Below are 270,217 nucleotides of genomic sequence, written 5' to 3'. Positions count from 1 at the left end.
GAACCACATCACTAAACAACAACTACTGAACATCAGATTCCTGACTTACGACAGGTGCCAACAAATACAGCGGGTTTATATAGGTACCAACCTTCATCCTTATCTGAAACAATAGTGTAACATCACAACATAGAAAGACACACTATAAAATATCAACTGAAATGGCTCAACTCAATCAAAAGACATATTAACACAAGTGAACATACACTGAACGATTAAATTTGATCTATGATACAATGTGAATACAAAATCAATAAATTAAGGGATGAAAAAGTTAAGGTAGCAGTAATATACCGCTGTGAGATATTAAACAATTTCAAAAAACAACAAACACCTTGAACAAAAAGCCGCCAATGCAACAATTTACACAGGTAAATGAAAAATAATTCGTTGTAAGGTATATCGTTAAAACGGAGAACAGAAATGTTTTTTTTCAAAATAAATAATTTTGTTGTTCATAATACAAAGAAGTAAAAAAAAAAATACAGTCATACCAAACACTTACTAAAGTTGGTATATTAACGAGATATAACCCTGAATCAGTAAACATTAAATGACAGAAAAGCAATACAAATAGTACAAACAGGTCAAATTAGCAAAAACGTACGATTTCTGACTGCTAGTTAAAGCCAAATACAATTAATAATTAAAAAAACATGCATCAGAGACTAAAATCATGCATCAGAAACTAAAATCAACTAAAACACATCCAATGGAATTAGTATTTTATTGTCATGAACAGTCAAAAAAGACCTGAATTGTGTGCAATACCAAAAATAAATCTATCAACAGGCAGTAGAATAGTTAGGGGTTAACCTCTTTATCGAAAAAAAATTAACATGGATGTAATAGAAATTTAAAAAAAATGGTATGTTTTAATTAGCTAATGACAAAATCGATGTTTGTTCCAATGTAAACTATATTCAAAGATCTAATTACAACTTTGGTAAGATAATCTTTATTAATAAGTTTGTTTTAATGTTAGATGAGTTTACACGGAACACATAATGATTTCCGCGCTTTTAGTGCAATAGTACCGTAAAATTTAGGATGTGAAATACCGCTTTTAACAAGTTTTCTACAGGTACAGCCAAATTTTCTTATCAAATCTTTGTTTAGTAAAAGATTTTAGTAATTTCCTAGTAGCACAATACAAACTCCAATTCCCCAGTTTAAAAATGCTGTAACTTTCTTTATAATGCTTGAAAAGTTATAAAAGTGGTATTTATGGATAGCTAACAGATTACTCTTTCAAATTAATGCAATTGAATGTTCGTATTATACGACAAATATGTAGTCTACAAAATTTTACAAGAAACAACTTTCAATTGAAATTAGCTTCTTCGTGGATATCCCGAGAGGGTTGATTTTAGTATATGTTATTCCTATAGCCATTATCTACAAAACCGTGTCTAAGATTTTGGATAGAATGTATAGATAAAATTTTACACCTAATCAAATAATATCTACTTTTATGTGGTGAGGATGTTTACACTAATTAGAGATTTATGAGAGAATGGAATACGATAGCAATAGTTTGAGACACCCTTTTGTAGCTTCTGCTGTGTTGATTAAGGTTTCGTTAAAATTTCCTGTATAGTTATAGAGATGAAAGAGCTAAATTCATTCAAGTGAACTGACCAATATGTTGCCATTAACTGCATAATAATTGATTACATAATGATTGCATAACAAAAATATTGCATTTATTTTTAAAAAAGATTAATCTTTTTTCTATGATCTATATATACCTCTTTAATTAATTTATATGCAGTCTTAAGAAAGTAACAACATTTTAAAGGTTGGAGATTGGAAGTAAAAAAATCTTTGTATTGTGCTACCTTTTAAAATAATTTACCTACATAGTTTATCGACAAAGGAAAGGCAACTCTTATTTGTCAAAAATTACAAAGTTACTTTTGAAACTCTTTGCTCAACTGTATGATGCATTTGGATCAAACATTGTAGAATTAAAATTGAAAAAATATTTTGAAAGTTTAACAAAACTTAAAGTAATCAAAATCTGATATTTGTGTATTTTTCTACGGGCAATTCTGTACATGTTCATTACCCCTTTTTAAAGTGATAGGTATCATAACATGACTAAATATGTATGAAAACAAATCTTATAAATATATAACGTCACACAACCAATCAAATCAGTACATATATATGTAAGTTATAATGTACAACTTAGTGGCCCATTAATCTCTCCTGACCGTCGTTCGAGTCAAGCAGAGACAGCTTAGCTGTGCGGTATAGCTAACATATACCGACTGGTTTTTGAAAGTACTACCATACATGTATCTCGGGCTCACTGTTGTGCTACACACCAGGAGAGACATGATGTCTATGAGTTAAATATCGTAAGAGACATATGACGGAGTTTAAAACAGTTATACGGAAGTATATGTATTGGTAACAGAATTAGCCATTCAAATAAAACTCTAAAATGGCGTAATTGAAATACAAGAGGTTCATTTGAGTCTGTGTTGCTCACCTAGTGCCAGTACAATTATAATAAAAAAAAAATTCTTATTATGGTTCACAGTTAGCAAAACTAATAATCCGTCCCGTAGCCTTACTATGGGGTTATACATTTTTATACAAGCTAACACAGTTTTTTTACAGACAATGTTACATAGAGAATAGATAAAAATATAAGCAAAACACTAATGCAAGTGTAAACAAAAGGGTCATTTAAAAAATGTAGAATTTTGAATGAATTTACTAGTTTAATTAAACAATCTCAAGTTATTTAAAAGTCTGCTATTTAGAACCGGTGCTTGTATAAACTGGTCATTGCACTTTAGAAATTTACTCTGTTGACTTAGGAACTATAGTATAATTGCAGATAACAAATAAACATTGCAAAAATCTACAAAACAAGAGTAGACAGATCTTGTTATTCTAATGATATTTAAAATTTACTCTTTAAACCCAGTTTCTGTAGTCTTTATAGCGGACAACAGTTACAATCTTGTGCTGATAATTCTACACTTTAGCGACGACCATATCATTTGATTTTTAAATGGTTTATTTATTTCACTCGGCTTATGAAAAACGATTTTTTTAATTTGGGTTTTAGTTTTTGATTTGGATTTATTTTGTTGTCGTTTCACTGATGTATAATAAGTTATACCTTAATTTTGTGGTTTGGTATGCATGCATCAGCATTTTTGCAGTATGTAAGCAGAATTGTATCTTCTTTTTTTATAATAAGTAAATACAGAGCCTTTTACCAGTCGGTGTTCTCCAGAGGTTCATGGAGTGATCGAAGTGATTTTATCGACTGGGTTATTTTTTTTTAATCCGACCATGCCTGTAAAAGTTTAAGCACCAAAAAGGTGAATAGAGATAAATCTAGCTGTATTTTGCAAAAGGAAATTTGGTTAATCAATGCTCATCATGCATCGTACTTTATTTTGGCCTTGAACGTTTTATTCCAGCGCCACTGAAGAGTCTTTTGTAGAAGAAACGCGTCTAGTGACTGTGTACAAAAGTATGTGCCTGCCGGAATCTATTAGTATTTTTAAAAGTCTTTAAGATCAGTTTAGTAATTTAAAAAATAAATTTAAAACGTCCTTCCTATACTTTATAATCCGTAATACGTATAATCAATCAAAGGATATCATAGCACTAGAAATATATATTTGTGTTTGTTTTAACATATTGAGCGCCAGACAATGAATCTTTGAGGTGGCATGGTAGTATTTCCTTGTCCATAAGGGATAATGATAGCATTTGTAGAATTTTCACCACTTTCTAGCACTGCCCAAAATTCTACATACACAGTTTATTGAAGTACTTGTATTATAATTTTCAGAAATTAATTTAAATATGTATCATGACCGTTTATTTTTTTTACTATCTTTAAAAAAAAATTAAATTCTCAAAAATTCATTTTCACTTTTATGTTAAATTATTTCATATTTTTCTACACCTGATTCAACCCTCAGTTTGGGAAAGTATGTTCAGTTGATACTGTATTTTTTTTGTCTTGTCACACTGTTCAGATACATTGACTCTTAAAGTATGGCACAAAAGAGCAACCTAAATCCGGGAATGCAAATACTACCGTGCTACATTGAAGTTGTCTATTTAAAATTGAACAGAAAGAAAGTAAAAGGAGATATGTATCTGTTATTGAGACAGCAACCCGAACAAATTTAGAAGGATGGAGGTAGAGGCAGGGTTTGCAATCTTTGGTTTGCTGTAATTGATTCACGTCGGACCCAATGACTTTTAGTTTCATTTAAGCAAAAGAAAAAAGCACTACCTTTTTAATTTGCTTCGTATCGTACACTTTCAACATACATGTGTGTGTATTTTATTTTTGATATTAATGCTATGGGTGCAGTTTTGTCAGAAAATATATTTATGTAGATTTTTAATGTCTTTTTAAAAACTATAAAACCATTTCCTCTATTATATATAGTTTATCATTCTTCTATATAAAGCAGCGTTAGTTCCTTGGTATAAATAAAGCTTTATATGATATATTTCAAAGAAAAGAAAACTAAATGCTCTAAATGCACAGGTGAAAACTTTTTGTGTGCTTAGTATTTAATTTTCATGATATGTTTTGTATATTAGTATATACTACACGTGACAACTTGTGTGATTTAGATACAAACTATAGCCGAAGGTATAGGTGTTTTATCTTAAAATATTTAGAAAATACACAGAAATTTCATATCAGCATTGTAAAGGGAAAATATAGTTTTAAAAATATTAGATACAAGAAAACGTGGTCTTGTGTCAGTTTTTAATGGCAGCACAATACATTGCTGGTGCTGCAACGAATCACAAATATAAGAAAAATTAGATTGGTAAGAAAAGAATTTGCAAAGAAACTTAAAATTCAAAATCGTACTTGCTTCAGTCTTGAAGCGAAAAAGAACCATATATCGAGTGCAACTGACCTTTGTATAGCGTAAACTCTGACCAATGTCCATGTTGAAACTGACCCTTTCACCTCTCGTGAATAACAGCATAATACATAGTTGAATACGACTGCAGTATGCCGAGATTCACGAAATATTTTGGGCATTATAATTCATTCTGTAAAATATCTGTAAAACAAAAATAAATAATTATTAACTTACCTGTTCGACACCCCTTTACGACCTGAGACATAAAATTTCTCTTGTGTAAATGACCTATAGATACGCTATCTCGGCTTGGTTACAACGTGAAGGGGTGTAGTAATAATCCGCGATAACGGGAGGACGAGAAGGGTCGATAACACAAACTGGACTTCAAACATCGTGCAGGGGAAGAAAAATTGCTAGAGGACAGACATGTTACTAGTTGTAGATATGTGTCATTAGATGTACAAACCAAGGCGTGTTATACCTGTATTCGTCTTCGGGCGACATCTACACTGTACGCTCTTTGGCCTGTTAAATAACCTTACTATCTCAGAATATAAACAGAAAACATTCCATTGATATAAAAATAATTGATAAATTACTAGTAATGTGATGTATCCTACCTGGTCTTATTATTGGAAGATGCTTGTTGTTATGTCGTCGTTTTCCTCCCTCTATACGTCCCCTCCCGTAGGTAGTTGTAGTGGACACTATTAAAAGTGACCGTTTGACCGTTCAGAGGCCAGTTTGACCAAGCTATATCAAGAGATAAAGGTTAACATATCTTGGTTACGCAGTTACCGATAGAAGTTATATATGATTGTAACTTTTATCTCGACCTATAGATATCAGACTTTAAAGAATCTTTCAATGAAATCACGTGGTTAATAAATTTTTATATTTTGGTCATTATTCATTATCTACAAATTATCAGGAAACAATGGTCAGTTCATATCTTCTAATCACTGGATTACTTACTACTGAAAGATAAAAATGCCCCGGCTAGTTAAGTATTTCTCTGTAAGGTGATTCTTTTATAGCTTTATCAGTATTTAATAAACTTCTAGATACTTCTTAAGCATACAAACATTGCATAACTGGGCTTAAATTTGTTTGAACCAGCCAAGGCGTCGCTGTCTCTATTCCCGCCGAAACTTTTGCATTTTAATCATGTGATCATTAATAGTACCTAAAACATACATGCAATATAGCTATACATATGCATATACCGTGAGATTTAAATTTAATATTTTGTACCCAGGTGCAAAAATTTTAAATATGGAAATTTATTATATTTTTCAATTTTTTTTAAATTATGAATACCAAATGTTAATACAAGGATGACCAATAGATTTGTTGTTAGTCTTATATCTTTTATATCTCACCAACAAAAAATATATGTTTACCAATAATCCACTTCAACATGGGATGTACCGCTACAGATCTTCACCTTGACAGTCATTCCATAAATGACGATATCAAATATAATATCTGAGTCTACTTTAAAACTATTAATCTAATGCACATCATGATCATGATTGTCCTTCCACAATTTGTCACCGAACCAAAAGTGAACTGGGGGTCGAGCCTGACATCCGTTCCTTGCTTATATACAAAGTCACCGCTCTCAGTAACAAATGATAACTATATAAAAGACTGTTATAAGGGAAAGCTACAACACAATCGGGTTTAAGATGAAAACACCTTCTATTGAAAGAGAGCTTTTTTGGGAAAATAGTCACAATAAAGAGGAACACATTTGGCCATGATCCGACGGCATATTTAATATTTTTTAGCGCATTGAACGCCTATTTGCCTATTCTTCGACGCGTCTATCTTATCAATATTGCTTGAAAATCATGTTTTATACAACCTTTATCTTTAAAAAAAAGAATCACTTTTTGAGGTTTCAACAGTACACCTACAACCTTAGAGCGCATTTTTTCAGTCTTCTAAAACCATTTAACTTTCATTAATTACTAGTATTTACTACTATTTTCAACATTCAAAGTCTGATTTCGGTTTTGTTAGCGTTTCTTAAATATAAATGGTGTCACATACCCCTATATTCCAATGTAATTATAAAAAGAGACGAAAGATTATAAAGGGAGAAGCATAACGAATAAATCAAAGACCGTCAAATCATTTGAAAATACGAAAAACGACGAATTGATGAACCAGTCTACAATATACCTACATAACGCTAAAAAAATACCCTTTTACCCCACCAAAAACTGTGAGGATCTTAAAAAGTAAACTTATTTACCTTTTAATCTATAACAGAATGTATTCACAACTTACCTTAGATATATGTTTGCAAAATGATTTACTGGAACAACTATTGCACACTGTTTATATATGCGTAAATAGTTCCTAGACACGAGGTTGGGGAAGACTTCCCTGTCTTACACCTATTAATGTAATGAACAACTGTGGGGTATGTTTACATGTTTGTCGACACCCAGATAACGGAACAATAACTCCTTGTCAAACATGTATGACAAGTGTTAATTAATATGTGTAATAAAATGAGATATTCTTATGTTTCATCAAAATTTTCTTGGATTTCTTTCAGTGTGATTTATCTTATTGGATTACTTTTTTTCTTAAAATGTTATTTGATACTTTTTCTCTCGTCATTAACAAGGATTCATGTTTGCCAATATTTCTTACCCTCATAATATAGTTTAAACCATACATGTATGATTTTTTTTATTATTATTTTATTCGTCTCATTTATATTCTATCAATCAAGTAGTTCTTTCTCTCAGTTTTATTATTTTGCGAATATTTTTACTGTTTGCTTATTGTTATAATCTCATGTTGCCTATTGTGTGTCCAATAATTTGAAATGATGTATATTCTATTTTAAACACTTTGTTTTTTTGGGTTTTTTTTTTATGTTTTAATGATTTTTTTTTTTTTTTCAATTTTATTTTCTTGTATTAAATATTAAAGATAGTAAGTATGAGATTAAATATTATATTTACGAGCATATTAGAACTTGCAAATTCTAATCCTTGAATTTAAGATTAGCAAATCTGGTAATTTGTAAATGATTAAGATAAGAGTCGATAGCGAACTTATGACATGTATACTACCGCCTATAAATGTCACATAGATCCATAAAGATAAATATACCGATCATAAAGATATACATATTTTTACCTTTGGGGTTTTACGTTCTACAAATGCAACGAATACATTTTTCTCTCAGTTTGTTTACACTGACCAATGACCGGTTGTCGACGCCATAAATTGCAGTGAGAAAAAAAGTTCAAATATCGTGCTATATTTTGTCAAGGAATTATATCCTTGATTTTTCTTCATCAATACCTTTGAGATTATTTTTTTCTTAACCTCTGATCTTTGCTTAATCTGGCCTTGTCACTGTTGAAAATACCACTGACTCCCTAACTTGGCAAATATCATGTAGAAACCTCATTTTTTACGAAGGCATAGTGGTATACATCAAGAAAATTAATAAAACAATATTTATTATGCGTCCATCACTGGTTTACTTTGTTTGAGATTTTGATTTTGCCAATTGTTAAGGAATTTTCCGTTTTTAGGGGTTTTTTTTGGAGCTCGGTATTTTTTATTTAACTTTTAACATACAATTATCGCAATATTGTTCAAATATGTCTTTTTGTCTAGCATTCATTTATCTTCAAAACAAAGCGACATTCCTCTCGTGACTTTTAAGAAACAAACAGATAAAGCTTAAAATGAGAAAAAGTTTTCACACGTTGAACTTTTCACTAATTACTATCATTCCAAGTTAAACAAAAAAACAAAAAAACTGCGAGTACTCTCAGATCTGTTCATTGTGTCTTTTTGTGTCGGGATGTATAAGCACCCGGCCACGTCCACTTTTATTTTTTGTCCATCTGATGAGTTAAGCATTTTTCAACTGATTTTTATAGTTCGTTCTTAATATGTTGTACTGTTATACCATTGTCCCAGGTTAGGGGGGTTGGGATCCCGCTATCATGTTTAACCCCGCCACATTATTTATGTATGTGCCTGTCCCAAGTCAGGAGCCTGTAATTCAGCGTTTTATAGCTGACTATGGACTTTGCTCGTTGTTGAAAGCCGTACGGTGACCTTTAGTTGTTATTCTGTGTCATTTTGGTCTTCTGTGGAGAGTTGTCTCATTGGCAAACATACCACATCTTCTTTTTTTATACATTCAGAATGATAAACAAAACAACGTCAGCTTATCAGAAGACGCTTTACATCCAAAATTAAATTATTTTCGGACAACGTTGACTATATATAAATAATATTTATTTCAGATACATTTTGCCAGATAGCTCACAATGTGGTTACGTACGTATTAATACATTGTTTTGATTTTAGCGTTTCTGATGAAGATAAAGTTAAAAAGAAAAAGAATTGCATCCCCTGTGGCGAACGTTGCTAAAAAAATGATTTATAAAACTGTCATAAATCCACTTAGATAAGTAAAAAATATATATTCTTTTAGGTTACTTTTTTTCCTATAGCATATAACATTTCTGTATAAATCCCTGGCTTTCAAATTTCAGTTTTGATCGATCCTGATGCAATTTCAGAAGAGACCACCTGACGCACTAAATTGATAAGGGAGCAACCATTTAACTTCAGGGGGTATGTTTTTATTTCTTAGTCAGAAACATATTTAACTGTGAAGACAATCAGGTCCTTAATGCTGTTGGTAAATTTATTAAAGTGAATATGAGTTAGTAATTGTATTGTAACTGTATGTAAAAAATTGTTTGTATCTATGTATCTATGCAAATCAATATTCTTTTGCCTTATTCATGTATGCTCTGTATGCCCCTTGTGGGCCCTTAATTGGAAATAAAATATGTTCTGTTCTGTTCTGTTCTATTTAGTTTTTCAACGCGATCAATCAGATTATTTGTTTCAAAATGTAACACTATAAGGTATGGGGTGAATTTGCATTCAGAATATGGTTTTTTTTTGGTCATCTGCTTGACCAGAATTTTTTTTTCCATCAAATTGGGGATCAGAATTTTTTAAGAAAAAAACATACCCCCTCCCTGGAAGTTAAAAGGTCGTTTCCTAAGATGTTATTTTCACTATTTCACTTTTTCTAACATAACTCAGATATAAATATTCAATGGGTTAGTTTTAAAACGCTCTTAAGAAACGAGTATAGGGAGTCCCGAATAATAATTTGATTGCATTCTACCTTAGTTTCACAGTCAATAATATATTTTGCCCGTGTCCGTTGTGACGTTTTAGATTTTAACGAACGTAATCTATGTATAACTGGTAAACTATTAAGTCAAGGATTTCGTTACCACACATTACCTAAAACTTTAAATAAAATCTTTAATAAATATAAAGATTTGATTTTGAAGTTCGGTTGTACCTATAGAAAATTCATTTCAAACGATGTAGCACATCCTCATTTTTACGGAGGCGTTGGAAATTTAGAAACGATCCTGTCAAACTTATCGATCCTTTTTAAAATAAACTTATTCTAAAAGGTTACCAATTAACTTGAAATCTGTAATTAGATCTTTGGGTATTGTTTTTATTGGTATTAATATAAATTGTGTTATCAGTAAATTAAAAGCAAACTAGATGCAATAGTTATATACATATGCACATTCGAAGCTTTACAATCTGTCGATACCTGTATCTTGGCATTGCACAAGGTCATCTTTTTTCTCCGACTGTTTATTGCGTCTTTACACTTAATCCATTGGATGTTGGATGCGTACTAATAGATAATTTATTCTTAGATGCATGATTTCTTTTTATTAGTTGTTATTTGCTTTGAGCTAGCTGTCTTTAACTGAGTACTCTCAGATCGGTATTTGGTGTCTTTTTATTGTTGTCGGGATGTGTAAGTACCCTGCCACGTCCACTCACGGTGTTTTTGTTAGATGTTTTTGTATTCATTTGAGTAGTTGGCCCCTTTTCAACTGATTTTCATAGTTTGTTCTTGTACACCACTGTCACAGGTTAGGGTAGGGATGGGTGCTCGCTAACATTTATCATTTAGTCTCTTCTGAAGAGTTGTCTTATTGGCAATCATACCACATCATCATATATAGGTTTCACATTTTTACAAAATGTCCTTATAGATACTAGTTTAAACATATGTTATTGTTCAAAATGACAAAAGGATCAGACACAAGTTTTACAACTTAGTAACGTCTTCTCTAAGGTACGTATAGATACTAGCTTTTCATCAGAAACGAGCTGCTGTCTAAGTTTGGTACACAGCCAGAATAGTTTAAGAAAGTTATTAAAAAATTGAAAACTTTAACCACAAATTGAATGTTATCTGGGAACAATACATATTTTATGTTTATATGTTCCTAGTGTAATGTGAACAGGCAGAAAGTCCATTAATGAATAAAATATACGGATATATGGGATTTTTTCTTTTTACAAAATTTACTTCTGGTTACTTATGATCATAAAGGATGTCTTATGATCACAATGAAGCTTCTGTCCAAGTTTCGTAGAAATTCAGGATAGTTTAAGAAAGTTATTAAAATTTCAAAAACTTTAACCACAGAGTGAATATTTGTGAACGCAGCCGCCGATGGAATATAGGATCGCTATATTTCGTATTTGCGACAAAAGTCGCAGGTTCGACAAAAAAAAAGCAAAATCCCTTATTAAAGGACAAGAACTCCGTTTATAAGACGATAATTTCGGTTTACTGACTTATTTGAGGATCCTTTTTGCCTTAACATTTTATTCAGTTTCACATGTATCTGGTAAGGTTTTTTTTAAAGCCGAAATGGCTAAAATCGTCAGTTAAGGTATCCTGAGGATTGAAATTGCCGAGCTTGGTTTCAGTTGTTCCAGCAGTTTCAGAGATAATTTTTGCAAACATTTCTGGACGACGAATGCTCAGTGATGGGAAATAGCTGCTATCTCATTTTATTTAGGCCAGTTGAGAAAAACAAAGACTTGTTTGGATCTCAAAAATATTTATAGTAAAATATTTTAAAAGCAGGAGGGATAAACAAAAAAAAACTATACATTTCTGCTGTTCATTAATGGTCGTGGTTCATATGACAGCAAAAATTGTCAAATACAGCTTAAAGATACAGGATATGTCAATAGTTTAAATATTCGTAAAAATATCCTTGCATGTAAAACTGATTTGCCCCTGACATGTCTCAACAGTAAATCTTTGAAGTTTTACTTTGCTAAACAACGCACATACCCATACCAACATAACTGTGTTAAAACGACTAAAACCGTTCGAAAAGTAAAACCATGCTTAAAACTCTGTTGGTATTGTTCAAAATAAGTAATTGTTTCAATAACAAATAACCTTCCACACGAGTATACAAATTAAATAAACAAAGCTGATTACTGTTATGTTTTATAGAATTTATGATACAACATGATATGCAACAGATACATACATGTGTAAATTTTCCAATTCTTTAACAGATATAAGATAATATTAAGGTTTAGAAAAACAAACACAAAAAAGACGAGAATTCATAAGAAAAAAGCCGGGTTTTAGAAAAAAGAGATAAAAAAATGAAAAAAAAGACAGAGTTTCAGAAAACAAAATACCTTGGATAATGGGCATATCAAGCACATTCTCCAACATTGTAGACGAGGATAGACTTGATAACAAAAATCTCTATTTTGTTGATCTTGTATTATTGTTCTTTTAGTCTGTTTAGTTTCTTTGACTAATTAACAGACCTTGCCTTGCTGATAATTTTTGTGATTTAAAGAGTAAATTTATCTATTATAATTTAAATCATACGAGGCATAGCACACAAAAAAATCATAGTTTTCTTGAGAACAGGCAAAAATGAAAAAAAAAAATTGAGGGCCATAACTCCTATAAGAATTTGTCTTACAGTTTTGGCATATAACAATTGGTAGTATCATTATTCTGAACATATTTGTTCCTTTCAGATTTTTTCTATTTATAACGATTAAAAAAAACTGGCATTTTACCTCTATGTTCTATTTTTAGCCATGTCAGCCATGTTGGTTGGTAGGCGGGGTCATGTGACTTATTCATTTAACTAGATACCTTATTGATGATTGTGGCTAAGTTTGGTTAGATTTGTTTCAGTAATTTCAAAGGAGAAGTTTTTTTTTTTTGTAAAAGATTACAAAAATTTACAATTTTTTTTTAAATGACTCTGAAGGGCAATTACTTCTTAAAGGGTCAATTGACCATTTTGGTCATGTTGACTTATTTGTAGATCTTACTTTGCTGAACAATTTTGCTGTTTATAATTTATCTCTATCTATTATATTGTTCAAGATAATAACCAAAAACTGCAAACTTTCCTTAAAATTACCATTCGGGGGCAACAACCCATCACCAGGTTGTCCGATTCGTCATGGCAGATATATCTTGACCTGTGAACATTTTTACTCATGTCAAATTTGTTTTAGATGCTTTAGTTTCAGAGCTATAAGCCAAAAAATGCCTTTTCTATTTTTAGCCATGTCTCCCATTCCATAGTGTAAATCAGGCGCAAATATCGTCAAAAAGCTGATTTGATTGAAGTAAGAGTTAACAAAGCTATAAAAAAGACACGGTAAAATTATAATATACGTTTTGGCTGGCATACTGTAAAACACGGTATGGTACGATGGTATGGTATGTGTTATGGTATGGTGGTATGGTACAAATACCCACGTACCATGGTATGCATGAATGGTACCACGGTATGGTATGGTACAATTTCTATACCATGGTATAATTTGATGGTATGAAGCATGGTATGTATGGTTTTTTTTTAAACTTCGAAAACTTATTAAGGTAATCGGAAACATGATTTTTTTTTAATTAGCTGACATCTGTATCTGGGTTTTTTTTTTAAATATTACTAAAAAAAGAAGCGATGTAGACAAAACAGAGACCTTTACTTACATATAGTTGTGAACAGAAATCAAGAGAAAAATGTGAATAAAAGTGATTGCATCTCCTGCATCAATTATAAAACACTACACTTCCAAATTAAACTATCATTCATATAATACTATGTTAGTCGATAGATACCACATGATTTTATATGTGAAAATTGTTGCATGAAGGAATAGTTAATACACTATATCTGTAGCAATCAAGGAATGTGTCTTCTTTTACTATGTGTAATTTTGTTTTAAAACTTTATTTCAATTTGTTAAAGTCAATACAAAACTGGAATATTTGGATATTATGTGTAATAATAACTAGGTATCCAATCATAGCCTAAAGTTCCAGATAAAAAAAAACCAAAGAATATTGACCCCAAAAAAATTGAAACGCAAAATATATATGGATTTCCACTACATATCTGTCACTGAATTTTTTACAACTATTAAAGGTTCACTTTTTCTTCTTTTTTTAGTAATCTGTTTGATAAGTTAGAATATCTGTCATCTTATCACCATGGCCAGTTCTTCCTAAAAATTTTCATGATTGAGATATGCAAATGTGTTTTCTTGGGCAAAAATGTAGGACTGTAGAAATCTTTCTTCATCTCTTTGCCTATAAAACTATAACATCAAATATATACTATATAGCGGAGATATGCTGTTTTATAAAAAAAAAAAAAAAAAAACATTTTTGTCTCACCATGTTACATAAGTCATTGTTAGCCTAATATTGTAATGGCTAGAACATTCTCTGTTATTACATGTCAGGGCTTATATTGCATTCAAATTGTCTGTATGTCAGTCTACTTGTCCCTGTTTTCCCCAAACATTTCTCATATGCTTCTTAAATGAATAACTTATATTTGGTGAGCAACTTATCAATCTATTAAAATGTTCTGCTAATAGGCAAACTGAAAAATCCCAAAAGGAAAGAATCCTATAATTTGGCCATTGTGACACATTTTTAGACCGTCTTGTGATCAATATTAAACGTTTCTCTTTATCTATTATAACTTCAAAGATAATATTTGTTTTGGGCCCTTATTGGTCCTTAATTACTAAACAGCTACGACAATAACCCCCAAAATGAAACCCAACCTTCCTCATGTGAATTCGAACCTTGTGCTAATAGTTAATAGAGATCCATTTACTTATACTGAAGTTATTGTCTGTGAATCAGTCAAATAATTGTTTCTGTTATGCCCCTTTTGGCCCCTTAAACCTAAACAGCTATGATAAAAAAAAACTAAAATAAATCCCATCCTTTATATTGTGGAATGCTAAAGTTTCATAGATATATATATATACTTTGAACTATAGTGGTTTACTTTTACAAATTGTGACTTGGATGAAGAGTTGTCTCATTGGCACTCATACGACATCTTCTTATACTCAAGTTATTGTCTTAAAACCAAACAAATAATTGTTTGTTGCCCCTTTCTGGGCCCTTTTTACAAAACGACTATGACAATAAACCCCAAAATAAATCCCAATACTCCTATTGTGATATTGAACCTTGTGCTAAAATTTCATAAAGATTTATACCCTTATATACCACGACTCCTTATATCTCTGTGTGTAATAAAAAAAAATTGATTTCTTTATTTCTGCATATAGGAAGAATCTATATACAAGGCTAGAGTCGCTGATGAGGGTACGGCTCGATCAAATTAAAAAATATATAAAAGAGGGACGAAAGATACCAAAGGGACAGTCAAACTCATAAATCTAAAACAAACTGACAACGCCATGGCTAAAAATGAAAAAGACAAACAGAAAAACAATAGTACACATGACACAACATAGAAAACTAAAGAATAAACAACACGAACCCCACCAAAAACTAGGGGTGATCTCAGGTGCTCCGGAAGGGTAAGCAGATCCTGCTCCACATGTGGCACCCGTCGTGTTGCTTATGTGATTACAAATCCGGTAAATAGTCTAATTCGGTAGGTCACATTCATGAAAAGGAAGGGGATTGTAGTTACGACGTAAGGAACATATCCGATATCATTTGTGAAACGGTTATTCCATAACGGTCCACCAACTCGTGATGGCGTCCGTAAAATTTACGAAGGGATGATTTCAACTTCACCATTTGGAACTCTTGGTTTAATAGCTTCCTTGTGAGCAGTTACCCTCTATCAAGAAAATCATGATAGGAAATGCAAGCACGGGAATATCGTATCAATTGGGAGATATATACCCCGTATGCAGGTGCTGCTGGAATGTTGCTACTTAGAAATGGAAAGTTCACAATTGGAAAGCTGAATTCATCTCTTTTGTCGTAAAGTTTTGTTTTCAACCGACCCTCATTGTCAACTTCTAGATGTAAGTCAAGATATGAAGCCGACTTAACTGTATCTGTAGTATCCTTTATCTCCAATTCGATGGGATAGATGCGTTCCACATAGTCACCAAATTATGAATTGTTTAGTGAAAGAACGTCATCTATATAGCGGAAAGTAGAGTTAAAGGATATTGCTAACTTCTTATCTTTCTTCCTAAGAAGTTCCTGCATGAAGTCAGCCTCATAATAATAAAGAAACAAGTCGGCAAGTAGAGGGGCACAGTTTGTTCCCATTTGGATGCCGACAGTCTGTTGAAAAACATAAATTGTCTGAATAGGTACCAGAAACACTTTGGCTGGTCGAATACATTTGAACGGATTGGGAGTGATCTCATTTAAATAATACTGCAAAGAGTATCGTAAAACAATATTTAAACAGATGCCTATCATTTCACGAGGTAAAAATATAAAAGAGCAACTAGCATAAACAAGACATTTAAATAGAGGGACTTTTGAGAAGGGACCCTTGCTAAGTTGCAAGAGAACTTAGTTAAAAAAATCCATAAACACTATTGATTAAATATATATATTATATATTTCTAGTAAAAAGGCAATTAGTCATTACAACTCTTGTTATCCGAGATGTTTAAATTGAGTTTTCTCTTGATTTCACAACTATATATAAGTAAAAGTCTTTTTTTAGTTATATTTTTTTTCAAAAATAAACCAGATGCATAATGTCAGATAATTAAAAAAAATCATGTTTCAAATTACCTTAATTAACCATACCATGCTTCATACCATCAAATTATACCATGGTATAGAAATTTGTACCATACCACCATACCATAACACATACCATACCATCGTACCATACCATGTTTTACAGTATGCCGTTTTGGCTGGTACATGCGACATAACAGAGAAATCTGGTTTATTTATAATAAGATTAAAAAACAATAGCTACAAGTTCGTGAAAAATATTCTTGTAGAGTTTAACAGAGCAATAGACATAGTTGGAAAGTTTGGCACCAGAGCAAAACTTAAAATAGTCCAATACTAACAGTCCTACAGTAACATAAAGATCTGTCCAGCTTTAAAACAGAGGATATGTCTATAACAAAACAGATTACATATTTAAACAAGAAAATTTGGTGTTTAAATCAAAATTTAGGTACAAAGTCTGTGCAAATAAGCTCATATAACTTTTAGAGTAGAAGAGAAAACAATAGTTAGAGAGTACAAATGGCATGGACACACACTGGAGCCTGTAAAATCTGCCAAGTATCTAGGTTGTACAATTAGCTCAGACTTAATATGGAACAACGAACACATTAATAACATCTGTAACAAAGCAAACAAGACCATTGGATTTCTTAAACGAAATTCCAATATCAGTAACACCACTATAAAAGAAACTGCATACAAATCCTTAGTCAGACCAACCTTGGAGTATGCATGTACAGTATGGGACCCTTTCCAGCAGACCAACCTTGGAGTATGCATGTACAGTATGGGACCCTTTCCAGCAGACCAACCTTGGAGTATGCATGTACAGTATGGGACCCTTTCCAGCAGACCAACCTTGGAGTATGCATGTACAATATGGGACCCTTTCCAGCAGACCAACCTTGGAGTATGCATGTACAGTATGGGACCCTTTCCAGCAGAACAACCTTGGAGTATGCATGTACAGTATGGGACCCTTTCCAGCAGAACAACAAATACTGGCTGGAAATGGCACTAAGAAGAGTAGCAATGTATGTCATTAACAGATATCTTAACACCTCATCTATTAGTGACATGATTACCATACTTGAAGACCGGAGAAAAACAGCAAGACTTACAGGGAAAACGGTAGTATTACATTTTCCTAGCATTAGGTTGGCCTTTTGTGTACCCAAGACAGGTGAAGGAAGTCAACTTAGGAGCGCCGTGATTGGATGTAAGGGTACAATATATTTTTTTATTTATCTATGAATAACTGCAGTGTTTATATTTACAATATAAATTTTAAAACCTATTGAAATATTTTCTAGAGAATTATTCGAAAAGGCTTTCAAAATTTTATGAATTTGCTGCAAAATGACGGTGGGCATGGATAACATAAACAAGCTCCGTTGGAAATTGGTCATGATACTATTTGGCTTCAATTTTTAAAATAGAGTAATAAAGTACTAACACCACACATAACTGTTTTATCCAGGTTTTTATTATAAAAAGTGGTAAAATGAGAAAATGTTAGCATTGTCGCCTATGGCAGAATAAATAGTACCGTTTTCCCTACAAACTTGCAAATGGGATGGTAAATGTAAATACAGAAGTCACGCTCATTCCACCAGACAGAATATCCCGGAACTTAAACATCAACGGTTTCCAATTACCAACATGTAGAACCGAAGTGAGGAAAGAATCGGTTTTTTTTATCTTACCTCCTATACATTTCTAGGAATATGATTGGTTAAAAGCGTCCGCGTGGAGACCGTGTTTATTCCAAATTAAGTTAGTAGATAGGCGGGGATTATTTCAATACACGGTTAGTAGTAAAGTTACGACTTTGGCACTATTTGTTAATTCGAATGTATTGAAAGTTCTGTTTAAATTTTTTATATCAAGGTTGTTGATATTAAATTGTTATTCTTGACATTAGTTTTTTGTGCAAACCAATGGAAGTAGGTTTTTAAAATTGAAAAGTTAATCACTTTAATAAAAAAAATTAGGAGATGCGATATGATTGCAAATTAGACAACTCTAGTCTAAATTCAACAAATGAAGATAGTCGGTAAGATAAATTCGTTACATAGTGTGCTAGTGACACAGAAGGCAATAAAAGTAAGCAGATAATTGGTAAAACTGGCAGGCGCTGTGGCTGCAATCTAGAATATCCTTTTAAAGAAATATCATGCATTAAAAAAGTAATATGGCGGTCCTGCGACATATGTAAAAACAGGTGGCATAGTGCACGTGGAAGATACACTAACAAAGAAGCACAGAGAATTATGGATGACAAGACAAAGTTCCCATGTGCACTCTGTGTAATATCCAAGACACCATTGATTGGTAAAGCAACAGAAACACTGAATAAAAAGTCAGAAGAAAACAAGAGAGAAGGTGAAGTTTACGAAAGAATTTATAATTGTTAAAATTGACAAACTGGTAAAAATAACCAAAACCCTATCGATCAAGACAAGCGCACAAGATATAAAGAGTTCAAAACATGTACCAGAGAAAATATTCTTAAACAAAAACATTGATACATAGTCCATACTTACTATTAATACCATAATATTGGAAGACAGAACGACTTTACGGGATAGTAGAAAAATTAGGAAAGAATTAAATAAAATACCCATACTCCTAAATAAATTTAAGTCTGCATACAGTTTACCGCATGGAGGAATAAGGGTACATTTAAAAGATAGGAAATGTAGATCAAACAAACTAGATAATTGGTCAAAAGACAACCTAGTTGGGAAATCAATCATTCAGATACCACGTTTTACACAATAAGAGAGTTTAACAGCATATCAGCATAACATCCCTACAAATGTAAAAGAGAGCCTTAATTACAGATAACTGAATAAAGATTACAAGGTGAATAAGGTCCACAGGCTAAAAAATTAGAGGCACAGGGAAATCCCTACCAGTGTTGAATTAACATTCCAAGATCTAAACTCCCCCAAAAAAACACTACAATCGCAAGGGTTAATGTGTCAGATACAAAATTTTTGAGCCAGATAGGACAGCCATGGGACTAGGTGCTTTAACTACACTAGGCCACATAACAAGAATCTGCTCCTACAAAAAAAAAAGTAAAATCACAAAAATACTGAACTTAGAGGAAGATCAATTGGGAAAGTCCATAATCACATGGCAAAATCAAATAACAAAACGCATCAAAAACGAATGGACAAAAACTGTCATATTCCTGACTTGGTACAGGCATTTTCAAATGTAAAAAATGGTGGATTAAACCTGGTTCTATAGCGCTAACCCTCTCACTTTAATGACAGTCTCATCAATTTCCGATATTTTTACATTGATGCGTTAAATAAACAGACACAATAAATATAATAGTCAAAACACACTTGCAGTAACTGTGGAAATGGGGAGTGTAACAATAGCCTGTGCTCAGCTTCTCATAAGTGTGTTAATTGCAATGGAGACCATCCATCGACTTCGGCAAGGTGTCACAAAAAACTACAAGTGCTAAGGAGGATAAATATAAAAAGACATCTAACAAATAAAAAAAGTATGTCAAGGTAAACTGGGAAGAGCGGAAGCGTATACCGAAGAAATGTTTGGAGAATGGCTTAAGAAGATACCAGATAACAGCGAACCAATTGACAATATGTACAAAACATTCACAAATAGCATCAGTAAAACGCAAGAAGAGCTTAGTCCACACAAAGAAATCAAGTCAAGGAAATACCATAAACCATGCTGATGGGGTAGTGATATAACATCTGCTACAACATCTCAATCACTGCCAAAAGCAATATAGAATGGAAAATATTCCAGAGAACAAATAGTTCTGAAGCTTATAATTGCTGAAGATAACTTTAACAAAGCAAACGAAAAAGCACAAGAGAAATAGAGTAATAACCTGGCTAAATTATGAATTAAACAACTCTATAATCTCAAAGACTTTTGGAACACATATAAAAATAAAAGGCACTGGCTACGGTTACATGGAAATGTTACAATAATAAAAATTATTATTGTTACATTGGCATATTGCCGGGATGCATGGTTGGATAAGGAACCGATTAATTACGAATGTAACAATAATAATTGGATCTACGGTTACATTGCGTTATTGTTATTTTTGTTACATCACAGACAGCACTGTACGCTAGATTTATTAAACTGAAATCTTCAATAGTTTTCTTTGTTACTTAATTCTTTCATATGTACTAAATAATACTTGTAATAATGACAAATAATGAATATTATTATTCAACAAATGATGTTTGAATTGTTTTGACATTCTTAAAGATACGTCTTCATATTAGTACTGTCAAAGGCGAAAAATAGTTCAATGGTTCGTTGTTAAGAAGAGGGACGAAAGATACCAGAGGGACATTCAAACTCATAAATCGACTATAAACTGACAACGTCATGGCTAAAAATGAAAAAAACAAACAGACAAACAATAGTACACATGACACAACATGGAAAACTGGAGAATACCCAACACGAACCCCACCAAAAACTAAGAACTTGGCCTGAGAAAAGTGTTCACTTCTAAGTATTTAACTGCACACCTACTCTTATTACTGTCATTATACTTCGAACAATGGATGAAGTGTTCCCTATAACCAATTTTGTTTTGGGTGAAAAACTTTGGATGCGTTTGAATCGAAACTGAAACAATATCAAGACACACATTTCATACAGCTATACAAACGCAGTTCTAAAAAAATTGATACATCAAAAGCAAAGACAAAGTTTGCTTACTGTGAACTAAAATACTGTGAACTTCTGTATACATGAAATACAAAGACGGTGTATTCCTTGAAGTCACGAATTTCAACGATGAACATAACCATGACATTACCAAGGTGACCATTACCCCTTTGTAAACGTATTCTCTTAACTAATATAATTGATATAGAAAACATAAAAAAAAATGTACTCTACTTAAAATTACGATCTGTTGCAGGCGTCTTACAGACACTTATATCACCAGCGTGAGTTGGACTTACACTACGACACCTACTAATACAGATTTTGACGCCCTTCTCTCTAGAATGAAAGACGTTAAAGGTCACTATTCTTTTTTCAGTTTTTTTCTGATTGAAAATGAATATGGCATGGTAAGGGGCATTTATTTTCAAGATGAGCTCATGAGGCAAATGTATGAAAAGTTCCCCCAAGTTCTTCTCATTGATGCCACTTATAAACTAAATGAACTCCGTCCGCCTCTTTTTTTCTGTCTGTTGATGGAAACGGCGAGAGCGAGGTTATAGCATTCTGAATAGTTTCTGACGAATATCGTGAAACTATTAAAGAAAGGACACAACTCTTCAAAAAATACAACGAAAACTTGTCCAAAATTTGATGTGTAATGAGTGACAAAGACATGATTGAGAGAGATGTCATCAGGGAAGAAATACCAAATGTACCCCTACTGATATGTCTTTTTCATGTACTAAGGACTTTCAAGAGAGAAATGACTACTGAGAAGCTGGGAATTTTAAAAGACGAACGTATTTTAGCTCTTGTTTTGCTTCAAAAGATGGCATATGCTAGGACCGAAGACAGCTACTCAGAATTTTATCAAGAACTTAAAGACCCTTATCTTGAGTCATTGTTATGTACTTTGAAAAAAACTGGCACCCATTTAGGACAGAATGGATAGAAGGACTTAAAGATAACACTCCGAACTTAATGAACAATACAAACAATCGTGTTGAATCTACTAATCAAAAATTAAAAGGAGTGATATCAAAATTTTCATATATCGTTGCATTTATCGATGACTTGATGACAACCGTGAACTTTTTCCAAACTAAAAGGGATCACAGACCTATCAAGATTTTCCAGAAGGTAAAAGTAAACCGTTTTGAGATTAATTCCAGTTTATCTGAATATTTAAAACATGTCACATCGTTCGCATTTGGATACATAGCAAAGCAGATGAAGGCAAGTCATAAAACTACTTATGATGGAGCTTTTACTTCAAACACAGTGTCTGTATCGTTACCCAGTTCTGATGGTGATTGAACAGTAACTGAAGAGCATGACTCTACCGTGTCGGCATATCCTTTTTTCCCGTAGATAGTCTGTATTAAATTAATACTCGCCAGACCTCAGCGCATACCGCTGGACAAAAGCTTACTATAGAAAAATAAAAGTCATGTAGTATTTGATGAATCTCAGCAGCCCGAGAATAATATCCAACTGACCACAACTTCTCGGCGCCGTCGAGTACATGTGTTGTCAGGGCAAGATGATACAGACGTGTTCATGGTACAACACAGCAGTTAGCTAGAACAGTGTTGGATATGCCAATGAGACAGTTTAACGAGCAAATACAGAAACGTGAGCAAATAGTTGACTTGCTGTCAGAAAGACGGAAAAGAGTATAACGTCCAAAATGTACACCAAGACGATATTCTTCAGTTATTATAAACCTATGGAGCTGTTTATGTATTATACTTTATAATACTTTATTGTTAAATACTGCAAGTATAAACAAGTTTTGGACCTAAAATAATACACACACTATACAATTCACTATGTAAACGATTTTTTTACATTTTAATGGAATATTGAATTTCTTGTTACATGTCATATTTTTATATTTGTATTTTTAATCCCGTGTTTATATAGTCGCGTTTATTATTATACGTGTACTTCATTTCTTTTCAAATACAATTACTGCAGCCCTTAATCCGATATTTGAAATCTGTCAAGACAATGAAGATGGCGATGACGATCGTGGAAGACTACATATGGATGATGTAGCATCCAGAACTTCACAAGCAGTACATGATAATGCAATACCCCACATAACAGCATTAAAACTATCTACACACATTCAAGACCAGTTCAGCAGAGCTAGCACCTCATCAACAGCTACGAAGGGAAACACATCACAAGATGACGAATCACATCTTGACTCCACTGACGATAATGGCATCACTTCGTCTGGTATGTATAGTATATCGATAAATCAACCTTTGTCACGACATAAGCTATGTTTAATTCTTAAATTTTATATTAAATTTGCGCTATATTTGTTTCCGATGACTTCCCGTTAATGACAGAGCTTTCCTATAAGCTCCCCCTTTACATGACACGCAGACCGAAAGATGCAAAAACGACCGTCGTTGGAATGCCAAATAGAACGAAGAAAGTCATGCCGTTTCTTAAAAGGCGACAAAAGGAAAAAGAAGAAAGTAAATAACCTTTTAAAAAATTAATTTTTAATGGGTTCGTATTGATTAGTCTTTAATCTTCTATGTTGTGTCTTGTGTACTGTTATTTGTCTGTTTGTCTTTTTATTTTTACATTCCATGCATGTAACCATATCCAATGATTTCCAAAGCAACAGAAGATAGTTCAGTATAACCACTGATAGCTGAAAACAAAGAACCAATCTTTGATCATTAGGGCAAAGTAAAAATCCTGCAGAAGATTTTTTTTGAGGCAGTCATCTAAGTGCCGACTCCTTTGATAAAAACTTCTTTGAGGAAATTAATAAAGAGTATACAACCATAAATAACCATCACAAAGAAGAAAAAAGATCACAGCAGGAAAGAGTCTGAGATGGGCTAGATAGAGAAATCAGCAAAGAAGAAGTAGAGGCTGCTGTATATCGCCGACGGACTGGAACAGCTCCACTGCCAACAATTGGCTGAATTCTTTAAAAATGCAGATGGAAATTTCATAGAAGCTATATATATATAGTTGTTATGATGAACATCATCTGGGGGAAAAAGTGAAATTCCAACGGAATGGAAAATGCAGATGTAAAGTTCCTGCGAAAACCTTGGAAAACAAGCTACTACTACACCTCCTCCTAAAGACGTATTTGTCTTACATGCGTCATTTATATGCAGATTAATGGAAAGAGTAATATAAGAACGAATAGTTGCATATATTGAGGGACACAGACTGATTGTCTTAAACCAAGAAGTGTTCAGAAAAAAGCAATCCACTACAAATTTCCTTCTTAGACAGGTTCAAACAATAGTTGATGCTCTGAACAGATTGATGGATAAACAACATAAATTAAGTACAAAAGGAAAAATTTAGATATGAATAAATAGTTTCCCATCTAATAGAACAACAAGATACATGTTGTATAATTTTTTTGGGAATCAATTCGAAACAAAAATTGGCTTACTACAAAGGTCAGTTTTGTCACCTACCCTCTTCAACATTTGATAGCAGACATTATGGGAAACACCACAGGACAAAACTGCAAATTTTCTGACAGTGGTACATCATTGTGGCACAAAGGACTAGACATCACGCAACTAAAAGAAAAAGAAAAAACACCATGAGACGTTAACAGTCTTAACATGGACTGAAAAAGGAGGATCAATATCGACATGTCAAAATGTGAAGTTTTTCGTTTCTCTAAAGAAGATATAGATTTACCACAATAAAAACTCTGACTGTCAATTAATTCAACTTTCAATATAGTCATACAATCAAACTACTTGGTGTAATTTTGGATGAAAAAAATCAAATTGTACATGCACACGGATACAGTACAGAAGGGAACAAACAATGCGTTAAATGTTGTACGAGAAATAAAGGGCCTAGGAAAAATCTCATGAAAAAATACATCAAATCTATAACAGCCATGTGGAGCAGGAGCAGTAATTTATACTGAGGACCACATAAGAACAAGCTTAAAAAGACCAGTAGCTAGCAGAGGATCCATACTCTTAGCGGAACAAGAAGCGATCCGTATCGTCTTGGAACAATACATTTACACATTTAGAGAATCAGATAGCCAGACAACTTTTGACATCTTCCTCTCAATTGGACGTCAACTAACTACATCGACACTATCAGACATTAAGGAAAGCATTGGGACCGGACCCTCTTGAGAGGCGGCATAAAAACTACCCTTTCTTAAATCCCAGGCCATTATAATGTAGCCGGGAACGAGATAGCGGACCAATAAGCAAAAGATGCAGCACAGGAGGCATCAAGTCTAAATGACTAGTACAACGTCATAACATGTCGGATGTACAAAGTAGTGTAAAGATGTCAACAAAACTTAAAAGACAAAATAGATGGACTAGTAGCGAAACTAGGAGACAACTTCATGCATTTATTCCTTAGTATTGTAGGTGAGACCCATCTACTTAATTATCAGAACACAGTTATAGGGAGAATCGTGTCGTCATTTAGAACAGGCTATAATAGATTAAATAAATACCGCGATCAGATATGCCAATTTCTCATGCCATACTGAACGAGAAGAAATGAAAAGACAGCTGGAGATCCATAACATTCCAATAGAACTACAGACACTACTTGCACCACAAAAGAAAGAGACATACGAAATAACAGCGAGTTCAGGGCAATTCCAAGAAACACTAAGCCCCGAAAAATTCTGATCCTGCGCCTAAACAATTTAATTAACGTATACAATGTGACATTACTCGGAGAACCTACAGTATCAAGTAGAAACAAGAAAGCACAAAGAGATAAGTTATGTCAAACTAAATATTGACCTTAAGATCAGGATCACATATATAGAGGTCTACTCGACAAAGACAAATGTCACTATATGCGCTACTATTATGTCATATTGATAAAGAAAATAATTAGATAAACTTTAATACAGACTTGTCAAAAATAGACAAGCAAATATCTCGAATGACAAATATGTCTTGATCGAGTGACCTTTCAAAATTTCAGAATGAAGAGCTTCCGCCTTCAAAACAAACACGTGATACAGTAAGTAATCAAACACGACGAACACGTGCTATTTAAGACGAACCAAAATTATAACTATTATATATACCTGATAGATGTATTACCCCTTAATCCTGATAAAAAATCTTGCTTTTCAAAATATTTTTTTAAAGTTACAAACAAAAACAGTCCATTACATACCCCATTACATGAATTACATTTATATAATTTGCTTGATTTTGAAAATCACAATTATTCGTTTAGATATAGAAATGCTTCTGAATAATCACAAGGTAAGAACTGAAAGCTAACGCATCAATACCTTTCGCATCACAATAGCAAATATTTAGGATGAACTACACCAGAGTTTAAGAGAAGAAAAGAAATATTCCAAGCTATTTTCTAAACTTATTGTTACCTGGAATGGAAGTTCATGTCAATATGTATTGCTTCAATGTACACAGTGTAGATACTATTCTGTACGCTATCCGGAAGTCGCGATTTTCGAAGCGAGAACTTTTTGAATCACATTTTAAATTTGTTGGATATACTATATTAAACGGTAAGATGTTCATCTGTACATTGCTTAATGATTAATTCAGCTGACATCGATATTCACAAATGGTTTATAATTAAATTTAGCACATTCATTATTCGTATCTTTGCCTTAATCAAGAGATTTTCAAGTGCATCACTACGGTAAATCAGTCGGTGAACCTGAAAACAATCTTTTTGCACCCTTACTGTACAAATTACCGTAAAAACCAGACTTAATTTACTAAATAAAGTATATTTTAAGTGGTGGTAAAAGTTTTAGCCAGATCTTTGAAGCCAGAAATAAGAAAATTACACTTGTTTGAATTTCTCACTGTACGATCAGTCTCGCTTGTATATTTTGAAACTGTATGATCAGTCTTTATTTCACTGTATTCTAGTAGTGATTTCAAAGTTATTTACGATACATTAGAAGATTGCATTTTTCTTAATAACACAGATATATTTTAATAAATTCACATCCTGAAAACTTATCAAACATGTTTTAGCTTGATAGGGTGTACTCGACTTACTACATTAAGTATAAGGATGTTTGAATGTTGCTGAAATAAGAGGAAGGTTTGTTTGTTTATTTAAGTTTCAGAAATGTCCTCCGTTACACTTAAAATTGTACAAACACACAGATGTAATTGTTTTATAAAAATGCATGTATTTACAAACATTCGAGGCCGTACTGTAGCCTATAATTGATCACAGTTCCTTCACTTTGTTTTGGATGTAGATCTGTCTCTTTCACACTCAATTGTACACCACTTGGTAAAGCGGTGGTTTATAGTGATAATGAAGTCCGTCTTTCAGTTCGTCCGTTGGACCGGTACAACATGTTTCGCCGGTTTTGTAAGGGCATCTCCTCATAAACCACTTAATATACATTGGGGTTTCCAGACATTTTTAAATGGAGAGGGGGTCCAATCCAGGAGAAAAGAGGATTCCAAATATATGTCCCCATACAAATGCATTGAAAATTTAAAAAAAAAAGTTTCAAACAGCCGGATCCCATTTTTCTTGAATCCGTCACTGGTATAACTATAACATTATTTTTTCTCGGATTCCGTATCATAAATGATAATATAAAAAAAAAGAAGATTCGGTATAAGATTGCCAATGAGACAACCGTCTACAAGAGATCAAAATGACACAGACATTAACAAATATAGATCACCGTATGGCCTTCAACAATGAGCAAAGCTAATACCACAAAGTCAGCTATAAAAGGCCCCGAAATGACAATGTAAAACAATTTAAACGAGAAAATTAACGGCCTTATTTATATATTAAAAATGGAATGTATTTCGAATTTTATTAAAAAATCTTTTATGGGGTTTCTTTATATAAGATACGGACTTGAACATTGCATTATATGGGGGCACCCATCAGGTATTTCCAACCGTGACACTTTTCTAAAACTGCTCTATTTTTTATTAATTAATGTATTATGGACCTTCTATTTAGAATTTTTGGTAAAAATATTTTTGATGTTTCTATATTTAAAATACGGACTTTGTCATAACCTTATATTGGGCATACCTATTTTATATCGACAACTTCCTTCAGACACTTGTCATAACTTAATGAATCTTTTTTTCAGATTCCTTATCATTTAATTCAACTAGGCACCTCTTATTTTGAATTTTCGAAAATTCATCGGTTTTCTATTCCCATGATAAGGACTTTTCCACTACCTTTAAAATTGAGTGGTACCCGTTTACTATACGCAACTTTCAAAACCTTACCATATATTAATAAAACTCCTCATATTCGTTATTAAATGATGCCCCTGTGCACCTATAATTTAGTTTTCTGGTGGTTTATTTTTTTCCAAAACATAGACTATAGAAGTGGTGGGGTATAGTATGAAATTCAAAACAGTGTAGCTGTGGCCATTGATTGACCCATCAAAATCATCCATTGACTGGGACAATTTACGTGAACGTTTGTCTGTAACAACCACTGTTCATGACGTACCTACGATAGACATTTAAACTGTGGGGTCAACAAAGGTTTCTTAACGCCTTTAATTATAAAATAATTCGAAAAATTAATCAGGAATAACCTTTGTGTTTTGATTTATATAATTGATATAAATCAAAATATCTTGTTATTTCTGAATAATTTTTTGAATTACTTTATTTAGGTGTTGAGAACCTTTGGTGACCCCATAGTTTAAGTGTCTTTAAAAAGTACATAGTGAGCATTGGTCGTTACATACAAACGTTCACCTAAATTGTCCCAGTCAATGAATGATTTTAATGTGTCAATCAATGGCCACAGCTACACTGTTTTGAATTTCATACTAAAATTTCGTTAATTCTTTCCTCAATACCTAAAGTTTTTAAACAAAGCTTTCTCTATCTATTTTTTTGTCATTTTAAAAGAGACAGGCTTGATGTATGTTATCACCAATTTGTCAACGGCAGACGGTGTAAATAGTTTTTACAAATGTAATAGTTAAACAGATAACTGCAACGACACACTAATACAAAGTCCACAAGCGAATCATGTATTGCCTTTTAGGCATTTGATTTTAAGTAACACTGACGGAACAAAAATATAATTATTTTGCCGTCTTCAAAAATCATCAGAAATATATTTATATTGTCCGATGAAAGAAATTACACGTTATAGTTCCATGGACACAATCATAATATCACATAGACACGTATATACCATCAAATTGCCGTTGTTTTTCAGTCAAGGTCGTTAAAAACTTCCATTTGTTGTTGTTTTTTTTCTTCAAAATCACGACTGGTCATACAGACAAAAAATCTGAAATCGCTTCTAGAATACAGTCAGTTTTGGACTGATCGTACGGTAATTTATTTTGGGATCCTCAAGGAAAGCATATTTTTTATTAGAAATGCGAACATTCTACTTTAATACGGTAGGAATATTGAAACAGTATATATTTAACTGTAAACTGATGCAAATATTTACAATAAAAGATTATTTGCTTTGTACTACGAGAGCAAAATTGTCAATCGATTTCACTTTTTGCTATGAAGTTGGTGTGATGCACACGTATATTTTATATTCTACTGCATGTTTTTGTTACAGTTACTCATATCTATGATGCTATACATACATTTAAGATGTGCAAAGCACTTTATAGATATAGGAGTAAACAAATGATGAGAAAAAGAACCAAAACAAAACCGTTCTGTTAAGCAGTTTGAAATCCTCGCTTCGAAAATCGCGACTTCCGGATAGCGTACAGAATAGTATCTACACTGTGATGTATAGTCCTTGTTAACTTTGTGTGCTAGAACTGCATAAAATGTGTTTTAATGATGATTGTATACAGTATAACACAATTACCTTTTTTGTGTCATTTTGGATCTCCCGAGATCACTCAAGGTTTTTTGGGTGGGGTTCTTGCAATCTAGATTGGGGTTCTTGTTGCTCAGACTTTAGTTTTCTATATTGTGATTTCTATAATATTTGTGCCATGGAATTGTCAGTTTGTTTTCGACTTATGAGTAAGTTGAATAACACGTTAATAACTTTCGCTGTAATACACCGCTGCCATTCGGTATATAGAGAAAACTTGCCGATTAAGAATCAATGACGGTGGTCAAGTATTGCGATCCGATTGTGAAAGAATAAATGATGGTGGTCAAGCATTGTTGAAGGCCGTACATTGCCCTATAATGGTTTACTTTTATACAATTCAGTTTGAAAGATTATGATTTCTAATATAAATTTTATTTTTGAAAAACCAAGTGTTGCGTTTTCATTGCCACTCAGTATATATAAAAGAACCATACAAATAGTTAGCAAATACATATTAAAAAAGATGTGATATGATTGCCAATGAGACAATTCTCCACAACAGACCAAAATGACATAGAAATTAACAATTACAGGTCGCCGCACAACCTTCAACAATGAGCAAAGCTAATGCAGCATAGTCAGCTATAAAAGGTCTCGAAATGACAATGTGAAACAATTCAAAGTAGAAAAATAACAGGCTTATTTATGTACAAAAAATAAAGAAAAAACGAATATGTAACACATAAACAAACGACAACCACTGAATTACAGGCTCCTTATATCATGTTCTCAGATATCATATCTCTGATGGCATCTCCCAATTTAAAAAAATCACGAAAAATTGAACCTATTATGTGTTGCTCTCCTAACTATAAAATGTATCCAAAATCAAAGATGTGGAACATATTCTATCATAATCATTTGGTAACTAATGCAATTAGTGTCTCTTCCATGCCTGTCTTGAACATAAAAACTAAACTAAATATAAAATAAACAATACTCCTAATGCTCCGGTTGGTTGTCATCGTGCAACACAGTTAACAACACATATAGGAAAATCATAGAACTACATTTATCATAAAACACTGTCAAACATCCAAACATACTATCCACACTCATCTGTGTCCACACTTGTTTACTTTTATAAAAAAAACATTTTTTTTATGGAGAGTTGTCTCATTGGCACTCACACCACATCTTCCTATATATATTGCATCTGATTCCAATTAAACTTCGAATTTTGTCAAAAATCTGTTCTATTATCAAAAGGTATTTCGAAAGTGATTATCTCTTTTCTGCAAGTTTATCGATTATGCTGGTATTTTTATATTTCGACCTTCTCTGCTGTAGCTGCATACATCTACGAATTATTGACTTGTACCAGTGAGTTATAATGCTAGTCGAGAAATACATTGAGGTTGGTACACTCGAAATTGCGCATAGCAACTTTTTTTCTCATCAATGCTATATTTAGAGGGAAATGATAACAATATATGTTAAGTCTGCTTTAATTCAATTGATATTCATTATTATTTTTCACCAGAACTTTTTCGTAGGATTATGATTTCTAATCAAAATTGTCCGTGTGGAGGACGCGCAAACTTTGAAGAAATCCAGTTTTGATTGTTTGTAGGGAAGGGGATTTTTGCCACTTAAATTCCAACTGATATTTTAAATATCATTTCCGTGGAACATTTAAAATATATAAGTTAACTTACATGCGGCAGACACATAGGAACATAATCGTCTTTGTTTTATTACAAATCATTTATAATTTTCAACTACATTGATGTGATATACGAAAATACGAAAAAAGTTAATAACGTACATAAAAATGTCTTTAAAAACACTAATACATCATAATATATGATTTTTTTTTTCTTTTAATCAGTTTCACTGAAAAATGACATGATAAATGTTTTCATAAACTAAATAACAGAGTTCTGTTTAAAACAGTGTGCAAGTAGGACTAACGTAAGGCAACAATTGTAAATAAATTATATAACGTTGAAATTATGAGTCAAGTTGATCGATATGATGCATATTGCGAGAAAAAAAAAACACTCATCCAAGATACCGGGCTTATTATTGTGTACGCCTGTCGCGCTTTTTTTCCGCAACTGCGAAGGGCCTGAAACTGTAACAGTAAACAAAAAGTAAAACGTAAAACACGAATAAGGATGTAACAGGTCAAGTATCACCCACATGGTTTTTAGATAACATCTCGTCCTTAATAAGTATACAATAAGTGCCACTGGACGTTAAAAAGTCGTCCTTACATAAGGATTACAACAAATATGTAGATTAAATAAATATTCACAAATTACAAAAGTATGCTTGGCATAATAATAGATACAATCAAACATAATGTGATTAACTTCCTAATGCACCTAAAATGTTTTAAACATAAATAGGTAGATGATACCAGTAATGGTAAAAATTTTGAAACACCGGAAAAAATGGGCAAGATTGTTTGAGGCGTTTTATTTCTGAACAGTCTTGTTTCATCAGTAGCACATGTGGATACAAATAAACGAAATGATTTACGTTGACAACAATTACACTTCTTGATGAGTTTCGGTACACTATTAAGTACGCTTCTTTGGCGTTACGCAACCTAAGATCACCTAAGTTTACAAGTGCATATTTTACAACCAGTTCTGGTAGAAAAATAAAATACAAAATCACGGAAATCGAGTTGTTTGTTGAATATTCATCAAATGAACGAATCGGTGCATTTCTATTTTCTGCTGTAATTTCTACATATTAACACTACTAAATAAAGTTACAAAAATTGTTTGATATTTGAAACCAGCTTGTCAATCGGTTATTAAAATATATCATGAAGGATAATAGATCGTACAAGTGTCAAATCATTAATGCAATATTTGTATCAATCACAAAGTCAATGACAGAGTTGTTGTGTTGAGCATTGAATATATATTACAATTATGTACGAAACTTAGTACTCCATCATTGGTTTAAGTCTGATTAATTTATTGCTGATAACGAACTGAAGTTCCACCAATCACGACAAGCTACGTTGCCAAAACTCTCAATGTAATAATTTGTATAAATATTCCAATTAAGCATATACATGACGTCACAGACAAGCATATAATTGGGTCTATAAATCGGCTTCTCCAGTAGGATTTCGTGCATAACATCAGCAGCATGCTGCGCACTGAAAAAGAAATAGCAAAAACATAAATTGGTTATTTCGGGGCCTTTTATAGCTGACTATGCGGTATGGGCTTTGCTCATTGTTGAAGGCCGTACACGGTGACCTGCAGTTAATTTCTGTGTCATTTTGGTCTCTTGTGGACAGTTGTCTCATTGGCAATCATACTACGTCTTCTTTTTTATAGTTTATTCAAATTATATTCATAGTCTTTCAATGGAATTTTTTTTTTTCATTTTTTTATTGATAAAAAGGACATTATTTATAATTCTTTATACACACAGATAAGTTGTTTTGTATTAAAGGATACTGCAGCGATGGGTAGAACGACGTGCTTAAAAACTTAGTTGTTAGAAATTGGCAAAATCTTGAAAAGGACTACGAGAAACAGCCTAAAAATTGATGTACGGATTAAACAAAGATTAACCCTGTATAGCTTGCTGTTCGGTGTGCGCCAAAGCTCCGTGTTGAAGGCCGTACCTTGACCTATTATGGTTTACTTTTATAAATTTTTACTTGGATGGAGCGTTGTCTCATTGGCACTCATATCACATCTTCCTATATCTATAACATCTGTTAAAGAATCATTGAATCACGGGAGTTACTGAAATCACCTCGATAGATGTTGAAACTAGAGGCTCTCAAGAGCCTGCGTCGCTCGCCTGTATTTACTGATGCTTTGAAAATCATGTAAAATAACGTTAAAACATGATGAAAAGTATTTAGTATTATCTATTATTTGATACTATAATGATATCTAAGATAATAACAAAAAACTCAGGGGCAGCAACCCAACACCAGTTGTCTGATTCATCTGATAATTGCAGGGCAGATAAATCTAAATCTGATGAAAATTTTTGCCACCTGTCAGATTTGCAATGAAATGCTTTAGTTTCAGAGATATAAACCAAAAACTGCATTTTACCCCCCTTTGTTCTATTTTTAGTCATGTTGGCCATGTTGGTTAAAAGGCAGGGTCATCGGACACATTTGTTAAACTAGATACCCTAATGATGATTATGGCAAAGTTTGGTTGAATATGTCTTAGTAGTTTCAGAGAAGAAGATTTTTGTATAAGATTACAACAATTTTCGAAAAATTGTTAAAAATTGACTTTCAGGTCAGGTGAGCTAAAAAACAAGAAACGAGAAGTACTTATGAACAAAATCAACAAACGATAAACTGTTTATTAATATCACATATTTTAGTACTGAGGGTAGTAAGATTTTTTTTGTCTTTAGAGTAACCTTCTATTGAGAAAAAAAACCACCATAACTCTCCATTAATATACTTTTAGCCATAACTTAAGTTTCACTTTTTCATCCATTCATTCATTTCAGTTTAATCAATGATGTAATCAGTTTTATACCTCTGTATTAAATATGGACTAAGTAATTGGTTATTCAAGGGAATATAGCTTACAAATAATTTAGACAGAGATTCAATCTAATTAAAATTAAATCCTTTAATTGCTCCTGTTCTGATATGGCCTTGATGCGCGACATATCAGAACAGGAGCAATTAAAGGATTTAATTTTAATTAGATTGACAGAGATTGAAAATATCATTAAAGAGAGATAAAGAGAGGTTCCTTTTGTAAGGAGTCTTAGCTATTCAACCAATGGACCCAGTTGTAAGGAGTCTTAGCTATTCAACCAATAGTTCATTTTGTAAGGAGTCTTAGCTATTCAACCAATGGTTCATTTTGTAAGGAGTCTTAGCTATTCAACCAATGGTTCCTTTTGTAAGGAGTCTTAGCTATTCAACCAATAGTTCATTTTGTAAGGAGTCTTAGCTATTCAACCAATAGTTCATTTTGTAAGGAGTCTTAGCTATTCAACCAATGGTTCATTTTGTAAGGAGTCTCAGCTATTCAACCAATGGTTCCTTTTGTAAGGAGTCTTAGCTATTCAACCAATAGTTCATTTTGTAAGGAGTCTTAGCTTTTCAACCAATGGTTCCGTTTGTAAGGAGTTTTAGCTATTCAACTAATGGTTCATTTTGTAAGGAGTCTTAGCTATTCGACCAATGGTTCCTTTTGTAAGGAGTCTTAGCTATTCAACCAATGGTTACTTTTGTAAGAGGTAAGTGGTGACAATCTACATCAATATATATTTATCTTAACACGGCTTTCATCTAGGTTGGCAACAAAAATAATTGAGATAGTTCATTTAGAAAGAATGTCTTTTTCTAGAATTTCGAGGTTCAAATCTGTGTAACACATATGGTGCTATAGCACATTTATAATTGAATGATAGTAAAATCATTTTAGCAATGGCATCATGGACACAATAAGTTTTCACAATATTTTAGAGCATTTAATATTAAATAATAACCTTTTTTTTCCTTAAAAAATAGAAAAATGTGCCACTATTGAAAATAATACAAGAAATTTGATAGAATCTAATTAGACTTGTGTTATATGATACATTGTAACATCTGGAGGAAAATCTATAAGAATTTTGGAACTGTAATCCAAAAGTTTCATATAGTAGACATACAGGTAATTTTATAATCTGTATTATATCAACCATTATGTTCAGTACATATTTACTTCTTGGGTTCTTGTTTACCTTTCTGATATTCGGAATTAGTGGACAACAGAAAAAGAATGCTGCAATGTCAAAAGAAAAACTTGGTCGGACAAAACGAGAGAAAAGCGGTTTCAATTTCTATAAAACTATTGAACTTATCATGAACTCTCAGAAAGATGTGTATCATCACTTAGAAGCCCAAATTGAACGACAAAATGAAAGGATAGAAAGACTGACAATTGGAAAAGAAAACTCGGACCAGAAATATAATAACCTGGTCAAAGATATCGTTTCATTCAAACGCAATGAGAAGTCTAAAAACATAGGATTTTCAGCTGCAGTTAGGACCCATGTTATACTAAAACCTGGTGAAATAGTTCAATTCAATGCAATCAAATCAAATGAAGGAAAGGCATACAATCCTGCTACAGGGATATTCTTGGTACCAATTAGTGGGACTTATATGTTCACATGTACTATTCTAACTAAAGCTGGCTCTGCTTTGGAAATTTGCTTAAAAGTTAACCACCAGGATTATAACATGTGTGTGTACTCTATAGCTGTGAATGGTCATAACAGTGCAACAAACTCTGTTGTCCTAAGACTAAAGAAAGGAGATAATGTCATGATGACCAAATTCAGAAATAATGGAAGAAAGCCATTCTATGTACATGGTAACGGCAGTTGGAGCACTTTCTCTGGATTTTTAATTCATACATAAGTAAAAGGAACCAATAAAGATTAAAGAAAGCACTAGTGTGGTTTTCATTTTTGTAAAATATTCCACACAAAATATTTTCTGAAAAATGCCTGAAAGATTTGAATTTTTTCTCACAACAGATTTCTTAATGCCTGATAAACTTGGACATCTTAGTATTAAAGTTAAAGTGTTTATTTTTAACACAAGTAAAATGTTACCCTCTTCAATCAAACAAGACTTTATTATGGGTATATCCTACTTTCCTGTCTATCCACAATAATATTTACGAAGAGAAAGTCAAGTCTCTTGACTGATCAATAAAAACAGGACTTATGATGGTTATTTATTAATCTTTCTTGTCTACCATTAATTGATATTTTACTCGACCAAGTCAGGTCATATGTTTTACTTGCTACAATGATATTTTGACTTTGTAATGGGTATTTTACTACTTGCAAATTAAATTCGGGATTTGTTTTATGATTGCAAAAGAGACAACTATCCAACACAGTGTAAATGACGAAATAAAAGCAACATGAGTCACTGTACTGCCTTCAACAAAGATTAAAAAATATCAAACATTTGCAGTCGTAAAATAGTCAGATGCAAATGGCTTCACTCAAAATTGGTACAAAGTTAAAACAAGAGTATACAGGCTGAAATGTCTGGCCTTCTTTACTAACCATTGATATTCTGTTGATAGTCCTAAATATAAAGCTATACTGCAAACTATCACATCAATTGAACATGATCCAAAAAAATGAAGTAAAGCTCAGATCAACCAATCTGGAAACACATGTTCAACTTACATTAATTTTAAACACCAAATATGCTTTAAATATAGTTGACCTTTTGCACATTGACGAAACATACACCAGGCCAACTTAACATTGATCAATGAACCATGAAAATGAGGCCAAGGTCAAATGAACGCTGCCAGACAGACACGTACACTTAACAATCATTACTTGTTTTAAATATAGTTGATCTTTTGAATATAGCATCTAGGAAACTAACTAAACCAGGAAAACCATGACAAATGAACCACGAAAATGAGGTCGTGGTCAGATGATAATTGCCAGACAGAAATAATTATATACACCAAATATAATTGACCTATATGTATTGCCAATAGTATTTGAAAAACAGAATATTTACTATAAAGGGCAATAATTCCTTAAGGGGTCAATTGTCCATTTTAATCGTGCTGACTTATTTGTAGGTCTTATGTTGTTGTACATTATTGCTGTTTACAGTTTATCTCTATCTATAATAATATTCAAGATAATCTAACAATAACCAAAAGCTGTAAAATTTTCTTAAAATTACCAAATCAGGGGTAGCAACCCAACAACAGGTTGCCTGATTAGTTTGAAAATTTCAGGGCAGATAGTTATTGGCCTAATGAACAACTGAATCCTGTCAGATTAGCCCAAAATGCTTTGGTTTAAGAGATATGAGCCAAAAACTTCATTTTACCCTATGTACTATTTTTAGCCATGTCGGCCATCTTGGTTCACAGGCAATGTCATCGGACACATTTTTCAAGCTATATACCCTTATGATGATTATGGCAAAGTTTGGTTAAATTTGTCTAAGTAGTTGCAGAGGAGAAGATTTTTGTAAAAGAATACAAAAATTTATGAAAAATTGTTAAAAATTGACTAAAGAGGGCAATAACTCCTTGAGGGGTCAACTGACCATTTTGGTCATGTTTGTAGATCTTACTTTGCTGAACATTATTGCTTCACAGCTTATCTCTATCTATAATAAAATTCAAGACAATAACCAGAAACGGCAAAATTTCCATAAAAATTACCATTTCAGGGACAGCAACCCAACAGCGGGTTTTCGGATTCATCTGAACATTTCAAGGCAGATAGATTTTGACCTGATAAACAATTTCACCTCATGTCATATTTGCTCTAAATGTTTTGGTTTCAGAGATATAAGTCAAAATCTACATGTTCTATGTTTAGACATAGCGGCCATCTTGGTTGGTTGGCCGGGTCATCGAACACATTTTTTAAACTAGATACCCCAATGATGATTGTGGCCAAGTTTGGTTAAATTTGGCCAAGCACTTTCAGAGAAGAAGATTTCTGTCAAAAAAAAAAAAAGACAGACGACGGATGACGGACGCCAAGTCAGCTAAAAAGCAGTTGTATACACATGTATTTCAAATATAAAACGCAGTTTAATCTAAAAATTGTAATTTTGGTTTTGAAATGATTAAAAAACAATGTGGTAATCAAAGTGTTGAAGACCAGTTGACCTCTTTGTTAGTTTCGATGTCGTTTGGTTATTTGTGTTGTTGGGTTGCTATCTCATCAACATGCAACCATGCAACATCTGATTTTAATCATCCATGAATCAATTGGTCCGAGACCACATTTGTCGTCCCTTGATTAACGAATATAGTCCCTAGTGTTGACAGTGGGTTACTTGCCATTAATTTTTTATACCCCTTCCAAATTTTTTCTCCCTGTTTAATGCCTCAAATTGCAAGTAGGGGGGTGAAATTACTCTGTAAAAAAAATTGGGTCCAGAATTTTAAAGGAAAGTAGTGATTTGGTCCAGCAGAAAAAGGTTAAAAATTCGCACTTCGGAAGCTGTCAAAAGATTTCAAGACGCCCTCAATACAAAATTGTCCATATTTTGAGTAAGAGCCGATGAAGTTTTCTATAATTTTGATATAATTTGTCCCAAAAGTAGTACAACACACTGTAAAAATTTCTTTGAGAAAGCGCAGGTGGGATTTTTTTAATTTTCATTAATGTTCTAAAAGAAATGCACTACGAAATAATTGTGGTCTCGGACCAATTAGTCACACTTCTAGAGTTACTTTTCTTTTGTTCTCGACTAACCAGTTTTCCCATCGCACATGTTATCAAGGAATACTAGTATTAAGTTATTTTAACATTGGAACTATATAGTACTTCTGTTTGTTTCATTGCTATTCAGGTAATATATAAATATCTATATAAGTGCTCTTATGGTAAAACATATAGTCGTAATCTACTTAAGAAACTTTTCAAGGGGCACCCTTTCTAATTCTTGAACAACAAAAAGTGGAGAAAAATCAATAAGCCGGATGCTTAATAATTATATGTTCCTAATTCCTAGGAAAAAATGAATAAAACCATTTAACGTATTACTGACAGATTTGCAAAGAGGAGGGTCCTAACATCTGTATTCATAATCTGTAAGAACTTTACTATAAATAGTTGATTATCTGAAATAGCACCTGCTACGAGTACCATTATTAAGGTATCCACTACATATCATGAATTGTAAAATTTGTGCCCTTTTGGTGATTATTTATTAGACCTGCATCAAATAGAACGATAAAAGACAAACAAAATCACAAACAAACATCTAAAGAATGATAGAGTACTTTGAGTGATACACGAAGTTTGGCTAAGCCATAAGAATGAAAAGATTGCCACAACAAAACCAATGGCAAGTTGCATTAACTTTGCATATATATATCTACGTCAATTGGTCTCTGCATGATAGTTGTATCACTGACAATCATACTACATCTTATGAATCAATAGTACTTTACCTTGTTTATCAGACAACATTGTAATAATTTTCTGTCTTTGGCCATTGTTCACAAAATGAAGTTCTAGCGCATTGTCTATAGATACGTCAACAAAATAGTTTTGTAATCCCATGTATTTCTCTGCTGAAGTCTGAAACAAAATTAACATTTAGCATTGTCGGTACTAACATCCAAAAACAATTTTATAATATGTACTTCTCTAACGATGTGTGAAAATAGCATTAATAAGTTCTTAATTGTTTAAAGAGGTATGTCCCTAAAAACTACAAACATATACCAATCGGTCCACAACATTTGATCGACCATTCATATTATAATTAATGAAGTTCAAGTTGCAAAAGTCCAAATGTGCCAAAATAGAACCTTATTTTTCGTACAAATACATTTTAGTTATTCGTGCTTCAAAGTCCCATCAATCTGATATAAGTACGGTCTCTCTTTTTTTCGATTCACTTCCCATTACAGTATTTCATAGGAAGAAGAACTTAAGACAACATTGTGTCAATGGTAATCTTATTGCAAACTAAAGCTATTGATGGGGGATTATACACTGATAAGGTTTAGATGCAACACATGGTAAACTACTTTGCTCAAAGGTTTTGACAATGATGTAAGTTTCAGGAACGGTTAAACTGTCGTCTCTTCAAAATGAGTTTATTTGTTGTCAATTGCAAGTGTTGTGATCGTGTTAACATTGATATCGAGGAGATCGCTTTGTAGAACACTAACCATCGGTATCTGACAAAACAACAATTATCACTTGTCAAATGTTTGCCGTCAGTCTAGTCCCAGTATCAATGACGTTATGGCGGCTATGTTTCTTGAGACAGACCGAATTTGTCTAGCAAAGACAAATCTGTTAGTATGAACTGATCTGAACTGTTTAGTTAAATCAAAATAACTGGTATTGAAGAAAGATGTAGGTTGGAAGAATATTGTGTCGAGTCCATGAAAATACAAAAAAGAAGTCTTTATTTAGTGTTCCACCTGGGACTATTATACTAACGTTAGTATAATAGACTTTTGGTCCCATTTTCAACCAAGAGTAAAATCAGATACCTACCTCAGTTACAAACCAAGCTCTTCGGAACTTCTTTCTATTTTTCGTCACTGCATAGAGAGCAATTATATGATATATGAGAATGATACAGAGGACGATAGCGTTAGCTATGTTAATGGCTTTATTCTCACAGTAACATGCTATCTACAAATAGAATAAGTAACATAAACTAATTTGTGGACACGTAAGAATCTAGTCCGTCGATTTCATTAGGTTCTTTTATTTTCTGAGCAGCAATCTATTTTTGGACATTGTATAGATTTTTTCGGCAATGTTCATGATGTTGCTGTATAAAATCGTATTAGGATTACGACGGCCAATATTAGAATGTAAGAAGGCATTAGTTTTCTCGTTTGAATTGTTTTACCTTGTCATTTCGGGGCCTTTTATAGCGGTATGGGCTTTGCTCATTGTTGTAGGCCGTCTGGTGACCTATAGTTATTAATTTCTGTGTCATTTGGTCTCTTGTGGAGAGTTGTCTCATTGACAATCATACCACATCTTTTTTTTATAATTTTGTTATCTGTAATAGAGTTCTTTTAGCTAACATTCTATTACAACAATCCTTGTTTGGTGTTGCAGTGTTGTTGTATTTATAACTGTACTTTTTTGTCGCGTTCTGTTTTCGTTTTATTGTTTTGTTTACTTCTTATTTTGATTACGTTGACCTTGAAAAATTTGGTGTTCATGGCAAATCGTTATTTTGTTTCTTACACTTATTCAGAATTTTCTTGACAGTTGTTTATTTTGGAGCTTGTCATATGAAATAGAAACTTAACTTTATCTGCTAAATATCCTATTTTTACTTTTTGAACACATCGTGTGTGTTTTTCGATTGCTATTTTATCGATGTATTCCCCATATCAGTTATTGTTATAATATAACTACAGCCGAATGCATTGCGTGTGTTGGTAAAGGTAATATATTTGGTTAGCTGGCTTGCTAGCTGAACCGTGAAGTCATTATAGGGTTAGGTAAACTATCCTCATTAAAGAGAAGACTAGTCCGACAGATAACCAATCCATCTGTCTGTAGGACTAGGCGACTTCGAAAGGAGGGAAGTATACAATACCTTATCTAGTAATGACTTCACAGTTCAGATAGGAAGCAAGCAAACCAACGATATTGTGTGATCCTACATACTCAATGCAATCGGCTGTAACACCAAAAAAGTCAGATAGTTGACATTAATACTACTTATAAAAAATGATCAAATCTAAGAAGTTCTGACAAACTTTTAAATAATTTATAAATTAAATGCTACGTCAGTAAAAGTAATCCGGCACCAATGCATTTACCAAATCTTGCACACATGAAAAAGTAAACCAGCAGGCGTCATCCACAAGGTAAAAAAAAGGTAATATAAAAGTTTACACTCGGGTTAAAATAAATTGAATAATGCAGAAATGATTTATGTGTAATTTGAGGTTTTTTATTTTAAAATACCAATATTGAAATGATAAACGCATTCAATGTACTTAAACCCATATAACAAAAATATGTTTACTGAATTAAATATAGAATTGCTTCTTTAGTGGTATTTAATACGACTAAAATCTGCTATTGTAACTTATGCAGACCACTACTTTAAAATCAATGTTTCTGGTATTATAGACGTGATAAAAAATGTCACTGAGTACCATGTTATATCGATAATAACACTATACTCACCGGTATAGCAGAAATAATGACCAATTTTTACAAAGCGCCATGCTATGTCTGTAATAATTCAATACTTACGTGCAGCAACAAATGTATACTACCACATAGTACCATAATACATAGTTTAAAAACACTATACTCACGGGTATGGCACTAACAATGAGGACTACCACAAAGTTCTTTCTTATATCGGTAATAAATCAATTCACTGGTATGACAGCAACAGTGAAACAGTGAAAGCTACCACACAGTACCATCTTAAAAATCTTATATGATACTATACTCACGGGTATTGCAGGAACAATGGAGGCTATCACACAGTACCATCTTAAAAATCTTATATGATACTATACTCACGGGTATTGCAGGAACAATGGAGGCTATCACACAGTACCATCTTAAAAATCTTATATGATACTATACTCACGGGTATTGCAGGAACAATGGAGGCTATCACACAGTACCATCTTAAAAATCTTATATGATACTATACTCACGGGTATTGCAGGAACAATGGAGGCTATCACACAGTACCATCTTAAAATCTTAAAAAATCTTATATGATACTATACTCACGGGTATTGCAGGAACAATGGAGGCTACCACACAGTACCATCTTAAAAATCTTATATGATACTATACTCACGGGTATTGCAGGAACAATGGAGGCTACCACAAAGTACCATCTTAAAAATCTTATATAATACTATACTCACGGGTATTGCAGGAACAATAGAGGCTGCCACAAAGTACCATCTTAAAAATCTTATATGATACTATACTCACGGGTATTGCAGGAACAATGGAGGCTACCACACAGTACCATCTTAAAAATCTTATATGATACTATACTTACGGGTATTGCAGGAACAATGGAGGCTACCACACAGTACCATCTTAAAAATCTTATATGATACTATACTCACGGGTATTGCAGGAATAATGGAGGCTATCACACAGTACCATCTTAAAAATCTTATATGATACTATACTCACGGGTATTGCAGGAACAATGGAGGCTATCACACAGTACCATCTTAAAAATCTTATATGATACTATACTCACGGGTATTGCAGGAACAATGGAGGCTACCACACAGTACCATCTTAAAAATCTTATATGATACTATACTCACGGGTATTGCAGGAACAATGGAGGCTACCACAAAGTACCATCTTAAAAATCTTATATGATACTATACTCACGGGTATTGAAGGAACAATGGAGGCTACCACACAGCACCATCTTAAAAATCGTATATGATGGAGGCTACCACAAAGTACCATCTTATATCGTTTATAAAATCTAAATTCGCGGATACTGCAGTAACATTGAAGAATATATACAAACTACCACAAAGTACCGTTGTATAGAAGATATAGTTCAATAATCACGGGCATAACAGCATCGATAGAAGCTACCACAAAATACCTTCTTAAATCGTTTTTAATTCAGTACTCACGGGTATTGCAGCAACAATGAAGACTACCACAAAGTACCACGTTAACAAAGCAACAACATCACCAATATAGTTATATGCGCCACCAGTGGGGAATATTCTGTATAATGTTAAGTCTTTATCTTTATTTGTAGACTTCAGGAAATCAGCATGAGTTATCAAAACATTGTGAGTTATGTAAGGTCTACAAATCAAATGTTTAGAGTTACAACAAATTAAAGGATAATTGTGTATTCTTGATGTGCAACATAGCAGATTCATTGTCAAGACAATACCAGGTCTTCAAATATGATCTAAGTATTCATATACTTTGATCTAAATCAATGCTGTAATTGTATTAAAAATGTGCCGAAGAGACATTTTTTATAAGTTTTTTTTTTCTATATATTGATATATGTTTCCCTTCTTGATTGATGTTATAATTAGATGTGGTTTTTCAATATGTAAATATGTTTGTGTAGTGTTTCTAAAGTTTATCGAAAGATTAAGATGATAAAATCTTTATATATGAAGGAGAAAAAATAATTAACCAACTTACTTTGTTTTTAAGGTTGTTTATACATAGCTTCACTTCCAAATGAATTTTGGTTTTGGTTGAGAATGTCTTTATATATTTTTTTTGATGAATGTCAAAATTGTAGTTTTTAACTGTCCTTGACTTTTTTTAACAAAAAAGGTTGTTGTTTTAGATTAATGAACATACTGTGGGGGGAAAAACATTTCAGGTTTCCGCAGAGTATGTTTTAATAAACACGGTGACCAGACCGTAGGCAAAATTTAAATTGATTTGTGGTTCCAGAGTTGACGTCGTGGAAATTATAAAAAGAAGACAACTTATAGGAAATGTTTCTGCTCACTAACAGAATACAGGAAACGTTTAAAATGTTATTTTAGAACAATGGCAGAAACCAACCGTATTTGTATAGTGAGATCTCTATACAAATCCTTGCAGAAACCAAAAGACTGGAATAATAGGATGGTTCCGAATTTGACAAATTTCAGATCATTATTAAGTTCCCATGTATTATTTACATCAGGCACTTGAGACCTTATTTGGTGAATCGCTTATCGATCCTTCAGGTGTTTGTTATATTTAGATAGGAAAATAAAGGTCAGACAGGTTCTTTTTATGTTGTAGTGTAAACGCATTGGATTCAATAAGATCGATCTCGATCAATCTTGCTTGTGCAATGTAGACGCGAACTGGTCTTTTTAAAATCGATTCAAATAAAGATCCATTCAATTTCGTTGCCAGTGTAAACGGGGTCTTCTAAATGTAATCAAGGAATCGTTACAGATTTTTTTTATTTTACTATTACCTACACTCCAGTTTTTAATTCTATGAAGTTTCTTATACCATTATTGAAATTTTCTATTCTTATATCATCCTTACTCACCCCTCTCTGATGTTGTCCAAGTGTCCCCTTTTCTTTATTTCCAGTCGGTGTCTAGGCCTTTCTTCGTGTTCAATTTCAAACTCAATCATTATGATACGCCTTCATTATTTCTCCTACAATCACAAACTACACTTTTATAAAGATTGAATGTTGGTTTTTTTGTTGTTGTATATTTGGCAATATAACTAATTTTGTACTAGCAGAATTAAAATATCCGTTTCGGGTTCATATTGCGCACAATGTTTTCAATCATGGATGATAGTTCATAATAAAGATTGAATACCGGTATACATAAATGTAAAGTTATATATAAATACACAACTTTTATAATATTAAAGCAAAAATACAAACTTTGATGTGTTCTTGGAAAAAGTAATGACATGGGAATTAAACTTGATTGATCTTGATTTATTTTTCCACACTGTTAATTTTTATGTAATGAGTTTTAAAGAATACTTAAATGCCATCCCAAAAAGCATCGTAAAAACATAAAGACAGAAAAATATGGGTAGTTATCAACTAGATAGCAACTAAACGACATTTAAAAAACCCAACACAGACAACTAGAGTTTATTCAGTGGCGGATCATCCAGAATTTTTTTTAAGAGGGGGCCCACTCAAGTCATTCTTCAGTGATTCCCTGTATAATCAACCAAATTTTTCCCACAAAAGGGGGCCTGGGCCCCATAAATCCGCAACTGGTAAGTATACGGTGTCCAATAATAGTCAGATACCAATACGGATCAATACGATATTACCAAACTCTACATATCGACCAGAGTCTAAAACTTTGTGAATGAATTGAAAAGAGACCATCATTTACAAATTCTCAAAATGACAACAAATGTTTTTGACAAAGAACAACTTCTGAAGAAATTCCAGACTACAGGAACATGTGGTGGGATTAAACAATTTTGGAGACTTTTTAATTTCGATCGACGGATATACAAAAAGGCAAATTAAAGAGCATATAGTTATAGTTTAATATTAAAGAAAAGAAATTTACCCTACAGAAACAGTATAATAGATAATAAAAACACAAGTATAAACAATACAAATATCTTACTGATTACGGTAATCATAGATTGCCATGTTCGTCCAGTGGCAAATGTTTCATGTATATTCAGGACGAGAGCAAATTAACAATGAAGGCAAAAAATAGGTCCTGCTTATCTAAAATTAAAATCTATAAAGTTTTTCATATATATTGTGATTTTACCTGTAGGCCTAACTTTCGTTACAAATTTTTGTTAATTGGACCGTTGAAGATCCTTTAAAAGAATAAACATATTCCTATGGTACAAGGTGTTTTTTCTTTCAAACGATATGTAGTTAAGCTGCGTGTTTGGCAGGGAGATTAAATTATAAAAAGCTGTGGCTTTGTCACCGATTTGCCAGTCAACCCTCAAGTTTCGAACATATCTTTTAAGTTGCGAACGCAATCGTGAGGGTCCTGCAATTCTGTACTCTTTCATTTTTAAGCCATTTTCTCTATTCTTTATATTATTTCTCTATTATTCTTTATGATTTACATTTTAACTGTACCGTGTAATTCGACGTGCTGAAATAACCCTTTTTAAAGGGAAACTTCGCAAAAAAAATGATTCAATCAAATCATTTTTCTTGTTTAAAGCAAATTTGATGCTGAAACATGAAATGTTTACATAATAAACGTGACATTGGATTTATAACTGATCATAACTAGTTCACATGACATAAATGTACAAGTTTGTAACCAGTTTTATTTTATATTGAAACTGAAATTGTTTTCTAAAACGTGACATACATAAATTATTCAAAAGTGAATAGACAGAAATGAGAGAATAAAGGATTTAATATCTTTGCACTCCTTCTCCAGTTACAAAAGATAAAATAACACAGTACTTACTTATATAAAAGGAAGACTTTATTTAAGGGACGAGAATATCATTTTGTTTCCCCAGAAGACACTAGTATGCAAATGTTTTGCTACTTTTCTCAGTTTAGTATAGAGTAAAAATTAATACCAGTCATTCTAATTATACATCCTCTTTATGGCACCTGTCGAGCTTTAAACTGGACGACAAAAGAGATACAATGTTATGATAATAAGAAATCAATAGGAAAAACTTTAACGACTTACCTGATATTGATTTTATATTCCATAGTCCCTACGTGGCTTTAGTAAGATGGACTGACCTAGGCATGTCTGTATCTACTGGGTTATAATCTAAGTACATGTACTTACAGTATTAACAAATTATAAGTGTAATACATTTCCGGGTGAATACGTATCGGCTTTGACATGTCGACTCGTACAACCGTCTTAAATAGGTTTAAATATAAATGGAAGAAAAGATTTAAATGTAATAAAATCGATGTATCAAGAGTGTGTTTGAATAAAAAAAACTTTTTATGGCAATACAAAAATATTCAATAATCACACTCCAATAAATTAAAATTGCGTAACGCACACTTATGATCACTTATAAGACTAAGCAAATTCCGTGGAAGCAGACCTTAAAAATCGCATTAGAATCAGGCAGACAATGAAATCAACTGTTAACAAGACACTGAACAGAAAACTTAAGGTAACGCAACATGTACCTATCCGAATTACCGCGGATGAACGGAGGTGTATTGGAAAGGTAACCGCTAACACTATTCGGTGATGTGACCGATGAAGGATACAACAATTGTAGCATATCCGTGTTCCTTTGACCGTGAAAGATATCCCAGAACGATAAACCAATTGACGATGGCTTCTTTAAAACTTTAGAAGAGATAGCTTTGACTGAAACATTCAGTAGCCTTGGTTCCAAAGATCTACGCAAACAGTAACAAATTACCGAGAGAAAACAACACGGTGAAAGTGCATTAAAATGCAGATTATCTCATTGAATTACAAAAAGTGTCATCAAAGGTTACTAGCCTAACCTAGTTCGAACGTCTGTTCCTTCAATTTAAAAGTTAAAACCCCACTCCAAACAGAGAGGCAAAAGATACGAAGACTTAGAGACATTCAATTTCACATGTTGATAGTAAACTGACAACACCATGACAAAAAAAAAAAGAAAAGGGCAGGCAGACACACAGCAGTATTCAAAGCACAACATAGAAAACTAAAGAATGAGCAACATGAACAGTACGAGTATTTTTTGGTAAGCCATGCATAACTAAATTCAGAGCGTATTTGTGAAAGTTGGTCAACAACAATAAAATAGTCTCGTGCAGCTGTAAATAATTAAATAATTTTTATTTCAAGAGGAAACCCCCATTTGTCCGAAAGCTAATTTTTCTACGCTTTGTATAACTGACAAGTGACAACATATACTTCAGAAAACCAAGTCTCTGAGATTACTAAAATGAAAATTGTATACAAATTATAAGATTTTGACGAAAAACTAGCTAGTGCTCAACTTACAGAAATTAGATAACCCCAAAAAGTAGGTGTTAATTTAATGCTTTAAAATAATATCTAGGGAAGAATTCTAACAAGTTTAAGCTTAGTAATAGTAAATGCACAAAATCATGTCCAAGATATTAGGTACTAAAGTTAACTTCGAAAAATGATGTAATACAAATGCTGAACATCTAGAAGCGGCAAGTGCAACCTTTCAGAAATAGGTATGATGCATTTGTCGAGTAATCAAAATGTAAAATGACAAAAAAAAACAAGACTTTGAAACAAATGGCACAAATGTAAAATGCAATATATAGGTAGAAAGCTGTACTATGCCTGATTGGAAAAACATTGGGACCACCATGACTGCGAACAAAATTGAGGTATGGAGCTGGCATGTCAGTAACTGCTAGTTGTCTTTTGTTAATTAATGTATCATTGTCATTTTGCTTAGTTTCTCAGTTTTGTAAAAGAGGGACGAAAGATACCAGAGGGACAGTCAAACTCATAAATCGGAAATAAACTGACAACGCCATGGCTTAAAATGAAAAAGACAAACAGACAAACAATAGTACACATCACACAACATAGAAAACTAAAGAATAAGCAACACGAACCTCACCAAAAACTACGGTGATCTCAGGTGCTCCGGAAGGGTAAGCAGAATCTGCTCCACATGTGGCACCCGTCGTGTTGCTTATGTAAATAGTCTAATTCGGTTGGTCACATTCATAAAAGGGCAGGGAGTTGTAGTTAAGACGTAAGGAACATATCCGATATCATCTTTGAAACGGTTATTCCATAACGGTCAACCAACTCGTGATTCCGTCCGTAAGATTTACGAAGGTATGATTTCAACTTCACCTTTTGGAACTCTTGGTTTTATAGCTCTATCAAGAAAATCTTAATAGTAAATGCAAGCACGGGAATATGGTATCAATCTGGAGATATATACCCCGTATACAGGTGCTGCTGGAATGTTGCTACTTAGAAATAGAAAGTTCTCAATTGGAAAGCTATAATCATCTCTTTTGGCGTAAAGTTTTGTTTTCACCCGACCCTCATTGTCAATTTCTAGATGTAAGTCGAGATATGAGACCGACTTAACTGTATCTGTTGTATTTGTAACGTATTTTGACATCAGACTCGGACGTCTTTTAAACTTGAGTTTTACTGTGCGTATTGCTTTGTGTTTCTTTATTCTACATTGGCTAGAGGTAAAGGGGAGGGTTAAGATATCACAAAACATGTTTAACCCCGCAGCAGTTTTGCGCCTGTTCCAAGTCAGGAGCCTCTGGCCTTTGTTAGATTTGTATGTTTTTCTTAATTTTAGTTCATTTGTATCTTCTGGAGTTTAGCGTGGCTTCCGTTTTCACTGAACCAGTGCACAATTTTATATGGGGGTCAGCTGAGGACCACCTCCTGGTGCGGGATTCTCTCGTTTCGTTGAAGACCCATAGGAAGCCTTCGGATGTTATCTGCTCTGTGTTCGAGTTGTTGTCTCTTTGACATATTACCCATTTCCATTCAATTTTATGTTTAAGTTAAAACTGTACCATTGAAAAAACCATTTCCATTCAATTTTATGAGTGCACAGACTGAAATGTATTGCCTCCTTTCTCACCATTTATTTTACTACAAGTATCACATGAACTTAACATGATCAAAGCAAATGAGGTCAAGGTCAGGTAAACCAAATGAGAAATACATTTACATCTGACTTATAATCATCAAAACACCAAATTTAGTATAAGAAATAGACTTAACCAAGAAATCTAACCATTGACGAATGGACCATGATAATGAGGCCAAGGTCAGATGAACCATACCAGAAAGACGTTTACACCTTACAATCAATATATGCATTACATGTAGTTTACCTATTGATTATAGTATCTAAGAAACAAACTTAACCATGCAAACCTAACATTGACCAAAGAATCATGAAAATGAAGTCAAGGTTTGAAGATACATACAAAACAAACAAATATACTCTTGAACTGAATTTTAATTGCGTATTGTTATGTGTTTACTTTTCTACATTGGCTAGAGGTATAGGGGATGGTTGAGATCTCATAAACATGTTTAACCCCGCCGCATTTTTGCACCTGTCCCAAGTCAGAAGCCTCTAGCCTTTGTTAGTCTTGTATGTTTTTTTTTTTTTTAGTTTCTTGCATACAATTTGGAGTTTAGTATGGCGTTCATTATCACTGAACTAGTACATATATTTGTTTAGGGGCCAGCTGAAGGACGCCTCTGGGTGCAGGAATTTCTCGTTGCATTGAAGACCTGTTGGTGACCTTCTGTTGTTGTCTGTTCTATGGTCGGGTTGTTGTCTCTTTGACACATTCCCCATTTCCATTCTCAATTTTATATACACGGTAACACCTACAATTCTTCTATACAACAAATATAGCTGACCTATTGCTTATACTTTAAGAAAAACAGACCAAAACACCAAAACTTAACTTTGAACACTGAATAATGAAAATAAGGTCAAGGTCAGATGACACCTGCCAGTTGGATATGTACACCTTACAATCATTCAATACACCAAATACAATAGCCTATTGCTATAGTATCTGATATATGGACTTAACCAACAAAACTTGACCTTGTTCACCGATTCATGAAATGAGGTCGAGGTCAAAGGAAATAGTTATTAGACAGCAGGAAAATGGAAATACAAAAAAATAGTTCTACATATTCTGTGTAGGATAGCAACTATACTGTAAACTTATTTGACTGCGACTAGGAATACACTCTAAAGTAATTGACGAAGTTAATGTTGGACAGTTGGAGACATTTGTATATGTTACTCCAGATCAAATAATAAGCACAGGAGGCAATATACATGTTGGTCAACTAACAGAAAGCACCATAAATGATAATTTTGATAGGAACTTTAAACAGACCACAGGGGCTGAATATACAACCAACTATGCAATAAGCAATTTATAAATGTTTCTATGACAGATGTCAAAACATTAAGTCGAGGACTTTTGAAATTTACCAATCAGAAACAATTTGAAGATAGCTCCTTGCGGCAATGTTTTTGACAAATTTTAATGAAATAGTGCAAGTTCATCAAGGTCTTGTGGTTTAGGAGATGGTTAAAATTTACAGTATAAGAGTTCAATAAGGAAACACATTGTTGTGTATAGTTCACCTAGACCTACGGTTTGAATTATCTAAATTTGAAAATATAAAATGATATTAAAAGACAAGAAAAATAAACTCTATGAAACATCACAAAAATAACTAAAGTTAGAGCAAAATTCGATAAACTCATGTCCTGTGGTATATAATTCATCTCTGGCCATCTAAAAACTTTTAAAATTGTCAACTATCTAATTTTAATGACCTGACAAATTTTTGTTTATGACTAACAAATGTATTGAATGGCATTACATAAACATTTATCTGTTCTCCTCTTCAAGTCCTTCTCTTTTTAAAAACAGCTTAATCATTTCCTCAACTAGAACATCAAATGCCAACAAAGAAGTATAAGACTTTGTTGAAAGTCCATTTTTGAGAAAAGAGATTACTTTGAGAACTTAAAATTTGTATATTGAACCAGCTTGAAACACAATACCTTTCTTTCAATATATCATTTAGTTTTTTAAGTTCAAGGATGCTGCATAAAATTAATCTATAATATAATCCAATATTTAAGTATTTTCAATTTGTCAAAAAAGAAATAACACTGTTATTGAATATAAAAATATATTATAGATATAAATAGACTACATTCTTATCACAGGTGCTTGGACAGGTTGTGGTGGTCTGTAGGCTCTGGTAATACTTAGACACTGCCGTAAAACCTGAAAAAGAAGACACTTATAATAAGAAAAATTTGTAAGGGTTCCATGGAACCCAGTGTCTCGCCTACTTTTGCTGTTAATCGCAGACTCAACAAAAATGAGGAAAAACATCAATAAAAATTTCCCTCTCGATACTGTCTTTTGATTGAAAGAAGCTTCCAAGTTTGGTAAAAAAATCCAGGATAGTTTATGAATCTAATAAATGTTTTATAAACTTTAACTGCAGACTGTATGTAATGTTAACTGGAAGAAAAACTAAGTCCATTTATAAGTCAAATACGGAAAAAGTGAATTTTTTTTTTTTACAAAATTTACTTCTGAATAATATCTTATGATCAGAAACAAGCTTTTGTCTAAGTTTGGTAGAAATCCAGGATAGTTTAAGAACATTATAAAAATTTTAAAAACTTAAACCACAGAGTGAATGTTTTGTTTCTGGCAAAAAAACTAAGTCCATTTATAAATAAAATACGTAAAAGTGAAAATTTATTTTCAAAAAATTTTCTTCTTGATACTATCTTATGATCATAAACAAGCTTCTGTCCAAGTTTGGTACAAATCAAGGATAGTTTATGAAAGTTATTAAAATTTTAAAAACTTTAAACACAGAGTGAATGTAATGTTTCCTCGCAGAAAAACTAAGTCCATTTATAAGTAAAATAAGGAAAAAATGGAATTTTATTTTTACAAAATTTACTTCTGGATACTTACTTATGATCATAAACAAGCTTCTGTCCAAGTTTGGTAGAAATTCAGTTGAGTTTAAGAAAGTTATTAAAATTTCAAAAACTTTAACCACAGAGTGAATATTTGTGGACGACGCTGACGACGACGGAATGTAGGATCGCTTAGTCTCGCTTTTTCGACTAAAGTCGAAGGCTCGACAAAAGGTGCTAGATACATATAATGGCAGTTAGTTATAATTATCATTTAGAAAAACTTTTTTTTTTAAATTGAAATTGTATTTCCTTTTCTTAAGCTAAATTTCACATTAAGCATTTATGAAACTTAGCAATTAAAATCTGTATTAATATGTAGGAAATTTGCATACAAAAGATTAAACAGGGCTCTATAAAGAAACAACTTAGACCTGTCGTGTATCTTGTGGCAGTACTATTCCATCATTCCACATCCTAGATGCTCCATAAAATGCTGTAGATTCTTTATTGCACTTCTCTAATATTTTGGCTTGGTCTTCAGAACTTAATGGATCTTTACTCTACAAAAAATGAACTGAGGCATAATGAACAGTTTAAAATACACCAATTATTTCCTTGCTTAAAGTAGGAAGAAATTTTATTGAATGTATGGAAAGTGTTAAACTATTAAGCAATATATACAAATTCAAATTGAAAAAACAAACCAAACTTTCCCTTCAACTTTTCTGGCTTCAATGTATATTGTAATAACAAAACTTGGTGTTCATTTACTTTGGTGATTTTTGAATAAATAGACCAGGTAGTGAGATTAATTATTAAGGTTTCAGTAAATGCTGCATGCAAATCATTGTATTAAAATTTAAAATGTGAATTCATGTTTACTGTTACCTATTCCACTGCCATTGGCACAATGATAAAACATCCTTCTTGACCTAAATAATGTTGAGACATCTAGTCTTTGGTGTTACTTCTAAACATAGAGTGCTTGGTAAAGAAGAAAATATTAATTTTACAGTTTGATGTTGAACCCATGGCCTCAAGCACAGCAGATAAGCATGTTATCAATAGAAAGTTTAGGTGTTAGTACTGTTGTGACAGCAGCTTTGTGTAAATTCTTGATATAGATGCAATAGTAAGTAAAATTGAACTTTTCTCAAAAATTCAGATTTCTAAGAAAAAAAAACCTACTGCACAAATTTCCTGAGCAACAACCTGAGGTTCTGTTAGACCTATCACAGCATTTGGCCAACAAAATAGAAAATGAGGACTCACAGCTTTACCTCCCTGAAATATAAATAACATACTTTCAAAACTTGTAATGAAATAACTACTTGTTATAGCTTGTGTGGCACCAATTCCCTTTTTCTTTTAATCGTCATCATGTTCTTTCTTGCATCTACTGCAAAACCATTGTTATTTCCTATGTCCCATGCAGAAATAGATATTTTATCTATTCAAGGGCAATAATCCCAGTGTATGAATTAAGGTTCTTTTTCATTTTTTTCATAAATATTCTACAAGAAATGTAGTCTTGGAAGTGCTTAAAATGCAACTTTTCTGTATAATTTATATTTCAATTATTTCCTTTTTGAAACTGTTGATTAGAAAAAAATTTCACAGTTGTCAGAGAAGGTGCTGATATAAAAACTTTTGATACAAATTTCATAAAATCTGTCAAGAACTGTAGTCAAAACTAGCCATTGTTGGTGCTTTCCTTTACAGGCCGTTCTAAGTATTTGACTCTCTTACTCTTTTGGATTGGTCTCATTGAGACCACCAGGGACCAAAAGCTACTGAGTTGGAGAACTGACTGTAGATGAAGTATACATTTTCATAGATTATTCCTTCAATCCTACCATAATATAACTAACTGGTCCCACAGCATTTCCAACAATAAATGTAATCTTTGGTACTGGACTGGTACTAACAACTGACATCAGCTTTGCCTGTGCTCTTAATTTGTCACCATTCTTTAAACCTATGATACACAAGTCTAAGAATATATTTAAGAGTTGGTGGAAGGTCTGCTGCTTTTGATTTTTTTAATTTCTACCTAGTTTTTTAATGTAACAGTAAAATTTTCTTATTTTCACTATAGAAAGTATTCAGTCTTTAAAATCATTACAAACTCAAGTTATTAAGATAAGTGAACAATATATTAATATTCATTATATCTTTGCACTTTAAGAACCCTTGCAACAACTCTTTGAGGGCCTGTAGGTGGCCTGTTGCGAGGCAAAATTTCTGTCCCTATCCAATGTACCCTCATTATCCTGTGGCAGTCCAAATTTCCCTGACCATCATCCCAAATGGCCTCTATTATGACAAGACCTACCTATTGTATTTATTGTGAACTTGTTCTCATTCTGAATATGCATGAAATATTTGCCACTGGACGTTAAGCAACCAACAATCAATCAATTTATTATATCTTTCTAAATTTTGTCAAAAATTTGTAATATGTTGCCAACAAAGCATAATACTCTTCAATAATTATCTCTATGAAAAGTTTTTGTGTATTAAAGAATTGTGGTTTACAGCAGATTTCTGATGTCGTCTATGATGAATAAAGCTACCAGATATCTGTTATCATCATAGAAGACCTTGGTTGACTTTTAAATATCTAATTAGTTTCATTGCATAGGTAATTTCCTATCCTAACTACAGTCTTTTGCATAATATCTTCACCACAATCTACCAGTAAATAACAGGCATTAGTAAAAATAAACTTGGGAAAGAGAAATATGGCTAATAGGTTTACCATTAGTAACAGTACTATCTTCTCCATTAGTATTCTGTAGAAATATCAGTGGAATAGATCTTTCACCACACATCTGTACAAAGTGTGCTCCTTTATCTGCTGCAGGCTCTGTCAGTTCTCCATTGCTGGCTACAATCCCAACAAGTTGTCTGCTCAAACAAATTATACTAGTCAGTTTAATATATATTTAAATACCTGATACATTTCATTTTAGAAGTCAGCAGGAAATTATGTTAGCTTTTAATCATGTTTCTGGGAGGTTGTTTTTTTTTACGAAAAGCATGTATGTTTTCTTAAATGACCTTTCCTGCTGACATCAAATGCACTTTTCAATAAAATGCACTTTTAATAAAACTTAAGTCTTGATCAAAACCATAATAAGACAATAAATTCAAGAACAATGACATCTTGATACATACATGTATAATGAAACAATAAATTATCACAAGTTATTTATTTATTCTAATTTCTAGAAGTCAATCAGAAGTTAGTTTGTTGTATAAACATCTTAAAATGCAGGACCTTTGGCATGAATTGTAATTAGAGTAGAAGCATTTTTGATGGACACATTAGGGAATCCAATTTCTACTGAAGGAGTTGGATCAAAGTCCTCTGTTTAATACCAATTATGATGTGTCTGAACCCAACTACATTTTAAAAAATTCCTAACAGTAAACTATGAAAGTGAAACATTGTTGTGTTATTCATCGTTTCAATTTAATGCCACACAAATATTAGAAAACTTTTAATGCTAGAAAACACATAGTAATGTAAAGCCTTACCCATGAACATGTGCAAATCCAGTTACCAAAGTATCACCAAACTTTGTTTTAAATTCATGGAATCTACTGCCATCTATTATTCTTGAAATGACCTACAAAATTTTTTTTGGTACTTTTATATCCTTTATTTTTACAAGATTATCTATAAGTCATATAAGACATGATATATTTAGCTATAGTTACTAGATAACTCTTTAGTCAGAATACTTTTAAATTTGAGTACTTAAACTTAGACTTTCAAATTTTGTATTCAATGACAGAAGACATACCAGTATTTTATTCCATTTCAAGTATCAACTAAAAAAAAACAATATTTTCATTGGTTTGTAATTACCCTATTTTAAAAATAAATTAATAAATTTAGACAATCTTACTTTTGAAGTACATGAATATAGAAAAAAATGTTTTATTTTCCATCAAATAGGCTCACAAAGAGTATCAGATATCAAATTTTATCAAAATGTAAAAGTAGTCGTATCATATTTTGGGGGGTCATCCATTCCTTCTAAATAATTCTACAAAGATACCAAATATCTGATGATATGAACATCAAATTCTTAATAAATCTGTATAAAATTGGAATGACTATTACATTTCTTTATATGAATCTATTACTCTACCTTATAGATATCCATGTGATTGTCTGCGTTTACAAGTCCTGGTAATTCTCCAGGGTCATACATAGGTTCTTGTGATGTAGTTGTTGTATTGTCATTCATTGTAATATTCAACGTAGCTATAATATCTCGGCCTAATTCTAAAGCTTCAGCCTCATCTTCAGCAAAATAATCTGTACAACCACTAACACTGTGAAATACAGAACATAATTCAATTTCTACTGTAGGAATTATAATTCAAGCCTTTAAAAATCTTTACTGAAAATTACGTGTCTCCATGAAAACTGCATTCTGAAGAATAATGAAAATAATTGGGAAATGTGTCCATGGGACACAGATGATGCTTCTGCTCACATATCATATAAAGTTACAAAGGAACATATCTAAAGAACAGCCAAAGTGACCCTCCCCAAATTAGTACTTGATCTGAGTTTTTTGTTAATAACTATTGTGTATAAGTTTATCAACATTTTGTTGAGGTAAACTTAAACAACAGAACGGGAACTAAAAAATCAGCAATTTTTCCATTTGTAAAGGGGCATAACTCTAGATTAGTAAAAGTGATGCTACTAGAATTTAAACTTGATCTGTATATTGTGTATAAGTTTCATAACATTTGGTTAAGGCAAACTAAAGTTAGAGAACAGAAAGACAAAATTTAGCAATTTCCCATTTTTAAAGGGGCATGACTCTAGAATGGTTATAGTGATGCCACTAAAATTCAAACTTGAACTGTGTTTTTATGTTACATGTAATAAGCATTGTGTATAAGTTTTATAATACTGTGAAAGTACTTATATTCGTGGGGATCCCATTTTCATGGTTTTCTGGATGACTTTATCCACGAATTTAAGTGTCCAACGAAATAAAATAAGTGTTAATAAATGAAGACATGAAATGATCTCTATGAAGGCTTGACTGATAAAATACAGAGAATAAATTGAAATCAGCAAATCTACCAAATGGACTATAAACTACAACTGGAGGCATTAAATCTTTAAAAACCAAAATTGTACAACTTTTCATCTTTTAATTCTCATACAAAATATTTTTGATCGGTGAAAGTTAGAATTCAGGTATATGCTATTATAAAGTGTTGATTTTATATAATCATGTTTCTTGTACAGAAACTAATAACTTCATGGGTGGCTTGTTTTTGATAAGAAATAAAAAAAAATATAATTCAAGTTTATAGCATTTTTAACTGTTTTCTTCAATATTGACATGTTCATGACCTAATTAACACCTTTGATGGTCTTTAATCTGTTGATCTCTTGATCTCGGGTTAATTAGTGTCATCACTACGATAAACACAGGTGCAATCATGTGAATAAAATTGAGAATGGAAATGGGGAATGTGTCAAAGAGACAACAACCCGACCAAATAAAAAACAACAGCAGAGGGTCACCAACAGGTCTTCAATGTAGCGAGAAATTCCCGCATCCGGAGGCGTCCTTCAGCTGGCCCTTAAACAAATATATACTAGTCCAGTGATAAAGAACGCCATACTAATTTTCCAAATTGTACACAAGAAACTAAAATTAAAATAATACAAGACTAACAAAGGCCAGAGGCTCCTGACTTGGGACAGGCGCAAAAATGCGGCGGGGTTAAACATGTTTGTGAGATCTCAACCCTCCCCCTATACCTCTAACCAATGTAGAAAAGTAAACGCATAACAATACGCACGTTTACTTTGCTATTTTCATCAATCGAGACAATTTTTAATCCTTTTTTTAATGGCTTCAATTCTTCACTTTAATTTTTTATCAGAAAACTAAAATCCACAAATTTAAGAACCCACGAACATGTAACTTTTGCTCAAACCACGAAAATTGATATCCACAAATTGAAGTACTTTCACAGTATTTGGTTGAGGTAAACTAAAGTTAGAAAATTGAAACCAACTTTGGTAGGTATTGATGGACAGAAGGATGTATGTACGGACAAGGGTAAATCTAAATTCGCCCTCCTCTACAGTGGGGGCATGAAAAGAAAGTTGAAAATGTTTAATGCTTTCTGTTATTCAAAATTACATTCTTAATTATTTCCCTTTAACCTAATTTCACCATCCAATGAATATCATCATAAATATTATACACCTATTGACTGGGTGTGAGGGTAATAGCAAATTTGTTGTCCCTGAGGTACCAACTATTGCTCGAGGCAAAGCCGAGAGAAATAGTTGGTATGCGAAGGGACAACAAACTTGCTATTACCCGCAAACCCAGTCATTAGGTGTTTTATTATACTGAACAACACAGCCATTAAGTATTTTATATATATACCAAATAACTAATTTTCTAAAAGTGTATATATATCATCTGAAAGAAAACAAAAATGTCACATAACTTTATATGCACATGCTGAACTATACTTTATTTTATAATTCGTTTTGTATTAATAAATATTTCATTAATTTCAATCAAGACTAGAAATACTTGTGTTAAACTTTCTGTGCTTATAAAAAATTCTAGCTAAAATACACCAAACGCAAATTCACTTTTAATATACGGAGAGCGAACCCATATTAAGAATAAGGTACTATATTTTAGATCTTCAAAAAAATCTCCGTGAAGATTTTTTTTTTCTTTTTTATAATTGCTTCTTAAAAGTGAAATTACAATCAACACAAACAGATTCCACCGTTTAAAATATTAGCGGGAGTTTGACGTTGCAAAGCATACGTAACCAAGCAGAGTAGTCAATGACATCATTATCGTCCAATGAAAAAGAAGCATGAAAAAGTACGGGAAAGATGATTATGAAACTATTCACCGGGGCAATAGTCTTTAAAACTATTGACTGGCAAATGGTTCTGTGAAATGAAATAGCACAACTATTTCATTACTTTTTATATAGAAAAACACACTGAAGTATAATAAAAAAGAATATTTGCCACTGGTTGTTATCCTCTCAATTACTATAAGTGATTTTCAACTTTTTAAATTAGTGTCTTCATATTCTAAACTTGATAAATAGCGTCAATGAACTGCTTTATTTATTATTATGAAATATTGAAAACATACCTACAATGAAGAGTTGCTCCCCCTAGATCCTCAGCAGAGACTATTTCACCTGTTGCTGCCTGCACTAATGGTGGTCCACCAAGGAAAATATAACCTTTCTTGTGTATCATCACAGCTTCATCTGCCATGGTTGGGACATATGCTCCTCCTGCTGTACAATTTCCACATACAATAGCTATCTATAAATAACACCAATATATTATCATATATCAAAACTGAATGAAATTATGAAAAGTTGTCTTGCTTCTTTCGTTGCAAAAGTTAATAGCACCAACAATCATACTTAATGTTTTTAATGGTAATTTCCTATGACTGGTTGTTGGTCAAGACAAGGAACACATGAATTTATTTTTTTCCAAATGTATTATATAATAGGACCGAGTTTTAATGTCCCCTACCTTGCACATGTTTTATCTATCCAAAGGCAATAACTTATAAACTTTTGTGTTCTTTTTAACTTCTTCTAAATATCTTATAAAGAGAAATGAAGGTTTTAGAGCAAATAAAACCCAATTTCCAATATAACTAATATTTAAAGGGGCAAAACTCTTTCAATAAAATATTTGATCAGTACTGATTTGTGAAATTTTCTGAGACATTGCAGATAGACTTACTACACAAGTTCAAAAATAATTTGGGAAGAATTGTACACATGTTTAATTTTTCAAAGGGTCACAACTCTTAACTGATGATAGATGGACAGATAGATAGATAGATAGTTTATTAACGTCTCACAATTTATATACACAATAAAATATTTACATATATCATAAAAAACATAAATATATATTAATGCCATTCTTAAAAGAATTATGATACTGACTAGCAATAAGCAAAAAAACAATTAGAGTTTTGTCTGCCATCAATCACACCAGCATGAACGGATCAAAAGTTGTATATATAACTACTTTGTTTTTTTTACATCTTTTTGATGATGTGAATACAATACAATTACCTGTGGAATTCCCTGAGAAGACATCACAGCTTCATTATAAAATGTCCTTCCACCATCATTGAATATCTGAGACTAATATAAAATGAACACAATTAAAACAGTAACTCTTCCTTCATTATATGACTTTTAAATCCTGATATTCTCAAAAACCTTTAAATATATGTACAATGAATATATATATAGCAAGGTCATTTATCATTTAACTTGCTATCATTCTGAACTCCAATAGATGCACACAAAAAAATCAACAAATACTGATGTATCAACTTCATGTTATATCACCTGCATAGGGGTTTGTTTTCTGTAAATCCTTTCTGACATTAATTATAAACTAAAATCATACTGTGAGATTGTTATGATAAATATTTAATAAAAGCACCAGCAAATGATATGTTGATGGTCACATAAGCTGCTATTCCACCAGAATCATTCTCATTTAATTACAAAAATGATTTTTAGTACTATATTTCTGTGTAATCTGGTAATTGACTTAAAACATTCATTTACAATTATTAATCCACTTGTACAGTTGTATTTATATACATGTGTAAACACACAATCATAGAAAATGAAATGCACTGATTAATTTTGGGACCTGCAATGGACTATCATATAGGTGATTTCTGGATATTTTTATAAGTTATACTGTTTAGTTTGCTGATAATTGATATGCTATTTGAACCTCTCAAAATCAAATGGGTATACTCAGAATAGGGATAGCCATTCCAGCCAACACATAACGACCAATCTTCTCTCAGACAGAGAAAAATAATAGCCTAGTTCTGGCTCCGTTCATAAATCATATTTAGGATACAATTTTTTTTTTCAATTTAGTTTTAAAAGTACATGATCTTAATTTAACTTGCAGTGAGGTGACAGTTTTTGTGAGTAGTGATTTTGAGATAAGGCTCAGCAATAAAAGTGATGTTCCTTTGATTTTTGTGCATACTGATTTTGTGTCATGGATGGACACCCTATATCATTTCTTTTCTTTTATATACTGACCTGTAAAGGAAGAAATGCTCCTCCTGATTCTATCACATAAACAGTAGGAAGATGGTTCTGTTCTGCAATTTCTTGTGCCCTTAGTTGTTTCTGTAGGGTTATTGGATATACTGTTCCCCCTTTAACTGTAGCATCATTGGCTACCACTAAACACCATTTGCCATGAACTTTACCAATTCCTTAAAATATAATCAACATTTATATACCTTGAACTTTATCTTATACTAAAAAGATCATAATGATTTCCTCATTATCAAATTACAGCTGAATGATCATTGTCCTCCTACGTGCTATAAGAGAGGAGAAAGATACATTTGTACCAAAAGGCATTCAAACTCATGATCATAAGTTGAATATAACTGACAACACAATGGCAAGAAAAGAACAGCTTTAAGGACCGAAGACAAATAACAGTATACAAAAACTAAAAACTTGGTGCTACAATGTATACAAGATGTAAGTTTGTACAAATTATAATTTGTACAGGATTTTTGTACAAGTTATAAGTTTTTTTACACATACCTTCTTGCACTAGGTGATACAGGTTTGTCTTCTAAAATGTGTCAGTTTAATGTTTGAAATTCAAATTTATATACTTAGACCTATCATTTAGTACCATTCCCCTTGTCTTCAAACGTGAAACGAGGATACCGGAATGGTTTAAATGCTAATTTTATTTTTCTCCTTATACCATATTTATATCCATAAAAAGTCTTTTCGTGGTCTTATAATGTTTTTTGTATCAATGCTCAGTATTAGACTGTATCGTGTAGTTGTGAAAATTTCACAGAAATATGCGAAACAAAAGACTGTGTTCTTGCATCATCCATTTGTGTTACCCAGTTCATAAAACACTTATAACTTGTACAAAAAATCTGTACAAATTATAATTTGTACAACATTACAACTTGTACACAACATATACGTACCCTGGGTATATTTTATTTTAGGAAAAGTACCCATGTTGCAATGTAAACAGTTATATGGGGACGAAGTCCCCTATTACAGTAGAAAATTAAAGTAGAAAAATACAGTAGAAAAATACCTGTGCAAATGACAAGCAATCATTTATCAGTCAGGTATCCTTTAGGTCTTTAAAACAGCAAAAAGGAGAGCCCTTTGGCTTTGTATTATGATACAAAAGGGGTTAGGCAATCGATTACAATTTTGCTAACAAAATGGCAGCAGCAGCAACCGAGACAAAAACAAATTTTGACTAATTGGTAAACCTTTTGTTCATAAAGCAGTAATCTATTAAACTATGATGGATAATAATTTAATGATGGTGGGAATCATTTGACAATAGTGGTGTGTTGTCATAAAACAGGTCATAGAGAACCCTGGTGTTAGCCACAAATTTTTTTTAAACACCTGTAATAATGCCTGCTCTAGGTATATCTCCATATTCCATTTGTAATCCTGCAAACATTGATAATTCCAAAAAGTCAGCATCATCATCTAGGAGATGTTTTAGTCTTTCTGTAACCAACATTTTCTTTTGTTTAATGGTATGGCGCTCTATGGCCTTTTCACCACCGCCTGCTGAGGCAACTTTGGTAAATTGTTTGTGCAACATTGACAACTTTTCAAAATTTGCATTGTTTATGTTGATTGCACTGGTTTTAGAAATAGTTCCATCTAAAACTCTAAATACATTTCTCTTTTTATTATTTGATCCTGCTGTGCTTGATAAAAGTCTGGTGTTTGATATTGTTTGTATTTTACAATACGTGTGTAATGCATTATTAGGAAATGTTTGTTGAATTTGTTTCGATATGACTCTGCGAACACTCATTTTCATAATTTAACGTCAACATTGGACTTTGCCGCAAAGGAAAAATACATGTTCAATGTTTATTCATATTTAAAGAAAGCAAGGAAAACCCGTTTCTTTAAACGTCCAACTGATTGAGATAAGGAAAAATATATTCGGATCATTCCAGCGTTTATTAACAGCATTTAACACAACAGTGAAGATTAAGCACTTTAAAAACCAAGACTAGTGTGTTTTCTTTCTTTTGTACACATTACAAACTCCTGTTTTGTGTCCTTTGCTTTACTGTCAATCCATTTCTTAATTTGTTTATTGAACGGTAAGCCAATCTTAATACATTGGTTCATTTGGACGACCCATTTATTTTCATCAAATCAATACAAAATTCGTTTGTTTATGTTATTGGCATATTACTAAGTTTTATTACTTTTAGCAGAGACATACATACTAAATTTAATACTTTTAGTTATTAACATAATTTGTAATATCATATGAGACATTTACTACCTGATGAGCCCAGAAGGACACACACCTTATCTATTAATATGAGGCAGGCATAACCTGTGAATAGGGACGAAGTCTGTATGTATAATTTTTTTAATTCAATCACGTTGATAAAAGAAACCGAAATACCGTACGTAACGTTCCCGATTTTGATTCTGTTGTTAGGGAATTAGCTGTGACGTTCATTAAGTTATGACGTCATATTCGATGTAAACAAAAGAAACGCTTTCATCAGGTAACGTTTTTTCATATCAAACAATTATTAAAATTGAATTTGTATTGAGATCCAATTGCAATCTTATATTTTACTAGACTGATAAATATAAATATTTTCAAAGTCTCATGCAAACAAGACAGATATCTGCGCAAAAGCGGAGAAAACCGGAACAGGAAGTAGATCTGAAAAAAAAAGTTAACGATTTTGAGTTCATTAGTAGAATGAAAAATCTGGGAAATTTTCCCGATTTTTTTTTTTTTTTTTTTTTTTTTATTGATTTTTCTACCGTAATTGGGGACTTCGTCCTCATATCACTATTTCAGTATTTGTCCGCCATAATTTTATTGGACACCGCAATAGTTCCCGTAAAATGTTGACGACATAATACAAAATATCTGTCGCCACAATGCAAAAGTGATTGTTGTATGACGTCAAAAGTTCATCGGACAGATTTTCAAAACAGCAATAAGGTCAGGTGTATTAGCGCATCTTCATGTAAATCTTTTCTAGTGCAAGCAAGAAAAAGAGTAATTTTTATGAGATAAAATAAAAAATATACATATATTTGCAAGTATATAGGTATGCTATCAATTAGAAAGAAAGGGGCTGGCCGCTGGCATGAAATATCCACATGCTTTTGGTTTATTTGGCGTGAACCAATTTAGCTTCCACGCCCATCCTTATCACACTTTTTTCGGTTATCTGAATACAAATTTTGTGAGTAATTCACTAATTGTATGCTCCGTTTTGAGTAATCAGTTTTGCAAGTTTTGGAACCATGTATACTTGGAAACTACCATCAAAATGAATAATATGACATTAAATCTGATTAAAATTGTATATGATTACAAATGTAATTACAGCTTATTATATGTTGATTAAAATACACTATATACTTTTGGGATAATTATTAGTTTGTCTGAATTAAAGTATTTATATACACATTTGTACAATTTAACTTTCAAAATATATTTTTTTTGGTCTTATACAGAGTTCTTTGTATAATGATATACATCTACATGTAATAGAGAAATTATTCTATCAAGAATATTATTATGCTGTTGTTATACAAAGCAAAAGCAGCATGGCAAATTCAGAGCGAAGGATGATAATCTTACAAGTTTTATGACTTCTATTTCAGCTAAAAAAGATGGAGGCTGGTGGTGGATCAGATGTCCGAGATATATTAGAACTGGATCAAGGGGCTAAATTTATGACAAAAGATGCTCTTCTTAATGATAATAAGGTAGGTTTACAATTAAATGTTTAAATTCATCAGCTAGCAAACTAATGAACAAATTTGATTAGGTATTAAATCCATGACAAAAGGATCAACATTGAAATGCATATAACTATTATAAAACAATTTGAGACATAACAAACAACAAGATAAATACTATTCTGTTATGAAAGATAAAAGATGTTTGTGTGGTTATACATGTTTTGATATAGAAATTTTCAAATTATGAAATTGAGAATGGAAACGGGGAAAGTGTCAAAGTGACAACCTGACCAAAAAGCAGAAAAAAGCATAGGCCACCAATGGGTCTTCAACACAGCAAGAAAATCCAGCACTTCAAGGTGGACTCTGACTGGTCCCTTAACAAAAATGTGTACTACATTTAGTTCAGTGAAAAGAGTCATCACATTTAACTTCTAAACATATAAATGAACTAAAATCAAAAAACATTTAAGACTAACAAAGGCTCTGTACTTGGGACAGGCGGAAAAAATGTTTTTGACGATTTAAGAGACAATTATGAATAACAATAATTTTTATTGTTTAAGCATTCAAAGTTTGTATATATTTTTAGGTATACAGTATTATTTGCCTTAAAAGTCAAATGTTTTTATTTAGATGTTGGTTTTCAACAAGATATATGACATGTTTGATTATTCTGATTATATATTTGTCTTGTTTTATTTTTAACAGAAAAAACCAATTAGAAAGTCAGATATATCATTTAAGAGACCTGAGGGTATGCATAGAGAACTCTGGGGATTGTTATGGACAGACAACAAGTAAGTTATAAACAGAATCAAGTGTTATATTAGATAGGAAGGAGTTTTAGTTTCAATACCTGAATCACTAATCACACAATGCTTCTGCATGTCAAACTGTTATATTTTAAGTTTTAAAAATAGTAGAATGCATTGTGTAGACATTTACCAGCTATAGTTTACATGTAAATTTCTTCCTGAAACAGCCGTTGAAGTTAAACATCATTCAGAAAAGATTTTCGGTGTATCTTCATAGTAAGCGTTGGATCACACAGTTTTCTACAGGCACATGCAGTTAAATAATTGATGTCTTAATGAGATAAAGAACAATTATACATGATTTACAAAATAAATGACAATTTGAAAACTTCTTTCTTTAAAAAAAATGTTGTCTAGAAAGTCTTATGATCTACAATCAATCCAATTATCAAGCTGGAACACTTTTCTCAAAAGGGACCTTGGTGGCTGAGTGGTCTAAGTAGTAACTACTGTAATTGATAGCCAGTCGACACTCAGGTTGTGAGATCGAACCCTGCAGGTGCGGATGCACTAACCTCCAATCTTAATTGACTAGGATCTTCAGTTTTCCTATCGAAGGTTGTGGTCTTCTCTGGGCACTCAGACTTCCTCCACCAATAAAAACTGGTCGCCACAAAATAGCCTAAATGTGGTGCTTAAAAGTAGCATTAAAACATCAAAAATCAAATCAAATAACTTTTGCTGAACAATTAGCCACATTTTATCTTTGTACTTTATTTTGGAAAAAAGAGATAAATTATGTTAGTCCCTATGTAATGATGTAGAGATATTTACAGAGATGCCCCTCCACTGATACCAACAGACACTAACCAGGGATATAAACAAATGAAAGCTAAAATTGGCATCAGTAAAGTTAGACCATGGAAATGGATGCCATTTAGTAATCCAGCTAGAAAAGTAAGTTAACAGTCAAACTTTGACAAAAGTTCCAAGTTTGATTAAACTAAAATTAAGTTTGAAAACATATACTTTTAAAAAAAAATTATTTTACAAATACTTGCATGTTAAAATTTAATGGTCATTTGTTGCTGGAATGCATTGATATTTTTTGTCTAATAGATAGATTTTCTACGTTTTCAACTGTTTTCATTTAGAGCTTATTTTATCACTTATTTTATTAATTAATAAACTGTTAGTTGATGAGACTTTGTACAATGTATCTATACTATTGAACGAGAAGACCTCATTTTGTGTGTCGCTTCTCTTCTTCCCACATTAAATTAATCATCATGCCTCTGTGTCCTATTGGTACTATGCATAGTCGCATTTGTCATTCAGTCTTATGACTATTCAGTTTGGGTTATTTTGGAAGAAAAATGAAAATAAAGGTGTCCGAATATGGTTTCCGTTATCAAACCGACTTTCATGTCATACATAACTTCCGGATTTAACATTGAGAACCAATCGTAGGGTAGATAACAAAAATGAAAAATAAATAAGCCAATCAGAGGGTTGTCCATATCGTGGTTTTTATATCGTAAGAACCACTACTATTATACCTTGGTTTTAACTTACACATAATTTTTCAAAAGTACTCGGACGGGGAAAGGACAATTATTTTCGCGTTTATTTGCATTTGTACTATGATTAATATACTACTATATATAATATATAGAGACTCTCTATATAATATAGCAGTGAGTTTCCATCATCAAACTGACTTTTAAGTCAGACATGCCTACCGGTGTTAACATTGAGAACCAATCGTATGATAGATAAATAAATAAGCCAATCAGAGCGTTGTCCATATTGTTGTTTTTATATCGTAAGAACCACTACCATTATACCTCGGTTTTAACTTACACATTATTTTCATAAGTACTCTGATTTATCTGCATGTATACTATGATAAATATACTACTATAATATGTAGAGACTCTATATAATATAGCAGTGTTCGCCATGGAGAAGAAACTTTGAATTGATAGTTAACAGAAAATTAAAAACACTTTAATAATTATAATATAGATATGTATGTTCAAAGTATACAGACATGCAAAAAAATGGAATATAACGGAAAACAAAATAATAACGGACTTTGAAAAAAAGAGAGGACTTAAAAATATTGTCCTGTCTCCATGTACCTATATGACTTTTGATATCATTTCTTAAATTCTCGAGACATAAAATCTTTTACAAAAATTCATCTGAAAATAGTTAACATACTTTCAACCAAGCTTAAAATGCCCGCGGTGATTTCGCTTTTATGTCAAACAGAAATTACGGTTTTAAACTTGCACATAAATTTCATAACGGAGTACACAATAATTATTGCGTTGATAGAGACTCTCCAAATAAAATAGCAGCGATCGTCTAGGAGAAGAAATTGATAGTTAATAGCAAATACACTTTACTTATAGTATACGTATGTTCATAGTATACAGAAAGGCGAAAATAATTGAAGGTAACAAAAAAAAAACGGACTTTGGAAACAAGGGAGAGGGCTTAAACTATTTTCAAGTACCTATGAATTTTGATATCTTTTGCTGAAATTCTCCAGACACAAAATCTCAACAGCTCTAAATGCCTGCGACTTCGCGGTTGTGTTCTAGTGTTATTTATACTAGTATCTAATTTTTGAGAAATGGATTTTTAACTACATTGTAGTATAAAGATTATTAGACAAGAAAAACAAATAAAGGTTAAAAGAAAAACCTTTTCCGTTGTTAATTGTGATTTAGATTTATTTAGTTATAATGTGTTTATGATAACAGGATGGTGCAGTATTTCATCACTGGAGAAGAGTAGCAGATGAAGGAAAAGATTACCCCTTTGCAAGGTTTAATAAGGTATTAAAATGTTCATTAATGGCTTTACACATTTTCTTCTGTATTAGTTTTTCTGCACACCAACAATTACATTGTTATTGCATTATCAAACCATATGACTTAAATTTGACATTTTTTTGTAAAATATTGATTTTTTGTAATAAGCTTGTAACTTCTATATATAGTTTCAAATGACATAATTTGAATTTGAGTTATTTCCCTTTAATGCCATTTTAGGGATAAATGATTGATTTTGTTATTTGACTAACCAAATTGAAACACCAATATGTAGGAAGGCTTTAAGAAGTCATAATTATTTCGACTCACAAGAGATTAATAATGATTTTGTTCTTGTATGTAAGCTAAGGTTGCAATTCCCACCATCAATGTAGCTAGAGTGACAGGGGAGAACCACTTACTCTTTGGCAGGAAATCAAAATCCTTTTGAATTAAAGCGCTACAAGTTTATTTCCTACACTCTACATATGATATAAGTGACTGTAAAGAGAAAGATTTGATTTCATATAACAAGAGGTTCATCATACTGTAATGAGTGTTTGATTGGTCAGTGCTGTTCTATCATATAAATACTGAACATTTCAAGATTATTTGTATAATTTCCTCCTGATTTACTTTCATTTTAACAAATACATTTCTTAATTTCCAATGTTTTAAAGTATTTGATGATGATAAGTATAGAAATGAGAAGATGTGGTATGATTGCAAATGAGGAAAATTTCCAACATGAGACCAAATGAAATAGAAATTAACAACTAGTCTACAGTCAGCTATAAAAGGCCCAAAATGACAATTTTAAACTATTCAAACGAGAAAACTAACAGCCTTATTTATGTACAAAAAAAGGGGACGAAAACAAGAAGGTAACACATAAACAAACGACAACCACTGATAGAAACTTGTTTTATTTGATTCACTTGTGTTTTAATGTTTCTTTTTATTAATAGGCTGTAGATACACCAACATACTCAGACCTTGAATATCAACAACATCTTCATGACGACAATTGGACGAGACAGGAAACAGATCATTTGTTTGACCTTTGTAAAAAATTTGACCTTCGGTTTGTCATCATGCATGACAGATGGGATAGAGAGAAATATTCCAACAGAAGTGTAGAAGATATGAAAGAAAGATACTATGGAATATGTGGTATTCTGACAAAGGTGGGAATCCATTGAAATTGTTTCTTAAATTCATGATTCTTTATATCTGAAGTTATTGCATTGTAAATTAAGGAATATCTCTCCCTTATGCAAAACTCTAATTCTTTGTCAACAAGTGAAATATAAACCTTATATTTGTAAATACCGCATTTGTGCACATAATTTGAATATAGAGACAGGAAGATATTATATTATTGACAGGAAAGATAGATTATGTATTTATTGTAATACAAGTTCCATTGAAGACGAATTTCATTTTTTATTGGAATGTAATAAATATGCTGACATTAGGGAAAAATGTATCAAACAACATTATTGGAGACACCCATCTACTTATAAATTGATACAATTGTTATCTGTACAGAATATTAAAGAACTGAACAATCTTGGTAAATACTTATAATTAGCAGAGAAAATAGGCTGCTAACTTTTAATAATTTTATGAATTTCATACTCTGCGTTATACTTGAAATTGTATTGTATACGAGTAATTTAATGTATTTCAATGTAGTTAACATTTAATTATTATATGCCTGTTTATTTAATATGGTGCATGTATAATTAATTTGTCAAAAATTGAATGTATATCCTATAAGCTGTACTTGCTTTTGGAATAAAGTATTATTATTGTCAGAATTTGGCTATACTTAAGGTACATTTGGTTTGATCAGCTCTTCAACATTTGTATATATCTTAATTTTTCAAATATTTTGGCCCCGGGCGTCACTGAAGAGACATTTATTGTCAAAATATTCAAAATGTGCATTTGGTGCAGTATAAAAATCAGCACTATTTATGTAAATTGTAGAAGGCTTTTTTTTTATTACTTTATGATGATTGTATGACTTTTTGAATTAGTAAATAGAACATGGAATTTTTAGAACAGGAGTCAAATATTTCCATTATTATATTAGAACATGATAGAATAAACAAATATGATTTATTTCAGGTACGAGCACCACAAGGAACAGAACCAAAGATATGGGCCTTTGATGCAGAACATGAAAGAAAAAGAAAACTACAAATGACAAAATTGTTTGAAAGGACTCAAGAAAAGGTTTGCCTATTACATAATTGTTCATTTGATTAAAACATTACTGTTAGGATTCCTATAAAAGTGTTATGGTACAACATCTTACAGACTTCAGGCTGTTGTCTACTCTAAGGTCGGGGTTGTTGTTGCTTTGACACATTTCCTTTCTCAATTTTATTTAGTCATACTATGATTTATTATTTATGCTGGAAGACATGGTTTGAAGTAAAGTTTTGTACCAGGCAATCATTTCTTTCTTAATTTGAAGTTTATTGAGATCTAATAATGTGAAATAGTTATTTTAAGTGGTTAATGGTTTAATTTGCATAATGCACTCTCCTCCCTCATATACTATACCTATATTTAAAAAGTGGTATTGAAGCACATCATACATGGTTCTTTTATTGCAGATTGAAGAAGAAGACCTTTTAATAGCTGAATTGAAAAAGATTGAATTAAGGAAGAAAGAGAGAGAGAAGAAAACACAGGATCTACAGAAACTTATCACAGCTGCTGATAGTAATATAGACAGTAAAAAGGCAGACAAAAGACAAACAAAGAAAAAGATACATCTCCAACAGAAATTCAAAGAAGTGGTTGGTTTACATATAAATTAAAGAATATAAAGTGAGCAAGGAAAACTACTTTAACTTTTAACAACTGATGTCTACATTGTATCCATGTGTTGTCAGTAAAAAGAAAACGTGTGAAGACAGATTATTTTTTGGGGGGACAAAAACACTTGAGTATTTATCTGTCGGTGGTTTGAATGCCTTACAGCAGTTTATTCTGTGAAAGACAGTTTAAATATGAAATTCCAAGAAAAGTCTGAAGCACTTAAAGTTTAATCTCCTTTAAAAACACTATTCAATCCCATATATCCAAAATTAAGAACTGTTGTATCTACCTAAAACCAACTTGACCTTTATATTTTTTTTCTACAGGTAAATCCGGACCAGTCAGGTATAAAGTTTGCAGATTTTAAAGCTTCAGGAGTATCACTTAGGAGTCAAAGAGTAAGTTTATAACAGACTGTATCTTTATATTCTAAATACTAAATTAATGAAATACACAAGGGTTTACTGCTATTTCTGATTGCTGTAGTTCTGTCTCAGACCGATGATACTATAGAATGAAGTATTGATAAACAAGACTCTCATTGACTGCTGTAGTTCTGTCTCAGACCTTTGATACTATAGAATGAAGTATTGATAAACAAGACTCTCATTGACAGTTATAGTAATCAAATAAATGTTCAAGACCAATTGGCAATGGATAAAATTGTTGACAATAATTGATATTTTTATATTATAATTTATTTAAATGATAAACCTTTTTATTCCTCTGCGACAAAAAGTTGAGGACATATTAATTTACCCCTGTCCATCTGTCTTTTCGTACAGATTAGGATACATTGTTTTCCAGCTATCTCCTCCTACAGTTTTGGAGGTACAACTGTAATATTTTGTAGGATGTTTAAACACTTAATAATGGAGGTGTGTATGGCCACTGAATTTTGATTTTTTTTCTCAAATATTCTAAAAATGACAGGTTTTTGGACATAGTCATTTATTTGGTCAGGCATGGGCACCATTTGTGTCTTACAGTCTGCGTAACAATTTCAAGTTGTATGCCAACAGCACTGTTTGTCAAATCCAAAATATGCTAAATTATACTTGTGCATATAGCAGTGCAGAAAGAGGAGGGGGAGGGCATTGTCCATATCTAGTTTTAAATTAAAAGCATTGTACATTTGTAAATGATATAACATTAAGACACTTGTTAATGATATTAAATTAAGAACAAGTTCCTTCATAAACAATAGCAAATCTTTGATTTATTTGTAGATGAAGTTGCCAGCATCTATTGGTCAGAAGAAAATGAAAGCTATAGAACAGGTGCTAGAGGAGTTAGGAATAGGTAATGTTATTGCTGCTTTCAATACTGATTATTCAGCAATCTACATTTTAATCTCACCAAACTTGTTGGCTAAAAATGCTGAATTATTTAGTTTGTATGTTTGTTTTTATGCCCCACCTACGATAGTAGAGGGGCATTATATTTTCTAGTCTGTGTGTCCGTTTGTCTGTCCGTTCGTCTGTCCCGCTTCAGGTTTAAGTTTTTGGTCAAGGTAGTTTTTGATGATGTTGAAGTCCAATCAACTTGAAACTTAGTATACATGTTAACTATGATATGACATTTCTAATTTTAATGCCAAATTAAAGTTTTGATTCTAATTTTGCGGTCCACTGAACATAGAAAATGATAGTGCAAAGTTCAGGGTAAAGTTTTTGGTCCAGGTAGTTTTTGATGAAGTTGAAGTCACATCAACTTGAAATTTAGTACAAATGTCCCCTTTGATATGATCTTTCTAATTTTTATTCAAAATAAAAGTTTTGACCCCAATTTCTTGGTCCACTGAACATGGAAAATGATAAGGCTAGTGGGGCATCCGTGTACTATGGACACATTCTTGTTTATATTAAAATGTTCAGAAATTTTATACTGGTGTAAAAATACCAGATAAAGTTAGATGTGAGAAATCCTGTATTGTTGAAAATAAAATAGCAAAATATCAATTTGATTAAACTTATTTGGAAAAGTAAAATAAATCTATGAAATAAAAGGGATGAGGAAATCATAAAAAAAAAATTTCACCGGGTTTTTTGCTTATGTATTTAATCAAGTAAAATTTCATAATATCAATATCACGACTGTTCAATCACAACAAACTCTTCTCGCATACCATTAGAGCCATGTCTCTTTTCTGTGTTCCATTTGATGTTGACCTTGACCAACAGCCTAGACTACTTGTATTTCACATTTACAGTTTATGTGTGTTGGACTTTTAATGAGACGAATGAGACATTCTAAATCTGGTTTTATAATTTACATAAAATATGCATTTCCTTACAAAGTATGGTAAATATCATCCTAAGATCATTTCTTTTATTGTAGAATTTAATCCTATGCCAACAGAAGAAGTTGTATCAATATTTAATGAGTTACGGCAGGATATAGTTTTACTGTATGAACTGAAATCAGCCTTAGCAAACTGTGATTATGAAACAGAAACATTAAGGCATAGATTAGAAACTGTAGCCCCTGGAAAGGTGTGTACAATAATTATGTCTGTTTACTATTTATTTAAGGAATGACTGTAATATTTTTTGTCTATGAAGAAATAACATAAAAAATGTGGTTCACATTGAATGACCTGGTTATTTTAAAGATTGCACCACATTTTTTATGTAATTTCAAATAGGCAGAAAATTTATTACAGTCATTCCTAATAATTTAATTCTATATTCCATTTTAAACTGGAGTAAACCATGAAAAAACGTTGATGACGTCACAGTTACATGACCAAATTATGTCTATTAGCTGATAAACAAAACAACGTCAGCTAATCAAGAGATGTGTTACATCCAAAATGAAATTATATGAAAATACACACACAAAAAAACACCTGTATACAATTAAAGAGAAATACAACTCTAACATTTTTCAATAGAACCATTTATACTTTAAGAACCATGCACTTTTGTAATATCATTGACATGTTTATTTTCTGTACATTAACAGTCTACAAATGTTGACTTATTGGAAACACTTAAGATTTATCTTCTCCAAGGCATGGGTTGCCTTGATGTTGAGCAGTCATATTTAGTACTATCTTTCAGAATATAAATTTTTTGTTATGCTCTTTGTTTTTGTATTCAACCTTTTTGAGTCTTTCGCCACTGACAAATCTAATGCAGGAAAAAACACCTATACCGTTCTGAATTATAAGCCATGTATCTTTGATATTTATTAATCACATGCAAAACTTGCAAAATATGAGGTTTCATTATATATTTGTATTTGATTTTCAGTCCTCTACAATAGAAGGTTTATCATCTTTATCGTCTTTACCAGAAACACCAGTAACTCCAACTGAAACCACACCAATGTTAGTCACACCTAATATGACACCAGAATCTCCAAACAGTCAGCAAAAGTTAGCAGAGGCTATTGATGTTATTGGTAGTGCTCCCGGTACACCTAATGTAAGTTTCACTAAGCACCTTAATTGTCATGCTTATGTTTCAAAAACAAACATGGGATGAATATTTAATTGACAGCGATATGATAACAACAAAAAAGCAAATTCAGTAATCTCTTAATCATCTTAGATGATAAGTAGGTGTAACACATCAAAAGCAAGCTCTTAATTATCACAGGTCTAGTTTGACTGTGAATATTTTCAACAATGGGATATAATAAGTATAACAATATCATATTGGGAACTCAACAAAAAAGTGAAAATGATAACTAGTGACTAGGGTTCCGAATTTTGGACAGTTGGTTAAAACGGCAAAGTTCAACTAGTTTAAAGTAAACCCTTCCCAAATCCCTTTGTTAGTAGAAAATAGGACATAAATCCAGCAAAACACACCCCAAATTGATAAACTGAAAGGAAAATGTCAGTTTTCTATCAAATAAGCTGTACAATTTCATCAAGTCTATTACAAGTCTACTGAATAGATTTTGAATAAGACAAATAATAATTTACATAAAAGATTGAAGGATTCATTATCTTCCAATTACATTCTTACACTATAGTATATTTTTAAAGCTTTTATTCAAGAAAATGTTTTTATATTTTCATCAATTGGTCTCATTAAAGCATTTTATCGGTGAAACATTCCTGACCTGAACTGTAAATTCAAGTAGTTATTGGCCACACTGAGACCGAATGCTATCAAGACAAGTGCTCTAGAAAAAAGAATTTAAATCTCCTAACAGTCTGTAGTATGTTATACGCTATTATGAATTGACAGTGACATTTTATCCCCTAATGTCACTATAAATTGTTTCTGATTTATTTTTACAGAGAAAAAGAAAAGCAGCTTTGGAACAAAGAGACATTTTAAAGAAAATAACCAAAAAATTGTAGCAGTAACATGAATCTATGCTACTTTTATATAAAAATATTAAAACATCCATTATGCAGCAGGATGTTATAGGATTATGTTAGTGGTTAGATATGAGGATCAAACAAAGTGACATGTGGTCAGAAAGTGATGGAATTTGAAAGGAGAATATTATTCAGGGTTCTGTGATTGAATATGTAATCCATTCATCATGATAGCTTTGTTATACTTGTAATAAAACAGGGCAATGTAAATTTTCATTCATTTATTCTTTAAGGCATGCTCCTCCAACCGCCAAGTTCAATCTTATGCAATAGACCAAGTGCATTCTGCCTTTAATGACTGGAGTATAACCCAATGTCTATCAAAACTGAGGCTAATGCAGACCTTAATCAATATACCAACAAAGAATTTAAAACCCAACAATCTGTGAAATTCAAATTGGCCATATTAAACTAATATAAAATGTCTTTTTTATTTGCTTTATTATAAATATTATCAATGTTAATTAAGATGGACGGCAGTCTATTGTATAATAAATATTTGTACAAATATAAAGCTTTAAGTATGGCATTTAATTTGGTAAAAGCAAAGTAAGCAGAAATTAAAATGAAAAATATAACAAACTAAAGTAACAAATATAAATAAATCTATTTACTAGATTTTAATAATGGATGGATTCATAAATTTGGTTTAAAAAAATACACACTTAAATGGACAATATCACTGCAAAATGTATTAAACTTTGTTAACACAGCATGACACTAATTAGATGAAAAATATTGGATAATAGAAACCTTACTACAATTACTAATGATACATGAAATAGTTTACTAATCATCTAAGACCCAATAGAATGAAATGAACAAATCTTTTTGTATATGCTATTTGAATAATATATTGGGGGGAAATAGCCAAAAATCGCAAGGTACAATACTACATTTCTTTGTTTCAGACTGTCTAAAAAGTCTAAAAAAAAGATAATAACTTGGACCATGATATTGCAAAAAAAAAGTATAAATTTCTTCAATCATATTAAAAACAGCATTGAAATCCCCTGACATTAATTTTAATGGAAATACCAAAAAAATATTGTTTTTTTCCCTCCTAAACTGCTAAACAAGATATGATTGACTGGGAGTAAGTGACAACCCAGTAGTTATCTCTTTATAAACAAAACAAAAAGTGAATGAAGACATAACAAAATATATGTTTGAATACAAAAATACATACACATGGAATGTAAAACAGTAAAATACATAAACATGGAATGTAAAACAGAAAAATACATAAACATGGAATGTAAAACAGAAAAATACATACACAAGAATGTTAACATAAGGATATACATATAAAAAATAAAATCTAATGACATTTTGATTCCTCTAAAAGACTCTCACAGTTTTGGGTTTGGATGAAACATTAGAAATTAGTTTTTCTGGTGAACACAACAATATATTGCATACTAAAATTAATCTAAACATAAATCCTTGATTTATACACAAGTAATCTTATCCACTGGAAAGGTTGTACAATCTTAAATAAATAAATAATGTCAATATAAACTAAAATAAACAGGGTTCAAAGGTAAACTAAAATAAACAGGGTTCAAAGGTAAACTAAAAAAGAACAAGACAACAATCATTTTACATATCAATCTACATTTTTTTTGCCAGCATTATAAGGTTTCACTGGTTATGTACCATGCAAACTTTTGTTTAATGAATTTCACAATACATCAGCTAAGTAATGGTGACCATACCGATATTTTTATTCATTGTGAGCATAAATTGTCATTCTGCTTTGTGAAAAATCTACAGAGGATTTGTTGAAGATTTCTAGTTATATATGTAGAGCTGTCATAGAAGTCTCTTGATCTATGGTGATTTGTCTGTCATGGAAGCCCATTGGTATATGTTGATTTATGGTAAATCTCACTTGTTGACTTTATCATCTTCATATAATTTGTACACCAACTGAAAAAAAAATTAATGTTACATGTTTAAATTCTTGTTTACAATCTGGAAAGCAAGGCTTAGAAATATGATCATAGGAATTCTACAGCTCACATTATCCTGACCAAAATTCATCGGCTATGATCACGATTTTTATAATTCTGACTTACAGGCAGAGGAATACAACTCAAAAGTTCTTAACAAGTTCCAATTTATGCATGTTTGTATTGCCCAGTAATCATGAGAAACAACGATTTTGGTTGGCTTATTAATGTGATAATGAGAAATACTGCCTTTAATTCTTTGATCACAATTGTCTACCTTTGGAAAAGTTTAAAATATGGAACAATCATTTTTATTGTGTTGGCAGGTATGCACTAGTACTGCAAGAATGGATACAATATCTATATATTTTATTAAATTAGCTTGTACCTGTGCTTTTCTGCCTGTAAATATTATTTTATAGATTTGTGCCTTTTACTGTATGTTCCTCTTTACACTTTTTTATTCCACTGATTGACATATAAAGTGTACTTAAAATAGTTTAACCACCCATGTTTTAAATATGAATGTCCCAAGTCAGAAACTTTGTCAGTGGTTGGCTTTCAGGCTGATCTTTAGTAGCCTGTTAAATTAATTCACAACTTTTCTGGACATGTCACGATTTAGAGTTGGACATGGTGAAGTATAGACCCTTTTGAATAATTCAAAACTGAATAATGATTTTCTTTTCTATTTTTTTGGACCTCATTTATTCTTCCAATTTTACTGTTAGAGAATCTAACTTCTTGAATCATTGACAGGTAATAAGATTATTTTATTGTTCTCATTCCTAAAATTTTATATTTGATACTCGATGGGTTATTCAATATAATAGTAAGCTTATGAACAACTCCTCCTGGAGTAACTGTTTCTTCTAAAATTTGCTACACTTACATTTTTAAACTTAATAGCTAGACTGTCATTAAACTGATCTGGTGCTTTGCCTGGTGGAACAAGTGCTTCTAACACCTTGCCTGGTCTTTCTCTGGTATAGTCAGCCTCAAGTTGGGCAGGAATATAATCTGTATTTACTTCAACCTACAGTCAATGTTAAAACATTTTAGAAACAGTCTATAGTGATTTCTTTTATAGGCACATTTTGATTTAACTATTGGAAGACTCATACAAAATTGTTAGATTGGTACCTTCTCAGATAAAATACTTCAATTCCAATGTTTTAAGTATAATAGAATTTAGCAAAATTTTGAACACTGTCGCTCTTTCTATATTGGCATACACAGACTTGGCACTGGTTTGGGCACGATTTTGGAATGAGCATATATCAATGGGTGCACTTTTGAAGAGATCATTTATCATTTGATAGTTATGTATATGTCTATGTGTCATACATGTTCATCTCCTGTGTTCTGAAATAAGATGTCATGGTAGTAGGGAAATATATATAAATGGGTTGGGATTTTACAAATGAAATATATGAACGTGTAGGGATTTTCGCATAAATCAATATATTTGAAAAGGGGGTGTTTTTCCAACCCCGGACAGATGTCTGAACCAAAATTTATAGGTTGAGACCCCCCTGAATCCTTATCAAGTACACACTGTTGTAAATATCCTATTCTGTCAATGAAGTGTAGTAATAATCTGACATTACATACCAGTTTACTGACAGCCACATTACCAGCCAATTCATCATCTCTTCTGCCATCTGATGCCCTCACAAATACAGAGGCTCCCTCTAGTAGATAAATCTGAAAATTACAAAGGTATTGGTTAAAATAACAGAGTGTAGTATGTAAATAAACCATTTTATCAAGCATGATAATTGAAGATGTTTTTTTAGTCATCTACCAACGAAGTCGAAGGGGGCAAATCAGTTTTCCAGACTATTTCTTTATGCTTGAAGATATTGAATTGATATTTGGTGTATTGTTTTATCATGACAAGTTGAAGTTCAAGGTTCAATATTCACGATTTTCAGCCTGTTCAAAGGGAAATAACTCATTTTTTTTAAAGATTTGTAAAAGACATTGTATTATAAAGATAAATGACATTTCGAATTTTTTTCCTTTTCTTTAGTAAACTGTTTGAAGAATTGAGTGGTAGGTTTGTTTGTTATTTTATGCAGTTTACATCATGACGAGTTAGAATTTTGTTCCTTTACAAAAAATTTTAAACTGGTAGGGGACTATGTATTGCCATGCAATATTCACTGAATGCTTGTTTTTGTATACTTTCCTGTTTTAAAAAATGTATAGATATCTCCATATGTAATTTACATAACTTCAATTACCCAGGCATATTTGGTATATTATTGGTGTTATTGTTACAAGTATATTATTCTTAGGATCCGCAGGAGAACGTAAGATATTATTCCTGATATTTCCATTCCCCAGCTATATGTTTTTATCACTTACAGTATTATTCCTGATATTTCTCTCCATCCAGTCCCTACATGGCTCTCTAGCTAATTGTTTTAACATTTGAGGAGTAGGAGCTCCTTGGAACAGAGGTAGTTGAAAGGTCGTGGTGTAGGCATATTTATCTACAAATAACTGGACTGCTGTCCATGCCTGCAATGTAATATCATTTTCAACATGATTATTACTTATTTTTAATTTCATGAGTGTATAAAATCAATTTACAACAATATTCCTCTAAATACCTGTTTAAAGAGAAGCTAACATAATATAAATTGCACTTCATAAAGGTCTTTGCTCTTTTAAAAATTAAGTTTTTGTTTATTAATTTTCAATGTTGTTACAATCTCGATTCTCTATTTGACATTTTTTCTTCCATATCTCATTCATTTTAGTTCTAACATGAATTGACAAAAACAGCTTTTCAATAAAATGATATCATAATAATAAATTATGTATACCTGTTCCAGCAAACCATATTTGTAGTTTTCTCTTGCTATGGTAACTTGAACTTCTTGTAGATGTATAATGGCACAAAGGAATCTATGGAAAGATCTTCTTGGAAAATGCTGCAAAAAAAAATGTAGTTGTCAGTCCAATTTAAGTTAAATTACATAATAGCAGCTAAAATATTTCGTCAGAACTTATTCTTTTCATCTTCGTACATTCAAAATTTTATTCAGACAATTGGTTTTATTTGCTTTGTATGATGATTTAGATCTATTCTTAATAAAGCTTATTTACCTTGAAGCCATCTTTCCATGTAGGTGATGTGTTTGTACTCTTCAAGTCCAATAACTCTGTAAATGTTAGTTTATCATAAGCTGCATGAGGTGCTCCCTATAAAGAGATGAAATAATTAAAAAAACAGATGAACAGCAGGTACTTTAAAGTCATTATTTTTAATTACACATAAAGCATTTATAACTTGATTAACTGTTTCACTGACGGTAAAGTTTGATACCGACAATCTAGCTTTAAAAAAACAAAGACAGCACTAATAAAATTCGTAACAAACAATCAATGTGTGATTTTTTTCTAGCAATAAAGTTACTTTGTAAACAGCTATCCTACCTTACCAAAGCTTCCAGTGAATATAAACTTTGTACTCACCATATAGAATGCTCCTGGTGGATTAAGACAGATGTGTGCATGTGTAAAATTTGTCCATGGTAGATTTAAAGCACTGTCTACTGCAATCTAAATTAGAGAAGAAAAAACAACGCATTATGCAGTGTAATTATTTTCTATGAAGAAAGGAATGTATAGAGTTTACCCCAATGTGTCAACCCAACAGTGGAAAATATTGTGAGGAAATGGGTTTTAATTTGTTTAAACATCATCATGCGAGGCTGTGATTTCTGTTTGATGGATAAGATTGTGCAGAACTGTTTTACAGAAGAGAAGGATTTTAACTTCTTATAGTCTCTGTTTGTATCTACTGAAATTCAACATAATATATAAAAATGTATTGGTATTATTGTTTAACTGTGTTTTCTTCCATTGGAACTGGATTTATACAACACTCATCCAGTTAGTTACAAATTATTCTTACCACAAATAAGTGGTAGTTAATTAACAACAGAACCATTGTAGTCCTTTTCAATCATGTTTTCTGAAATAACTTATGGAAAAAACACATTGTCCTTCTATTTTCCAATAAAATTACAATATTTCTCTATTGAAATTTGTTACATTTGTGAATTTCCACATGAGCTTAAACAAGGGAATAGAAGTTAACAGCAAGAGAATCTTTATCTAACCTCACAAATGTTTACATTTGTTCAGTTTTGACTGGGTCCCATTCAGTGTTTGTTTCTCTTGGATTCATATAAAAATAATCAGATATTAGTATAAGTTGAATACCATATAATAACGACTTACTTTAACACCACTCTTCGGATTATACTGACAGATGTAAGTCAGATCCTGGTCTATAGCTTTATTGTCCTGGCCTTTCGTAAGTTTGTTCTGAAATGACAAAATCAAAGTTTCATTATGGTGAGTTATTGTTTTATCCTTTGATATAAGGAAGAATATTTTGAAGGGGTTGTGTATTTATCTAATCAAATTTGAAGAAGGCAGTCATCAGACCAAAGAAGATCCATCAGTAACTTTTGACCTGGCTATGTTACATGTTTTAACCAATCAAATTTGAAAAAGGCAATCATCAGACCAAAGAATATTCATCAGTTTTCAATGACCTGTAACATTCATTTTAAACTGCAGGTTTAGAAATCAATTTTCAAAAGAAAATATTCACAGTTCATAATCAAATTTATAAATATTGGTATTTCAAAAAAATTGTTCTGACCAATCAGTCAGATTTTTTAAAAGGTGTCAGGTTGGAAATAAAAGATATCATTCCTGCAGAATTGTTATTTAGCTTTCACTAACTTACACACAACTTTTTTTCGTGAGTTCATCAGAATAATGAGTTTTTAAGGAAGGAAATTTTCAAAGCTTAGCTGATCTTCTAACTGACTCTACCTCCCTTAAGTTCTTGTTTTAACTTTTACTTACTTCGACACAACCTTTTCTCATGAGTTCATCAGAATGATGGGCTTTTGAGGAAGGAAATGTTGGAACCTTACCCTGATGTACTCCTCAATATTTTTGTCACTCCTGTAGAAACTTTCTTTAGCTTTCGCCAGTTTAGCTACAGCATCTCTCATGGGTATTGATGGTCTTTTCATCATAGAGTGGAACAAGCGACTCTCTCCTTTTGTTGGTAAACATTTGGATGAATAGTAAATACGATCAGTGTACCTAGGTCTGGGAATGTGAAGTCCAAGTCTTAACCAATCTGTCTCTGGTACTTTACTTTGCTGAAAAATAGCAATAAGTTATTACGATATGAAACAGTCATTGTAGGTTTTTCTTTAATATCATTATAAATTAGAAATTGAGACTTTTTTTTATAAAAAATAATGGTTATAATTTGGAAAGTCCATAAATATTATATCTGATTTGTGTTCAATATGTCTAATGTCATTAATACAATGGAAGTTCATGACTACATATCATAAATAAAAGTTAATGTAAATAGTACAGTTATAAACATGTTTTTATGATTAATTGAATACATATTAACTAACCTCTAAAGCTTTTCCTGTAGAACCTTTGGGTACTCTTGTTAGCCTGACAAGAGCTGAGGCACATGGTACAATTCTAATATTAGCATCCTTGAGACTAGATTCTGAGAGTGGATCAACACCATTTGGTCCCTGACTGTATAGCCTTAACTGATGTGCTCCTTCATTCAGTGATATCTGAAAGTAGAATAAAAAGATATTACAGTTTTCCTTAATTTGTCAAATTAGAATTTTTCTAGTGATTGAATATGTTGCAATCTTTTCTGAAATCATATGCCTAAGTATATGACAGTAGTTCTATTACAGTTATGGTAATAACATTTTTTGTAGAAAGTCAAAGGTTATAAATTAAACTTTAGATAAAAAAACCATTTTACTTCAGACATCCTGTATTGACTGTCAGTCAACAATGCATGGTGACACTTGCCCACAGAATTAAGTTATCTCAATGTGTTGCCCAAACTGGATGCTGTCAGGTAACAAGAACTTCAATACACAAGATAAGAGATATTTATTTTACCTGAAGTCCTGGCTGGTCAACTGTAGGTTGTCTTTCTGTACCAGATTCTACAAATATATTCAATGTGGCATATCCTACTACTGATAAAGACTTGTAAAAGTTGTCTAATGTATAAATCTGAAATGCAGAAAAAAAAGTGTAATTCCTAAAATTATGAGTATGACATTTGATTAAATGCTCTTTTCAATTTGACTCATACAAACTTCATGCATCAACTGAAAACTAAATATTTTCGCTTGGGTTAAAAAAAATCAAATGTCCAAGACAATTTTATTTTATCTCTCTTTTCTGGTAATTTGTCCTGTATTTCAACTAAACCACTTTGATATCAAGTATATGTTATCAGATTATTACATGGCATTTTTCATATCGCATGTATTATCAGCCCTAGGTTCAATATCAGCCCAAGAGCCGCATGGCTCGAGGGCTGATATTGACCGAGGGCTGATAATACATGATCTTTTTATACGACCGCAAAATTTGAAAAATTTTTCGTCGTATATTGTTATCATATGCTTCAACAATGGAAAAAAATAACAGATCATATATTGATCCTTTTACGTGGTTCCCAACTAGAAGTTCAAAGATTGAAAAGTTCACGGACGTAGGACCCAAATTTAGTACATTCGATATCAAATCTTTCTACCATATGCCTCAACAGAGGAGAAAACATTTTTAATATGGACGACTCGACAAACCCCTAAAAAAAACCAACAATATACATAGTGAGAACTGTTTGGAAAAGTCAACCTTTTCAAAGTAACTTTCTAAATTATGTTTGAAACTTATAAAGAATGCATTTATTTAATAATTTGTTAGTTTGTTTTTTTATTTTTATTTTTTTTTGTTATTATTTTACACAATATACTTTTCAGTATCTAAATAATTGTTTTGTACACTATTTCGTAATGTTTTTCACTGAAAACGTAGCATTGAGGTGTATTTTCCGGAATTTGCCGAGTATCACCGGAATGCCATGTGATAACGTTACGGAAAGGCATGTGATAACACTCGAAGCATGTGATAAACTTTTCATATCAGCCTGCTAAGCACTAATTCGAAAAATATGGAATTTACGTTAATTTAATGCTAGTATTATCATACAGTAAAAATCATATGTTATTTAGTCTAAGTATATGATACATAAATTTATTTGCTTTTCAAAACCTTAAAATTTGCCCCCCCCCCTCCCCCCCTCCCTATGAAATGTAATCAACTATTGATTTACCTTCAATAAGAGTGTAGCTGATGGTGGAATGTTTGATTCTCTGAACTCTATTTTGTTTTCGTAAACAGGATTGTATATATCACTGTCTAGTTTTACTGTAGTGTTTATATCTTTTCCAAATACACCATATTTCCTGTCCAAAACTCTACCAGCAACCTGAAAATAATGTACTATTGTTTAATTAAAACACAAAAAATGAATTAAGTACGAAATGTGACAACTTCAGTAAATTATATAACACCACTGCACCATACAAAGTGAAAAAACAAAACAAATAAACATAATGGTTTATTGAAAGTAATAACTTAGCTGGTATGTCAGTAATTGCTAGTAGTCTTTTGTTAGTATTATTGTAATTTTGCTTAGTTTCTTTTATTACCTTTTTTGACATCTGCTTCAAGACTTCTATTGAACTGAGTTTTACTGTGCGTATTGCTATGTGTGTGTTTTTTCTACATTGACTAGAGGGGAGGGTTGAGATCTCACAAAACATGTTTTACAATGCACCATTTTTGTGCCTGTACCATGTTAGGAACCTCTGGCCTTTGTTTGTCTTGTATGATTTTTAATTTTAGTTCATTTACATATTTCGGAGTTTAGTAAGACATCCTTTATCACTTAACTAATACAGATTTTTGTTTAGGGGCCAGCTAAAACACGCCTCCAGGTGCAGGATTTTCTCGCTGTTTTAAAGACCCATAGGTGGCCTTTGGCTGTTTTCTTCTCTTTGGTTGGGTTGTTGTCTGTCTGACACATTCCCCATTTCCATTCTTATTTTTTACTTTAGGTTTACAAAGATGCAATAATTTGTTTTGTACTAATGGGATACATAATTAATCATATTGTTTAACACAATGAACTAGTATCTATTTATTTTTACTTACTTTTGAGAAAGTGACAGAATCGGGCAGAAATCTACATCCATCTATGTATAAATCAAATCCATCTCCAATTAAAAATGGTTCTTTAGGTGGCGTCTTTCTGTCTAATGGTAACCAGGCAAACTATAAAATAAAAAGATATAAAACAGAGTTCTTATGTCCCCTGCATATTTTATCTGTCCAAGGTCAAAAACTAAATACAAAATTTTTGTTTGTTTGTTCTTTAAAACATTATCTTTGAGAGTTGAAGAATTGAGAGCTATTTCTGATATATTCAATATTTCCAAGGGGCATAACTCATTAATTCACCAAGACATTGCTGTTGTAAATCTTTGATATGAATTTAATAAAAATCTGGCAAATATTGTATATGTCAGAGCGGTTACAATGCATATTTGCATATAGTTTATATTTCTAAGGGGTACAACTATTGAAAAAATATTTGATCTGCTCTGATTTTCCAATAATGGATACATTGCTGATATAAACCTACAATATAAACTTCATAAAAATATGGCAATAATATTACATGAGTGCCCTTATAATTCAATTTTCCTTATAATGTTTCCAAGGGCCATCACTCTTAAAACTAGAGGCTCTAAAGAGCCTGTGTCGCTCACCTTGGTCTATGTGAATATTAAACAATGGACACAGATGGATTCATGACAAAATTGTGTTTTGGTGATGGTGATGTGTTTGTACATCTTACTTTACTGAACATTCTTGCTGCTTAAAATTATCTCTATCTATAATGAACTTGGCCCATTAGTTTCAGTGGAAAAAGTTTATGAAAATTGTTAAAAATTGACTATAAAGAACAATAACTCCTAAGGGGTCAATTGACCATTTCGGTCATGTTGACTTATTTGTAAATCTTACTTTGCTGAACATTATTGTTGTTTACAGTTTATCTCTATCAATAATAATATTCAAGATAATGACCAAAAACAGCAAAATTTCCTTAAAACTAACAATTCAGGGTCAGCAACCCAACAACGGGTTGTCCGATTCATCTAAAAATTTCAGAGCAGATAAATGTTGACCTGATAAACAATTTTACCCCCATGTCAGATTTGCTCTAAATGCTTTGGTTTTTGAGTTATAAGCCAAAAACTACATTTTACCCCATGTTCTATTTTTAGCCATGGTGGCCATCTTGGTTGGATGGCCGCGTCATCGGACACATTTTTCAAACTACTAACCCAAAAGATGATTGTGGCCAAGTTTGGATTAATTTGGCCCAGTAGTTTCAGAGGAGAAGATTTTTGTAAAAGATTACTAAGATTTACGAAAAATGGTTAAAAATTGACTATAAAGGGCAATAACTCCTAAAGGGGTCAACTGACCATTTCAGTCATGTTGACTTATTTGTAAATCTTACTTTGCTGAACATTATTGCTGTTTAAAGTTTATCTCTATCTATAATAATATTCAAGATAATAACCAAAAAGAGCAAAATTTCCTTAAAATTACTAATTCAGGGCCAGCAACCCAACAACGGGTTGTCCGATTCATCTGAAAATTTCAGGGCAGATAGATCTTGAACTGATAAACAATTTTACCCCATGTCAGATTTGCTCTAAATGCTTTGGGTTTTGAGTTTAAGCCAAAATCTGCATTTTACCCCATGTTCTATTTTAAGTCATGGCGGCCATCTTGGTTTGATGGCCCGGTCACCGGACACATTTTTAAAACTACTAACCCAAAAGATGATTGTGGCCAAGTTTGGATTAATTTGGCCCAGTAGTTTCAGAGGAGAAGATTTTTGTAAAAGATTACTAAGATTTACGAAAAATGGTTAAAAATTGACTATAAAGGGCAATAACTCCTAAAGGGGTCAACTGACCATTTCAGTCATGTTGACTTATTTGTAAATCTTACTTTGCTGAACATTATTGCTGTTTAAAGTTTATCTCTATCTATAATAATATTCAAGATAATAACCAAAAAGAGCAAAATTTCCTTAAAATTACTAATTCAGGGCCAGCAACCCAACAACGGGTTGTCCGATTCATCTGAAAATTTCAGGGCAGATAGATCTTGAACTGATAAACAATTTTACCCCATGTCAGATTTGCTCTAAATGCTTTGGGTTTTGAGTTTAAGCCAAAATCTGCATTTTACCCCATGTTCTATTTTTAGCCATGGCGGCCATCTTGGTTTGATGGCCCGGTCACCGGACACATTTTTAAAACTACTAACCCAAAAGATGATTGTGGCCAAGTTTGGATTAATTTGGCCCAGTAGTTTCAGAGGAGAAGATTTTTGTAAAAGATTACTAAGATTTACGAAAAATGGTTAAAAATTGACTATAAAGGGCAATAACTCCTAAAGGGGTCAACTGACCATTTCAGTCATGTTGACTTATTTGTAAATCTTACTTTGCTGAACATTATTGCTGTTTAAAGTTTATCTCTATCTATAATAATATTCAAGATAATAACCAAAAAGAGCAAAATTTCCTTAAAATTACTAATTCAGGGCCAGCAACCCAACAACGGGTTGTCCGATTCATCTGAAAATTTCAGGGCAGATAGATCTTGAACTGATAAACAATTTTACCGTAACCCCATGTCAGATTTGCTCTAAATGCTTTGGGTTTTGAGTTTAAGCCAAAATCTGCATTTTACCCCATGTTCTATTTTTAGCCATGGCGGCCATCTTGGTTTGATGGCCGGGTCACCGGACACATTTTTTAAACTAGATACCCCAATGATGATTGTGGCCAAGTTTGGTTTAATTTGGCCTAGTAGTTTCAGAGGAGAAGATTTTTGTAAAAGTTAACGACGACGACGGACGACGACGGACGCCGGACGCCAAGTGATGAGAAAAGCTCACTTGGCCTTTTAGGCCAGGTGAGCTAACTAGAGGCTCTAAAGAGCCTGTGTCGCTCACCTTGGTCTATGTGCATATTAAACAAAGGACACAAATGGATTCATGACAAAATTATATTTTGGTGATGGTGATGTGTTTGAAGTTCTTACTTTACTGAACGATTTTGCTTCTTACAATTATATCTATAATGAACTTTGCCCATTAGTAACAGAGAACTATATTTGGTAAAAATTTACATATATTTACCAAATTAATGAAAATTGTTAAAAATTGACTATAAAGGGCAATAACTCCTTAAGGGGTCAATTGACCATTTAGGTCATGTTGACTTATTTGTAGATCTTACTTTGCTGAACATTATTGCTGTTTACAGTTTATCGCTATCTATAATAGTATTCAAGATAACCAAAAACGGCAAAATTTCTTTAAAAATTACCAATTGGAGGGCAGCAACCCAACAACCAGTTGTCCAATTCATCTGAAAAATTCAGGGCAGATAGATATTGACTTGATTAACAATCTTACTTCTTGTCAGATTTGCTCTAGATGCTTTGAATTCATAGTTATAAGCCAAAAACTGCATTTTACCCCTATGTTCTATTTTTAGCCGTGGCGGCCATCTTGGTTGAATGGCCAGGTCATCGGACACATTTTTCAAACTAGATACCCCAAAGATGATTGTGGCCTAGTAGTTTCAGTGGAGATTTTGTAAAAGATTACTTAGATTTATGAAAAATGGTTAAAGATTGACTATAAAGGGCAATAACTCCTAAAGGGGTCAACTGACCATTTTGGTCATGTTGACTTATTTGTAGATCTTACTTTGCTGAACATTATTGCTGTTTACAATTTATCTCTATCTATAATAATATTCAAGATAATAACCAAAAACAGCAAAATTTCCTCAAAATTACCAATTCAGGGGCAGCAACCCAACAACCGATTGACCGATTCATCTGAAAATTTCAGGGCAGATAGATCTTGACCTGATAAACATTTTTATCCCATGTCAGATTTCCTCAAAATGCTTTGGTTTTTGAGTTATAAGCCAAAAACTGCATTTTACTCCTATGTTCTATTTTTAGCGGTGGCGGCCATCTTGGTTGGTTGACCAGGTCACGCCACACATTTTTTAAACTAGATACCCCAAAGATGATTGTGGCCAAGTTTGGATTAATTTGGCCCAGTAGTTTCAGAGGAGAAGATTTTTGTAAAAGATTAATTTAATTTATGAAAAATGGTTAAAATTGACTATAAAGGGCAATAACTCCTAAACGGGTCAACTTATTTGTAGATCTTACTTTGCTGAACATTATTGCTGTTTACAGTTTATCTCTATCTATAATAATGTTCAAGATAATAACCAAAAACAGCAAAATTTCCTCAAAATTACCAATTCAGGGGCAGCAACCCAACAACCGATTGACTGATTGATCTGAAAATTTCAGGGCAGATAGATCTTGACCTGATAAACATTTTTATCCCGTCAGATTTCCTCAAAATGCTTTGATTTTTGAGTTATAAGCCAAAAACTGCATTTTACCCCTTTGTTCTATTTTTAGCCGTGGCGGCCATTTTGGTTGGTTGACCAGGTCACGCCACACATTTTTTAAACTAGATACCCCAAAGATGATTGTGGCCAAGTTTGGATTAATTTGGCCCAGTAGTTTCAGAGGAGAAGATTTTTGTAAAAGATTACTTTAATTAACGAAAAATGGTTAAAAATTGACTATAAAGGGCAATAACTCCTAAACGGGTCAAATGACCATTTTGGTCATGTTGACTTATTTGTAGATCTTACTTTGCTGAACATTATTGCTGTTTACAGTTTATCTCCATCTATAATAATATTCAAGATAATAACCAAAAACAGCAAAATTTCCTCAAAATTACCAATTCAGGGGCAGCAACCCAACAACCGATTGACCGATTCATCTGAAAATTTCAGGGCAGATAGATCTTGACCTGATAAACATTATTACCCCATGTCAGATTTGCTCTAAATGCTTTGGTTTTTGAGTTATAAGCCAAAAACTGCATTTTACCCCTATGTTCTATTTTTAGCCGTGGCAGCCATCTTGGTTGGTTGACCGGGTCACGCCACACATTTTTTAAACTAGATACCCCAATGATGATTGTGGCCAAGTTTGGTTTGATTTGGCCCAGTAGTTTCAGAGGAGAAGATTTTTGTAAAAGTTAACGACGACGGACGACGACGACGACGACGGACGACGGACGACGGACGCCAAGTGATGAGAAAAGCTCACTTGGCCCTTCGGGCCAGGTGAGCTAAAAAAAGTTAATTTGCACTGATTTTTCAAACTCATATGAGACATTGCTGCTATAAATCTATGATATAAGATTTATAAAAATCTGGCAAGAATTGTGCAAGTGAGAGCACTAACAAGACTGTATGGTTGGACACATGGTATTTCTATGTCCCCTACAATGCATTGCAAGGGGGACAAAAAATCAAAATATTTAAAGCGTTTACTGGTAAACTAAAAAAATCATAACTAATTCTTAACAATCATACATGATTTAAGTTTTTCTTAGACATAAATATACAATTGTCCCAAAATCAAAGGATCTCAATCATACGAGAAACAGAAGAAATCACATAAATTGAATTGGGAAACTAAAATTGGATTAAGCATGAATAATGGTGGTAATGCACTTCCATACAGGGAGGGTGGATTTTTTGTTTTACTTTATCAAAAGTGCAATGTACCACAGTGGTATGCAGTGTTCTACCCAGATATTTTCTTTAGCATCCTGGTAAACAGGGAAAATTGAAATACCATCTTGTTTCTAAAAATTATAGCATCACATCTATAACATAATTGATAAGAACACCACTGCAGATAGCATCACATTACCATGATGCTAAAAGGCCCTGGGGGGAACACTGGTTATGTCTGAGGAAAATATTTACATATGAAAAAAATCATATCATAGATATATATATTTATATATATAACAACACCTACCTATTTTATGTATTCAGTTACCCCCTCACATTAATACCATTATATAGCCCTAACAAGATATGAGTTCAAAGGATTTATACCTCTGACAAGTCAAAATAATTTTATTATTATTATTATTATTATGGATCATTAGGAGAAATTTTATTATAAATATTAAAACTTGAGTCTTCTTACTGCAAGTTTAATCTATTTTTTATATTTGCATTCTTTTAGTATTGCAACAATAACAATCATTATTTGTGACCAGGATCACTAGTTTTTACTATACTTAACATATTGCATGTAAAACTTAAATCAATAATTTGTTATAAGTAAAAACCAAACCATAACTAAAATCTGTCCCAATTCAAGGGAGATAATCAATAAAACCTATATAACAGGCAATTTCACCTTTTTGTAAATAAATTATAAGTTTTAACTGTTTTAGCTATTGAAAATTTAACCAACTGTTTTTAATGATGAAGTTTTGAACTTTGATCTGCCAGAAAGGTTGTAACTACAAATTAACTTGTATCAGGGTTAGAAACATTGTTTTTATACTTTGTTTTAAATTTATAATATAGTCCTAATACAGTCCTATTAATTTACATTGTCGGCCCAATAACTATAAAAACTAGTCAAAATAACTTAAATTTTAAACAATAAATGCTTCTCTAATTGACATAATGGTTGCTCAAATAAAATTGAGAAAGGAAATGGGGAATGTGTCAAAGCGATCATCGATGCAGAATACTTAATAAAATTTTCAGGTTGATGCTAACAGTCCTAACAGTATGGTAAATAAAATATGGTGTCTGGCATTTGATGATGAAATTAGTTCCTTCTCAGGCTTCTGTCTACAATGGTGTAAAAGTGATGGTATAGGGAAATTACAATATGTAATGTGACTATTATAAATGAAAACTGTATAAATATGAAAACATCCAAAAGGTTGAACACCTCAAGAAATAACTTTAGTAAAGAAATATATAGTGACATTGGTCACCCCTGGATATTTTCCACCCATCAGAAGAACTAATGATAAAGCAGGGCTTCCATTTAGCTGTGCAGAATATATAAATACATTGCCATGTCTGGTCTAAATGGAGACCTTACAAATGATGCCTCTTGTAGGGTGGGTGACCTACTCTTTGCACATTCAAGAAACTCAGCCACAAGCCGCCATTCCACATACCCTCGTTTCTTATCAACAGTTGAATTTCAAACCTTCATCCTAGTTAGCCTACCTTGAGGAAGGTCTCTATTGGTTAAGTTGTTAATATAGATTCTTGCTTGGTGAAAGGATGAAATATTTGCCACTGGATTATTTGTAAAATGACCTGATAAATTATTTTTGAAAAATGAATTTCTTAAAAAACTACAAAGCGACATGATTGGCCCCGTCTCAAAAGTTGAAAAATCTGCAATTTCAATAACACATGTGGACACAAACATGATGGTAGTCTGACAAAAAATGTGGAGGCATATAGGAAGAGTCTGTATAACTGTGATTTTCAACAATTTTCAAAGTTGTAAACCCTTAATTTCGGCAAAATTAACGTAGCTGAACAAAACTTAAACTTGATCTGTAACTTATCATGAGTAACACACATACCAAATATCAGCCCAATATCTGAAAGCTTTTAGAAAAAAAGTCTGTATAACTGTGATTTTCAACAATTTATTAAAGTCCATAGCCCGTAATTTCGGCAAAAATTAGCCGATCGGAACAAAACTTAAACTTAATCTGTAACTCATCTTGGTTAACTAACATACTAAAAATCAGCCCAATATCTGAAGGCGTTTAGAAAAATACTCTGTATAATGGTTTGTTGCAGAATGACGGAATGACGGAATGACTGAATTTCGGAATTATGGAATTACGGACAGGCAAAAACTATATGGCACCAACAACTTTGTTGCAGGGCCATACAAATTTATTTGATTGAACCTTGACCCTTAATGTGCACTGACATGGCTTCATTATGAGGCTGTATAAATAGATATAAAGAGTAACCTCCTTACATCAGGTAAAACACTTTCTTACCTCAGGTAAAACTTCTTCTCCATCTTCTGCTGACTCCTCACTTGGGGTCAATGAACCTGGGCGGGGCTGACCTTGGAAAATGTGGAGTCTGAGAGATGCTTTGCCATACCGAGTCCAATCACTTTTGTAAGGTCTATTGTCAAACGGTATCTGAGTACTGTCAGGTACTGGTGGGTAGAATAATTTAAGGGTGTGAGTTCCTGTGTTTATGTTCATTGTATTGGGATTAAAATTCCTTCTGGTCCTCAAAGACAAATCTAAAATATATAAAGTATATAATATTAATTATATAAACTATGAGTTCCAGTTTTCAAGAGACAAATCTAACTTATCTAGCACCTGTCATCACTTTGAACTAAAATGAGACAAATAAACACTACATTTACTGAATAAACCTATATATATTTGTGTAAGGCCTTTCAAATTTTCCAGACTTTTCCCCTGTGTAACTACATGTAGATAAAGAAATAGCAATCAACTTCCCCAAAAAGATATTTTGATGTTAGATGTTGATGTGAGTCTCATATTTTGTTTCAAAAGGGTGTTGCTAAAATTGAATTTGATCTTATTGGAGGATTTTTTTAACCTCAGGCTTCAAGTTATCATAATAATGACATTTTTGGTGACATACCTGTAAGTTACAAACTATTAAGCACTATTAACATTTGAGAGGACAACAAAAGTTCAATCAAAGGAAAATCATACACAACTTTTGCAATGGTTTCCATGAACACTTAAAACGTCATCTTAAAATCTATAGAGGGTATTTGGATGATAATTAGATCCACTGTTTGTGCAAGCCTTAATGAGAAAAGTGGATGACCATAATGACTATCGAAAACTTATACATGTAGCATCTTGTTGGTCATCAAATGGAAAAAAAATCTTCAATATTACATGATTGGTTGAACACTTGATGAAATAGAGTTCTAATAATTATATGTTTACCTTCTGTAGACATAACTAAAGGAACAGCAGTCCAAGCAACAAGTGTTTCCTCATCATAAAGTGTGGCATCATGTTGTTGATCATGTAAAATAATATCATCTGTAACAATATCTTGTCGTTTACGTAAATAAAAACGTGCAATTAAAATCATATCCCCCTGCATATCTACATTATTAAAGGTAGCTTCCTGTTGTCCAAAGACATGGAAGCCATATTTAAAGTTAGATTTAACAGCTGTAGTACTACATGTAACAGGACTAGTGGATGATTGTACAACCTGGAAAATAAATAATACAAATATTTAAAATACTGTAGAAACATTAATTTTCATGGGATTAAGATTTCATGTTTTTTTGCATTTTTTTGGTTTCCAGTATTTGGAAATAATATTACATTTTGATTAAATTTTCAGGGGTTTTTTTTATTTTGTGGATATATTCTTTCCATGAAATAAACTAAATTTAATCCTCCATGAAAATTTCTGCTTTTACAACAAACACCACAAGTCATAAAAAACTTTAAAATATTTTGATATACTGTCAATTATTTCCTTAGTTTGCCTTAGTGTGTCTTTTTATGTTGTTTTGTTACACTATTGTTTCAGGTAAGGGTGAAGGTAAGGTACCTATTAATTCTAAACCTGTGGAATTTGTTTGCACTTGTCCTCTGTCAGGAACCTGATGTTCAATGGTTATCGTTTGTTGATGTGGTTCATAAGTGTTTCTCTTATATAGATTAGACTGTTGTTTTTCCTGTTTGAAGGGTTTAACATTAGTCATTTTTGGGCCCCTTTATAGCTTGCTGTTAGGTGTGAGCCAAGGCTCCGTGTTAAAGACTGTACTTTGACCTAAAATGGTTTACTTTTACAAATTGTGACTTGGATGGAGGGTTGTCTCAACTAAATTACTCATTAAGTGTTAAGGTAAGTGCATCAATTTTATATCAAAACCAAATTTGAATATGACCTCAGATGCAAAAAAGGAAAATATACAGAATATATAAGAAACTGTTGAACAATTTTTCCTGTAAAACTTCTTTTGAATTTTATTGTAATTTTATGTGATACCTTTCCAGTGGAAGCGTAATATGCTGTAACTCTAACTTTCCCCTCCCCGTACTCTGCCTTCTTCACTCTGTCAACCTGGAATCCTATTGTTGTATCCCTGGGGAGCAAAGGTGCCCCCGTTGGGGTTATAGAAGGTAAGCGCAGTTCTCGGCTATAAAATTACAATGATACAACAATAATATCCACATAAAAGTAGCCTTTAACAACAATGTATCAATGAAAAAGTTGTAAATAGTATTGTAAATTCAATTAAAGATGCATTGCTTTAACTATGTAAATAAAGGTAACGTGTAATAATCAAAGTCCTTGTGAGCAATAAAGAGTAAAGATTGCTTTGGATTTGCAATTTTGTGATTTTTCAAATAAAAAATTGAATTGTAGTTTGCTAGGCAAATTTGGTTTGAGTTATCTTTCTTTGTTCATGATTGTACATTTATAGTTGAACCTTTTCTTATAACCAATGTTTTTTGACAAGTATAGTTATTCAAATACATATCATATTGTGAAGTCCTTCAATTGCATAAATAAATTTAAACAGAAAACTTAGATTTAAGCTGTTTTGTAAAATAAGTGCAGATTTCAGTAACTAAGTCAGATTTCCTTTTATCCATATGTCAAATGAACAACTGAATGCTGGAAAGATAGTAAGAAAGTATTATGAGCGTCAATGACTCAAATGACGCCAAGTTTAAATGTTATATATACCAGTAAACCATTTCCATTAGCTTAAAAATAGCAATTAAAGTGAGTATAATGACTACTAAAATGTGCTTTGAAATAAGCACCAAAACTTTATTTCTACCAGTGTATATACATTATACTATTTCAAATCACAAACAAAATCTTCAGGCATTCTTAAAACAAATTGTTACATTTTGTAGCACCTAAAACCCTCCTCCTTTTCAGTTCTTCATTTCTTTTCCCTATAATTTTGAAACTTTTATACTGAAAATGTTAGTTTATATCCAACACCAGAGAGAAATTGATTTTCAAGTATTCCCAAAGCAAAACATGCAGATAGGAGCAGGGTCCTGATACTACAAAGAGAAAGTAGAAAATGAAAGTTGAAATCTATGTATAGCTGACCCTGACATTACCTGGACATTCTAGATCCAATACTAGGAGGGGGAGGAGGGTTTTGTACCGGTGTTGGTGATTTATACAACGATGGAATCTGAAATAAAACAAAGTTTTTACCTTGGTAGAAACAAAAAATGTAACAGCAGAAGGCTACAAATTCATAGATAAGTGAAGAAAGATCAATTTTCTGCAACTTTATTTCAGTTTAATATAAAGCAACATACAAATGACATATTCTAAACCACGCTAGTCTAATTTTCTGTTAGCTGACAACTGGAAGAATATTTTTTTCCAAAATAATTTGCTTTAGAAAAGAAAGAAATGTGCAATACTAAATACTATCTGTGACTAATAAAAAAAAAACATTCTAACAGAACAAAAACATCAATAACAATTAATTTGTTCTTATGAAATCATTTGAATCTTTTAAACACAATAGAATTAATTTCATTTGAATCTTTTAAACACAATAAAATTAAAACAAATTAAGTCCCTCTTTAAATAGCATATAATAAAAATACATTTATAAAATGCCTTGACTGAAATATTTTGTAAGCAAATATGACATGCAATATTTCATAAAATAAAATATGTTAAGCATGTCAGGTCATAAATATATTAATTGAAAGTAACTATTTGACTACTCAGAAGTTTGATAGTTGTACTTACAGTAGGTTGGTTATATTGTTGATGATTAGAGGCAGATATATTCAATAATGACTGAACTTCAGAATCTCTCATGTTGACGATACGATAATATAACTCAGCATCATCAAACTAAAATAGACAATACCTTTGCTAGTCAAACTGATAGTATATAAAATTTAATTCATCATCACAACCTTAGAAGAGACAATACATTCTACATTAATAACACAAGTCAGTTAAGAAAAAAGAGTGAATATGATAATACAAGTCAGTACAATGTGTGTAATTCACATTTTTTGCATATTACAGAACTTTTGTTTTTTTCTTTTGCCTTTAATGCTTATTTCAATCGTTGGTGAAAATTAAATTAAGAATTCTCCATCCATTCCAGCATACAATGGATAGCTCTGGGGTAAAACTCTGGTGAAGTTTTGGGAAGCTTCTTCTTCCTAATTTCATATTTTTTCTTCTGTATTCAATATGAAGTCTGTAACTGATTAAGTTTTATCTGAAAAGTTTCTGTCACTACTGCTAAGGGGAGATAACTGACAAACCTTTTCTAATTTCTGTAGTTCTGAAGCATGAAGGAATGGTTTGATTGGTACATTTCTAAATGGAATCCTGAATTTTCCTGCTATTAATTTTGCATCATTATCAAACAATGGCACTTTTACCCAGGCACGTGTTATCAAACTGTGTTTGTCATACTCTGAAGCAGGGCCTCCTGACAGCTGTAACTCTACTACAACACCTAAATCTGAGTCAGCTGGACACCTGAAAAATACAACATCTATCATAAAAACCATTGCAATACCTCCTGCATCTGAAATATATAACATTGACAATGTAAACAAGGACATGGTGAACAATTATAACTCTGTAGTCTACATCTAGTTATTATAACATCTAGATATAATTGTCATGTTTGAATACCATTCAAATGTGCAGTAATCTATATTGCTCCTAACCTCAATGCAAATAATGAACATCATCAGTCAAAGGTCATTAATTGCAAGGTTTGCATACATCTATATCTTTATATCTCTTTATACATATACTTAATAAATATCATTATTCAACGGCTTTTTCATTTTCTCAAATTTGGAATTTATAGAATTGATTGGTGTTATCATGTGTAAAATCTAGGTCAAAATGACCTCTTTTGTACACATTTATGACAATGTTGACAATTTGAAATATTAACCTATCCATTTCACAAGATTCATTCCTTGGCATTACTGACCAGAAGCAGTATGTGTAGCCTGATGCACATTTTTTTTGCTTCTCAACAACATTACTTAGAAACAAATTGCCACCCACTGTTACAGCATGACAGTATGTGATATGTTTTGAGGTTTAGTATGACAGCCATTTTCACTGAACAAGATCCTATTTTTGTTTGGGGGCCAGCTGGAGTCCGCCTCAGGGAGCAGGATTTTCTCGCTTTGGTGGCCTCAGCTGGTTTTTTTACTCTTTGGTTGGGTTGTTGTCTCCTTGACACATTTCCCATTTCCATTCTCAATTTTATTTCATATGTCAAGGGTGTTGGATACTTACTTTTGTACAGGCTGGCTGATTTACTGAAAATATTCTGAAAACACATTAATTACTAGATTACACCATACCATGTGATACTTACTTGGGAACAGGTTGCCTAGCTCCTATTACAGCATTGGCACCACCTGAAGTGCCCACTGCTCTAGTGGAAGGTTCTGTGTAAACAGTTGGCAGGACTGTAGGTTCTCCTATGGACTGACCTGTACCATGCAGGCCCACTATCAAACGACATGCTGTGGTCCTTGGGTCCAAGTTCAGTACAAAGTCATAAAATATCATAAAACCAGCACTGAAAGAAAGCAAAAGTAACAATGCAATATAAGCTAAAAGAAATATTTTCAAAATATTGCTTTCCTATTTGGCAGAATTGTAACTAAATAAGAGGTGAAAGATACCCAAACTCTCTTAAGTCAAAAACAAACTGGAAAAGCTATGGCAAAAACTAAACATGACCGAAAGATGTACACAAAACACTATTTAGAAAAACTAAACACGACTGAAAGATGTACACAAAACACTATTTAGAAAAACTAAACACGACCGAAAGATGTACACAAAACACTATTTAGAAAAACTAAACACGACTGAAAGATGTACACAAAACACTATTTAGAAAAACTAAAGTCTGAGCAACACAAACCCCATCTAAAAAAAGTCAGAATCTCAGGTGCTCCTGTAGCGTTAGCAGATCTTGTATTGTTATAGTTGCAGCTCTGTTTTGTTGTCTGTAATACTGAAATTTCAGTTATGTTCTGGACAGATTTTTATTTCACTAAGTTTAAAGTTGATGTGACTACAACTTCAAGGTAAACTACCTTTACCAAAAACTTTTACCTGATGCAGGACAGACAACGGGCTGATGGACAAATGTAGATGGGGCATTTTAAATTGGAAAGGTAATAATATCCATAATGGTCTGATGGCATTAATTTATGAATTCCATTTCTGTCCTGAATAATTAACAGAGGCATACATCAGAAAAGATAGCAACCTCCTACAATCCTATGTTTGGCATAAAAATTGACGACAAATATTATTGATAGGCTTTTTTTGCAGATCTTCTATTGCTGACCATTAAATTTGTGACAGTAATATCAAACAACCAAAATTTATTTTTGGCCTTTAAGGATTATTCATCCCAAGTTTGTCTGAAATTGTTGCAGTAGTTTCAGGAAAACTGTGGATGCCAAGTGATGACATTAGCTTATGTAGCCTTGTGACCAAGAGGTGAAATTGGGGTAAAAACTCTAATTTGGCATTAAAAATAAAAAAAAAGAAAGATCATATCATAGGGAAAATGTGTACTTAGTTTCAAGTTGATTGTACTTCAAATTCATCAAAAACTACCTTGACCAAAAACTTTAACCTGAAGCAGGACATGCAGACGGACAGACAGACCAACAAACAAACAAACGAACAGACAAACAGACAAACAGACCCACAGACCAGAAAACATAATGCCCCTCTACTATAGTAGGTGGTATAGGTGGGGCATAAATAGATTTCAGAGGTGTTGTGGAGTTTTCTACAAAAGTGTAGCGTTCACTGGTTCATATACGAGTTGAGTATGGTGAATTGTTCTAATATTTGAAGATATATTGTGACTAAACTATATGGTAAAGAATTTTGTTGAAGAGTTTTTTATTTTTATGAGAAATACTACAAAGGGTATTAGTATCAGATCATTACAGTTGTAGGTTCATCAAAACAGTGACATTACATGTCATGAGATAATATAATCCTAAATATGGTAATACTTGTGATGCACTATATCCAGCATCCCGTGGTCTTCATAGGACCAGAGATAAGACACTTGCTAAAGTGGGACATCTATTTGGCTGAACAGGCTGTATAAAATGGCAGCCTGAAGTGGGGCATCTATTTGAATGAACAGGCTGTATAAAACGACTGACTAAAGTGGGACATCTATTTGGCTGAACAGGCTGTATAAAATGGCTGACTAAAGTGGGGCATCTATTTGGCTCAGGCTGTATAAAATGGCTGACTAAAGTGGGGCATCTATTTGGCTGAACAGGCTGTATAAAATGGCTGACTAAAGTGGGACATATATTTGAATGAACAGGCTGTATAAAACGACTGACTAAGTGGGGCATCTATTTGGCTGAACAGGCTGTATAAAATGGCTGACTATAGTGGGGCATATATTTGGCTGAACAGGCTGTATAAAATGGCAGCCTGCATGAAGTGGGGCATCTATTTGAATGAACAGGCTGTATAAAACGACTGACTAAAGTGGGGCATCTATTTGGCTGAACAGGCTGTATAAAATGGCTGACTAAAGTGGGGCATATATTTGGCTGAACAGGCTGTATAAAATGGCAGCCTGAAGTGGGGCATCTATTTGAATGAACAGGCTGTATAAAACGACTGACTAAAGTGGGGCATCTATTTGGCTGAACAGGCTGTATAAAATGGCTGACTAAAGTGGGGCATATATTTGGCTGAACAGGCTGTATAAAATGGCAGACTAAAGCGGGGTATCTATTTGGCTGAACAGGCTGTATAAAATGGCTGACTAAAGTGGGGCATCTTTTTGGCTGAACAGGCTGTATAAAATGGCTGACTAAAGTGGGGCATCTATTTGGCTGAACAGGCTGTATAAAATGGCAGACTAAAGTGGGGCATCTATTTGACTGAACAGGCTGTATAAAATGGCAGACTAAAGTGGGGTATCTATTTGGCTGAACAGGCTGTATAAAATGGCAGACTAAAGTGGGGCATCTATTTGGCTGAACAGGCTGTATAAAATGGCATACGAGTCTGGTAAAAATTGAGGTGTTCTGTCTGATGCCTGAGGAAGAGAGTATATCTGTGCCCTGTCTCAAGACTATTCTGTCCCCATCCAGTATTCCCTCATTTTCCAATGGGATTTAAAATTTCCTGCCCTTCATCCTACTGGACCTCTATAACAGGACCTACCTTAAGCTTTTATTGTTAATTTGTTCTTGACCTAAACATGCAAGAAATATTTTCCAAAAAGCTGCCAATCAATATCGAATAACTAAATTAATAGAGTATTTTTTTCAATGAATCATTTTTCACCTGCTTACGTTTCATTTTTTCCATTATGTTTTGGGGTTTACACTTTGATTGTGGTTAAAAGTTAATATTTTTAATAACATAAACTTTAACCAATTTACTGCACCAGATTCACATTTTGACTGTTAATGTCTCTTCAGTGAAGCTAAAGGCCTAAATATTTGAACATTCAAAACCTAATACAAACATTGAAAAGCTTATAAAATTAAATAAGACCGAAAGTATAGCCATTCCTGGACAAAAAAATCAGTGCTATACATGAGGGAGAAAGAGTCCTTAATTTAGAATGATTTTGTTAAGTTTGAATGCATTATATGTTTCAGACTTCCATACAAATTACCAAACGTAGTACCTCATTTGTTAGATACGACATTTTGTGGTTTTGATAATCAAATTGATTCCCTTTGAATAAAATTTTATAGCATGCATATACAAAAGTCTAATTTATGGGAGTGTTTTAATTATGAATTCCATCATTACACATATTAAATACATAGAAGGTCTTAATATCACATAAATTAAATTCCATTTAAATCTTGATTTGTAAAGAATGTTGATATATATTTGATGATGTAAACACGACACTTCTCTGTTACCCAGATGATTTCATTATCATACCCAGGTGAAAATCTTCAATCAGAATGATCTACCTGATTAGAATCCCCCATGTTGTGTAACAGTGTGACCATAGCAGTCAATAAACATTCAATGCCTTTCAATGGTATTTATCATTTAGAAATTATTGATGTATATGTTTGTTATGGCCTAAACAAGTCCATCAAAACTCATTAAAATTCTGACAGGTCATTTACTAAAGTGATACCTTTCATACTTATCAAATTTATTAAAAATTTCTAAATTAAAGTTAAATTGAAAAGTTTATAGCTTCAAATATATTTCATTCTTTGATTCAGCTAAAGTTTAAACCAGTTTTGATCATTTAATTCAATTACGAAATAAGGCAAAATATAGAACTAAATCTAAAATGGACATCAATCCATAATATTCCACCAAGACGTCATCAATAAGCATTATACATAGGTCGTTGAGACATTCCTTTTTACGAACATTTGTATATTCCCTTAGAAACATATTTCACTAGCTATGTGGTCCGAGAACACAATTATTTCGTAGTGCATTTCTTTTAGAACATAAATAAAAATAAAAAAAATCCCACCTGCGCTTTCTCAAAGAAATTTTTAGTGTGTTGTACTACTTTTGGGACAAATTATATCAAAATTATAGAAAACTTCAACTGTTCTAACTTAAAATATGGACAATTCTATGTTTAGGGCGTCTTGAAATCTTTTGGCAGCTTCCGAAGTGCTAATTTTTAACCTTTTTCAGCTGGACCAAATATCACTACTTTCCTTTAAAATTCTGGACCCAAATTTTTTTACAGTGTAATTTCACCCCCCTACTTGCAATTTGAGGCATTAAACATGGAGAAATAAATTTGGAAGGGGTATAAAAATTAATGGCAAGTAACCCACTGTCAACACTAGGGACTATATTCGTGAACAACGAAAATCAATGGACGACAATTGTGGTCTCGGACCATGTGTTTGTTGGTAACTCATCAGAATTTCCATATAAAGCTGCACCTGTCAATGAGCTACTTGTTGTGGAATACTGCTATATTCTACTACATGTACATCCTTACACCAATCATATGACTGAAGATTATTGAGTATCCATCTGTGCTCCAGAGTAAGTTAGAATTAATAATAACAGTTTAAATTGAGAACGGAAATGTGGAATGTGTCAAAGAGACAACAACCCAACCAATGAACAAAAACAGCCAAAGGCTACCAATCCATTTACAAGAAAATCCTGCACCCGGAGGCGTGCTTCAGCTGGCCCTTAAACAAAAATGTGTACTGGTGCAGCGATAATGGACGTTACCTACTTTGGGAATTGTTGTCACACTTCCATAATAACAGTTTAACACCAAGTTTTAATATCTAAGGTTACTAATATGTAGACTGAACTCTGGCATTAGACTGAACATATAACTATGATAGGTCAGAATTTATAATGCAACTTGACTGAGAAATATTGATCATTTGACCTTCATCATGGTGATATCAAAATTGTGAATGGATATGGGGAATGTGTCAATTAGACAACAACCCGACCAAGGAGACGAAGTCTTCAAAACAGCGAGAAAATCATGCCCACAGAGGCGGGCTTCAGCTGACCCCTAAACAAAAGTGTGCACCAGTTCAGTGAGATTACTGAACTCAACATACAAAAGAACTAAATGAACTGTTTGCAGCAACTTAATAATAACCTAATGCCCATTGAAATAAGCACAGTAGGACAGAGGGTTGTAATAGATTATTGAACATCCCTTAGAAAATTCATTATAATAAAATGAAACATAAATTCATAAAATAATTTATTGCGTAAATTCTACAATTCAAATATAACATAAAATATCACAGACAATAGCTTATAACAGCAATATAAGATACATACTTAATTTCATATATATATTTTTTTTTTACTTAATAACCATAATTTCAATAAACATAGAGCAGTTAAAGCTAGATAACAATTATTTAAGGTTTAAGCTGGCTACATATTTTTAACAAGAAAATAAATTTCTAATTGCACTCTATAAAACGATTCTATTCCACTTACTGGTTGATTATGAAACAGGATTGATATCTTTTCAGTTAGAAGTTTATCTATTTTTTGTTTTTTTAATTGAAATTATTATCAAAATATTCAAATAGGACAAGGGTAATTTAGTTTTGCCTACAAAACAGGTTAATTTGAAAATCTGTCAGACTTCATGGCAAATTTTAATTTATTCACAATATTCATCAATTACTGTTGCCAGAGACACATAGTATATTGTATTTTATGTTTCTGCTGTGGCTGTACAAATATCTTCTGGTTTTCATAGTGTTGTTGGTTTGCTGTTGAAATCACATATATACACCAATTAATAAATTGTTTGTTGCTTTTAAAAGTGTCATCTATTCCCAGTTGTAGCAACCATCAGTTTGTAATGATATAGACAAAGAAAAAAAGGAGTTACCTAAGATCGAGGATAAAGATTCATTGATAATTTTTAAAACAATGAATAGAGTAATACAAATAAGATGCTTTCTGTGAATCCATTTACAACAATGTTTTGGAAATGAGGGAAAAGATGACCCATACCATTTTAAAGTTTTTAAGTACACTGTATAACATTACATTCTCTCTCACATACAATTGAATAAATTTCAAATGGATCAGTTCATCAGACTATTTCTAGTTATAAATGTCACATTTTTTTGTTCTACCATTTCGGTACATCACATATTTGATATCTATGGAAACATGTCAGACATTATAGTACATAAACGATTGTTGTTTGATGTCAATCAGCAAAGAATTCTTTATAGTAATAAAATTTATTCATTTATTTTTTTAATATTATGCCAGACTACTACGGAATCTCTCTAAGGAACAAAGTTTGCAGAAGCTAGATTCCACGCAGAGATGTCTATATAAAAACAAACAAAAATAGCTTTATATCAAACTTTAAATCACAGTTCATTATTTGGTTCATTATAGCGTACAGTTTCATATTGCTCTCTAGTTAGAGTGTTCCGTATCTGAGGGTTGATAGTCAGAAAAGAGCTGCAAATAAATTTTTCAGTCATGAATCAAAAATATCTCCACATTGACAAAGTTTACTATATAATTCATGCAAAATATGGTTTAAAAGTTTAGAAACCACACGAATTCAATTCTAATTAGATTTATTGGTGGGTTTAAATATAAGATATTTCAATATAGTTTACAAATACAAAATTAATTCAAATTTTTGAAGGTTACTCAAACATGCAAATCTCATGGCAAAAGATGTAAAAATTGGTAACGAAACAAATGAAACAAGTTAATGTCTTGGTTCAGGTAACTTTTTGTGGTTAGTAATAATTTTCAAATGTAACCTTTTGGAAAAGATTCTAAATTAAAATTTAACAAATTTTGAAATTAGTTTCAATGTCAAAATAATTTGAATATTTTCATTAAGATGTATTCAGGCCAAGCTTCATGTAAATCTACTGAGAAGTTGGATCAAGATAATTGAAATGTTTTTGATGTAGATTTTTTTTAATAGATGCGGATAATGAATCTAGACTTTGGTGAAATTGTTTTGATCAATATAATATATTTCATGTTTATATTTTAAGTGTATAGATATGCATTCATATCAAAATGAAGATTTAAAGCGTTTCATCTTTATAATTGACAGACCACAATCATTGTACTTTTTTACACATAAATCTCAAATATAAAGCAAAATCAATGACTGCATATGTTCTCAAGTTTATATCAATGCTTAGCAAAAATTAAAACAAACTGAGCAAAAAGCTTGACTTACCTTGGGATTTCTATTTTCAAACATTATAATTTAAGAATTGACACTTCTTTTATGCACTTTTATAATATTACAAAAGTTTTGAATTGGGGGCACATATTTTTTCATGTGAAGTACTTCAGTCTGAACATTTACACCCCACCCAAATATAACTACACAAAAAATAGAATTCTAAAGAAAGTTTTCTGTATATGTATTGGCAAGACAATCATTAACAGTTCACAAACAAAAACTCATTTAACCAAGTATACCATTACTCATCTCATCCAAAAACACTAAACAAAAGTCAATAAATGTCCACTTGAATCATTACATGAATGCATTTGCATATTAGAAAGTTGTTGCAATGCAGTCATCTGCTACAAAGTTTTTGCAATGCAGTCACTGGCTTGATATGGAGATTTGTTGAAGGCTCTGTTAGTACTACACACATTTTGGCCCTATTCAAAAGAGGAAAACCAGAATTAAATTCCTGACAAATACAATGAATTTTAAATTTTAAAAACTTATCTTGTTAAATGTAATCATGTTTTCAGTTACTTAAAAAGTACTTAATCATATTGTTTAAAAGCATCTTCAAAACTTATTGTTACACAAATTTCAAAATTTTTGTTTATATAGATTCCAAGGGAAAAAAATATTGAATATTGTATTTTGATAGATAAAAAAACAATTTGTAAAACCTTAGTAAAAGGAATATACAAAAGAATATTCAAAAATTTCCATTAATCACTTTTATAAAAACACACTGTATTAAGCAATAGTGCTGTGTCATGCTTGTGTATTAGTATAAATATGTTGAAAGCAGGGGGGAATAATATACATAAAGTAGGAAAAAATATCTATCTGCTTTTCTGGTAAATTTTTGGAAGCTACATGTGATTTCTACAGGTTTTGTGCAGATAAAAATGTCTAGGGTTTTTAACCTGGTTCTACAGTTCCACTATTTAAGAAGTTGTTTCTTGATTTTCATTTTCTTCATCAATTTTTTTAGGGTCAGGATAACCTTTCCTACTCTGCGTAGAAACCCATGTGTGGAATGCCGAGGACAAATTCTGTCGATTAAACCGGTCTGTGCTAAAATTTATAAGAGAATAATCATCCCAATTTTACCAAATAAAATATTTGAATTCCAGGCATACTTTAAATAATTGGGTCATACCTGTTAACCACCACCAAAAACCAACCAAAATTTAGAAGTGTGCTAATTCAAGTAAATTGAAGACCAAGATATATTTTATACAAACTAACCTCAAAACTCTTAAAACCATCTAACTCTGAAACTAATAAATTTTAGTTCAATGAGATAAAGAGGAGTAATTTCCACTTTCAAATTTCTTAGTTCCTTTATAAAATAACTATACTAGTATCTAAAACCATTTTTCCCATTTTAATAATATATTCTATAACAGAATAAAGCAACGATTTTACAAATCTAACCATAAACTACAGGGAAAAGATACAATAAATATTTCAGATGTTAATTTGAAAGCAGTGCCGGTGAGTAGTAACAGTGGTACATTGAACTTACGAACTTTTATAAAATTTAATCAGGTTCATCAATATCAACATTATAATCACGTTCAGGGCGAGCAGTGGGCGGGACTTGCCTAGACATCTTTCCATGTTGGGTAGATACCCATGTGTGATGACCTGTTGGAACATACCTATTAGGACTAAAAATAGCCGAAAGAAAATTAACATTGTAAAAGATAATACAATTTTAGAAAGCCAAAATTTATGTAGTGATTTGAAAACAAAGAAAAGTTTTATCACCTTCTTTTGCACATGGATATCTACCAAATAAAAATATTATAAAAATCTAGCAAAAATGATTACTGGTAAAAAAATTAATACATTAGATTATCAGTTTCTATAGATATATAATTAGGGTGTGTGTAGCAGCCTGTAGTTAAGCTTCAACAAACCTCCATTTTACCTTACACAACTTTAAAGGACGCACGTAATGACCTTGGACAAGTAATTACAGTTCTAGGTATTCCAGCATTCCATATAACACTGATGGAAAGTAAAGTTCAGTTTACAGTTAAATACTAGCATTTTAGAAAAACAAACCCAATAAAAAGGAAAAAAAACAAAACACACTTACAACAATAAAATTGTTGATATTGTTTAGTTGGTTAGATGCTTTTGTTTATTTCTTGTTTTTTTTTCATTTATTCAATAATTTTTTACAATTTACTAGAAACAAAGCTATTATTTTGACAATGTAAAAACATGGCCATGTACTTTAATACCACTTTTGGCGGTACACCATCTTTAGTTAATATCACTTACTGTTGACCCTTTACTAACAATATTCTTCTGCAGTAAGGGGCCAGTACCTATGATATGTAATACCTCTTTTGATTGGATGACAATTACCGTCTATTCCAGGATTGACAGTCAGTCATTGGAAACAAAATTGCACTGTCAAGGTTTTAGAAAGGATCAAATGTTTAATTTTAAACACCTTACTAGTATTACATTTCATTAGGACTAACTGTCCTTTGCTCAAATTAGAGATCTGTCACTGACACAAATATCTGTAATACTGGCTTGGCTCTATATCACCAGTAAAACTGCAGTTGTGACTATCATAACCCCAATTTACAATGGAATTTTTTAAACACACCACTAAAATTCTTTAGATTTACATAAATCTATTTAAAGCCTTTCCTTCTTGCGGTTTTTTTTTGTCACTCATATTTGTTTTTTTTCTTCTTTTTTTTTCTTACCTATAGTAAATATGGATTTGGTTCTAGTCTAAAACAATTATCTAAATATCTGAGAATCATTTGTATTCCTCCATCGAATACTTTCTTCTTTATATCTCATTAAATTTCTTCCATAAATTCCAGCTTAATAACAACTCATTTTACATCGCATAGATGTTTTGGTTAAAATAATAACAAAGCAACATGCAGTTCACATGTTGCCATGCTAATTTGAAAAATACCCCCACTTGTGTCCCAAAGTATCAGAAAACAGAAAGTAGGTGTCTGACAGAACCCAGAAGTGCTCACATGTTACAACTAGTCACTGTCAAACTGCTTATCAAATATGAAATCATTTTTGTTCAATAGGTTTTGAAAAAATGACAAAATATCTGTTTTCATTTAATATGTTGAAAAAAATACAAAGTACAGTTGAACAAGAAGTAGGTGTCACACAGATCCAAAAAGTGCTCACATGTTCAACTCTATGAATAAAGTCATTCTGGTCAGTAGTATCTGAAAAATCTGTGTAGAAAATGAAGTGGCTGTTGTCTGCTCTTTGGTTGGGTTGTTGTCTCTTGGACACATTCCCCATTTCCATTTTCAATTTTATTATATTGAAATATTTAAATTGACAAACAGGAAGTAAGTGTCAGTCCAATCTGAAAAGTGCCCACACCTTACAACTCATCACTGTCAAGCTGTTGATAAAATCTAAAGCAATTCTGTTTACTGGTTCCTGAGAAAAGGTGGATGAAAATAAGCAGAAAAAAGCACGGAAGGACGACCAAATGAAGGGATAGACAAGGTGAAAGAAATATAGCCAGGTTATGTGGAATAGGACAACTGTGTCACAGTAATGTTTACATTTCAAACAAAACTAACTGACAAGCAGAAGTCCTTATGTAATGTAGGTTCTTCCATTCTGGATTACTGCCCTTCAACAATAGATAGTTTTTACTTCATATTCATTTAACCAACTTTTTCTTTAATTGGCTAGAATGACAAAAAGTGCCCTAGACGTATTTCTTTACAGATTAAAACAATGTGACAAAATCAAAATGTTTTGGCAGTCCCATCAGATCTACATATAACTATAAACATATATATCAATGTAATTCCCATGTGAACTATCACTTTTGAAACACAAATTGCCCACACCATAGTACAAAATGTAACAATAAGTACTTACTATTGATCATATGGTTGCATTGGTTCCACATCAACATACGGCCTCTGTAACAGCCAAGGCATTTCTGCATTTTTCTGTTATAATTAACAATTTAATGTAAGCCGACTTTTACCAAATATTTTAATGGCAGTAGTGGCCATTCCTCTGGGAACACTTTTTCTAACAATCTGATATTTTGTAAACTGATACCATTTCAAAATCTTTACCATGGAAAAAGGCAATGTACAGCATGCATTAAAATATTCCACATTTGCTGAAAGTTGGAAAGTCTTATCAAAGGTAGTATAAAAATAAAGAGAAGTGGTATGATTGCCGATGAGACAACTGTCCATCAGAGACCAAAGGATAGGGATGTAAGGAAGTCATTTTTAATATTTTTTCAATATCAAAATAAAAATATTTACCAATCATAAACATTTAAGTTATATCACTCAGTTTAAAATTTCTAACAACAATTTATACTAACTGTATGTGTCTTATGTTTTTCATTCCCTAAGTTTTGTTTTTCTAACATCTGATAAGTTTTAATTCTAATGCATGCTCTTAACAAGGCTCAGTATAAACCAGTGAAAATTCTGAAATGATATGACTCAAGTTATAAAATAATGAAATAACATCATGACAACATTCAAAGTGCAACACAACATCAAGTGTACAGACAGCTACCACAAAGTGCTCCCAGAAAAACAATCACTACCATATAACCATAATATACACATCAAATCTATATATAGGTGTACACACATGCTGTCAAATGTAAGATGTAAATTAATAATGGCCAAATCAGGAGTTGGTAAAAATCAACCTTTCTAGCTAAATCTTTAACTTTCATGTGTTTCAGAAATATTTATTAAATTCTATGAAACAAAAATGTAACATGTCAAGCTCTGAGAACAAAATGTGACTTCGATAAAGAAAGTAAGTTAAAATAATTGAAAAACAAATTTAAACTTAATATCAAAATATATATAACTGAAAACAAAGAAATTTTTTATCTGCTGATTTTTAAACATCAAACATACCGGCTGAGGGGGTGGGGCTGGTAAGGGCTCTGGTCTTCGTTCCCATAGAGCCCTCTGTTTTAGTAAAGCTATTTCATTCTGTAATTCTAACATCTTCCTTAATTGTTCTTCTCTTAATCTCTGAAGTTCTCTCTCCAATTCATCTGAAGTAAAAAGATAAAAAAGGGAAATTACTCTTCTTTTCATCAAAAAATTATAACTAGTGTTCAAGAATAGAAGACAAGTGATTAAAGAGAAATTAGTACACATCAATGAGACAGCAATCCATCAACAAAAACAAACCAAAAGACATCTGGAGAATTAGTACACATCAATGAGACAGCAATCCATCAACAAAAACAAACCAAAAGACATCTGGAGGATTAGTACACATCAATGAGACAGCAATCCATCAACAAAAACAAACCAAAAGACATCGGGAGGACAGATATATGTATATAATGTGTAGATAACAGGCTATTATTTGAACTTGGAATTATTTTTAATTATGGAATTTGCTTGATTTCTTGTTATTGAATTTTTTAATAAATTCCATGTTTATTCTGTACTGAAATCTTCTGTGCTGCGCACAACACTTTCTATTACAAAGAAAATAGTATATTTTCAATAGAATGTACTGTGCCGCGCACAACACAATCTAACCAAAATACATTGTATGGAAAGTGTTATCAACCGCTCAAAAGATTATAATGCCAAATACACATGAAATTTATTATAAATTTTAAACAGAAGAAATCAAGCAAATTCCATAATTAAAAATAATTCCAAGTTTAAATAATAGCCTGTTAGATGTAGTTACTAACTCACATTAGTAAGAAATACAATATAAATATAATATTTGTATTAAATGTCCTCCATTAAAGACAGTATAAATTGTTCATTCTAAACTTCTAGAGGTAATTATTGGCAGTTGAACTAAAGACCAATGGAGAATACATGTATCTTGGAGCAACATCTTGTTGACCAGACCTTATTCCCTAAAGGATGCAAGAAAGGACCAGTATATTCTTATAATAACCCTACCCAGGGTTACAACAGCGTAAAACAATCATTTAGTAAAAATCACCACCCAAGATGTTATTGAGAGTTATCGTACAAATTGTTTACATGAAATTCAATTATTAATGGATTTTAATGACATCAGAAAAGCAATTTATCTCTCTTTGTACGTAGAAAAAAACCAGTTTCTATATCTGTAAAATGCACCTTGTATGAGGTGACACCATGCATGACAATATATATACCAACTTCATAACAGAATTTTATAATGCATGCTCTAACATGATCATTAGGATAATTTTAAATTAAAAAGTTGAGAATCCTATTTTGAAGTATATTGCCATCTGTCACGTGATATATGTTTGGTGGGGCTTTTTTTGTGTGTTGATCTTTAGCATTTGCATATGAAAAGGTTTAATTCTAATGATGCATACATTGATTCACCATTTCTTATTAGAAATATATCTGATAAGTTTTCTGAATAGAAGTTCTCTATGCTATGTTATTAAAATCTTTTTTAAACTTACTTGTGGTTCAATTCACTATTTTGTACTTTTGTGTAAGTTTTTAATATTTTGTACTTTGTATAATAATAGGTCAAATGAAATTTGTGTGAAAATGAAATCTTTTGATTGTGAATAAAGAAAATTTTGACAATTTATATGTCAAGTCAAGTATCAATATTTGATCTTTAAATTTATTATAGTCATCATTTGTTAGAAATATTTGTTCTGTGAAGTACCAGTTCTTTCAATTGTACTTTAATACAATGTATTTGTGTCTTCCAGTCTCTAATATTTTTGCAGTATTTCCTTACTGAAACAATCTCATTTTTTTTCTCTTTTATATAACATGTTTTTCATCTTCTTTTTATTTATTTTTTTGCTAGCAATGGTTAGAATATGTCCTGGGGTTATTTCTACATAAGTATTTAGTCTCCAAGTAAACCATGCCTACATTTGTAGCACCAATAATGAAATAAAATATAAAAGACTGTTGGAAACAAAGAGCAGTATATACAATAACTATTGGTGTGCTGACCTAGTGACCTCTGATATTTTACTTCCTTGTAAAGTTGACCCTTGTGTGTTATAACTCTTTTTTAATTACAACATATCTTCTAAATAAACTCATCATAGATACCAGGACTAAATTTTATATATACGCCAGACGCGCGTTTCGTCTACAAAAGACTCATCTATATCCTTTCTCTTTTTTAAAACAAATTTAAAATAAGGTTTTAAAGACATTCATCCAGAAATAAGATGCATAGATGTTTAATCGACAAAATCTTGAACAATGTTGAACTTGACACAAAAGTGGAGTGAATTTATGCTTCACTTTCCAAAATTATCTCAGAAAGTCAATAAAAAATTGTTTCCCATGAGAAGCATTAAGAAATTGGTAAATCCTTGTGGCAAAATATAACTAACTGCAACATGTTTTCCATTCATTTATTTTATTAAAGAATAATATTGTAATAGTAAAGTAAATGCCCCACTAAATGCAAGCAAATTAAATGTGTTGACATATAAAATACAATACACACAATTTCTACCAGTTTTATTTAGAATTGATAAGAATAAATGCAAAATAGCTTTAAAAAATACTAAATTTGTAACCTATCAAAAAAATAGCACCACATCAAGCACTCTATAAATGCTAAATGTATCGACTGACAATGCCATGACAAAAACTAAAAAGATGACCAAAAGACAAAAAACTGTTTAATAAAATGAAGACTGAGTAAAAATCCACATAAAAAGGTGGGTAATCTCATGTGCCCCAAAAGGTTTAGAGCTTCTGCTCCACAAGTAGAGCCAGATGTGGTACCTATATAAGTACAACCAGATGATAAATTCAGTAAGGCACATTTGAGGTAAGACTAAAGAGGATGATATTGTTACGACATTTGGAACATATTCTTCATCATCTGTATAAAGGTTTATCCAAGTCTTCTATTTTCAATTGCCTATAGAATTACCTCCATTGAATTATACAAATATATCATTGCTACAACTTTATTTGTCCAGTTTCACTGCTCTTTTTCAAAATGACAATCTAGAAACTTCATGTACAAATAATTTCCATCATTTTAAAGGAAATCACTCTAGACCAGCCAATGGCACTACTGTGGAAGCAAGTTTGGTGTCTTTTTAAATTATTAGAAATAAAAAATCAGTATCAAAGAGAATAGATACCTGGTAAAAGAATTTTTTCTTATCATGTTACCAGAAATATGTTTGTTGTTTATCATGGATAGATAAGTACATATATAGTAGTGTGAGGTACTACATATTCAAACAAATGACGTATTCTTCAATTTTATAACTATAGCTATTGTTTTTCTTAAACCAGAGCCACATTGAGTATGGTTCTTGTTATATCATCCTAATCAATTATTTAAATCAATTTGGTGAATTTCCTTTAAAAATCAAATACAGTGATTGCTTGAGAACTAAGACAACACATTATTGTTTGGTACATTAATAACTACATGCATGTTACAGATTGTTCAAATTAGACAGTTGCTTGGTTTACAACTTTTAAACCAGAAGTAGATATTCCTAGTATATTGATACATGTTTCCTGTGGTGAAAGTTTGGGTACACAAATTTTGATGATTTCATAGAGTTTTTTTATTCATGATTAGCCTCTACCAGTGTAATGAATGAAATTTAGTATGTGACAATTACTAATACATGCAAAATATATGGCAACATCCTTTCAATGTCTCATGAAACATGTCCGTTTAATTTCTCCTCCTTGTACGTTGTTGTATGAATAACATGATTATTGTCGGGATTTAGTTCTTCTCTTTGTTTAATTGTCACCGTCTCATATTTCATATCATTCTTAGTTTTGGGATCATAATAATCAAACGTGACCTTAGATTGACCAGTTCCAGGTTGGGAAGCTCGGACAACACCAACTAAGTCAGAACCAGCAGAACTTCCTTTCCTCATCAGATGCTTCATGGGATACTTGTACGAATCAAAATCACCACCAACAATCTCACTTCTTATGGAACCTTTATGAGATCCTTTATGAGATCCACTCTTTTTTCTTGGAACATATAAAGATTGAGTTCTACCTATATTATGTCTTTCAGGTGGAAAATCTCGGAATTCATTAATCTTTGGCAATGGCTTATCAGGTAAAATGTTTCTGTAATGATGTCTTTGGTTGCCATAGACTGGTTTTGATCTATTTTTAGGTAAATTCTTCTTTTCAGTTATAAATGTGTAATCAGAGCCAGCTGCAAAGTTATTATATTCCATTTTCTGAATTGGTGGTAGAACAGTTGTTTTGGACTTTTGTCCTGTTATTGAACTTAAATCCAATGGAGGAACAACTGGTTTTTCAGAAATGTTTTTTCTTGGGTTGTCATACCCTACATTTTCCACTTTTGAAGTGTCATTTACAAATTTCCCATAATCCTTTGTCTCTGGTTCAAAATCCGGTTTTGTAAACTGCAGACCTTGCCATTTTGCTTTAACTGAAGAAGTGTGCTCAGAATTTTCACCATGCAAGTGATCAAAATGTTTGTGATAAGAATGCCCTTGACCTTTGCGATAAGAATGACCTTGATATTTACCTTCTCTGTCAGATTTCCTTTTATTTTGAGATAAAAAGTTCTGTTCTTGTAATAACATAAGTTCTTTATGTAGTCTGTCATTCTCCATCTCTATCATATTCATCTTCCCAGATAAATCGGGTTTCTTCTCTGAAAGAAAAAGAAAATTGGAACATCAATAAAAGCTTAAGAATATTATTGAAGAAATAATGATAACCTTGAAAGCCCTTAAAATTAATTTGTAATTTTATCCAAGAAGTATGCATTCAATTATTGATCTTTTTCTGGTGCTTTTATAAGTTCTGGAATCATGCCATTCCATTCCATTCCAATTGTGACATGGATGGAGAGTTGTCTCATTGGCACACATACAACATCATTCTTAAATCTATTTTATTCGTCATGAACAACCAGAAAATACAATGTTAAGTTGGTTTTTTTTCAATCTCTGAATTGGATGCAAAAGATAAGGATCACAACAAACAGACATTTCAAACTGAGGAACATCATATTACTAAAAATTGATAATCCATTTTTTTAACTTAATGTTCTTATATTTATATATTTTTTTTTTTATAATACATCCTCTTGCTATGTGTATTACCTCTATGTCTGTTATCATAATTTGAATTCTTCATCTCGTCCTCAATTCTCTGAGCCTCAGCCTGCATCTGTGACAATTGATCTAGAACATCCCTCTCATTCCCTCCATTCTGAAGGTAAGCTTGTCTCATAGCACTGAAAAGTAATTAAAACAGTCAGCACAACTGTGTCAAGGTGAACATATTTTACTTTTTTTTATTTCATATATCATACATCATTGACTCAAGATTATTAGAAGGACAAATAGTTGCATTGAAAATATATTGGTCACAGAACATGAACTGCCAGTGAAAACAGCTTCAAAAGATTTTGTTATTTATTGACTATGATAACAGTGTACAATAATATTTTTGTAAAAGCAGCCATATTTAAGTATAATATGTATTCAGAAACGTGAATTGGAACCATAAATTTCATCTAACTGAATATACCATTTCTATTCTCAATTTGCACAGCTTTATTAAAAACCTCAAATTGAATGCCACTGAATAATGAGGTATATATATCTGGTAAAAAAGAAAAGATATGATCTAAAATATAAGCTGTTTTTCAAAACATTCAATCAATTACTTAACCCCTATCTCTGAAAAGAGACGAAAAACAGTTTAATGTAGATCACAAAAGCTACAATAGAAATCATTTACTAGGATAACAATGGTAAGAATAGAGCCAATTAATTCAACATCGACCTTTTCTTCTACTCACTTTCAAATCTATTATATATTTCAATAACATTCTTTTATGCTTACAATTCCTTAAAATATAAATCAATTCCGTTATAAGAACATAAATCATATTTTACATCAACAGCTTAATAATGATCATCTGTCAACATTTAATTTCAGAATTCAGAAGATCCTAAAAAATGTTTTGTGCTCTATTGTTTAAGATCCACAATTTGTACAGCAAATGATGGCCATTATACTATATTTAAGAAGACATTTCATCAAATGTCATGATTAAGCAAGAATATGTTTGAAATGAATATAATACGAACAAGCACTCACTTCAGTATTGTTATATCAAGACAAACTTATGTGGAAACGTAGCTATGCAGGCAAGCCAACCAAATCAGATGTTTTAATTGGACAGAATTTCTCGACAATTCAGTTTCCCTTTTGTTTACTTTGTAACTTTTTTCAGTACAACAGATAATTTTTTATGACGGATAATCCAATAAACATTTTCAAAAGCAATATAATTTAGTATGTTACAGTATAAAAATAAGGATATTTGGTACGATTTCCAATGACACAACTATCTTCCTGCTTTATATGAATAAGACTGTGTCATCTTAGAGGAGATAAAAGATGTTTCCACTCTAGGGAGGAACAAATCTACGAAACTCACCTGATTTCTGCTACTAACGAACTTCCATAATAAACAGGATAGATATATGATTTCCTCTCCTTTTCTTGAGGGGGTGGAGGGGGAAGAGTCTGCTGTATAATTGGCTGAGGATAATTCATAGGCTTTTCTACTTCTCTGGAAAAAAATATCACAACAGATATATTGATTGATTGATTGATTGTTGGTTGCTTTACGCCGCATTAGAACAGATATATAAACAATGTATACTTAACACTATTAGTAAGGTGAACATACAGTTTTCAATTATATTGTTTTTAAAGTACCGGTAAGTTACCAATGTAACAGTGTCATTTCAATTTAAAAACATAATGTATATCTTTGGAAAAATTTAAACAAGCCTGAGAAATATTCAATTGGAATTACTTCCTTCTTCTTATCATTAGCACTAAAAGACAGATCAGGAAATTGAGGCTCAGTTTTACAAGGATTTATGAATAACACTTTACTATGTTTTGAGGTCAACTGCTGCAAACTCCAAATGAACAATGAATCAGAAGCATTTTGATAACTTTGTATGGTCAATGTTGACAGAAATAATGCTAAAATACAAATCTAAATCTACTGAACTTTTCCATTCATAAAAAAAACTATTTTTACAGCAGTTTGCTCTCGTAAAGAAAAATGTTTCTTATCAGAACTATAAAATATCCAAAAAGCATGAAAAAAATTGTCATTCTAAAATCAACATGAATGTTTTGAAAGCAAATCAGCATCAACAAAAACTAAACAAAACAAGTCAACATCAACTGGTTCTAAAATGGAAACAACTTCAAGAACTGGAAACCAGAACAAACAGTACAACCAACCTATATCTTCCATAACGATGGTGTGTAATATTTTGAGACAGGTCATTCAGTTTATTTTTAAATTCTGATAGATGTCTATGCATGTCCTCTGACGTGGTGTGAGGAGAAGATGGCTGAGAGCAATGTGAACAGCTTCTCTGTCTATCGTAATCAGAAGAAACTGAAATATTGTCTTTTGATTGGTTGTTAGGGGTCAAACTCCTTACATTGTATACACTCATTAGGGAATCTTCATTCAGTTGTATTGACTGATCAACTTTAGGATGAAGTGACACTAGACAGTCAAATTCTGGATCATTATAAAGTTTTTCTTGAAATATCTCCAATAATTTTCTTGACCTTTCAATATTCTCTTCTAAAATATCAAACTTGCTGTGGAAACATAACAGATGCAGTAACATTGAACCTTTTAATACTGATATAAACAGTCCATATATTATTTCTTGAAAATTAATATTACTTCATAAACATTTTTTGTCATTATCTAAATTCAATAAAAGGAAAGGGTACCTACATGTATCAGAGGCATAAAATACTCCTTTAACAAATAGATTGCGTTTTAGTATAATATATCCAAAATGTTCTCTGCAGCACATGTTACATATTGTATTGTTTCTCACTTAAAGAACAAAACCCTCTCCTCAAAAAGATCATACGCTTTGGTTTATTACTGATATCACAAAAATATTTTTTCACTAATTTTATTGGTTGACCTTCACTGTTTGAGTTTTTTTAAATGCATATTATCACAGACACAGTCTTTCATATTATGTACTCACATAACATTAACACGTTTTTGCCCCATTTCAAATAACTGTCTTCTGAGATCATTTAGAGATTTTTGATTCCTTTCCTCCTGAGCTCGAAGTTCTGCTAACAAATCTGCAGAATTGTCTTTTCCTGGCACTCTTTGGCCAAGTTGTTCTAACCGTCTCCGTATATCTATGATAAATATCAATGTAAAACTATCAGAAAAATAACTTGCTTTTTTTTACCAATTGTCTGCTAATTCTTTTACTATATTATATACAATGTATAGCATTTCATTTAGCAAGATAAAACTTCCCCAAACTGTACAGATTTCCTTTTTCATTGGTAAGTTATCTCTTGAATAGGAACATATACCCAAATTTAACTGCTTTTACAAACTAAAAAATAAAAGCTAAATAGAAACTTGAACTCACACAACTTATGGATGCAGAAGGCTCACAGGTGAATTTGTGAACAAGAAAATTATAAAGAAAGCTTAATTTTTTTTCACTTCACCTTCTCTCTGTTTTTCCAGATCTCTATTTTTAATCTGTAAATATTCCATCTGTCTGCCATGGTTCTCTGCCAACTGCCGAAGCTGAGCTTCTTGGTTTGGATTATAATGTGGATAGTCCTGAAATTTAAAGTTATTTCACATTACTAACGATTTGGGCTCAAATTGGGTTCCATGTTTTCAACGGTTTCCATGCAAATCGTGATCTCAAAAAAGCCTTTTATGGGATGGGTTGTTTTTTTGTGGACACTAAGAAAATCTGGATTTCTGAAATCAAATGTTTTTGAACCTATTCAATACAATACAGCCACTTCTTTCATTGTTCTTGTAGCATTAATGGTTCTGGTAATATGTCTATCTGTCAATCTGTTAACAAAAAACTTTGGTAAATTCAGAAATATTTGCATTGTTTTTGTTATTTGCAATAACAAAAACTCACATTTATAAATTTTTATTTTATTATTTATGTTCATGATTGTTTCCTGAAATAGCTAAATTAAATCTAGACATGTTTGTCTATGTTCAAAAATTGCAATAGAAGATGTAAGCAAAAAAATGTTTGTCTATGTTCAAAAATTGCAATAGAAGATGTAAGCAAAATCTCCTGAATTTTTTAAAACCCATAATAAAATTATTGTCTTAAGAGTAAACGATAAACTTTGATTAAAATTTATATTTGTAATTTTATACAAACAATAAATTTAAAGAAAACAATTAAGTAACAAAAGAATGTCAGAATTACAATCCTATCTTAAAATGGTTTTATAATTTTGACAACCAAGAAACATATCCACTATTTTTTTTTTGTAAAGAAACAAATATTCTGTGGATATGATATCAAGTTTTGTAACATGTTGTATTCAATTCAATTTTGTATTACAATCAACTTTGTTTGACTTTTCCATAGATATTAGAAGACAGTAAATCCAAACAGTTTGAGCTTAGTAGTTAGTACTTAGTATATAGTCAACAAGTACTATCTGCACTGATTTACAAGCCTTTTTAAAACACCTAAGCCATTTCCTAGACTGTACAAATATCTAGTTTAAAGAATTGGGATTTGGAAAATGGTGTCAAAATATTTTAAACATTTAATTTTACAAAGATCCATGACAAATCATTTTGAACTTTTAATTTAACAATTTAACAAAATTCAATGATAAAATATTTTTGTACTTTTTATTTAAAAAAAAAGATCCATGACCAAACACAATAAATTGTTTTACTGATCTATGATAAATCATATGCATTTTTGACCTCAAAATTTGTCTATAAAGTAAGAAGTTTTCAAACTTTGGATTGATTACTTATACTTAGCTTTCTTGATTTATGTGAAGTGGTGAATACAACAAATTACAATTTAGGATCAAAATAAATAAATGACACCCTGTCTGACACAAAGAAATCTATCATCTCTTACATTACTCATTAATATCTTAGGAACAGGCTATTTCAATAAAACTCATTATCAGAAATGGCAAAATCAAATATATTTGATAGATATCGGACTTTAATTTGACAATAGTAAAAACTTTATATAATAAATCATCTGTCAACTTGGAGCATGTACTGTATACCTTAAATATTCAACACTTCTTATACCTCTTTTGGGTACTTTATAAAACAAATTCTATGGTAGTGTAGAAACTTTTAACTTTGTATAAAAGGGGATACGTGTACTTGTTCACGTACAAATGTATAAATAATAGTTAGAAATAACTCTAATGCAGAAATAACCAATACATGTAATCCAAAAAACTACTTGGGACACACAGAATAATAAATTCAGATTGTAAAATCAAACTTGAAATCAAATCTTCTACAAAATTAATTGACTTTTTTTTTTAAGTCATTACAAAACCTAAATATTTAAAAGGATTTCATCAATTTGAATGCAAGACAATAATATAATGTTGTTTTTTTTATTTTATTTCTCAATACAATGCCATACCAATGACTGCACGTGCTCTCCATTACATTACTATAATGTGTAGTTTTCAAATTTTAAATGCAAAACAGACCATAAATTAATGGAATTTGCAATTTTCTGGTTTTTAGCATTAATCTGTAATTATAAAAATCGTTTATTTTTTGGCTGTAGTTTTATAGGGTTGTAAAAATTTGACAGGAAACACATGTCAACAAATGAAGTGGAGAACAAAATGAGCTTTGGTCAAAGCTTTTACACCCAAATAAAACCACAAAAAGAAGCAACACATTCTTAAAACGAAATTTCATGTATTTTTCAACAAGAAGGTACTACTCCAAATTGAATGTACAATAGGCAACTGAAGGGTATAAAGATAATCAGGTTACTGAATTTTTTTCAAAACCTAGGGTATACAACATTTAAAAACAATTCTTTATATAAGTTTGTATATATACATGATAACAAATGAAATCTGTTTCTGCAGTGCATAACTCAACATGGTTCATATATCTATATTTACATAATAAAACAAAAATACTAAAAAAAACTTCATATTAACAACTAATAAAAAAATCTAATTGACACACAAACTATCCTAATCATACATTCTATTATAATTAATTGACACCACTGTATAAAATGTGCTTCTTCTGTTATTTCAAACACTCGCACCATTGTTAATAATATCATAACACCATAAATTTGTATCACACCAAGTCTTTAAATGTATGACTATTAGAAACAAAGCAGTCATAAATTCAAGGACAGTTTATCTCAGCGAGTACCCACCGATTTGATTCTAAGCTCTAATGCTTGAGTACCTATATCTTGAGTTCCTAATCTCCCAAACTGCTTACTCTGTGAAAAATATCATGAGTAACACTAGTATTAATTATTGTTTTTTTTAAAGAATTTAAATCATTTCTCGTCGTCAATATTCCAAGTACTCAGAACTAGATTTAGACTGCAACTACTCAAAGGTTTTAAAAGTTAATTCCTAAATCCTAAAGTCCATATGTGGTGTCCACTGATTGGAAGTACAGGCTTTGCAATTGACAATTTTCTCACTTTATAATAAGTGTCAGAAACATTTTTATTCATTAAAACTTCAAATTTAGGGCCCAAGATAAAAAAAAACAAAAAAAAAACATAATAAATGGTAAGACAAATACTATACTTGAAAATATCTGTTTCATACATACTTTCAAAGTAGATATTAGCCTTCCAGGAAATTACATTCTAATATTATTATCAGATATTGGAGATATCTTTTCCACATTCCTTGTTGGAGATGGAAACTAACTTATCCAGGAAAATGTTACCTCAATCCAGTATACGAAATAAGAGATGTTTGCTTTGATAGAGGGACATAACTCACCTTTCCATGCCCATGCATACTTATGCTGGTACATATATCAGATATATGATACCCTCCCTAGAGGAAGATAGCTTAATTCTACTTGGAAAATGTATATGCATGCTAGTGTCAAATAAAGGGGAGCCTTTCTAAGGGTAGACATATAACCTCCACATAAAAATGTATGCACAGTGACATACTTGTTTCTGACTCAAAGAGATCCTTCCGGGAGGAAGATAACTCACCGCTCCAGGTAAATGTATACCAATGCTAGTATCGGACATGAGAAATCCTTAATAGGGCCAGAAAACTCACCTCTCCAGGTAAATGTATACTCATGCTAGTATCTGACATGAGAAATCCTTAATAGGGGCAGATAACTCACCTCTCCAGGTAATTGTATACTCATGCTAGTATCTGACATGGGAAATACTTCATAGGGGCAGACAACTCACTTCTCCAGGTAAATGTATACTCATGCTTGTATCTGACATAAGAAATTCTTCATAGGGGCAGATAACTCACCTCGCCAGGTAGATGTATACTCATGCTAGTATCAGACATAAGAAATCCTTCTTCGAGCAGATAACAAATCTCTCCAGGTAAATGTAAACTCATGATAGTATCTGCCATTATAGATCCTTCCTGGGGGCAGATAACTCAATGCTCAAGGTAAATGCATACTCATGCTTCATTGCTTGTATCAGACATAAGAAATCCTTCTTTGAGCAGATAACTCCTCTCTCCAGGTAGATTCATACTCATGCTAGTATCTGACACGAGAAATCCTTCATAAGGGCAAATAACTCACCTCTCAAGGTAAATGTATACTCATGCTAGTATCTGACATGGGAAATACTTCATAGGGGCAGACAACTCACTTCTCCAGGTAAATGTATTCTCATGCTTGTATCTGACATAAGAAATTCTTCATAGGGGCAGATAACTCACCTCGCCAGGTAGATGTATACTCATGCTAGTATCAGACATAAGAAATCCTCCTTCGAGCAGATATCAAATCTCTAATCCTTCTTCGAGCAGATAACAAATCTCTCCAGGTAAATGTAAACTCATGATAGTATCTGCCATTATAGATCCTTCCTGGGGGCAGATAACTCAATGCTCAAGGTAAATGCATACTCATGCTTCATTGCTTGTATCAGACATAAGAAATCCTTCTTTGAGCAGATAACTCCTCTCTCCAGGTAGATTCATACTCATGCTAGTATCTGACACGAGAAATCCTTCATAAGGGCAAATAACTCACCTCTCAAGGTAAATGTATACTCATGCTAGTATCTGACATGGGAAATACTTCATAGGGGCAGACAACTCACTTCTCCAGGTAAATGTATTCTCATGCTTGTATCTGACATAAGAAATTCTTCATAGGGGCAGATAACTCACCTCGCCAGGTAGATGTATACTCATGCTAGTATCAGACATAAGAAATCCTCCTTCGAGCAGATATCAAATCTCTCCAGGTAAATGTAAACTCATGATAGTATCTGCCATTATAGATCCTTCCTGGGGGCAGATAACTCAATGCTCAAGGTAAATGCATACTCATGCTTGTATCAGACATAAGAAATCCTTCTTCGAGCAGATAACTCTTCTCTCCATACTCATGCTAGTATCTGACACGAGAAATCCTTCATAAGGGCAAATAACTCACCTCTAAAGGTAAACATATACTCATGGAAGTATCTGACATAAGATATCTTTCATGACTCACCTCTCAAGTTAAATGTATACCCATGCTAGTATCTGACATGAGAAATCTTTCCTCTAGGCAGATAACTCACCTCTCCTGGTAAATGTATACTCATGCTTGTATCTGACATGAGAAATCCTTAATAGGGGCAGATAACTCCTCACCAGGTAAATGTATACTCATGCTTGTATCTGCCATGAGAAATCCTTAATAGGGGCAGATAACTCCTCACCAGGTAAATGTATACTCATGCTTGTATCTGACATGAGAAATCATTAATAGGGGCAGATAACTCACCTCCCCAGGTAAATGTATACTCATGCTTGTATCAGACATGGGGGATATGTTTTCAACCTCCCGTACTGGAGGTGGTAGAGGACCTCCATAGCCTACTGTTCTGTCTTCTTGATCTTTAAGTCTTTCATACTGAAATATAATGATGATAGTCGCAGATAGATAGTCTAAATATTCAATGCAGGAAGAAATAATAGATGGTCAATAAAAATTCAACGCTTTTGTCCTGAACTAAATATATTTTTAAATATAACAGATTTATATAATAAAAAATATTTGAAAAAAAATAATGTTTTATATTACAAAAAAGAAATAGTTGAATAGAATTTCTTTGCATCAAACACTTGTTATAATTGAAAAAAAGATATCAAGTTTACGAAATATAGGAGACAAAAAAATAGTCTAGTTATTTCATTTGCTTATGGTAAATGGAAAACTTTCTGACAATTCTTAAAATCCTCACCTCTATCTGAAGATCTCTGACTTCAGGGTGTCTTGACAAGGGGAGACGACTCCTTGTTCTCCTTGGACTTCTGGGACTATCTCCAAGCTTTCTCTCTGTATCTTCTAAATTGTCCAGAAGTAGACGCTCTTCCAAGTTTCTAATATCTCGCAACTTTTCCCTCTTGTCTTTAAAGGCTTTAAGTTGATTTACCTTGTTAAAGTGTATATACAAAGCTTACTAAATAATTTGTTGACAATGTTTGGAACACACATGAATAAAATTTGGAATTCACATGAAAATGTTCTTGTTGAGAGCTTTTTTTCCATGAACTTCTTTGAAACCAATTATCAATATATATATATGAATTTAAAATTAATAATTAAACTAGAAAACAAATTATTTTTTAGCATATTTTCTAAATGAATTTAATAAAAAAAACATATTCAAAAACTATTTTCAAATTTAATCTTCAAGAAAACCAAATCAAGAGTAAAACAATCACAATGCATGAAAAAGTGCTGTTATTTCATAAGCTTTGTATATTCTTTCTAGCTAAGACTTTTACAATACAATACATGCAGTCTTATATAAAATGTATATAAATAAAAGTAAGTATTGTTACAATAGACCTTCTTCAATACCTTATATATTTGTAATGAGAACAAAAAGGCTATGAAACAGGAATTTTAAATTATGAATTATGATGAAGTGTGAAGTTGATCCAAATTTCTTTTGAGGAGAGTAGAAAAAAAAATCATAAATATCATCTCATTTTCATATCATAAAACATTATTTAGAAAAAATATTTGAATTACAGAATAGCTTTTTTATCACAAAGTAAAATATATATTTTGTAATTTTACATGGTACAATTATCATCATCATCAAACCAGATTGTCCCCATTCCATAATGTACAGTACTGAATATACTAATGAGTTTTATAAAACTCCTACAAATCGTAGCATTCTATAATAGTTGACAAGACACAGCATTGTTGTTATTTACATTGTACAAGTAGCAGAAATAACACATAAGTGCACCGCAGAAACAGATTTTTTGTTACACGCAATAGTCAACCTTTCAATATGAAAAGCAAAAACTTTCAAAAATATAAATATTTTGTTCTTTTTAAGTACAAAATTGTACATGTAAAAACAAAAACTGTAAATAAACTAACACTTCAAGTAAATAAGGGTAAAAATTGCTACACTCATTTCTGATGTTAAATAAAATCCATTTCTGGTAAATAAAGCTTTGTGAATACAATATGCATCAACTACCATGCAGAGAACCAAATACCAACACACAGACACTCACCTTCTTGCTGACTATCGCACTACCTTCTAAAGGCTGCAAGTACAGTATGCACAAAATATAAACTTTGGGCTCTGGAGTTGAATTTCAAATATATGCAGCAGAGGGATAAAAGTTGCTAATGAACATCACTTTTAAAGTACTAAGGATTTTCTTATTCCATGCATAGATTACCATACCCTTATTTGGTACAACTATTTGGAATTTTTGATTCTCAATGCTCTTCAAATTTGTACTCATTTTGCTTTATAACTATTTTGAAATTAGAGTCACTGATGAGCCTATGTAGACGAAACACGTATAAAATGGATATGTCAACTAGTTGCTAGTGAACATCCCTTTTAAAGTTCTAAAGATTTTCTTATTCCATGCATAGATTACATTTTGTACCTTACCCATATTTAGTACAACTATTTGGAATTTTTGGTTCTCAATGCTCTTAAAATTTGTACTCGATTGGCTTTATAACAATTTTGATATGAGGGTCACTGAAGAGTCTTATGGAGACAAAATGTGTATCTGGTGTAATAAATCATAAGCCTGGTACCTTTGGTAACTATTTAAGTAAGTTTGGGAATGAATGTTACAGATTCAATGAGTGGAGGGAGGAAGAAACTTTTGATGCCAATCAATCAATTTTTTTTCATTCTAGGGTGTACCTGCCTGACTTCACTTCTTTTTTATTTAATTTGTTCTCACTATAGTCCTCATAGCAGCAAAACTTTACTGCTTTGATAAGGGAAAGAACTCATTTCAAAATGCAATTTACAGTCAAACTTAATATGATTTGTCCAGTTTGGTCACTTTGGTGTTGTCTGTTGTGTGATAATGGGTATACATTTCACTGGAATCAAATGACCAGTAGATGAGGAGATTTATGTGGAAGAAAGGCATTATAGAGAGGTCAATGAGTTAAGGAAACAAAGTGTCAATAACTTTTAATACAATAAACAAAAAGAGACACAACAATCACATTATATGGTACCAACACCAACGGCTAAGTCTATTTAGCTAAAAATATTAAATCCAACATTTTTCTTCAGTCAATGCTACTGTTATCATCAAGAAGCTTCTATTCTAGTTTCAAATCCTTGGTTTGACAGAGTTACTGATGTTTTAAAAAAAAAAATATCAGTAAAACAAGGAAAAAAATCCAAAATTTAGCTATACTCATAATACTGTATGTAGATACTGTCTGTTTGGTTTTTTTTTGGCTTTTTTTTTTTTTATCATAACGCGGATTCTTTCCAAGTATCATAAAATTACATCATTCAAGGTTTGACAAATAAGATTTTTTAAAAACTTTAACCACAAACTGAACCTTAATTTTTGTTGATGCTGTCGATGATGGAATGTAGGATCACTATATCATGCTTCTACCAACCAAGTTAATTCTTTACTATGAAATATTTTTATAATAGATTCCATCAGGGTCACCAAAAGGCAGAGTACTTTGTTAGAATAATAATCCCAGATTGTCTTAATCTTAAAAAGAGTTATTGAAAGACAAAATAAATACTGTCAAAGTGTGTTGAATTAACTTAGATCTGCCAAAGATCATGATAGCAATACATCTATCAGAAACAGGATTACCCAAAAGCAAACATACAGATATGGGTAATCAAACTTAACCCAACTCTGTGTGACGGGGGGTAAAGAAAACAAAACAAATAAAAGTACATTACCCTGTCGTCTGGGGACAATGGTCTCTGTCTTGGTGTGTCTGCTGAATATAGTCCTTTTCTTAACAATAAATTATCTGGATCACCTAAACTTCCTCCAACACAAAACTTTCTCTTGTGTTTTTGTAAAAGTCCAACAGTTCCAAATGTCATGTGACAGTCTGAACACTTAAATGCATCCATTTTTATAATTTGATCAGCAACAACTGTTATAATCTGAGTGCATGATTATTTCACCTAAAAAATAACAAGTCCATATAAATTACAACTTTTCTTTCTACATATATAAACACATGTGCAGGTCACCAACAAAGTAACGTACACAAACAATATTCTATGACTTATTTTTTGCAACATCAAACTACTATTAATGGGAAAAGATGTATTTTTCAAGTGATTTTAATTATTAGCTTGAAAACGAGTACATGGACCCTTTAAATTTTAAAATGACATTTGACTTGATACTGTATACAGATAAAATATTCCAATTTTCATGAAGAAATCACTGATGAGGTTTTTCTAAATAAGATAAATACTGTACATGTGGATTCATTATAGTTTGTAAAATATCAATTCCTGTGGATTTCTAGGGTAAAGGTGAACCACAAACTCAAATGTTTTAATCAAATGTTAAACAAAATTCAAATGTTCTATAGGATTGTATGCAGACTTTGGGACACCACAAAATCCAAATGTTCTATAGGATTGTATGCAGACTTTGGGACACCACAAAATTCAAATGTTCTACAGGATTGTATGCAGACTTTGGGACACCACAAAATTCAAATGTTCTACAGGATTGTATGCAGACTTTGGGACACCACAAAATTCAAATGTTCTATAGGATTGTATGCAGACTTTGGGACACCACAAAATCCAAATGTTCTATAGGATTGTAGACAGACTTTGGGACACCACAAAATAAAATATCCACCAAAATATAATGTTTCCTCAAATCTTTGAAAATTGATACATGTACCAATGAAAAATAAATGAATCCAAAAGTTTACAGTAAAAATTGCAAGTTTTTTACAGTATCATAAAAATTTAATAAAAATTCTTTATTTTCATAGAATTGTTACATAAATGAAGATATTCTGAATCTTTTAACAAAAAGCTGCATGTGTTATTCTTTTGAACTAAAGTTTAAGAAGTTTAAGGAGGTCTTTTCAAAGAATAGAAATGTCCAAGAAATTGAAATTTTAGGTAAATGGTTAAGAACAAAAACTTCTTTTAAAATTATAAATAATAGCACTAAAATATACAAAATATTTTGCAATGAACTACATGTACCAATAATATAATTTGAAAATTAGAATTTATATATTTGTAGATATTGTAATGTCAAATCAATTTTATTATTTATAGTAGTGTTAAAATGTGATTTTATGTTTAAAAGATGGATTTAATATTTAAAAGATTTATTCAATATTTAATGTTATATACTGAGTGCCAATGAAAACGCAACACTTTTGTTTTTCCAAAAAATCTTATAATTTTTATTTTATTTATATTAGAACTTTGTATAGTTGGTTGAAAATGTCTTTTAAGACAATTTTCAACAACTTTACGGTTGAGTGATTTTTGGAACAAATGCGAAGTAAGGGTTATTTTGAACGAACAAAAACCGAGTTCACCGCTTTTCAACATACGCACCATTTTCACGATTTTGTCATTTAAAGCTTGGCTAATGTCATGAATTTTCCCGCCCTTATTGTTAGGAAACTGCAATACACATCTAAGTAAATGCCAGGACTTTCCGACAACCAGCGACATGCAGTTTTGGGCATGATCCAATGAAGCCTTTCACAGCATACAATTACGAGAAGACTGAAGTTGTAGCCTCTACAATAACCCAAATCATCCACAAATTCAACCAAAATGGATAATTTAATGATAAGCCACATCCCGGGGTACAAAAAGCAAGAAACGCTCAGCAAAACCGATACATTTGGTCTTTCACATATCCGATATCGACTATGACGGCTGTCCAAATGTCAAAGAGTTAAATGGTGGTCACAGTAGAACCTTTGGAGCAATTCAGTTGAAAGCACCATTTGCGCAGAAATTGTTTAAGAGCACCACAGTCTTTCCTTAGTGACATTTAAACGGCCGTCTGGCGTAAATATCGAATTCTGTAGACCAAAAATATTCATTATAATGTACAAAAAACGTCAATGGAGGTAACATAGACATTTGGTACCCGCCTTGGCTAAAAGTCATGCTTTTCGCCGGATTTTGGTCCGATCGACTAAATTTTGCATCAGATTTGACATGTTTTAGACGATGAAAACCACCTCCAATATCATAAAGTCAGCTTGAGTTTGCTTTGCGGGACAAGTGGAATAACATTCCTCGGGATCACATTAAACGTCCGGGATGATCAATTCCACGGTGCTGTCGACATTGCGCTGCACCACGGTGTTGTAACATTTTTTGTTAGGACTGTTAGTTGATGATTCGACATTGGATGTTTCGTTTACCTATTGCGCCCGAAAGATGACAATAAAACATTTTTCTTTGATATCGATCTATTGTTGAAATAGTTAATTTTCAAGAACAATTTATTTTGAGAGATTATCATTTCTTATATAAATTTTATTTTTGAAAAACCAAGTGTTGCGTTTTCATTGGCACTCAGTATATATGTAATGTTAACGGTTAAATGTTTCAACAAAATATTCTTTATTTACAAATGGATCACAAAGTTTCTCTCTCAAACATCGTGAAAATGTTTGCAATAAACTTAATTTATATGTGCAAGTCACAAATATTTCTTTGATGTCTTAACAATGTATATATATTTCTTTCATAACATAAACATATACAGCCTTACAGGATAGGACCTCGAGATGTTTGTTGTATAAATACATTACTAAGTTCAATTTCATTGAATATTAAACTTTTCAAGAGTAAATAAAAAACAGAAAATAAGTTCAGATGAAACTCATTCAAATTCATACATCCATGTATAAAGTCATAGCAACAATTCATTCTAGAATTATTACCATTTCTAAATGTGTATTGACTCCGTTCAGTTATGTGTATTTAGTATAGAAATCATAGTAAATGTTCTTTTCTATATCGATGTATGTACTTGAATGCACACCTTTGTTCCCCCATAATAAAAACACAAAGGTGAAAGGATTCATATATTATATGTCTGAAATCAATTGACGATAGTATATATAAGAAAGCTTACACTTTTATAGGCATATATAATGCTCTATGATGTCATATGAATTACTTCTGTTTGAATTTGTCTCAACATGAAAACATACAAAACTTTGAAACCTTTCATCTTTTACAAAACATACTGTTTTTTTTTCATTTGAAGTACTTTGAAATATTCAAATGTTTTTAAAATATTCAGTATAACTTTGATTAAACATAAAAGGACAATCTATAAGACTACAACTGAGAATTTTGTTTTACATAGGTTCACCAACAATCTTTGATACCTTGGGCTCCATAAAGTTTTACCTTTTTATATTTATATATATTTTACCCACATTCTTTTTTTTCAAATGCAAGATGTCTTTTGAACTAAGTTATATAGTTTTCAATGAAAAATGTTTGTGTATACTATGTGAAATATGCCTTTCAAGATTTAGCAGACTTTTTGATAACAAAAAAGTTAAAAACATTAACAAGGAATTATTTAACCCTTCTACACTTATAAATTGGGTTAGTTTTCATCTTACATGTTATATAAATTTTCAAGCAATCCAAATTATTCAAGATTAAAAAAAATCCTTCTTTTGAGGGTGAACATGGATACTCCAACTTTAATTTTTGACTAAAACTATCTGAAAAGTGACATATTATGGCATATTTAATAGATTTTTCATATCTATGCTTGAAAAAGAGCGTCTGAAATGACTTCATTTGAATCAGTTCAAATCCTTCACACACACTAATTGAATCGACTGAAGTTGACACTTCAGTGTTCAAAAAGTGTACAAAATCTTTCATCAGATGAACCTGAAATTTGAGGCCAAAATGGGCCCTTAATGCTCCTTTGGGCTTCATCAACAAATCTCCATATTTAAAACAAGGCATGGTATAAAACTGGACATCAGCCATAATCCAATAAAAAGATAACAAGATGGTGCCTTAAGTGTACTTGTTTCCCCAAAGACATTTAGAAGAGTAACATGAATGCTGTTTTATCGGTTGACTATATTCCTATAGTTATCAATAGTGAGGTTTTGAGAATCTCTATGGTTTTTTTCCCAAAAATGGATTATTTTTTTTTTTTTTATTATATTAGACAGATGGTTTTCCTGTTCCAAATGGTTTTATACTAGTCATTTATGGTGCCCTTCATAGCTTGGTGTTTTGAGTGAGCCAAGGCTCCCGGCTCTGTGTTGCAGATTGTACTTTAACCTATAAGGGTTTACTTTTATAAATTGTGACTTAAATGAAGAGTTGTCTTGTTGGCACTCATACCACATCTTCTTATAATATATCTTTTAACCTCAGTCCTGGTGTAAAAATGTTTTAGCAAAATGATGTTGCTAAGGATCTACCAAGTACCAATACAAGTTTTCTATGGTAAAACAAATGTGTAGCATTTCTAGCTGCTAGCATTGAAAACTGAAAGCGAATAACAATCTAATGACAGTCCCCTAAAATTCCATTATATTAATTGATAACAATCTTGACAATGTGAGAGCAAAACAAACAGACATAATAGGTACTAACTAAGTGGTTTTACTTCTTAACAACTTTGACCATACACTAGCAATCCAGTAAATCAAGACAGAAGACTTTTACATTCATGCATTTATTGAACATTTAAAATATGATAATGTAAATGTTATTGGGTCACAGTATGAGTTGATTGTGTATTGATACCATTTACCTAGGGCTGGGGACAACCAGAATAATTCATTCAAAAATTTAAAAAAATGAGTTTACAATCATTTATCTGTTCATCCCTCAATATTACATGCATTAAGCAGGAAGTTGTCAAAATAAAAATTAAAATAGGCTTCCCAGAATTTTTTTTTATTTGGACTAGATATGATCTTACCACTGTCATGACTGTACCTGTAAACAAATGTAACCAGAGCATGATTCTTGTTATAAAATCATCTGGTCTCTACCGGGACCTCTGTGTTACAAGGCAGTGTGTATACCAAATAAGCTAAAGAAGTATTTCCCTAGCTGTATACCAAATAAGCTAAAGAAGTATTTCCCTAGCTCAACCGCTAACAGCTGGCTAAGTATCTACTACATATAACTAGGGAAGAAATCCTGTCACACTTCTTCCACCTCAAGGTTCATTATACTTTATAATGATGATACATTGTATATCCATTTTTATATTTAAACTTCCCTGGCAAGGCAATACTAACTTGGACCTTGTGCGTTTTTATAGTTGGGCGCCAATATAACCTGAGTCTGGCATAGAGCTTGATTCTACTTAAAAAGTCATCTCAATTCAAAGCTTTATCTATAGTCGGCATGTTCCATAACAAATAAATCTCGTCTCAAACCCAGGACCTCTGTGATACAAGGCAGTTTGTATACCGACTAAGCTAAAGAAGTTCTTCAATATTGTTCTGCTATAATAGCTTCTTGTATATATTTATATAAATAGTAATTGTAACATTCCTATCTTGTCATGTGCACAATTTATTTTGTATACTATGTATTATTATTTCATTCTTTGTATCAATGTGTATACAGCACAGGCACTTGTTTCTATCCATAGGAAGGTCGACTATCCATATAAATAAATCTATTTATATGGATAGTCGACCTTCCTCTGGATAGAAACAAGTGCCTGTGGTATACAGTGGTTTTAAAGAATAAAATTATCTTGTCTTGTAACTCTTGTTTGTTTTGTGTGTTTAAGTTGTAGGGTTACTGTTGCTGTTGCGTTATCAGCTGGCTAAGTGTCTACTATAGTCATAAGTCTAGGGAAGCTATCCCGTCAGTAGTCCAAATAATTATGACGTCTTGAAAGGCTATTATATTTTTTTTCTTTGACGCCTAGCCTTTCAAGACGTCATAATTATTTGGACTATCAAGTCAGCAGCTGATAACATGTGAAATGAAGTACTGTATGACAGAACACGCGTCTTTACGATTACCACAAGCCTTAGAGGCAAGTGTTAAATTTCAATGAATTTGAATAAGCTCCATAAACCTTAACTTTTAATATTTTTTATAAAAGATTTTGGGGTTGCATTTGCAAGTTAAAAAGTTTTTCGTGAACAGCAACAGGTGAAAACTGAGATAGGAAATTTTGTCCAAAAAGTTTATCTTTGGAATGATAATCTACAAGTAACTTACCTCAATTTGAAAAGAAATGTCAGCGTGTAAATCAACGAATTAAATTACTAACTTGTCATCTTTCTACTTTCGAACGCCAAAGATTACTATTAAAACGACGCGCGCAGCTTTCGTTTTTGTTGTAACCGCGGAGACGTTGACATTTCCGGTGAAAACAAATACACGTGCTTGGTCAAAGGGAGACGAATCCTTTCGACAGTAAGTAGTGTAGTGCAATGGGTCGGTTTTTAATAAAATTTAGATACCCGATTTATGATTACGGTTAATATTTAGAGACTTTATATGTCTGAGAAATAAAACCTACCTTTATTTACTATTCATAGTGCAAATTATAATGACTTTTTCCCAGATCTAAATTGTCAGGAATTTCATTATTGTTTTAGGCAAAATATCATTTGCATGAAAGAAAATGTGAAAATTAAAAAAAAAATCTTCTTACTTCTCAGCCACTTCATAGAATTTAAAAAAAAGTGAAAACAGCATGTGCATTTCATGCTGTGTCTGGAATATTGTACCAGCCAAAGCTGTATAAAATACACATGAGATAATCAGAGCTGACCTGAGGGTAAACAAATCTATTTTTCACAATTATTTGTACACTTTAATCTAAACTGTAATTGAACTGCTCCTCTGGGGGTCTTGATTGAGGAATAGTTTTGTTGTTATTGTTGAAAACCTTACATTGATCATGTAACTCTTGTTTGTTTTGTGTGTTAAAGTTGAAGGGTTGTTGTTGGGTTGGCCTGAGCTATCAGTTGTACATTGATACTAACCAATCTCAACCTGGAAATCATGGATGCAGCTAGTCCAAAGCTTGTCTGGCAAAACAGCTCTTGGATGTCAGATCTTGGACTAGGTTACAGCATGTTCATTCTCAATCAGGAAAGCATAGTGTTTATCTTTATTTTGTTTTTATTCAGATATTTTTCTTTTTATCATTTTGAATTTAAAGAATTTTTTACAATGCTGTTCTTGTGCAGAATTATTTTTGTTCACATTAATCAAGACATTTTCTTTGATATCTTTAAGCAGAGTGAACTTGCTTTTGCTGAGGTCTTTCCATATTTATGAAATGTCAAATTTAATTTCTTACTGAAGAATTATATTTAGACAATACGGTAATAGTGCATTGACTTGACATATCAACGATATAAGGATGAGGCTTAGAAATGGAGAAATGCAGGTCAGTGACTGTATATCACATAGAAATATACAGTCAACGCATTTTGACTGCTCAAATTGAATGAGTGCAGTATAAATCTTATTTGAGAACCACAACAATAACCTATAATTTGTAAATTCATTGTTTGTCTATTTGTAGATTTGTTGCACACAGAGGAACTTGGTCTATCTCTGCACTTTGTCTGATATTTTGAGACAAGAATATATTTATCAAAATTTCATTTACTGTCCATCAAATACCAAATATAACTGCTGAAAATAATCTTTTCACCTGATAATGATGAAACTTAAAATAGAACAGGCACCAAGTAATGGAAATAGACATTGCTAGTATTAAGTGAGTTAACATGAACATTTTGCTCATGATCAAAATGAACATACACATATGCAGATGCTAATATGTTTCTTTATTCATAAATCTCCTGGCCAAGGCTGTTGTCTGTTTTATGGTCAGGTTGTTGTCTATTTGACTCATTCCCCATTTCCATTCTCAATTCTATTAAGTAGTTAAGCAACTGTATCACTAGCCTCTTAACACTGGGTTTGTGAGTTTAAATCCCACACATGGCAGGTGAATTTGACTACAATCTTCAGTGACTAGGACTGTTAGTTTTACTACCAAGGTCCTGGATCTCTCTGGCTTCCACAACCAATAAAAACTGACGGCTAAATAATAGCACACTAGCGTTGAAAGTGGTATTAAACATCAATCAATCAATCCATGCCATGAGTTTCCCCAATATCACTAGTCAAATTGTATTGATGTCAAAATTATTATCCTTTACAATGGCAATGCAATATTGAAATACTATAATAAACATGTAGTTCTCATTGGAAATCATATCACATCTCCTTATTTTTAAATGTATAATCATTAACATATTTAAAAGAAATGAATTTACTAAAATCAGGTGTTGTTTGAAAGGATGTAAATGGTATTCCATAAGGGCTATTCCAGAAAAAAATGTATGGGGGGGGGGGGGGGGTTGGAAGGCACATTATATTAATAATACATGGGTGATGGGTATCAGAGCAACTTTTCACACTATAATGCACTATAATTCTCAATTACAATTGTCTTGGTGGCGGGTGCTGACAAAAAATGCTTTCCAACCCCAACCCCCTACATTTTTTTCTGGAATAGCCCTAATAAAATATATGGCTGTTTTACAAGATATTTATTTATAAAATGTTTTATTACATATACAACATAAAAACAAACAGATGAATATTTGATGAGTTTACTGTCATTATGAAACTGATGAATTCTGATAATGTTTGAGTATGTTTGTTAGCTCATCATAACAATTCTGTAAAAAGAAATGCTTTTCTAAAATTTAAAAGTTCACAATGGATATTTGTATTTGTCTTTTTTCTGTATGTGCACATGATTAAAATCTTTTTTACATGTCTTATATTTATTCATCTCTCCTGGATCAATATTCTTATAGTCATCATTTAGATCGTTACACATTGTCCATGTTTAGATTGGTTTGATTTTGAAGTGGAGACCAATCAGAGAGAATACTAAACATTTAAGATCTTGAACTAAGTAGTAGAATGTCCTCAGGCCTTCTGGATCTCTGAAAAATAATAATTCAAAATTTGAAATGAATAAAATAGCAATCCATTGATTATAACCCCCCTATTCCTCTTTGTCATGTATTGATTATAAATTTTCTGTACGAGTTTTGATTTATGGTCACAATATAAAGCAAGACATTTCAAAAGATACACTTCTTTTGGGGTACACAAAGTTTTCTATTAGTTTATTTAAAATACTACTGATAGAATATTACTAGTCCCTTGTTGTAGCGGAGTCTTAGAGGACTCTTAGCTATAGGCTGGATTATAGAAGTAAACTTATCTTGATATGAGTAAACTGACCTGGCATAAAGAAAACTGGTGTAGGACAAAGATAAATCATGAATATATGTACCGGGTAACTGACTTGTTCATAATGTAAAAATATTATATTTCTTTCCTCAAATGAAAGTACAAAACTACATATAAGGTAATCATTAAGGCTAGCTAAATGTTTTAATTTTGTATTTTACATATTTTCCAACCTTTATCATTTGATTTTTATAGTCCGTTCTTATGTATTGATGTTACGTCCCAGGTTTGGGGAGGGTTAAGCACTTACAAATATGTTTAAACCAACCAAATTCGTTATGTGCCTTTCCCATGTCAGGAGCCTGTAGTTCAGTGGTTTTCCTTAGTTCATTACTGTCATATTTGATTGTCGTAAATTGTTTTATTTAAATTAAACTGTTAATTTTCTCGATTGAATTGTTTCATATTTTTCATGTCAGGACCTATTATAGCAGACCATATGGTATGTCTTTTTTCTCATTATTGAAGGCCATACAGTTGTCTTTAGTTACTTACATCCACTTTATTTGAAATTTGATGGACAGTTGTCTTGTTGGCAATCATACCTCTCATCTCCTCATTTTTATTATGAATGAACTAGTGATCAGTTTTTCATCAAATTGTAGCAGCATTTTTTGTATTATTAAATTTGAACAATATACAGAGTTTACCTTACACACTACAGATTCAATTCGTTGGAAAACAATTTGCATGGGTTTATAGGTTTGTATGCAGACTTCAGCATAAACAAATTAACCATGAAATAAATTTTCCACAAACATTCAAGTTTTCCATAATCCATGAAAATAAATGATTCCAATGTAGGTTGAATTTATAATATTTTCTTCTATTCACATGTAGAGTGGAATGTTTAAGCAATATTTTTTTGCTGACCAATCATTATTGTGTTCCTTACTTTTGTGCCCATGAGGCATCATATTCCAATCACAGAACTTTATTTTGTAATATTTTATATCCTACTTACTTGCTTTGGTTGACATCAACTAATGATCCAATCTTCGATGTTGTAAATGATATATGTTCATCACCAATTACTATCTCTAATTCCTATAAAATATACATCTTAGGTTATAATATAAAGTGGTTTCAAGCATGTGTAATTGAAATTATATAAATTTAACTGTCAATTAACAAATAAAAATAAACGATGAATGTGTCCAAGGACATAAATGCCTCCGCTCAAGTCTTGAATTACTGACTCTAAATTTTAAGTTAAAAAGAGATAAATATAACTCTAGAGCAGTAAATGACTCAGTGCTCAAATTTAAACACTGTCTTTATACAGTAGGTAGCATTGTGTATGAGTTAGCATAAAATTTTGTTGAGGAAATCTTAAAAGTAAGGGTGAAGAAAATGCAAACTTCAAAGTTATAATGAGGCATTAGTCCATAACCATGAAAACGGTAATTGACTTACTTTTCAAATTCAAACTATGTCTACAAGTTTTGGTTCTTAACATTGTGCAGGATTTTAAATAACAAAAATTTACAATCTCAGTTTGTCATAAGGTACATGTAGGATACTCCAAGGTATTTTTTTTTCAGTTCTGATAGTTTATTTTGATTTTCCTTACAGAAAATGAACATATATTAGCCCTGAAAAGCCTTTTATAGCTTAGTTTACAGTGCCAAGGTCCTTCCTAGTAGTTGAAGGCTGTTAGGTGACCTGTTGGTAATTATATCTGTGATAGGAATTTTTCTAATACATGTACCAAAACTTGTGACATTGATGACTGACCTGTCTTCCTACTCGGTCTGGTGGTGGCCATAACACATCATCTTCCTGCATCAGTTCAGCATCTTCAATTATTCTTTTTAATTCTTCCATCACAGATTTGTGTACATACGACTGAAATTATACAACATTACATTTTTTTTCATTACAAGTTTCTGTCATGGAAGTTTATCACAACTATTTATTTGACAAATGTATTTTATGAATTTTCTATGGATGTCAAGCATTTCAAATGTGTGAAAGTTTATAATGAGATAATTACGCTACAGGTATATAATATCTTCAGGCATTCTGGATATAATCTCAGGAAACATTTCCAAAATAGGGACCTTCTGAGGAAACTTCCGAAAGTGTCAGAAATATATTGGAAAAATGAAGGGACAGTCAAACAAAATATCAGATGAATATACAATCATATTATACTATAATAAAAAATTAATAAACATATTTAACTGTATGGTAAATACAGTGTGTTTAACTCAAAAATAACAAAACAAAATAGGAGTTTCCATTTAAAAGCTCTCTTACCTCTTTCCTGATCATTGTGTCATTCTTGTAGTTGGAATTATTGGCATACCTTAGTTTACCTAAAACAATAAAATTGGTCTATAATTAAAATTTAATTACATGTCTACATGTACAAATGTATGCATCAATTTTTGCATGTTTGTATATTTTATGTATGCATTTTTTATTTTGTGTGTATTTCTATGTTGTGATGTTGTACTATTGTTTCAGAAAAAGGGAGAAGGTTTGGTACCATTAAAACGTTTTTAATCCCACTGCAAATGTTTGTACCTGTCCTAAGTCAGGAATCTGATGTACAATGGTTGTCGTTTGTTTATGTAATTTTAACGTGTTTCTCATTTCTCATATAGATTAGACTGTTGGTTTCCCTTTTGAATGGTTTTACACTATTAATTTTGGGGCCCTTTATAGCTTGTTGGTCGTGTTAGCCAAGGCTCCGTGTTGAAGGCTGTACATTGACCTATAATGGTTTACTTTTATAAATTGTTATTTGGATGCAGAGTGGTCTCATTGGCACTCACACCACATCTTCCTATATCTATTGTACAATGTATGTTCAATCTATGGCTGGTCACAATCTAAACATTGCCAGGTAGTTTCATATTCCGGAAATGGTTTTCCGATGTGTGTTTGACATTTAACATGAACCCTCTCTCTCTTCCTGTTTAACGATTATATAACTTGGCATGTTTTACTATGTTAGTCAATAAATAGACAATATCTCAAGTCGTACATTTGTGTTCACAGTAATGTTTTTATTACGAAATGTCAAACACACATTATTTCTGTGTATAAGAATTGTTTTATTCAATATCAAATTATCCTGCGTTAGGTACATTTTGTACACACAAGAATAAAGCTTAGAAAGTCAATACATGTTACACTTACATGTACTACACTATCATCACCATGTACAAAATGTAGTCATAATTTCTTATCAAGACAATAATATTGCCTTAGCTGTGTTGCAATGAAAAATAGTCTTTCTGCAAAATATGCTTTAACCTTTAAATGCATGTATTGTACATGTAACACTGTTTTTATGAAGTATGTAAATGTATCATTTCTTCTAAGAATTTCTGTCAATCAAGGCACACCTCCATTCACACAGAGGAAAATGTCTATACACAATAATATACTATACATTTATGATGGTCAACACTTGATATATCTAAATTATAAAAATTATTTCCATCTTCACAAAAATCAAAACAATAAAATCTTTCAAAATAACAAATAAAAAAGTTCTATCAATACAAAATCAAATGATTATGAGACCATGTGTGCCTGTCATGCCAATGCAAGCTACCTACATATATATAATATTAATACTTATGATGAGAGGCTGAGAGCTTTGAGACGTTTCAGCCATGAAATTGTTCAGTCTTATGTCATGTTATTTCAGTCATAACTATGTTCTGCCTTGGTTGTTTCAGTCCACTACACTTTTTTTTATAAATGTTTTATCAATATTTTAAATAAAAACTGTTTATGAGGCAAAAATGGCACACACCCTACCAAAATGAACCAGGTGCTCCGCAGGGCGCAGCTTTATACGACCCCAGTGGTCTAACCCTGAACAGTTGGGGAAAATTAGGTCACAATATTCAAGCTTGAACGTGTGAATTTTGATTGTGATCAAATTTTTGACATAATATAGGTTTGATCATGAGATCCCCCCCCCCCCCCCCCAATTTATTGAAACCCCCCCTTGGAGCAATAACCCTTAAACTCAATCCCATGCTTTCCTTTGTAATATTGAACCTTGTAGTACGATTTCAGAGAGATCCATACACTTAAACACAAGTTATTGTCATGATTGTTTGGAAACTAGAAATATGCTTCTTTTTGGCCCTTTTTTGGCCCTTAATTCCTACATATTTTGGGCAATTAACCCAAAACTTAATCCCAGCCTCCCCTTTGTTATATGGTACATTGTGGTACAATTTCAGAGAGATCCATGCAATTACACACAAGGTATTGTCTGGAAACTAGAAAAATGCTTGTTTTGGCCCCTTTTTGGCCCTTAATTCCAAGGTTGGGCGGTAAATACCACCCCCGGTATTTACCTGTGGTATTTACCGGTATTTACCGCCCCGGACAATACTCTCCAAGTGGTCAATACTGGCAAATACTGGTCAATTGACATTTTCATGGTTGTTTTTACTATTAATTGAAGTAAAAAATATACTTAAACTTTAATTTTTATGCATGTGTCAGCTTATAAAATTAATCAATTTGATATGTTTTATTCATTTATAACACTTATTCCTACTGATTTAAAATTTAGTTATTCAAATTATGATATTGTATACTAATTCCTAAACTTTGGCCCAATAACCCCTTAACCCTTTCCTCCATTGAATTTTTTTATTTGCATACTTGATTCGCATAGGATTTTTCAATTAAATACTGAAAATATGCTTTAAAGTATTAATGCATTGCGAAAAACAAATAGTTCATCAATTAAATTAAAGTCAAACATTCCTATGATATTCCTTTTCATATTGGATACAAATTTTATTGAGTCTACTAAAGACACTTTGTAGTCCAAGATTTTCAGCTGATGTCAGGGCCGTAACTAGGGTTCCAATTCAGGGGAGGCAGGGGTTTGGGGCCGCCGATTGAGGCCCCTAAGAGAGGGGGTTTGGGGGCGCAGCCCCCCGCCGATTTTTTTCTCTCAGTATAATGACTAAAAATGACCCGTTTTCCTTCTATTTCCTTTCATTAAGAAACATCAGTATTGCTTGAACCTGGAAGCAATTTTTATGCAAAAAGAAGCTGAGATTGCTGTTCGGGGTGAGCCAAGGCTCCGTCTTGAAGGCCGTACTTTGACCTATAATTATTAACATTAAATACATTGTGACCGCAGATTTTTTTCTCAATAAAATCAGTGGCTAAAAATGACCCGTTTTCCTTCGATTTCCTTACTTTAAGAAACATCAGTATTGCTGGATCCTGGAAGCAATTTTTATGCAAACAATTATTATCTGTATTTAAAGATATTTTTGTTAGAAATCAAACTGGTAAGTTAAAAAAAAAACATATAAAGCGATATCATAGAACGCAAGATATCTTTTTTATCGAGGACCTTGAATTTCAATATTGTTGAAAGCTAAACAGACATGTATATAACTACAACCAGGGACTTTGAAAGTTTCTATACTAGTATATACTTAGTATAGAAAGTCCCTGCTACAACGAATGGGAGTGTTTAAAACTACTAAGGCATTGACCAAAATGTCCTCGTACGTTCGGGAGACGTTAAAAAAATTATCCAACAGCTGATTCAGCCGATTCACAATACAAAGGGAACTTCCTCTGCTTAATTGAGCTCCTAAATAAATGTGAATAGTTAAGTTTTATTCAAAATTGTCGAAAGCAAAGTTTCATATATATATGTGTTCTCGTACGAATACTGAATAACAGACGGAAGGCCACACGAGAAAAATAAAATAAAACAAATACTGAAACGGTTCACTATCGATCAAAAATCTGGGAAATGACATATATCACGTATCATTAGAACACTGTTAAAACTGTAAACTTAGGTTGTTTATAATATAAATTCAAGTTCTTCGTGTACATATTGTCAATATTTCATTTTATTACTTGAAAAAAAAAATTGGTGTAGAGAATTCAGGGGAGGCAGTTGCCTCCCCTGCCTCATAGGTAGTTACGGCCCTGGATGTAATACCTAGGCGTCAAAAGGCGTCATTATGGAGTAAAGGGGGTGGCGTCAAAAGGCGTCATTATGGAGGAAAGGGTTAAATGAATCCAAACCTTCTACTTGTGATTTTAAACATTGCAGTATACTTTCAGAGCAATTGAAATACTGGTAAACAAGTTATTATCCTGAAACTAGAAAAATGCTTGTTTTGGCCCCTTTTGGGCCCCTAATTCCTAAACGGTTCGGACCATCATCCCCAAAATAAATCCCAACCTTCCTTTTGTGGTATTGAACCTTCTGGAAAAATTTCGTTAAGATCTATTCACTTAAACTAAAGTTATTATCCGGAAACCAAAGTCTCTTCGGACGACGACGACATCATACCATTATACGAACCCAAAATTTTTTTGGGGTCGTATAAAAACATACCTCAATACCTGCCAACATTTCAAAATGCCCATGGGGGTTTTATGCGCAAGATGGCTCATATAGTCCTACAAAACCTTCAAGGGGGGTCTTCAAATATATTTGAATGTTGTTTTTTGGCTTCTTCATACTTTTACAAGCCTATAGCTATTGTATAATCATGATCAATATACCACTTTCTAGTTCATCTGTCACTGGAAAAAACTTGTCAATTATACGTGCCTTTGAGACGTCATTTAACAGATCGAGGGGATCGCCTGTTTCCCTGCACTATTAACGTTTATCAAGCGTCTTAGTGATCATCATTGTGCAGGATAAACTAGAAATAAAGTTTGTTCAGTAGGTACTTAATCACAATTCCCTAATGTCAGACAGCGGTGCTGATTGTCAATTATGAGAATTTAGTTTGCTGAATAATTCATGCAATATAGCTTTAGAGTTTTAAAGATAAAAGTAACTCCCTCAGCCCAAGTCTGCAATCAACTCCCAATAAACGTATTTACACTTTTGGTATTTAGCTGAATCTTGCCTCCGAATGACCTTAGATCTACTCCTAATCACCTTTTGACGTCAAGCAACAATCACTTTCAAATTGTGACGTCAAATATTTTAAATTATGATGTCAAAGTTTACGGGAACCTGTGTGATTTTAAGTAATGGCGGACAAATTTGCATACAAGTGTAAATTATACGTCTATTAACTTTCAAATAGTGAAATACTATCCCCGAGGAACCAGTAATGACGCACCTAACGTTGTGTTTGTCTCGGCATTTAATCTACCATTTAAAAGAAAAAGAAACACGGAATAGAATGAAAGATTGATCACTTGTTGATGTATTTCAATCATTAAACAGTTGATTTTTGAAACAGTAAAAGCAATAAAAATCATGTTTGCTAACATTACAAACGGACTGTCAACTTATGATGGGTACCAGTAATGACGCACTATAAACAAACCAGTAAAAACCACTTGCAGTGTACCTGATGTTCGAAAAATTGCTTCAATCCGGATAATTTAAAGTTAACACTATTCAACAAATTTAATTTTAATAACAAATTTTGACATTTACAGTCACTTTTATGATCATGTTGATAGCAACACAATTTTTTTCATTAATTTAATTGTAACCTATATTTTATTTCAAATTTTATATAAAATTGTTCAAAATTTATCAAAGTGACATATATATTCCATATACTTGAAAATAAGAAGTAATTGCATTCATAAAACAACATTGACATTAAAACATTTATCAATGCATACTTCGTACAATGAATGAAAAAAATCGATAAACAATAGAAAATTATATAAGCGACGATCATTTGTTCTACAGTGATTCCCGCTTAAATGTAAAACCATGTCACATGACAGTCATATGATTTGAAAAACACAAACTGGGGCAGCATGTGCATACATACTTTTGCCGGCCAAAGTGGATTTAGGACTGATAATCATTCTGGGAAGGGTAGACTATTTTTGACCTTAATAAAATGGCAGAAATTGCATTATCTTTGCTAATTCAAGCAATAATAACATTTCTGGACAGAGTTTGAGGCATCTATGTTGTAGTCATATGACCTTCACCATCATGTTATGAATAGTAATTATCGATGACGTCACATCTTTTGTTTAGAAATATAAAACCCAAAACTAAATTGGTGCGTCATTTCTGGTCCGCGTCAAAACAGGTACCAAGACGATATAAAGTTACAAAAGGTAAAAAATTGAAAATTTCTTTCAATCTAAAATACAAAATATAGGTATAACTGTAACTATACTATTATTACATGGCCGAAGTGGTCAAATTATGGCTGACACGACCAAGGCCAAAACGTCTTTAATTACCTTTGAGAAAGGGAAGTAACTCTTGCTAAATATTTGTATCTATTCAATTAGTGAAATAGTTATTTATATGAATGTTTTCCTCTATCACAAGTTTCAACTGCCTCATATTCGACTCTATTTTGCACGTGAAGATTCGGTCATTATTTTACAAAATGCACTTTGTAAACCTCTTTATATTTTCTATAACCCACGCTTTCGCTTTTAGCTTTACATCGCCGAAAGTGAAAGTGATTTCTTCCCAACCCAGATGTAATACGACTAGTTAGGATCATAATTTGATTCTTTAGTGGTCAAAATATAACTTTACCATCAGGCCGGAACTCAAATTCTAAGAATTCATGCCCAAATTTTCCTTTATGTCCAACATAATACCGCAAATAAAAATCCGTGGATGTCGCCATTTTTTTCAAGATAAAACTAATGAAGAAATTGTAACGGACGGATTCGGAACAGAGTTACGGCTATATTCTTTTGAGGAAAATATTCCATCTTTGAGAAATGTTTTGTTCAAATCTATATTTTTTGGTATCTTGAAATATTTGCATTTTTTTAATAAACAATAAAATGATGATTGTATATACTAATATAATACAACCATTCGAAAATTGATAGTCATTCCGTATGGGTTCCTTAACTTAGACTCTGTAAAATCTGGTTCCCTAATACGAAGTTTAAACCAGTCGCTGTAGATTTCCACTAAAAAAAATGAGAAATGATATTCCATCTACTCTAACGCGTACAATTGTGTGTAAACAGGGTGCAGTGCGTGCTGTCAGATTTAATGGTAATGAGACCCTTTTAAAAACCTAATATTTTGATGTTCATCATAATATGAGGCAGGCATTACCTGTGAATGGGGACGAAGTCTATGATTTTTTTTTTTGTAACTTTTTAAAATATTTGTGAAAAAAAGAAACGGAAATACCGTAACGTTTCCGATTTTGGTTCTGTTGTTAGGGATTTTACGAGGTCATTTTACTTGTGCCGTTATTTAAGTTATGATGTCATGTTCAATGTAAACAAAATAACGCAATGCATACGGTAACGTTTATTCATATCAAAGCCAAAGAATGATTAAAAATGAAATATTGGAATTGTGTTCCTCGAGTTCCTATATTTTACTAGACTAATCAAAGTCTCACGACAACAAGACCGGAAAAAGGAAGTAGGTTTCTGCGTTCTTCGCAGATCCGGAAATTAAAAAATACGACAAAAAAAAATTGAACGAATTGGAGTTCATTAGTACAATAAAAAATTCGGGAAAATTTTCCCAATTTTTTTTTTTTTATTTTTTTTTTTATTGATTTTTCTACTGTTATTGGGGACTTCGTCCCCATATAAATTTCTTAATTATATAGACAAATGTATTTTGATTAGACATTCATCAGTGGGAATAATTGCATAATATTGAAGTGTGAGTTTTGTATAGATTGCTTGTTATAAGTGTCAAAATTGTTGGCTGTTATCTGAGATTACTATAACACTGTGTTATAGTAATCTCAGCTGTTATGTTTTATTGTTGTTTTGTTTTTTATATGTTTTTATATGTGTTCATGTGTTTCAGCGATGATCCTTTTGTACTGGATTTTATACTGAATAAAATTAGTTAGTTAGTTAGTTAGTTATAAATAATCTTTGTATGAAAGTTTGAATGCTCTGTATAAGCCTCTTTTCTGTGGAGTACCACCAAAGAGGACATTTTGTGTCTTTTAACCAGAAAGTAAACTTCCTTAAAACATGGATAATAACACTGCATTAAAATATAGAAACATCCACATTCATATGATTTGCTTAACCTAAATAATGGTATAAGGCATGTACAGTGGAGTCCCCGGTGTATGTGCGGCTGGTGATATCCCGCATTACCTGATTTCGTCATATCAGCAATGTAACACTAATAGAATCATTCTTGTAATTGTTTTAGTTTCCGAAGGAACAGAAAAGATAAAAATTGATAAGTTAAACATTAACTTTATAACTGCAATGATTAACCATATTTAGACAATCTCTATTAAAAATATTACATCATCCGATAAAATTTGTTTCATTTAAGTTGAATTTAACTCTGATTGAAATTAATTTTTCTCTGCATCCTTGGCACATGTGGCAGTTTGCATGATTCAAATTCAACTATATTTTGTAATATATTAAAAATCTTTCCTTTTTTCCAAATAATCTATTTTTAAAAGGCATGTGCGAAATCACCGAACATTTGAAGAACTCTTAAAACACGGGTTTCCCAATTTTGGACACACATTACACAAAATCCAAAGGGTGAAACCACAGAAACAAAACGTTTTATGAAATAAAAGTTTGAAATGAATTGTTTGATGCAGTGAAACAGTTTCACACAATATTATCCGATTATTGGTTGTATCATTTTGAAAAAGTGAATTCATAGGTCTAAGTCTCAGATACTCCAAACTGCACTGTAACCTTTGACAGTGGTGTAACAGTACAACATATGAACAAACCATAAAAAAGTACTCACAGTTACTGACCACTTGTGCAAAGCCAATTACAACTAAGTATAATAAAGAAAAATCATGTATCTTAAACTGTCAACGTATATTTGTTCCGCCTAACAGAAGTTCCACTGGAAACTTTGTTATAAATAGTGTCATAATACCTATTATTGCATAGCAATATAATATTTCCCACAGAAAGTAACCAAAAGTTAGCGTGCAATAAATTCCAATATTGCACTAGTGCAATAAATCTTCAAAATTCATGACGTCATCAATGTCAAAATCTCAGTTTAAACCAATTTGTACTTTCAAATATTATATTGCTATACAATAAAAGGATTATTGCATGAATATTGGGGAATATTGTCCCTCGTAGAACATATATTCTAATGCAATTATTTTGTAACAATGGTTCTGATTGGATGACAGTAAGCGTAAAATTCTCTATCTCCTTGTCTGTAACTAAGGAAGCCGACATTTTGAATTGCTGAATATATTGACATGTAATTTCTACAATAATAAGCCAAAAAACTCACATGTTGCACCTAAAAATCTTCTTTTTATCAAATTTTATTACATTCTGAAGCGGCACAGAAGCCAGAAAACGCCCGGTGTTTATGTTTGACGCCGGCAGCATACCTATGACGTCACCTAGTGTAGGGACCAAAGAAGATAACATCTTTTCGCGGAATTTTCTTTAATGAAGATTTTATACTGAAATAATGATTAAAATTTAATTATGAACTTGTTTTGCATTAGAATAGAGATAACTGTATTGTATTTGAAGCTTTGCGAACGTCCATCGGTAGTTTTACTGTCGCAAATACCCGTTTACCTGTCTCCGCTCCGCGTCGCCAGGTAAACTAAATTTGCGACAGTAAAACTACCGATGGACGTCCTTAAAGCTTCAAATACAATACAGTTATCTCTTAATTGCACTAACAAGCTCGTGCAATATAAAAATCTACTCGGGACAATATTCCCCAATATTCATGCAATAACCCTATATTCCTGTTTGAACAAATATTCTATACCATTTATTCCGTTAGGAACATATACTGTAATATTTATTCCTGTGGAAATAATATTCCAGAATAATTCTTCCTTTTGGAACTTATATTATGAAGGAACTTCTATTCCGTGACAGCCAGATGGAAGAAATACAAATTATATACACATGTTACATATAGAGTTATTCCTCTTTGTACTGTTTGTCTCATCTCCCTTAAATACATGTTTGGTCTTCAAACATAATTTTTTTATATTTAATAATTATCAGTGAATCAATAGAGTTTGCTTTCCTATTTGCAGGAGATGGTAACTACTGTATAACTTGTGGAAGTGACAAATCTGTCAAATTATGGAATCCACATAGGGAGGTATTATTGAAGACATACAGTGGACATGGGTATGAGGTTCTGGATGCTCAGGCATCATGTGATAACAGTCAGATATGTTCCTGTGGAATGGATAAATCAGTCGTCGTATTTGATGTTGCCACTGGTAATGCAGTGAGGAAATATAGAGGCCATGCAGGTAAGGTTTAACAGTAAAATACAGTTCTTTGGAATGGATAAATATGTTGTATAGAATATAACCTGTTGTTAATTATGAGGACATCCTTTGAATATGCAGCATACTAATGGGTTCTTATTTTAACTGGTTTCTAAATATATATAATATTGATTCTTTGGAAGAAAAAAAATCTATAGACAATTAATTATAATTTTTCATTTAGAATCAATTCATATTTTTATTTGGCCCATCAAACAAGTAACTAGAAGAAGTTGCTTCTCTGTTTGACAGATTTCTTATATAATACCAGAAATGTAAGCAAATTTTGTTGTTTAATTCAGGCATTAGGAGGAGGTGCTATAAAAAAAGCACAATTTAATAGTTATACTAAACAATTGTTTTTTTCTTGTAGGAACAGTGAATTGTGTAAAATTTAATGAAGAATCAACACTGGTATTGTCTGGTTCTGTAGATGGAACTATCAGGACATGGGATTGTAGAACTCGTAAAATGGATCCCATTCAGGTAAACAGGGCCGTAACTAGGGTTCGAATTCAGGGGAGGCAGCGTTTTCCTTCGATTTCCTAACTTTAAGAAACATCAGTATTGCTTGAACCTGGAAGCAATTTTTATGCAAAAACAAGCCGAGACTGCTGTTCCGGGTGAACCAAGGCTCCGTCTTGAAGGCCATACTTTGACCTAATATTATTTACATTAAATACATTGTGACCGCAGATTTTTTCTCAATAAAATCAGTTGCTAAAAATGACCTGTTTTTCTTCGATTTCCTTACTTTCAGAAACATTAGTATTGCTGGATCCTGGAAGCAATTTTTATGCAAACAATTATTATCTGTATTTTAAGATATTTTGGTAGAAATCAAACTGGTAAGTTAAAAAAAAACATAAAGCAAGATCATTATAACGCAAGACATTTTTTTTTATCGAGAAACGGCTTTAATTTCAATATTGTTGAAAGCTGAACAGAAATGTATATAACTACAACCTGGGACTTTCTATAGTAGTATATACTTAGTATAGAAAGTCCCTGCTACAACACAATGGGAGTGTTTAACTACTAAGGCATTGACCAATCCATAATGTTCTCGTACGATCGGGAGACGTTAAAAAAATGATCCAACAGCTGATTCAGCCGGTAACGAATTTCCGATATCATAAAAGATTCACAATACAAAGGGAACTTCATCTGCTTACTTGAGCCCCTTTATAAGTGTGAATAGTTATGTTTTTTTTCAAAATTGTTGAAAGCAAAGTTTTATATGTGTCTTGTACGAATACTGAATAACAGACGGTTGGCCACACGAAAAAATAAAATAAAGCAAATACTGAAACGGTTCACTATCGATCAAAAATCAGGAAAATGACAGACATATGACGTATCATGATAACACTGTTAAAACTGTAAACTTGTTTTGTTTATAATATAAATTCAATTTCTTCGTGTACATATTGTCCATATTTCATTTTATAACTTCAAAACAAAATTTGGTGTAGAAAATTCACGGGAGGCAGTTGCCTCCCCTGCCTCATAGGTAGTTACGGCCCTGGTAAAAGATTAATGGAAATTTTGTATAATTTGTGACATTAAATGATAGAGGTTGATAAATAAATGTAGCATCCCTACAGGTACATTGTAACATGTTTATGAAACTGTAAGGTAATAGGATTGTAAACAAAAGAGATAAACCATACAGGTAAAGTATTCTCTTATTTTGTGATGCCATGGTACTGTAGAGGTCATTAGATTTATCTTGTATGAACTGAAGATATTATATAAAAAAGAAGATGTGGTATGATTGACAATGAGACAACTCTCCACAAGAGACCTGGTCACCAAATGACACAGAAATTATCAATTATAGGTCACTGTACGGCCTTAAACAATGAGCAAAGCCCATACAGTTTGATCTGGTATCTGGTTCTGTTGATTGGACTGTTGAGAATCAGACAGGTTATTTAGTGTCAATTCTTATTGTGGGACCCTTTGAACATAAGATAGGTTATTAAATGGTACCTACACAGGTAAAGTTTTGTCATGTCCTTTAAATTTGACTATCAGGACATTGAAGTACAGAAAACATTAAATGGAACATGCACTGATCTGTACATGCTCACTTAATGTCAATAAATGTACATATATTGTCTGGTTCTTATGATGGGATTATAAGGACATGCAGAATTGAAAAGGATGGAAGAAGTCATTTAATGGAACTTATATATAGTTAAAAACACTTTCTAGGCAGAATTTAGTATTTACGGTACATGATATTCCTTTCTTTGAAACCTAAATTTATTTTTTGTATGTAACCTTCACGTTTATATATCCAGATTCTTGATGAGGCTACAGACAGTGTGACATCTTTACAAGTATCGGATTATGAAATTTTATCAGGATCAGCTGATGGCTGTATCAGAAGATATGACTTACGCAATGGTAAAATGTTTGTAGATTTTATTGGAAGTAAGTACCATAAGACTCATTTAATAGTAATGACTTGATTAACTACATATCTAGATGCCAATATTAAAAAAATTATTAATTAACTACACTGTTATTGGACTTAATATGATGAAAACTGCCTATGCAGTATAAGGTTTCAACTCGGCCAATACAGAATAACTCAGCCAGTACAATTTTTTTTATAAAATCACGATAAACACAAACTGAAGGTAAACAATTGTTTGGAAGACACAGTTTCATCTACTCACCATGAACATGCTGAAACGTTCAGTATGGCATATATTTCAGGATAAAATTGGTCCTCGACCAGCTGTATTGGCCTCCAGCTTCGCCTCAGGCCAATACAGCAAGCCTTGGACCAATAACAAGGCCAATACAGAAATACTTACGTAATAATATCATAGTATAAAACATTGTAAAAGACAAAAGCATATTCTGTGATAAGATAATGTGATAATTTAGTTTTTCAACAATATAAATGTTAGAAGATGTGTTACAATTGCCAATGAGACACCTTTATACCAGAGAACAAATGACATAAAAGTAAGCAACTATAGTTAAACAGACAAGCTTCAACAATGAGCAAAACCCATACTGCATAACAAGCTTTAGAAAGTCCAGAAATTACAAATGTTAAAAAAGTTCAAATAAATAAAACAATCAATGGAAAAACAACTAAGTATTACAAAAAAAAATCAAACTCACATTTATTTTATAGTCAAATCAGCAGTGCAGTAGAAAGTAAAATCACAAAAATACTGATCTTCAAGAAAATTCAATTGTAAAGTCCCTAATCAAATGGCAAAATCAAATGACAAAACACATCAAAGGAATGGACAACAACTGTCATATTCCTGACTTGGTACAGGCATTTTCAAAAGTAGCGCTAGTAGTATACATGTATGAAGATGTATGAAAAGTCTTTTCACTATTAGCTTCTCTTTTCATTTTCAGAATCTGTGTCTTCCACATCTTTTACCAGAGATGGTCAGTGTGTGTTGACAAGTACTATGGATGATTCTATTAAACTGATGGATAAAGATACAGGAGAAATGTTAAATGAGTATGTATTGTTCCTCGTGTGTTTGGCTGCAGTTGTCAGTTTTGTGTTAGCCAGAAGCTCTCAGCTGTGTATATATCAAACACCATGTTTGCCTCAAATGTATGTGTCTAGCACATTAAAGTCAAACACACAATAAAAAACTTGATAAAAGCAAGCATGTTCTTGCGACTACAAGAAATTAAGATGGACACAGCTGTTTGTTAAATAAATCTACAAAACTGTTGAATACACAAAATATTCACTGATTTCTGCTCTGGAAGCTAGACAGTGGGTGTGTTTAACAAAGACTCAAAATCTTTTTTCCCTGGTGGATCTTGAAGAAAACTGCTAGTCCTCACTACTACAAAATAATAACATTTTGTGGGTCCTTTGCAAATTTTGGTGGTCAAATCCTTCGGACCACCACTTTTCGAGAACTTTTGTGTTTATTGTTAAATGTTTCATGGACTATTTCTACCACAGTTAAGTAAAAAATATTGAAAAGGATTTTAGCTGAGGGCAGTAATGTGATGGTCAGACCTATCTGAACTGGAGAAACAAACCAAATGAAAGTTGTGTATGCTTAATTTGGAATTCATTCTAATTAAAGAGACACATATTTTTCTTTGTTTTTTTATACTTCTAAATTTAATTTTAACATACTCCTATCATTTTATTTTAGGTTCAAAGGTCACCAGAATCATGACTATAAAATTGACAACTGTTTGAATCGTGAGGACACATGTGTTGTATCTGGTTCAGAAGATGGATATGTATATTTCTGGGATTTAGTAGAGGTGATTATTATAGGTGTGGTAAATAGGTCATTCTATGATTCAGAGCTTATTTATTACCCCTCCTTAAGAGGAAATAAGAAAAACTAGGACACCATAACAAAAATTAAGACCTTTTTTTGTTTTTTTGTACATTATTTTTTTTTTGTCATCATCATCAGAGGTTTATTTTGTAAGGTGTGAGAAGCTATGGGCCCTTGATCTCCCCTTTTGTTGAAAAACTTTTGTTGGTTATTTAGGAATCACTGAAGCATGACTGGAGTGGGTCCCAGTTGGCCCCCACCTAAGAACATTTCTGGATCTGCCACTGATCAATAAATGATTGGAATGAGTGTAAGGTCTGTATAGAAATTTTCTTAAGAAAATTTTGATCTGAATATTGATAATATTAAAATAAAAAGATATGTTATGATTGCAAATGAGACAACTCTCAACCAAAACATTTATGCAGTTAAGTTCAAAAAGGTAAAAAAAATCAACTGAGCTCAGCCTTCAATTCTTTTCATTTCTATTCATTTTAATCATGTTTAAACAGTTTGGAAATTCTGTATCAAATTTTAGCTAATATGAGAATATTCAATTATTCTTTTTTTAAGGCAAAAGTTATTCATAAGATGCAACATGAAGGTCATAAAGTGGTACATTCCTTGACATTCCATCCAACAGAAACATGTCTAATTACAGCAGCGGCTGATAAAATATATGTGTGGCGGTCAAGTCCAGCCAGTGAAGATGGATGAATAGACATACTGCTGATGATAAAAAAAAAGTGTAACGATCAAGTGAGGCCAGCAACCATTAATCAATGGCCATGCTGATGACAAACATTTTTTTGTCATCTACTCATCTTACTGACTATTTTAACCAGTCAAGTGATTTGTCAACCAATGTTGTGGTATATTGAAAAAGAGATACTTTCAAAACTGTTTGTCCATCAATTGTAATCAACAGAACAGTGCATAGTATAGGGGATTATCATCCGATAACAACTAACAGTTTTAATGAGGAAGATCAGAGAACATCATTTAAATGTTAAAAAAAAACACTAGCTATTACAAAGTTATTACATTATATGATTTAGATTAAAATGATTTATAACTAACATTAAAAGTGTTATTTAATCAAAGATATATATGTGTGAATAATTGTATCATGTTAATTATCTATGGGATGTTCCATTTAAACATACAGGGAATACCATCTACTAGTGGGTGTGTTACTGTGTTTGTAAATCAAAAGTATAAGAGAAATTCTAAAATTAGCTCTATAAATGTTTATTCCATTTTCATAGTACTTTCTTTCCCTGGGAACATGGTATGTTTTAATTTTAAAGTAAACGATAAAGAAATTAGAATTTTAAACTAAAATACAGACACAAGTTTTGCCCTTGAATTATGTTTTGGTGCAGTTATTATGATAGCCTTCTTTTTATACGCCCGTCGTCTTTTAGACGGGACGTATTATGGTATACCGTTGTCCGTCTGTCTGTCTGTCCGTCCATCTGTCCGTCCGTCATCCACAATTCGGACAATAACTCAAAAACAGTTTCACCAACTTCCATGAAACTTAAGTGAATTGTTTATATCTATTGACGTAAGCTCCCTTTCGTTTTTTTTTAATTTCAGATTTTAAGTTTTGGATTTATGGGGCTTTATTCATAAAAAAAGGGGGATTTTCAACACTTCGGACAATAACTCAAAAAGGCTTTCACCAATGTCCATGAAACTTTGGTGTATTGTTTATATCTATTGATGTAAGCTCCCTTTCAATTTTTATAAATTTCAGATTTTACATTTCCGTGTTATGAATTTTTATGCTTAAAACTAGAGGCTCTAAAGAGCCTGTGTCGCTCACCTTGGTCTATGTGCATATATTAAACAAAGGACACAGATGGATTCATGACAAAATTGTGTTTTGCTGATAGTGATGTGTTTGTAGATCTTACTTTACTGAACATTCTTGGTACTTACAATTTTCTCTATCTATAATAAACTTGGACCTTTAGATACAGTGAAAAATATTTTGTAAAAATTTACAAAAATTTACCAAATTAGTGAAAATTGTTAAAAATTGAATAAAATGGGCAACAACTCCTTAAGGGGTCAACTGACGATTTTGGTCATGTTGACTTATTTCTAGATCTTATTTAGCTGAACATTATTGCTGTTTACAAGTTATCTCTATCTATAACAATATTCAAGATAATAACCAAAAACAGCAAAATTTCCTTAAAATTACTAATTCAGGGGCAGCAACCCAACAACAGGTTATCCGATTTATCTGAAAATTTCAAGGCAGATAGATCTTGACCTGTTACATAATTTTATCACTGTCAGATTTGCTCTAAATGCTTTGGTTTTTGAGTTATAAGCCCAAAACTGCATTTTACCCCTATGTTCTATTTTTAGCCATGGCGGCCATCTTAGATGGTTGGCCGGGTCACCGGACACATTTTTTAAACAAGATACCCCAATGATGATTTTGGCCAAGTTTGGTGTAATTTGGCCAAGTAGTTTCAGAGAAGAAGATGTAAAAGATTACTAAGATTTACGAAAAATGGTTAAAAATTGACTATTAAGGGCAATAACTCCTAAAGGGGTCAACTGACCATTTCGGTCATGTAGACTTATTTGTAAATCTTTTTTTGCTGAACATTATTGCTGTTTACAGTTTATCTTTATCTATAATAATATTCAAGATAATAACCAAAAACAGCAAAATTTCTTTAAAATTACTTATTCTGGGGCAGCAACCCAAAACCGGGTTGTCCAATTCATCTGAAAATTTCAGGGCAGGTAGATCTTGACCTGATAAACAAATTTACCTCTGTCAGATTTACTCTAAATGCTTTGGTTTTTGAGTTATAAGCCAAAAACTGCATTTTACTCAAGGTTCTATTTTTAGCCATGGCGGCCATCTTGATTGGATGGCTGGGTCACTGGACACATTTTTCAAACTACATACCCCAAAGATGGTTGTGGCCAAGTTTGGATTGATTTGGCCAAGTAGTTTCAGAGGAGAAGATTTTTGTAAAAGATTACTAAGATTTACGAAAAATGGTTAAAAATTGACTATAAAGGGCAATAATTCCTAAAGGGGTCAACTGACCATTTCGGTCATGTTGACTTATTTGTAAATATTACTTTGCTGAACATTATTGCTGTTTACAGTTTATCTCTATCTATAATAAAATTCAAGATAATAACCAAAAACAGCAAAATTTCCTTAAAATTACTAATTCAGGGGCAGCAACCCATCAACAGGTTATCCGATTTATCTGAAAATTTCAGGGCAGATAGATCTTGACCTGTTTCACAAGTTTACCCCTTGTCAGATTTGCTCTAAATGCTTTGGTTTTTGAGTTATAAGCCAAAAACTGCATTTTACCCCTATGTTCTATTTTTAGCCATGGCGGCCATCTTGGATGGTTGGCCTGGTCACCGGACACATTTTTTAAACTAGATACCCCAATGATGATTTTGGCCAAGTTTGGTGTAATTTGGCCCAGTAGTTTCAGAGGAGAAGATTTTTGTAAAAGTTAACGACGCCGGACGACGACGGACGCCAAGTGATGGGAAAAGCTCACTTGGCCCTTTGGGCCAGGTGAGCTAAAAAGGGGGGTTTTCCAATTTTGGGACAATAACTAACACTTTCACAAAATTTTATGCAACTTTGATAAATTGTTTATATCTATTGACATAAGCTCCCTTTCCATTTTTGGCTCACCTGGCCCGAAGGGCCAAGTGAGCTTTTCCCATCACTTTGCGTCCGGCGTCGTCGTTAACTTTTACAAAAATCTTCTCCTCTGAAACTGCTGGGCCAAATTAAACCAAACTTGGCCACAATCATCATTGGGGTATCTAGTTTAAAAAAAGGGTGACGTGACCCCGCAAACCAACCAAGATGGCCGCCATGGCTAAAAATAGAACATAGGGGTAAAATGCAGTTTTTGGCTTATAACTCAAAAACCAAAGCATTAAGAGCAAATCTGACAGCTGTTAAATTGTTTATCAGGTCAAGATCTATCTGCCCTGAAATTTTCAGATGAATCAGACAACCCGATGTTGGGTTGCTGCCCCTGAATATGTAATTTTAAGGAAATTTTGCTGTTTTTGGTTATTATCTTGAATATTGTTATAGATAAAGATAAACTGTAAACAGCAATAATGTTCAGCAAAGTAAGATTTACAAATAAGTCAAAATGACCGAAATGGTCAGTTGACCCCTTTAGGAGTTATTGCCCTTTATAGTCAATTTTTAACCATTTTTAGCTCACCTGGCCCGAAGGGCCAAGTGAGCTTTTCCCATCACTTTGCGTCCGTCGTCCTGCGTCCGTCGTCGTCCTGCGTCCGTCGTCGTTAACTTTTACAAAAATCTTCTCCTCTGAAACTACTAGGCCAAATTTAATCAAACTTGGCCACAATCATCATTGGGGTATCTAGTTTAAAAAATGTGTCCGTTGACCCGGCCAACCAACCAAGATGGCCGCCATGGCTAAAAATAGAACATAGGGGTAAAATGCAGTTTTTGGCTTATAACTCAAAAACCAAAGCATTTAGAGCAAATCTGACAGGAGTAAAACTGTTTATCAGGTCAAGATCTATCTGCCCAGAAATTTTCAGATGAATCAGACAACCCGTTGATGGGTTGCTGCCCCTGAATTGGTAATTTTATGGAAATTTTGCTGTTTTTGGTTATTATCTTGAATATTATTATAGATAGAGATAAACTGTAAACAGCAATAATGTTCAGCAAAGTAAGATTTACAAATAAGTCAACTAGACCGAAATGGTCAGTTGACCCCTTAAGGAGTTATTTCCCTTTATAGTCAATTTTTAACCATTTTTCGTAAATCTTAGTAATCTTTTACAAAAATCTTCTCCTCTGAAACTACTGGGCTAAATTTATCCAAACATGGTCACAATCATCTTTGGGGTATGTAGTTTAAAAAATGTGTCCGGTGACCCGGCCATCCAACCAAGATGGCCGCCACAGCTAAATATAGAACATAGGGGTAAAATGCAGTTTTTGGCTTATAACTCAAATATCAAAGCATTTAGAGCAAATCTGACGGAGTGAAATTGTTTATCATGTCAAGATCTATCTGCCCTGAAATTTTCAGATGGATCCGACAACCGGTTGTTGGGTTGCTGCCCCATATTTGGTAATTTTAAGGAAATTTTGACGTTTTTTGTTATTATCTTGAATATTATTATAGATAGAGATAAACTGCAAACAGCAATAATGTACAGCAAAGTAAGACCTAAAAATAAGTCCACATGACCAAAATGGTCAGTTGACCCCCTAAGGAGTTATTGTCCTTTATAGTCAATTTTTAACAATTTTCATAAAACATTTTCCACTTAAACTACTGGGCCAAGATCATTATAGATAGAGATAATTGTAAGCAGCAAGAATGTTCAGTAAAGTAAGATGTACAAACACATCACCATCACCAAAACACAATTTTGTCATGAATCCATCTGCTTCCTTTGTTTAATATTCACATATACCAAGGTGAGCGACACAGGCTCTTTAGAGCCTCTAGTTTGTAAATCTTAGTAATCTTGTAGAAAAATCTTCTCCTCTGAAACTACTGGGCCAAATTTAACCAAACTTGGCCATAATCATCATTTGGGTATCTAGTTTAAAAAATGTGTCCGGTGACCCGGCCAACCAACCAAGATGGCCGCCATGGCTAAAAATAGAACATAGGGGTAAAATGCAGTTTTTGGCTAATAACTCAAAAACCAAAGCATTTAGAGCAAATCTGACATGGGGTAAAATTGTTTATCAGGTCAAGATCTATCTGCCCTGAAATTTTCAGATGAATCAGACATTCCGTTGTTGAGTTGCTGCCCCGGAAATGGTAATTTTAAGGAAATTTTGCTGTTTTTGGTTATTATCTTGAATATTATTATAGATAGAGATAAACTGTACACAGCAATAATGTTCAGCAAAGTAAGATCTACAAATAAGTCAACAAGACCAAAATGGTCAGTTGACCACTTTATGAGTTGTTGCCCTTTATAGTCAATTTTTAACCATTTTTCGTAAATCTTAGTAATCTTTTAGAAAAATCTTCTCCTCTGAAACAACTGGGCCAAATTTAACCAAACTTGGCCATAATCATCATTTGGGTATCTAGTTTAAAAAATGTGTCCGGTGACCCGGCCAACCAACCAAGATGGCCGCCATGGCTAAAAATAAAACATAGGGGTAAAATGCAGTTTTTGGCTAATAACTCAAAAACCAAAGCATTTAGAGCAAATCGGACAGGGGGTTAAATTGTTTATCAGGTCAAGATCTATCTGCCCTGAAATTTTCAGATGAATCAGACATTCCGTTGTTGAGTTGCTGCCCCGGAAATGGTAATTTTAAGGAAATTTTGCTGTTTTTGGTTATTATCTTGAATATTATTATAGATAGAGATAAACTGTACACAGCAATAATGTTCAGCAAAGTAAGATCTACAAATAAGTCAACAAGACCAAAATGGTCAGTTGACCACTTTATGAGTTGTTGCCCTTTATAGTCAATTTTTAACCATTTTTCGTAAATCTTAGTAATCTTTTAGAAAAATCTTCTCCTCTGAAACAACTGGGCCAAATTTAATTAAACTTGGCCATAATCATCATTTGGGTATGTAGTTTAAAAAATGTGTCCGGTGACCCGGCCAACCAACCAAGATGGCCGCCATGGCTAAAAATAAAACATAGGGGTAAAATGCAGTTTTTGGCTAATAACTCAAAAACCAAAGCATTTAGAGCAAATCTGACATGGGGTTAAATTGTTTATCAGGTCAAGATCTATCTGCCCTGAAATTTTCAGATGAATCAGACATTCCGTTGTTGAGTTGCTGCCCCGGAAATGGTAATTTTAAGGAAATTTTGCTGTTTTTGGTTATCTTGAATATTATTATAGATAGAGATAAACTGTACACAGCAATAATGTTCAGCAAAGTAAGATCTACAAATAAGTCAACAAGACCAAAATGGTCAGTTGACCACTTTATGAGTTGTTGCCCTTTATAGTCAATTTTTAACCATTTTTCGTAAATCTTAGTAATCTTTTAGAAAAATCTTCTCCTCTGAAACTACTGGGCCAAATTTAACCAAACTTAGCCATAATCATCATTGGGGTATCTAGTTAAAAAAATGTGTCCGGTAAATCGGCCAACAAACCAAGATGGCCGCCATGGCTAAAAATAAAACATGGGGGTAAAATGCAGTTTTTGGCTTATAACTCAAAAACCAAAGCATTAAGAGCAAATCTGACAGGAAGTAAAATTGTTGATCAGGTCACGATCTATCTGCCCTGGAATTTTCAGATGAATCAGATAATCGGTTGTTAGGTTGCTGCTCCTGAATTGGTAATTTTGAGGAAATTTTGCTGTTTTTTTGTTATTATCTTGAATATTATTATAGATAGAGATAAACTGTAAACAGCAATAATGTACAGCAAAGTAAGAACTAAAAATAAGTCACTATGACCAAAATAGTCAATTGACCCCCTAAGGAGTTATTGCCCTTCATAGTCAATTTTTAACAATTTTCTTAGAATTTGAAGATTTTCAATAACATTTTCCACAGAAAGTACTGTTATAGATAGAGATAATTGTAAGCAGCAAGAATGTTTAGTAAAGTAAGATCTACAAACACATCACCATCACCAAAACACAATTTTGTCATGAATCCATCTGTGTCCATTGTTTAATATTCACATAGACAAAGGTGAGCGACACAGGCTCTTTAGAGCCTCTAGTTATAAATTTTTAGATTTTACGTTTTCTTAAGTAATGAATTTTTATACTTAAAAAAGGGGGATTTTATGAAACTTTGGTGAATATATTAATGTAACATCCCTTTTGATTTGTATATATATTTCTAGTTGATCATATAAATTCATTTAAAGCATAAAAGACAAGTTAAAAGAGCAACGGACGTATCATGCGCTAAAGCGCAGCCCTTTATTAAAATCTGTCTCCATGTGATTACTTATCTTTTTTACCTATCTGACAATATTTCATACACAATAATCCTTTGGTCACCAATTTTTAAGAAAAATCCAAATGAAAAAATATTGTTTATACATGTACACGGTCTATCATTATATTAAGTTTTGTGTTCCTTATGTCAGCAGATTTGATGTAGCATTAATGGTGCCTTAATACAGGATACTCAAATATGTTCAAAATTGAATTTCAACTTTTATTTCAAATCCTATTTTTTAAAAGACTATGGTTCCAAGCAATATGGAGCATCTCTTTTATAAGTTCAAAAACTGTCATGAATCTTTATATGGGAATAAAATAATGAAACATGCATGATTGAAGATTATGCATGCATTTGTACATACAAAATTTTGTCTAAATAATTTAACAACATTGGTAGTTGCTAATTTTCTAACTTATTACTTGGTAATATTATGTTTGGAATTTCCCTGTAAAAAACAAAGATTAAACAGATATATATATGTATAGATGTTGACAATTTGTTCATTTGAAAAATTTATGGGAGATCAATCTGTCTGACATATGCATTGCATGAATAATCTCCCTTATAATGAATCTTTGAATGTCAAAATGAGATAAATTTCATTCATTCAGAGTGTATATTAAAATCACCTTCAGTCAATGGGAGATAACTCTGTTGGACATATGCATTGCATGAATAATCTCCCTTATAATGAATCTTTGAATGTCAAAATGAGATGAATTCATTCAGAGTGTATATTAAAATCACCTTCAGTCAATGGAAAGAAAGTTAATCTGTGTAAAGTTTGAAATTCATAATTTCTTGGCTGACTAGACAATATGGGTTTTGTTCATTGTTTAAGGCCATGCATTGACCACTAGCAAAAATACTTTTATGCCATGTGGTCTCTGGTGGAGAGCTGTCTCATTGGCAAACAAACCACATCTTTTTATCTTTATTTTGTTTTTTTATTATTTTAAGCATGAATTAGACTAGGTTCCATTTACAATACCTGGATCTTTCACTTACTTTATGGTATGTTTTTTTTTTTCTTCTCATTATTGAAGGATTTGCAATGACCTGTAGCTGTTAATATCATCGTCCTTTGGTCTCTGGTTAATATTGTAGTCTAGTTGTTTAATCATATCACATTTCCTTTTTTTTTTTCTTCAAATGTTTATACTAAATGTGAGTTACCTTTATTAATGATATTTTTTCTGTCAAAGTAAGGTTGAAACATTTTCTACTATTTGTTTGTTTTGAAATATAACTGAAGAATAACATTTAAAAAAATTATAAACACAATTTTCAAATAACCAGAGATTTATTTTCTGTTTAAGCTGACAGGATAGTAAAGATTTATCTCCCATATATTTAGTTTGTAGTAGATATTTTTTTCAGATTGAAAAAAAAAAAAGAAAATAATTTTATACTCAGTAGATTATTTTATCTGATGATAATAAAAATAAAAACACAATAAGAGATGTTTGAATTTAGATATGTTTACTGCTCCCAAGTGATTGGTATTGCAAAAGCTTCAAAACTTAGCTTCTGAAAATTATAAACACAGCTCCTGTAACTTGTTAGATCAAATTAATGGTCAATTGTTTTCCAATCCATTGTATTGTATTTATGTTCGCATTTATTTATCTGTTTCTGAATAAATATTGTTTACACTAAATTAATGGTGACTGTAAATTCAGAAATTATTGCAATATTTTTATTATTGTGAAAAATGTGACGGGGTTATTATTGAAATTTTGTAATTGAATTAAACTGGATTTCTCAATATTGCAAAAATCAAAATTGCATTTTTTAGTCTAAAATGACAAAATCACAACAAATAAATGAATGCATGATTCATGGATGATGGATATTGCTGTTTACAGGTTTTCTGCAAACTCACAATTTCTTTTTGTCGAAAGTATAATTTCCCAAATCACAAAATATGTCAAAAAATCTTCATTTAAATAAAAAAAAAAAACCTCTTTACTGGTCATCCTGAGATGACAATGTCTCATGGTCATCTATTGGTTTTGTATCACATGGTAGATCTTGTATAACTGATAATTTTGATGTTTGCAGTTTCTACCAATCTACTATAATTTTGAGATAATAGATGAGAACACAAAATCCAAAATCTTTCATAGCAACAGAGACATAACTGATAGCAGCAGCAACTTAAGCATTATTATAAACCCAGTAAATAGTCTAATTCATGAAAAAGGAATGGGATTGTTGTTACGGCATATCCGATATCATCTGTGAAAATGATATTCCTTAAAGGTCAACCGTCAGTAAAATTTACGAAGGGATTTTTTCAACTTCACCAATTCCAACTCTTGGCTTGATAGCTTATTTGTGAGCAGCAACCCTCTAACAAGGAAATCATGATAGGAAATACAAGCCCGGGAATATCGTATCAAATGGGAGATATATACTCTGTATGCAGGCTCTGCTGCAATGTTGCTACATAGAAATGGAAAGTTCACAATTGGGAAAATGAAATCATCCCTTTGTTGTAAAGTTTTGTTTTCAACCAACCCTCATTATCAATTTCTAGATGTACAGTCAAGATAAGAGACAGACTTAACTGTATCTGTTGTATCCTTTATCTCTAGTTCGATGGGATAGATGGGTTCAACAGTCACCAAATTTTGAATTGTTTAGTGAGAGAACATTATTTATATAGCGGAAAGTAAAGTTAAAGGATACTGCTAACTTCTATTCATTCTTCCTAAGAAGTTCATGTATGAAGTCAGCCTTATAAGAGTAAATGAACTAGTCGGCAAGATGAGGGGCACAACTAGTTCCCATGGAAATGCCGATAGTTCGTTGAAAAACACGTCTTCTAAATGTAACAAATATGTTGTCAATCAAGAAATCAAGCATCGTGATAATGTCAGTTTTAGAGAATTTTTTAATTGAATCCGAGTGAATATTTACAAAGTAGGATGTATCCATCCCTTAGATAAGATACTTGTTTCTACGTTGGTCATTCTCTTTTATGAAACAAAGCAATACCAACTCTTTCAATTTGTATTTTAGTTTTGAATGGAGAATACTTGTGTAATGTGTAGAACAGTCAAACGTTTTAATACTGTTGCTAGATGAAAGAGTCTTAGATTGTATATACTCTAAAAGATCTTTGGAATTTTTTAGCTTCAACATCTGATTCACGCCCCCTCTAGAATAGACAGTTTCTCAAAAACTTTGAACCCTGGCCTTTACTGCTGAAGACCCAGCAATTCATTTATCAAGCAGTTTATGTAATGAGATTTACACATAAAAACGATGTTGTTTGGGGCTTTATCTGCGGGGACAACAACATAATTGTCATGGAGGTTGGACAAGTGTTTTGCAACATTTGGGTCTTTAAAGATTGACGTAACATGGGTATTCATATACCCATTCAGTTTCTTAATTCTGATTTGTAGCCTTAATCCATTCTGAAAGAGTATCTACGTCTTCTTTTTCGCGTTTAGCCCATTGCCTGGCATAATCGTTGACTGAATCCATCAGCATTTTGAAGTTGTGTTTCCAATTGATGAATTAGGTTCACAATTTTTGGACCTTTGGATGACACATTTTGCAGGGAAGTGTTATTGACAATGTTGAGGTCACCTGTAATAACGTGGCCAGCCGGATTATATGTGGACTGGGAACTAGCACATATTTTGTTTACCAATGGGAAACTATATGCAGTTTTTGAAGGAACAAATACTCTAGCATAAATATGTATTCAAGATTATCCTGTAAATAGATTGAGCTCTTTGTAATATATCTATTAATTGACGTACATAGGTACCTATTTATGAACTTTGGATAGTTTTGATTTTGTGATAAGTGAAAGTGAAGGACCATGCATGATTCAGTATTTTTCTTTGTGAAACATGTAAATACTGTTTCATGGACTTTGAAATTAGTTTTTAAACCATTTTAAAAAAATACGCTTTGTTGCATATCTTTTTATGTTATTTTTTTTTAAGCATGTACTTTTCAATCATAATAAAATCTTGACAGATATTACATTTCAACTGGTTAGATTTAATTTGATTACCCAAACTTTAGTTGTAATCATTGTCACCAATAATGTTTGGTCCATTTTTGTTCAGTCTATTGTGGCTCTGACGGAGTTACCGAAACCACAAATTAAATCTGGCAGTAAAATGAAGGTCACAAATAATACATGTATTATGTACTGACACGTTAATGATGATTTCTTCCCTTTCTATTTTCAATAAAACTCAAACTTGAAAAAATAGGAAAGTAATACATCATTATCTGTTTTATATCAGATATCATACTAAATGGTAGTCTTTAGAATTACTTATTAATTTCTCACGGTCTTTTGCTCCCTTTTACAGGTTGTAAATTATTTGTCACTCTTTTGTTAATATTTTCTTTAATACTTGGTTTTTAAAATATGACAGCAGCCTCAGATTTGAGTGTCTAGTTCATCAGTATTAAAAATTGTAGCGTGTATGAAGAATTTGAATTTATGGATAAAGGATATTGGTATGTTTTGATTGTAGGACGGAGAAAATCCAGTACCCATGAAACAAAACAATATTATTTTTTTTCAAATCTGTGAAAACTGATATCTAAATTTTCACTAACACTAATTTTCCAGTTTTAGGTCTTTTTTGGGAACTGAGTGCAATAAATATAATACGTTTAACTAAATTTAGGGTGTCTATCTTATATGGTTTTCTGGTGACCATGACATGATAATTTTCATTTCATAGTCATTCTACGCTTTATCCATACTGAGAATCTATATTAGATATAAGCAGGTACATGTAATACAATTTATAGTTCAAATGTTATAATTATTTTGAAATATGTACATATATTCACATACACGCAGTCACATTTGTAAATGCAAAAAAAAGATCTCGTTCTTTTTACTTCTGGTTTACACCATCTCTAATGTATCTCAAGGCTACTAATTCTCACACTTGCATTACTTCTTATGTAGCGACTCTTGCCAGTGCTTCGGTGGTTCCCAACAAATACGTTCTCTCGGGCAGGAACTATACACATCATACACTGATATCTTTAACACTAAATATGATTGTTCTGAAACCAAACTGTTATACAATTTACTACTATTTCAACCGCATAGTACTTGAAATTCTCTTTCCAAAATGTTGCTGATTAAATCCGATGACAATAGAATAAAACACAAAGATCTGAACGATGTTCACCAAATGATTTCCAATAAACAATGATATTTTTAGGATACAACACAGCAATATGCCATTGAAACCAACTAGCTGCTGCTTCAATTATTCTCCTGAACGTTGATACCGCAATACATCGTCCACATAGCATTAATTTGGACAAATAAAGACCTACATTTTGGATTGAAAACGCAGTCATTTCCTCTTCATTAAGTTGCATTGGTATTTGATGATAAGCCATAAGTGATGAGAATCACTTATATCCATAGAAATCAGTCATATACTCTCATGTAATACTTGGTATCGGATACGCATCTCTGATGGTTATTTCGTTTAATTTCCGGTAAACCACACAAAGCCGTCATAATCAGTCTTTTTTTATTTAGTCATTTTATCATTAAGACAATGGGTGACATTTCTGCAAACCACCTTATCAACATTTCGTTCATTCGTGCGCATGCTCTTTTTCTGGCATATCACTTGCCATTGCTCCATGGAGAGTCTTTAAATAAGGACGTCTTATAAACTTTTTAAAAAAATCCAACCATTCAATTTAGCATTTCTTTACTGTAAATCTGACAAAATGTTTTCCTGTATCACTAAATATTCACCCACAATGCATTTGATTCTGAGATGGCGAATTGGAGAACTTTTTTATTTTCTCTATGATAAATGATCAATTATGGCATCAGTATCATAGCTAATAAAATTGCTGTAAGCGTCCAATGAGATCGAGATATGAATGTGTGAAAGCAAACCACATAAATGCTAGAAAAACAATAAAAACTAAAAAAGTCCATACAAAATTAACTATTTTCTAATATTACCACATCGACTTAAGAGTACTACCTGCTAAATATTGTTCAATCTATACCTGGCGGAGTTGATTTGATTATCAGGGGAACCGTCGGACCATCGACACGTGGTTCCAACCACACGTCTGCTGACGGACAACGGCCTTCAGCAGAGAACAAAACTCAAATCGTATAGTAATTTATACAAAGCCCCGAAAACCATGAACAAAAACATTTATATCGGACTGTAAATATCTACAGACTCTTGACACATAAATAATGTAACCATGACATTTTAAGCCGGAAGAAAACACAAACGACCTAACTGTTTATACAAAACAATTGACAGACAGCAACCAAATAGAACCATTGGATAACGGACAAAAATGAAGAAATTATCAAGGCATATTATATTTGTCAAAACATTTCTACAAGAGTTCAACCAATTATTAAAAGCAAAAATAATGTTATTTTGTACATGTATATATGCCGATTTCAAATGAAATTTACTAACATACTTACTCACTTACTTACGAAAAGGATCATCATCGCTCCCCAAAGTGGAAAATGAATATACAGGGAACGAAAAATCGCTAATTTTGAGTTGAGTTTTCCGTGTCGACAGAAATGTCCAAATGAAGAAAATGTTAATATATTTAAAGTAAGTTCCTTGAAGTAAATTCACTCAGTGTATATACAGTAATTTTTTGGTAATAATTCAAACCAAAAATATCATCAACGTACAAGGTAACAATGGTGATTGCTATTTTTCTCTCTCTCACTATTACTTTGAAATTAGAGATATATGTTTTTTTAACAGATTTAGTCCATGTCCATGCGTAATTAACTGTTAATAAATCAAATATACGTTGGAATTAGTCCTTGTCTGTTTAACTTAGATATATGTTTAATAGATTGAGCCTTGCACTGAGAATTATGTTTAAGGGCGAATTCGTTGGTTTTTGTCCATATGCGATAATGGTCTGGATTTCGTCCTTGTACAAATGCCTCGTTTGACGATTTTCATTGTCATTGACCTTATTTTCCTAGATCAGCGACTGCTTTAAAAACTAATGTTGTGTGGTCACCTGCATTTCTCCTTTATAATTAGTAATAGGATAACTATATTTGGTATATGGGATCCTTTCGTGGTACACTGCATGTCCGGTAGGGTTTTTCTGACCTTGATCTCGTGTTCATGGTTAATTGGTGTGTGTTAACTTTTCATGGCTGAGTTTCTCGGATACTATCAGCAATAGGTGAATTATAGTTTGAAAATGGAACGGTTGTTTGACCGGTGTACATGTTTGTCTGGCCATTTGCACAGATCAGCGATACTAAAAGGCCACTAGCTACGAGATATGGAAAAAAAATAAATATGATATTTTTTGGCTCAATCATAAATGAAAGTGAAATAGTGAAATATAATTCGCTTTTAGCAGACAGTTTGGTTCAGGGTTTTTTTCAAAGTAAGCAAAGAAACATTGCTCATGAATTATTCACTTCAAGTGAATAATTTGACCTCATTAAATCCGTATGCATGTGAACTTCAATTGAACTTCTTAGCTTAGAGATGGCCGCTACCATGAACTAGGCGTGTTCAGCTGGTAAAAAGAAAAGAAGGTCAACAGTGAAAGTGAAACAAGGGTATATATTTGATTAATTTGTTCGATCTACAAAAAGTCATTCCAACAGAGGTAAAAAAGATGATTAATATATATTTGTAACCTATTATATAAAATCAAACAGACCTAGAAAAATCCAATTGCACGAGTTCGCTGAATATCTATATCTATGTTTATGTTATACAACCGTCGTCAGTCTTCGGAGGGTCACCTCAATGGTTAATTAGATGGCGTCTAGACTAAATACACACGAAATGCTGATACATATATAATTTCGATTTTATGCATTGTAAATTGTTTGTTTTAGACTTTTTTTTTATATTTTAATATACGTTTTAGTATGTTATTAATATTTGGATATACGTTTTAGCGTGTTAATATTTATATTTGGATATACGTTTTAGTGTGTTATAAGTCAAAGATGAGAATTTGAGTCAAATCGGTGAACATGAATGATAATGAATTTGATAGATAGTTCCAGTTTATATTTTTTTTTGTATAAACCTTTATTTCAAAGAATTTCGACTTAAATTCACAAGCATGATCAGTTAAAAATGCCAGACATATCTCAGTGTGTGCAATCTTGAGTTTTCTGTGTTCGCTGTTCGTAAATTCGCCTTTCTCTTTTGCCTACAGTAGTGTCTTGTTGTTGAAAAACAGTTACTACGCTTTCAATTTTCATTCAGCTCATATTCGAATGAGCAGCAGGAGAAAATGCAAACAAAACATGTAGTATAGACAGTATATGCAGTAAATGGTAGGAAAAAATCGTCTTAGGATTTTACTATCCTCTTGGTGTCTTCTTACTTTTTATCATATCCCAAGTCAGTTCATTTCGCAATAATTTTTTGGGGTATCTTTAATTCTATAATGGTATTTAAAATGTTGAACAAAAGAAGATATGTATTTCTTCAAAGGTGGTCCTATTGTGTTATCCTATTTAATACACTGACTCATTGTCAAAAAAGATCGTACTTTATATAAATTATATTGTGATACACGTCTTACTTATTTTCTCAGGTATTGTTTTCACCTGCATTTAATATACCTGCATTTATACCGGTGTATTTACTTATGTCATGCATCACTAATAACGATTTGTTGTATTTCAATTATTTATCAAAAATAAGGTCATTGAGAGCATTACATGAAGTATGTCATTTTGATCTAAAGGTTTTTGATTTATCACCTGGTATACGAATGTGTATTGACAGTCCTAACCATGTGCTTTTGTTATGCGCAGACAAGTTTTAGCTTGTGAGTATCTTTGCGCAGGTCGTGAACTTCGAGAAGTTGGGAAAGTTGTACGGGTGTATTGCCAAAAATGGATTTAAAGTGACAGGATTGACTTTTGACGATATATCAACTCATTCGGACTTAATTAGGAACAATAATTTACATTTAGGATTATATATTTCTGAGGTTTAGTGTAGGAAGAAGTAAAATTATATTATTTCCTATTCTCACGGATCTACCCGAATTTCCTTATGTTTACAACTTTATTTTTTACAAGTTGATAAAAATATGTGTTTAACGATATCTCGTTATAAATCGCTCTGAGCCTGGGAAAAAATGAAAGAATTTGCATTTCTTTTTGTTGTCACCTGTATTTCTCACCTGGTCAATTCAGGTAAGTAAAACAAATTGTTTGTAATATAGATATCAAAGTACACCATAGACAAATAGACTACCTTGTTTATTGATATTTATACTAGTAAGTTAATAAATTCATTGAAATTAAAATATCTCCTATTATTTTTTTGTAATAAATGCCTATAAACTAAGAATACCTGATGAAAGACTAATATGTATTTTGATAGTGTGTATTCTGAGATGTTTTTATTTTGTTTTCTTATTTTTTTATTTCATCTTAAAGACATATTGTTAATTAAAGATTGATTTGTTATTATTTTGTTATGATCCATGACTATTCTCAGCAATTAGCTGCACATCTGGCTGAAAATAATATTTGTTATCTCTTGTGATGTTGATGAGGATGATGATTGACTAGCCAGAATCTCTACAGTAATTTCTTTGGATATCATTTATTATGTTAAGGAGCTCCTTGATTATATCAAATTAAACAAATCAAATGTTTATTGCCATATAATTTTGTGCAAAGAACATACAAAAAATAAGTATACATTTTGAAAAATTCATAAATGCAAATAAATAGTTGATAGTCCTCTGTCTACAGTTACAATGACAATGACATTTTAATAAAGGACTCCTTTTATATCTGTGAAGGTATTTTGGATGTAGTATTAAAATCATCTTTTCTTTAGCCAAAAAAATATTATTACTTAAAAATGGTCATCTCTTTTTATTCAAATTAACATTCGAAAACAAATGCTTTCCATCTTCTAATATAAATCAGTTCATGCGTAATCACTGTTTTCTAAGATAAAATAATAATAATAATAATATACAGATGTTTAGTGAAAGTAATAAAATATTGTATTCTACATCACTTTTTTTTATCTTTAAAAAAAATACCAATTACTTCAAATTCTGTTGGTTTTTTTTTCCATTTAATAATCTAACCTAACAAGACTTAAAGTCAAATGCCACAAAAAATATGAATATATTTATGATCACATATATGTTCATAAATATTTTTCTTCACTGGAAGGCCGTTTTTAAAAAGCCTGGGAATATAATACTAATTCTTTTGACATGCTTTATTTACGTGAATTTTAACGCAGTTGGAATTTCTGCAGAATGTGCAGTGGTTGGTAGATCTCCAGACAAAAAATAGTTTACAAATGTAGCGAAGTCAATAAAGAAATGTGACTATAAGAAAAGATTCACGACAGTTCTTTGGGCTAATACAATCAAAGGTTACACAATATTAGAGTTTATTGTCAATAGTTAAGATTTATATATTATCTATATATCGTTCTTGCTTAAATGGATTGATTGAAACTTGAGAATTCTTTTAACTACCAAAGAGTGACAATTAATATTCAAACATTTGGCAAAGAACTCTTTATCAAAATAATCTTCTGAAAGGGTGTTGTCCTTAAAATAATTTTCATTTGAAATGATCTGTAGATCCATTTCAGATTTTAATTTCAAGTTTGTAAATTAATAGTTGGTAAGACTAAAGTTTTGTTCTCAAATAAAAAAAAGTAGGCTGTATAATGAAAATTATATTGGGTGTGTCTTTCGATTAAATAATTCTGTTTTTTTTTACTTTTTTAATTGATAATCATAATTGAATGTCTTTGAAAAAGATTTTTTTTTTAAATTTCGAATTTCTGAGATCTAGTCTTGTCAACATAAATGAATTCGTTAATTTGAATTTTTGTTTTAAATTTTTATTATTAGTATTTGAACTATGGAATTACATCATTGGAACTAATTTGATTCTGAACATTCTTATTGACACTGTCTTCAGTTCTCAGAGTACATGTATTTGAAAACTTTGCTGATTATTGATATGTAACCCGGTAAAAAAACTATTTTTTTAATTGAAAAGAGAGCTTGAATATGATGCATCTATATTACATGACAGAAACGAAAGGCAAAGTAACAATATTACTGTTCTTCATCTCATTGTTGCACTGATACCTTCAACATTGAGCACAAACGTAATGCAGGGAGTAAACTAACATTTTCTGACTAGGGGCCCTACCTGCCACAATATGAAAATTAATATTTAATAGCACTTTAGACATTTTCAAAAAAAAAACTTAGGGGCCCAACCAAATTTTCAGTAGCATTGGCTACTCGACCCCATCAGTGCTAATCTTTTTCCCTGTAATGCTTTACTTGGTTCAATCTCTCTTCATGTTTACATCTCAGAACACAGCTGTACGGTGCTATCAATAAAATATAGATTATATCTGTGGAGAAAACTTACCTAAATTCACTTTTTGGGGAGAATTGAATTTGATTGGGATTAGTTAAATTGTAATGTTTAAAAAAAAGAAGCAACTGCAGAGAGACTATAGTTGCTGGAAAATGCCAAGATAAAGATAGTCCTGAATATTGTTTAAATATTTGCCACTGGACATTAAGCAAGCAATCAACAATAAAGGTGTTATTTAAATCAAATGTTTAGTCTATGGTATATATTGGTTTTAAAAGATTTTTTATTGACACATGTTCGTCATTCCCATATATTCTTTTCCCTTTTTAATGAAGTCAACATCAATCATAATCTGAATTCCTTGTGTGTTCCTGTATATTAATTATTATTGCCTGTTGACACTTTAAGAAACAATGAAAACGTTTTTTTGATAATCAAATAAAAAATTATCTGCTCCTGATTTTTTTAAAAATTTAAACATTGATTATAGAAATTACTGCATGCACATTTTAAAAGGGAAATATCTTAAATAATTAATTATTTTATATTATAAAGCTAAATTGATTACATGTATGTCCACTACAAGTACAAATTATTTTAAAGATATTTTAAAAGGTGGGCTAAAATATATTTGGGATGGGTTTGTTAAATATCAATCTAACAGCAGATTTTGAATAACTAAGTTTGCTTAAACCCAATGAGTGAGATGCTTCCCATGGATAGTTATTTTGCTTATTATCATAATTCATAATTGTGCCTCAAAATGTATTTAAATAAGTTACTTCTTTAGGTTCCATTATGCAGACTTTGTCTCATTTGCAATCATGCCACATCCTCTTTTTATATTTGGGTATAAGCACTAGCCATATAAACAATTGTCATTGGATACTTCTTTTTATGAAGTAGAATGCAAAATTAAAAACCAGAAACTGACTTGAGAAGACTTTCCTGTAGAAAATGTTTGGTCCTATATATAACTTTAATTCAAAAAACTGTTGTATATAAAACAGCATTATCGCTGGGCTGAAATAAAAGGCACTCAACCTAATTTAATAAAAATTATGAAGATTTTATTGTCATGTTTTGATCAAGAAGGCAAAAGAAAGACTCTTGAATAAATATACATGTATTGGTTAGACTGTTAGAAATAGTGACAAGGTGTCTTGATTATAAATTATATTAGATTTAGTTGCCTGTACTTGTAACATATTAAAGTTTCTAGATTTTATTAGGGTGCAGACTGTAATCAGATAAAAATAATGTTATATATGAATGTATACTGGTACATTTATTGCTAAGAGAACATGATTTACCTTTGAAATTTTAATTTAACAACTCCTTTGATGTCTCCATACCTTTATCACTAGAAAAAATAACCTGGCGATGATAAGCCCTGATTTGTAAGGGCATGGTTAAAAAATGAGCCAGAAATTAGTTTTAAACTTCAAAAACACCTTTTACTTCACTGTATTACTAATCTTTTGTGACAGTATCAAATCTTCTATATATATTTCACATTAACAATTATGATGTAAAATGAAATATGTGAATGCAGAAATTTGTCTGAAATATCAGACATTGTCAGAGGCTTGCGTAACTCAAAAATATCTTTTTTTCTGAAAGGGTGAGACAGCCATAGACGTATAATAAGGAGTATAACTTCAATTGTTTAGTCCCATGAAAAAAATAACAGATCTACTAAATTACATTTCTGATACTGGTAAAGGTCATTTTAAAAATTTTGTGCATGCAAAAAAAAGGCATTTATATTGTTGAAGGTGTCACTTTTTTTGTCAGAGCTATCTTATTTTTTAATCTTTTGTATTTTGTTTTCTTGTGTAGCCTTGTTATGATATTCTCTATATCCAATTATATTTAGTGAAGGTCCCCGTTTATGCAAAATGTATAACCCTAAGGAAAAATCCAGTATGATGCATCAAGTAGACTTAAGCCATGGAACTATATTAGATAGTTACAAGCATGTTTTGATCCTGTGCCATTCCTGATGTTTTTACATACACACAGTCAGGGTTCTACTTAAACAAGTGATTTCATTATCACCTATTTCAGTGATTTGATAAATTCAGTTATCACCTATTTAAGTGATTTTGGTGTTTCCTTTGATCTTCAAATGCTAATTTCATTGGTTTTCCATATTTTCACAAACTTTTCTATAATTTTCCTACATAGATCACTTATCCCTTTTTCTATGGATATATCCCTTTTTCTATGGATATTAACTTCACCAGTGGGCTTGAGCAGTAAGTTAGTGTGCTAAAGCTTTTAAAAGTACCCTTGGGAATTGTTCTGTAATCAAATATTCATTAACTACTCTGACTATCAGACAAAGGTCAACAATATTAGGTAACCTTATTGGTTTTCTTTAGAGTTAGAATGATATACTTCAAGGTTATGTCCTGATCTTCCAGAAAATGCATATTTTAAATAAATTGTTAAAACTGACATCCTTATCAAGCAAAAGACAATTTCTAGATGTACATAGTTGTTTTTTCAATGGAATTTTTTTCTTTTTACCAATAAAAAAATCAAGCTTGTAAGAAAAATATCAAGAAAAAGTTATAAACACTTATTGAAGTGATCTTCTCAAATTACTTGTTTCAGTGATTTTAAAAAGTCTGTGTCTATTTATAGAATTTTGTTTAATATTTCACAGTCAAAATCACTTGAAGAAGTGATTCTGAAATCACTTGTTTAAGTAGTACCCCTGACTGACACAAGGGGTATCATATTGGTAGCTGTGTTTTGCAGGCTGTTTTACAGTGTCTAATTTTAAATTGAAAGATGTTTAGCTGAAGATTGCCTCTGGGTGCTGTATTGAAGACCCATTGGTGGCCTTCAGCTGTTTTCTGCTCTTTAATAGGGTTGTTGCCTCTAAATGACACATTCCCCATTTCCATCCTCAATTTTATTGTGTATGTTTATAACGGAAAAACTGGTTTCCACATACTCCATTTTGTGAATGTACCTAGACAGACTTTTATTCTATATTGTTTGTCTTTGTCCATGTGTGTGTGTTCTTTGGTTGTTGGTAGTAAGTAGTTAGGTGAGTTGTTCAATGTATGTGTTATTTGGTAATTTCTGTTTCTTTAATGTATACATGTACATGTATTATAAGTACCAAAAAGTAGGAGAAACTCTTGAACATATAAGTGTTGGTTTACTTGATATGAAAATATGAGAACAATCCCTTTAAATCTTTGAAGTCAAATATTGTCTTTTTGTGGGGTGAAAACTTGAAGGGAAACTTCATTATTTCCTTTAATGGTGGCAATTCATGGACCTTGTGAATTTTCTGAAATTGTACAGATGATAGAACAATTGTGGTAGTTGAAAACATCTTTACATTTTGATATATTGTATTTAAGAATTCTGTATGGCCAAACACTACACACCTTTACTTTGATGTTTCTGCACAAGCTGACATGTTTGTGAACAAGTAAAGGTTTTCTCAAGTTTATAATGATGACATATTTTACTCTTTTATAAATAAAGCCAGTATATTTACTAACAGCCAGTAATCCAGTACTATATATATGAACTGGGAGGTCAATATATTCTTAGGAGGTAAAATTTAATGTTTACTTTCTTGACAATTTCATTACAAAACTGAGAAAATTGTGTGTTTTAATATTTATTTTGATCTTGAATCTTTCAGTTTTTATGCCATTAAATGATCATATTGTTGTATATTTCCATTTTGAATAGAGTGTTGTGAAATAAAATGGGTATAACAGTATGCTAATTAGGACCCCTTGTGAGTTGAAGAGACATAGGTTTAAATGATGTGATATTTAGAACTGGGACAGATTTAAGAGAATGGCCTATAGTAGCACTCAACAGAGGAAATATTTGCCCAGTTTTAAGTCTGAAGTGTTAATATAAACTCCAGGAGAACTGTGAGCAAACAAAGACCTGGTCCAATATGAATACACCTTTGTACATGACCTGGCATTTTATATTGATGTAAAGTTTAGCCCATCCTTTGTACTTTAAGGTTTTGATTCTTTGCTAATCTAAATAGTATCCCTTTGTTACAGAGTACATTTCTCTTTTGCAAATGAATTACAAATAGTTTTCATGGTTGAAAAAAAAGAAAAACTTGCATAACATAACTTTTCACAGTCTCAGTGGCGGATCCAGGGGGGTGGTGTTCTGGGGTTGGAACCCCCTCTTTTTTTGGGTGATCAATGCATTTGAATGGGGACATGTGGTTGGAACCCCCCCTTTGTCCTGGGTTGGGAACTCCCATTTTTAAAATGACTGGATCCGCCCCTGAGTAGTTACATTTAATTTAAACAACTAAAGAGATGAAGAATAACAATAAAAGCATGATATACGGGTGATTTCATTAGATAGATATGGGTGATTTCATTAGATATCCATTTTATATACATATCCTTTTGATATATGGTTGATTTCATTAGATATCCATCTTATATACATATCCTTTTGATATATGGGTGATTTCATTAGCTATCCATCTTATATACATATCCTTTTGATATATGGGTGATTTCATTAGATATCCATCTTATATACATATCCTTTTGATATATGGGTGATTTCATTAGCTATCCATCTTATATACATATCCTTTTGATATATGGGTGATTTCATTAGCTATCCATCTTATATACATATCCTTTTGATATATGGGTGATTTCATTAGCTATCCATCTTATATACATATATATCCTTTTGATATATGGGTGATTTCATTAGATATCCATCTCATATACATATCCTTTTGATATATGGGTGATTTCATTAGATATCCATCTTATATAAATATCCTTTTGATATATGGGTGATTTCATTAGCTATCCATCTTATATACATATCCTTTTGATATATGGGTGATTTCATTAGCTATCCATCTTATATACATATCCTTTTGATATATGGGTGATTTCATTAGATATCCATCTTATATACATATCCTTTTGATATATGGGTGATTTCATTAGCTATCCATCTTATATACATATCCTTTTGATATATGGGTGATTTCATTAGCTATCCATCTTATATACATATCCTTTTGAGATATGGGTGATTTCATTAGCTATCCATCTTATATACATATCCTTTTGATATATGGGTGATTTCATTAGATATCCATATCATATATACATATCCTTTATTTTTGCAGAAATTCCCAAATTCCTTAAAACCCCACAGGATGTTCAAGTGGAGCTAGGAACAACAGCTCAGCTAGAATGCCATGCTACAGGACCACCCAACCTAGTCATATCATGGCAAAAAGATGGCATTAGCAATTTTCCTGCCATTGAGCAGAAACGCTGGCATGTTGAACCAGCTCAGTCTGTTACATTTATAAGTCCAGTGAAGATAATTGACGAGGGAGTTTACAGTTGTATAGCAACAAACCAAAATGGTACAGTTACAGCCAATGCTACGGTTTCAGTTATTGGTGAGTAGCTTGTGTTATATTAAAAAGTCACCATTTTCTTTATTAAGACAAATAAGGGCGTTGAAATCAATTTTAAAAAAGAGCTTTTATCTTGTCTCAAAAGGCTTAAATTTGAACTGTATATCAGGCCATTATAGGAATTCTCCTGTAGGTAAATAATGATTAATGAGACAGCAATCAAACAACATGAATAAAATATAGAGTTCCAAGGTAAGCAAAAATATATTGTTCTTTATTCAGGATTAGAGAATGTATCTTGTTTATATGTTGAAGAATTCAAAAATTCATGATAGACTTAGAAAAATAGTACAATAGTTGCTGTAATGAAGACCAACGTTTGTTTGATACACGATAGTTATTCAGTGTAGAAGGGTTTTCTTTTTGTCAAGAAGGCAGTTGTTTTTCACTAGTTCCATTAATTAACATTGTTTAATTTTGTCATTTTTTATGGACTTCTTCATTTTGAATTTGTCTTTGAGTTTAGTATTATTGTTATTATAACAACTTTAGACAATGACATTGTATAACATGTTGGTTTTATTTGAAAAGTGACATTGGTCATATTATTTTCCATGGGTATTGAAATTTTGGCGACAGCGTGTTTCTTTAGAAAAAAGTAAGGTAAGGTATGTACTTTGTCCTTAAATCTGTGCTGTAGACAAACAGAATAGAGCGGTGGTTGTCTTTTTAAATAAACAATCTTGAATTGCAGTTTGAAGATTGAATTCTTGATTGTTTTAAGCTGAAAATTAAAGACCATGGATAATTATAGGCCATTAGATATTTACAAGGAATCCATCATGATTCCCACACCGACTCTGTCAGTAAGAATTTCGGTCCTATTTTTTATTTTGACCTTGATCAATAAAATTTAACCTTTAACTTAGCACCTGTGTCTAATTGTTTTACAGCTTTGAACAATCAATCTAAAATCTATCTTAAAAATACCATAAAACAAATTCTTATCAAATCTGTGATGATCAGCATTTAAAAGACAAAAAAGTCAATAGCGATCAACAAAGCTTTATCTTATTTTGTATTCATACCAGTTCAATCGAACGATTAACTCTTTTATGTTTGATTTTTATAAATCTTAGATAAACTTTATAGATTTTAGTCATTTGTAAACAACATCATTGACTAAAAAGGGATAAAAAAGAATTGGATATTGTTTAAAATCACAGTGAAACTTTCTATAATCAGTCAGTTGAAAATTGATCTGAAAAGACGTACCCAGTGATATTAAGGACTTCACTGATTTTGTATGAAGCTTGGATCATATCAGATACAAGTTGGGCTTCAATGTTCTGTTTATCCAAGTGATTTACTTAGTTTTCCCACACTTTCTTCGCTGAGTGATACATGTTTTTGGGTGCAGATTAAGAATGTCATCTACCTGATTCATTTACTAAGAAATAGTTTTGGAGCAACCATTTAAATTCAAGGGGGAAAAAGGGGGGGGGGGGTGTATGTTTTTTTTCTGAGTCAGAATTTTTTTCTTTGATAAGCACAGTTTTAATAGTATTTCGCACCTATCAATCAAATTAGTTTTTTCAAATTTAATTATAAGGTATGGGGAAGATCTGGTTACAGAATATTATCCTTTGTCATCTTCTAGACCAGAATATATTTTTTCATCAAAATTGGTATCAGAAAAACCATAACCCCTCCCTTGAAGTTAAATGGTCCTTTCCTTACAAACCCCAAGTGACCCACAAAACAAAATTTTGAATATGGACTAAATTTTCATAAAAATTACATTTTGTACATCTTGAAGTACATTAAACTAAATTAAACACAACACTTGGGTGTTAGCTGAGAAATTAATTGTAAACTGACCCCTGTGCCGAGAGAGGTCCTGTTAAACAATGGCACATAAATAATAATACACCATGGGAGAGACAGTTATAAGTCATAGTAAATGTCATTGCAATCGTTACATATTTAGAAAATAGTTTGAATTATTGTACCCACCAAAAATATGGTGTTTAACAAAGCACTAATTTAAATATCTTATTTGAATTTTATGTTAAATTGAACAACATTTCGGACTTTGAATTGCCACAATACCTAATGAGATCTTGAGAAACACAGATTGAAATTTAAGTATTTTTGATGATCGATGTTAAAATCTAGTTTTTTCAGGACTTAAATGGTGGTAGATTACATTTATGTATAAATTTTGATAACAGAGCCATTTATATCCTTTTCAAAGAATGGTTTAAAAAGGACTTCCCAGTGGTAAATGTTAGTAATAAAATAAATACAAATCTCAATATTATATTTCCTATGTTAATTTATTTAGGATATTTTCTAAAGATAAATGTATTTGAGGTTAGGTTAATGAAGTGCTAGGAGAAGAGTTAATCACATGGCTTTATCAGTTATACAGGCATGGACCAGATGAAAATTTGAACTTTTTAAATTTTATTCCATTAATTAAACAAATATCAGAATTACAAAATAGAATATCTTGAACCAGTCCTTTATTCAGTCTCTGAGGTTCTGTATATTTGTTGGACAATTCCCCCCTACAATGCATGCTGTTCCAGAATCCAGAGTAATGGGACTTTAATCATTGAAGCATGCTGTTCCAGAATCCAGAGTAATTGGACTTTAATCATTGAAGCATGCTGTTCCAGAATCCAGAGTAATGGGACTTTCATCATTGAAGCATGCTGTTCCAGAATCCAGAGTAATGGGACTTTAATCATTGAAGCATGCTGTTCCAGAATCCAGAGTAATGGGACTTTAATCATTGAAGCATGCTGTTCCAGAATCCAGAGTAATGGGACTTTAATCATTGAAGCATGCTGTTCCAGAATCCAGAGTAATGGGACTTTAATCATTGAAGCATGCTGTTCCAGAATCCAGAGTAATGGGACTTTCATCATTGAAGCATGCTGTTCCAGAATCCAGAGTAATGGGACTTTCATCATTGAAAAGAAACATTTTTTTTCATGTCACACTCCAATCTTATGAAGAGAGGAGAAATATATTTCAAACTTTTACTAAATTATTATTAAAAGAGTCTAAGAGTATATATACATTTTTTGACAATTTTCACTTTTATTTTTGCAAATAAAATATACCGGTATAAATTATTGCTTAATGATCATATTTTTGTTCTGGTTAGGCACTTTTAAGATTAGATGTTGGTAAATTTTTTTATGCATTTCATTTCCAGACTTCTAGTGTCAAAATTATGTACCTATTGAATATAATAATCGTGCACACTGAAATTGTTGGCAAGTGTAAGTTAGCATTAACGTTTGTACTACAAAAAAAATACTATGCAAAATAATACCAGTATAAATCTGTGCATGATGTTTTACATGATCTTTATAATATTTGGATTTTATAATGTAAGATAGAAGTAGATTTAGAAAGAATAAGATCCCTATTCTGAGAAGGTGTCATGAGTTTTTATGGTTGATTTTCATCTCTGTGGAGTTACTGAAGATATGTCAAGTTTAACTGTTTGTGTTTTGTTGAGATTTCAATAAATTATAATAAAATATTGTATCATAAAACCATTTACAACCATAAATTATAGAATTTACACACACAATTTATTTGTTTTTGGTTGAACATTATGTAAAACACTCCTGTTTTCAAAGTTAGAATAGGAAGTATAAAGGAAGACCTATGTTCTCTGATCAGCTTAAGTTAGTAAGACCATTCCCTGCTGTTATTCTCAATAAAACTTCTGTCAATGGCAAACATTAAATAATCTTTAATAGCCGAAAGTATTCTATAACAAAACTGTTCTTGTGTGAATATGTGCCATATTAGGGAAGAGTAGTTCACCATATTTAGCTGCCCACTACTATAGAAATTTTGTGAATTGTAGTTAGGTCGTCCCATATTTGTGTAACAATATGGTTAACATGTTTCTCTCCACAATAGAGAACCCTCAATATATTCAATAACAAAAGTTATTTAAAGTTATATTCAAATCAATTTGATTTTATCAGGAAATTCTTCGTCTTTTTCTCACTTTGAAATAAGGGTAAAAAATAGTTTAATTTAAAGTAGAATGAAATGCATATATAAAATTCTTGCACAAATCGTAAACAATCTCAAAAGAAATATTGAGCTAAAAATTCCTGAATTAATTTCGACTTCTCTAACTGGTAATTATTTATGGAATGTTAATGTTAAAAGACATTTTATTATTTCCCTAAAAGCAAAATTATTAAATCATAATATAGGACATATTTGTAACTGGTATTGCGTTCTGTAAAGTGGCTTTTATATACATATAATTGATTTCAAATAAATTTTAAAAACAATGTCTGTTAAGTTGTTAAGATTATTACTTATTTGTAGGCCTTTGTCGAGAGTTTTGGAGTTCATTGGATAATATTACTTTAAATACCGAACTAAAAAAACTTTCAACACTTTATGGCAGTTTTAATTTGCCTTGAAATTTGTCCTTGTCCCTGAATAAGCTTTCATGCACATAAAAGATCTTGGTTTTTTTTAATTTTTATCTTATAAATGTTGTTGCCCTTTTGATTATTTGTGATCATTTGTATGTACAATATTTTTTATAAAAAAGAGAAGTGTTCCATTTGTTAAGAGACTTTATTTAAAATAACTATTTTTCAATTGTATTAGTCCCCAAAACGTCTTTGTTTAACCCAACCTCTGTGATGATTCACAAAAATCTCCACCTACTAAAACTTGTATTAATTAATAGTATCTATGACAGATACTTGTTCATCATTAACCATGTCCCAGTCAGTATCTCTACTGGACACTTACACAGACAAAGGCCACAGATAATTAATAGATCATTACTGACCAGTGGTCACTCTACACTGGACAGTGGGGGTCCTCTGATTAGGATGTGTATTACCACTATTTATCATGTACTTATGCTCATAGAGCATCAATAAAAGGTTATAAATCCATGCTTAAACAATTAGTTAAACAGCTGAGTATACTGTATATCAACACTTCTATCAGGGAATATTGGTCTGGATGGGGGATTAATAGCTCTGTTTGTCAGTCATTGTTTTAGGGTGGTCTGATTATGATTTGTGGCAGGGAATGTTGTAAAATACAGTATGTCTTAGTGGAATGATATCATAGATACTGTCAAAGATCAGTACCACATTTTGTCACTGAACACAGAATGGTATTTAGATAAAGGTAGACATTTATTTCCAATTACAGGCAAAATCCTAACGATGATCAGAAACCTTTATTTGTTCCTATAGAACAAACATTGACCAAATCTCATTGACACCAGGTGTCAGTATTCACAAAACCTAGCTTATTTCTAAGTATTTGTTTGTCCATTCAGGAATTTGTTGAGGATGTCTTAGATTATATATTTATAGGTAATATTTGTTGAATTTATTCACAAATCATTTCTATAAGATATAAAGCTAAAGACTGTTAAAACACAAACTTCATCAGAGCTTTCAAGGTTTTTGCTTGTCAGGTTGCTGTCTCTGTAGTCTGTAGATAAATATATTGCTTATCTTTTTGTATTCCTTTTCTCTGCTTTATACATGTAGTTGACAGGTGTATGTAAGGTTTCATTTGTTCACTATGTAATGCCATGTGAAAATATTCAAAAACGTTCTTGTGCAATATAACCTGTAACTCGTAGGTGACCACACTCTAACATCAATCAATCACAAAAATATGCTTATCAACTATTTTATTAATTTATGCCATATATCAATTATTTTATTGGTTTATGCAAATCAATGATTTTATTGTTGCAAATCAATCATTTTATTTGCTTGAACAAGTCAGTCAACCCTTTCTCTATTATTGCACTCTCATTGCATTGGTTTCAATTGTTTATATCCAAGATTTAGGACACCCTTCGCTGGTATAAGTTTTCAGACACCTTAAAGGAGACAAGAATTACTATATATTGTTATTGGCCATTATTATGTGAAGAATTATAAAGATAAATTGAATATCATCTACCCAGTGTAAATATGTTTATACTATTTGATGTATATAAAATGGAGATAGGTATCAAAACCTTCAGTTTATCAGATATTATCCATCATTTTCCCACCATCATAAAAAGGTCAGTTAAAAATGAGTATCACATTCCCTAACCTGGCCAACATTTGACTTTTAGTGACCTCAGACATTTATATATAGAGAAATAAAAACCTGATAAGGCGATATAGAAAAATCTTGTATAAATATTTTGAAACTAAACAAATCAGTCATTTTAAGATTTTGGTAGCTCTTTATCCAAAAATATTGACATAGGTAGATATTATAAGAAGAAAGCTATAGACCAATTATTATTATTTCATTACATTTATTACTATGTACATTGGCCAAACTCCAGATCTCGTATAATATGAATTCCTTCTATAAACACTATCGTATTAGGATAAATCTGCCTATAAGTTCAACGTAACTGTTTTAATGCACGAGTAGATTTCTTTAAAGATTTCTTAATTTTAATATGAGTGGAATGTTAAATACGTCAGATGATCATAGACAACCAAATATAGGAACAAAAGATTTAAGATTTTAAAATCGATCAATTGTGGTATTCAATAAAGTAAATAGTTTGTGATTGGTAATCGTATAGCGATACTGTAAATAACTTTGTACTCTCTAACCCTCTGTTTATTTTAAATGTGAGAACAAAAATGTTTATATATCATATAAATAATTGATTTCATTTTAAATAGTTTTGATAACAGTTAGAACATTTCTATTACTGCTCCTGTTTAAATGGAATGATTAAAATATTTATTGTGTGGTTTTCTTAGTATGGAAAATATAAGAAAAACAAAAACACTGATAACCAATGAATTTGTAGAATACAGAAAAAGTAATCTAGCTTTTACTTGACAGAGACTTTTTGACTAACTGCTTACAATATTCATTTGGCCTTTGAAATAATGCAGGTTTAACTTCATAAATTTTTAAGAGCATTTATGATTGGATTTGTTGAACAAATGACACAATGCAAGGTTAATTATTGCTGTTTCATAAAATGCTACATTGAAACAATGGTTTAAAAAATGCCAGCATTTATCTATTCAAAGCCTAAATTTGTTAAAATTTAACCAATATTTAAGACATGGCCAAACTTTCTCCTTTTAAGTATATGATTCTTAGGCGTTTCATTATAACTTACATATTCATAATTGATTTGATTTTATAAGTATTTCCAAAGTGTGCTTCAAATTTTTCATAGACAATATGATGATTGTCCCTGCTTTATTTTGAAAAAATCACCTTCAAAATTTCTGCTGAACTAATTAAACACTGAATTTATTCAACCTTTAAAACTTGAAATTGAGGGCAATACTTGCAATATCAGGTATATTTCAATTAATTTATGGTGGCAAATGATATGAAAAGGTTGAAGGTTAAAAGTGGATAATCCATTTGGTATATATACTATGAAATTTGATCTTTTATGCTAGAGAACATTTAACCTGTAATGGTATATAAATATGTAGAGGCATGCAGTACAGACAAATTGTCTCTTTAAAAAGATCATCCATCTTGTAAAACTGCACTAAAATGATGGAGTATGGCAATTTTATCTTTGTTTATTGTAAAATATAAATGTTGTAAAAAATGACAGAAAATGATAAATTCGCTCCAACTTTCTTTTTGTTGAAATTAAATATGCTTACTTTAGACAAGAGAAAAATAGGTAAATGATGAATTTATTTAAATTTTCCTTTCTATTTCATGTAAATAAATGTCTATGTTATCTACATTGATGACACAGTTAGATGACAGGATAGAATTTATTGATACAAAATGTTTTTTTATTACTTTTAAAAAATTCCTTTGAAAAAAAATATGTCTTTTCAGATGTAATAAAATATTCTAACATCATGAAACACTGATGTGGTCATATTTACCCTGCTCCAAATAGAAATTTTTGATGAACCCTTATGCTGTTCATGCAACAAAATGCTATTTAAAAAAAGACCTTAACTAGCTCTTTTTATATATAAAGGTATTGTTCTAGTGAGAAAACTATCAAGCTGAAAGTAAAACCCACAAGAATACTAAAAGTTTTACAGTCACATAGTGTTCTTGCATATAATTGAAATGATTTAAATTACATAACCTGAGAAAGTCTACAATTATCTTATGACAATGTGAGTTATTTTATCCTTTTTATTGACCTTTATGAACATTAGATACAATGATACTTGAAAAAAATAATTTATGACAACAGCTAAGGATTATGACCTGTTTCGTACCTCCCTGCTTATGCTCCCAGTACCATCAACTGAGGGATATGATCTGTCATTCCCCCCTCTGATCATACTCCTAGCACCACCAGTTGAGGGTTGAATGTTTATTTCATTTCTTCTATTGCTCCATGTATTATGGTACCTGCTATCTGTTTTACTCCTTTCTGCTCATGCTCCTTGTATCCATCATCTAATATTTTATGATGATTATCTCCTCTCTGCTCATGCTCCAAACATCATCAGCTAAGGATAATGAGCAATATCACCAACTGAGTGTCATTGCCTCTTCTATATCTGCTCATTCTCCAAACATGGTAGGTGCATTTAATCTTGAACAGTTCATCCAAAGCTTTTTGATTTTTAATATGTTGTTTCTGATGACAAAATGGAGGTTAAGGTCAATATTGATGATTTTTCACTTTCACCTTTCAGGAGTTACAGTTCTTGAAAGATTGAAAAATGATCTTTCCAGTCATGTCTGCTTTAACTAACCAAAGCTTTTCAAATTTTGATATGTTGTTACTGATGACAAAATGGAGGTCAATATTCAGATGATTGTCACTTTTATTGTTCAGGAGTTATGGTCCTTGTGATATTGAAAAATGCCAGGACACAAATAAATGTCTAAAATATCCAGTTTGCTGTCGCTCTGACAGCCTCTTGTTGTACTTATGTTAATTTTCCAGTGACTATTCGAAGTAGGTCATACATATATGGTAATTCTATTAAAGGTGTACTGTCTGTCTGACATGGTTTACCTGACTTGACCCTGTTTTCCTGAATTAGATAATCTCATAAGTCAACAGGAGTAGGGACAGAGTGTAATTCATGAAGGATTTACTCTTTTAATGTAATTGAAAGCATGTCATTTCAACTCTATGAAGATAAGCCATTGTCCACAGATTATTTTAACTTTACCTGATTTAGATGAGTAATTGTATTTTTGTGTTGATGCATAGGAGATGAAATATTTAACATTCCAGTCATATGTATGAGTTACCTGTATCTTTGATGATAGAAGTATCCAGTTTTATTGTCATTTCTCATCAAATTTCATCTTATGAACAAAATAAGTCAATTTTAAGTGAAGGAAACCACCTGATTATTTGGATGTATTATAATTAAAATTAAAAATACCAAAATATAAGAGTAAGATTAATTTTCACCTGTCTATACCTGTTTATTTATGACTATATGGTATGTAAAACACCCACTATCATGCCTTAACGACCTACCTGTATGGTCCTTTGATCTTTACATTAACACCTGTGTAACAAGTATTTGTTGCTTGTCATAAAACTAATGATAAAATTGTTGAATATGAAATATTTTTAAATTCTTTCAAGGATTATTGTTGGTAATCTATACATTAAATGTGTAAGGAAGATGACACTAACTATATGTACATTTTTATGTGGTTAATTTTCACTTATAATTTAAAATTTGTAAAGCAGAATGGGTGGTGAAGCTTTTACCAAAGTCTCTGCTTTTACTATGTGGGTAAACAGTTTAAAAAATTATGGCAAAAAAATGCAGTCTCAATGAAATATTTCTAAAGGACTAAACATATTAAACATACAACAGGATTCATTATGATAAGGAGATAAGATAATAAACATACTATAATATGCCTTTTGAAGTTGTTTTTTTTTTGTCATCTCCAAAATTAATTTTCTACTAGTCCATTCTTGTTCTGAACTCATGTGATCACTTTGAAGTTTTACAAAATTGACTTCCCTGTATATTTTAAAGGACTGACCTTGGTATTGGTTTAATTATAAATCACTTAATCTATTAAAATACATTCTATATATAAAATTTATAGCAATTTTAAATTTTGATGTTTTTCTGATTAAGCATCTTGACCATTTCTAAGTGTTGTTCCCCCTGTTATATTTGTATTGTTACAAATTCTAGCTAAACATGTACAATTACAGTCTGAATCTGACAACCTGTCAAAGAACAAACGAAACAAACATCTTATTATGTTAGTAGTATTTCCTTGTATGTATGTGCTGATCCACAAGTAAAAATATCAAAATATATAAATAGACATGTAGACCTAAAATAAGCCTATAAAACATTGAACTCTGACGGCTTGTATAACCCTGTAATTAATTTTCATGGTTATAAATAGCATCGTCTTTAGCAACTAGGTCAAAGCATAGAAAATAAAATTTAAAATTTGTATTTCAGACAGCAGAAAGTTAGAATGTTCCAACTGGAAAAGTGAAGCCATTCCATCGGGCCTGGAATTTGCCATTTACAAGAATGAAACCTGTCATGTTTGCTTGTGTAATGATGGATCCCCAAAGAATTGTAGAAAGATTACTTGTCCCTCTAAATGTTCAGACCTTGATGATTACAGTTTGTGTTGTCCAAAATGCTCTGAAATACTAAACACTAAAGCTTTGGAGGTTTCTACAAGTCTATCAGAGGTATCTAATATTACGTCAGATCAGTCTGAAAAAGAGCCTTCTAATCAACCAGAGATCACTGGAAAAATTACACCAGGCAAACAAGAATCTCCACAAAAATTTCAAAGTACATCTAACCAACCAGCTAAATCAGATACAGAAAAGACACCAGGAAAAGCTGGGTTACAAAATGATGCTATTATCAATAATCCTCATGGAGACAATATTGGCACTAAAACAATAAAACAGTTTGACCATACAACTAACCATGTTGATATGGTTAAAGGAGATGTCGTGTCAAATCAGAATTCTGTGGAAAATCAACCTGCTGAGATACCAACAATAGAATTGATCAATAACAAAAGTTCTGATGAAGTTGGGGAACATTTAGATGTAAAGTTTGCTGGCAATGAAAGTTCTGTAGAAGTTGGGGAGCATTTAGATGTAAAGTCTGCTGGCAATGAAACTGCTGTTGAGTCTATGGACAATTTGGATGTAAAGTCCCTAGGCAACAAAAGTTCTGTTGAAGTTGAGGAACATTTAGATGTAAAACCCCTAGGCAATGAAAGTTCTGTTGAAGAAACAGGACATTTAAATGAGAGTGTACAACAGAATTTGTTGAATCAAAGTTCTGGTGATCAAGAAGATGGAAATGCAACAGAAAATATTGTAACATCAGAGTTAACAACAACAAAACCAATCACTGGTAAGAAACTTAGACCAGGTTAATGTCATTGATCAAATATCCTGCAACATTAAAGTCAATGGTTTTCAGGATTAACAAATTTTCTAAATTGTTTAAACAAAAGTAAAAATATGTCACCTACAATGCAAAACAAACAAACTTATAAATGAAAAACTATATCCCTTCCCAAACATTACAAATCTACTTTTAGTTTTATCATCAGTGGTTAAAATGATAATCCAACTCTCAAGATCAAGTCTTCAGCAATTTAGTAGCAGTAGTACATGTAGTGCCAAAAGAAATTATTTACTCATGGTTTGCCTTTGTCTCCAACCAAAATGAATGGCTACATTCATAGTGCAGTATCAGTTAACGTTGTATTCAGATGAAGAATGATTGATTTTAAAACTGCAAATAAATAAAATTTGGAGTAAAAATAATAGTTACTATCATTAAAATTCATCATTAACTATTTTTTGGTGTTTTAAAGGGGCACTAGCTACGAGATATATAAAAAATCTAAAGTTTGATTTTTTCTGTTCAATCAATAATGAAAGTAAAATAGTGAAAAAACAATTCGCTATTTGCAGCCAAAAGGGTTCAATTTTGTCAAATTACGCTAAGAAACATTGATAATTAGTTACCGGTATTCACTTAGTCGACCTCTTTGAATCCGTATTCATGTGAACTTCAATTTAACCTCTAGCTAGAAATTGACAACGCATGCATTGTACGTGTACTGGTTATTTAAAGAAAAAGAATGTTAACAATGAAAGTGAAACTACGGTAAATCATTTGATTACTAATTTGATGCACATAAAATCATTCTTATACGGTTAAAAACAATGAGAAACATCTATTTTTAATCTATAAAATAAAATCAAACAGACCTATAAAAATCCAATTGCACATGTTGATTTAACCTATTCATATCTTTATTATGTTTACATCGCTTATATGGTCATCTGAGGTCAAATCGATAGTTAATTAGATGGCGTCTGGACTAAAATACACACGAAACGAACCTAAATATTATCTATACCCCATGCTCTGTAAACTGTTTATTTTAGACTTTTGATAGTTTGGATAAATGTTTTACATTGTTATAAATCAAATATGAGAAATTGAGTCAAATCGGTAACCATGAATTTGACAGCTAGTGCCCCTTTAACAAAGATTCTATGCCAATTTTATCAAAATAACTGATGAAAAAATATGGATGGGAGATTACTCAGGTTTGCAAATGTGATTTGTTAGGTTATCTACACTTGAAATAATATAATTATTTTTTTGTTGTATCTAATGAATGGTTTTAAAATTCATCAAATGTTAGAGATTGATTGTTTATTAAAGTTAAAGCCAGAAGATATTTTAAGAGAGATTCTTATCAAAATAAAAAAAAACCATACTTCACTCTGAAATTACTACCAATTTACCTCCCAATCAAACTAAAATTACAAAGGCACCCTTTTTGTATGTATCAATTCTTTCGTTAACATTGTTGACTTGTGACTGCGCAGCCAGATATTTGACATTGTCATCTAATGAAGTAATACAGATATAAACATAAACATATGCTTACATACATTTCATTTAAAATATGATGGATAGTTGTCTCATTTGCAATCATACCATATCTCCTTATTTTTTTTTATAATTATTTAAGTTTTTATTCAGAATAGCTTAAAACAAAATTTTCATGTTTGATAAGAGACAAGAATGATCATAATTTCATGAATATGCAGTTCTAGTTTCACTTCTGTTAAGACATTTTTGATTTTCAAAATTTGAAAATTTAATTAATCAATACTATTGTCTATTTAATTTTATAGAAGTTCCAAACATAACATGTACAGACTGGAAGGGCCAGATTTTCCATTACGGAGAAGAATATGCTCCATACAAGGAGGATAATTGTAAATTATGTGCATGTGGTCGTGATTCTTCTAAACAATGTAGAACTGTACGAATCATTGAGTGTCCAGATAGGAACTGTACATACTATGTGTGGAAGATAGGGATGGATTGTTGTGAATATGAATGTATCAATAATATCAATGACATTAAAAAGGGGAGACCTATCAAGAAGCCTAGAAAGAGAAGTAAGTAAAGCTGTTAAATTTGATGTTAGTGGTGAGTCAAGTTTGATGTTGGTGATGGGAGGTGTATGGTTCTTCCACAGTATACAGGGGAAACTTTTATCCAAGTAAAATAACAACAATAAGGATTTATAAGAACATTGTGTATAGATTTTTTTACACATTTTGTAGCTCATTAGAAGAAGGATGAATTACAAACAGTTAAAATAAAACAATGTATTCCAACAAAATACACACACGAAAAGGGGAAAGGTGATAAAATGATGGTTGACAAGCAAAATAAATCATGATACCTGAATTGATTTATTTTAATTGATTACTGACGTTATGTAATGTCACGATTTTTCAATTTTGGTTTGTCTTAAAATTCCTCTAAGGAATCAAGGATGCATGGATATTGTAAAAACAAATTAACTTGATCTTTCTTATCCAAAATTATTTTAGATTTGAAGCATTTGATTGAGAACCATCAGAAAAGTTATCCTTAATTATAGTATTTCCAATGTAATGTAAATAAAATTGAGAATGGAAATGGGGAATGTTTCAAAGAGACAACAACCCGACCATAGAGCAGACAACAGCTGAAGGCAACAAATAAGTCTACAACGCAGCGAAAAAGTGCTTTCATTAAAGTATTAGTGATATTGTTAGTGGGTGTGTCTGATGCTTTTTCCCTTACTCCCATGGTCTCATCTAAGCAATATTCATGTCATATATGTTAGTGGTGTTTGATGCTTTTCCTCCTAATCTCATGTTCTCATCTAAGTACTTTTGATATCATATATATGTCAGTGGGTGTGTTTGATGATTATTCCCCTTTCCCATGGTCTTATCTATGTAGTATTGATACCATACATGTCAGTGGGTGTGTTTGATGATTATTCCCCTTTCCCATGGTCTCCTCTAAGTAATATTGATATCATATATGTCAGTGGGTGTGTTTGATGATTATTCCCCTTTCCCATGGTCTTATCTATGTAATATTGATATCATGTATGGAAAGGGTGTGTTTGAAGCTTATTCCCCTTTCCCATGTTCTTATCTTAGTAATATTGCTATCATATATGTCAGTGGGTGTATTTGAAGCTTATTCCCCTTTCCCATAGTCTTGTCTAAATAATATTGATATCATATATGTCAGTAGGTTTGTTTGATGATTATTCCCCTTTCCCAAGTCTTGTCTAAGTTATATTGATATCATATATGTCAGTGGATGTGTTTTATGATTATTCCCCTTTCCCATAGTCTTGTCTAAATAATATTGATATCATATATGTCAGTGGGTGTGTTTGATGATTATTCCCCTTTCCTGAAGTCTTGTCTAAGTTATATTGATATCATATATGTCAGTGGATGTGTTTTATGATTATTCCCCTTTCCCATGGTCTTATCTACGTAATATTGATATCATGTATGGAAGTGGGTGTGTTTGATGATTATTCCCCTATCCCATGGTCTTGTCTTAGTAATATTGATACCATATATGTTAGTGGGTGTGTTTGAAGCTTTTTCCCCTTTCCAATGTTCTCATTTGAGTAATATTGAAACCATACATGTCAGTGAGTGTGTTTGATGATTATTTCCCTTTCCCATGGTCTTATCTAGGTAATATTGATACCATATATGTAAGTGGGTGTGTTTGATGATTATTCCCCTTTCCCATGGTCTTGTCTTAGTAATATTGATACCAAAAATGTTAGTGAGTGTGTTTGATGATTATTTCCCTTTCCCAAAGTCTTGTCTAAGTAATATTGATATCTATATGTCAGTGGGTGTGTTTGATGATTATTCCCCTTTCCCATGGTCTTGTCTAAGTAATATTGATACCATACATGTTAGTGAGTGTGTTTGATGATTATTCCCCTTTCCCATGGTCTTATCTACGTAATGTTGATACCATACATGTTAGTGAGTGTGTTTGATGATTATTCCCCTTTCCCATGGTCCTGTCTTAGTAATATTGATACCATACATGTTAGTGAGTGTGTTTGATGATTATTCCCCTTTCCCAAAGTCTTGTCTAAGTAATATTGATATCTATATGTTAGTGGGCGTGTTTGATGAATATTCCCCTTTCCCATGGTCTCATGTAAGTAATATTAATATCATATATGTCAGTGGGTGTGTTTGATGATTATTCCCCTTTCCCATGATCTTGTCTAAGTAATATTGATACCATACATGTTAGTGAGTGTGTTTGATGATTATTCCCCTTTCCCATGGTCTTATCTAAGTAATATTGATACCATACATGTTAGTGAGTGTGTTTGATGATTATTCCCCTTTCCCATGGTCTTGTCTAAGTAATATTGATATCTATATGTTAGTGGGTGTGTTTGATGATTATTAAGTATACTGTAAAAGGCAATAAAGGAGAATACTATGACACTTTTCTACAAAATTGTTAAATTTATATGCATTTAATTGCAAAGTAAAAATCACAACCAAAAGAATGCTTTAATGAAGGAAATTTGAAAAGACATATGAACTTTAAGTATCATAGGGTCATTTGTCATAAATTTTTCTTTTTGAAGTATTTTATAGTCCATGTAGAAAGTGAAATATGGATAGGTTGTTTGTGAAGAACATTTCTTTTCTTCACTTCAAAGAAGCTATAAAATGAAATAAAAATCTACCCGGTTTATCGAAATATTAGCATAATAAACTTAATGAGACAGAAAAGTCACCTATCCTATGTTTATATACCCTGTTCTGAAAATCTTTTCACTTTTAAATTAAAATCAGATTGAAAAGAAAGTAATATATTTGCATTTTAAGGTGTTATTCATTGTGGGATAATTGCAAATGCTATATCTTTTTCTTATTCAGATATCTATTTGAAATTCTGATCATGAATTTGTTGTTGAATATTTGTGAAGAGTATTAATTTATAGTTTTACTTATTTCTTTTGAGTGATGTTCATTTATGAAGAGTTTGTATTGTAACATACATATTCAGAACAAATTTGAGTAGATAGATCTGTTATTTACATTTACAATTCACGATAAACTGTCTGAATAGAACTTTCAAATATCCCTATTATAGTATAAAGGCCTTTAGTAAAGATGTTTTTGTATAGACCCTTCTCTTTTATCATTAGATATTTTACACTTGAAGGTCAGCTATAGAATTTATTCCTAAACTCAAAATTAAGTGATTTTTCTCTCAGCTTTCAACAAGAAAGCTAAAATGATATTGTCATAAAAAATGTAAGCATGAAAGCTGTCACTGGTTCCCTGTTCATGTATCAGTTGTAAACACATTGAATTGCTAGAAAAATCAGATTTAAACTCAATGGATGCTGCTAGTTAGATTTAAACTCAATGGATGCTGCTCATTAGATTGATTGATTGATTGTTGGCGTTTTAATGCAACTTTTGGGCTTTTTCGGGTGGCCAGTTTTTATTTGTGGAGGAAGCTGGATTGCCAAGAGAAAACCCTTGACCTTTGATAGGAAACTGACAATCCTAGTCAATGAAGATTGGAGTTTGGATTTGAACTCACAACCTCAGTGGCTAGTGATAACAGTAGTAGAACTACTTTGACTACTAGACCACCAGTGTCCCCTGCCCAAGTAGAAACTTAGCTACTAATATCAAGTATGTGTTATTTTGATTGGTTGATTTGGTTCTTAAATGCACCGTAATTAATTAAAACCAACTGAAATTACCAAATCTTTAGTATTGTTTACTATGAAGTCATATATGCTAGATAATACAACAAATAGGACCATCATTTGTTAAAGGTGATAATTAAAAGGGAATGCTGAATCCAATGAAAAAATGCTCCTCTAAATTTTCTAACGAGGCTGACATTGTGAGGGAGGTTTACGTTGAACATTTTGAGAAATACCTAATAAACCCTTCAGCAAGGCCTCTGATTTGAAATATCCTAGACTACATATGTATCTCATCTCTGAACTTGATGTTCACTGAATGCATTACTACATGACATGAAGTAAATAGGAGTTATCTCCCATTGTATTGTCATTCATGATTTTCTTTTTTTCATTACAAAATCATAGTGTTATGTTTTGTGTATATGAATATCATGCTGCCCATCAATTAAAGACCCTTGATTAAATTGAATTTGTTTTTTTGCTAAGTCAACCCCTAGAATTACTTTAAAGATTGATTGTTTAAGTACTATATAATCTGCTCGGTAAAGGATATGTCATTGCTTTTAACAGTCTGATACCTAACTTAGATGATAATTTGATCTTAGATATAGAAAAATTTACACAGTGTTACACTTGTTAATATTAATCATTTAAGTTATAAACAACTTTCCAAATAGTTTCTATTTAAAAGCTTTTAGCACACACCTGCCAAAATTTATTTTATAAAATTTCACAGACATTTATAAAAAGTTTAATATTCAAAATGAATAAATATGTTTTAACTTAACATCTTAATGCATGGAGAAAATGAGGAGGATTTTTTCTTTGGAAATAGTTGTTTTAACCACAAATAAGCTATAGAAGTTTCTGTCTTTTCCAGTATAAATGTACATCTTATTATTATAGGTTAAATTACTATAGTTATGGAATTATAAGCTTAGGTGCACCTATTGCATAGTAAAGTTAAGAATGAAAATATAGTTCTTCTGGAAGGTATCATCCTTTGGTTGAAAAAGTACTCAACTTTTGAACTCAATGAAAAATAGAATTTAAAGATGACAGTTTAGTTTGAATAGCTTCTTTATGGAGTTTTTTGGCTTTTTGCCTTTGATCCGGTTGAAGAAATTGTTTAATTTTTTATATTAAAATAAGGAGATGTGATTTGATTTCAGGTGAGAAGACTAATCCTGAGGTAACTGAAAGATAATAATGTAAACAACTACAGGTCTTTCAACTAATTAGAAATTATTGATACATGATCCTTAATATTCATTCATGATATATATATATTTAAAAGCAAAATTCTCAATTATTTATATTTTTTATTTTTTTCAGAATTAGAAATAATTAAGCCACCAAAGAATGCCACTGTATCAGCTGATTACAGCCACACCTTTCACTGTAGAGCTAACAAACGTACAAACTCCCATCATCATGTACTATATAAATGGTTCAAGGATGGGGAGAGAATAAAAGATAGATTTAGCCGAGATGAAGATACTGGCCATGCTAAGTATGACATAAATAAAAAGACAGGAAGTTTGAAGATTATACATGTGCATGTGAAGGACAGAGGAGAATACCACTGCAAAGTCAAACATGGTAATGACACAGTTATCTCCCATAAAGTCTTCTTAGAAGTTCAAGGTGAGTTCATAAGGTCAATCAAGGAAGAAACAGTTATCTCTCATAAAGTCTTCTTAGAAGTTAAAGGTTAGTTTTTAGGGGTCAACCATGAAAAAGAAACATAGTCTTATAAGATGCACTAGTATTGAATTCATATCAAATTTAGATAGTTTATTACTTCTAGTTATTAAACTTTGACTATATTCCAGTTCATCTTTTAAATTTTAGTTATAGAGTATCCAGTCAAATCTACTATACAAAAATTGTTTTGAAGGAAAGTGCAGTAACTAGTAACAAATATATCATTCATTTGAGAATGTTGTCAGCTAACAGAAAAACAACTGTTTCATCAATTTCAAATAAATTTGTTTTCAGTGCCTGTTAAGTTTGTTGGACTGATACCCTATAACCGAACTGTAAAGTGTGGGAACCCAGTACAGCTGGTCTGTAATGTAGCAGGGATACCTGTACCAACAATGATCTGGAGCAAAAATGGAGTAGAGGTATAAACTGATATAAATATGTAGTTCTAGGGAAACCCCATATCAATCAAACATATCTAATTACCTTATTTCTCATAGAGGGTATACATACAAAGTCAGCAATGCATGCTTTCTTGAAGCTTTTAAATCTTACTACTGTATTTTCGAGATTTACCTTAAGTTTACATTTATTATACCACCTTTGGTATTGCATTTACCTTGTTTTTTTGTCCATCGGTGTGTTTGTCTCTCAGTTGGGATGTCTTTTTGTCAAACAAACACTTTTCTTCTACTTTTCTAATGAACCACTGAACAGAATGTATTCATATTTGGTAAGCAGAGTGACAGTGAATAGTTATAACCTTTTGGCACTTTCCTGATTGCTGATTCTTTGAATTTTTTCAAAATGTCAAATAAAACTTTATTTTTTGGTCACACATTACTATTCAACAGGCAGTACTGTATATTTGGTAAGCAGCTTAACAGTATATTAAGAGTTGTACACTTTTAGTTCTGCCAGGTACCTATTTTCTGTCCACCATTGTTATCTTAGGGATAATGAATACAGTATTCTTAAGAAGTTATCAAATAAGAAATAGAATTTTAGCTTTCATAGGACTAAATACCTATACAGTGTACAGTTTGAATTAAAACATTTAAAAAATAGAATTTATTCTATAATTTGGATCTCTGAAACCAACTTTTAGTTTAGAACTTAGTTCCAGTTTAATCATAGTGTCTTATTTAAAGCAATGTTTTTAGAAAGACCTGTCCTTTTCAGCTTGGAAGCACGCCCCCTGAGGGGATCTTTATCTACACAACTGTGCAAGGCAATGATGTTCTGTCACGACTCCTCGTCAAGAATGTGACAGAGACCAGTAGGTATGGATGTAGAGCATACAACAAGCCTAAATCACCTCCTGGTAAACTGTCCATAGTCAGACAAGATGTACAGGTTACTATGATGTGTTCTGGTACGTATATACTGCCTCTTTTTTCCAGCCCAGCTATTCTTGACATCATACATTATTTGTTTTAAAATTAAACGGACTGGTTAAGAATAAGATGGACTACTTTGAAATTAGATGGACAAGTTTAAATTAAGATGGACTAGTTTAAATTAGATGGACTAGTTTAAATTTAGATGGACTAGTTTAAAATAAGAGGAACTAGTTTATAATAAGATGGACTAGTTTAATATTAGATGGACTATTTTGTTTTTAATCGGAACTGTTCAATATTTGATGGACTAGTTTAAAATTAGATGTACTAGTTTAGGATAAGATGGGTTAGTTTAAAACGAGATGTCTATCAAATTTTAAGCTAGTCTATCTTAGCTTAAAATTTGATAGACCAGTTTAAATTAGATGGACTAGTTAAGAATAAGATGAACATGTTTAAAAAAAAATTGGATGCACTAGTTTAAAATAAGAATAAGTGTGAACTCAGTGTGCAGAATTTGGCATTGATGTGTCATTTATCATTTTCCTGTTGTATTTATTCAAGATTTGAATGCTTCTTTTTGTGATTTGATTGGAGTGTTTAAGTGTTGACAGAAGCACTTTTTTTTATGAAATGCACATCCCCGCTTTTCTCCCCTTTAAGCCTGTCACCCCCTCAGACAAGTTCACAGTGACGCCTTTTTACCTGGAATAAAGAAAACCATCATTTGCTCTTTAAATTTAAGATACTCCCAAAATATGTCAGTATTTAAGAAGTAGAGTGATTGCCTATGCACTCAGTAAGTAATCAAGTTTAAAAAGAATCACATTAAATTTATAACAATCTGAGTGTTTACTGATTCTGTGTACCATTGTTTATTCTGTCTTTGTCTTTTGAGACCAGAGGCTTCAGCAGTTGAGAAATATTATGAATCATTGTGTAATGTTGTTATGAAGATTTCCTTTTGTTTCCACACATCTGTTCTGGCTTCTTTGTTTCCTACACACTTAATAATAATTTTTCTCCTAACCACTTTATTTTATTCCTCAGGATATTAATTTTATTTCATTGTTTACCATTTTTCTTGTTTAAGATACTTGTAATTGAATGTAGCAATGGAAATGAATTGATATTAAATGAGAAAATTTTTAATCAGTTTTGAATAACAAATGAATAAAAATCCTTTATAATTAATTTTATAAACACGAAGTATGAAGGATAATGGTTAATAATAAAAATGTCAATTTTTTTTAAAGCAAGGAATATTTAATTTAAAACAGAGCAGATTCTTTAATGTTAGTGATGATGTTACTGTAGCAATGTAATTAATACACTATAATATTATAAAAGAGTTCAGAAGATTATTTATGCCCACCCTCAATTTAAAAGATAACTGGATTTTAATCTGATACATGCACACTTATGTTACAGTAACTCCATAATCTTTTATCTTATCAACCTAAGTAAAAATATTTTGTTGCTTTTTTTTTTTTTTAATCTAGTCCCTTTTTGCTAATTCCATTAACCTTCCATTAATGATTATTTTTGCAATCAATACTTCCTGATGCTGTAGCCAGATAATGAAGATGTCTCTCCCCCAGTTTATGCTCTATTTTCCTTTAATTAAGATTATTCTATTTGTTATCCTCCTATTTATATATCTCCCCCCCCCCCTTTTCTAGTGTCAGACATGCTTTTCTAATGTATTAACAACATCCTACTGTTATTAATCTGTTTCACCTTCGATCTTATTTTGATTCTGTAATATAATGCTCCATTAAAGTAACATAAATGTCTTTATAGTGATAATCAGGTATGATAAGTATTGTCCATTGGTCAGTCATCATGTCCATAGGGTCAGTTTTCAATTAAATGGTCCATTAGACATATGTTTTGGTTTTGGGCAGGGACATATTAATGTTGGTGATGATGTGTATCAAACTCTGTGATGAGTAATAATAAATTGACACAAAGGAAACAAAAGACTGGTTTAATCTCATTTAATATTCACATGGGAACCAGAAACAATTTTAATGAAAAATGTGTGTGATCGATGGGAAAAAGAAAATTACTTTAACTTAAGCTTGAAAAAAAATAAGAAATTTTAATTCTTTTATTGAAAAAAAGGTTAAAAAGATTGGGACAAATAAATTGATCAGAAATTATTACTGCAGAATGGTATAGACTAAGGAATATTTTCTGCATAATTTTGAAAATAATTTGAACAATTTAAGAACTGTATCTGGACTTAATGGATGGTTAAGATATTATAAATTGGAATGCTTGCATTCACTAGTATTACAGGAGTGCCTTTGAATGGAAAGTAACTTTTCATAAAAAATGTGATTTTTTTCTATATTTTATCAGAGGATCTTTGTTATCAGTGTTTTAAGAGACTGCACATCAGAAAATTTGGCAGGAATATGCATTATTTTATATATTCTACTCAATCGTTCTTCTGTACCTGGATATCTTACCTTGAAATTTGTAATCATTAAAGAGATCAGCACAGATTTTAAGATATCGAATTGTAGAATTTCTGGGAAATTATATAATTCTGAGATTGTGACTACCAGACTTATAAAAGCAACTTTGCAGGTCTTCAGAGTTAAATTTGTGATGATAAATTTTTCAATATTTTGACCTATCAAGAATATATCTGACATGAGAGTGACATTTTTATGAAAAAATTGGGAATTTTTTTTTACAAAAAAAATGCAAGAGTAGATCTGTAAAACTAATTTGAAACACAGAATACTTGACTTAAGTTTTCAAGATCAACGAAAACATAACAGAACTGAAGTAGATTAAATGAAAACACGTAAAACAGGTGATACTGATAATTTTTTCAATATATCAAAATAGCTGTTTAATATGATGTACAAATTGGAAGAAAAAACTGGGTAATGGTTGATATTTATCTTGAAACATTTGTGAAAACATTTATATGTATTGGAGTGCCTTCTCAATGGGAGCATGAGAGATAGTAATAAATGATTTCCATTGCTATCAGAGAGAGCCGTAGGGTCTTATCTCTGATTCCTCAGCGTGTTGACATTAGAAACTCTGACTGTCAGCTAAGCCAAACTGTTCACTCACCGATCTGATCTGATTTCATGGAGATAGGACGAAAAAGTTTTGAAAAGATAAAGAAAATGTTAATGACTAGTTACATCCAAAGATAAACAAGAAGAGGCAATATATAAGCTTCAATATAATTATATGGTCTAGTGGGACTTTTATAATTTCAATTCTTGTTGACTTAAAGGATTTGGTCAAGATTTTTATGAGAACCTTAAATTGATCTATTGTTGTGTTAAAGTTTGACTAATCAGATTTTAATGTTTCAATTGTGTGTGCACAGGATTGGAATTTGTCTTATTATAAAACTATAATTACTAGTTGGGACTTGAAAGAGACATTCGACACAAAAAGTTGGAAGAATGTGCATGTCTATTTCATACTCAATTTGACATAGATTGTAATAGAGAAACATTGTATCTACATTGAGTGCTAGTACGAAGGATAAACATTGAAAGAATTATTCTAAATAAGAGGAAATTAGACAATTGTGCATACTTAACACATTTTTTTAGGAATTTGAGACATTTTTTATTTTTTCTATTTGCTGGATTTCTTACTAGGTTTGAAGTGGACATAAAACAATAAAATATTTGACAGCTTTGGGGATTTTATAACCAATAAAAGTGTTATAAAACTTTTCAAAGAGCAAAAAGTGAAATTTAATCCCAAAATCTACCAACGAAAAAAATCTGTGAGATTAGGAAGAGCGTTTCATTTGAGATATTGTATGCTGTGGGATCTGTCGTGACTGAGGTCTTGACCAACATGCTGTCTGTTTATATAATACTGATTCTGTTTATTGTTTCTTCTGCAGGAACCAAGAATAAGTAAGTAGAACTTTAATTGATTATTAATTAGCAGTTTGACGATTGCTTAATTGCACATTTATTAGCTGTATATTCTCACCTACCTGTTTGTTAATGAAAGACAGATACCATCATACTGTGGATTCATTCATATTTATGCTAACCAATTATCTTGGATTGAGGAAAAGATGTTTTTTTGTGGATATTTGATTTCATTACTTTTTCTCTCAAATTATATAAACAAGATTATGGGAAATTTGAATTTTTTGAACACACACATTTTTGGTTTACTTAGATCAATAAAGTTAACTAACATTAGTACCATACACATAAAAATGAATCCACAGTATTTCTTTTTTTTATTGGCTGCTTCATAATACGATTTAGAAAAAATATAGAAATATAGTACTTCAAGCTCAGCCTATCTTTTCAGATTTGTCACTAATTTGAATTATTTATTTGTTTGTATGTTCTTGTGAATATTGGCTGCATTTCTTCTACTATTATGAAATATATTTTTATGGTTTAAGGCAGTGAATTAGGTCCAGTTCTGTTACAGCAACATGGGAATTCATTTTCATATTATCTTTATTGTCTTGAACATGAATAATGCAAAATAAAATTCAATTTAGTCCCTTTTCATTTTAGAGACCCAGTCTTCAGTTCTAGCAGCTTTATTAGCATTGGAACATAAGTTTCTTATTGATGTTATTGTCATTTCCAAAGTTTATGCCTTTGAGGGCACTTAATTGGAAATAAAACCTATTCTATTGAAATTCAACATTCATTAGACTGAGAAATATTTTCTTAATTATAAATTTTGGAGAGAATCTAAGCACCATCTTTTTGTCTCCTCTATGCCACATAAATTATGCGACTTATCTCTTCGCAGACTTATTATAGCATGTAAATTGTAAGAGATGCCACTTAGTTTGTATTAGGTGACAAGCATTCTAAGTGCAGACTTCCTGCATTTTCAAAGATAACTTAATTTAACTTTTGAAATAGTAGTCATCAAATAAATTATTTGGTATATGCAATCTTTGTATCAAAATTACTTATCAGAAAATACTGATTACCCCCAAATACTGTCGAATTAACTGAGAGGAAGGAAAATTGTGGGAAAGTTTTAAGTTCACCATGGCTGAGTAACAAGGCTTGTTTAAACATTTGTAAATATTTATTTTTATGTGTTATTCTCATTATGTAAGTTTATTTAATCTGTCTGAAGAAAGTTTTTATGGTTCACATTGATCCCACTAAATCCTTGTAATAACAAACTGACATATCCAAACCTGAGTACTGGTACGAAGTATTCAGAAAATTTAAGTAAAGGAATGAGCACAGACTTATCACATACTTCAAGTAAAAGGGGGAGGGGCCACATGTTAAGTGCCTGTTTCGTCTCAGAACATCCACGGTGGTTGCCAATTAGTTATATCACTTTTTTACCCTTGAAATGTTTGATATTGATGTTAGTCTTTGGTAGTCTCTATATCAATTTCTTGTCACAATCTTTGGTGACTAATAGCTTAATATTTGTTACAGACTCATCTATTATTGAATATGCCATAGATATTATTTATTATTTTTTTCAATTGCCTTATTGGGTTATTGTCTCTATTATGCATATCCATCACAAATATATATAACTCATTTTAAACACAAAATATGAGTAATTGTGACTGGAACAAAAATGATTTGATTTATATGAAATATTGGCAGACTTTATAGTTTAAAAAATTACATGCATTTTTCTCATGTAATTATTTAAGGATTAATTATTCATATTTAATAAAGATTATTTAGGTAATAAAAATATTAACTTTAATAATTCATATATATGGGATTAATCACTATGCTGATGGGGTTAAAAGTAAAATATTTTTGGACTAAGGAGTTAAGTAGCCTCTCGACGTATAAAAGAAATGCTTGAAAATTGACAGTCATATAAAACATGTGTCAGTACTTATAAGAAATCATCATAACACAAACATTGTGATTTATTGAAAAATAATAAGGGGTACTACACATGATTCTGATCAAGATAACTTGTCTTCATCTAAATGTTTTTCATCAGAACAGAAAATGTCACTTTTGTACATGTTATAATTAATTCCAAACACAAAAAATGTTATTTGCCTTTGAAACTCTGACTTATTGGAATTATACTTAATTTGCAACCATTTGTCTCCATTATTTACGGTCATTTTGTACTTACTTACACATGTAAAACACATGTAAAATTATATCATGACACACATAATTTATTGCTCTCTCCACCTGTTTGGTTTTCAAAGATTATATAAAGTTAAATAGTTTTATATAAAACAGGTGTAAATATCATTTATTTTAAGATTTTTTGTAATTTCATTAAATTGAGTAATAAAAATGATATACTTACATTTCTGTACAATAAAGATAAGTATTTATTGGTATAACTGTTTATGAGACATTTAATTATATACTGGAAAAAAGTTAAAAGAGTTATTTCCCTTTAAATTGTACAGTTGTGGAACAAAAAGTTTTGAATAAAGGGAATGATGTAACATATTGCCAAGCACAGCTTCTTCCTGCATTTGATTATAATAAAATAGAATATTAGGTTCATAAATGCAAATCTTTATGCATTCTTAGAAAAGTCTTATGCTATTATGTCAAACAGTTATGTAGAATTATTTGTTTAGTTAATTTCTAAAACACTTCAGTTAAGGCTGATTTTCACTTAAGACACATTTTATGGTGCTAAGAATGACAAAGTTTTTGTTGTTTATTATTTTGAATTGAAGCCAAGTTCTAGAAAAACATTTATGTAATAGACTACATAGACACAACTTTGATAACCTTGAATAGAATTGAAATAATAATGGAACTCATCCATGACTCAATGTGACAGAATTATTTTCTTAACAATGATGTTTTGCAGTTTAAAACCCTGAAATTTTAGAATGAACTTGACAATAACAGCAAAGAATTTTATAAATAGAACTAAATTCCATGCAATAACAGATATTTTATGAGTTGGAAAATTGTTAACCAAACTCTTTTTTTTTTCTTCTCAGACATATTTCTTCTTAACATGTAGGATCTTGGAATGTAATACTGTATATCTCTGAAAAACACATGTCCAGTGAAATACAGTTTTATTAGACCTGACAGAGTTATGGGACCTCAAATAATTAAATGTGACATAATATGAACTCTTGGAATGAACTTCCTGTTCATGACAATAGAAAGAAATTCCAAAGAAGATTATGGAATTTACAATGAAGACATCAAGTTGTCATCTTGTTTTCTTTTGTTTGATAAGTAGAAGGAATATAACTTGTCATACATAAACCTGCAAACATTTTATGTCTAGCAATGTGTAACATCTTGCTGATTGTCTCTTTATTATGTGATGATGTAATATTTCATTTTTTTCTGCCACAAATTATCACTTCTTCATATTTTCAAAGATGATGAGATAAAAACCTGGGCATACTTTTGGGATAGTGATGGCTTATACATGTATGGGATGGAGATTCAATAAATAGTTGCCTTTATAATGTAACATTGTAAAGATTTTTAAATATTTCATATGGTCAATTTTTGGAAAATACTTTGCAAAGACTAAACCTCAAACTGCTCATTTTAGAATAATTATAACACCTAAAAGACAAGTACATGTAAACAAGTCATATAGAATAAGAATTAGTTTTTAAGGTCTTCTATGCCTTTTTCAGACCAATTGGGCAGTGTGTACCTTACAATGGAAGTTTTTGCAGTGCAGAAATAGATTCTGCTCAAATCCACAAGATTGTCAATGTATCATTTGAGAAGTTGGACAGAGATGTTATGGACATGCTTCACGATATCAAGAAGAACTTAAACCCCCTGAATGACAGATGTCCGTCTAATGCAAAGAAAGTCTTCTGTAACCATGTATACCCAAGCTGTCATCAGGAAAATGGAGAGGCCAAGCCAATACATATGTGCAGGTAAATAGTGCATTATATTTTAGTGGCTTTGGTGCAGGTAAATAGTGCATTCCATTTTAGTGGCTTTGGTGCAGGTAAATATTGCATTCAATTTTAGTGGCTTTGGTGGCCAAGTGGTCTAAGTTGTTCTACTACTGTAATCACAAGCCAGTCAACACTGAAGTTGGAAGTTCAAACCCAGAATCGTGTAGGTGCACTTAACTCCAATCTTAATTGACTAGGATTGTCAGTTTTCCTATCAAAGGTTTTGGTTTTCTCAGGGCACTCTGGTTTCCCCCACCAATAAAAAACTGGCCGCCAATAAAATAGCCCAAAAGTAGCGCTTAAAATTGGTTTAAACATGAACAATCAAGCAATTATGTTATTTTAGCTGAAGGAGATAACAGTGCAAATAGATGTTTGTCCTAGACCCATGTCTTGTTACTGTTTACTAAAATTATCAACTTGAAATCTGAAGCCAGAGTACAGATAAGTTTATGAATAAATATTAGCATTTGCTCTTGACAACTAAAATTGTATGAACAAGTCAAGAATAAATGTACAAATAATAAATTGAATTGATGAGTTTTTACCCCCTTGTATATCTATGTTAATTAATAAATCCTTATCTATAGTACGATCTGTTCAAACCAAATAATAATTTAAAAGTAATTGAATATCAACACTCATCAGACTGAATTTAAGGTGTGTTAGACTCCTATGGAAAGCATTAAGGTAGATAGTATCAAAAGATAGTATATTAATCTTCTATTATCAGATTTAATTGGGGTTTGAAAGCGATATATTACCCATATTTATATTTATAATATATCCTGTCATACAGATAAAAATTCATAAATTAATACAAACTATGTATGGGTGACACATGAATAATGTTATCCCCCATTATAAATTAGATGACAAATACGATTATAGAGATAATTCTAGAAACCCACGGCCCACTCTAACAATGGAACAAAAGAGAAAAAATTCCAATAACAAGAAAATAAAATTATATTAAGCATATTATACATATAACATTAGGATTAGAATTACAATATCTGTTTTAAAGCGATTAAGATAATCGTGTTTTCATCACCTCTGTAATATAAAATCCCTTCATGGTATAAAGTGGTATTGTTCGTTTATACCTGACATGTACACAAATTAAACTTTACTTTTCTGCTGCACTGCATTACCACAAAGACGACACATTGATTGATGGCTGCATATATGAAGGTTAAAAAGTTTAATTATGTAGTACTTAAAAATTTGTTTACATAATTTTGTAGACTGTTTTTACATGATTGACTGTAATTATTTGGTGTAGGCTGATTGACTTTATTTGATCATTGAACAGGAAAGCTGTTAATGTTTTGTTTAATAACATAAAAGGGTTTCAATGCTGTTTCAGTTTGTAAGTTTTGTGAAGCCTCTGCATTTGAAAGTAATAATTTATTTGATCATAAACATGCATGAACTGAACTCTGTTTCGACTAGGGTACTCTTAAATACCAAGAAAACCTAAAAGTGTTAATCTCTAAAGATTGAAAATATTGGTTTTTTTTAACATTATTATTTATAATGATTTTTATTCATCAGGGACCCCTACTGGTTAAAAATAAAGTTTGAATACTTAGTTCAATATTGCACCTGCAATCATAAGATTTCATAGAGATAAAATGTTCTCAAATTAGCAACTTTTCATATCAGAGTTTAAAATAAGGCATGAGTATAAAGGTGGCATAACTATTTATCTATAAACTTTAAATGTTTCTATCAATTAGATAAAATGGTATTTACATGTTAAGATAATTCTTGTCTTGTTTCCAGAATCATGTACAACACCGTTCCTTTTATAAATACAGCTTTCATACAAAAGCATTTTGTAATGATAAAGAATCTTTGGTAGCTTGTGGTTTTAGAATGTGAGGACTCAGATATATGTTGCACCTGGAAGACCTGATTCTTTTTTATCTGAGGCACACTCCCTATATTTAAAGAAACCAAGAACCCACTACTTGAAAGCTGGAGATATTTGCTTTCAATGAACTGTTAGTGCAGATAGGCATTGTCCTAAATATGAAAGTAATTGTTCTATGGGATGTTAAGCATTAAATAAAAATTAATCAATTCTGACAAATCATCAAACCCCAGATTATTCTAAATGCATACTCAAATAATCACTGACAAGGTTCCCCTTTTTGTATTGACACGGCTACATAAAAACTAGAATGTTGTCAATTACATGTATCTGCAACATAATAGGTCCCACTTGAGGAGCAGGATCTGCTTTTGCTCCTTAAGCACTTGAGATCAACATTGGTGTTTTTTTTGTGATGTTCATGTTGCTCAGTCTTTACATAGTCAGCTTGTATTTTTGTTGTTTTTAATTTTTGCCATGGTATTTGCTGTTTGTTTGGACTATTCCTTTGGTATCTTCTGTCCCTCCTTTAGTGGAATAACAAACCAAAAAAGTCCAGAAAAAGCTTTTGACACAGTTGTTCTTGTGTTTATATTCTTAAAAAGAATTGAGAGAGAAAAAAATAAAGAATGATAACCTGAAGCAACTGTTTAAAGATTTATTTAGTCTGGATGTAGTCTAGAAACTAATCAGAAAAATAAGAAGTTGTGGACAAATTGTAATCACATCTGGGTGTCTCCTTTTTTTATGTATCCTATAATGAGTTTGATTTCCCTGTGAATTTAGAAAAGGCCATTGCAATCAACACTAACACATAGAAAAACCAAATGACCCATAAATCTGTTTTCTGTTATAAACCTAATAATAAGTTTAACAAGTTGATTTCTCTAATTTCATGAGAAAAAGTAAGATATGTTAAGAGTGCATAACTAAAGCAGTATGTAACTTGTTTAATAGCACCTGTTAGATATGACCTGTTAGTATGACCTGTTAGATTTTATACAAAACCAGATTGTTATGCTCAGTGTTTATTTCTTTATCTGTAGAATGAAATTATATCAAATATGGAATTAAAATTAAAATTGTTGATTTTAACTGATAATGTATTTACTTTTACGTCTGTATTTATCAAAGCATCCTTTAAATTTGTTTAAGAAAAGTAATAATAATCTAGTAAGGAAACAGATAATATCATATTTCTCAAAATTAGCAATTTCAAAAGTAATGAAAAGTCTTCTTATAATCCATTTCATAAGCTTTTTTTACTCAATATGAAGGTAGATTTATCCCTGATAGTATAGCAGACAAGACTATCATTTGATTTATTTTTTTGATACATGTATGGAAGATTTGTTTTCATTGGAAAGTGCATCTTAAATAATTTATGCATACAGGATTTTTTTTTTTAGTGCACATCAAAGAATTATATAAATAATGTCATCTTTATTATTGTAATAAATTAAGTTTTTTAGTGAATAACCAATAAATCATCTGTCTGACATTGTTTTTTGTACCAAATTTATATTTACATGTTAAATGATAAGACGTAGATGTTTTGTACTTTAACCACTTTATATCAGGATGTTTAAAGTAAAAAAATAGTTGTATCATTCCCATGTTATATTAAAGGTAAAAAGCAACAGTAACTATAAATCAGATTTATATTTCATTATCAGACAGAGGATCTGATATCAGATTGTTTTGGAGAAAAGAAAATTATGTAAAATGTCTAAATTTTGATAGTTGATTGAGAAATTCATAATGTTAAATCCAATGAACTTAAACTGTACCTAGGTATCATGATTTGAGAAATCTCACAATGTTCCATTACTCCAAGTTCAACTATACTTGAGAACTTTCATTCTTTGATCAGTCTTAGTTTGACACGAAAGGACAAGGAAAGATAAGGCCATATATTTTTTGTCTCCTTGAATTCAAAGATCAAATAATATCATGAATAAATCTGTCAATTATTATCCCTCAGATGTTCCAAAAACATTAGTTTGACAGATAGCAGTATTTTTAGTTTTTAAAATTGTGTTGCATATTTGATGAAAAATTTCAACAACTCTTTGTATCAATCTTGTTTTAAATTGAATTCAAATTATGTACAAACAAAACTTTTACTCCTCTAAAAGCATAAAGGAGAACAACTTTCAATCACATACTTTTACAAATGTAGATCTAAAAAAAATATTCCTGGCCTTGTGATGAATTTAAATAAACAGATTTTTCATTCATATAAGTACAAGATATTGCAAGACCACACACAGCAAACTTAGCCTCATTCATCTTTGAAAAGGACCAAAAATGATGTAATTATATCTAATATAAATAGTACAAGTGCTTTCTAAATAGGACCATTATTCTGGTATACAAGGCTTGAGTAGAAGGCTATGTTCTACACAATACACTGACATACTGAAACATAATCCTAATACATAATATTTAAAGTACATCAAACTTTTCCACAGTTCTCTATTTCAATATTAATTCAAAGGTTGTTAACAGGAACTTTTTTGTCCAATAGAGATTTTTATTGCTATTTACACTATAATACCATAAAATGTGATTGGATGATCCGGTGGTTTTTTTTTAGCATGTTTACCATAAAATAAGGTCTAACTGCTGAAATACTCAACTCTAAATTAAAAAAATATTTCGTTTTGTTATTGCGGTTATCATAATATGGTATTAAATTATAGAAAAAAAAACTATTATTAGCTAACACCCTATTGGGTGTATCTATATTTAGAAATATAAAATATTGAGATATTGACTCAAATTGATAAAATTAACATTCAGAATATAAATGTTTTATCATTAAAGAGAAACATGGTTGTGTCTATCCATTACAATGATGTTTCCACTTAAGATTTCTTAAATAATCCACTCTTTGTATGGAGTAGCATCATGTTCTAAAAAAAAAAGATTGTATTTGATGTTTGAAGTTTTACGGTTTTAACTTAGTAGCTTAGTTAAATATTATATCCAAGTTATGTCTTTTTAAAGTGTGAATACATATTTTACAAATTGTTATGCAGAACTGAGAAAATTATTTCACCAACTTTATATCTTTGCAGGCAAAGTTGTTTGGCAGTGAAGGAACTCCTTTGTTTTGATGCATGGCTGATGGTTGTCCATTCTATGGATGGATATAAACTACCAATATGTGAAACACTTCCAGATAAACTGGATCCTACCATGAAGTGTGTAGATATCCCTATGTTTGTTAGGAAACCAGAAGAAACTAGAAGTATGTTATAAATGTTTAAAATTAACTCAAACTTGTATTCGGGGGAAAACTGATTTAGAAATGTAAAAATGCAATTAGAATACTGAATTTGAATTTCGTAGAAGAGATTTAATGAAAAGATATATATCTCTTTGTGAATCAAAATCCACATATTGAAAAGTCTATAGAGGAAAATAGTCCAATTTCCCTTTTTTGCAGCACCTCTTATTAAAGTATCAACACTTGTAACCAGGGTTTATTGGTTTGCTTGGCTTAATTTCCAGTGGCAAATATTTCATGCATATTAAAGATGATTGTAGCCAAAAGATCTAAAGTAAATTCATAATGAATTTAATGATGAGTGTTAACATAGTATTTTTCATTTGTTAGATTCTTGCTATAAAGGTACTGGACAATGGTATAATGGAACAGTGAACACAACTAAATCAGGAATAGCCTGTCAGGCTTGGGAATCCCAGAATCCACACAATCATCAAAGGCCACCAGATGTCTTCCCCAGTCTTGAGGGAGCAGAAAACTACTGTAGGAATCCTGGGTCTGAGGAGGATTCTCCTTGGTGTTATACACAAGAAAGAATAATTAGATGGGAGAGATGTGATGTTCCTAAATGTGGTAGGTTCTGATCTAGATAACACTGGGGTCACAGATTGCTACAGGTTTCTACTCATCAGCATACAGTGATCTAAATGGAGATGTTATTTAAATATACATTTGTAATACATCCATTTGGAATATTTGATATAAATGAGATACATGTATGCAGTACTTCCACATTGAAAATACTATAAAAGAATAAGACAATGTGATATGATTGCCATTGAGACAACTCTCCACCAGTGACAAAATGACATAGATGGCTGTCAATATACAGTCTTACTAATAGGGGAGTTTGTGTGCATGTTAAACTGGTTTAATCCCTCCACACATATTGTGTTTTGTAATAAGTTAGGCTATCTTGACCAAATGTGTTGTTTCTGCTGATATTTTACATGGTTTGTACCGTCTATTTCTAAAAGAGGAGTGTTTATTGTTGGTGAGGTCTGTTGCACTGTTATACTTTTAATGCATTTATAGATGACAGCTATTTCTACATTTCTTGTGTTCCTGAGACTAGATAAGTTGGGATTGAATTTAAAAGTGGCTATCAAAGATAACATTCCTGAGAGATTCTTTCTAGATTAAATTCTCTGCAGTGGGTTAAAAAAATGTTCAGATTTTCTCACATTTTAATCAGAATTGCTATACATTCAGTACCAAATTTCCAATGGTCTAAATGTCCATAGCTGAATGATATTTTTTGTTTGTCAATATTGAAAAATCACTACTTTCTCAATTATTGGGGTCGAAGGAAGATGAGATAAAGTTCGGAGAAAATCTTAGATAACGAAAAAACAGGTGCTTCAAATCTTAAAGACAACCTGCAGTCAAATACATTATGTTAAAAATTACAAAAACATTACATTGATAAACTGAATGGCAGGAACTAGTAAATCCCAGTAACTATTAAATTTATGATGTAAAAATGGAAGATTAGGAAGAATTAACATAGTATATTACTATTTTATTTGATAAAAACAACATAAAATTCACAATTTAATCAGACTGTGTTTATGTATTTTACAGATAGTCTTTATACGTAGACCTGTTTTGTTTATTTTCAAAGTTTTCAACTAATGATAAGACAAATTTATGTCCTAATAATAGTTGTTATGGCTTTTACAGCTCTTTTAAAATCAGTGTTGAGGAAAGCTTCATTAAATTCTAAATTATTTTTTACATTACCAACCACCAGGAATACTTTATCTGTAGATTAAATCTTTTGATTATATCCATATGATCAATGTTATTTTATTTGACTTCTGACTGTCATTGGATACAATATGGACAGTTAGTCTACCATTTGTTTGTATATTTAAGATTATTTAAAAAAAATATTGTATGGTCGGATGGTCCTGTCACTTATGTAACTAGGGAGAATATGTTTTCTTAGGTCAGGTTGACCTATATTTCACAGATTAATAAAACTTTTGAATTTAAAACCAGATTGCTACGATTAAGGTCATTTCATACAAAAATTGGTTTTTGCCTCTCACGTAGGCGTGGACTGTGACTATTAAAATTGCATCCTGCAAGACAAAGGAAAACATTCATACAAAAATGTAGAGAAATATATATCCTCATGTGTATATTTAAGTTTATATTATGAATATCATGAATAAAAGAAGATTTGTGATATTGCTTTAATGAGACAACAACTAAATGAAACAAAACAATATTAAGCCTTCTTTAGGTCAGCATATTATCTATACCAAGACAAATGTCTATATAATATATCAAGCACTTATAATCACCTATGAATACTAAATTTTCTGATGACAAAAACACTTTTAAGATATACCCATAACTAAACACAGGTTCCACTGACACTTTGTAACTTGAGACAGGCGGAGGGGTTAGACTTTAAAAACGAATATTGAAACAGTTGATTAATGGCCAGTACTACTGTTTTACAGATGGAGAAATTCGACCACCTACAGGACGAGTGGAAGAAGAAAAACCAACTATGACAACAGAAGCCATTGCTATTGTTTCTACAGTAACAGCAGTTGGAGTATTTGTTGTTGCTCTTATTTGCATATTGTGCTACCAGATCTTTAGACAGAGACACAGTATAAAATATAATTCAACACCACAAGATGACCTTGACATTGATGTGGACAAACTTCAGCCAAATATATCTTATCACAAGATGGCTGATATTAAACTTAACCCCAAGTTACAAACCTTGGAATATCCTAGGAATGATGTTGTGTACTTATGTGACATAGGTCAAGGTGCTTTTGGACGTGTATTCAAAGCTAAGGCCAAGGAACTTGTTGAAGATTCAGAGGATTGTTTTGTTGCTGTAAAAATGTTGAAAGATGATGCTAGTGAAGATCTCCAACAAGATTTTGAAAGAGAGGCTTCATTGATGGCTGAATTCGATCATCGAAACATTGTTAAATTATTGGGCATTTGTGCAATAGGCAAGCCTATGTGTTTATTATTTGAATTTATGGAAAACGGTGATTTGAATGGATTTTTAAGACTTTGTAGTTCAGAAAGTAATTACATAATTAGACGTAATAGTGTGGATAAAAAATCCTCTGAACTATTCCACCATGTGGGAACAAATCAACAAATGAATATCATCATGCAGATATGTACTGGGATGGTATATTTATCAGACAATGGTTACGTTCATCGAGACTTAGCCACACGTAACTGTTTAGTTGGTGAAAATTTACTTGTTAAAATATCAGACTTCGGTTTAGCTAGAAGTGTTCATAGTATGGAATATTATAAGGGCAGCGATCATGACGCTATTCCTATTCGCTGGATGCCCTTAGAATCAATACTTTATAACAAATTCACATCAGAATCTGATGTCTGGTCATTTGGTATTGTATTATGGGAAGTGTTTTCTTACGCTCTACAACCATATTATGGTATGTCTCACGAAGAAGTTGTTCAGTTTATAAAAGACGGCAAAGTGCTGGCATGTCCAGATAAAACACCTAAAGCTTTGTATGACTTAATGCGATTGTGTTGGAGTAAGAAACCAACCAACCGTCCACGATTTATTCATCTCAGCAAGTCACTCCATGCCATTAATGAAGAATTACAGAAGAAAAGTAACATAAATGAAGTTGTATAATACATTGTCTCAGACTCTTACTCTTTGCTCAAATCCAGTCATTTGTTTGTTGTTTTGTTATTGTTTTATTTGCTTAATTGTTAGCTTTATGTATATTGTTAAAACAAGTTAAACTTGTATATCAACTGAACCAATTTTTTATAAGGAATGGTAAGCAGGATTTTTTTATTCCAAAATTTTTGGACACTCACTGAAAAATTAAGATTATTGTATTTGAAAAATAGGGAGTATTTGGTATATGAAATTGTTGACATTCGGATAATCTAAAAGCATGTACATCGACAATTAGTGCTGTACATTTTTTAAAATTTTAGGTTATAGTGATCAGATCAGTAGCACAAGTGTAACATTCTTTACCAACAGTTTAATTTAGGAGACAGCTAATAACAACCTTTCATCACAATTAAGTTCAGAAACAATTTGATGAAAAACGATTGTTTAAAAATAAATCTTTGGTGGTCTACTCAGATAATAAGAGATTTTCTATATTTTGTAAAAATAACAAAACTTGTTTAGACAATTTGTTTCCAAAATATTTATTGGACTTGAGTTACTTCTTTAGAAGTAGTTGACACATGTTAATAATATTTACTAAAGTTTAAATAAGATAGATCATTAGATACTGATCTGTAAGCCATTTACAAGTATTCAAAATGTTGTATAATGCTATCTGAAATAAGTTATTAAGTTTAACTTTCTGGGTAAAAAGTCTTACAAAGTTGTTTTTTAGTAAATTAGCATCATATCTGAAGCTTTTGCAAATGGCCTTGTAGTAAAGTTAAAGATTTGGCTGTGAAACAGAACAAAAACAAAGTATTTCATGAACAGTAATTTTTTGAAACAGTAATATTATCTCAGTTGTGATGAAAATAAATTTTGAAAACGAAAAAGATTTTTTTGGAATAGACATGCATGTGACCATTGAAGAAGGTGCAACTTTATTTTTTGTTTGTTTTCAAATATTTAGACTTGGTGACAACCATTAAGTGAATATGAATTTTTTCCTCATATTGAAAATTTATATTTTTAAAAAACACGGTTTTCGTTACATTAAAAATGTAATTGATGTCATAAACATTTGATTTAGAAAAATATTATGCATTGCAGTTGACAATTTTAGTATTGTTCATAAAAGATTTGAGGACTATATTTATCATATCATTGAAACATCCTTCATTATAGTGTTTTAAAGGCAGCTTACACACATCATTAATTTAATACTTAACTTATTATGTAATATTAAGTATAGTGGTTAGTATTTACGTATGTTTTAAATGTTTTATATCACCTAAATGTCCTTACTTTAGTGCATTTGTAAGTTAGGGAAAAATGTCTAACCTGATTTTCTTCCCACAACCTTTTGAGTTCTAGTTTTTATGAAATCCGACTTTTTTTCCTGCAAACTTTGATTTTTCTAGCAGTCTGCTCCTTTAAAAAACCCTGATGTAAATACATTTTGTGGTAATGCTTGTCACCACTTAAAAACAGATGTGAGATGTGGGATGCAAGTACAAAATGATTTAAAAAAATGTACATAAGGCCGAAAAAATTGGAGCTGGACACAGAGTTTGTCAAAATATACTGTAGATAAATTGTCAATCAACTGAAGTGTACTTATATATCTATGCAAGACAATATCTGTTTGATAGCAATCTTTAGCTGTAAGAAGGTTATGAATGAAATATCTTCCTATTGAGTAAAGTTTTAGATGTGATTGAAGTAGTTTGAACTGTTGTACCATGCTGATGTGAATTTATGTTTTATGAATGGATTAACTTTGTGATGTTTCAAACAAGTGATAAGATAAATTTAAGAGGACTGTCCTGCTATGAACAAGATGAAAAAAGTCTTTATTTATTTGATTTTCATCATCAGCAGGATTCCCAAATCATTTTAATCATCAAACGATGTGATATTTTTTATCTATTTGATAGTTACTTGAGTAACACACAAAGAGCAAGGGATGCAGAGGTACTTAAATATGAAGTGTTTTCTAGGTAGGCTCCAGGGAATCTGATAGGTATGAAGGCTAGAAATCTATACCATTGTGTCTACACAAATACTCTTGGTTTTAATGAAATCCTTGTGTACAGTTTATAAAAGTATCATTTTCTAATTTAAAGTACTGGTAATAATAACACAAACAAAATTATCATTTATCCTGTTTGGGTAATTTTACAGATTTATGTACCTTTTGGTTAGTGTCACCAGGTTGGGGTATACAAGATACAAAGTTTAAATCTAGTTTTATTTTTATTTATGGGCCAGCTGAGACCCATCTTCTGGGTGCAGGATTTTCTGGCTGCGTTGAAGACCCATTGTTGGCCTTCGACTGTTATCTGCTCTTTGATCAGGTTGTTGTCTCTGACATATTCCCTTTTTCTATTCTCAATTTTATTCAGTTGAACCCATTGATCAGTAATCTGTAAATTTGAAATGTTTTTCCAGATCTCTCTGACAGCTCTATATCCAGAAAGTCTATGAGAATGTTTGGATTTCAATCTGTATCACTGATAGTTCAGACAGAATCTGATCATTTCAATTAATCATAGCCACTCCATACTGGTACACTTAATGATTTTACAGACTTTCAAAACATTCTATCAAAACAAAAATATTTACTATTCATAACAATGTTGTTTTTAGCATAGAAAAATAGTTTTGGTTTTGTCAGGCATGTAAATTCTCACATCTGGTAGAACATTGGGGTATGGCGCTCATGAAGGGATATACATCTGTGACATCAATTGGGTGACTTATCTATCATCTAAAGATGTATTTTGTACCTGGAAATGTGGCTTATCTTTGATTGCAATAGTTACTTCTTTGAAGAATATCATTGGATATAGTTAAGGTCTTTATCTGGCTTATCAAATCCTAGCTGTAGCCTTTAATAGAAGAAAACACAGGGTACCCTGATAGAACAAGCTTTTATCATCTCTAGCAACAATATGAATACAACATTGTTATGGATAGTAATAGTACTAAGAATGGACAGCATTCGTCACATTCTGACAACTTAATTTGGAAAATATGCAAAGATCCACCATAAGATAGACAGACATCATCAGTCCTATTATAAATAAACTTCTTTGAATCATACAATAGAAATTTCCAGCTTTCATACATCTGATAAGATATCCCCATTGTCAAGTTGTATGTCAAAAGAAATGATTTATCACTTATATACTTAATGATTACTTTTCTTTACAAAAAGTGCCAAATTTTAAAAGTAGTTAGGATTCAGTTGTTTACAAACTTTCTAATAGTTATATTCTGTGTCTGAAGTGACAGAATTTAAATATTTGTGAACTCAGTGCAGCAATCTTAAAGATTGTATTTTTGTATGTCAGTTCTGCAAATTAGATGTTTCTTAAATAATCAGTTGCAGTCATCTTGGCAGTTTGTTATGTTTTGCTTTAATTTTGCACTTTTGCACCAGAAACCAGATACATTGTAAGTTTAAATTTCATCCCTATAGGATTAGCTGGAAGTGGCTATGGAGTCTAAACTAATACTAAAAGCTGTTTTCTTAATCTTTTCATTTTTTTTGTTAAAGAAACAAGTTTTTGTAAATTTTGTAATCTATGTAGATAATGAAATTCTGCCATGCAGAAAATCAGATAAACTTTTTGAGACTGACAAAAAATTAATTAAAGTACTTGCAAGACCAAGCAAAAAGTCTTAGATTTTTTTTTTTATTCTAACAAATTACAGTATATGAACAGTGTGCCTCCTTTATAGAAAACACATTTTGTTTGGTTATGTATATTAGAATATCTCATTTTGTAATTAGCTGAAAGCTAGGACTGATATAGAAGTTTTTTAGTTGTTTAAATTATGCTATGTGTATAAGTGCTATGTGAGTTGGTTGTATATTTTTTCTCATTTTTAAACCCAGTGAACAAATCATTTTGTATGTTTGTTTTTGCATGCCAAAAGTTTATTATTTTTGTTGTTGAAAGACATGAGATTTATTTATTCATTCCATTTATATACCAGAAAAATATGTAAATGGAATAGATCTGTTGTATATGCAGCAAAAGTTGTGGTTGTATAATGATAAAGGTCCATATTTAGAGCAGCAAAATTTATAATTATATAGGTTGATGCTTCGAGCATTTCTTTGGGTTTTTTTCTAATAAATACTTTTCATTATTGAATCTACTTTTTTAAATGCTAAAATGAATCAGTGATGTAAAATTTAGAGACAAAATTGTAAAAATGTTTACAAAGATAATAAAATCATGTTTAATAATTGTTTTGCTATTTGAGGGGAAGGGTTGGAGGGTTAATTCATTAAGTTTTAAAAAATTGAAGTATTGGGTAAATCATTGATTGGTGGATTGTTCATAAAACTATTGAGTATTGACCTGTATAAATTGAGATCTATGAATCCATTAGAAGGAATGTTCAGTAGGAAATATCACATACAATCAGGAAATATTCTCTAAGCCTTTCAGTAGGCAACTGCCAAAAAATTGCTGCACTAGGCACACCATGTTCATTATTTTCTTTAACTTTTTGTGATTTTCTGTTTGTTATTTTATATGTTCAGAATGGTGCTTATTTGTACAAGGACAGTATTGATCTAACAACATGATTATTTCTTTTTTATAATTTAATCTAAAGTATTCTTGAAACCTAATACTTGAAAACAACATTAAAAAACAATTAACACATTTAAAATATAAATTTAAATTGAATAAAGAACAATAAAATTATGAGAATCAAATTTCATTTTGTATGAGGTAAATAATATTTTTACATGTTCTTTCTTTTGATCTTTGGTTATCAGACATGGAATCTTTGGGACCAATTTGCCAACTGATTGCAATGATTATGCATTTTTTTTTTAAAATGATTGATTGATTTGTACTGCCCTTGTAAAATGTTGTAATAATTGTTGATCATGTTTCATTAAATACTGGCTGTAAAAAGTCATTATAAAAGTGCTAAAATAAAATAAAATTTGAATTGAATACCTGTTTTGTTTTGATTCTTATGGGTATATAGAGAGGTATAGTTTGAAAAATCAATTGTGCTGCACTTGTTGTGACAAGGAAGTTTATTACTATGCTAATGAATATTCATCAGCAGTTGATGCCAGCATTTGAGACAAAAAGAAGGAATGACAGTTATGATCAGTTATCAGTATAAAATTTGGGATATCCAATGCCACAAAGTAGCTGATTACAACCTTATATGCAAATCTACCGTGTAACATATTAGAAAAGGCTATGTCAAAGATCAAGGACATAGTTTCTAAATTTAGTCTGATAATTTTGCAGGAAAGCATTTTCTGGATGCTAAATCAAATCTTATTTAAGGGATTGCAACCTTACTTAGACTCTACTTATACAGTCACATATATTGCGAGGAAGATCACTGTAGATTTTGAGGTTACTACTATATCTAAGGTCAAGGTCATAGTTACTAAAATAAGACAAAAATGTGTTCAGGAAAGTGGTTTCAGGAAACAATATTTTATATCAGATTGCAGCCTTACATACCCCGGTAGATACCACTATGTCACAGATAATAACAGGAAGATACCTATTGACTTTGAAGTCACTAAGTCTTTAGTCAAGGTCATATAGTTACTAAAAATAGCAGGATTGGATTATTCCTGCAGAGCACATAGTGTACCCTAGTTTTTGTTTGGGTTCATGTTACTCAATCTGCAGTTTTCTTAGTTGTGTAAAGTAAACTTGTCTATTTTTTTTTCACTGAATGTTGCCTGTTTTCACATCCAAAACTTTATTTCTTGCTTAAATTTTTGGCAAAATAAAAAAAAATTTTTTTTAACAAGTGTTGCACCTGAAACCATTACATAATGAACTGGAAACATTATGGTTTTATCTGTGTTTGCCTGAAAACCTGACATGGGTATCATAGGAGTTTTTATATCCTCAGAAAAGTAAGAAGTCTACAGCTGTCCTACATCTGTGAAGTGAGGTAGACAAGTATTTGACAATACGATTAAACAGACAAAAAAAGCTACTCTGTAAAAACTGAATATGGAAAACAAAAATTGGTATCCAATTATAGTTAGGAGTAAGTTAAGAATGGCAATATATCCATACTCTTACCAAATAATTTGTATGCCCCTGCCATGGCGGAGGGAGCATTAAGTTATGTACATCCCAAAATAGGTTTCCGTTCTCTAACTTGAGTTTGCCTAAACCAAATGTTATGAAAATATACACAATGCTTTAAGTATTACCAAAAAACACAGATCAAGTTTGAATTTTGTTAGCGTCACTAGAACCATTCTAGAGTTATGCCCCTTTACAATGAAAAAAATGCTGATTTTTTTGTTTCCATTCTTTAACTTTAGTTTGAATATCTGTCAGATTCACTAACTTATTGTACAGCAAAGGGTTATAACTGAATTTGACTCTCATTGTATTTTTTTAGTAGTCATTAAAAAAACACCTGTTTGGTGTGTGCAAAGAAGGATAACTGAGGATGTAAAAAAAAAACTTGCATTAAGGTGACAAATATTTGACTGATTAAAAGTTGAAAGGAAGAAAAAAGGAGATTGTCTAGAGATGTTCCTGGTGTTGTGTAAAAATATATCAGACCACCTTTAGGCCGTCTGAATAATGAAAACCTGTTTTCATCACTTCACATCAGATTAAAAAATAGACATACATTGCTATCAAACTTTACAAAACATTCACTTAATTCTATAAAAAAAACTGACTATCTCACTTGATCTTTGATTTGATTTCAAAAAAAGAATTTGACCTTTGAGGAGTTAGAGGTCAAAATAATGGTGGGTGATTATTTTTGAGTTGTAAGACACATATCTTACAGAATAAACACCTTCTGTTTACATTTTTTATCATTTGAAACTTAAATCATTACAGGCATGAGACTCAATGTTTTCTTTTCCTTGAACATTAGTTACACATCAGAGATAAGATATGCCCCCTACAAGTTAATGATCAGAATGAAGTCATTACACTGAAATGTTTTGTTTATACTACATGTTTCACAAATCTCAATTGATAATGGATTTTCATGGTTTTGCATATACATGATAGTTAAGAATCTGCACTAGAGTATCATTATCATTATCAGACAATTGTTCATCCTTAAAACTAACTTTTCCTGATAAACAACATCAATTTTTTTCTGCAATTCATGCCTTGGAGTGAATATACTGTGCAATCAGCTTCAAAATCTTAATAATTAAAAAACATGCAGTCATTTTAATTTTTTATTGGGAAATATTTTTAAAATATTTTGTTCTGATACACTTACATTCTATACAATATACATGTATATCAAACTCTGATAGTAAATATTCAACAGATAATGTAAAGTTGTTCTTATTACCATGTATTCTCAAGTACTCAGCAACAACTCTTTTGAGCTAAGTAAACTGCCAAAATCAAAATAATTAATAGAAACATTCCCAAAAAATGTAAATGGGTGAAGTATGAAATCACAGCCTCAAACCTTAATATTTTGTGAATTAACAAACTGGTTTAACTCAACAACCTTCTTATAACCCTACAATTCATGGTGCACACAATAGTGTATTGTATTATACTTGTTCATTGTAGTACCCTAGCTGTGCTAACTGGCAAAAATGAGGCTCACTTAACATCCATACACCTAATGCTAAAATAAGATTGATTGATTACTATCTGCTTTTTGTAGTGACAAATATTTCATTCATGTTCAGGTCACAAACAAATTAAAGATAAATACAATACTAGTTGTAGGTACTGCAAAGTCGGATGAACTGGTCCATCAGATGTCCTGTGTTCAGGGAGAACCACCACACTCTTTGCACGTTAAAGATCCTTCTTAACAAGCTTTTTTTGAGTGGTCCATAAGTGACTGGTTATTTAGCAAAATTATTTTATACTTGTTTTGGCTTTGTTATATTTTTCTGTGGTTTATAATTTAACTTTTTGGTAATTTGGTTTTCATGGTCTAACTTTTGTAAAAAATCTGTTAGTATTCATACATTGATGAGTTGAGCCTTTTTTCAATTAATATTTTATAGTGTGTCCTTTTATATTGTGTTTTTACACCACTGTCTCAGGTTAGGGTGAAGGTTGGACCGGCGTTGGACCCAGATAAAACATTCAAACCTACTGCATTTGTTTGTACCTGTCGTAAGTCCTAACCTGATGTTCAATGGTTGTTGTTTGTTGATCTTTCTCTGTGTTTCTCTTTTCTATATAGATTAGACCGTTGGTTTTCTTGATTTAATGGTTTTACACTATTTACTTTGAGGCCCTTCATAATAAAGTTGGCTGTTTGGTGTGAATCAAGGCTCAAAGTTTAGTAGGTGGTACTTTGACCTATAATGGTTTACTTTTACAAGTTGTGACTTGGATGGTGAGATGTCTCATTGACACTCAAACCGCATTTTCTTAAATTTATAGAGGCTGATTATTAACTGAGACATGAAGTTAAAAGTATGTTGTACAAGGGAATAACCATATACCCCTCTGAGTTGTGGCAAAGTTCTTGAATTTATAGAAAGCATGGCACTCTCACTACATGAGGCATTAAGTACAAATAGTTGCTGCATATTAAAATATCTCAAACCATCAAATAGACAACAATGACAAAAACTTGTTCTATATACTGGTGTACAAAAGGTTTTGAGATGACAAAATATATCAATAGAAAAATAAACGCCTGGATATGTTATTATGGTGGACAGTAAGTCACAAACATTGGATAACAACCTCTGGCTTTGGACAGGCACATAAAGAATGAGCCATGGTAAAAGTATATTTGTGACCACTCAACCCTAGGGCAAAACATTAAAAAGTAGACTTGTAAATGTCAATGGCAGAACATATGTCCTTTGCATCGCAATTAATGGATAATTCAGAGTAATTAATATTCAGGTACTAAAATTCAAAGAAGGCCTTTTTTAAAATTAAAAGTTATGTACCTATCTTTCAGCTCGAAACTCCTTTCAATCAGTTAAAAGGGGCTGTCTTATTGAGGTTTACCAATATCCCTACAATGTTTAAAAAAAAAAGAACACCCAATCTTTCTTACTGGTTAACAACTTCCTAAACAATGGATATTTAACTAATGACAAACAAGCCTTTGAATTGAGTGCACAAACAGTTAATAAAATCACAATTAATCTCACAAATTTGTTAGTTGTTCATCACAAAGATAAATGAACACAGTGATTTCTAAATTTTAAGTATTTAATTTAGGATTCTTTAGAAACGGTGGCATAACTCTAAGAATTGTATAATTTATCCCTCCAAAAATAAATGTTTAAAACAAACACATTATACACTTTAAAGCTTTATTGTTGTATAAAACTGTACTAAGAAAGATAACTTTATCAGATAAATGTGTTTTTGTACAGCTATTCAGTAATTTAGAACACAATCAGTTATCATACAATTAGCCATTTCATAGTTGTAATTGGTTATTTGTAATAGTTCAATAGTTCATATAGAGGTGATTCCTGTCTGACTCAAAGACTGACTACCATTAAGATGATCACTGGTAGTAGCTGGTGTATAGTGGGTACCATCATCCTCCTGTTGATTTAGGTACCAGTAACAACAGTTTTGACTATATTACTAATAGCAACTACTGTATCTCTAGATGTGTCTTGTAGTGACATTCCAAGCACCACTGGCTTTTTGCTGTCTATTTTGGAGAGTAGATTTTTGGCAAGAACATGGGTCAATGGCTGAAAAAGACAATGATTATAATGTTTGTTGTAAAGATTTTTAGAGGTCTCAGAACTAAGACAGACATTCCAAATTGTTCCCTTGATGATATTTGAAGATATTGCATAAAAATGAGCCAGTATTATTTACAGAATTTAATTATTATTAGAATTAACTAATGTTTAGATCTTATGCAAATGCCAATGCAACCAATTAGTTATCTTTTTGCAATGGCTGTGGTTACATTTTATGAAAACAATATTAATTCGCTGAGTGTATTTGCTTTTATGATGTAAATCTCTTCTTTTATTCAATATAAAAAAATTACACCTGCAAAGTACTCAATCTGTTGATAGAGAAGTAATGTAACCTGTTATCTAATTACTAACACTGCAGAACAAAACAACCATGTTCAATTTCAATAGTACTTTGGTTCATAGATTTTCAGGGGTCAGTACTCAGCACTAAGTAAGTATTTGCAGTTATCCATAGCATGCAATATCCAGGAGTACCGTAAGATCAATGACTATGATTTACAAGATTGAATTTATCTTGTAAAAATCAGGCTTTATTCTTTTGACATTATATGTTATTGCCCTAATATATGAATAAAATACTTATTAACTGTAAAGTCTAATTAAAATTAATACATGTGATAGTTGTGGTAAAAACTTCTTAGCCTACTCTTGATCACTACAAGAAAGCTTAAGTTATCATGGTTTTATGCATCTTAACATTACCTCATCAACACCTAGTAGAATTCGTGTTGAATACATGGGTTGTCTCCCTGCTTCTTCGTCTAACACCACATCTCTTTGTACTTCTATCTATTCAATAAATATAAGCAAAACACACTATTATTTCAAATGCATTCTAGGAAAACTTTGTTGCATTTCATACACTGCGTTGAGTAATTTAAGACTTCTAATACGAATCATTTGATATTAATCCTGGTGTAAAAATATTGTATCAGACTAGTCATGTATAATAATATTTTCTGATAATTAAATTATGGTTAATAACTTAAATATCTATGATTTAGCCAACTAATACAATAAACTGGCTCAGCAAGTAACTGAGTCCATGTTTTGAAATTAGTAAATAAAATACATCTTTCCTTTCCTTTTAACAATGTGCTGATATTACAATTTTCAATATAGTTATTTCAACTGCTTACATGTATGTATCATGTATACATTGTTAATGTTAAGTGGTATACATATAACGTACCAAATTTCCAATCTTGTTTAGCTGTGTGACTATAATAAATAGCTTATCACTGAAATGGCTACAGAGAACCTGTGTATTGTGTCCACCAATTAACTCACTTGTCTGAAACAAATATAATTAAACCGTTATCACGTCTAAAGAATTTTGATTATTTATATTTCACTCCAAAATTTTTCATCATGGATAACAGAGCGATAATTTTAATTTTACTTCAGTCCACTTTTCCCTATGTATATTTAGACTTCTAGACTGTGTTAGTTGTTATTGCCCTTTGTAGATACTCTTGTCCATGTATGTTATATTTAAAGGATTATTCCCAATTGTTTATACAAAAGTCATGAATATATAAATATGTTGAATATGTCAGTATTAAGATAGGATCCATGGGTATCCTGCAAAAATCTAAGAACCTGGTAGCACCCACATTTGAATTGTTTTCTTCTTTAGTTTACCTTTATCCTTGGTTTATTACAGAATGTGTACAAAAAATGTAAAGTTATACAACAAGTACACATGTATGTCACTTATAATTTACGGAAATCAAGTATATATTTCACAGAAAATTTCTTTTTTTGAAAAATTATTGTGAGGTATTTTCTAGTTGATTTAACCAACTTGGTACATGGACCAATAAAACATGTTTATTTGGTTACATTTTTTATTTAAAGTGTTCTCATTTTCTGATATGAATTCAGGTATATTTTATTTGTCTGGAAATTTGCTACATATTTCCACCAAATTAATTTGGAAAAATGTATTATTCATTTTCTCTTTAGATGAAAAAAAACCCAACTGGATACAAAATTATGAACAGATATATAAACATAACTTTAGACAACTCTGTCTCTATCACACAGATTGTGAAATTCATATAGTATCAGTGTCTTCATAGTACATTTTTGAGATAAAAATAAATAGTTGGGAATACCAAATTATGAAATAGTTTTTATTTATATTTCAAACATGAGTCCAATGACCAGTACATAGATCAGGCTGTAAGTTTTTACAATGGAAATTTCAGGGTCTTTTATTTATAAATGACTGTGCGGTATGGGTTTTGCTCATCGTGAAAGGCCGTACGGTGACCTATAGTTGTTAATTTTTGTGTCACTTGATCACTTGTGGAGAGTTGTCTCATCGTCAATCATACTACATCTTCTTATTATGTATAGATACCTGGAGCCAATCTTTCTTACCAAGGACCAACAGGAATTTGAACAATATACCAACATCAGTTTCATTGGCCAACACAGTTGAGTGATTAAAGGCTGCCTTAAACTGTTAAAGGCATACCCAGAAAGGAACTAGGCAAGACCAAGTTGTACATACTCTGACAAATGGAAGTTATTAACAACCTTGACTGGCTATACAGCACGGTCGGTACATACTCTGAAAGGAACTAGGCAAGACCAAGTTGTACATACTCTGACAAATGGAAGTTATTAACAACCTTGACTGGCTATACAGCACGGTTGGTACATACTCTGAAAGGAACTAGGCAAGACCAAGTTGTAATTAAATTCAATTATATTATGTTGCGAACATTTTTAAATGTATCATCGTGTGATGTGTTTTCGTACTAATAACAATTTTCACTGCTTACGGTTTTCACTGTTGAGTTTTTGTTCAGGTGTTTACTCAAATTTAAAAAGCATGTCCTGTCCAATGATTTTAGGTATCTATTTTTTTTTGTCAAGGCTTACTACGATTTTTTACTGTTGCCAATTACTTTGCGATTTTTGTATGTCAAAAAAACGGTGTCATATGTTTTCACATGAAATAAAAATTGGATCTGTACACGTACAGGAAATGACTATAAAATCCGGAAATGAGTAATTTCTAAAGTCATGGTTCTGGTGAATCATAAAAAGTAAATTAATAATTTCTTTTTACTAAAAATTACTAGTAAATAGTTTTAGGTTGGTGTTTCATGTGCTGAAATTGTTAGATTTTGATTTTTTTCAGATTAGCACCGGGTTTATACTTAAGACATTATTTTTGGGAATTACAAATAGCATTGTCAAAGTTTATGATTAAATGTGAAAAGCTAAGACTGCATGTTTTTCCTTTTATGTATTAAGGATATATATAAAAAGAATTGTCAATAGAATATTGAAATGAATGGAGTTTGAACAACCATTTTTATATATATAAGAACCCTGTAATTTTAACTCGCTGGTTTGTAATTAAAACGGTCAAAAAAATACATGACAGTCATATATCTTGAAGATCCAGTGTCTGACAGGCTAAAAACATATCTGGACATTATTTAACCCTTCAGAATTTTTTTAACAACTATTCTAGTGATGCATATTTTTGACATTAAATAAAAATGGCTAAATAGGTCAGTTTTATTAAATTTGTTCTAACGTCTTTGAATATGGTTTAAATTTGTCAAGTTTTAGTGGTGTTGTTGTTTTAAATATTAAAACTGAATAACCCGTCACAATTTACGCGTGTGAAATCGAAACCGATGAAATATGAATGATACAAAAAACATATATATGACATACGAAAACATATGACACGACAATATAAACTATATTCAGTTTTCAGTAGTCACGAAAATTTAGGGTAGATAGGGAGGCTGGAAACTACAATTTTTTATGCCTTGACCTGGGAAAAAATACTGTATTTTCATGTTGAGCTATATATATATATGTGCATGATATGACAGTAATTTGTCCTCAATAGAAATTTCAAGAAATAGTTTGCGTTTGTTTCAGCATTCCTGACATTCATTGAGGCTTATCATTATGCTGATGACTATCAGTTGTGTAATAACACCTGCTTACCTGTTTTGTTTTAACTGGGAAACTTGGACTTGCACTTGTCATGGTGTTGAATTATGTCCCCTGATTGTGACAAGGGGAGATAACAATGTCGACAAACCAGAAGGAAAACATGACCGATTTTGTCAGCATTGCTTACGCTTTAACAGTGACAGCAGGCGGATTGCTTGGTTATATTAGAGCAGGTTGATATATTGCATAATTGTCTACCACAAAATCATCATCAATTAGAATGACACATAGCTACTATTATTCAACCCATTTGAAATATGGAACAAACGCATCCAGCCTCTGGAGATCTTTTGAGTGTGAAGCCTAAACTTGATAATATGCATTTACCAATAACTGACATGGCATTGATAATATGCATTTGAGGTTACATTCATGTATAGCTTGTAACCTGCATATCGATTCTAGCACATTATCACAAGTCAAAATCTAGGACAAGGTCTAATCTTATTATCTGTGTCTTTACTGACTTTAGACAATGTTTCAAATGTCCTGTGCGACAGTGCCTATTTGCCTATCTTTAGTGTATTGATATTTCAGGGGCAGATCCAAGGGGGATGGAGGTTTCCAGGGTGGAGCCCCCTTTTTTTGACAATCATGCTTTTGAATAGGGACACCTGGGTAGAACCCCTTTTAAAAATGACTGAAACCACCCCTGTATGACGGTTAGAATGCTCTGTACTATAAGGCGTCAAACAGTCATTTTCGGCTACTTTAAGAACCAAATTGGTTAAAATTTTACCTACATTTGTCAAAATATCCATGCATACCATGATTCGTCAGAGTTCTCAAATAATTATCGTTACCGTTATTTTTGTAGAAAAAAAATAATGGGATTTATCGAAATCAGTTGGTATTTTTTCGTCGTTTAAAGAAAGTGTACACTTTATCGACATACATCAAAAACTAGCTGCTAGCACAGTTAATATAATGTTTTTCATGCTTTCTGAATAAACTTTTTTCTATGAGATAATCTTTTTCCTCAAAATACAGCAAACTTTTGCCATTCAATGAGTATGCATTAACACAGCATCAAAGGAATGCTGATATTTTTATTTTAAGTTTGTTCATTTTTTTTATTGAGAATTGTTATATTTATAGGAAGTATTCCATCTCTTGCTGCTGGTGTGGTTTGTGGTGGATTAATGGGAGTCGGTGCTTACCAGACATCACAAGATCCTAAAAATATTGGTCTCTCTCTTGGTAGGTATTTACCAGACATCACAAGATCCTAAAAATATTGGTCTCTCTCTTGGTAGGTATTTACCAAACATCACAAGATCCTAAAAATATTGGTCTCTCTCTTGGTAGGTATTTACCAGACATCACAAGATCCTAAAAATAATGGTCTCTCTCTTGGTAGGTATTTACCAGACATCACAAGATCCTAAAAATATTGGTCTCTCTCTTGGTAGGTATTTACCAGACATCACAAGATCCTAAAAATATTGGTCTCTCCCTTGGTAGGTATTTAATAGACATCACAAGATCCTAAAAATATTGGTCTCTCTCTCTTGGTAGGTATTTACCAGACATCACAAGATCCTAAAAATATTGGTCTCTCTCTTGTTTGGTATTTACCAGACTTCACAAGATCCTAAAAATATTGGTCTCTCTCTTGGCAGGTATTTACTAGACATCACAAGATCCTAAAAATAATGGTCTCTCTCTTGGTAGGTAAAAATTTACCAGACATCACAAGATCCTAAAAATATTTGTCTCTCTCTTGGTAGGTATTTACCAGACTTCACAAGATCCTAAAAATATTGGTCTCTCTCTTGATATGTTTTTAGTAAATTGTAATTGTTTCATTCAGGAACTAGTGGAACTAGTTTGTGATCCTAATAATACTATATTATAAGATATTTTGTTTTCCTGTTGTTGGTAATTATCTAACCTTTCATATAAAAAGGAAGATGTGGTATGATTGCCAATGAGACAACTCTCCATGAGAGACCAAATGACACATAATTAAAAGCTATAGGTTACGGTACAGCCTTCAACAAGGAACAAAACCCCTACTGCAGTCAGCTATAAAAGGCCCAGAATTCACAAATGTAAAACATAATTCAAGAGAAAATTAAAGGCCTTAGTTCATATTCGTGAATGTACATTTAAGTAAACACAGTTGTTGTTAAATTGTATAGTGCATGTGTTAATGATACATTACCTGTGCATGAATGACTGAATATAACCAGTTGCACAACCTCTTTTGATTGGTTAATGACCAACCAATTAATCAATCAACAGTGAACCATTCTGGTAATCAATCGACCAGTTATTAAATCACTTTTAAAAATCAATCAACAGTTTTGGGGTATTTCCCACTGGAAAACAATGACTTTGTTAATATGTTATAGTAGCTCAGATTTATGTGGATGAACAATTATCAATGAATCTAGGGATATTTATTTATGATTTCTCTAATTTTGGGTGCTTTTTTCACATTCCTTGATCGGTGTGAGAAAAATATTTCTCCTCACTAGTGAAATATCTGTTCTCGGCAAATGATTAGTTGAAATCTGATTATGACGTCAAAATTTTTTGTTTTCATCTGAATTTTCCTATTGTGACGTCATGAAAAAAGGCGACCATGCCTGATGACGTTGCATATAAAGAACACAAGTTTCTGAAAATCTTCGAAAAAGAAGGATAAAAATCATCAGATAAACAGATTCCGACACCATAACTTGTGTATTACGATATTTATCCACTCTCAACAGTTAAATTTTAATTATTTAAAAAGCTCGGCAAGCCTTGTACTTTAAATAATAAAATTTCACTCTCTCGAGTGGAGAAATATCGTAATACACTTGTTGCAGTGTAGGAATCTATATTTCTCTAATTCTTAAGTGTGTTGCCATTTTCCTAACCTGTTGATTATTTTTATTTCATCTACGTGCGGTTCTTATGATCTCAGTTCCTCATAGGTCAAAACTTGATTATGACCATTCCTGATGTAGTCACATAGAAAGAACACATCTGTTTGCAGATCATTTGAAAAGGAGGAATAAATGTGCATGCATATTGTTTAAAAATCATAAGAGAAACAGATTCCACTACCAAATCTTGTGTAATATGATATTTATCCAACCTCGACATGTAAATTTTAAATATTTAAAATGCACGGTGAGCCTCAAATTTTAAATTTCAAGTGGATAAATATATTGTATCACACTCAATGCAGTGGTAGAATCTATATTTATAAATGATAATTGTCGATATAATTATGTATATATATATACTTTGTAGTCACCAGTGCCTTACTGACAGGGGTAATGGGATATAGATTTATGAACTCAGGGAAATTTATGCCAGCTGGATTAGTAGCTGGCTTAAGGTAGGCTATTGTGTTAAAAAAGAATCAATGTATACACTCATTTAGATCTATTAAGGGAAATAATGACAACTTTACTCTCCAGAGAAAAAGATGCAAAAAGAAGTATGAACTTAACAAATATCACTATTGATAATCAAATGAAACTAGAATGATGAAAACTTGAAATATTTATATATCTGTTTTGATGACACATGATAAGAAAGATTTTACTGAACTGATGTTAGTGTTCAAAGAATTGTATTTATTGATATGTAAAATGGTGTTACTTTGTATATATTATAAACAGACAGAAAATCCACCTATCAAATGTCTTCAGATGTCAATTTTATTGACATAGCTTGAGCAAATATCCTAAAAAAAAGTTTGCAAGTAAGTCAAGCACATTTTTGGTTGACTTGAATTTCAACAAAAGCATTAAAATTGATGGTAATTTTGTTGGGAAGTATAAAATGATATTCTACTAAAACATGCACCATAGCTTGTATTTCAATTTGTTATTTGAAAATAAATCTTTACAAAAATACACATCCTTGATATATTACATGTATATGGTCAATTGGCTATCATACCACATCTTCTTTTTTATAATAACTAAAAAATATAACTCCTGTTGATATATCCTTAGATAATGTATCATATAATGAATGGTTTTTTTTCAGTGTATTGATGGTGTGTAGATATGGATACAGATTTATGAAATGATGAACATTAAGGACATTGCAGCAATATTGTTATAGTGAAGGCTATTTTTTATATGTTTTGAAACCTACATAGTGTTTATATATTGTTGTATGACAGTTTTTACCATCCATATGCATCATTATGATATGAAATTTGTCATTTTGATAAATGCTTGTTATGAAATAATAAAAAACATTCTTATAATTTGTTCCATCTTTTATCTGATAGAGGTTTGCCTCCTTATCCAAATTAATTATAACATTTAACAACAAAAGTGCACACACTGAAATGTCTTGCCTGCTTTACTGACCAATGACTTTTGTTGAAAGTCTGAAAAATAAAGGTAAAACTATAATTATCACATTTACTTAATATATTTAAAGCTCCCTAAAAAAGAGTCCAGGTCAATATAAATCCTGTCAGACAGACCTGTACACCTTTCTATTATTCCATTCATCAAATATTGTTGACCTATTGCTTATGGCAATTGATAAAACTGACCAAAACACAAAAACTTAACATTGACCGATGAATCATAAAAACAATGTCAAGGTCAGATGATACCTGTCAGACAGACATGAACACATTACAATTATTCCATATACCAAATATAGCAGACTTTTGATATTGCTATTAGTAATTTGATAAACATAACATAACACAAAAGCATAATGTTGACCAATGAATCCTGAGAATAAGGTCAAGGTCAGATGATATATAGGCTAGATTGACATGTTCACCTTTCAATCGTTATAGTTCACTTTTTGTCGAGCCTGCAACTTTTGTTGCAGAAAGCTCGACATAGGGATAGTGATCCGGCGGCGGCGGCGGCTACGGCGGCGGCGTTACCTCACTTCTTAAAAGCTTTATATTTTAGAAGGTGGAAGACCTGGATGCTTCATACTTTGTATATAGATGCTTCATGTTACGAAGTTTCCGTCAGTCACATGTCCAATGTCCTTGACCTCATTTTCATGGTTCAGTGACCACTTGAAAAAAAAGTTCAAATTTTTTGTAATGTTGAATTCTCTCTTATTATAAGTAATAGGATAACTATATTTGATATGTGAGTACCTTGCAAGGTCCTCGTGTCTGTCAGACAGTTTTCACTTGACCTCGACCTCATTTCATGGATCAGTGAACAAGGTTAAGTTTTGGTGGTCAAGTCCATATCTCAGATACTATAAGCAATAGGGCTAGTATATTCGGTGTATGGAAGGACTGTAAGGTGTACATGTCCAACTGGCAGGTGTCATCTGACCTTGACCTCATTTTCATGGTTCAGTGGTTATAGTTAAATTTTTGTGTTTTGGTCTGTTTTTCTCATACCATATATGCAATAGGTCTACTATATTTGTTGTATGGAATGATTGTTAAGTGTACATGTCTAGCGGGCAGATGTCATGTGACCATGACCTCATTTTCATGGTTCAGTGGTCAAAGTTAAGTTTTTGAGTTTTGGTCTTTTTATCTAATGCTATATGCCATAGGTCAACTATATTTGGTGTATGGAAATATTTTATGATCTTTATGTCAGTTGAGCAGGTTTTATTTAACCGTGACCTCATTTTCACGGTTCATTGCACAGTGTTAAGTTTTTGTGTTTTGGTCTATTTTTCTTAAACTATAAGTAATGTGTCAACTATATATGTTGTATACAAGCATTGTTAGCTGTACCTGTCTGCCTGGCATGGTTCATCTGACCTGGACCTCTTTTTCAAGGTTCATTGGTCTTTGTTCAGTTATCTTGGTTAATGTTAAGTTAATGTGACAGTTGTAATAAAGCTTAGCTTTATACTTAGGACTATCAACATAATATCAATGATTAGTATAGAAGGCGAGACATTTCAGCGTGTGCACTCTTGTTTCTTATAGTACTTGAATAACAGACCAAAAGACAAAAAAATAACATGGACTAACGAACCATGGAAAGGATATATGACAGACATAAACTTTGTAACTTGAGGTATCTGCATACAGTATTATTATGTGATTAAAAAATAAAGTGTTGCCATTTATCAGTAAAAAGTTCAGGTTTCTGCAATTAAACAAAGACAAGATAGTACAGCACTACTTATTGCCATGCAGCAGCAGGGATAAGGAACCAATTTGATGACAGATAAATAGATGCAATAAAGATTTCATTAATCCATAGCCATAAAAGTTTCTACATCTGAAAATTAGTCATTAAAACCATGAAATTGAGATTAAGGTGGTAAAGGTGTCTATATTAAAAGTAATAGAATTTGTTCACACTTTGCCAAAACATAGTGTTCAAAAATATAATAAAAATGTTAAAAGGTCACCGCGCATTTTTGTCGAGCCTGCAACTTTTGTTGCAGAAAGCTCGACATAGGGATAGTGATCCGGCGGCGGCGGCTACGGCGGCAGCGTTAGCTCACTTCTTAAAAGCGTTATATTTTAGAAGGTGGAAGACCTGGATGCTTCATACTTTGTATATAGATGCTTCATGTTACGAAGTTTCCGTCAGTCACATGTCCAATGTCCTTGACCTCATTTTCATGGTTCAGTGACCACTTGAAAAAAAAGTTCAAATTTTTTGTAATATTGAATTCTCTCTTATTATAAGTAATAGGATAACTATATTTGATATGTGCGTACCTTGCAAGGTCCTCGTGTCTGTCAGACAGTTTTCACTTGACCTCGACCTCATTTCATGGATCAGTGAACAAGGTTAAGTTTTGGTGGTCAAGTCCATATCTCAGATACTATAAGCAATAGGGCTAGTATATTCGGTGTATGGAAGGACTGTAAGGTGTACATGTCCAACTGGCAGGTGTCATCTGACCTTGACCTCATTTTCATGGTTTAATGGTTATAGTTAAATTTTTGTGTTTTGGTCTGTTTTTCTCATACCATATGCAATAGGTCTACTATATTTGTTGTATGGAATGATTGTTAAGTGTACATGTCTAGCGGGCAGATGTCATGTGACCTTGACCTCATTTTCATGGTTCAGTGGTCAAAGTTAAGTTTTTGAGTTTTGGTCTTTTTATCTAATGCTATATGCCATAGGTAAACCATATTTGGTGTATGGAAATATTTTATGATCTTTATGTCAGTCGAGCAGGTTTTATTTAACCGTGACCTCATTTTCACGGTTCATTGCACAGTGTTAAGTTTTTGTGTTTTGGTCTATTTTTCTTAAACTATAAGTAATGTGTCAATTATATATGTTGTATAGAAGCATTGTTAGCTGTACCTGTCTGCCTGGCATGGTTCATCTGACCTGGACCTCTTTTTCAAGGTTCATTGGTCTTTGTTTAGTTATCTTGGTTAATGTTAAGTTTATGTGACAGTTGTAATAAAGCTTAGCTTTATACTTAGGACTATCAACATAATATCAATGATTAGAATAGAAGGCGAGACATTTCAGCGTGTGCACTCTTGTTTCAAGATACAGGTTGTGACAAAATGCCACATTTTGTATGGATATAATAACATAATTATGTGATTAGAAGATAAACTAAATGATAGAATTGTAAAATAAAATACGAGAAGATAGCTTTTAGAAAATGCTTTCAGAATATCAAAAGAAAAGATAGGGTCACTGTGCGTTTTTTCCAGCTAAAATACATAATAGCAAAATTCCATGTAGATTCCTTCAGAAAATGCGCTATTTCAGAGTTACCTCCCCTTAAAAACATTTAAAAATCTGTATTTCTGTATCAAATTTTGCTAACTTGATAAAAAAACTGGACCTTAGATTCTCTGTTTTTTACAATCCAAGATGTAAGGCCAACTGACATGTTCCAGATGGAAACTTCATGCCACAAGTCATTGTATACAAGATATGGATCGCCCCCTACTTGCTTTTTCACAGATAACAGACTGTTCAACTTACATGATTTATGGGGGATTTACCCCATGAGAGATGTTGACCTGAATTTTGAAATTCTTTACTATATTTGTAGGACTCAAGTACACGGATGCCCCATCCACACTATCATTTTTTATGTTCAGTGGACCGTGAAAATGGGACAAAATCTCTAATTTGGCATTAAAATTAGAAGGATCATATTATAGGGAACATGTTTACTAAGTCAAGTTGATCGGACTTCAACTTCATCAAAAACTACCTTGACCAAAAACTTTAACCAAAACTTTAACCTGAAACGTGACAGACGGATGGACGGACAGACAGAAGAACAGACAGACAGAGGCACAGACCAGAAAACATAATGCCCATAAATTGGGCATAAAAATAACCAGATGCTCCACAGGGCACAGCTTTATAAGACCGCAGAGGTCGAACCCTGAACGGTTGGGGCTAGTATGGACACAACATTCAAACTGGATACAGCTCTGAATTTGGATTGTGATTAAATAGTTGACACAGCATAGGTTTCTGACACAGAATGAATGTGGTCTAATGAACTTAAAAATTCACTTTGCTGTTGAATATTAATCCTTTGATATTTGAAGAAATTTTCTTTTCCTTTCTGAAATAAGAAAAATTGAACCCCACTAATTTTTTTTCACCTCCCCCTTTCAAAAATTTAAAAATGATCTCAATTCAAATTTCTAATGGAGTTTTCAACAATAACTACTCATTTAAATACATCATAAAATATTAAAATGTAAAATAAAGTGCTTGTTATCACTGAATGGTAAAGATTGTTTTAATTTATCAGTTGGTAGTAAAAGTGAATATACATTGTATATTGTATAAAACAATGATTTAAGTTGATTCAACTACTATTCTGGACAAAGAAAGATAACTCCAATTGAAAATTTCTTGCTATTGCACAACATTGTGCAATTAGATATTTCTTGCTATTGCGCAATACTGTGCAATTGAAAATATTTGCTATTGCAGAATACTGTGCAATTGAAGATTTCTTGCTATTGCGCAATACTGTGGAATTGAAAATTTCTTGCTATTGCACAATACTGTGCAATTGAAGATTTCTTGCTATTGCTGAATACTGTGGAATTGAAAATTACTTGCTATTGCACAATACTTAATATAATAATTTTGGATCCTGATTTGAACCAACTTGAAAACTGGGTCCATAATCAAAAATCTAAGTACATGTTTAGATTCAGCATATCAAAGAAGCCCAAGAATTCAATTTTTGTTAAAATCAAACTTAGTTTAATTTTGGACCCTTTGGACTTTAATGTAGACCAATTTGAAAACGGGACCAAAAATTAAGAATCTACATACGCAGTTAGATTTGGCATATCAAAGAACCCCAATTATTCAATTTTTGATGAAATCAAACAAAGTTTAATTTTGGACCCCGATTTGGACCAACTTGAAAACTGAGCCAATAATAAAAAAATCTAAGTACATTTTTAGATTCAGCATATCAATTCAATTTTTGTTAAAATCAAACTAAGTTTAACTTTGGACCCTTTGGACCTTAATGTAGACCAATTTGAAAACAGGACCAACCAGATGCTCCGCAGGGCGTAGCTTTATACGACCGCAGAGGTTGAACCCTGAACGGTTAGGGCAAGTATGGACACAACATTCAAGCTGGATTCAGCTCTAAATTTGGATTGTGATTAAATAGTTGACACAGCATAGGTTTCTGACACAGAATGAATGTGTTCTAATGAACTTAAAATTTTTGTTTCTCTTAGAGCAATTCACTATGCTGTTGAATATTAATCCTCTCAAAAAAATGTTTGAAGAAATTTTCTTTTTTATTTATGAAATTTCAAATGAGAAAAATTGAACCCAATTTTTTTAATCACATCCCCCTTTCCCTTATTCCAAAACTAATCTCAATTAAAATTTCTAATGGAGTTTGCAACAATAACTACTCATTTAAATACATCATAAAATATTAAGATGTAAAAAAACTGCTTGTTATCACTGAATGGTAAAGATTATTTTAATTTATCAGTTGGTAGTAAAAAGTGAATATACATTGTATATTGTATATAACAAAGATTTAAGTTGATTCTGGACAAAGAAAGATAACTCCAATTAAAAAAAAATCTTGCTATTGCACAATATTTTGCAATTAGATATTTCTTGCTTACTATTCTGGACAAAGAAAGATAACTCTAATTAAAACAAAATTTGATATTTCACAATATTGTGCAATTAGATATTTCTTGCCATTGCGCAATACTGTGCAATTGAAAAGACTTGCTATTGCACAATACTTAATATAATAATTTTAGATCCTGATTTGGACCAACTTGAAAACTGGGCCCATAATAAAAAATCTAAGTACATTTTTGGATTCAGCATATCAAAGAACCCCAAGATTTCAATTTTTGTTAAAATCAAACTAAGTTTAATTTTGGACCCTTTGGACTTTAGTGTAGACCAATTTGAAAACAGGACCAAAAATGAAGAATCTACATACACAGTTAGATTTGGTATATCAAAGAACCCCATTTATTCAATTTTTGATGAAATCAAACAAAGTTTAATTTTGGACCCCGATTTGGACCAACTTGAAAACTGGGCCAATAATCAAGAATCTAAGTACATTTTTAGATTCAGCATATCAAAGAACCTAACTGATTCATTTTTTGTCAAAATCAAACTAAGTTTAATTTTGGACCCTTTGGACCTTAATGTAGACCAATTTGAAAACGGGACCAAAAGTTAAGAATCTACATACACAGTCATGACAGTTAGATTCAGCATATCAAAGAACCCCAATTATTCAATTTTGATGAAATCAAACAAAAGTTTAATTTTGGACCCTTTGGGCCCCTTATTATGTTGGGACCAAAACTCCCAAAATCAAACCCAACCTTTCTTTTATGGTCATAAACCTTGTGTTTAAATTTCATAGATTTCTATTTACTTATACTAACGTTATGGTGCGAAAACCAAGAAAAATGCTTATTTGGGTCCCTTTTTGGCCCCTAATTCCTAAACTGTTGGGACCTAAACTCCCAAAATCAATACCAACCTTCCTTTTGTAGTCATTAACATTGTGTTTAAATTTCATTGATTTCTATTTACTTAAACTAATGTTATTGTGCGAAAACCAAGAATAATGCTTATTTGGGCCCTTTTTTGGCCCCTAATTCCTAAACTGTTGAGACCAAAACTCCCAAAATCAATCCCAACCGTTCTTTTGTGGTCATAAACCTTGTGTCAAAATTTCATAGATTTCTATTAACTTAAACTAAAGTTATAGTGCGAAAACCAAGAAAATGCTTATTTGGGCCCTTTTTGGCCCCTAATTCCTAAAATGTTGGGACCAAAACTCCCAAAATCAATACCAACCTTCCTTTTGTGGTCATAAACCTTGTGTTTAAATTTCATAGATTTCCATTCACTTTTACTAAAGTTAGAGTGCGAAAACTAAAAGTATTAGGACGCCGGACGACGACGACGACGACGACGCCGACGCCAACGTGATAGCAATATACGACGAAAATTTTTTCAAAATTTGCGGTCGTATAAAAATTAAGAATCTACATACACAGTTAGATTCGGAATATCAAAGAACCCCAATTATTCAATTTTTTGATGAAATCAAACAAAGTTCAATTTTGGACCTTTTGGGACCCTTATTCCTAAACTGTTGGGATCAAAACTCCCAAAATCAAACCCAACCTTCCTTTTATGGCCATAAACCTTGTGTTTAAATTTCATTGATTTCCATTGACTTATACTAAAGTTATGGTGCGAAAACCAAGAATAGGGCTTATTTGGGCCCTTTTTTGGTCCCTAATTCCTAAACTGTTGGAACCAAAACTCCCAAAATCAATCCCAACCTTGTGGTCATAAACCTTGTGTCAAAATTTCAGATTTCTATTTACTTATACTAAAGTTATGGTGCGAAAACCAAGAATAATGCTTATTTGGGCCCCCAATTCCTAAACTATTGGGATCTCAACTCCCAAAATCAATCCCAACCTTTCTTTTGGGGTCATAAACCTTGTGTTTAAATTTCATTGATTTCTATTTACTTATACTAAAGTTATTGTGCGAAAACCAAGAATAATGCTTATTTGGGCCCTTTTTTGGCCCCCAATTCCTAAACTGTTGGAACCAAAACTCCCAAAATCAATCCCAACCTTCCTTTTGTGGTCATAAACCTTGTGTCAAAATTTCATAGATTTCTGTTTACTTAAAGTAAAGTTATAGTGCGAAACCAAGAAAATGCTTATTTTGGCCCTTTTTGGCCCCTAATTCCTAAAATGTTGGGACCAAAACTCCCAAAATCAAACCCAACCTTCCTTTTGTGGTCATAAACCTTGTGTTAAAATTTCATAGATTTCTATTTACTTTTACTAAAGTTAGAGTGCGAAAACTAAAAGTATTCGGACGACGCAGACAATGACGCCAACGTGGTACCAATATACGACAAAAAAAATTTCAATTTTTGCGGTCGTATAAAAAGTTCATGAGCACTCCTTCAGAATACTAGGACCTCCTTGGCTTTGCAATGAACTTTGTGACCTAAAGGTTGCTGGTTTCATTACTTTGATTCTTTGTTGAATGAAGCATAAATGACTGATGACAAGACTGCTTTCATGTGTTTCATTATTTTCATATCAGTTACCCAATTAAAATCTCACTATCTCTGATTTTCTTTCATTTGGCATTTCAATATCAAAGCTTCTTGTGTTTTACCATATAGCTTACTCAACAAGTGAAACTGTGAGCTACGGCACACTGATGATACCCTGGCCCAGTAAACAGGAAGTTGTTGAGTGATGAATCTGAAAAAGCATCACACAGTATAGCTGACTTATACCCTGAAACCAAATTTTAGAAATCCTTGTAGTGTAGTTCCTGAGAAAAATGTGACGAAAATTTTTAACTTGGATGTGATGTGTAAAATGATGTACAGTACCTTACCAATAGTATTTGTCACCTGCATTTTTTTGCTATTATTTCATATAAAAACACATTTTTTGTCAAAAAAATATTTTAAGGGCATTTATGGTTGGATTTTTATAATCAAGGCCTTAAAAGACGTAGAATTGTCCAAAGTATGATTGATTATTTGATAATAGTTTTCTGTCTTCAGGTGCTTTTGTTTTCTCTTGATTTAAACACATACAATAAATTTTCATAACCTAATTTGGTTGAATATATAGCGAATTTTTTAACAGAAAATAATATTTGTGTTTATCTTGTGAAAAAATAAAAATGATCCACAAAAAGAATATTTAAGAATTGAATGCTTCTTTTTGTAAATTTATTGGGTGGTAAAAGCGTTGACCGAAGTACATTTTGTATGAAGCGCTTCCGCGCTTCATTCTAAAAATGTACGCACGGTCAACACTTTTACAACCCTATAAAGTTTCAAAAAGAAGTATTCAATACTTATAATTACATTTTTTTAGCTAAAATCATGAAAACACGATTTTTATCCAGTTTTATTTAATTCACCTGTGCACTTTTTTGTGGGACCTCGTGTTATCATGCATGATAAATGTTATTGTCTGATGCAATTGTTTACGGAATAACATGTTAGCCAATCAGAATAACTTATTATAATGAAACTTACATCTAATGTAATTATAACCAAATAAACAAATAAATCTGTGACATTTCTGCTTCTATTGGTACCAAATAGCTTAAAATCAAACCAAAAATGACCCCAAAATATTTTTTTTGAAAAAATGTTGTTTTATATACAATATATGTCATATATAGTGAAAAAATTCATGTGACGAATACTTATGGCCACACTCTGTAAGTGTTTGATAAACAGGAAGTTGCTGAGTGATGAATCTGAAAACACATCACACTGTATAGCTGACTTATATAAAGCATGAAACAAAATTTCAAATTTTATTTTATGAAGATCCTGAGAAAATGCGACGAAAAATATTTATGGGATGAACAGACAGAGTAAAGCAGTATACTCCCACATTTTTAAAGCGGGGGTATAATAATAAAACTTATTCCTGTTGATAGAAATGGTCATTGTTTGTTGGTCCACATTATTCATCCATCTTAAAACTAGAAACTCATAAGAAGGCTTCTGTCCAAGTTATATTCCAATCAATGAGACAAATTTTAGAAAAATAATAACAATTAACTTAGTCCACTCGCTGTTTTGACTTGAAGTAAAAGTCTTAGCTTCATGAACTTTGACCATTTCTGTGGTGACAAGCATGAATGCCGATCAAATAAAAAAACTTAACAAAAAAGGAAATAACAAATAAAATGCTTCATATCTTTAATTTTTTAGTATTTTGTTTTTTCATCATCCTTTTTCTTTTCTTTGCTTTAATTTTAGCTTCTTTCGATTTATCAACAGTTACAAATTCCATTTCTGACTTTTTTTTCTGTAATTTCTTCCTTTTGTCATTTTTCTTAGTTTTTTTAGGGGTTTCTGTTTTTAATGTTTCTTGATCCGAGTTATCGTCCTTGGAATCAACATCTTCCATCACCTCCTCTGTAATTGCTTTATTGCCCGTTTTGTCTGTAGATGCTGTTGGTAAGTACACAGATATACAAGTCAATCTAAATTTAGAATCATGTTCTGTAAGAAGTGTTGTGCTAATGGAATCCTGAAAAACATTGTACAAATAAATATATAAATTGTTGTCACAGAGATATGTCTCACTTTTTTGTTATTTTGATAGTATAAAGCAAACGTTGAATTTAAAATGGTAAACTATAAAAAACATGTAAAGTCAATGAACCATGACTGATGGTACAGGGCCAATTAATCTCCATGGAAATGAAAAATGCATATGCTTATAAAACTGTATACCAATTTCCATTGACTTACAATTAACGCTTCCTTTCAAATTAATCTAATTTTTTTTATAATATTTAAGTATCCATCTTGGTTAGTGGGCATGGGTCCTACAACACAAATTTGAACCAGCTTATCTTATAATCACACTTTTTAAACTTATAACGGTTCCTAAATTACCAAACATATTGTTTAGCCTATAAATGTTATTTCTTACCATAACAATTTTGTGAACTAAGATCAACTTAGTAAGTCATAATGAACAACACTTTAACTACTCTTTATTACAAAGTAAATCAATTCGAAAATAGGTAATACAACTGTTCAATAAATTAAAAAAAAACCAAAACATACTAACTGTCAGCACTTATAATAAAGCAAACTTACTTCATTCTGTTGTACTTGATACAGTTTGAGATAACCATCACTGGATGCTGTTATTAAACACTGACATAATTCATCATCTGTAAACAACGTTATTCCTCTTATTCTGAAAACACATAAAAATAATTCACACTTACAGACAATTGCATTGAGTGTGTAGGTAAAAAAGGTATTATTCCACTAAACGGAAATATTCACATACTTATTAAATGGCAATCATACACATGTATTTGTTATAACTTTTTATTTTGTTTTGTTGTTATTGCTGAAATAAAAAGTTGCAGTTATCATTTATTGTTGTACTATTTTCATTGTTTTCATATTCCTTTTCAGGAAGATAACTTAAATGTTGATAGTGGAATAAAACATTCATTTCCCTTGACTTCAGGAAATATGAATTTTTCCCTCAATCAAGGGAAATAAATGTATAATATCTATGGTTAGCTTGCTTGCTAGCTGAACCGGGAAGTAATTATTAGGTTATGTAAACTACCCTCCTTTAAGAGAAGACTAGTCTGACAGATAACCAATCTATCTGTCTGTTGGACTATGCAACTTTGAAAGGAGGGAAGTATACATTATCTTATAATGACTTCATGGTTTAGCTAGCAAGTAAGCTAACCAAAGATATATCCTTTACCTACACACTTGATGGAATCGGTTGTAATGACATATTTTGGAATTTTAAGAGAGTATGTTTAGGCAAAAAAAGTATACTTTTGACAAAACTGAAGCTTCTAATGATGACACTAACAAAATGGATTCAGTATAGCTCACCTGTTAGTCTCTGTGTCTATTTGATGGAGTTGTTGGTTATTATTTATATCATGGAAATTAACTGTTCCACCTTCACATCCATATACCAAAATGGTGTCCTGAAAGTATATAAAATATGTATATTTTCTTCATTGGTACTAAAATATTTTTTATCCTTTAAAATATGATAAACATATATTGCTTATATATCCACATAAGACCCTTTGGTGGCCTTAGGTACTTGTTTTCTGCTCTTTTGTGGCCTTAGGTACTTGTTTTCTGCTCTTTGGTGGCCTTAGGTACTTGTTTTCTGCTCTTTGGTGGCCTTAGGTACTTGTTTTCTGCTCTTTGGTGGGGTTGTTGTCTCTTTGACATGTTCCCCATTTCCATTCTCAATTTTACTTGTTTAGGGTCTCAAGAGTGTTTGATGGAAGTTTGTCCACCTCATGCAGCCCAATCCCTTTATGATGTTTTTGTACAGGACAAAATAAAAAAGCAATTTTTCTATAGCTCTTTCTTGAAAAATGTTTTGAATCAAATGCAAACTTTTAACAACTATGAAAGGTAAGATTTTCCATCACAGTTCTTGTACTGTACTTACCGATAAGAATGCCACATCATTGGGTCTCCTTTCTGTTTTCATTGTACAATGTATCATTGCTGTCTAAATAATAAAACTGTTATAATAAAAATCTGATGTAATAATATATTTTTTTCTTAGTCTTATTTGTTTTGCCTCAATGTGATGTTAGTTTATTTAAATGATTTGCTGTTTGTAGTGAATCAAAAGAACAATAGTATAAGCATAAATTGTTTTACATTGTCATTTCTGAAATTGTTTTACATTGTCATTTCTGGGCCTTTTATAGCTGACTATGAAGTATGGGCTTTGCTCATTGTTGAAAGCTGTACATTGACCTATAGTTGTTCATTTCTGTGTTATTTTGGTCTCTTGTGGAGAGTTGTATCATTGACAATCATACCACATCTTCTTTTTTTATATATATATATATATATAACTGGGATAAAATACCAAAAAAGGTCATTTTCAAAGTCAGAAGGACACACCGGTGGCCTTATTGTAACTTTCCCATTGTGAATCCATATCATAAATTAAAGCACTGTAAATTATAATCCAGTTCTATTATCTTTCTTACATCATAGTAACCCTTTATCCATAATACTTGAAGCAACTGCGTGTGGGAGCATTAATTATTCTTGTTAGTTATCTGCTTATTGAGGGAGGTTTGTTCAGAAATCTATCAACCTAAGTATCTTATAAACAATTCTGAATCCATTTTTACATACACACCTCTACTTTATAAATATCTATCTTTGTTTGAAATACAACTGCATAATATGTTCCATCTGTAGACCACAATACCAAATCAGCAACTGTCAATAATCAAAAGTAAAAACAAGAATTTTAAAACATAACATTCAATACTATTTGAGCATGATTAACACTTTAATACAAATTCTTACATAAAATTCAGGAATATCAATCTAAATATTGTCAATTTTATTCTTTCATGTATTGACTTTAAAGATCCTACAAAAATTTATTTCTAATTTTAGTGTTCAAATAAGATCACATTCGCATATATACCAGTGATAAACATTCTGTTCAATTGGCTTCCATCTGGACATGCATCAAATATTTGTCGCTGGATGATAAGCAATCAAACAACCTTTTTAATGGGTCCTACATAACTATACAATTTAAAATATCACATGGGGCTGCCAATGTTTAACTAGTACAGTTAACTTTTGCTGACACAAAATTTCAGATGAGTTGAAAAGTTTTCTCAATGTCCCGAACTTTATTCCATATAATATATGTATTTCGACTCCTGAAGTGTCGAACTTGAATGAGTCAAAATTACTTTTGAATCAAACTAAATATGCAGTCCCAAGGTTAACAAAAGCACTTAAAATTCATTATTTATCTAGAACTAATACACCTATGTCGACACATTACAGTGATATTGTTGTCTTTTTTCAAAACTACCTGTACCGTTTTTTATTCGGAAAAATGCATATTTTTATTGAAATTGGGAAATATTATTCTAAACACATCTCCGATTTTTTGCTGACCTTTACTGTTTTTTTGCACTGTTTTTTCAAATTCATGTATATTTTGGTTGTCAGACATTTTCAACCTAGAAGGTACTTTTGGGAGAGGAGAAAGAAACAGAAGTAATGATGGTACTTACTGCATTGAAAACCACCTGTGTTACAAACACCATGATGATTCTGATCAGAAAATAATAACATGAATACGATATTTACAAACATTACTACCAATGCCATCACTGTTTGGGGAAAATGAAGACCTTTTTGGGAGGAATTTTAAGACATTTTTTTTAGCAATTGGGAATTTTCTCTAGGGGAAAAGGCCGAATTTCGGCTGTTATTTGAGGTAAACAATATCACTGCATGACCTCTTGTTTTCCAGAATATTAAATGACTTAATAACACCAAGATTGATTGGAAATTACACTCTTAGATAAAAGCTACAGGGAAAAATAGAATAAGTGAAAACAAATATTATAATAATAAAAGGACTAAAACATACAAATACATCGATCTGAGATCAGAATATAGATCCAAATTTATTTTAGCATTACCAAGCTAAGCAAGAGTTGTGTCCCTTGGACTTTCAAACTTCTGGTTTTAGTAAGAATTGAACTACAAGTATCTCGAAATTATTCTCAGGTTGGACAAACTTCGAGATAACGATAGTTGATTGTATTACGTTTATTTGTATTGTAGACTGGAAACAAATGGGGCCAGGAAAATTACTCTTTCAAAATGAGGGTTATCTATAGTAAAGTAGCTCTACTATCTGTACTGTACAATGAATACCATCTGAACATATCTAACTTGTAAATACATTTCTAAACTCTAATTTTCTGAGTATATTGGATTAAATTGGAAATAGTAACTAACCAGTGATAACACTACATGTTTTCCTTACATGTGTATATAAATTACCTGATTTGAGATTAGTTGTGTAAGCACATTTGCCAGTAATAAGGTTCCATGTCTTCAATGTCTTGTCTTTGGATACTGTTAGGGCTAATTTACCACTAGGATGTACAGATATGCTATTAACTCCTGATCTGAAATAATGGAAATTCAAAGGTTATTTAATATAAAGTATTTCAGAGTTCACTGACAAAAACAGAAAACAGTTAGCATACTTAATGAATGAACAAATAAAGAATGAATCCCAAATTCCTGAAATTTTACCGTAACTTTCAACAAGTCAGGGATCTCCATGGATGAAAATTGAACGATGGAGGAACTTTCACCATTACAAACCGTGTCTACGCTGTACAGTGTAGCGCGATCGGAAGTATTTTATCCCTCCATACAAGGAATGGTGAACATGCTAAATCATTGTTTATTTAAATTATATTTATTTGAATTTTAATTATAGAATAAGAAGTATCAATATTTTCATTTATTGCCGTTTTTAACCATTCAAATGCCAAGTCTTCATGGTCCCCCCTTAGTCGAGAATGACCAAAAGCTGTCATGAAGGTCCCCATGTAGATTTCTTGTATTTTTGGTAATTGTTATGGGGGTTAAAAATCATATGATGCGGAGCTTATTTTTCATGGACACTCTCAAATTCAGAACCCATTACCGGTATGACTGATTTGCAGCAACAACAAAACGATTCGTACGGGTTATGTAAAAGGTTAAAGAGATTTGTAAAGCAAACATTAACTAATGAAAAGGTTTTTAATGACTTTACTGAGCAACATGCATCTTTCGAGTCTGAATAGAAACCGGAAACGCGGATGTATCAATTTGATTGTAATATACGAAATGAATTCGGAATTACGATACGATATTTCTTTACAGGAAATATTTAAGTTTTTACTTTTAAACATTTAAAGTAATTCGTTTCTGCAGTACTCGAGTTATTTGCAATGAAATAATATTTACTGTTTTGCGACTTATTTTGTACTTCTTAAAAAAGGGGAATGCTGATTGCGTAAGTCAAAATAAAGCACATGTTCGACTTGTTAAACTGTTTTCTTTGTAACTGGATTATTAATTTATTTATTTAATCTAAATTATCATAATCATTTGCTGAAACTTAGTAGATTAATTCGACAAATGAATCGTCTATCCTCAGATAGTATTCTCCTGTCTGGTTTGTTAATCTACATGTACAAGCTCAGGTACAAGTGATTAGCGATCTTAATCCAGATATCCCTCAGGCGTGAGAACTGTATTGGATTATAACATAAAAAGCCTAAGGGTTATGCAATTACATGCATTTGATTATAATTGATAATAAAAAATGGCGTCGGGCTGCAAAAAACAATGCAGTTTTGAACGATGGAGGAAGACAATTTAACGATGGCGCAAGATAATTTAACGATGGCGCAAGTCATTTGACGATGGCGCAAGACATTTGAACGATGGCGGGGCGCCATCGTTAAACAGGCCATGGAGATCCCTGCAAGTGTTAAATTTAATGAAGCTATAGGAAAATTCTCCCATTTGTGCGACAGTAAAATACTGTACTAGTAGATGAAAACATTACACCAACTTTAATGCTGGCAATACTTCATTTGACAAGACTATTATGTATACACACCTGTAATCAAAATCATAGATGCCCTCAGCAAGCATAAGATCCATTAGAAATGGGACTATGTCTATAAATTTTGTTAATGGTTTACAGCTTACCTACATGAAACTGTGTACCAAATATGATGAACCAGTGATTTTTGTTTGTGAAGAATTGTGACCGATCACCTTTGAACTTGAAAACTGCTTTCTGTAAAATATCCATGTGAGACATGATAGGTTGGAGTCTTTTTTCAACCTTTAACCTTATCTTATTTTTCTGTGCCTTTTGTTTTTGTTTTTTGAGAAATTCTGGACTTACTTGTGTCCTCGGAGTGTTTTGAGACATTCCCAGGTATAATGTTTCCAGATTGCCACAGAACCATCTTCACTTACAGTAAACATATGGTTACCTTTATAGAATTCTACTCCAAGAACTGATCCTAGAATGAGATAGCAGTACATAAATTAATACCAGATGTTAAGTTATTTCACATATATGAGGAAGTCATTTCCACGTTCAATATTGTAAAATACAAGTAGACAAAACCGAACATTTTTTTGCAATTTCCCAAAACCTTACACTCTATGACAACTCACAAAAAAAATCTGTAAAAAATTGTTTTTTTTTTTTTAATTTCAAGTAAGACTTTAAATCTGAGACCTTTATTTTGTCCTGTAATAAAACTTTATGACCATGAACTTGAGAAATCAACTTAAAAAAAAAAAAATGACAAAGAAACTTAAAAATTAAATTTGAATTAAATGCAAACTATGGTTTGTTAAAAATAGTGTTAGTGTTTCTTTTTTTGTATACAAGTATCTCATATGATAGTTGTAAATACATTTAATAAACATTTCAATTCTGTGTTTGATGCCATTTTGTGGGTTGCAACATTTTGCTGAATTGAAGAGCACAAAAAGTGTCCTTTTCTACATCAGATGCACTATTCTGATGTTCACATTGTTAAAGCACCATAGTTGGAATAAGATATTCATAACTTTTTATTGGATACATTGATACTTGTAAAAATTTGATTCACATATCTAAGAAATAATTGATACAAGCTAAACTTTATTGTAGTTTTAACATGGTTAGGCATTATATTCGTGATTATTTTTGCCCCAGCGATAGTGAGGGCTAAAATAACACAAATATAATGCCTACCCATGTTAAAACTACAATAAACTATAGCTTGCATCAATTATTTTGATTCTGAATAGGACAATAAAGTTAATTTCTATGTCTGATAAGTACAAGTGTAAAAGCGTTTGTGTAGGCTCTTCCATGAACCTCCCTTTTTTGTTTGTAAAGAAGCAAACGACTGGCACTGTGATTTTTAGAGGGAGGAGTTTGAACAGCCAGCATGAACAATTGTCGTATCTAGGTCAAATATGTCAATTTCGGAATGCAACACATTACAGTCATGATAAATGAATTAGTAACATCATGTGCACCATTTAAGAGTTTGAAAGTGTTTTAAAGTTAAGGAAATATATTAAGTGCATGATAATTTGATCAAATTCACTATTCTGAAGCAGTCAATATACACATACATGTGCAAACAAATTTAATTGGATTTAGAGCATGGGTTTGTTCACAAAGCGAAAGAAGCACATCATATTAGAATTTTCTATTCATACTTTTGACTTGTTGAAGATGGGATTGTGTTTATACTGAAGCTGAATGGAATGAGAAATATGGCAGCTGTCTTTGATGCAGGATATTATTAAGAGAGACTTATTTAATTAAATTTGTGTCTGTTTCAAAAATAACAATAACTAATTAAATATAAAAACCAGGAGAGGAAATTGAAACCATACATACCTGAATGATGAACAAGAGAACCCAAATCTGATCTTTTCTTTAAGTTAAATAACTTGATGTTCTCATCTGTGCCTCCTGATGCCAGAATACCTTTGGTTGATACAGCAATAGTTTTTATACATCCTGTATGGGAATTATCAGTAAAACTTAATTCAAACTGCCATTTCTGAAAATTAAAATAATTCTGTAAAAATATTTTAAAGTTGTACACTATAAAAGAAAACTGAGCTGTCAAAAAAATCACATATTTGACTTTTATTCTCATATTGGATAATCAGGACTTGTTTTCTACACATAGCACAAGATCTAGTTCCCCTATAATATATATCTTAATATACATAGTCAAAGACTCATTGTATAGCTATAGGGATAGTATGGTAGATCATGGAAGTATTAAATTGACAGGAACGCCAATCAAAAATGTGCAGATTTCAGGGGCTGTTCTAGAGCCAAAAAAAATAGCCAGCTCCTATATTTTGTCACCAGTTTTGAAACCTTGGAATAAACTTTAGTACCAGCTAGAGTCTTTACTTCTTCTACAAAAACTATGTTCAATTTTAATTTCTTATGCAAACAGTCTGCACTGTACATCGTTTAACACTAATACTAAGTAAGTTATTGGGTTTATATACATACAACTAAACAATGATGTGTACTTTATTTTCTTTTTCATTATTTCATATGTAGAAGAAAATAATTTAGCTTACACATGTATGTCTGTTCATGTATGAGCTACAGAATAAAGAAAATGTCTTTAAATTAAAATAAAAAATAGAAAAAAATGGGTTATTGAATGAAGAAAATAAAATAAAAGGGGTTTAAATTTATAGAATAGTGAAAATTTGTATTAAAAATAGAGAATACAGAAAAAGATGACAAAAGGCATCCTACATCAGTGTTCCAGCTAGGTTTTCAAAAGGGCAGGGTGCCAATCCTGAAAAAGGGCATTTAACGTGCGATATGATAATATGAAAAGGGCATATTTTAATAAAAGATGTTAATCAAACATTTGTGTTTATTCGTTGAATCACAGGTTATACAAGAACAACATCTTTAGCCCATATAGAACTCTATCTTTCTACTTTTAAGGCTGAAAAACTTGTCAAGCAGCTTGTCACACAAGTTTTTTTATCATTGCTTGGCACAGTTGAACTTTATATGCAGTATGTTTTGAAAGGAGATCTGTTTCATACTGTTTCTATGGTCTACCACATTTTACCAGTTTCACCTTTCTACCCCTGCTGTGCTTGATGGCAATACAGCACAAAACAGCTGTGCTCAGTAAATTCACAATTTTAGGATATAAAGCAACAGTGAAAAATAGTATCAAAAATAAAGAATACAGAAAAAGATGACCAAGGCACCCTACCAACACTGCTACTAAGACTCTCTTTAACTTTTCCCATAACTCAAAATAAATACCTAAACATATATATTCTTATGCAAGAAGTATGGAGACACATTTTAGAATATGTAAATGGGTTACTCAATGCTAGGAAAAAAATCAGATTGAGTTATCTTTCTTTATTCGGGTGTGCTCCTTCTTTGGAGGATTATAAACAGTACGTAAATATGATGTAAATATGATCACAATATGGCCGCCGATTTTGTTATTTTCGTATCAAAAATTAAGGCAGTCAATTACAAATACGTCTGAATTTTCTGTTTATTTTACAGAAAACAAATAAAACAATGTCTTCAACTAGTTTATAACGGTTTTCCAACTTTCTGTCATTACGTTTCTTCCATGAAACTACGGTAAACATCGCAAATTGTGCCTAAGTTGTTGTATGCACATTTCTTCAAAGATAATTGCCGACTGACCGATTCTATTTGAACGAATTAATGTTGATGATCATTAATGACCCATCCGATAAACGGATTACCTATAACAACAGATTATGACACCAGTTGTAACCATTGATTAGCTTGGGATGGTAAACAAAGTCATAATCTTTTCCCCAGGTAAAATTTAGTAATTCGCGTATCATATCAATACGCAAATTAATATGTAATCGATCTTCAAAAAAGGCAGGGCGCCCTGGAAACTGTAAAAAGGGCACAGGGCGCCACTCGGAAAAGGGCGGGCGCCGCGCCCTCTGAAAACGGCCTAGCTGGAACATTGTACATTGTACCCATACTGCTACTAAGACCCTCTTTAAATCTTTTCATAACTCATAAGACATTAACATTTAAATTCTAAAGCCAGAATTATGTAGACATGTCTAAAGTAGGTATCTCAATGAAATGAAAAAGTAAAATTGAGTTATCTTTCTTTTTTCGGGAGTGCTCATCCTTTGGAGAATTATACACAGTACGTAGAAGAAGTAAGTGCTCACCAAAATGGAGGCCAGTTTTGTTATTTTCGTATCCTAACTGAGGGCAGTCAAAGACAAATTTCGTCTGAATTTGCTATTTTTTTACGGAAAACAAGACAGTGACGTTTTTTAACAAGTTAATTATGGTTTTCGACTTCCTGTCTTAGTTTAAACATATTTATTTATAGTGGATTGGGAAACAAGTTCTGTAACTTATATTTATCCCTTTCCACTTTGCGGGTGCGAGTGCTGCCTTATAGCGGCATTAGCCTACTCTTTTTTGAAATCTACAAGGGTGTCTTTAACGTGTAAGAGATATGGCTCTCTCTTAACACGGGTCAGTGATTTATTGTCCCCTTTCGACAGACTATCATCCTTTCCTTAAGACCATACTAGCAAATGGTGTAAAGGGAGAGCCGATAATTCAGTCCCTGAAATTTTCATCACGGAACGGGAATCGAACCAGGAACCTTTGTTCTTGCAACTTCCTGTCAGTTACGCTTTCTTCGTACAACAACGGTAAACATTACAAATTTTGTTGTCGTATGAACATTTCTTCAAATGAAATAGACAAGATGCCGACTGACCAATTCTATTTGAATAAATTAATGTTGATGATCATTAATGACCCATCCAATAAATGGATTACCTGTAACAACAGATTATGACACCTGTTGTAACTGTTGATTAGCTTGGGGTCGTAAACAAAGTCATAAACTAGTTGCCAGGTAAAAATTTGTACAATTTATTTAATTAACTTTTACCAATTAAAATAAAGATCGATATTGTGAAGAAATGAAAAATTTCACATAGGAACATGTTGGTGCCAGAAATATCGCCAGCAGCCGTATTTTGTCGCCAGAAATTAAAAAAAAAACACAAATTGCGACATTGGGGATGCACAGCACGGTCCCTGATATATGTATCCCACTGATTTCTTTTGGAAAATATAAGGTTCCTACTCAGTTTGTCAAGTACATGATAACTCCTTTGTGATGTATCTGCGATGCCACCTTCCCCTGTTCTGTTAACTGAAGCTGGTCTTTTCACATGATTTGATATCGAGGGTCTTATCTACCATGTACCTACCAATTTAAATAAACACAGAAACTCCCGTGGTAATTAGTGAATAGCCACATGAATGTTTCCGTTCAATAATTGAAGCCAAAAGCTGAAAAGATGTTAAAAATCAGATAGGCAATAAGATATACATATTGAAGGGGGTAGGAGGGGTCCAGATCCTGAAATCCCGTGCTTTAAAACACGAAAATCCTGAGGTCCTGAATTTAATTAAATTTAAATCCCGACATCCCAAAATTCGAAAAAAGAATTCCCAGATGTCAAAAGGGTCAATTCCGAAATCCTGAGCTTAAAAACACCAAATCCCAGAGTCCTGATAAAGGTTCTATCCCCCTCCTTATTGATGACTGTTTTGAAGTGTGTCATTTCTAAAAAAAAATATGAGATGGGCTATTTGTGTTGATTAAAGATATTTAAATAGTAAAAATGTCTATGTCTGTAGCAGTGGACTGAAAGTGAGTAGGGGGTAGCCTGTACATATTTTTTTTATAAGTTATTGTTTTCTGTAACAAGTGCTTGTGGTTAATCGAGAGGGTTGTAGGTCTTGATTTCATTTAAAAAGGGTTATATAATCTCAAAAATGTGTACCTCTCCTAATTTGACAAGTCTATAACCAAGCAAAACTTCTTCGTACGTTCCAACAACAACTTCCATTTCAAAACACGTGTGGTCCTTGTTGAAAACGTCACTAGTTTTTGGTTAAATTATTTTTATCCGCATTTGATTTTATATGTTAGTTTTGTGACTTCCGGTTTAAATGTAAACAACGTGATTTTGTAGAATATGCATTAAATATCAGAAATGGCAGTTATTTGTACTACTCCAACATTATGGATGGGAGATGTAAGCTAAATATTCACGGGTACAAGTCAAATCGGCACCTGGTCAAATCGGCACACATAGAAAAAGTCAAATCGGCACCTGGCTATAAAATCGGCACATATTTGTTGTAATGCCCTTTACTGTCAGCCGTCAAACGGTCATTTTCAACTACCGTTATCGTCAAATTGGTTAAAATTTTACCGTTATTCGTCAAACTATCCTTACCGTGATTCATCAGAGGACTCAAATAATTACATCTTCGCTAGCCAAGGGTTACGATCCACTCCCGTTCTCTTCACGGGAAGAGAACGGGAGTGGATCGTACCCCTTGGCCAGCGAAGATGAAATAATTATCGTTACTGTCATTTTTGAGAAAACTTTAACATGATTTGTCAAAATCAGTCAATATTTGTATCGTCTAAAAGAAAGTTTACATTTTATTGTCATGTACCAAAAATTACCGTTTATGTCATTTGCCGATAATTTGGCAAGAATTTTTACCATTATTCGCCATGAAGGTACCCGCATGCCATGACCACCCTCATTTAAAGTCAATTCGGTATCCAATAATTTTTGATGTAATATATATAAATAATTATAACAATGTATAAATCCATGATCTATTTTAGGGGTTGGATTTTATCATGCATTACATCGTTAAAAAGCATCAAACAGTTAGAATACAAAAGTTAATTTATAAAGTTTTCCTTACATTCTACATAGGCGGCTCCAGACTGGAGAGCCCCTCCCCTTATGAAAAGTTCTGGATCTGCCATTGTTCTATGACTGATGTTTTGATAAGTTTTCTTTTTAATTAATTAATAACTTTAATCAAGTACATGTACATAGTAAATATGTCTGTTGTTTTAACTCAACAGTATACAGGTAGTTATTGATGTTTTATAACTTTTATTCTTCAAAAACTTTATAAGAAACAACTAAGCCCTTTATACCGAAGCTGTTGTTTAACAACGAGACAATAAGAAGCAATGAAACAGAAAACTATGAGTCCCTTTCAATAATTCAAACTTTCATGCAAAATAATTAGCAATAAAGGTGTTTTTTTATAGGAAAGTTTAAACAGCATTAAACCAACAATCCTGCAAAATGCTCAACTGGTTAAAAAATGCATAAAAAAAATCCAAAACCTCATATATATATATAATTAAAAAATCACATTTAGTTGAGAGAATAATTAACACTTTTGAAGTCTTAAGTATTATTTTAATCATTTTGACTTGGTTAACCTGAAGGCAATCATCAGTCTCAGGTTTTATGAATAGTTCAGTGGTCTGGTGGATGCATGCTTGCCTGAGTGCAGGAGATTGCTTATTTGAACGTGAGAATTTTGAAAATTAATGTCTTAGCTTGGTTAGTGCTGAAAATTAATAAGCTTTCATATACAGGATGAAAATGTCATTTTAATGAATATTTTGAAACAAAAAAAGCATGAAAGAGTTGTGTACAAAAGTTAAAATAAATTATTGCATGGCAAAGTCACAGTCTAATATAGCATGTGTAGCATCAGATGAAAATTGAAAAAAATTAGCAGAAAATTCTCCTTCCCACTCACCTCTCTTTTATATTAGTATATACATGTAATTGGTTTTATGACTCTGACGAGTGTGATTAATATGCTCTTCTTGATTTAAAGACAGACAAAATCACACATCACCTAGATAATCTTTATAATACATGTGTAATATAAATCTTTGTATAGTTAAATTGCATAAGTCATCCTCTCTTGTTTATTTGTGACACATTTTGTGCCACTGAATGCCACTAAATGGATAATGTTTTATCATTTTGTAGGTAGAACAATTAAAAAATATTTGCCAATATTATAATAAAGTTGTCCTTTGTTTTTTTTAACTTTGCTCTCAGTGTTAATATATAGATCTATACTCAGTATAATCTGAAATGTATAAACTTAAACTACAAACATTTGTATTTTGTTATTTTACAGTTGGAATCAGACTGGGATGAAGAATTTATAACAAAGGGTTTCCAGAATATGGGTATAACAATCAGATCCCTGAAAATTATCAAAAACAAAGTCACAGGGTATGTTAAAAAAAAATGTAGTTTTACATCAAATGTACAAAATTAATCAAATATAGAATCTAAAGAACTAACTAAGTTCTGGTCTTCTAAAATAAGTAAATGAAGTTCAGTTCACCTGTTTAAATATAAGTTAAATCAAACATGTCAAATATATAAATAACTGCATTTACTTTAAAAATATCTGTGACTAATACTTTGAAAAAAATATTAATATGTCTAATAAGTTTACAATCAACCAGATGTATAATATTGATGGAGTTGGTAGCCAGCTTTCACTTCTTTTAATTGATTTCTCCCACATGCTCCTTCAATACCAATGTTCGACCCACACATTTCATAAAGAATCTGGTAGACCAAAGTTGATTTCTAGAAAATAAAGCACGACAATCTAAATAAAAATCATTCAAGCATTATAGCATCATATTATCACAATGTTAAAAGACCTGAGAGAGTACACCAAATATGTAGCTACCTATTATTGTCAGATTTTTAAGATTTACAACGTTAAGTCAATGCTATTTGCAATCTTACTTAGCTTTTGTATCAGTCTAGATGAAGAAAATAAATAAAAATATTGTTGCAAGTGTTTAAGTCTAGTGTACAACTCAATATTTTTCTATGAAAAGGGATAATTAGCTCTGGATTCTTACTGTATTTGTTCTTTAATTTCTTATCATTTTTACAAGCTTGTTACAGATTAGCTCTGGATTCTTACTGTATTTGTACTTTAATTTCATATCATTTTTACAAGCTTGTTACAGTTTTGCTGATGAATGAAGATCTGGATAGGATAAAGAAAAGAGAATTATGAGTAAAACAAAGAGATTAATGTGCAAAACAAGTACATGTATTGAATACAAAAAAATGGCCTGCAGATATTAAGACAAATATATACTGGTATATTACTTAAATAGACCAATTTTTTTTGTATTTGCATGCACAATCTATCTATTTTCATGAAAATGTACCCCTAAAAAACACCACATTGAAAGTACATATACAGTAATAGATTATTTTGTGTTTACAGTTTGCCAGCAGGGTATTGTTTTGTTGACTTTACAGATAAAGACAAGGCACAAGAAGCTTTATTAAAATTGAATGGAAAGGTGATACCAGGGACAACTCCAGTAGGTTACTAAGCATATTTCTATTTAACTTTGAAAAAAAATATATAACAACCTAGTTTGAAAGTTTGCTTTTTTAATTGATAAAGTCTTTAATTGGAAGACAATTTCTTTTTAGTTCCAGCTTGATTCAGCTTGAGACATAACACCAACCAGGTTTATTTCTCCAGTTTCTGGTGTTCAAAATAAGACTTTTATTGATAGTCTTAAACATTCAGACTTCCTTAATAAATAAAAACATGCATCTGCAAAGTTATACACTTGTTAGCTCAAATTAAAAAAATTAAAAAAGGAAAACAATCTCTGCTAGTCAGGGAGATTGATCTACTTACAAACATTGTGCAAACAAAATACATTTGATTCAAGGTTTCAAATAGAAATGATAATAATTCAATATTGACATAGTAAAAGAAAGTGCACTTTTGTACAGTAAGAATGTCACATTAAAGCACAATATATGTTTCCAGGTCAGAAGATTTAAACTGAACAGTGCTGGGTATGGCAAAGACAGTGCACCATTGTAAGATATTGTAACAACTTATATTAAAGTATGGTATATTTTCCAAGTTAAATCATTTAAGATATTGTCAAGATGTAAAAAAATCCACAGAAAATATATACGTGTAAAAAAAAATCCACAAAAGAGTATGCATAAGAAATGTACGGTAAGCTTAACAGTTGCAAAGCCAGATTCATTATGATATAATATTTATTGATTATTTCCAAAAGATTTTATAACAATAAAGTGTTTCTTGGAATTGTACAATTACTACAATTTGTTTCTTTCTAAGTCAATATGAATGTTTTGTAGAAACGGTTTGATATCGATATCATTGAAGAAACTTCATGGAGAGTAATATATATGATAAGTACTTCTTCAACTTTTTATTTTTCAGACCCGAGTATTCCTTGTTTGTTGGAGAATTATCAGATGATGTTGATGACTATGTTTTATATCAGGCATTTGCTAAGAGATATAGGTCATGTAGATCTGTTAAAAGTAAGTTTGTTGCTATGAATGTGTTATAATAGGTATTTTCTAAGAGATATAGAGGTTCCTGTAGTGTAGACCTAAGGGTATCTACATTGTACCTTAGGTTACAAGCACTCATTTAAAAATTACCTCAGGTCACAAGGTCAATATTAAGCAAACTTAGATTAGCCTGTGTTACTTGTTCCGCTATTATCAGATGATGTTAACACCTGTTGTACTAGGCATATTTATAGAGATAAAGTTCATGTAGATCTTCTCATTGTAATCTGAGCCAACTATAGTAATTTCACTTTTTGGCCATCCTTTTGTAGTATATATAGAAATCATTATTTTTTTTTACATTTTGTGCCTTATCATAGTAATTGTTATTTTCATGTTTTGTAATCAATAATTTAAATGAATAATTAAGCTTCCTGTATACTCAATTTTGCCATTTATAAAATCTATGGTATTAAAACAATTTTTATTGTTAAATTTCCATGTTTTATTTTATATTTTCATTTTTACTGACCTGTACTTTTTGTATGGCAATATCGTAAAAGACACACTGATGCATTGAAACATTGAGAAAAAAAAGCAAGAAATAATTTCAAAGGCACTTCAATTCTATTGTAGTTGTGACTGATAGTTCAGGACGAAGTAAAGGTTATGGCTTTATTAGATTTACAGAAGAGAACGATCAACAGAGAGCTCTTATTGAAATGCAACATTTTCCTGGAATAAGTCGCAGACCAATTAGAGTTAGTTTAGCTACCCCTAAAAGGTAATGTTTATATATATCTCTATATATCTATATCTATATATATCTATGTAATCGTTTACAATGATATACATATTTCTTTCTTCTTCTTTAATAGTTGATGAAATAAACTATGTACCCTGCAAATTACATGCAATATCCTGCTTATTGTGAAGGATAATACAGTGCCTTATAGTTGACATCCTCCTCATTTGCTCTGTGGTAGATGATATTTTTTTTTGGCAACCACACCACATCTCCTTTTTATTTAAATTACTATATTGAACAGTTATTAAACTTTCCATTGTTAACATGTCACATTCCTACTAAGTTATTAGAGAACTGTAACTTCAGCTTCAGGTAGAAATGCAAAATTAGGACAAGTACTTTACCAAAATCTACTTGCCTTTGACAATTTTTGTCTTGTCCCTACTGTTTGTGCAAATTTTCAATGAGCAGAAATTATTTGTTATGGACAAGTACTATAAATTCAGAAATTATTGCGAGGGTTTTTATTATTGTGAATAATGCGAATGGGTGAATATCACAATAATAAGAACTAGCATTCTTAAATCTGACACAAACATTTATAAGCAGCTTTTCCTGAAATCACAATAATATTTATGCATTTTGGTCTATCACAGCAAAAACACAATAATAAATGCACTCAATAATTTCTGAATTAACAGTAGTGGAATAGGAACATAATCAATTTTCTGAGAGATTTTGGGACTAGTAAGGCATGAAATTTCCACATCTCTGAAGCTGGATATATATAGACAGTAATAAAAGATTTATTGTACTTTATTATTTCAGACCCCTGCCACCAGATGTATCTGGAGATGTACATTACAGTCATTATTATGGTCATAATTACCCTTACAGTGCCTCATATTACCAGTATTATGGATCCCATACTGCACCTCATTCATCACATGATCATGTAGGTGGTGTAAAATCATTTTTTTATCAAAATATTGTTTTAAGTTTACAATTTAATGTCAAACCTTTTCTTTTTTTTTGTGCCAAAATTATGATTGAGAAAGTATCATATGATATAATAGTGTTAACTACTACAAAAGAAATAGAAGTACCATTCTAAAAGATCCAAAATTTCATTAGTTATGCCTTCCATAAGTAATTTTTTTTATTATAAATTAAAGCAAAACAGACGAGAAGATTAGTTTTTGGATGTTTTTCATATAATATATGAAAAACACCCCAAAACTATTAAAGTCGACAGATTATTTTCGTTCTTTAACCATTCTCTATGCATGATCTTTTATATTCGGTCATGTTACTTATTACAGGCAGTAGTTATAGCTTCCACTATACACTAATTAAAAAGCTTCAGATCACATTGACTTCTCAGGAAAGAATATTTATAGCAGTTTATATTCCCATCTGTTTTCTTACAAGAAGCTATATTGTATTGTATTATAAGCATCCATCAGTTTCTGTGATAAACATGTATATGTGTAATGAAGACAGACTAAGTGTTGACTATTTGTAGGCACACCATGAACCCGCTACTGCAGAAGATGAAATGGATACACTAGAAGGTGTGTACTTAATAAAGTATAATGTAAAAAATGGGATCTTTAATAGAAAACAAAATGTTTGATGCTATTCTCAACTGGTTCTATTTAAATCATTAAATGAATAGACCATCAAATGTAAGTTGTCTTTGTAAGTTGTAAGGGTTTTGGGTGTATAGAATAACCTTGACTATCTTTTAATCTATATATCATGTCTATTTATCCCTCAAATAAATACAAATTAAAGATTTAAAGAAAGGGTTGTGAATTTGTATAAGTTAAAAGTTCAATAGTTCTCAGCATATTAATAGCCCCACGCCATAATTCCGATGATGAGCTTTGAAAGAGGAGTTCTTGTCCATAAAATGTTCCAAAAAGATTTTGTTTTCAATTAAGGGCTCCAAAGATTGTAAATGACTTTTTATGTAATCTAAAATGTATTCCATGTTCTATTGTATTATACACTCAGATGTCCCAAGATATCAGTAGACTCAGATATTGAAAACCATCACCTCTTCATCTGTCAAAGTTGAATCTTGCAGAAAAATTGGTTTTCTTTTCTTTTTGGTTTTTCTTTTTTGTCTTGCCTGCAAACCAGGGGTTGCTTTTCCAGCATCAACAATTGTTAAGTTTTCTGCTTACAGTATGTTAGTTTGATGGGAAATGCTTGTTATAGAACATTGATATTTAATATTAAGTTGCATTACTATCAGTAAATGATGACCAGACCAAGGTCATGGTCAAGATACTTTGAATTACTTAGCAATATTCAATGCTTTTTTGTCCATCAGATTGTCTTTTTTAAATATTATTCTGACAAGCAAGACATATCTGTGTCAACAGCTTTTTTTAAAGAATATTTTTATTGACTTATATAACAAAAATGCTTTGAAATGTTAATTACACCAAATTTACTTTTATTCCTACATGTTTTAATAGAATAATTTGTTACTTCAGAACCAGAATTAGAGATAGATGTGTTTAGATACAATAAAGACTTTATGGAACAAAGTGAGGTATGTACAAATAAAACCTTCCCACAGTGCCAATGAGACAACACTCCACCCAAGTCACAATTTGTAAAAGTAAATCATTGAAGGTCATCAACACAGAGCTTTGGCTCACACTGAACAGCAAGCTATAAAGGGCCCCACAAATTACTAGTGTAAAACCATTCAAACAGGATAACCAACAGTCTAATCTATATAAAAAAACAAGAAACATTTATGAACCACATCAACCATATCAACCACTGAACGTAACTGAATATTCTTTTTCGTTTAAAATATTCAAAGCTAAAACAGCATAGGTTTTGTTTAATAGACAATGTTGTTACAGTTTTTGGAAAATGACGCAGTCATTGTTCCATAACTGCCGACCTGATTTCTCTGCCTACCGCGCTTGGTTTCGTATTTACTAATTTCAATACAAACTGGAGGAATGTGCTTGTGTTATCATTATGCATGAGTATTGTGTAGTAATCAGCCAGGAACCAGTTTACAAACTAACTGGTTTCTGTTTGTATTCCACTACAGTCGAAGAAAGTGTTGTAGTTTGGCAGGAACCAGTCCAGAATTTTGTAAACTACAAAACGTAATCGGTTATTATCATTCCGTTTTGGTGTTTCATACCGACTTATATGGTTTGAATAAGCTTAAGACCCTTCAAACATTAATGTGATAGGTATATTAAAGACTGTTTTACAAAAGGATGTAACTGTTTTGCATTAAAAGTCGTACTATAGTGATATATGTTATGTACGGATTTCCACGCTCACCGGTTAATTTCTTCTTTTACACGTGCTTTTGAAACTTCCTGTTTAAACATCGCAAGTTTTAAAATTGTTTTTTGAGTGAATTAAACTTATTTTAACAATCACGAAGCGTTCGGGAATCATTTCAAGCAGTTTCTTCTTCTCTTTGATGATGGAAAATAGGCTTTCTCAAGAAAATACCGCAAACGATCGCAGAGGAATTGAAACGTACAAGTCAAGTCGGCACCTGGTTAAATTGGCATCTAGTCAAATCGGCACCTATTTGACGTCATTTCGGCTTCCAATAATATTTATTATAATATTTTCTATTCAATTAATTAATAACTGTTACCAAGTACATAGTGAATATTAGGTAAACAACGAGACCAAAGTGAATATGTTGTTGTGTATAAAAGTAAACAACGAAGCTATTGTTTTAACCATTAGACAATTATTAAAATTAAATGAAAAACTATGAGTCCCTTTCAATAAATCAAACTTTCATGCCAAATAATTAGCAAATTTAAGGTGGTTTTTTTTCAGTAATGTTTAAACAGCATTAAACAAACAATCCTGTAAAAGACTTAACTGGTTAAATAATGCATAAAAATATCCAATAAGGCTATTTTATTTTTTTCTGGGACGCCTTCCTAAGACGTTCGTAGGAAGGCTTCCTAAGAAGGCATCCCAGAAAAAAATTAACATAAGCCTTGTGGTCATAGGAAGGTGTCCCAGAATAAAATTTAAAAAGCCTTGCCAGACGTAATAATTATTTGGACTACTCATATATATCATTAAAAATACACCAAAAAATTCATGTAGTTGAGAAAAATAAATACATTCAAAATGTACATGAACATCAAAAAAAGTGAAAGTTAGTATTAACTCTTTTTGCTTTAAAAATTTACAACTGCATTTAAGTATTGAATGCTTTCTTTTGTAAATTCATTGAGGTGTAAAAGCGTTGACCGAAGTACTTTTTGTATGAAGCGCTTACGCGCTTCATTCTAAAAATGTGCACACGGTCAACGCTTTTGCAACCCTATGAGGTTACAAAAAGAAACATTCAATACTTATAATTACTTTTTTTAGCTAGGATCATGAAAACACTTTTTTATTCAATTCATCTGTGCACTTTATTGTGGGACCACGTGTTATCATGAATGAAAAGTTTTATTGAGTGATGCAATTGCTTGAGGAATAACATGTGATGTGCAGTTAGCCAATCAGAATAAAGTATTATAATGAAACATATATCAAATGTAATTATAACAAAATACATTACGTTGTAAGAGTTATCTCCCCAAACACTGTTTTTCTTGTGGCCACCTCTCCTTCGTAACAGTAAAAGATTTTATTTTACCAAATTGCTCGTTACATATTTAGGATAAGAATATTCGTTTGAACCATAGCTCTATGGGGACTCCATATGAGAGTTATTCCCCCTTTTTCATTTGATTCAAGCGATATGCATTTTCAACTGGTAAACCATAACTGATAGAGACCTAGGGTCTTCATGAGGTCATTGGTACTAAAAATGAAAATGAGGTCAATGTCAAAGGTCAAGGTCATATTATAAATTTTGATTTTGGCTTATTTTCACTTCTTTTCAAATACTGTATGACATTTTGACAAATAATTTTTCATAAATTATTAGTTGCGACATGTCCTTACTTGTATATTTTGGTTGAAAGGCTGCGCATACAATAAAAGGGAGTTTTTGTCCATCTTACATTTAAAATTACGCGTCAAGTGGTAGTACTCATTAACCAAACATATTAAAGACCTAGGATATTTTGATTCAAGGTCCATGGTTTGTGACCTTGAAATTGAGGTCAAGGTCATAGGTTAATAGGACGTCATAAAGCCATAGGAACTAACATTTTAAACTGATTTTTCATATTTCAATATAAAGATAGATCTTTTCTAGTGGAAAGACTTCAATTGTTCTCTGAACAATTTGTTTTTAATTTACATCATATTTTGTGGGAGAAGGGGGTTCAGACTATGTGGTATCAGGTCTGTTTGCGGCCAATACACTTTCGCACCTCGCACGTTCACACCCAAGGTCCGTTCGCACTCTACTCATTCGCGCCCAATTTTAATTCAAATTCAAGTTGAATAATTGGAAAATCATGATTGTTGTTTTAAATTGCTTTGGTGTAAATACTGAATGTATTTTTAGCTTGGTATGAGTAAAACATTGAAGATTTTAAAGGAAAAACACAAAAGATAATTGTTTTTAAGCCCTTTGATCTGAAACAACAAAACAATAAAATATAGGAACCAAAATATAGCAATCCACTATTATAACCAAAACATGATAAAATTTATTCAACACACAGAAAAAAAATAGTCAGAATCTCACTTCATTATGAAAGAGGTCAATGAAACAAAGTATAGCAATACACTAACCAAAACATGATTAAGAGTTATTCAACGCTAAATAAAACGTTGACAAAATACCACTTTATTTAGAAACGATTATTATTATCTTTAACAATACGCTATCCAAAACATGATTAAGATTTATTCAACACAAAAAAAAAATGCTGTCTCACTTTATTTTGAGACAATGACAACAATTATACTTATAAGAAAACACTTGCTTACAGAGTTATTAAACACAAAACCAATTAAGATTAGTTGCGAACATGTAGGGTGTGAAAGTGAAAGGGGGCGAACATGAGTTGGTGCAAACGTGAATGGGCGCGAACGGACCCGGATTCAGCCTATGTACCAGTGAGAAATATAGAAGCCTTTCTACGGTATTTATTTGTACAATTCAGGTAGTCTTGACCTATTCATTTGTCTTAAAAAAAAACCCAGCCAGTTGGCACCTTCACTTCACACACACACATATACGAATATCAATTATATGCTTACGAGACATGTTGCATTGTTAAACTAATTACGGTATGTGAAAATCAAGACTTGCATAAAAACTATCCCAATATTAGAGACAGTGGCATCATTTTTCTTCAGAGCTTTCAGCTCTTTGATTCTGTGTAAAGAATCATAAGGCTGTCTAATTTCTTCTAGGAATAAATGATATCTTGGGTACCAGTCAGCATCATTAATTACCAGAACAATTAAAACTGTATCAAGTATTTACAGAAAAGCCTTGTGAACCATGCATCACATCTGTCATCATATCATATTAAGGTACATCAGAATTTTTGTTGTTGTAAATACTAATATCATTTCATCATAAGTCATGTTAAGTTATAATTTTTTTAAGAATTTTTGTTTTCATTTTCAGGAAGTGTTTGAAGCCATTGAACTTTCAAGATGGACACCATTAGACAGTATAACATCAAAGTTACCTCCCCCTATGTCTATCTAGTCATTATCTCAACTATGTCAACAGTTATTGTGTCATTCTATTCATATCTCTTCATTGTGTCATTATGTTTATTACATTTTAGTTCATGTATATATATGTAAACAAACAATATTATGCTTGACTGAAAGGATTTCAGTTATAAAACAGAATGTGTTCATTGTATATCATAATTGTCAACTCACTGCCATCTACCATTATTAATCATCTGTCATTGTCTACCATAAAGCTTTGAAAAAATATCTTGTGTGAAATTACTGTGTTGATTTTTTACAAACTTGGCTAGGATGGTCCATAGAGTTTCTCGTTATGCTAAGTAGAAACACTTATTACATTTGATATGGGAGTAGGCCATTGATTGTTAGCCATTCTAGTTTTTGTCTCATATCACTTAAAAAAACAAATTGCAATTGCAAGACTTAGATGGGCTGTTTTAGGCTAAGGTAGCATCACCTATATTTGAGTTTATGATTAGGTAGGCTGAGGTAGCATCACCTATATTTGAGTTTATGATTAGGTAGGCTGAGGTAGCATCACCTATATTTGAGTTTATGATTCGGTAGGCTGAGGTAGCATCACCTATATTTGAGTTTATGATTAGGTAGGCTGAGGTAGCATCACCTATATTTGAGTTTATGATTAGGTAGGCTGAGGTAGCATCACCTATAT

At 31.7% G+C, this 270,217-nt stretch overlaps 12 protein-coding genes across 22 annotated transcripts; 6 read left to right on the top strand and 6 right to left on the bottom strand.

Moving 5' to 3' along the window:
- Window positions 1-31,992: 31,992 nt before the first annotated feature.
- On the bottom strand, window positions 31,993-48,167 carry LOC139500029 (uncharacterized). 4 transcript variants are annotated; one of them, XM_071288732.1, is made up of 6 exons: window positions 47,943-48,167; window positions 45,821-45,933; window positions 44,427-44,607; window positions 41,305-41,445; window positions 40,242-40,371; window positions 31,993-33,442 (listed from the first exon to the last, which is right to left on the bottom strand). In XM_071288732.1, exons 2-6 carry the CDS (start codon window positions 45,907-45,909, stop codon window positions 33,297-33,299), a joined length of 687 nt encoding a protein of 228 aa, XP_071144833.1. In that variant the 5' UTR covers window positions 45,910-45,933; window positions 47,943-48,167; the 3' UTR covers window positions 31,993-33,296. The 4 variants fall into 4 exon arrangements, with proteins under 4 accessions (XP_071144833.1, XP_071144843.1, XP_071144857.1 ...); XM_071288742.1 differs by having other exon boundaries at window positions 45,821-45,946; window positions 47,943-48,040; XM_071288756.1 differs by lacking the exon at window positions 47,943-48,167 and adding an exon at window positions 47,366-47,478.
- A 4,744-nt stretch (window positions 48,168-52,911) lies between these two features.
- Window positions 52,912-64,695, bottom strand: LOC139500013 (uncharacterized). Its single transcript, XM_071288710.1, has 11 exons — window positions 64,207-64,695; window positions 62,836-63,014; window positions 61,831-61,902; window positions 60,876-61,054; window positions 57,849-58,035; window positions 57,229-57,320; window positions 56,447-56,595; window positions 55,542-55,663; window positions 54,874-54,969; window positions 54,117-54,245; window positions 52,912-53,026 (listed from the first exon to the last, which is right to left on the bottom strand). Exons 1-11 carry the CDS (start codon window positions 64,634-64,636, stop codon window positions 52,949-52,951), a joined length of 1,713 nt encoding a protein of 570 aa, XP_071144811.1. The 5' UTR covers window positions 64,637-64,695; the 3' UTR covers window positions 52,912-52,948.
- Window positions 64,696-64,794: 99 nt separating this feature from the next.
- LOC139500024 (DNA methyltransferase 1-associated protein 1-like) lies at window positions 64,795-77,531 on the top strand. Its single transcript, XM_071288718.1, has 13 exons — window positions 64,795-64,928; window positions 66,472-66,576; window positions 67,264-67,352; window positions 68,147-68,267; window positions 70,085-70,159; window positions 71,104-71,322; window positions 72,272-72,379; window positions 72,766-72,951; window positions 73,300-73,371; window positions 74,203-74,275; window positions 75,314-75,468; window positions 76,231-76,404; window positions 77,232-77,531. The coding sequence occupies exons 2-13, from the start codon at window positions 66,481-66,483 to the stop codon at window positions 77,292-77,294; spliced, it is 1,431 nt and encodes a 476-aa protein (XP_071144819.1). The 5' UTR covers window positions 64,795-64,928; window positions 66,472-66,480; the 3' UTR covers window positions 77,295-77,531.
- Window positions 77,532-77,737: 206 nt separating this feature from the next.
- LOC139499976 (uncharacterized) lies at window positions 77,738-136,708 on the bottom strand. Of its 7 annotated transcripts, XM_071288650.1 has the most exons (34): window positions 136,559-136,677; window positions 130,256-130,489; window positions 128,574-128,606; window positions 127,274-127,465; window positions 126,814-126,942; window positions 124,235-124,303; window positions 121,518-121,635; window positions 121,031-121,193; window positions 120,252-120,623; window positions 119,425-119,559; window positions 118,076-118,209; window positions 117,493-117,621; window positions 112,896-113,038; window positions 111,874-111,947; window positions 100,603-100,809; window positions 99,518-99,737; window positions 98,985-99,092; window positions 98,333-98,409; window positions 97,236-97,386; window positions 96,170-96,446; window positions 95,222-95,478; window positions 87,374-87,493; window positions 86,490-86,645; window positions 85,262-85,378; window positions 84,745-84,918; window positions 84,241-84,474; window positions 83,531-83,617; window positions 82,760-82,846; window positions 82,391-82,486; window positions 82,108-82,215; window positions 81,644-81,799; window positions 80,885-80,977; window positions 80,163-80,306; window positions 77,738-79,247 (listed from the first exon to the last, which is right to left on the bottom strand). In XM_071288650.1, the coding sequence occupies exons 2-34, from the start codon at window positions 130,433-130,435 to the stop codon at window positions 79,206-79,208; spliced, it is 4,782 nt and encodes a 1,593-aa protein (XP_071144751.1). In that variant the 5' UTR covers window positions 130,436-130,489; window positions 136,559-136,677; the 3' UTR covers window positions 77,738-79,205. The 7 variants fall into 7 exon arrangements, with proteins under 7 accessions (XP_071144751.1, XP_071144766.1, XP_071144757.1 ...); XM_071288665.1 differs by lacking the exon at window positions 120,252-120,623; XM_071288656.1 differs by lacking the exon at window positions 124,235-124,303.
- Window positions 136,709-138,917: 2,209 nt separating this feature from the next.
- Window positions 138,918-148,302, bottom strand: LOC139499962 (protein mago nashi homolog 2). Of its 2 annotated transcripts, none has more exons than XM_071288630.1 (5): window positions 148,149-148,302; window positions 141,899-141,957; window positions 141,374-141,484; window positions 140,601-140,683; window positions 138,918-139,323 (listed from the first exon to the last, which is right to left on the bottom strand). In XM_071288630.1, the coding sequence occupies exons 1-5, from the start codon at window positions 148,240-148,242 to the stop codon at window positions 139,224-139,226; spliced, it is 447 nt and encodes a 148-aa protein (XP_071144731.1). In that variant the 5' UTR covers window positions 148,243-148,302; the 3' UTR covers window positions 138,918-139,223. The 2 variants fall into 2 exon arrangements, with proteins under 2 accessions (XP_071144731.1, XP_071144740.1); XM_071288639.1 differs by lacking the exon at window positions 148,149-148,302 and adding an exon at window positions 143,663-143,705.
- Window positions 148,303-148,476: 174 nt separating this feature from the next.
- On the top strand, window positions 148,477-157,269 carry LOC139499954 (WD repeat domain-containing protein 83-like). The gene is made up of 7 exons (XM_071288618.1): window positions 148,477-148,625; window positions 151,621-151,845; window positions 152,237-152,349; window positions 154,173-154,305; window positions 155,260-155,368; window positions 156,030-156,144; window positions 156,738-157,269. Exons 1-7 carry the CDS (start codon window positions 148,547-148,549, stop codon window positions 156,879-156,881), a joined length of 918 nt encoding a protein of 305 aa, XP_071144719.1. The 5' UTR covers window positions 148,477-148,546; the 3' UTR covers window positions 156,882-157,269.
- A 15,509-nt stretch (window positions 157,270-172,778) lies between these two features.
- LOC139499935 (uncharacterized) lies at window positions 172,779-201,196 on the top strand. The gene is made up of 7 exons (XM_071288597.1): window positions 172,779-173,352; window positions 180,710-180,991; window positions 191,410-192,336; window positions 194,148-194,417; window positions 199,370-199,681; window positions 200,036-200,163; window positions 200,924-201,196. Exons 1-7 carry the CDS (start codon window positions 173,295-173,297, stop codon window positions 201,179-201,181), a joined length of 2,235 nt encoding a protein of 744 aa, XP_071144698.1. The 5' UTR covers window positions 172,779-173,294; the 3' UTR covers window positions 201,182-201,196.
- A 2,985-nt stretch (window positions 201,197-204,181) lies between these two features.
- LOC139499943 (muscle, skeletal receptor tyrosine protein kinase-like) lies at window positions 204,182-222,792 on the top strand. The gene is made up of 5 exons (XM_071288609.1): window positions 204,182-204,995; window positions 208,700-208,954; window positions 213,941-214,113; window positions 214,483-214,725; window positions 216,627-222,792. Exons 1-5 carry the CDS (start codon window positions 204,934-204,936, stop codon window positions 217,808-217,810), a joined length of 1,917 nt encoding a protein of 638 aa, XP_071144710.1. The 5' UTR covers window positions 204,182-204,933; the 3' UTR covers window positions 217,811-222,792.
- A 4,305-nt stretch (window positions 222,793-227,097) lies between these two features.
- Window positions 227,098-231,625, bottom strand: LOC139499882 (proteasome assembly chaperone 3-like). Its single transcript, XM_071288487.1, has 4 exons — window positions 231,516-231,625; window positions 228,721-228,822; window positions 228,231-228,317; window positions 227,098-227,510 (listed from the first exon to the last, which is right to left on the bottom strand). The coding sequence occupies exons 1-4, from the start codon at window positions 231,555-231,557 to the stop codon at window positions 227,364-227,366; spliced, it is 378 nt and encodes a 125-aa protein (XP_071144588.1). The 5' UTR covers window positions 231,558-231,625; the 3' UTR covers window positions 227,098-227,363.
- LOC139499883 (transmembrane protein 14C-like) lies at window positions 231,589-235,750 on the top strand. The gene is made up of 4 exons (XM_071288503.1): window positions 231,589-231,697; window positions 232,623-232,724; window positions 234,774-234,861; window positions 235,521-235,750. Exons 1-4 carry the CDS (start codon window positions 231,601-231,603, stop codon window positions 235,561-235,563), a joined length of 330 nt encoding a protein of 109 aa, XP_071144604.1. The 5' UTR covers window positions 231,589-231,600; the 3' UTR covers window positions 235,564-235,750.
- Window positions 235,751-245,674: 9,924 nt separating this feature from the next.
- On the bottom strand, window positions 245,675-257,898 carry LOC139499877 (p21-activated protein kinase-interacting protein 1-like). The gene is made up of 9 exons (XM_071288455.1): window positions 257,760-257,898; window positions 253,774-253,939; window positions 252,268-252,388; window positions 250,350-250,477; window positions 248,665-248,747; window positions 247,954-248,016; window positions 247,374-247,471; window positions 246,600-246,702; window positions 245,675-246,021 (listed from the first exon to the last, which is right to left on the bottom strand). The coding sequence occupies exons 1-9, from the start codon at window positions 257,823-257,825 to the stop codon at window positions 245,680-245,682; spliced, it is 1,170 nt and encodes a 389-aa protein (XP_071144556.1). The 5' UTR covers window positions 257,826-257,898; the 3' UTR covers window positions 245,675-245,679.
- A 1-nt stretch (window position 257,899) lies between these two features.
- LOC139499881 (tRNA selenocysteine 1-associated protein 1-like) lies at window positions 257,900-269,802 on the top strand. The gene is made up of 10 exons (XM_071288471.1): window positions 257,900-258,014; window positions 259,960-260,057; window positions 261,085-261,184; window positions 261,649-261,701; window positions 262,078-262,181; window positions 262,791-262,938; window positions 263,731-263,857; window positions 264,428-264,476; window positions 265,410-265,468; window positions 269,468-269,802. The coding sequence occupies exons 1-10, from the start codon at window positions 257,973-257,975 to the stop codon at window positions 269,549-269,551; spliced, it is 864 nt and encodes a 287-aa protein (XP_071144572.1). The 5' UTR covers window positions 257,900-257,972; the 3' UTR covers window positions 269,552-269,802.
- The last annotated feature ends 415 nt before the right edge of the window (window positions 269,803-270,217 follow it).

The sequence above is a fragment of the Mytilus edulis genome, chromosome 1, assembly GCF_963676685.1.
Source record: "Mytilus edulis chromosome 1, xbMytEdul2.2, whole genome shotgun sequence".
NCBI lineage: Eukaryota > Metazoa > Mollusca > Bivalvia > Mytilida > Mytilidae > Mytilus > Mytilus edulis.
Note: the sequence above shows the minus strand (reverse complement) of the source record. Positions and strands in the feature narration are given on the sequence as shown.

Bases quoted from the DNA above. Each gene is read 5' to 3' on its own strand.
- LOC139499882 (XM_071288487.1), bottom strand. From the start codon at position 231,557: ATGACAAGTGCAAGTCCAAGTTTCCCAGTTAAAACAAAACAG. The intron at 228,823-231,515 runs GTAAGCAGGTGT...TATTTGTTTCAG, and splicing joins TCCCAGTTAAAACAAAACAG to ACAAGTGAGTTAATTGGTGG. The intron at 227,511-228,230 runs GTAATGTTAAGA...TGTCTTTTTCAG, and splicing joins TTCTACTAGGTGTTGATGAG to CCATTGACCCATGTTCTTGC.
- LOC139499883 (XM_071288503.1), top strand. From the start codon at position 231,601: ATGTCGACAAACCAGAAGGAAAACATGACCGATTTTGTCAGCATTGCT. The intron at 231,698-232,622 runs GTTGATATATTG...TTATATTTATAG, and splicing joins GCTTGGTTATATTAGAGCAG to GAAGTATTCCATCTCTTGCT. The intron at 232,725-234,773 runs GTAGGTATTTAC...TATACTTTGTAG, and splicing joins AAATATTGGTCTCTCTCTTG to TCACCAGTGCCTTACTGACA.
- LOC139499943 (XM_071288609.1), top strand. From the start codon at position 204,934: ATGCTGTCTGTTTATATAATACTGATTCTGTTTATTGTTTCTTCTGCA. The intron at 204,996-208,699 runs GTAAGTAGAACT...TGCCTTTTTCAG, and splicing joins TCTGCAGGAACCAAGAATAA to ACCAATTGGGCAGTGTGTAC. The intron at 208,955-213,940 runs GTAAATAGTGCA...ATATCTTTGCAG, and splicing joins AAGCCAATACATATGTGCAG to GCAAAGTTGTTTGGCAGTGA.
- LOC139500024 (XM_071288718.1), top strand. From the start codon at position 66,481: ATGGAGGCTGGTGGTGGATCAGATGTCCGAGATATATTAGAACTGGAT. The intron at 72,380-72,765 runs GTTTGCCTATTA...CTTTTATTGCAG, and splicing joins TTGAAAGGACTCAAGAAAAG to ATTGAAGAAGAAGACCTTTT. The intron at 73,372-74,202 runs GTAAGTTTATAA...ATTTATTTGTAG, and splicing joins TATCACTTAGGAGTCAAAGA to ATGAAGTTGCCAGCATCTAT.
- LOC139500013 (XM_071288710.1), bottom strand. From the start codon at position 64,636: ATGAAAATGAGTGTTCGCAGAGTCATATCGAAACAAATTCAACAAACA. The intron at 61,903-62,835 runs GTCAGTATATAA...ATTTTATATTAG, and splicing joins GAGCATTTCTTCCTTTACAG to TCTCAGATATTCAATGATGG. The intron at 54,246-54,873 runs GTAGGTTTTTTT...CATTTTTTGTAG, and splicing joins TTGCTCAGGAAATTTGTGCA to AGTAAAGATCCATTAAGTTC.
- LOC139499935 (XM_071288597.1), top strand. From the start codon at position 173,295: ATGAAAGAATTTGCATTTCTTTTTGTTGTCACCTGTATTTCTCACCTG. The intron at 173,353-180,709 runs GTAAGTAAAACA...TTATTTTTGCAG, and splicing joins TTCTCACCTGGTCAATTCAG to AAATTCCCAAATTCCTTAAA. The intron at 200,164-200,923 runs GTATAAACTGAT...TGTCCTTTTCAG, and splicing joins GGAGCAAAAATGGAGTAGAG to CTTGGAAGCACGCCCCCTGA.
- LOC139499962 (XM_071288630.1), bottom strand. From the start codon at position 148,242: ATGGCGACATCCACGGATTTTTATTTGCGGTATTATGTTGGACATAAA. The intron at 141,485-141,898 runs GTAAGAGAGCTT...GTATAATTTCAG, and splicing joins ACACAATGATCAGGAAAGAG to TCGTATGTACACAAATCTGT. The intron at 140,684-141,373 runs GTCAGTCATCAA...TATATTTTATAG, and splicing joins CAGACCGAGTAGGAAGACAG to GAATTAGAGATAGTAATTGG.
- LOC139500029 (XM_071288732.1), bottom strand. From the start codon at position 45,909: ATGATTGAGTTTGAAATTGAACACGAAGAAAGGCCTAGACACCGACTG. The intron at 44,608-45,820 runs GTGAGTAAGGAT...TTTGATTTGTAG, and splicing joins TTGGACAACATCAGAGAGGG to ACCTTACATAACTCACAATG. The intron at 40,372-41,304 runs GTAGGTATCTGA...ATTTTGTTTCAG, and splicing joins GAGCTTGGTTTGTAACTGAG to ACTTCAGCAGAGAAATACAT.
- LOC139499954 (XM_071288618.1), top strand. From the start codon at position 148,547: ATGAGAAATGATATTCCATCTACTCTAACGCGTACAATTGTGTGTAAA. The intron at 148,626-151,620 runs GTAATGAGACCC...TCCTATTTGCAG, and splicing joins GCGTGCTGTCAGATTTAATG to GAGATGGTAACTACTGTATA. The intron at 151,846-152,236 runs GTAAGGTTTAAC...TTTTTCTTGTAG, and splicing joins GAAATATAGAGGCCATGCAG to GAACAGTGAATTGTGTAAAA.
- LOC139499976 (XM_071288650.1), bottom strand. From the start codon at position 130,435: ATGGATGCATTTAAGTGTTCAGACTGTCACATGACATTTGGAACTGTT. The intron at 124,304-126,813 runs GTGAGTTATCTG...TATTTTTCACAG, and splicing joins GTATACATTTACCTGGGGAG to AGTAAGCAGTTTGGGAGATT. The intron at 81,800-82,107 runs GTATACATAATT...ATTACATTGCAG, and splicing joins AATATGGTTTGCTGGAACAG to GCATGGACAGCAGTCCAGTT.
- LOC139499877 (XM_071288455.1), bottom strand. From the start codon at position 257,825: ATGGAAGTTGTTGTTGGAACGTACGAAGAAGTTTTGCTTGGTTATAGA. The intron at 247,472-247,953 runs GTAAGTACAGTA...ATATACTTTCAG, and splicing joins ATGATGTGGCATTCTTATCG to GACACCATTTTGGTATATGG. The intron at 246,703-247,373 runs GTGAGCTATACT...ATGTGTTTTCAG, and splicing joins ATAGACACAGAGACTAACAG to AATAAGAGGAATAACGTTGT.
- LOC139499881 (XM_071288471.1), top strand. From the start codon at position 257,973: ATGGCAGTTATTTGTACTACTCCAACATTATGGATGGGAGAT. The intron at 262,939-263,730 runs GTAATGTTTATA...TTATTATTTCAG, and splicing joins AGTTTAGCTACCCCTAAAAG to ACCCCTGCCACCAGATGTAT. The intron at 265,469-269,467 runs GTATGTACAAAT...TTTCATTTTCAG, and splicing joins ACTTTATGGAACAAAGTGAG to GAAGTGTTTGAAGCCATTGA.